This window comes from Lepus europaeus, chromosome 5 (genome assembly GCF_033115175.1).
Source record: "Lepus europaeus isolate LE1 chromosome 5, mLepTim1.pri, whole genome shotgun sequence".
Taxonomy (NCBI): Eukaryota; Metazoa; Chordata; class Mammalia; order Lagomorpha; family Leporidae; genus Lepus; species Lepus europaeus.
Window position 1 is genome coordinate 136,415,509 of NC_084831.1, and position 274,502 is coordinate 136,690,010.

The 274,502-nt window shown below is 41.9% G+C and overlaps 5 protein-coding genes across 15 annotated transcripts; 4 read left to right on the forward strand and 1 right to left on the reverse strand.

The window, feature by feature from the left end:
* The first annotated feature begins 22,261 nt into the window (after positions 1–22,261).
* Positions 22,262–106,853, forward strand: SCYL3 (SCY1 like pseudokinase 3). Of its 6 annotated transcripts, none has more exons than XM_062192750.1 (13): positions 22,262–22,505; positions 27,965–28,179; positions 37,337–37,522; positions 40,517–40,630; positions 42,473–42,529; positions 44,565–44,667; positions 46,944–47,055; positions 49,421–49,498; positions 51,602–51,741; positions 53,263–53,447; positions 56,299–56,470; positions 59,989–60,665; positions 106,752–106,853. In XM_062192750.1, exons 2-13 carry the CDS (start codon positions 28,015–28,017, stop codon positions 106,758–106,760), a joined length of 1,998 nt encoding a protein of 665 aa, XP_062048734.1. In that variant the 5' UTR covers positions 22,262–22,505; positions 27,965–28,014; the 3' UTR covers positions 106,761–106,853. The 6 variants fall into 6 exon arrangements, with proteins under 6 accessions (XP_062048734.1, XP_062048729.1, XP_062048733.1 ...); XM_062192745.1 differs by lacking the exon at positions 106,752–106,853 and adding an exon at positions 61,371–62,039; XM_062192749.1 differs by lacking the exon at positions 106,752–106,853 and adding an exon at positions 61,371–62,039 and having other exon boundaries at positions 53,302–53,447.
* FIRRM (FIGNL1 interacting regulator of recombination and mitosis) lies at positions 62,040–123,043 on the reverse strand. Of its 3 annotated transcripts, XM_062192743.1 has the most exons (24): positions 122,884–123,042; positions 118,858–118,897; positions 117,326–117,414; positions 112,750–112,854; positions 112,153–112,293; positions 111,074–111,239; positions 108,578–108,662; positions 106,848–106,986; positions 100,050–100,130; positions 91,426–91,490; positions 87,640–87,788; positions 87,004–87,133; positions 85,552–85,738; positions 84,605–84,687; positions 83,849–83,900; positions 81,330–81,419; positions 76,266–76,451; positions 72,693–72,815; positions 70,596–70,691; positions 67,565–67,678; positions 65,181–65,285; positions 64,532–64,612; positions 63,507–63,626; positions 62,040–62,381 (listed from the first exon to the last, which is right to left on the reverse strand). In XM_062192743.1, the coding sequence occupies exons 1-24, from the start codon at positions 122,992–122,994 to the stop codon at positions 62,196–62,198; spliced, it is 2,724 nt and encodes a 907-aa protein (XP_062048727.1). In that variant the 5' UTR covers positions 122,995–123,042; the 3' UTR covers positions 62,040–62,195. The 3 variants fall into 3 exon arrangements, 2 of the variants coding, with proteins under 2 accessions (XP_062048727.1, XP_062048728.1); XM_062192744.1 differs by lacking the exon at positions 117,326–117,414 and having other exon boundaries at positions 122,884–122,904; XR_009865971.1 differs by lacking the exons at positions 62,040–62,381; positions 63,507–63,626; positions 64,532–64,612 and adding an exon at positions 65,415–65,517 and having other exon boundaries at positions 65,196–65,285; positions 122,884–123,043.
* Positions 123,044–123,113: 70 nt separating this feature from the next.
* On the forward strand, positions 123,114–125,452 carry METTL18 (methyltransferase 18, RPL3 N3(tau)-histidine). Of its 3 annotated transcripts, none has more exons than XM_062192751.1 (2): positions 123,114–123,320; positions 124,109–125,452. In XM_062192751.1, the coding sequence occupies exon 2, from the start codon at positions 124,313–124,315 to the stop codon at positions 125,405–125,407; it is 1,095 nt and encodes a 364-aa protein (XP_062048735.1). In that variant the 5' UTR covers positions 123,114–123,320; positions 124,109–124,312; the 3' UTR covers positions 125,408–125,452. The 3 variants fall into 3 exon arrangements, with proteins under 3 accessions (XP_062048735.1, XP_062048736.1, XP_062048737.1); XM_062192752.1 differs by having other exon boundaries at positions 123,114–123,302; XM_062192753.1 differs by lacking the exon at positions 123,114–123,320 and adding an exon at positions 123,356–123,935.
* Positions 125,453–181,128: 55,676 nt separating this feature from the next.
* On the forward strand, positions 181,129–188,198 carry SELE (selectin E). The gene is given in 13 exon segments (XM_062190199.1): positions 181,129–181,165; positions 181,695–182,078; positions 182,598–182,705; positions 183,027–183,212; positions 183,966–184,151; positions 184,258–184,446; positions 185,377–185,527; positions 185,529–185,560; positions 185,695–185,883; positions 186,094–186,270; positions 187,168–187,278; positions 188,008–188,032; positions 188,144–188,198. Coding segments are annotated over 13 exon segments (1,830 nt in total).
* Positions 188,199–209,532: 21,334 nt separating this feature from the next.
* SELL (selectin L) lies at positions 209,533–232,905 on the forward strand. 2 transcript variants are annotated; one of them, XM_062193776.1, is made up of 9 exons: positions 209,533–209,641; positions 210,436–210,517; positions 212,625–213,011; positions 214,671–214,778; positions 219,294–219,479; positions 220,627–220,812; positions 222,589–222,717; positions 228,141–228,159; positions 232,559–232,905. In XM_062193776.1, exons 1-9 carry the CDS (start codon positions 209,639–209,641, stop codon positions 232,587–232,589), a joined length of 1,131 nt encoding a protein of 376 aa, XP_062049760.1. In that variant the 5' UTR covers positions 209,533–209,638; the 3' UTR covers positions 232,590–232,905. The 2 variants fall into 2 exon arrangements, with proteins under 2 accessions (XP_062049760.1, XP_062049761.1); XM_062193777.1 differs by lacking the exon at positions 220,627–220,812.
* Positions 232,906–274,502: the final 41,597 nt, after the last annotated feature.

Consider the following 274,502-nt stretch of genomic DNA (forward strand, 5'->3'; position numbering starts at 1 on the left):
AAATAAGTGTCATCTTCCCCTAGTGGGCAAATTAATTATCTGATTGGAGGGACAACTCCAACAATGCTTTGTCTTTTGCTTAGGAAAGTATCCATTGAGTAGCATTAGCTACAGAGAGAGAGAGAGAGAGAGAGAGAGGGGAAAGAAAAGAGGAAGGGATGGAGAGAGAGGGAGAGAAGAAGAGAGGAGGAGAGAGAATAAAAGGCAGGTAGGCAGCAGGCCAGGCCAAAAATCAGTAAATGCACTTAGGGACATCACAAGCTTTTCTAAAAATTAATTTTCTTCTGTGTCTGGTCAGGTATCATTATGTGATGGAACATAGACATACCTGAGATTGTCTTGCAGGGGGTTCCAGTCTTCATTTATTTCACTAATCTATTGGTTTGATCATTTTGCTCATTTCAGATAAAATCAGGTCCCAGGTGTTTTCTCACCTGTCTTTTTTAAAAGGACATTATGTTCTTCCATTATTCCAGTTATAGTCAAGTATAAGAAAAAAAATTAAATTCCATTCACTATCCATGTTACTTGTTTGTTGCTGAATAGATTTTGTGGCAAAGTTGGGGGGGTGAGGGGGGCCGAGGACATTTCCTTGGTCAAAATCAACAGTTTCAGGGTGTGTCTTTCAGACACTCCTGACCTTTTTATTTTGTTTTGGCAGTCACTGTAGCGAAAGCAAATGTAGCTCAGAGAGCTGAGTGCAAGTGTAGGACAGTTAAGGCAATAGTGTGTGTTGTCACTTTTCATCAGAAGTCCTATGTGAAGAGGGCATTTGTGCGGCAGTTAAGATGTCATTGGGACATCCACATCCCGTATCAGAGTGCCTGGGTTTGAGTCCCAGCCCCGCTTCCGAGTTGAGCTTTCTGCTAATGTGCACCCTGGAAGACAGCAAATTATGACTCAAGTATGTGGTTCCCTGTGATCCATACGGGAGACCCAGACTGACTTCCAACTTCCTGTCCTGGCCTGGTTCCCACTGCAGACATTTGGGGAGTGAACAGTAGATGTAAGAGCGCTCTCTCGGCCGGCGCCGCGGCTCAACAGGCTAATCCTCCGCCTTGTGGCACCGGCACACCGGGTTCTAGTCCCGGTCGGGGCGCCGGATTCTGTCCCGGTTGCCCCTCTTCCAGGCCAGCTCTCTGCTGTGGCCCGGGAAGGCACAAGTGCTTGGGCCCTGCACTCCACGGGAGACCAGGATAAGCACCTGGCTCCTGCCATCGGATCAGCGCGGTGCGGATCAGCCGCAGTGGCCATTGGAGGGTGAACCAATGGCAAAAGGAAGACCTTTCTCTCTGTCTCTCTCTCTGTCCACTCTGCCTGTCAAAAAATAAAAAAAAAATAAAAAATTTTAAAAAAGAGCGCGCTCTCTCTCTCTCTCTCACACACACACACCCACACACACACACACACACGTGCACGCACACACCTTTCAAATAAATAAAAAGGGAACAAAAGAAATTCCTGTTATCTGCCTACCATGTGACCTCAGAAATAGTCTTCTGGGAACACAGCCTTAGGATTTATTTCTAATACCTGTCAAGACGCAGCAGTAAATTAGAGTAGGTTCCATGTGGCTTTCACTAATTTAGATCCTATTTTTTTTACACTTCAGTTATATATACAGGAGGTACCCAACACTGGAGATGTTGTATAAGTTCACCTTGGTAGCATTTCCATGAGAGGATTCAGTGATGAAACTTACTCTGTTGTAGTTTTCCTTTCTACATGCTTATGGCTCAAGTTAGAGCATCTATTTCATTAGTATATGCATAAGCCTCACCGTCATCAGCTTGGCTCTCTCTATAATGGCCAGAGCTTTTGAGAGCTCTTTTCCAAAACTAGTTTTGCATTAAAATTATCGAGTCATTTTGTTCCCATCTCCTTGGCCAACAGTCCATTAGCTATAGTCAGCAATCACTTGACTTCTTGTACTGTCTGCCTTAAGCTTACTTGGAACCATGTACATTGTGCCAATTAGCTTTATACACTATGAGGGAATAAGGGATGGAAGGCAAACCCAGCATTTGACCTAACTTCAGATTACAGTGGCGTTGTTATCGCTGGCCCACCACTAGTCTCTATTTTCCGCTGTAGAGTGTACTAGGGTTGCATCATTTCAGCAGGGGCTCCCTTTCATCTCAGCTGACGCAGACTTCACATGGAATAGTGGAGAAGCAGTATTTGCTTGTCGCCTTGGTTACAGTCTGGCCCTTTCATTAAAGTACTATTGTTATTTTAGCAGGATCTAGATCGGGGCCATGCTCTGGGTGGTTTAAAGTTTAATATGATCAAAAGCATAATTAGATGCCAGTTGTGATGTCTATAGGAACCAGGTCCATGAGGCTTTCTAACTCAGACAGGTCCAACCAGATAGAAGTGACTGTTGTACTAAAGGTATAAATTTACCTGCGTCCCCTTGCATTCCTCACATCCCCATTGGTGACTTCTGCTCCTTTCTTGACCTTATAGGGTTTATCCACAATTCTAAGATCCAAGATCCAAGATGCAACTAAAGAAAACTCTGGGACTGATTTGTTCAGTAACTTTTAACTGGTCTTGTATCAATCTGAGTTCAATCAGAAAAATAGGAGCACTTCGAGTGATAAAGCTAGTGGAATTGATTAAAGTTTATATATAAATTAGATATATGCAAGATTATTATATAAAATTATGTATAATGTAGCATACAATTGTGGGACCTAGTGGAGAAGTCTGTGAAAAGCTGTTTCTTCTGTGTCCTGAAATCACAGAACGTGCTTGAAGTTGCTATAGATCATCCGAGCTGGAGTTGGAACTTGAATAGGAAACCATTCCAAGGAACCAAAAATGGGCTCCAACTAAGGAACATTCCCTGACCCTAGAATAAAGAGAACTAGCAGCCGGCGCCACGGCTCACTAGGCTAATCCTCCGCCTTGCGGCGCCGGCATACCAGGTTCTAGTCCCGGTGGGGGCACCGATCCTGTCCCGGTTGCCCCTCTTCCAGGCCAGCTCTCTGCTGTGGCCAGGGAGTGCAGTGGAGGATGGCCCAAGTGCTTGGGCCCTGCACCCCATGGGAGACCAGGAGAAGCACCTGGCTCCTGCCATCGGATCAGCGCGGTGCGGATCAGCCGCAGCAGCCATTGGAGGGTGAACCAACGGCAAAAGGAAGACCTTTCTCTCTGTCTCTCTCTCACTGTCCACTCTGCCTGTCAAAAATAAAAAATAAATAAAAAATAAAAAAGAGAACTAGCAAATGTGCTGGGCAGCATTTCAGATTTTCTCTTGACCACTTAGCTCCTACACCTCTCTAGTTCAGTCCTTTTTCAGGGAGAGTTTACCTTGTGGTTATCCTGATCGTCCCTGCCTCACCACTGTTTGCTGGCTGGGGCTGGAGGAGTGAGGTGGCAGATAGCTGCTTTCAGCTCACAGTTTCCTGGATCAAGAGAAGATATACAAGAGGAGAATCTAAAGACCACACCCAAAGGGCCTCATCCATACCTAGATATGACTTTGAGGATGAGATGCTGCACTTGAAGCCAGTGTCTAGTCTGATGGTGAGACATTGAGGGTAAGAGAGGAGCATATTTTGCATGTGGACAGAATGTAAATAACGATTGTAGAAGATTGATGTGTACTTGATTGAAAAAGATGGACGGGCCAGCGCTGTGGCGTAGTGGGTTAAAGCCCTGGCCTGAGGTGCCAGCATCCCATATGGGTGCTGGTTCTAGTCCTGGCTGTTCCTCTTCCAATCCAGGTCTCTGCGATGGCCTGGGAAAGCAGTAGAAGAAGGCCCAAATCGTTGGGCCCTGCACTATGTGGGAGACCTGGAGGAAGCTCTTGGCTCCTGGCTTCAGATTGGCACAGCTCCAGCCATTGCAGCCATCTGGGGAGTGAACCAGAGGATGGAAGACCTCTCTTTCTGTCTCTACCTCTCCCTGTAACCCTGTCTTTCATATAAATAAAATAAATCTTAAAAAAAAAAAAAGAAAAAGATGGCCATGATAGTTTTCAGCTAATTTCATCAAGAGATGGACTCCATTTCCTCACTTCTTGAAATGTATCTTGCTTCAACCAGTAGAATGACAGAAAAGATGTGTGAGTTCTGTATCTGTATCTCAAAAATATTGGTAGCTTCTGTGCCTCTGCCCTTGAATGCCCCTCTGACTGTCATGCTGTGAAAACACTTGGAGAGGGAAGTCCAGCCATCCCAGTTGACTTGTGACTAAAATTCAGTCATATGAGTGAGCCCAAGCAAGACCAAAGGACCACCCTGTCAACTCAGGAAATTGTGAAAAGCAATGAATTGTTTTTTTAAACCTGTAAGTTTGGGGCAGGTGTGACACCTGCATTCTCAACAGATGCCCCCAAAATATATTCCATCCCACATGCTCATCATATGATGTGATAGACACTCCTCCCATCTAGTGGTAGAGTCTGTATGTCTTTCCCTTGAACCTGAGCGCACTTTTTTCTACTGTCTCAACCAACAGAATTAGGCAGAAGTGATGCAATCTGACTTCCTAGGCGAAGTCATAAAAATACTTTCACCTCTGCCTTGCTCTCATGGAATGTGCATTCCTGGAACCAGGTACCATGCTGTGAGAAAGCCAAGTCACAAGCAGACTCCATGTATAAGTGTGTTGCAGTAATTGTCCCTGCTGAGGCCCTAAGGGCAATCAGCCCCAACTGCTAATGATGAATGAGCCTTTAGATGATTCCAGGCCCAAACCTGCAAGCTACCCCAGCTGATGCCACGTGAACCAAGGTGAGCTGTCCTAGCAAGCCCTGCTCAAAGTGCAAATTTGTGTGCAAAATATGATTGGTATTGTTTTAGTGAACTAAGCTTATGATGATTTGTTATGAAGCAAATGATAACTGGCTTAAGTTAAGTCAAGGAAAGATATATCCAAATGCCTATTCAAATTGTTCAAATCATAGCCACTATAACTTCCTTAAATCTCTTCACTCTCTCAACTTTTATCACTACCACTGGCATTTTCCAAACATACAAAGGTTATAAGGTGGAGGTTTTTACCAAAATGAAGAGCAATAGGAGACAACAAAATATCACCCAGGAGTACTGTAAATTAATTTAAATTCATTTCTCAGCAAGATGATCAGTTACTATAAATCATGATCCCTCAAGGCCATGTAGAAATATTTTGATACTGGACTTTGCATTATAAAGAGATACTTGTATTGGATTCTCATGACAGCTCAATATAAAAACTCTGTAGTCAATGAATTTGTCCAAAAAAAATATTTAGTACATATATTACCTCTGCTATGAGCACAGTAGGACTTGTTGATCCAAAACTTACGCAAAATGTTCAAACTTTGATGTCTTAATATTAATGGTGGATGGGTTAAGGGTGGAGATCTAACTGTGGTGGCTAGGAAGTGGGAGGGTTTTAGGTCACCAGCAGCTTGTCCTCAGAGGGTGGTTCTCATGGGAGTGTTGATTTTTTTTAACTTAAGTTGGGACTAGTTTCTCTCTCTGCTTCCTGGGTCACCATGTGATTGTTCCTTTGCACCATCCTTAGCAGCATCCACAGACACCACACAACGGGGCTGCCTGATCCTGAACTAAAACCTCCAAACTGTAAGCTGAGATAAAACTTTTCTTCCCCAAGACGCTCCGCTCAGGTGTTCTGTTAAACTAATGAAAAGAGGAATGATATACCCTCTCTGATCCTTTCCTTTCCAAGTCTCTGAATCCTGGAATATTGAAGTAGATGGTTCTGGAATCTGAAAGTTGGTTACTGCTACTTGAAAGCTGAAGAAATACTTCGCATGAGTGCAGCTCTTTGTGCTCCCCCAGTTGACCACTGTTTCAAGTCTGCTGTGTACTCAGCACTACACTAGTTCAAGAATATGAAACTGAACTGCACAGGTTGAGAATAGTACAGCTTGCACCAGGTAGGACGTGGAGGTACTCACTAAGCCGCTGAGTCCAGGAGCCAGGTAAGGCAATGCTGCCTTTCACTGAGTTGAGCTTTCAGAACTCATTTCCTGTCCTACATGATGGAATCAGGTTGAGTTTTTCCCCAGATTTACTGAGGTATAATTGATTAACAAAAATTACAAACACGTAAGGTATACACTGTATGACTTGATACATGTACACAGTGTGAACTGATTACTGTAATCAAATTAACATATCCATCACAATCATTGTTTGTGTGGGGAGGCTGGGGAATCAACTCTCTAAATTGCAAGTAGACAGTGAAGGATTAACTATGGTAACCATGCTGTACATTAGATTCCTAGATGTTCCTACAATTGAAAGTTTATAGCCTCTGTCCAACATTTTCCAGTTGCCCCTCCCACCAACTCCATCAGCAATCATTCTACTCTCTGTGAAGAGTTTTACTTTATTTACAAATCGTTTATTTATTTGAGAGGCAGAGAGACAGGAGAGAGCTCCCATCTGTTGGTTCTGTCCCTAACTGCTCACAATGGCCTGGCCTGGGCCAGCCAAAACCAAGAACAGGGAACTCAACACAGGTCTCCCACCTGGGTGGCAGGGACAGTCACCTGAGCCATCACTGCTGCCTCCCGTGGTCTGCGTGAGCTGGAAGGCGGAGTCGGGAGCTTGAACTCAGGCGCTCTGATGAAGACTGCAGGCATCTTAACTGCCAGGGTAAACGCCTACTCCCAGGAATGGCTTTAATCTGATGATTTTGAAAAGGAGAACCCCATAAGTTGAGGGGATCAACAGACCTGCAAACTCCAGAAATGCAGTGAAATACTTCGGAAAAGGAAGCCACTCCCGTCAAACACTTCTCCCTGAAACCAGTAAGTCTGGCCACTTTGATTTTATACTGTATTATTTCTCATGCTTTCTTTTATGACTATACCCAATTAGTTTTCATTTTTGTTAGACCCAACTTTTTTTATTTACTTACTTATGGACTTGAGAGACAAAGATAGAGAAGGTGCTCCCATCTGTGGGTTCATTCCCCAAATGCCCACAAGGGCCAGGGGGCTAAAGCCATGAGCCAGGAACTCAATCCAGGTCTACTACATTGTGGCAGGAACCCAGTCACCTGAGCCATCACAGCCACCTATTATGATCTACATTAGCAAGAAGCTGAAATCAGGGGCCAGAGTTAGTGGGACACAGTGCACTAACCAGTGGCTTAACTGCTAGATCAAACGCCCAGCCCCTCCAACCAGACCTACAATAATATAGAATATGATATCAGGCACCTGCAATTGGTAGAGCTCTCTTTTGTTAGAACGGTTGCACTATGACTTGATGAATATGATATTCATTCCCTCTTCATGTGCATGTGTGCATCTGCTCATACACATATGAGACACAGAATCTTTTCATTGAGAATAATTCATATGCCATAAAAGTCATGAGTTTTTTAAAGATGTATTTATTTATTTGAAAAAGTTACAGAGAGAGAGAGAAGGGGAGAGAGAGAGCGAGGATCTTCCATCTGCTGGTTCACTCCCCAGATGGCCACAATAGCCAGTGCTGGGCCAGGCCAGAGTCAGGAACTGGGAGCTTCTTCCTGGTGTCCCACAGATGACAGGGGCCAAAGCATTTGGATCATCTTCCATTGTTTTTTCTAGGCCATTAGCAGGGAGCTGCATCTTAAGTGGAGCAGCAGGGACTCCAACTAGCACCCATATGGGATGCAGGCATCACAGGCAGCAGCTTTACCTGCTATGCCACAATGTCAGCCCCAAGTCATGACTTTAAAATGTAAATTTCAATGTTTTTTGGTATACTATTTAGGTTGTGCAATCATGAACAGTCTCTAATTCCTGAATATTTTCATCACCTCAAAAAGAAACCCCTCAGCCATTAGCAATCACACCCTATTCCTTTCTGTTCCTAGCCCCTGGCACCCACTAATCCATTTTCTTTTTTTAAAAAGATTTATTTATTTATTTATTTGCAAGTCAGAGTTACACAGAGAGAGGAGAGGCAGAGAGAGAGAGAGAGAGAGAGGTCTTCCATCTGATGGTTCACTCCCCAATTGGCCTCAGAGGCCAGAACTGCAACAATCCGAAGCCAGGAGCCAGGAGCTTCTTCCTGGTCTCCCATGCGGGTGCAGGGGCCCAAGGACTTGGGCTATCTTCTACTGCTATCCCAGACCATAGCAGAGAGCTGGATCGGAAGTGGAGCAGCTGGGACTAGAACCGGCGCCCATATGGGATGCCAGCGCTTCAGGCCAGGGCTTTAACCCGCTGCACCACAGTGCCAGCCCCTCCACTTTCTATCTATATAGATTTTCCTATCCTGGACATTTAATATAAATGGAATCATGCAATGTGCGGCCTTTTGTGTCCAGCTTCTTTCAGTCAGCATAATGTTTTCAAGGCTCATTTATATAGTAGTAAGTATGAAAATGTCATTCTTTTCTATGAACAAAAATATTCCATTGTACCGAGATATTCATCCATTCAACAGTCCAGCTGCTTTTCAGGCAGCAAGAAAAGTACTCAAGATGAAGACGTGGTAAATACCCAAAAACACAGGTCTACCCAGGCAACTGAGTAGACATCACTACAAGTCTACCACCAGGGGGAGCAGAAGAGCTTCAAAGAACTGAGCTCTCCAGTGAGACCTGACCAAATGCAGCCCCAGCCCCGCCTGTCTGACACTTCACTTCTGGTGTCTTCTGTTTTAGTTGTGTTTTAGTCTCCTTCTGTTTAACTTGTTGTGTTTTAAAAATTCTGACAGTGTAATCACATTTTCATGTAATTACTAATTACCCTTCTTGGCCTGATTTCCTATTATTAAAATGCCCTGTTGGGGCCAGCACTGTGGCATAGCTGGTAAAGCCACTGTCTGCAGTTCCAGCATCCCTTATGGCAATAGTTGGAGTCCTGGCTGCTCCACTTCCAATCCATCTCCCTGCTAATGCGCCAGGGAAAGCAGTGGAAGATGGCCCAAGTACCTGGGTCCCTGTACCCACATGGGAGACCTGGAAGAAGCTCCTGGCTCTTCAGATGAGCCCAGCTTTGGCCGTTGTGGACATTTCGGGGGTGAACCAGCAGATGAAAGATCTCTCTCTCCCTCCCTCTCTCTCTCTCACTCTGTCTTTCAAATAAGTACATAAATTTTTTAAATGCCCTGTTTGCATATTTAGTTTAGGGCTACTCTAATTTGAGCACATACCCACCTAATCCCTTAGCTGATTCTTGTATTTTTATTTGGTGGAAAAGAAGAGGAAATAAGCTTTTCTCGTCTCTCATCAAAAACAGAAGCAGCAATGGTGCTATCCCATGTGCTTTTGTGACCCAGGTGTCTGTCCTGTCCCTTGTTATACACAGCATGCTGGCCTTTGCTGCTGACAATGTCACTAGACCAGTGAATTCATGCCCAATCTATTCACTCCATACAGTTGAAGGAAAAAAATAAATGAAAGAATTGAAAAGATGGCTATGCTCTTAGAATTGGATCTACAAAGCATATTGAATCTGTTAAAAACTAATTAAAAATTAAAATAAAAAAGCAGGCCGGCGCCGCGGCTCACTAGGCTAATCCTCCGCCTTGCAGCGCCGGCACACCGGGTTCTAGTCCCGGTCGGGGCACCGGTCCTGTCCCGGTTGCCCCTCTTCCAGGCCAGCTCTCTGCTGTGGCCAGGGAGTGCAGTGGAGGATGGCCCAAGTGCTTGGGCCCTGCACCCCATGGGGGACCAGGATAGGCACCTGGCTCCTGCCATCGGATCAGCGCGGTGCGCCGGCCACAGCACGCTACTGCGGCAGCCATTGGAGGGTGAACCAACGGCAAAAAGGAAGACCTTTCTCTCTGTCTCTCTCTCACTGTCCACTCTGCCTGTCCAAAATTAAAAAATAAATTAATTAATTTAAAAAAATGAAATAAAAAAGCAAAAAAGAACAAAAATAAAAGGTTTTTTAAAAAAGGACTGAACAGCCAAAAAAGGTGAAAAAATGCTGCTGTAAGAAACTAGGAAAATAGTTTTTAAGAAAATTTGGTATCAAAATTGAGGGCAAAATATGTTAAGAGGAAATCTAAATTCTTTATGATTTTCCTGTTTACTTATTCTTGATGTTTGCTGACCATAGAACAGACTCTTCACTAGAGATACTCCACAATCCTTTATCCCTCAAGCACTGTTGCACCATCTAGCTCTTTCTCAATTTAGAACTTGGACCCAGGACAGGCAGTGTCGCACAGCAGGTTAAGACACCACTTGGGGCACTTGCATCCCATGTGGGAGTTCCTGGTTCAGTCCCACCATCCTGTATTTCTGATCCAGGTTCCTGCTAATATGCCTGAGGGGCAGCAGTTGAAGGCCTAAGTACTCAGGTTCCTGCCACCCATTGAGAGACCCAGAGTTCCTAGCTTCTGTTTTGGGCCTGGCCTTGCCCTGGCTGTTGCAGGCATTTGGGGTGTGACCCTGGAATGGAAATAGATCCCTGTTTTTCCCTCTCTCTGTCACTTTGCCTTTCAAACAAATAAATAGTTTGTTTATGGACCCAGACAATTTGACTGTAAAATTTAGTTGGAAGTACCCAGGAAAATCCTGAAAAATAGGAGAAATGACGGAGAACCAACCCTAGCAAACTAAAATAATATATTTCCCTCTAGGGGCCAGAGGGTTAAAGCTGCTGCCTGCAGTGCCAGCATCCTATGTGGTGCCTTTCAAGCTCTGGCTGCTCCACTTCCAGTCCAGCTCTCTACTGTGGCCTGAGAAAGCAGTAGAACATGGCCCAAGTGCTTGAGCTCCTGCACCCACATGGGAGACCTGGAAGAAGCTCCTGGCTCCTGGCTTCAGATCAACCCAGCTGTGCCACTGCAGTGATTTGGGGAGTGAACCAGCGGATGGAGAGCCCCCCACCCCCCGTCTGCCTCTGTCTCTCTGTAACTCTGACTTTCAAATAAATAAATAAGTCTTTAAAAAAAAATGAAAATCATGGCTGGTGCCATGGCTCAATAGGCTAATCCTCCACCTGTGGCACCGGCACACTGGGTTCTAGTCCCAGTCGGGGCGCCGGATTCTGTCCAGGTTGCACCTCTTCCAGGCCAGCTCTCTGCTATGGCCAGGGAGTGCAGTGGAGGATGGCCCAGGTGCTTGGGCCCTGCACCCATTGGGAGACCAGGATAAGCACCTGGCTTCTGCCCTCGGATCAGCGCGGTGCGCCGGCTTCTGCCCTCGGATCAGCGCGGTGCGCCGGCCGCAGCACGCCAGCCGCAGTGGCCATTGGAGGGTGAACCAACGGCAAAAAGGAAGACCTTTCTCTCTGTCTCTCTCTCTCTCACTGTCCACTCTGCCTGTCAAAAAAAAAAAAAAAAAGGAAGTCCAGTGAGATCCCATTTCTAACTTACCAGCTGAAAAAATATCTCCCACAGTGACAACATAACCTGCTGGTGAGGCTGTTGGGGGAACAGGCTCTCTCATAATACTGATGGGAATTTGACCACATCTAGCAAACTTCCAAGCTTGCTGATCATCTGGCCTAGATAGCTCACTTCTAGAAATATGAATCCAAAATACAGTAGTAATAAAATCGGAGACATAGAACAACCGATTATAGCAGGGCTTGTAATAGCGATGGAAATAACCTCAGCGTTTATCATAACAAATCATCAGGGCTAGTTGAATAAATCATGGCACACACAGTAGAGTACTACGATCTGTTTTTAGAAAGAATACCTCCATAAATTGTTAGCGTGAGATTTCTCAAAATATGTTAAATGAAAAACAAGAAAGTGGAACAAAGAAAAAGTGTAGTAGTCTGCTATTTATCTAAGAAAACCTATAATTGTATTTGTATTTCCTTAAATTTTTAAAGACAAACCATAAAATCAGCCCAGTAATTATGTCTAAAGGGAGGGATATTATGTGCGGTTAAAGACAGGGCTAGAAGCTAGTCTTCTCAGACTATATATAATTACATATATTTGATTTTGGAACTGCATTTTATGTGAATATATGACACAGTTAAAGGGAAAACAAAAAATGAATCTCTGAAATTTAAAAATGACATTAATTTTTTAAAAAAAAATTGTATTTATTTGTTTGAGAGGTAGAGTTACAAACAGTGAGAGGGAGAGACAGAGAGACAGAGAGAGAGGTCTTCCATCTGCTGGTTCACTCCCCAAATGGCCACAACAGCCAGAGATGAGCTGATCTGAAGCCAGGAGCCAGGAGCTTCTTCCTGGTCTCCCACAGTGGTCCAGGGGCCCAATGACTTGGTCCATCTTCTGCTGTTTTCCCAGGCCACAGCAGAAAGCCGGATTGGAAGAGGAGCAGCTGGGACTAGAACCGGTGCCCATATGGGGTGCTGGTGCCACAGGCGGAGAATTAACCTACTACACCACAGCGCCGGCCCCAAAATGACATTAATTTTAATGAACCACACTGTATGTTGAGCTGGAAACTTAACCAAAAGTTGAGAAATTGTTTCAAGTAACTATTTGCCTTTATTTTAAAAAAGATTTATTTATCTTATTTGAAAGACACAGTGACAGAGAAAGGGAGAGACAGTGAGAGGTAGAGAGAGAGCTTTCATCTGCTGGATCACTCCCCAAATGCCTGCAATAGCCAACGCTAGACCCACACCCAAGCCCAGAGCCAGGAACTCCTTCCAGGTGTTCCACATGGATGGCAGGAAACCAAACACTTGGATCATCATCTATTGCCTACCAGGGGCATTGGTGGGAAGCTGGATTGGGAGCACAGAGCAGCTGAGACTCAGACCAAGCACTTCAATATTTAATGTGGGCATCCAGGCCCCGGCTTAACCTGCTTCCCCACAGCACCTGTCCCTCAAGTAACTCTAAAATCAAATCATTCAACCTACACGTACTTATCCCTGGTGTGATATATCATGAGGCTACCAAATAATTAAACTAAATAAAACAAATCCAGGTTGTTTTTTTAAAGTTATGTCTACTAGAAAAAGAGCTGGGAACCATTTTTAAGCTAGAAACAATTACTTTCCTAGCTCCCAGACTGAGGCCTACAATTATGACTTCTTATAAAAGAGATACACAAAAAGAATATGTAAAGGAGGAAAAGAGGTATGATCAGAGGACTTTTCACAAAAGTGATGACAGACCCCCAATGACTGGAAGTTTGTCTGGAAAACAAACTTGGGAGGACACTCTAGGGAGAGACAGCAGAATGAAGAAAATGTATAGAGATGTTACCTTTGGGTAGCCTTTCTAAGTGCTTTAGGCACAAGATGAGGCTAGGAAGATTGTTGAAGGCAGAACTTAAAGAGGTTTCCCTTATTTTCTAGACAATGTTGAATGTATTTCTAAGGTGGCATATGTTATGAATACAATGCTGATCCAGAGAGATACCTCTTAGACCTCTGGGGTATGGGAGAGACGTGGCTCCTAAGAGAATAAAATAAGGGAAGTAGGTTAGAAGACACAGTTTTCCAGAACAGAGGTATTTTGTACATCTGAGGAGTGAACCAGTCCCTTCTGTGACTGTCTCTCAAATAAATAAATAGATCTTACAAAGAAAAAAAAAAAACACAAAAACCCCTACAACAAAGCAGCAATTACATCTCGGGTGAAGTCAGGTGACAGCTATAACCCAGCTGTAGAGATACTGACAAATTTAGTAGAAATCCTGACCTCATTGAGCAGAAGACTGAGAGCTGATCCATACCTCTCAATCTCCAGCTGGGCATAAATATCTTGGTTAATAAAATAAATGAGATCGGAAAAGAAGGGATAATGTTTTCATTATTGACAGATGAAAGAATGATCAACATCAGTAAATAAATATGAGAATACTTCAAAAATTTATGGAAAGTGGAATTGAAAGATAAATTTATTCCCTCATGATGGCCCAGTGGACTGGGCTGCCACCTGTGATGCCAGCATCCCACATCAGAGTGCTGGTTTGAGTCCTGGCTGTTCCACTTCTGATTCAGCTCCCTGCTAATGTGCCTGGAAAAATATCAGAGGGTGGCCCAACTTGGGCCACTGTCACCCATATAGGCGACCTCAATGGAGCTCCAGGCTCCTGGCTTCAGCCTGACCTATCCCTGGCTGTTGCAGTCATTTTGGTGGTAAACAGGTAGACAGAAGATCTCTAACTCTGTCTCTATGTTATTCTGCCTTTCAAATAAATCTTTATAAAATAAAAAAATAATAATCTAATGAACCAAGGAATCTACACACTTTGCAAGGGGCCTTAGGTTTAATATTGCAAACCAACCCATATACATGTAGCAACTTATAAAAATATGTTTTTACCCAATCTAACTGGGATAGCTGAATCGACTAGAATACTGTGCCATCTTTCTGCACTGGATAGATCTTTCATGCAAGATGCTGTCCAACTCTGACCTCAGAATCACTCTTAAGACTTCCTGGTCTGGCTATAAAGCCCATGAGAGCATTTCAGGCATGGAAAGCCAAGACACTGTGGCAAAAAATGTTATACATGAAGGATCTCTCTGAGACCCCAGTGGAAAGAAGTGGTCATCAAAGAAGGATGTACTATTCTCTCTCTCTTTTTTTATTTTTGACAGGCAGAGTGGACAGTGAGAGAGAGAGAGACAGAGAGAAAGGTCTTCCTTTTGCCGTTGGTTCAGCCTCCAATGGCAGCCGCGGTAGGCGCGCTGCAGCTGGTGCACTGCGCCAATCCGAAGCCAGGAGCCAGGTGCTTCTCCTGGTCTCCCATGGGGTGCAGGGCCCAAGCACTTGGGCCATCCTCCACTGCACTCCCTGGCCACAGCAGAGAGCTGGCCTGGAAGAGGGGCAACCGGGACAGGATCGGTGCCCCGACCGGGACTAGAACCCGGTGTGCCGACGCTGCAAGGCGGAGGATTAGCCTAGTGAGCCGCGGCGCCGGCCAGGATGTACTATTCTCTAAAGGAAGGAGAGAACTTCCACTTTGCTTATGGCCTTGTCCAAATACTGATAGAGTTTATATACATAAAAGGCTTCCATAGCATAGGCAGCTCTTGTCAAGAGCCTTGAGTGGTCACTGACATCATACATAGGAGTGTTGATTGTTAAATTAACAACAGGAGTCATTATGCACTAGTCCCCAGGACTTCTGTTTTCAGTGTGTTGTATTATGAGAGTTAACTATAAAACTAGTTCTCAAACAGTGTGTGTGTGTGTGTATATATGCAAATTATTGAAATCTTCACTTAGTATAGAGTTGGTCTTCTGTGTACAAAGTTAATTGAAAATGGATCATAGTGGAGAATGGGACTGGCAAGGGGGGAGGGAGGAGGAGAAAGGGTGGGAGGGCAGGTCTGGTGGGAATAATTACTATATTCCTAAAGTTGTACAGTTTGGCACATGTTCAATCGGACTTGCCCCAAACAGTAGAGTTAGAAATGTGGCACGGGATTCCAATTCAATCCCATCAAGGTGGCACGTATCAATGCCATCTCACTAGTCAAAGTGATCAGTTTCAGTTCATAACTGATAATGATAAGATTAACAGTCAAAGGGATCATGTAAACAAGAATAGTGTCTGCTAACATTAACTGATAGAATTAAAAAGCAGAGAACGATCCAACATGGGAAGCGGGATACAAAGCAGACCCATAGAATGGCAGATGTCCTAAACAGCACTCTGGCCTCAGAATCAGCCCTTAAGGCATTCAGATCCGGTTAAAAATCCCATGAGAGTATTTCAGGCATTGAAAGCCAAGACACTGTGGCAAAAAAAAAAAAACAACCGAAATGAAAGATTTCTGTGAGTGAGATCCCAGTGGAAAGAACAGGCCATCAGGGAAGGAGGTACCTTTCTCTGAAGGGAGGAGAGAACTTCCACTTTGACTATGGCCTTGTCTAAATAAGGTCAGAGTTTACGAACTCAAGAGGCTTCCATAGCCTTGGCAGTTCATGACAAGAGCCTTGGGTGGTTACTGATGCCATAAACAGAGTGTCAATTGTTAAATCAACAACAGGAGTCACTGTGCACTTACTCCCCATGTAGGATCTCTGTCCTTAATGTGTTGTACTATGTGAATTAATGGTATAACTAGTACTCAAACAGTACTTTATACTTTGTGTTTCTGTGTGGGTGCAAACTGTTGAAATCTTTACTTAGTATATACTAAATTGATCTTCTGTATATAAAGATAATTGAAAATGAATCTTGATGTGAATGGGATGGAAGAGGGAGCAGGAGATGGGATGGTTGCGGGTGGGAGGGAGGTTATGGAGGGGAAAAGCCACTGTAATCCAAAAGCTGCACTTTGGAAATTTATATTTATTAAATGAAAGTTTAAAAAAAAAAGAAAATAAAAAATAATTTTAAAAAAGTAAATTAAAAAAAAAAGATGCTGTCCAAGCTTTTAAACAAAACAGTGGAACTTCACAGAGCCACTCCAGTGACTGTTGCTAAACGTTGCTAATCACCTTGTGACTGTGTAGTGGAACCCCCTAGACACTTGCTTTCCTTTTATTATTGTGGTTGTAGCGAGGTTACAGTGGAAAAATTTTGAAACACTCACATCCTGTAGGAATTTTCCGTTATCTACACAAATTTCCTAAAAAGGTCAAGGTAGGTTTTCTAGAGGTATTCACTACATATGGATGGTATATATATTTGTTGGAAGGAGTGTTTGTGCTTCCGTAAAAGGGGTTATGTCCTTTTATATATCCAGATTTTAGCTGCAAAGGCATTAGTGCAACTGAACAAACTACTGAGGTAGTAAATTTAAACAGAAATAAGTCCCACCGTTTTTACTTTCCTGATTGGTTTTTTCAGGAAGAGCTTATGAAAGTTTAGTTCAAATCAAGGTGGATAGCTAGTGCTTTTTCAGGAATGTCTGCAAAGTGCTCACAGTCTACTTGGGAGTCCAGGGTAGAAACATGAGAGTGTAACAAAGAGACAACCGAGAAGTGAAGCTGAATAGAAAGTTGACAGGCGCTGGCACCGCGACTCAATAGGTTAATCCTCTGCCTTGTAGCGCTGGCACCCCGGGTTCTAGTCCCGGTCGGGGCACCAGATTCTGTCCTGGTTGCTCCTCTTCCAGTCCAGCTCTCTGCTGTGGCCTGGGAAGGCAGTGGAGGATGGCCCAAGGGCTTGGGCCCTGCACCCGCATGGGAGACCAGGAGAAGCACCTGGCTCCTGGCTTCGGATCAGCACGGTGCCCTGGCCGCAGCGGCCATTCGGGAGTGAACCAACGGAAAAAGAAGACCTTTCTCTCTGTCTCTCTCTCTCTCACTGTCCACTCTGCCTGTTAATAAAAAAAAAAAAAAGTTGATAGGCTCTGACTTGAAACCAGATGAGGATTGACAGAAGACAAAATTCAAGTTTAGCCTTAAATATTATCACGGGGAAAATTATTTGTAATAGAAAACATATTCTTTCTAATCATTATATATTTATAATATATGTCTAGTTAAATTATAATTGATAATTGTCACATTCCAAGGACAGTGAATCTGGGTTGCTGCAGATTCTTTTCTTGCCTGGCCCTGAAAGGAGTATTGAAGGATCAGTGAAGACTTGAAAGATTGGTGTACACAGAACACATGTAAAGAGCTCAGAGGGAAGTTTCAGGGGACTCAGAACTGGAAGCAGAGAGACAGAGCAGGGTGGGTAAGAGGCTAGGAGCGAGAGATTCAGAACAGAGAGGCACAGAAAGGCAAAGGGAAGATGCTGGGTGTACACAGCAGGCTCTCAGGCAACTCATCTTTGTAATGTTGAATGCATATGTAGCATGTTGTAGGCACTGGGTTACATGCTAGAGATATGATAGTAAACAGAGAGAGAGACAGGGAAACCCTGTTCTTGGGGAGCCAATGTTCCATGTGTGGGACAGAGATATTGATCAGTTAAATATGCCCATTGGTGAGAAGCATAAAGAAGAAAAATAAAGCAGAATCAAAGGCAGAAAAAAAAACCAGAAGAAGTTCTATTTTAGATAGTGTGGTTAGGGAACTGTCTCTGATAAATTAGGTTCAAGTGGAAATTTCAAAAAGTAATCATGACTTTCATGTATGTATAAAATCAAGACATTATTTAATGAGAAAAAAACCCAAAAAAGATCCTAGGACTATTTTGAAAAGCATTTGAGAAGCTAAATATTTATAGGTAACTTAATAACCCTAAGCTTTGGGATTCTTTCCCACTGGACAAAACTATGTGCATCCCTCTGGGATGAAAAATGTGCATGTTAACCTGAGACTTCAATAACTATTCCATATTTAATCAATAGACTTAACAGGTGACATCTGTGCAGAGACTGGAGTGACATCAGGGGCACATAAATGAGTAGAGGAATAATGAGGAGGAGTTGCAGAGTATGTCAAACCCCTTTGCTTCTCTCTCCAATGATCAACCATAAAATATTCTTTCCTCATTAGTATTTCAGAGAGTGGGTTTTCCTTGGGAAAACGCAAAGAAGTGCAGAGTCCTGCCCACCAGGTTGGGGAAGAAGGACAGATACTACGAGGAGCTGAGCCACATCTGGACATTAGATTATGGATCAAGGAAAGGGAGGCCGACAAGAACTGAGACGAGCACACTGGGCAGAGCAAGGGCAGGCGAGCAGCTACGCTGACCACAGAAGCTTTCAAGCACCTGCTGAAGGCACTCATCTCGATTCCCCTGTAGAAGGGAGAAAAACACAATGAGGAACGCCCCAGGAGCTGCATGAAATGCATCAAGAGAATCCCCCTCCTTCCATCCTGCAGCTGTACATGCCTCACACTTTCGCTTGCAGTCTCATGGTGCTTGGGCAGCTGCTGCAAGTAGGCTCAGAAAGTGGCCGTTTTGTTTCTTAACTTCCACAGTGAGGTGAGAAGGGAGAAGGGTGGGGATGGATGTGGGTGCTCATAAACCTACGAAACCTGTGCTGTTGCTGTTTTCCTGATTCTACTCCCTGAGAGAGGTTACAAACGCGAGGCCTGTCCTGACAGGGTGGAGGATGTTAACAGTGTGCACTTCACAGAGTTCTTCTTTATCCTGGTGCAGGGCCTGACGCTCCAGTGTCTGATCCATGACAGGCGTTCGTCTCAGAGAACACGTGTCTGTACTGGCAGGTGCCCTTGCAGCTCTTGTCCGATCCAAGTTCTGTTTATTCCTACCAAGATAGCCACTCTTCAGGAGTGTCCTGAACAGGAAAGAAGTTAGCTTCAGGTGTATCGTGGCCAGGTGAGACAGGCGAGGTGACTCAACAACACACCTGACATAAAAGAATTACTTGTAGATCCAGAGAGAAGAGAGCAGCATGTCTCACGGGGCCAAATGAACAGGGAAAGCCATCCTGGACCTACACTCAACCAGTGGATGTGAGGCAAGAGTGAGGGAGGACTCAGTGGGCCAAAACCTTCACTGGGGTCCTGGTGTTCCCCAACCAGGAGCCCCTTGAGGAGGTCAGTTTGCTGGGTTTAAAGCGAGCAGGCATGAGTTCCGGGGAGTCAGACTCTGAGAAGTGGTTACTGCAGCCTAACTGCCGGGTCTAGGTAGAGTGTGGGAGCTAGCAGGGAGAGCCAAGCAGTTGTATCGAGCTGACAGATAACCAGGTCACCACAGCGAGAAACTGGAGGAGGCAGAGAATCAGGAAGTATCCAGGGTGACAGAGCCCCGCTCTGGTATGAGAAAGTTAAAGAAAGCGGTATTCACATGGATGCCGAGGCAACAGAGAACTGTAAGAATTCACTACAATTGGCCGGCGCTGCGGCTCAATAGGCTAATCCTCCGCCTGCGGCACCAGCACACCAGGTTCTAGTCCCGGTCGGGGTGCCGGATTCTGTCCCGGTTGCCCCTCTTCCAGGCCAGCTCTCTGCTGTGGCCCAGGAGTGCAATGGAGGATGGCCCAAGTGCTTCGGCCCTGCACCTGCATGGGAGACCAGGAGAAGCACCTGGCTCCTGGCTTCGGATCAGCACAGTGCGCCAGCTGCAGCGGCCATTGGGGGGTGAACCAACAGCAAAAAGGAAGACCTTTCTCTCTGTCTCTCTCTCTCTCACTGTCCACTCTGCCTGTCAAAAAAAAAAAAAAAAAAAAGAATTCACTACAATCTGGCAGGGGTGTGAGCAAATATTTCTATGGGGAATGGTAGAAAGTTAAGGTGCTTGTGTCCCAGGATGCTGGTTTTCTTCTGAAAACAGGAAAATATCATCAGCTGACAGTTGAGAAAGACAAGGGGATGGGAGAGGAGAATTACAGTTATCATCGGGACTTTGATGAGGAGGAAAGGCCAGAGTGCAAGAGCGAGAGGCACGAGCACCCTGGCAGAAGCCATGTCCCCATGCGTCTACATGGGTCGCACAGCAGCAAGAACAGCAACTGACAATTATTGAAAGTTAAACATGTAGTAGGTAGCCTTTTACATTTCGTACCACGGCTGACCCCCACGAGACCCCCGCGAGGTGAGTGCAACTTTAATTCACATTTTGCAGCTGGGAACATGGAGGCTGAGCAAAGTCAATGTGCCTAGGGATACCCCATAGAGTAAGCAGCAAACATGGGCTGATGTTAGGCTAATCTCTAAAGCCCAGGCTGGCACTCGGCAGCCACTCACAAAGTACTTGCTGACGATGTAGATGAAAGAGGAGCTGTTGCCAGCGAAGGCTCAGAAGAACCTAAATGGAGTCGTTCAGTTCATATTCAGCTTCGCACAAGGAGCCTGACACTTATATCTTGGTCACGAGGCAGGGCACTTTGCAAAACTAAAATAAAATCTCTAGTACTGAGTTTCTCATACACAGCCAATCGCCTAAAAAAAATAATCCACATTTGGGCCCCTCAAAGAACCCACTTTTCTGTAATGACTGTGGCATCTTCCTTCTTTTCTAAGTGAGCGGCACAGTGCCTGATGCAGAAAAGGTATGAGTTGAATATCTGTGGAACAGGTGTAACAGGAGGTGGTTGTCCTACAACACACGTAAAGTGCTTACATGTAGCTTAGAGAGCAGGCCAATAGCCCTTACAGCAACACAGATGTCTGTGGCTGATTCTAAATTACTTCTGCACAGAAAGTGTAATGTTCTGTGAGGTTTTAATTGGTTGAAACTATACCTTAGGAGCAGCTAGCATTCTGGTTATCAGGAATTCTCATTCCAGAGGTAGCCAGCCAGCATCACACCAGAAAGGCCACATTCCAGAGACGGAGCCATAAATACATTAACCAGATGACACCAGAGGTTTTCGCAATTAATCAGGGGGAGTGTCAGGCATGGGTTTTTACTGGCAAAATGACAATTTATTAATTATTATGTATTTTACAGATGGTCTGTTAAAAGAATTCAGGGTAGATGAATTGGACAAAAATGTTTCCACAGAGTGCTCTCCGTTCTTGAATAACCACTTCTAAAAATTCAAGAAGCCCTCAGTCTTTGGAGATGCCCACTGGGGCTTCAACCCTAATTGTCCTGGCTCTCCCATTGGTCTGGGGGAGGATTTCTGTTTTCCAGTTGCTGACGACTATGCTGGTAAGAGAATCCAGTTGTTTCTCAGCTCTCTAGAGCAAGGTGGGGTCAGAGTCCCCAGATCTGCACTCTGCAAGACAACACTCCCTAGCCAAGTGTGCTATGAGCATTAAAGTGTGGCTGGTTTAGATTGTTTAAAAAAATTCGCATTTTGAAGATAACACGTTAAACATACAATATTTTATATTGAGTGCACTTCCACATAAGTCTTTTCAGCATACAGAATTAAAATAGGATACCACAATTCTTCACTTCATTCTCTACTGTTTTTAACGTGGCCACGAGAGAAACCTCAAATACATAGGACAGTACGGACCTAGGAAAGAGAGCTCGGACTTCAAGATCGTAGGATGACTGAAATTAACTGGCTGTGCCTGTCTCCTGATACATACTTAACAATTTTAAATCGGGGCAATATTTAGTCTGACATTATCTTTTAACCCGGTGAAGGCATCATCGGGTCCTTAACCCACCTAGAACCCTGTTGGCCACGGTATCAGAAATCACCAGCAGTTACACGTGACCAAATGTCTCAGCTGTCAACCGTGCGGGGTGTGGAAAGCAGATAATGCGAGAGATGACGACGGGAGCGAGCAGGTGCCACGCTGTCTTAAACCTACCACCTGTACTCTCACGACACCCTCTAGAGAGGGGACCACCACTGTTAGTAATAGGGGCTGCTCTTACTGATAGTCCCCATTTGACTTCTTGCTGATCTAAGTGCGACTGCAGATTTTCCGTGTCAAAGGCAGAAGCCGGCAATACCCACATCCGCCAGCGGCTGCCTCCGCCCAGCGCCACTCGGCCCGCGCGGCGCAGCCAATGAGCGCTGCGGAGGCGACCGACGTCAGGCCCTCCAGAAGCCCTCGCTAATTTCCGCCCAGCTTTCTCTCGCCCGACCCCTGTACTGGGGCATTGGGCTGAAGCCACCAGCGGCCATCTTGGATGCGGGCGGAAATGAAATTAAAACTCGCATAGTAAAAGCCAGAAAGTTCAAGTCAACCGCGAGTGCACGTTCGACCCACAAGTCCAGAAAAAAAGACGTCGCGGAGCGACCAGCGGCTGGAAGCAGCGAGGGAAACGCTAAGCTCGGCACCGGCGCCCATACTCAAGATGGCAGCTGCCTGAGAATCACCTGTGCGGGCGCTCTATCTCGGTTCCGGGTATGTGCGCCTCTCTGGTGGCGGCCGAGGGGTGAAGGCCGGCATTCCGTCCTGTTTCCGGGCCCGTGTCTAAGGTGTCGGAGGGACCCGACCCCAGAAGATAGTGGGTGTAGGGGGTACATCTCACGGGGGAGGCGAGGGTGGCTGGCGTCCACAGGGGGCGAAGAGGGGAACGGAGCTGCGACCCCCGGCCTCCTCCCCCGCCGCCCTCCCGCAGGTAACTGGGCGCCCCGCGCGGCGTCCTCCGTCCGTGGGAGAGCGGGCCGCGGGGGAGGGGGCTGCCACCCGGGGAGGAGGCGGTGGGCGCGCGCCCCGCTCGCGGGTCCGCGCTCGGCGCGGCGCCGGCTGCCGGTTGAGCTCCGCGCCCCGCCGCCAAGCCGCGTCTCCTTGCTCTCTGCGGGGCGCCCTTGCACTCGGGGCTTCGCGGGAGATCGGGGCTCCCGAAGGAGGTCGGGGAGTCGGCCTCGCGGGGAGGTGTGGAAGGTGAGGGGCCAGCGAAGCTAGAGCGCCTCCCAGCCCCTCCGCTGCCCGGCCGGGGTCGCGGCGGGCGGGCCGGGCCGGTGCCCGGGGGAGCCTGGGGTCGCCTCTGCCTTTGGCAAGGGGGCTTCAGTCGCGTTCCAAGACCGGTGCCCGGGCCCCCGAGGCCCAGCTGGCTTGTGCCTTTGCGTGTAGGATAAAATGAGACATTGCACGGAAGGTTGTGTTTAGGAAACCATGTGAAGTAACAGTCGGATCCTGAATTTTGGAATCACGGTTACTGTTTTATTAAAGGACGCGTGTGCATATCCAGTGATATCGCCAAGCTGAAATCGGTTATTTTGGTCCGTAAAGACTTCGTGTGTTGCTGCTCAGCCAGCAGTGCTGGACTGGATGCTGAACCGCATCATAGGTTATCATTAGATACGGAGGTTTTCTGTTTTTCAACGCAGTGCACATCCTTCGAAATGACCCTGGAATCTTTATCTTTGGAACTTCAAGCCTAGGGAGCTGGGATTAAATAATCTGCTGGATAAAACTGAGAGATTTTTTTGGCGGACACAGGTTTCTTAGCCGAGTGTCCGAGTTGCCCGGGAAACTAAACGAGGGCTTTCGGAATCCACAGGTGTTCCAGAAACTTCGTGTGCTACCTAAGCAGGTAGAAAGGTGGAGAGAGGGAGGGAGGTAAACGGATCGTTACTGGGAAGACTGAGATGTATATTCAAGTCAGACACTGAGTACTGAGTGTTTCCTTGTGGGGTGGAGATGCTAAATTCTGCAGAATCCCCGTGCTGTGAGATTAGAATGTCCGCTTCACGTTCTCCGGACTTTTCAGTTTCAAAGCTAACAAGATTTTGTGTTTTCACTCCTTAAAACAGTAAAAAAAGAGAACGTTTTGGAAGTCCAGGTGTTACTGTTTAGCTCTTAAATTTCAGCAAGTTCATTTTAACGGAATTATTTTTAAAGCATTGGTTGTATCAACAGTATTTTTTACTCCTTTAGATACAAATACTCCTTTAGATACCGATGTGTGAAGTGAAGAATTAAGAGTTCCTGATGAAGGCATTCTCAAGTTGGAATCAACAATGCACCTCTTAGCTTCCCGGAATAAAGTTTGCACTGGACATAGAATATAACCCTGCCACTCTGTCAGATCACTGTATGTTGTGACTGGACATTTGTCAACTGTAGCTATGCTTTCACAATAAAATGGCAGCCTTTCTCTTGAGTTTTTTGAAGAAACTGAGTAATCCCCTTTTCATTGATTAAAAAAAAATATATTTTTAGCTTACTTGAAAGACACAGAGAAAGAGAAACACACCAGAAAGAGAACTCTCATCTGCTGGCTCATTCCTTCTGTCCATCTGGGTCCTTCACATGGGTGGCAGGAACCCAGCTGCTGTGCCAGCTCCCTCTGCCCTCCCAGAGTACACATTAACAGGAAGCTGGCTAGGGAAGGGACTGCAGTCAGGCGCTCCAGTCTGGGGTGCAGGTGCCCCACGCGGTGTCTTCTTGCACCAGCGCTCCTTGCCCCCTTTCATTTTTAAGTGTCATTTTTTAGGGTCTTAAAATGCTTTCATAACTCGAATTGTTGGTTATCCTGTAGTGAAGTCCATAATACTGGATCAAAGGTTGATGGATGCGATAAGGTCCAGTAGTCCCACGAAGGAGTCTTTTGCTGTTTAGAAATAGGTCAGCTGAGGGCCCATTGCCGTTCTCTCTGCTGACTGCCCTGGACTCCTCACTGTGTTATGTCCTTTGTGGACTCCTAGTGAAACCAAACTGCAAGGGTTTCTGCCAAGGCAGTTCCTTGTTCTCAGTTTCCCGCCAGGTGTTGGTCTCGAAAGGCTGTATTTGGTGGTTAAGAAGCCATCTAGGCTCCCCTCGGGCGAACACTTCAGAGTACCACGTCAGTAGCTCATTCCTCTAGAGTAACCTGTTTTTCAGGCGGGAGTTAAGGAGAAGTAGGGTTTTCTGTTTCTGAAATGGCAGTTGGTTTCACCCAGGCTACTTGAGGGAGAGGGTGCTGAGTGTGAGTGAGGAAGTGACTTTGGAGCCAGGCGTCCTGTGCCTTTGCGATGGAGGGCAGTGTTGTGCCCCTGTTAGTAGACTAAGCCACTGCCCGGTGTGTTTGCTTACTCCTCCGCTGCCTTCATGCCTGCCCAGCTTCCTGCCTTCGTGTGGCTTCTGCTTGCCATAGCCCCAACGCTTCCTCCTGGTAACCCTCTGCCTTCAGCTGTTCTGGCAACAGAGGAAAATAGCTTCTTAGTTCAGATTCCTGGGGGGAGAAAGTGATCTGGTCAGTTTATCCCTTCATTCAGGCCATCTGGGAGTTGATGTGCTTTGGCCCAGGGGAGGTACTCAATAACTGTGCCCTAAAAAGCCACTAGCATCTGGGTGCTAAACCTGACTCCCTGCGCAGCAGGAGGTGGCTGCAGGCTGGACAGGCCCTACGAGGTAAGCTGCAGCACAGGGCCACTAACTGAGTTACTTTTCTTCACAATCCTGTATAAACTACTTGTAATTCCAGCAGAAAGGTGAATGTTCTGTACAGTTTTTTAGAACTTTTTGAAAACTTCTCTATCATTCTTAGGAAAGGTAAGCTAGTTAGGTAGGAATTTTTTTTCCCAAACCTGGGTTTGTTACAAAGTAAATAAACTTAGTTCTTACTCATGATACTTGTAGATGTGTGGGCACTTGGAGATTTCATTTTAGGCACATGTTTTTGAGCAGCATTATGTACTCAGGTCACAGAGAAAGTGTTATATGAAACTTGATCAGAGTTGGGGGTGATACAGGTGATCCAAGTAGAGGATCTATGTGTAAGGATTATTGGGTATATGTTTATCTAAGGAAAACAGGTTTTTAACTGAAAATTTAAAGGTCTTTGTAGGATTTTTGGTTGTGTTATTTGGAAGTAATAACTTCCTTGACACATTGCCAGTTGTTAAGAACTCTTTATTTAAAAAAATTTTATGTTATGATAAAGCCAGAACCAGAAGCTGACAGCTACAATTTTTTCAGTTAATGTTGCTTGACCTATACATGTTAAAAAAAAATTGAGGCAATATTGAATAATCTGAGATTTCCACATCAGAATGCAAACACATGGTTTCTCATGATGAAAGGCGTTATCTGACGGCCCTGGAGCTTCCCTGGTGGAACTTTCTAGTGGTTCCTTTCACCCGAGTGCAGGTCCTCACACTGCTGGGCATGCGTTGCCTCTTATAACCGTATGAGTTTGTATCTGTGTTGCAAAGAATGGTGTGTTCATGTCATAGAAGATTTGGGAGGTGAAGGCAAGTGTGTTTTGTATGTGTGTGTAAAATTACCCATAATCTGACCCCTGACAGCAAGCTTCTCCTTTATCTTAATTTTTTCCATTTTCTATATGTGTATGTATTGATGTATTTTTTTAAAAGATTTTATTTATTTATTTGAGAGGTAGAGTTACAGACAGAGGGAGAGACAGAGAGAAAGGTCTTCCATCCACTGGTTCACTCCTCAGGTGGCTGCAAAGGCTGGAGCTGGGCCAATCCAAAGCCAGGAGCCAGAAGCTTATTTCAGGTCTCCCATGTGGGCAGGGGCTCAAAAACTTGGGTCATCTTCCACTGCTTTCCCAGGCCAAAGCAGAGAGCTGGATTGGAAGAGGAGCTACCAGGATTTGAACGGCGCTCATATGGGATGTTGGCACTGCAGGCAGAAGCTTAGCCTACTATACCACAGCACCAGCCCTCTTGTATGTCTTTTTAAACCTATTGAAGTATCATTAATATGGAAGAAGCTGAACATCAAGTATACAGTTTTGTGAGTTTTTCTTTTCTTTCTTTTTTTTTTTTTTTTTTTGACAGGCAGAGTTAGACAGTGAGAGAGAGACAGAGAAAGGTCTTCCTTTCCGTTGGTTCACCCCCCAAATGGCTGCTACGGCTGGCATGCTGCGCCAATCCCAAGCGAGGAGCCAGGTACTTCTCCTGGTCTCCCATGCAGGTGCAGGGCCCAAGCACTTGGGCCATCCTCCACTGCACTCCCGGGCCATAGCAAAGAGCTGGCCTGGAAGAGGGGCAACCGGGACAGAATCCGGCACCCCAACCGGGACTAGAACCCGGGGTACCGGCGCTGCAGGCGGAGGATTAGCCAAGTGAGCCGCGGTGCCGGCAAGTTTTGTGAGTTTTGACATTTGTAATTACCCAACTCCATCATCAAAATCAAGATGATATATCCATTCCTCCAAAGTTCCTCCTGTATCCCTTTGTAATCTTTTCTTCTTGCCTCCTCATAACTGAGCCCCCTCCCCAGGCAACTACTGCAATTTTCTTTCATAGGGTAGTTTGCATTTTCTGGAGTTTAATTTGTGTGGTGTTTTGGGTTTTGTTTGTCAGAGGTTATTCATTCCTGCAGTTTCCCTATTGTTCCCTAGCATAATTTTGAACATTAATGAGATGGAGCTTTTTCCTGTGTTTATTGCCGTTTGCATTTCTTCAGTGGCTTGTTTTCTTTCCCATCATTCTGTTGACCTTCAAGTGTTTTACTTGCGTTATAGAGCTCCCCATTTGTTGACTTTTAATCAATGTTACAGATATTTTCCGATTTGTCATGTTTTTCTTATAATTTTAAGTTACTTTAGGCATTCAGAAGTTTTACTGTTTCTGAATAATCAAGTTTTGCCACATTTTTCTTTTTGAGGCAGGAATGTAAGTGGGTTAGGGAGTATGAATTATTCTGTTTTTGCCTTTCCACTCTGAAACCGTGTGTGCTGGAGTTGAAAGAGTAACTGCCTAACGGGTAACGTGCCGTTTCTCTGGAGGTGTTGTTAACACGCATCGCTGATAACTCGCTGGGCATTTCCCATTTTTATTGTCCAATGTCTCCATTCAGAGGGTTGCACAGACTAGTAGTTTTGAGTGACTTGGTATCGTCCGTATCTCTTGCTCATGTTGTAGACAGAGATTTAATGTTTGAAATGGTTTTCTGTTTTCTTTTAGGTATTCTTGGCTTAGAGGAGGCGCTTCAGTACTGCCTTACTGCTTAAGGGATGGGATCAGAGAACAGCGCTTTAAAGAGCTACACGCTGAAAGAACCGCCATTCACCTTGCCCTCCGGACTTGCTGTGTACCCCGCTGTCCTGCAGGATGGCAAATATGCTTCCGTCTTCGTGTATAAGAGAGAAAACGAAGACAAGGTTAATAAAGCAGCCAAGGTACCATAATAGGGGACGGCCCAATAGTTAGTACCTTTTACTATCTTGTTTTCTATTTTTAAAATGTGAAATTAAACAAGGTCGAGGGAGGGAAGAGCGTACAGAGTAGCAGTTTATTATTCATGAAAGCGTAGTGTCCTCAGGAGCCTGTCGCCAGCTTCTGGGATGCTGAGATAGCCATCGCCAGAAGCCGTCATAGACCTCAGTGAGAGAAGTTGTCAGTCATGCTAGTTTATTTTTCAGGGAGAGCGTCAGGGAGACGATTTTGTGTGGCTAGTAGAAATGGAGATGAATCTAGTTTAGAAAATTGCTGTGAGGTATTGACAGCATTTCGATTACTGTGCTAGTGATAGACATGGAAATAAAATATTTTAGGAACTTCCTGATTTTTCTTTTTCTGAAATACTGTGATGGCCTAAAAAGCACGTTGAACGGGAACGGTGTGTGGGGTGCACAGAGGGAGCATTGAATGGGAATGGTGCACGGGGTGCCATAGAGGGAGCGTTGGACGGGAACGGTGCATGGGGTGCCACAGAGGGAGCGTTGGACCCAGACCCTTCTTCTCGCTGAGGGGCCTCCACAGGCCATTCCTCTCTGGAGGCTGCGGTCTCCTCCCGAGGAAAAGGGCCATTGTAGGTTGCACCTTGTCACCATCGTACCCGGGGAGGAGTCCCGTGCTTTGGCATGCTGGCTGATGTACTGTAGGGAACCTCAGGCTCTTATTAGACAAAAGGACTCTACCTTGTAGTGTAATTCAGTGCAACATCCCAGGAGTATAACCCTTCGGTGTTTACAGTGGCAGGCACACTATTTCCAGGTTAAATTTGATAGCTGTATTACTGTATTACCTTGATTCTCCTTGTAATATCAACAGGCATGGGACATCTTTAAGTGGTTTTACTTCTTTAAGTGATTATAAAAGCTATGTTAGTAATCTAAAGTTGGCATTTCATTGGTCACACCAGGTAATTTTTTTGATGTTGTGTCTTTAATTAGGCCCAAATCAACCGTTATAAAAGGATTCCTCAGGAAAAAGACATGTGTAGCAGTCCTCTAAGGATGCATTTTCTAGTCATGTTTTTGGTAAAAACTAAGAGTAAGTTTTGTCAGTAAGACACTAGAGATTTATAATCCTTTATTTATTACAACTATTTTTTTTTAACTTTTATTTAACAAATATAAATTTCCAAAGTACAGCTTATGGATTACAGTGGCTCTCCCCCCCATAATTTCCCTCCCACCCGCCATCCTCCCATCTCCCACTCCCTCTCCCCTTCCATTCACATCAAGATTCATTTTTAATTCTCTTTATATACAGAAGATCAATTTAGCATATATTAAGTAAAGATTTCAACAGTTTGCACCCACACAGAACATAAAGTGTAAAGTACTGTTTGAGTACTATACAACTAATATTTTAAAAAATTGTATTACTCTTTAGGTCAGCTCTCTGCTGTGGCCCGGGAGTGCAGTGGAGGATGGCCCAAGTGCTTGGGCCCTGCACCCCATGGGAGACCAGGAGAAGCACCTGGCTCCTGCCATCGGAACAGCGCGGTGCGCCGGCCGCAGCGCGCCTATCGCGGCGGCCATTGGAGGGTGAACCAATGGCAAAAAGGAAGACCTTTCTCTCTGTCTCTCTCTCTCACTATCCACTCTGCCTGTCAAAAAATTAAAAAAAAAAAAAAAATTGTATTACTCTTTAGGGAGCATGCACTAAGAAAGGTGAATTACTCAGATCATTTATTTATTTACTTATTTGAGAGGTAGAGTTACAGACAGTGAGAGGGAGAGACAGAGAGAAAGGTCTCCCTTCTGTTGGTTCACTCCCCAAGTGGCCACAATGGCTGGAGCTGTGCTGATCCGAAGCCAGGAGCCAGGTGCTTCTTCCTGGTCTCCCATGTGGGTGCAGGGGCCCAAGCACATAGGCCATCTTCCACTGCTTTCCCAGGCCACAGCAGAGAGCTGGATCAGAAGAGGAGACGCCAGGACTGGAACCAGCTTCCATAGGAGATGCTGGCGCCATAGGCAGAGGATTAACCTACTGCGCCATGGTGCCAGCCCCCATAAGTTGTTTTAAAGAGAAAAACAAAACTCTTTTTTTTTTTTTTTTTTTTTAAGCTTGAAAGAGGAGAGACAGAAAAAAAAGTCAGAGTGCTCCCATTGCTAGTTCATTCCTCAAATGCATGTAATGACTGGGTTTGGGCTGAAGCCAAAGTCCAGAACCAGGAACTTGATCCAGGTCTCCCACTTGAGTGGCAGGGACCCAACTACTTGAACCATCACCTGCTGCCTCCTAACAGGAAGCTGAACAAAGACTTCCCCTTAATGTTTGATGATTTCTGTGCTACAGGAATTACAAACTTTGAGAGGAAAGATTTTTCCCCTGTACCATCTGTAGATACCCTTGTAAGACATGAATCAGTCTTTGCAAATGGTTCATATTGTCTCTTGTTCCCCCATCCCATGACTTTGAAAACCTCAGACAAGAATCTGATAAATTTGAGATGACAAAATAGTAATAGGAGTTTAGATTGTCAGAATGTTTCCAATGATCTCAAGGTCACAGTACTTGAGAAGTGTATGTCACTCAGTGCATTTGATGTTAGGAATTTGATGCCATCTATATCTGAAATACTGAAACAGTGTAGTCAGCTCACTTCACTCTAGAGTTTGGGTTTCTGATCAGCTTTGGATAGTTGTTTTTGTTTTTGTTTTTTTTTTTTGACAGGCAGAGTGGACAGTGAGAGAGAGACAGAGAAAAGTCTTCCTTTTCTGTTGGTTCACTCCCCAATGGCCACTGCGGCTGGCGCACCATGCTGATCCGAAGCCAGGAGCCAGGTGCTTCTCCTGGTCTCCCATGAGGGTGCAGGGCCCAAGCACTTGGGCCATCCTCCACTGTACTCCCGGGCCACAGCAGAGAGCTGGCCTGGAAGAGGAGCAACCGGGACAGAATCCGGCACCCCAACCGGGACTAGAACCCGGTGTGCCGACGCCGCAAGGCGGAGGATTAGCCTATTGAGCCGCAGCGCCGGCCCAGCTTTGGATAGTTTTGATAACTAGCTCAAACAGGTGTATTGTTTTTCTTGAAAATATTGGGTAACAATTTTATTCTTCTTTACTATTAGAAAATAACCATCACAGTATACGCTTAGGCCTCTGAAATAACATGAAATGCAAGTATAAGCTCTGATTACAGAAAAACATGGGAAGTACTTGGGTCTGTCAGAGCTTGTCATTCTCATCTCACTTTCCTGTTGAATTCATCAGCAATACTTAATAGTATAATTTGCTCACTGGTGATTACAACTCATTTCTTCCTCCCTCTTCCCACCCTCCCTCGCTCCCTCTTTCTCTCTCTCTCTCTCTCTCTTAAGAAAGCAATTATTTATTTATATATTTGAAAGGCAGAGTTAGAGGAGAGGGATATTCTATCTACTGGTTCACTTCCCTAGTGGCCACAATGGCCAGGGCTGGGCAAGGCTGAAGGCAGGAGCTTAGAAGCCAGGAACTTCTTCCAGGTCTCTCACATGGTTTCAGAGGCCCAAGCACTTGGGCCATCTTTCACTGCTTTCCCAAGCCATTAGCAGGGAGCTGGATCAGAAGTGGAGCAGCCAGGACTCACTCAACTGGGCCTGTATGGGATGCCGGCATTGCAGGTGGTAGCTTAACACACTATGCCACAATGCTGGCCCCTATGACTTATTTCTAATGAATTGCCTATAAGGAATGATAAATACTAAGTCAGAATTTGTTATTGTAGTTCACTGTAATCTTAGTTAAGGCTTCATGGAAAGTGCAAGCTTTTAAAAATGATTCCTAGGTGTGTCTGTGCTAGGAATCATATAGGTGTCCAGAAATAGGTATATAGATACTAGTAATCTGTATTGTTCTGGGAGACATTATCCCTTTCTCCATAATGCACTCGGTTGTGGAAGGACTGGTGGATGTATTTGACAACCACGTTGTGTGTGCTTGACAAAAAAGTGGCAGAGGTGTTTTTTTTTGTTTTTTTCCCAGAGGCAGAACAGCAGTGAAAAGTTAAGCTTCCAAAGCTTGAGTTAATTCTCTAAATAGTTGTGTCATAGCTGATTCTTGGAAAGTGGGAATAGTTTATATTTCAGGGCTAGAATCTCACATTTATGTTGTCTGTGTGTGGAGATTAGTATAAGTAGTATTAATAGTCACAAATTATATGGTATTATTCATATTTAACAATAAAGATTACTACTCAGAATATTGCTTGAAAGATTAGCTTCTAGTGCAGTGAATGGGATTGTGATATGTATGTGTGTGTGTGTATGTGTGTGTATTTTTTGATTTTCATGTATGGTTCTTGGCTCATAACTCCCCAAGACAGGCCACAGAAGCTCATTAGGTCAGAAGACACTCCTCATTCCAGGCAGGAAGGTGGAAGAATATGGAGAGACAAGCCTTGTGGAGCTTCCCCACCAGTGCCTGTGCAGTGAGGTTTTCATAAAACATACTTCTGCATAGCCGAACACGAGGACATTCCTGGAGGGTAGTGAGCTGGAGAGCGGGTGAAAGCTCCTTGCCCCTTCCCTCATACCTCTCTCTGTTCCTCCTTTCATAAGTGCTCTTTGTAGTATTGTTTATAATAAGCCAGCAAATGTAAGGGAGTGTTTTCCTGGAGTCCTGCCAGCCACTCTGTGAGCCAATTGATTGAATCTCAAGGGCAGTTTAGACAATCTTAGCTTAGAGCCATAGCTGGTCAGTGAGGCGCAGGTACCTGGCGCTTGTGACTGGTATCGGATTGTGGAGGGGTGTTGGGGGAGGCTCTCTTGGGGACAGAGCCCTTGTTTGTTGGGGTATGGTGCTGTCTATCTCCAGGTAGATTGTATCAGAATTAAGTATCAGTTGCTTGCTTGCTGGTGGGGAGAAGTTGCCACACATTTTGGAATCACAGAGGTCTTCTGTGTTGACTTTGTAGAGAGCAGAGAAGGAAAAAAGCGGGTGATTTTTCCAACAGAGCATGTAATAGACATTAAGTAACTTTGAGGCAGATACTTGTAAGTCACTGTCATTCAACAACAGGTCACCTTTCTGCACCAGAACAAGAGACATTTATCTGTTCGGCTGATGGTACACGTTGAGAAAATAGTCCAGTTATGTAGAGTACATCCCTTGCTCCCTCTGGTCTTTGGAGCAGCAGAGGCTTGAATCAAGAAATGTTTGTGTGTGATTCTTCACTGGTAGTTTTTCCTGTGAGTCTGTATGCGTAATTTATGCATCCTATTGAATGGGCCAAAGGAGTAGCAAGTAAGGTTCTTACAAAGTTAAGTGCCTTGTGTAGAATCCTGTAGTGAATCGTTTCTTCCTTTACTACGCAAGCAGAATCTCACTTTGTATCAAATATTTTGACATAAGGTAAAAAAAAAAAAAAAGCAAAAGCAAAAATGAAACTTATGATTTCATTTGTTCATCAGAGGTACATTTATTGACTGTATTTCCCTGCCAGCACTGTACCTGGGATGCTTCCTCTGACTTAGAAGTTTCCCCTGGGAACCAGGAGAATCAAAGAGGGTCCATAAAATCAAAGGAAAATCTTGAGATCCCTGAGACATAAAAGCTGAACAAAGAATTTTCCCTGAACAATCAGAAGTGTTTCATGCTTGGCTTGTTAGCTATTTGGAATGATTCTTTAAGCACAGAGTTGAAGGAGGCTGCATAATTTTACATAGAATCTGCACCTCAGAACACACTTGTAAGAAATTTTCCTCAATTAACCACACAACATACCATGTGCCAGCACTATTTTTGGCTCATGTTGATCTTTGCTGTATTTAATTGTATGAATTGTTTTAAATGCAGGTAAGCAAATTAATAAATCATAGTTACTAGTTACATTTGTACGTATATTTTTATATGAAAATTTTCTTCAATATTTTAAAATTATTTCTTGTTTATTGGAATGATCTAGGTGTGGGTAATAGCTTCCTTCTTAAGAAAATAAACAAGAAATCCTATTAGAGCTATTTCTAGAATTTGCGAAATTTGGAATTATAAGAAAAAAAAATTAGAAGGGTAAGCATTTGACATAGTTAAAATGCTGCTTGGGACGCCTCTATTCCATATGGAGTGCCTGAGTTCAAATCCTGGCTCTGCTGATTCTGGCTTCTTAGCGAACTCTGGAAGGCAACATGTGATAGCTAAGGTAGTTTGGTCCCTGCCACCCATGTAGGAGACCCAGATTGAGTTCCAGGCTCTTGGCTTCCACCAGGCTCAGCCCTGGCTGTTATAGACATTTGAAGAGTGAACTGGCAGATGAAAGATCTCTCTTTTTCTGTCTTTTCCTCCCTGCCTTTCAAATAAATAAAGAAGAAAAGAAAAAGAGAGAAATTGGAAAAACCAATCCACACATTGTCTTCCCCCTGCTCAGAAGTTAAGTTTGAGGCAACTAATATAAAAGTTGTGCCACTGCTGGGTTATGGACTCCTAATGCTATCTGTATTCTTCTAAGAAGGTATTTTAGAATGTTCAATGCTAATTGCTAGTGAAAATGAAACCTAGTGTTTGATTGGAGGTTGTTCTCCATCTGTGTCCTCCCAGCCTGATGATTTGTTTACGAGGCTTCCCCAGTTACTAGTGAAATTGCACAGGGTGGACCCTAAAGCTTTAAGGTTGTGTAATTTCTTCTGGAGAGGCTGGGTAATTTCTAAGGAAAGCACCATTCTGGCAGCTTAAGTTTTGCTGTAAAGACATGGTGAGATTATTATCTGAGCTGGAAATTTTAGACTCTGGTTCTCCTGAATTACTCAAAAATTTCAGAAAATGCAGCATAGACAGGAGTTTATGGAGACCAACCAGAGGAGGAAAGAAACCCCACAGATTAACCTCCCATGTTCAGACACAAATTATCTTAAACTTCTATGTGTACCATCTAAGTAACCAAGTGGGTAGAGCCAGTGCATCTGATAAGGGGCACTGGTTCAAGTCCCAGCTGCTCCACTTCCAGTCCAGCTCGCTCCTAATGGCCTGGAAAAGCAGTGGAAGATGGCCCAAGTCCATGGGACCCTGCACTCATGTGGGAGATCCAGAAGAAGCTCCTGGCTGTTGCAGCCAGTTGGGGAGTGAACCAGCGGATGGAAGAACTCTCTGATTCTCCCTCCCTCTCTGTAACTCTGCCTTTCAAATAAATAAAATAAATCTTAAAAAAAAAAAAAAAAGAAAAGAAAAGAAACCAAGTGGGGGATGGGGAATATTTCATATTAGGAGTTTTTAGAATTGGAAGATTTCATACCCAAGTGATTGTACAACATAATTCATTTAAGTTTTGGAAAAAAAATATTTAAATTCATTTTTTATCTTTTGCTGTTTTCTGTTTTGTAGTTGTATTATAGTTTTTATATATATATGTACACACTGTATCTATTTATATACATGTATATACCTATATATACATGTATATATATATGTATACATATATACATGAGAGTACTTCAGAAAGTTTGTGGAAAAAAATAATTAAAAATAAGTTTATTTTGGTGCAAAAAGTTTTGAAATCATTGCATAATTTTTTAATAATATACATTTTCCATGAACTTTTTGAAGACTTCATTTATAAGGTACTTGCCTGACATTTTTATGGGTGAGGTGTGAGAACAGAAAGTTTGGCGTTTTTCTAGAAATAAAAAGATAAGTTTAAAAGATGCTTAGCTTCTTTAAGAGAATTAAGTACTTGATAAAAAGGTAAAAAGAAAGAAAACAAGAAAAAATTGAAATCTTTTATAAAAGTGAGTAGTTCATGTTTACTGGTGATTCAGCCCTGGATAAGCTAAGAATAGTACTTAAATTTTAAAGGGCTGTTAAAAAAAAAAAAGAGGGGGAAGGAGGGGAGACTAGGTCACAGAGACCCTATAATCTTCAGAGCCTAAAATACCAGTACTACTTGATGCTCAATGAACGTCTTAAATCTGTACATTCAAGGATTTGCCCAAATAGGAGTTTTCAGCCGTTATTTATACCCTTTCTTCTTTTTTTCTTGTTTGGGAAACTTCAGTTGTTTGCACTAGATCTTTTATTATTGTTACACAGATTCTGAAAACTCTGATAATTTTTTTAAAAATCCTTTTTGTTCTTCAGACTGATTAACATCTTTAAGATTCACTGACTCTTTATGAGTCATTCTCTTCCTGAGCCCATATTTTTAATTTTAAATTTCCAGCATTTTAATATTTATTTCTAAAATTTCCATGTAGTTATTTTACATAACTTCCAATTTTCTCCTGAGAACATCTATCTTCTATTTGTTTCATAACTGTTTTCATTTATCTCTAGGAGTGTGATTATAATAACCACTGTAAGTTTTTCTGATAATTCTAATTTCTGGGTCATTTTAAGGTTGATAGTTTTGGGTTATTTTTCCACTAAGGGTAGATCACATATTCATTGTTTTTGGTGTGTTAAGTAGAAATTTTGGATTGCAACATAGACTTCTGAATCTCAAGTTACATAGATTCTTGGTTCTGTTATAGTCTTCTGGAGAATGTTTAATCCCCTTAGGCTCAAACTTCAAGTTTTTGAACTCTTCTCCCATGTTTCCTGTGAACAGTTGTTTACCCTTAGTTTGTTCCTCAAAACTTTGCTTTGCTAATTTGGGTCTCTCCTGTGCATAACTGGCCCAGGGGGTGAGTCTGAGAATTTGTGGGAGTGCAGAAAATTGGATTTTGTCCTTCTCCCACTGTCTTCCTTCTGGGATATCCTCCTTATACTCTGGCCTGCTGGGTTCCTTTGTGTGATTCTTGGCCAGAAAGATGGCAAAGTTTTTAGTGGAGTTGAAGCACCTTTGCTACACTGCTCTGCAGCAGTGCCTGGCTGTTAGAGTCCACTGCAGTTGTTTCTGACCCTTTGTTCAGAGATTATGTAGTCAGTTGTTAGGTCTGGGCTCCTCGGGGGCTTACATTGTCATAATGGAACTGGAAGTCTTTGTGGAGTTTAAGTGTTGGTAAGTTGCATGAAGTCAGAACATAAAGTTGTGGGTCTTCTTTTACCTTACCAAGAATTTGGAAGAAGGTAGGGAGTTTGAAAGGACTTTGAATGTAAGTATACACTCTTCTTTTTACCATGACTTATATGAAATACAGTTAACTTGGCTTTTGAATCATTAACTTCATCACCTTTTTTGTCTTTATTTTTAAAGCACTTGAAGACACTTCGTCACCCTTGCTTGCTAAGATTTTTATCTTGTACTGTGGAAGCAGATGGCATTCATCTTGTCACGGAGCGAGTGCAACCCCTGGAAGTGGCTTTGGAAACATTGTCTTCTGCAGAGGTCTGTGCTGGGATTTATGACATATTGCTGGCTCTTGTCTTCCTCCATGACAGAGTAAGTACCCTCACAATGTGCCTCACAAGCTGGGATGTAGACCAGGGGTGGATGTCCAGGGTGGAACTTGTGTGTGTAGAAATTAGTAAGTGATTTTAGTATTATTATTAGAACATTTCCTGAGAGAACAATGACACATTAGAAGACATCTAAGGTTTTGGGATTGGCAACTATCTTTGTCCCTGGGCAGTTACTGTGCTTTACTGTGCTTTGCTTCTAAGTTTGGATAAGTCTTTACTGAAAAATAGCTACAGCTGGTATTTGTTGTTAAGACAAAGGAAAAAGGTTTAACATCAGCGTTGCCGTAGACCAAAGTTGCTATTTGTTTTCAGGAGTTTTGTCTCATTAATTTTTTTTTAATTTGTTTATTTGAGAGGCAGAGAAAGAAACAGATACAGACAGAGCTCCTACCCGCTGAATAACTCCCCAATGTCCACAATGGCTTGGGCTAGGCCATGCTGAAGCCAAGAGCTGTTACCAGTACAGGTCTCCCATTTGCTTAGCAGGATCCAAGCTACTTAAGCCATCACCTGCTGCCTCCCAGGGTCTGCATTAGTGGAAGACTAGACTCAGGAGCAGCCAAGACTTAAACCCAAACTCTCTGATATGGGAAGTGGGTGTCTTGACTGGTACGCCAAACACACTGCCCTGCATTTCGTATTCTGAAGGGAAAAATGACCATGTCTTAGGAGGAGACAAAATTTATATACATCCTTTCCCACTGGAGTGGGAAGGACTGCTTGAGAGTCCCAAAACACTTTATGGTATAACCACTATGCTTGGCTCCTCCATGAAGCTTGCCATTAACTATAATCTGGTGGTTCCTGTGTGTATTTCTGATCTATTTCTTGATACTGGTGCTGACTTATTGTTTCTTAATGGTGTTAGTGTTCTGAAACATTAAGGTTTTGACAGCTCCCATGATTATAAATCATCAGTCACAGAAACACATGCATTTGACTCAGCATATGGTGGTTTGTTTTTGTTTTGTTTTGTTTTGTTTTGTTTTGTTTTTTGTTTTTTTTTTGGCAGGCAGAGTAGGTAGAGAGAGACAGAGAGAAAGGTCTTCCTTTTTGCCGTTGGTTCACCCTCCAATGGCCGCTGCGGCCGGCGCATCTCGCTGATCCGAAGCCAGGAGCCAGGTGCTTCTCCTGGTCTCCCATGCGGGTGCAGGGCCCAAGGACTTGGGCCATCCTCCACTGCCTTCTCGGGCCATAGCAGAGAGCTGGCCTGGAAGAGGGGCAACCGGGATAGAATCCAGCGCCCCCAACCGGGAATAGAACCCGGTGTGCCAGCGCCGCAAGGCAGAGGATTAGCCTGTTAAGCCATGGCGCCGGCTCAACATATGTTTTAAACTTTTTTTTCTGTTCATGGGAGAAGGACATTTCAAATACCATTTTAGACATATAGTCTCTTAGAAGTATATTTACGGCGGCCAGCGCCGCGGCTCAACAGGCTAATCCTCCGCCTGTGGCACCGGCACCCCGGGTTCTAGTCCCGGTCGGGCGCCGGATTCTGTCCCGGTTGCCCCTCTTCCAGGCCAGCTCTCTGCTATGGCCCGGGAGTGCAGTGGAGGATGGCCCAAGTGCTTGGGCCCTGCACCCCGTGGGAGACCAGGATAAGAACCTGGCTTCTGCCTTTGGATCAGCGCAGTGCGCCGGCCGCAGCACACCAGCCACAGCGGCCATTGGAGGGTGAACCAACGGCAAAGGAAGACCTTTCTCTCTGTCTCTCTCACTGTCCACTCTGCCTGTCAAAAAAAAAAAAAAAAAAAAAAGAAGTATATATACGGGTTCACATAATAGCGAGAACAGTTAATACAATTACTGGGGAAGAAAACTTCTTTGCTGGAGAAAGAACATGCACATGGGAAGAGTTGGAACAATGTGCAGTTGGATGCAGGGACGAGTAAATGTCTCCTACCCTTGAATCCAGTGCCCTAATTCTTCTCCCCAAAGACAGCCGTAGTAATGATTGTATTACATTTATAATGTTCTGTATAAAACTATGTACAGGAGCCAGGGCTGTGGTGCAGCGCTGGCATCCCATATGGACACCAGTTCGAGTCCCGGCTGCTCTATTTTTGACCCAGCTCCCTAATAATGTACCTGGGAGGGCAGCGTAGGATGGCTTAGGTCCTTGGGCTTTTGTACCCACGTGAAAGACTCAGAATAAGCTGGCTCCTGGCTTCTAATTTGCTCAGCTCTGCCCACTGCAGCCATTTGGGGGGTGAATCAGCCAATGAAAGACCTCTCTCTCTGTCACTCTGTCTTTCAAATAAATAAAATAATCATTAAACAAAACCCCACTACATACAATCTGATTTTGTGGGTGGGTCTTTAAAGTGCTCGTTTGTCTACTGGAGTCATTTCTGGTTTAAAAAAAATTTGAATTCTTGATCCCTGTTCTCATTTTCTCCCTTCCTCTGACTTATTTGTACTATTTTTAATAGTTTTAAACTTGGCTCTTCTGTGGTCTGTGGGATATTTCTGGTGGTCCTTATCATTCCATTTTCCTCTTCTTCAGGCAGAATTTTTTAATGCCTACTGACAAGATTTCAGGTGAAGTGGATCTGGGTTCGTGATAGAATGTAGGTGAGAAAGAACATAGAGGAGAAAATTAATAAAATAATCTATGGGAGCAAAGCTAAATTTTATCTTTAAAGGCATTGGAAGCAAATAATATAGGCTATAAAGACCTGTAAATTTATGTTTAAGGACACATATAACTCCTGACTCTCACAGAGATGGGGAGGTGATGGTGTCTGTGCAGTGGCTGTAATGTCTTTATTAACCTGCCTCAAGAAAACAAGCCTGCCCATTGCATTTTTCCTTTTTCTGACGTCATTCAGTTCGTTGTTCCTTTAAGTCTTAGTTCCATTTATTACTCCAAAGTGGGAAGGCTTATCATAATCATTTTAGTTGATCATTATTTAGGTTGAAACAACTTCTACTTCAGAAATTGGAGTGGCGGTCTTCCTGTTCTTTTTTCCAGGGACACCTAACTCACAACAACGTCTGCTTATCATCTGTGTTTGTGAGTGACGATGGGCACTGGAAGCTAGGTGGAATGGAGACTGTGTGCAAGGTTCCGCAGGCCACACCAGAGGTAAGCCCCACGGCAGGCTCTGTCGCAGTTCAGGAGCTGGTAGCCTCTTGGCATGTGGTTCTGTCTTGCCTAGGCACTCTCCTTCTGTCTTAGTGCATGCTCAGACTTGGGGACCTGAATTTCTTGTCAGTTCCCATGTTTATAGAATGGTGGATTTCATCCCTCAGTCACCAGGGGTCACAGATTCCTTTCTCCTAATCTTGTAGATGAAAAATCTAGACTAAAGAGGAGTAAAATGGTTTGATCAGATATAATTAAACGTCCCTAGTCCCTGCTTCCTATCCTGCCCTGTCTTCCTTTGGTCATACCACTTAATGCTTAACATTGAAATGACCTTTATGAGTCTTCTTCTATCCCCGTAGTTGAGCTTCTTGAAGGTGTGATAGTCTCTTATGTTTATCTTTGTATTTCTACCTTTATTGGTGCTTGGTACATATTAAGTATTGGGTTTTGTCCTGTGAACAATCATCCAAGTTGCTGGAAGTCACACATTATGTCCCAGCAACTGGAATTCGCACCCATGCGTCTTAACTCCTCCTATGGGCTGTGCAGTTACCTGTGGTAGTGCTTATACTTTTGTCTGACAGATCTACATGTTTCCCCCCAGGTTGACAGTCCCTTCCTGTTTTTTGTTTTGTGTGGTTTTTTCCCCACCATTTTTCATGTTGCTATTGGACTTAATCTTTCTAGAAAAAGAAAAAAAAAATAACTACTTCCACTGTAGTATCCCTAATGACGTGGTTGCTCACTGTTGGAGACCATGTTCTCTTATGTGCTGCTTCCATACTTAATTGGGCCTTGTCTAAAGTGCACCTCCATGGTCTCTTGCTCACCTCGAATGGTATTACTACTACGAAGATAGCTTTCTAATTGTTTCTGCCACTCCATGACGTTCTTCTCTGAATCCATCTTGTGTCTAATTAGCATAACCACATGTAATCCTTTCTGTGAGATATATTCCACAGAAACAAATTATCTGCCAGGCGTATAAGGCCCTCTGCAATCCTGTCCCATCCCTACCTTCGGCATGACTGGCTCCCAGTTGCTGAGCTACACTCAGGTTACACCCTGCCCAGTAGCTCTGCCATGCTCCAGATAGCCTACTCCTTCACCCTCCCTTTCTTTGTGTGAGATCTGTTGGCTTCCTGGAACTGTGAACTCATCTCACATCCACTGAAGAAGTCTTGTCTCTGCCCCAGGCATTGCTCAACCCCACAAAATTGGTTTTTCCTCCTGTGCTTCTATGGCACCCAGCACGTTTAGTTTACTTTTTAAGCTGGGAGCATATGGCCGGGGGCAGGGAATTTGTTGCATTCATTTTGCATGTCTAGTGCCCTGCATGGTGTCTGTGATATACAAGCTCTTCAGAAATAATCTTTGAATTAGGGAATGAATGTGTTTGTGCTGTGGCTGCTGCTTTTGTCTCTGTAGCTGGTAAAGTCTTTAACTTTCCTTTATATATCATGTGGCAAGAACAGTTCAGATGTAATTGATTTGGTGAGGAGATTAATGGTGGACTTGCTCTGTGCTGGAAAAGCCTTGTAATTGTTTTTATCTGTGAAGGAAGGGAAAGCAGTGGTCTTAATTTCTGTAAAGCAAATGGGATACCCAGCGCCTCTGTAGAGGGTGTCCCTTAAACCAGCATTTGCTACTAAGTGTTATGCTGTGTCAGGTACTCTATTACATTTTTTAAATAGGAAGATTTCAAATTCATCTGTGTAGCAGGTGGCGTTGGGGGTTTCACTGCCTCGGTTTCTGTTAGTCATTGCTTTTGTAACTTGACATAAGAGATTGGTTCACCAAACATCTGTATGAATTATTTTCCTCCATTTATTTCTCTAGTTTTTGAAGAGTATTCAGTCAGTAAGAGACCCAACATCTATCCCTCCTGAAGAGATGGTAAGATGATCTATGTCCATGTAATGACGACTCTTTAATAAAATGTTCTTCTGCAGACCCCTCTCTTTACCAAGTAAAGGGTGCCTTCTAATTCCTCTGGCCTTGAAGGCGTCTGAGATTAATCTTAACATTAAGCCAGGGAGCCAGCTTACATTGTTTGGATAGACACCTCTGATATTCTTTAAAAATAATGGTGCTTCATTGTGAAGAGGGTGTCATGCCCCTTTCATTATTAGTCCTTGTAAGTTGCTGGAAGTCACAGTAATTAGAGAAGCAGCATCCCTAGTCATTTCCTGTGCTTTATCCAAGCCATTCCTCTGCCTGGCTTGCCGTAGTTAAGATTCCAAGATGAAGGGTAGGCCTTTGATTAGTAGTTGAGATGCTGGTTGGGAGGACATAGGCATTCTACATCACAGAGCCTGGGTTCAACTCCTGGCTCCAGCTCCTGATTCTAGCTCCCTTCTAATGCAGACCCTAGGAGGCAGTAGTGGTAGGTCAGGTCACTGGAGACTGAGATTGAGTTCCTGGTTCTCAGCTCTTCAGGCCTTCGTGGGGTGAGCTAGAAGATGGGAATTTTCTTCCCTCTCCCTCTCCCTCTCCCTCTCCCTCTTCTTCCTCTTCCCCTCGAATTAATATTATGTTGCTGCTGAAAAAAAAATCCTAGTTCCAGTAAATTCAAAAGCAGGTGCTCCCTGTAAACTTGTTCTTATAAACACTGATTCTCAAAGACATATTTAGTGTGCTTCACAGGAATGCAGACCCAGCCGAACTATAAACTTAAATAGACCTGAGACGGGATAAATCAGGTGTTTCCAAATCAGTTTTTTTTTTTTTTTTAAGATTTATTTATTTATTTGAAAGGCAGAATCACAGAGAGAAGGATGGAAAGAGAGAGAGAGATATCAATATTGATTCATTTTCCATTGCTAGTTCACTCCCAAAATGGCCTCAATGACCAGGGCTGAGCCAGGCTGAAGCCAGGAGTTTCATCTGGATCTCCCATGTGTGTGCAGGGACCCAAGCACTTGGGCCATCTTTCGCCTTCCCGGGCACATTAGCAAGGAGCTGGATCAGAAGTCGAGCAGCCAAGGACTTGAACCAGTGCCCATATGGGATGTCAGCATTGAAGGCAATGGCTTACCCTGTTATGCCATAAATGCCAGCCTTGGGTTTATGGATTATTTTTAAGATATTTTTATTTGAAAGGCAGAGTGACACATCTTCCATCTGCTGCTTCACTCCCCAAGTGGCTGCAACAGTCAGAGCTGAACCAGGCTGAAGCCAGGAGCCAAGAACGCCATCGAGGTCTTCTACTGGGGTGGCGGAAACTCAAGTGCCTCAGCTCTGACTTCCTGCTTCCCAGGCACATTGGCAGGGAGCTAGCACGATAGCAGAGTAGCCAGGACTCAAATTGGCATGCTGATGTGTGTCGCAGGCATCCTAGGCAGGGGCTTAACCTGCCACACCACAATGCCAGCCCCCAAATCAGTATTTTATATATAACCAAGTATATTTTAAACTGGTGATTGGTGAGCTTAAGTAATTTAAGGTGTCCTGGCTGGGATTTTGAAAAAAAATAAGGGGAGGGGGAACAAAAGAGATAAAATTGGGCATCTTCTATTGTAAAGCTAAGTATTAGTTTATGAAACTTATTTCCATTATGTGTAGCTTTATATAAGCATGTATACTGGGTCATGATGAAAGAAGGTAAATTTGTTACTCCTGAGTTGCCCTCAGAAATATTTTATTCTGATTTTTTCTTGTCCCTGTTGAATATTTTAAAATCTTTCATAAATTTCATTCACTGGCAGCTTTTCATTTTTGAGATGTGCTATTTTAATTGACACATTAATAATGACTCCTATTTATCAAGTATAGTGCATTAATAGCTTTAAGAGCCTTTACATTATTGTGTGGTACAGTGAACTTGGATTTGAGTGTAATAAATGCAACCATGGGAGAAAATGCTTCAGGGGAAATTGGCGCTGGCTGGTAAGGCAGATCCTCTGGCTTTAATGGTGTTTACTACTTTTAGTCTCCAGAATTCACAACCCTCCCAGAGTCTCTTGGACATGCTCGGGATGCCTATTCATTTGGAACATTGGTGGAAAGTTTGCTCACAATCTTAAACGAGCAGGGTGAGTTGGAGTTACATTATTGCATCCACAGAATAAGTGGGAAGATCATCTGTGTCCTGTTCTGTGTGGAACTCAAAAGGACTACAGTCTCTGACCATCGTAAGGAACCTATTGCTATCCAAATAACTTGTTTAAGGCAGATGTTAACATTAGGAAGGAAGCTTTCATTCGTTTGCATACTGAAAAGAATTGTAAGTAGGAAGCACTTTTTTTTGAAGATTTATTTATTTTTATTTGAAAGTCAGGTTTACACAGAGAAAGAAGGAGAGGCAAAGAGAGAGAGAAACATCTTCCATCCGCTGGTTCACTCCCTAAGGGGCTGCAATGGTCAGAGCTGCGCCAATCTGAAGCCAGGAGCCTGGAGCTTTTTCCAGGTCTCCCATGCAGGTGCAGAGGCCCAAGGACTTGGGCCATCTTCTACTGCTTTCCTAGGCCATAGCAGAGAGCTGGATTGGAAGTGGAGCAGCCGGGATTCGAACCAGTGCCCATATGGGATGACGGCATTGCAGGCAGTGGCTTTACCTGCTACGCCACAGCGCTGGCCCCAGTAGGAAGCACTTTGAACTGTTACTGTCAGTATCATCTTTGATTAGCTTTTTAAATTAATATTATGGTCTAAAGACTATATTCTTTATCAAGCCTGCCAACACATAAAGACATGTCATTTGTATTAGCCAGGTTTTCCTAGCTATGACTAAAATACCTGAGAGGAGCTACTTAGGGAGGAAGAAAGTTGATTTGAGTTTACAGTTTTAGAGGTTCACAATCCAAGGTCAGGTGGCCTCCTTATTCTGGGTGTCTGATAAGGCAATGGATGGCAGAACACTTGTGAAGGGAGGACCCTACGGTGAGCCGGGAAGCAGAGAGGGAGCAACTCTGCCTTCACATCTGTGTCTCTTTATAGCCACAGTTTGCTCGTAGGGACTCCGCCCTAACAGCATAATCCAATCTAATCACTTTTCAAGGCCTCAGCTTCAGACACCGTAATACAATTAAGTTCTGTCCTTAATTTATTAACATAAGACTGAAGATCAAGGCTTAACCCATCGGTCTTTGGGGAACACCCAGATTATTTGCCAAATGTCCTAACACCGTTAATGACTTGTATGTAATGATCTGAATAACAGATTCTTTTAAAATTTATTTTATTTGAAAGTCAGAGTTACACAGAGAGAGGAAAGGCAGAGAGAGAGAAAGAGGTCTTCCATCTGCTGGTTCACTTCCCAGTTGGCCACAATAACTGAAGCTGGGCCGATCTGAAGCCAGGAGCTCCTTCTGGGTCTCCCACGCAGCTGCAGGGGCTCAAGAACTTGGGCCATCTTCTACTACTTTCCCAGGCCAGCAGAGAGCTGGATCGGAAGTGGAGCAGCGGGGACTCAAACTGGCGCCCGTATGGGATGATGGCACTGCAGGTGGCAGCTTCACCTGCTGCGCCACAGTGCCGGCCCCCTGAATAACAGATTAAGGTTCAACATCTTTTATTAATTTCTAAATCAAGACTTTTTTCAAAGCCTTTTGATTTTTTTTCCTCTTGCTGTAATTTACTCATTATTTTTCTCTTTCATCATCCTTTAAAACCTGGACTACAAAAGCCTTGTTTTCTGTGTTCTCTAATTGCATGCTCAGCAGCTTGCTTCACCGTCTGGGGACCCCTCACGTTTACTGGGCTCTGCTGCCAGGTTGACTGAGGCACGTGTCCCGTCAGGCCCATTACTGGCCTCTGTCTCCATTGTGGAGCTCTGTGCTGTTCTAATGCAGTTTCTTTCTAAGAGGCTTATGGAGTGTTCTGATGTCACACACACCATTCAGCTGTTAGCTGTACATTTTCCCAGCTTAAGTACTTGAGAATTAAACTCTAAGGTAAACATATGTAATAGGCTAACTACTATGCATCTGTAATGGTGGCAAGTATGTACCATACTTGGTAGAATTTAAAACAAGAGTCATTTAAATAACTTTCAGTCTTCTGTGGGTGAGAAACCCTGGTTGAGAAAGGCCCTTACATCTGCCACAGAGTAAGCCTTTTTTTGGCCTGAGCTGACTTCAGCAGTGAGAAAGTCAGGACGTGGAAGGGGCGAGGTCGGACATGTTGGCAGGACACCACTCTGCACCTGTCAGGGACTGGGCATGAGGCAAGCAGGAAGCTGTTCAGCCACAGCAGGGGCTTTGTTTGTTTGGGCTTTTACAGGTTGGTTTTTGCCCTCGTCAGTCTCCAGCTGTAGAGGTCCTGAAAAGAGGAGAAGGCATTGGAAACTAATTGTAGCTCTGGATTTCAGTTTCAGCGGATGTTCTCTCCAGCTTTCAACAGACCTTGCACTCAACTTTGCTGAATCCCATCCCAAAATGCCGGCCAGCGCTCTGCACCTTACTCTCCCATGACTTCTTCAGGTGAGAACACCGAATGTTGTGCTGTGCTGTTTTTTATCATTAAGGGAGACTGAATCAAGTGCACAGGAAAATAGATGGAGTATTGACTTAACTGTCCAGCTCCTGTCACAGGTAGTACGTTTTACAAATCCTTGGTTGTCCTGAAGGCTTGGTTTAGAAATCGTAGCCCATTTCCTTAGGGCTTCTGATTGTGGAGAAGCTAGGTTGTGTGTAACGTGACTTAACTGAGAGCCAGTGAGCACGCCTCTCCTTTCTGCTGTGTGGATTTGTTACTGTTGGATTTTTCTCTTGTTGGGAAAGGGAATGGTAATTTTTTCTCAGGCAGAGCCTTTTTTTTCTTTGTTTAGTAATACAGGATGGAAAAGCAAAGTTGATTTAGAGGGAGAGGCACAATATAACTTAATACTTTTCCGGAGATGTTTTTGAACCTCTGTCCAAGGTTAGTTGTAATTACATGTACCTTATTTTTTATTTCCGTGGCACAGGTTAGTTTCATGTTCAGTTTTTACTAGCAAAGCCAACCTTGTATTAGTTTTGAAACTGAATATTCTTGTGTGTTTGCAGTTGGAAAAATCAGTCAACAGTAAACATCATTCCCAACAGGGGAACATTTAGGATAGTACTGGTGGGATGGCATATAATTAAATGAGTCATATTTGTAGTTACTGGAGTTATTCTGGCATTTATGTGTCAAAGAAACTGTTTAGATCCTTTCCCCTTAGGTGTTTTAAACATTATTTTAATTGACAAAAATTGTATGTTTACTGTCTTTTAACCAAGGTATTTTGTTTTCCTTTTGGATGACTTAATTTTTTCTCTTGATTTCTCATCATGATGAATACTTGTAGATTTTCTCATCACTGCAAGTAGCATGAGTCCTTTATTAAGAACTGTATTTTGCTGGCGCCACGGCTCACTAGGCTAATCCTCTGCCTGCAGCGCCGGCACCCTAGGTTCTAGTCCCGGTTGGGGCGCCTGATTCTGTCCCGGTTGCCCCTCTTCCAGGCCAGCTCTCTGCTGTGGCCTGGGAGTGCAGTGGAGGATGGCCCAAGTGCTTGGGCCCTGCACCCGCATGGGAAACCCAGAAGGAGCTCCAGACTCCTGGCTTTGGATCAGCTTAGCTCTGGCTGTTGTGGCCAACTGGGGAGTTAACCAGCATATGGAAGACCTCTCTCTCTGCCTCTGCTTCTCTCTGTGTGTAATTGACTTTCAAATAAATAAATAAATCTTAAAAAAAAAAAAAACCCACTGTATTTTAAGTATAGCAAGGAGAAGAAAGCTGAAAGCACACCAACCAGTTTTCCTCAAATTCTGTCCTCACATGTGAGGTGAAAACCTCTGTCAGAGAGGACACAGCCAGGGTCCCCTTTGATTAGGTTTAAGTTAAGGCATCTGTGTGTTCTCACAGCTGGAGCTGTGCTTCCGAGGTTGCACAGCCTGTGTGCTGAAGCACGCAGTCTCATGGTAGGATGTGGGCAGTGCTCTCTATGAGCAAAGCAGCCCAGAGCCTTTGGGACTCTGTGGTGGCTGGAACCTGACCTCTCCTGCTGTACTGCCCCTTGCCTGTCTGAAGGCGTGGCTGGGTAACTTAGAGCAGGAGAAAGAGATTCCTGTGACTTGTACAGAAATCTGCTTCCCTAACCTCTTTAACAGTTTTTACTTCACCAAAGAAGAAAAGAGAATAGCAATCATTTTGTCATAGGACTGTCACTTCTCTCAGGATATTTCATTTGATAGCATACTTTTATAGCCAAAAATTTGGAAGATTATGACAGCTATTAAAACTATAAAGCATGTTGGCATGTGTGCGTTTAAGCTGGTGTCTTTTTCACAGAACTTTTTAATACTCTTTTTTATTAAAGATTTTATTTGAGAGGCAGAGTGAGAGAGGGAGAGACGGAGAAAGGTCTTCTGCCCACTGGTTCATTCCCCAAATGGCTGTAGCAGCTGGAGCTGGGCCCATCTGAAGCAGGAGCCAGAAGCCTCTTCTGGGTCTCCCATGTGGGTGCAGGGGCCCAAGCACTTGGGCCATCTTCTGCTGCTTTCCCAGGCTATTAGCTGAGAGCTGAATCAGAAGGGGAGCAGCCGGGACTAGAACCGGCACCCATATGGGATGCTGGCACTGCAGACAGTGGCTTTTCCCATTATGCCACAGCGTTGATACCCTCTTTGATATTCTTAAAATATCAGATTCCATGTAGGCTTGTTAAAAGTATTTGTCTCTTAAGCTGTTTAGTTATATTAGCTTATTTTAAATGACACAGAAGGATGTTTCTTTACTGAAAATTGTAATGGTGTGGTCTGTGGTTATGGTCTCAATATTTGCCATACTTTATTATCCTTTTTTTTTCTTTTGGAAATTTAGGAATGATTTTTTAGAAGTTGTGAATTTCTTGAAAAGCTTAACATTGAAGAGTGAAGAGGAAAAAACTGAATTCTTCAAGTAAGTTCAGAAAGCTGACTTTAAATTCCATAACTTGCATTAAGTCCTTGTAATAACTTCAGCTGTTCATCTCTACGTTGAACAGTTCCTGCATGTCAGGCTTTCTGCTGGGCCCTGGGACAGATAGGTCTGGTGGGGGACACATTTCTGGGCTGGGTGCAGTGATAGGGCTTTCAAAGGCAGTCCTGGGAACACAGGGTGGGGCGGAGGTGGTTAGAGAAACAGGATCTGCAAAGGCAAGACCCAGTGGGACTGGTGTGGGGAGTGATAAGCAGTAGAGTCCTGTTGGAGGGCGGGTTCCAGGACAAGGACAGAGAAGAGGCAGCCCTTTCATGTGGCGGTGAGGACCGTTGATACGTTAGTACGTACTGTGCTTCACTGAAGCCACTGCGAGGAGCGAGTGCAGTGCGTTAGATGATTAAATCTCCCTTTAGATGGATCACTGTGTTGCCGGTGGAAGAGGCAGGCTTAAATGATACAAATCTTGCATCTGTTAGATGCTAATTCAGCAGTAGCCGAGAGGTGTGCATAGGACATTGACGATCCCACTGAAGATACTGAAACGAGCTATTTAAAAGATAATGTGGACTGGGTGGGAGGCCTACTCTGCAGGGGAGAGATGGTCAGGGCAGGGTTGAGTGTGTTGGTTTCAAGCATCCGTGGGACATTAGACAACGTTGTGTAAGGACAGTTGGCCAGGCTGGTCTGAAGGTCAGGAGAGAAGTCTTAAGGTGATGAGCTGGAAGTGAACCTTAGGGTGCTGTCAGCTTATAGTTAAGAGTATTTTGCTAGGAAATGTGGGTAGCCTGAAGAGGACAGTAGGCCCAAATTGTTTCCCCGGGGCACTAGATCTTGTAAGTGGGTAAGTGGGAAGTAGTAGTTGATGAATGAGACAAAGAAGCAATGGATAGAAGAGATTCAGAGAGAGACAGAGACAGATAGGAAGGATGTGGTGTTAGCAAAGAAGCAGGGAATTTTGGCAAGGTCGGAGGAATCACGAAATGGCTGTTCATTCAGCAAGCAAGAAGGCTCTGGTCACCTTGTCTAGGCAAGATCTGTTTCAGCAGTGAGACAGCAATGGGGTGGGAAGAGCATGGAAAGGTGAAAAAGTAGACATGAAGCAAATCCTCCTAAAAAGGAGGAGAAAACATATTATTGCTAACGAAGGAGACAGAGTAAAGGAGGGAGTTTTTAGGGATGAAAGAGGCAAGCATGGTTATAGACGAGGTGCAGGGGTTAGTGGAAGACTGGGAGGAGCAGTTGAAGCTGCAGTCATGTTGGAGGTTGCAGGTGCTGTTGGAGCATGGTCTGAAGGGAAGGGAGTCTTGGGGCGTGGCCTTAAATGGAGACCTTTGAATTCTTGGTACCTAGAAAGGAGGTGAGAATGAGTAGGATGTAGACCCTGTGTGTCATTAGTGGTGTATGGCTGTGAAGGTGCTAATGTGTGATGTGTTCTAATAAAGTAGGAGGCGTGGTTAGAAGTATCATTACTGTTAAAACACAGTGCTATTACCTGTGTCATTTAATTTAGTGATGTTAGTAACAGAAACCTATTCAGGTTAAGCATCCCTAATCTAAAAATCTAGAGTACTTTGAAATCTGAAACTCTGAGTATCATTGTTGGTGCTCAGAAAGCTTGGATGTAGGAATATTTCAGATTACGGGTGCACAGTTGGTGAATTCTGTGCAAATATTCCAGAACTTCAAAACTTCCAAATCTGAAACATTTCTGGTCCCAGGCATTTCAGATAAGGGTTACTCAACCTATATTTTGTTTGATATGAAAACTTTAGGTAACCTAATGCCCTATATCACTTAAATTTGAGGGAGTCCTTATTAGGGGAAAAGTCACTCCTGCTATGAAGAAGAGGTACTCGGTTGAAAACGGTTCCTAGTTTGCACTGGAGGGATAACTAGCTGGCCGTAGCTCACGTTTCCTGCATTCTTCACAGCGCACAGGGACCAACCTGCTCACGTTCCCTAGCTGCATTTCAGAATGCATCACTCTGATAGGCGTGGGAGAGGAGCCGAATGTGGCTAACCTGTACAAGCAGATTGGTGCCGTGTCACAACCAGGTTCTCAGGCTGCTTCTTTGTCCGCAGGTTTCTGCTGGACAGGGTCAGCTGCTTGTCAGAGGAATTAATAGCTTCAAGGTTGGTGCCTCTTTTGCTTAATCAGTTGGTGTTTGCAGAGCCAGTAGCTGTCAAGAGTTTTCTTCCTCATCTACTCGGTCCCAAAAAAGGTGTGTTGTTTTGCAAAGTATTACTGGTACTTAAGGAGTTTGATAATTATCAGTCTGTGTTAGATTACTGTGTGGTTTCATTACTGCCACTGATCTGATAACTTGCATTCAAACCTGGATACCTAAGCCAATAGGGTAAATATGGAGCACCTTCCTGGAAAGTGAGATGTAGTTCAGTAAGTGGTTCTATATATGTGATTGTGTGTGGGGGTTGGGGATGGGATATACGTGTACATTATTTGAATATGAATAATAGGAGGTAAACAATTGCTGTGAATCATTTAGACTTCTGCCATCTGACTTACCATTTATTTTGTTTTCCGTGAGAGAAATACTAAGATTGTTTTACTTGCTGGTGCTTCAGGTTTTTTCTGAAATGAGGTTATTTGAAACTTTATAGAACTCTAGCTGATAACACAGCAAGTTAGAGAGTGGAGCATTAATATTATTCTACAGAATTTTGAGATAGGATTGTCCTTTCACAATCTCAATCCAGAAAGCAGTGTTAGAGGTCATTGTATTACAATTTGGAATTTTCTTATAGGAGGTACTTCAGAAAGCTTGTGGACAAATGGAATTAAAAGATAAGTTTATTGTGTTACACAAGCCTTTGGAAATCCATGCATATGAGGAGTCTACAAAATATTTATGGAAAATGTATTATAAAAAAACTACGTGTGGATTTCAAAATTTTTTGCATCAAAATAAACTTACCTTTTCATTGCATTTATCTACAAATGTTTTGAAACATGTTTGTATTTCTACTTTGATGTCATGAATTTTTTAGCCTTTAGCCATGAGTTTTTTTAAAAAGCTCTTCATCTTCATATTCTGTAGAGCTTAGGTAGTGGTATACCTCTGAGTTACTTAGGCTGCTGTTTAAAAATTTGTCTGTATACCTGATCCACTGGTCCTGGGACACTCAGGACACAGGTATATACATTCATGTACCACATAGCATTTCTGTCAATGACAGACCTCATAGTGTAACAATGGTCCCATAAGGTTATATCATATCGCAACACCACAGCCATTTTGTTTGTACAAGAACTCAGTGATGCTTGCACAACCATGAATCACCTAACACATTTCTCCAAACATGTCCCCACTGTCTGGAAAATGTGACTATGTATATTTTTAAAGCCCCCAAATGAATCTCATACACACATACCTCTGTTTGTTAAGCACTAGGAAGAAAATACTCAGCATCAATACCATTGTAGCACCTCTTGATTTTGCAAATAAAATGGCAACAACAATGTCAACATGTTCAGGATTCTATTAACATGCAATCTTGAGTATTTGAAAAACATTTTTACAGAGTAGAATGTACTTACGATCATTATGCCTTGAGCAATTTTGTTCAGCAACAACAAAGAGAACTGGTGTAGAGCCTAAGAACTCAGAGGGTATTTGGAATATGTGTAGTTAGAGGCTCAGTTATGAATTGTGCTAGTACTGTTTTCAGTGAAGTGACAATCTGCGTTTTCGTCCTCACCCCTTTCTGATTCTCTGGGGTAGATAATGCGCAGGGAGAAACCCCTTGCTTGCTCTCACCAGCCCTGTTCCAGGCGCGGGTGATCCCCGTGCTTCTGCAGTTGTTCGAGGTTCATGAGGAACATGTGCGGATGGTGCTGCTGTCTCACATTGAGGCCTACGTGGAGCACTTCACTCAGGAGCAGCTGAAGAAGGTCATCTTGCCACAGGTCAGAGACGTCAGCCAGGGGCCTCCAGAGGAAGGGGAGGAGAGGGGGCAGAGCTTGGCAATTTAGAGACTGAACAAAAGGGGAGGGTTCCGGTATTCAGATAACAGTTAGAAAGCCTTCTGGAATTGGGGCTAGCACGGTGGCTTAGCAGATTAAGCTGCTGTCTGCATGTGGGCACGGATTCGAGTCCTAGCCACTGCACTTCCGAACCAGCTCCCTGATAATGTGCCTGGGAAAGCAGGGGAAGAAGGCACAAGTGCTTGGGCCCCTGCATCCACTTGGGAGACCTGGATGAAACTCCTGGCTCCTGGTTTCTGACTTCAGCCTAGTTCAGCCCTGGCTGTTGTGGCCAGTTGGGGAATGAACCAGTGGATGGAAGACGTCTCTCTCTTCCTATGCCTCTGCCTTTCCCTCTCTGTAACACCACTTTTCAAATAGATAAGTAAATCTTAAAAAAAAAAAAAAAAAAAAAAGCCCCCTGGAATAAGGGGCTGGATTTCAAATCGCCCTTCCATCCCATTCTCACAGGCAAATCAGTTGACATATTTGGTCTTGGCAGAAAGTGTGTTTCTATTTGCTGATGTTTTGTTTTGTTTTGCTGTTTGTCTCTCAGAGATCTCTCCTCCATCTACTGGTTCACTTCCTGAATGGCCACAACAGCCAGGACTAGGCCAGGTTGAAGCCAGGAGCCCGGCCCTCTCTCTGGGTCCCCCACATGTGTGGCAGGGGCCCAAACATTTAGGTTATCCTCCACTGCTTTCCCAGACACATTAGTAGGGAGCTAGTTTGGATGGATGTGGGGCCGTGCTCATATGGGATGCCAGCTGCAAGAGGTGGCCGCCCAACCTGCTATGCCACAGGGCTGGCTGGCTCATGTTTGCTGATTCTTTTGTGGAAAAACAAGTCATTTTTGGAATGCTTTGTGAACATAAACCAAGATTGGCCATAATTAAATTACTGTAAGATAAATAGGAGAGGAATGAGTGATCAGCATCATCGATGGCGGATGACCCTGGGGCTCCAGGTTTGTGTTAGTTTCTTAAGTCTGCCCTGACGTTGAGGACCTTAGCTTCCCTTTAGCCTGAAGTCTAGAACCAGAAAGTCAGCAAGAGCAAGGCTCCAGGGAGAATCTGTTTCTTCTTAGCTTCTGGCAGCTCCCAGAAATCCGTGGAGTTTCTTGGTCTGAAGCTGCGTCATTTGTCTTTGCCTTTAATTGTGTCTCTGTGTCTTTACGTGGTCTTGAAAGGATAGCAGTCATAGAATTTAGGGTTCACTTAGATCCAGTGTGACCTCATCGGATGGTCATGTTCTGTGTGGAAGCTTCCTTTGGAGCGATGCTGTTCAACGTAAGACAAGGTTTTGTTTGTTTTTATTTTTTAAAGATTAAAACGATTCCAATCACGTGATGACTTTCAAATTACTTGTTTGCCTATGAGATTTGTGAACATGCTGCCCGCTTACCAGGAGCTAGTAAGTGGGAAGGAAAGATGTTTCCGTATGTGTTGCTGAGCAATAAATCACCCCAGTATTTGCTTTATAAAGCAGCCGTCATCTGGTGACTCGTGATTGTTGGGATCGCCTGGGTTCAGCTTGGGGGTGCTGATCCTCAGGATGCAGCTGAGGCCTCCGTCTGCGCCCCTGGAGCGGCTCCGTCCTGTCCTGGGGATGCTGAAGGCCTCGGCTCCGCGGAGACTTTGGGAAGGCTGTGCTTTTCCATGACGCAGGTCTCAGAGCTCTGTGCCTCTAACAAGGGAGGTGGACTTCTGCCCAGGCTTGTCAGGGCTAACAAAAGGGCAAAGGCAGCCGCTTCCAGAGTAGGCTGGGAGTTGGCAGTGTCATGTCTGCCACGTTGTGGTTATAGTGAGTCAGTCAGCCCAGGTATACCATGTGCTGAGTTTACACGAGGGGGGCTGACTTTGAGCCCCACTCCCACAATACAGTTGTGTTAAAACCGTTGATATTATATGTAAATGAAGAAACTAAACCAGGAAAATAAAAGGATCAGTCGGTCAGGCTATGTGGAGAATTCCCAGAAATAGGACCAGAAGCAGTATTCTGATGCCTTTCACGCCGACACTTCTGTGAGGCAGGCAGCTCCCCTGGCCTCACGTCGGGCTGGTGCAGATGTTCACAGTCTCTTCCCTCTGTATCTCCCGATACGTGCGCCCGATTATCATAATCATAGTTAAGAGGTGCTTTTCGTTGCAAGTAACTGAAAACCACGTTAGACCCACTAAAGCAAAAAAGAATCTAGTAAAAGGATTTCAGACCATTTCACGTGGAAACCAGCAGCTAAGCCTCACAGACTTAGGGTTTTCGTTCCTTTTGCTGCACTGAAAAACCAATTTTTATTGTTTTCACATACATACAGCCAAACATGCTTGTCCCTTAACTTCCAAGTTAGCTGTCCTCATTTTAAGCAAACGATGGAGCCCCAAGTTTCTCTAGACTGCATTTTCCATTACTGGGTCAGATCACAGTTGCGTCACTTTGTGGCAGGTGAGCCCACTGAGAAGGGGACAAGGACAGTCAGTCCTCAGTGCCCTGCATAGCATCACTAGTCCAGGAGCCTTTATCAGGGTTCTGCGAGGAGGCGAGTAGGGAAAGATAAGCAATTTGATGGAGTAACCTTAGGTTAATATCTATTTTCATTTTGTATTTTTAAAGAGTACATGATAAGATTAGGCTTTTAGTAGACGTAGTTTGAGAACCACGGACCTAGAACACGCACCTAAGAAAATGTAATTCATCTGGATGAGCACAATGTGATTGCCGCCCACTTGCCTGTTGACACGAGGAGGGGAAAAGAGGTGATGTGGTTGTCTGCACTCACTGCCTCGTTCCCTCCTAGGTATTACTGGGCCTGCGTGACACCAGTGATTCCATCGTGGCCATTACCCTTCATAGCCTAGCAGTGCTGGTCTCTCTGCTTGGACCAGAGGTGGTTGTGGGTGGACAAAGAACCAAGATCTTCAAACGCACTGCCCCAAGTTTTACTAAAACTGTTGACCTTTCCCCAGAAGGTAAGAAGATTCTAAGACTGTGATGCTGCTAGTTCATTAGATTCTAAATATTACACAAGTAATGCCAGGAGAGTTATATTCAGTCAAATGCTAGAGAGAAGTATAAGGAGAAACGTAATTTCTCTTTCCTCACTCCTTTAAGTGTGGGGTAAGGTACCCAGTTTTAATAGGTTAGTGGGAATTCCTTCCTATCTTTTTAAGGCTCACATGTATATTTACACATACATATCTATGGATTTTTGGTAATGTTGAGGAAAAAAACATGAAAAATCTAGAACTTATTTCTTAGATCTGTAACTGTTTCCAGATCAATACAAAAAATCCAGCTGTTAGGTAGCTGACTAGTATTTTATTGACTATAGTTCACTCATTTCCTTATTTGCAGAAGTAACGCCCATGTCTGGGTTTTTCATCACTACAAGCAGTGCTGCAGTAAATACCCTTTACATGCGTCCTTGTGTGCTCTGGGTCTCACTGCTGTTGAACAAACAGAAGTGCACTTTCTAGAACAGACATATATTTTTAGTAGAGACTGTCAGCTTCCAAAAGGGTGAAGTTCTTATTAGTTCTTGTTTACAGTAGATGTGGTACAGTAGTGTGGGTGGGAGGGGTCAATACTGCGTCATCACCTGCTGCCTCCCAGGATGTGCATCAGCAGGAAGCTGGAATTGGAAGAGCCAGGACTCAAACCCAGGCCCTCTGTACAGGATGCAGGCATCCAAAGCAGGGCCTTAAACACTGCCAAACTCCTGGCCCTGTTTATTGCGTTACCTAGTTGTAGACGTTCTGTATACTTAAGGTATACATTTGCTTATATCTGTCTTGATTACTTTGTGATCTTAGTAAGAAACTGGAACAGCAGAAGCAGGTTAAGTTTTCTTGTGATATGAAGGCCTAATTCCACTGACTTTCCCAAATGAGGTTCTACATGTAGAAAGATTAGCAGAGCCCAGGCAGCACCCTACCTTTCAAGGTTAAGTCCATAGGAGCCTTTCTGAAGAAGTAGGGTAGTATAATGGAGGTGATCCTACATTTTTCCAGTCTTTTGTAATTCACCTGTATGGTCAGACTTAAAAATAAGGGCTAATATAAAGTAAGTCTGCTTGAAATGAGTTGGGGAACGCAGTTTAGAGAGGGCCCTGGGTAAGAAAAACATAGAACTCTCTTTAGCAAGGGTAGTGGTACAGATAAGCAGAAGGCTGGAGGGTGAAGAGACCAGCCTTGGAGGGCTGGGGGTGAGGGAGGAGGGTGCAGTGCCGAGAGCTGGCAGCCTGCTAGAGCTGGCTTCCCAGGGGCACTCCTTCATGGGCACCTTAAAGCAGAGGAGATACTTGTCATCCTCTGAAATTGTTTAACAATGCCCAATCTGTAGTGTCAACCTTTCTGAATAAAACTGTTAAAGACACATTTTCTTTAAATAATATTTTAACTGGGGGTTAAATATCCATAGCATAAAATTTGACATTTTAGCCATCTTAAAAAGTATATATTTACTGTTGTGCTTGTATTCTTAGAGTTTATTCCTAGATGGAAAATAGAATCAGTTTTAAGTCACTACCACACTAAAGGCTGTAATTTTTAATTAAATGTCTTAAAGGTTATATATGCATACATGCTTGATCCTTTCTATGACCAAGTGGAGTGGATACAGTCTATTCTTAAACACCTCTAGGTACAGGTAATTCATTCCATAAAAGGTTTGTGTCTTCAAATATTTGAGATGTTCTCCCCCTAGAGCTTTCATGAGTGTTAAATATCCACTTCCTTTAACCATTGCTCACCAAAAGTGACAGATCAAGAAGCCATTTATTAGCCTTTTCACTTTTTTAACTTTTTATTTACCTTCAAATTCTCCCAAATACGTCATCTGCAGCCAGCAGTCAGATCTTGCCAATCTTGGAGAAACCCTCCGCTAGCGTCTCCCCTAAATGTTTCCTACCGGCAGTGTGCCCACAACAGCCAACAGCACACACAGCAAGAGTCCTGCAGACAGGTAGAACTACTAAGTCTATACAGCTTTCCCATGGCTTGGATGAGTGTTTCCTAATAGGACCCAGCTTGGTCTCATCTTGCTTCCCTGGACTACTTTGTTTCTACCTTGTTTCTACCTACCTCTGCCTGGTGAGAGCAGGTTATTGCTTGCTTGCTTTTTGTTTTTGTTTTTGAGCAGAAACTTTACTTTGGGCTTTTGGAGACTTAGTATAGCATCTTTAGCCAAGAACAGTAGTTATGAAAGTTGTTAATAGGGACTAATGTAACATAGTGGGTTAAGCTGCTGCCATTGATGCTGGCATCCTCCATGAGGACTGATTGGAGTCCCAACCGCTCTAGTTCCAATCCAGGTCCCTGTGGTAATGTGCCTGGGAAGGCAGAAGATGGCCCAAGTGCTTGCGCCCCTGTTACCCTCGTGGCAGACCTGGATGGAGGACCAGGTTCCTGCGACCCAGTCCCCATCATCTGAGGAAAGAACCAGTGGATGGAAGATCTCCATCTCTGTCTCTCCCTTTCAAATAAAAATCAGTTAAAAAAAAAAAGGTTGGGGCCAGCGCTGTGGGTTAACGCCCTGGCCTGAAGCACCAGCATCCCATATGGGTGCCAGTTCAAGACCTAGCTGTTCCACTTCCAATCCAGCTCTCTGCTATGGCCTGGGAAGGCAGTAGAGGATTGCCCAAGTGCTTGGGCCCCTGCACCCACGTGAAGACCCAGAAGAAGCTCCATGGCTTCAGACCGACGCTCTCCGGCCATTGCAGCCAACTGGGGAGTGAACTAGCGGACAGAAGACCTCTCTTTCTCTCTCTGCCTCTCCTTCCTCTGTGTTTAACTCTTTCAAAATAAAAAAAAAAGTTCCTGGGCATGTCATGGGAAGGAGTCCTGTGTTTAAATGTTTAAGAAAATCTTGGCCTAAGATTTCTTAACACCTGAACCATACTTAGGGAAGTCTGTTTAAAACAAGGATAACAGCTCCCTGCTATGGCCTGGGAAGGCAGTGGAGGATGGCTCAAGTGCTTCGGCCCCTGCACCCATGTGGGAGACCCAGAAGCGGCTCCTGGCTTCAGCATAGCCCAGCCCTGGCTATTGTGGCCATTTGGGGAGTGAACCAAAGTTGGTTCACTGTGTCTCTCTCTACTTTTCAAATAATCAATCTTTAAAAAAAACACAAACACACAGGGATAAGCTGGGTTAAGGAAATTTGAGCACACATTTTTTCCGAGTACATGCAGTTAACATTTTGAGGCTTAGGGCATTTCTGTATTTATGGACAATTTTACCAATGAACAGTGTGTCTGGGTATTTAGTAAAGAATTGATGCCCCAGTTGGTACTTGGTGTGTGCTTCCAGTGAGGTAACCTTCTCGTTCATTCAGTGCCACCAGGAAGCATCTGGATAACTTAACTCACGTCTTAGATGTTACGCTCCGCCAGGATCTTTTTTTAGTGTACATTAATAGTAAACCTCCATGTTCCCTTAATGCTAACTTTCCCCTAAATAGGAGACTAATTCTTGCATATAACCCACAGGCAATCAGTTTTCTATGAACGGAGTCTCAGATGTTAAAAATACTTCAGGGGACAGTGAAAATTTCCCATCAGATTCTAAAAAGTCAGAGGAGTGGCCTGACTGGAGTGAGCCTGAGGAGTCTGAGCACCAAACCGTCAGCATTCAGATTTGGCCGAGAGAAGCACGTGATGCCGCCGAGTCCAGGGGCACTGGCATGGATGCGGAGTCGTCTTGGGGTGACTGTGAGCCCAGCAGTGTGGATGCTGAGGTAAACCCAGGCACTGGGATCTCTGCTCCGAGACCTGTTACCTCACGGGGGCAGGAGCCTGTTCCTGCTCTGCTTTCACTCACTGAAGAGTCTAAGCCTTCGAAATCAAGTCCACCACAAAAGACCGGTCTTGTACCAAGTGGGGGCGACCCAGACCACATCAGGCTACCACAAGTGTTGTCACAAGAAAGGCCACTTAAGGTCCCATCAGAACTTGGTTTAGGAGAGGAATTTACCATTCAGGTGAAAAAGAAGCCAGTACAAGATCCTGAGTTGGACTGGTTCGCTGATATGATCCCTGAAATTAAGCCTTCCGCTGCTTTTCTTATTTTACCGGAACTGAGGACAGACACGATGGTCCCCGGCAAGGGCGATGTCTCCCCAGTGATGCAGTTTTCTTCCAAATTTGCTGCAGCAGAGATGACTGAGGTAAGTGCCTGCTTTGTTGTTGTCGATCCATCTGCTCACTCCCCAGATACCTGCCCACAATGGCTCTGGCCAAGGCTGAGAGCCAGGGTTCCCATGTGGGTGACAGGAACCCAGCTTTTTGAGCCATCATGTCAACACTGCCTCCCGTGAAGCCACAATCTAAGTGCTGAACCCAGGTGCTCCAATGTGGGATGCAGGCATCTTATCCACACTCTTAACCACTGGGCTAAACACCTGCCCCTAGTTAGTGCTTTTTACAATTAAATTGTGCTGTTAGTTTAAGGATTTCCCTTGTAGGTACCACTGTAACACACGTGCTGTCGGCCCGGTGAAGATGAATGTGCACCATCCGTTAAAATGATCAAATCTGGCATAGAATTCACAAAACCACATCCAAGAATGGTCTTTCCTTCCCTAGAAAAATGTAGCAACCTATGGGTTAAGTGTTAATGGTCCCTTCCATGTCATCAGTGCTGACTTTACTGGATTATGTGGTTCTTAAAATGTATCTTTGGTTCTGTAACGTTGGGACCAGAACAGTGTTTGTTCTTTTCTGCTCTCAGTTACAGCTTTCTCTTACTTAACATGAGCCAGTGTATTCTGGCATTAAAAGACAAGCGTTAGGTCAATTCTAAATTCTCAACTTCTCAGATGTGGTATGGTTTGTTCCAGTAGGTTGCTTTTGGTGTGTTTCTTTTGTTGCAGGGGGAGGCTGAAGGCTGGGGAGACGAAGGGGAGCTGAACTGGGAAGATAATAACTGGTGACAATGGGTATGAGTTAAACCCTAGCAAAAAGGATGTTTTCCCCCAAAAAAGTCAAATCAATACCTCAACAGCAGGCCATGTGGACAGTAAAACCCAGCAGCAGCCGGTTCTGCCCATCCCACGAGCTCTTTTTGTCCGGTCTGTGCCAAGTGAAGTGTGGAAAGGGCTCACTTCTAAAAGCTCTGGGTGGAAGAGGCTCACAGAGCTGCTTCTGGGGAGAAAAACCTGTGTGCATTTGACACAAATAGCCAAGGAAATGTGGAATATAGTTTTTTTTCCAGGACAATCCTGGAAGTAAAGACAATAAATACAAAAATTCAAGCTGATTAGCTTAACTCTGTGCCATTTCTTTATCAGAAGAGAAGCTCTATTATGAAATACAACTTGCTGAATAAATTTTAGCTATAAATTATATAAATGATTTTAAATTGCTAAGGTCTCCTTAGGCAGCTTATTTATTTGTTTACAGTTGTACTGAGTGAATGGTCCTGTGAGGAGGTACCTGGGCAGGAACTGTTCCACATGTATGATGTTGTACCAAAGCTCTTACTGAGAAATACCCCCACAATCCTGTTCTCTAAATGTCAAATAAAGACTATTTTCACTAGATTCAACTTTATAGAAGCTGTTTTATGTGCTAGAAAATGTATAGACATAATTACATTATGATTTTCATTTACAAAATGTAGAAGTGTTCTGTACAGTGACAACGCATCAAACCAGTTCTGAGCAGGGATACTGTGATCCAGGCCCTGAAGTCGTAGCCTAGAGCATGCGTTTTAGCTTCTCGATCCGTTCCTGGAGCGCCTCCACTTCCATTAGGAGCCAGGGTGGGGCAGGAGCCTTTTGCAGTAATGACTCCGTTGCCTCCACGGCCCCTGCTGCTGCTAGCAGTGCTGACCTGTACTCTTCTTCCAAGAGGAGCTCTGGATGGGCTCTCTTTGCATAAGGCTGGAAAATGAGGAAAACCTAAGTTATGGCGTAATACCCATTCTAAAAATAAAGTACCTTTTAGACTGGAATACAGCTTGCTTGATCCAACAGATTTTAAAACTACATTTATATGCAAATTTTATTCTAGCCATTGGATCCCAAGGATGGAAAGGTACCCCTCCCTCCATTACAGTTATCCAGAAGGCACTTTTGGTTTGTCACAGTGATTCAAGGTGCTTTTACCAGTGGCTTTAGTTTGTGACTGGCACACAACAGTGTCCACTCAATGAGAAATGCTGCCTAGCCCAGTGACTTCTAATGAGGGTTCATCAGACAGCTCACACCCTGTCCTTACAAGTAAAGCCTCAAGTACAAATATTCTAAATGCTTCCATATTCATGTTAATGCTAAATTTGTAACTGATGAGAGCTACAGTCTTTCAGATGCATTTGGAGCCAGATCAAGAAAACGTCAGGCTCTCAAATGTCACGGCACAGCCATGGGGAGCAAGGTCTGCAGCCAAGGTATCTTTCAAAATCAGTCTTCCAAGGCAAGGCAGGTCACAAAAAATACATTCACGAGGGCTTATTTATCTGGTACAGTGAATTTGAGATTTCAGGCATAAAAGTTACATGTCTTTTAAAACCACAGTACTCTGTTGTTATGGATTTACATTCCAGATACACACTCCTAGTGCTTGAAACAATTTTGAATATCCTTAGAGAATTTCTGCCTTTTAATAGGCATATATGATATTTAGACATTGCTAGAAATTATCAGGGGGCTGGTTTGATGAATGAGGCAAGGAATTCAATTACCCATTTTAGAAGGAAAGTAAATTCATTATCTTTCGTGGTTCAGAAAGAGCTACATTTCAAGCACTGTTGGTCCAATGTGTAACTTCCCCAAAGGTCACTACAAAGTACTAAAAGTTGTTATTCAAAGAGCATATTTGACATGCACCTTCCAGGAAGACATGTAATTTTTAAAAGAACAACTAACGTAAGACAGGAGAATTTTACATGTCTAGATCTCTTTGACTTGAAATTCAACACCAGGCCAAGAGCCAGCCGGTTTCTCAGTAAGTAAAAAGGGCGCAGGATTTTCTTTAACAAAGTTGGACCCACACTCAGAAGCCAGTACCTGTGAAGGTGACCACTTTGATTCTTCTGTGGTCACTTTAGCAAAGAGTTCCCAGAAGAGAACTTTCTCCTGTTTCACACGTTCCACTTTGGCAACTTCAGTTTCATCTATAAACCCAGTCTGCCAGAAACCATGAAACACCAAGTAAACGTCAGTGTGTACGCACAGTCTACCAGATATCAAATGGTACAATATTCAGAAAATGAGAAAGCCAAATAATTCGTGTGTAAGGACTGAGCACTAAACCATACAAGAAGGCAACATTGGGTAGCTGGACTCCTCCATCAGTGCTTCCTTTTAGTGCAAACCACATAGAGTCACTCTACAAAGCTCTTCTTCCCCCCCAAAAAAAGCCATTCTTTCTAGGAAAACAGTGAGTCGGCTGACTTACTATAGGCAAAGAAACTGGCAACACAAGTACTTAACATCTGGCTTACAGGGGCTGGCACTGTGGCAAAGTGGGTAAAGCTGCCACCACCAGCAACCTCTATGGGCTGTGGTTCAAGTCCCCACTGCTCCTCTTTAATCCAGCTCTCTGCTATGGGAAACCAGTAGAAGGTGGTCCAAGTACTTGGGCCCCTGCAGCGTGTGGGAGACCTGGAAGAAGCTCCTGGCTTCGGATCAGCTCAGCTCCGGCCGTTAAGGCCACTGGGGAGTGAGCCAGTGGATGGGACCTTTCTCTCTCTCTCCCTCTCACTGTCTATAACTCTACCTCTCAAATAAATAAATAAAAATCTTAAAAAAAAAAAAAAAAGTTAAGTTTACTATGGTGCAAAATATTCTGAAATCCATGCATACAAGATGTCTCCCAAATATTCTTGGAAAATGTGTATTATGAAAAAACTGAATGGACATAAAAATTTTTGCACAATAATAAGCCTATTTTAATTCCATTTTTTCATGAACTTTAAGTCCTTCATAAGGTCTCAGTTGCTTAATAATCTATGTCAGCTCTGTGCTGAGCCCCGGGGATAAGAGGAGGACAGAATATGATCAAGAATAAAATAGCTATATAAGTTCAGTACCTTCTCCAGAAAGCAAACGACTTTGTTCTTAGTTTCTTCAGAACTGATACACTGTGGAACTATGTCTTCATGATTTGTTCCCTATTAAAAAATGGGTAAACAAGACCAATTTTCATAACTTTGAGCAACTTGCAAAGACAAATACATGACTTTTAAGAACTGCCTTAATTAAAAATCCACTTTAATACAAAGTAGTGCCAGAGGATACTCACAGGTGGTATGTTCAGTTCTTGTAGGGTGCACAGGGAAACACATTAACCTGTACAAGTTTAGAATTGCAAGCTTTACTGCTGTTCAGTCACACCATTGCCTCTGCGCTCCTTATGAGTACACAGCAAGAGGTCAGAGTAAAGCAGCAACCTGTGGCAGGAGCTGCTTTCTCTAAAGAACTGAACTAACAGGTTTAGGTTGATAATGAAATGTATTATCACTCAACCCAAAACTACTATCTGGAAGACTGCCTGCCTTGAATATCTCTTGTAGTTTCAGTTCTCTGGGCCTCATTTCGAAATATTGTTAAAAAAAATAAATAAACCAGTAATGTCCCCTTCAGCAGAATATTTTACAATTAAAAATACAGAAGCAGCAGTTCAGTAAGTGCTAAAATGCTTTTTGGAGGTCACTGTGATAAATCAGTTTTTATAATTACCTCAGCAAACAGAGTGAATGCCTCCAAGGCATGCTGTTCTATCAGCCAGTTCCTTTCAGAGAGCAGTAAGGCAAAGATGCAAGACAGGTTTGGCAGAATTTTGTCCTAAGAAGAATGAAACCTTATTAGAGGACTCTGAGTGGAATACATTCAGTATGCTCAGTGTTGTCAGGTTTTCATGGTCTTGTCCCTGTGAACACATATTAGAGCGTCATGTCACTCCTAACTCCATACCACGGCTTGCCCGGCCCCATGACGTCTGTGCAGGCTTCTTCTACTGGCTCCTCTGAATCTACCAGGCATGCTCCTGTCCCACAGGATTTGCACACGCTGTGTCCTGTGTGTGGAAGAGCCCCCAGTCAGCCACATGGCTTGCTTCCCTTACTTACACGTCACCTTAGTGATGTCCCAGACTACCCCACATACATATTCTTCATCCCTCCCTTCCCTGTTTTTTCTCCACAGCACTCGCCACCATTAAATATGGTACAGATATTACCCTTATATACTGCCACCATCAGAAATATGCTATATATATACATATATATAGCCATTCAAATTTTCTTTGATGGGTAAATGCACTAATCACAAAGCTTTAAATTATGCCTCTTATATGCTGGTGAGTCCCCAAAATTTCTTTAGGTCCTGACCTCACCCATGGGAATGTAGAAGACATCAGTTTTTTATTTTTATTTTTTAATATTTATAGACTCTGAGGTACCTAGTTAAGTGCAGCATGACACTAACTTTTATAGCATGAATCTAAATTATTATTTCTACTTATTTGAAAGGCAGATTTCAGAGACACACATATACACACAGAGAGCTTCCATCTCCACTGGTTCACTCCCCAAATGCCTGCAACTGCCAGGCCTAGCTGAAAAGAGGTCACAACCCAATTTAGATCTCCCACAAGGGTGGTAGGGACTCAAGTACTTGAGCCTCCAAAGGCACACATTAGCAGGAAGGTGGACTCACAAGGGGTGAGTTCAAACCCAGGCACCCTGTAAAGGATGTGGGCATCCCAAGTGGTATCTGAACCATGGCACTGGACACCTGCCCCAAAACATTATAGTTTCTGATAATACTTGTATAACATTTATTCTATAGTCTCGGCCCATGCCAGGGTTGCCAGATAGGTACAAATTAATTAGCATTTCAGAATAAGCTTATTTTTTGGTTTAAAAGAGGATACATCAAACCCAAGTATCTCTGGGTACTTTTGTGAAGAGACCTGAAGAGAAGCTATCAACATCTACACTTATCTTGTTAAACATTACCTTATGTGTAATTTATTTATGAAATTTTAAAAAACTTTAGAATTGATCAGTTATGTTTTTAGATTTAAAGATTTTAATCACATGTACTGTCTTCCATTATGTTTCGTTCTATTACATGAGAAAATTCTCATCAGTGAGTTCTTTTCACATTCTCTCCCTTGAGAGTAAAAAAAAGTCAATTATCTAGAATTGTTGGACTTTGACTATAGTAAAAAGGAAGGCAAAACTCTCAATTTAGGAGGATCTCTGCTGTGAGGTCTTGAAAGTCAACAGACACATATAGCCAGGCCATTTACAGTACAATTCAAAAAATATCCCTTGAAATATCCCTTGTGGGCAATATATACTTTGCATCATTTTTTAAATAGTGTCTCTTTACAAACTCCTTTTCATGGAGATAAAGCCAAGAGAGTAACTTCAAGGAATTACTGATTTCCTTGTTACACACTGTTCCTCAGAAGACATAAGTAATGTTCTCTGGCCAATGGAACTTTATATGCCAGAGCTCAGCGGGAATATGAATGAATGTCTTTTTTTTTTTTTTTTTTGACAGGCAGAGTTAGACAGTGAGAGAGACAGAAAGGTCTTCCTTCCGTTGGTTCACCCCCAAATGGCCACTACGGCCGGCGCGCTGCGCCAATCCAAAGCCAGAAGCCAGGTGCTTCCTCCTGGTCTCCCATGCAGGTGCAGGGCCCAAGGACTTGGGCCATCCTCCACTGCCCTCCTGGGCCACAGCAGAGAGCAGGAATGGAAGAGGGGCAACCGGGACAGAATCTGGCGCCCTGACCGGAACTAGAACCTGGGGTGCCAGCACTGCAGGCGGAGGATTAGCCAAGTGAGCTGCGGCGCCGGCCTATGAATGAATGTCTTGTCTCAAACAGTAACTAATCCGATCAATTATTTGTATGTCAACATACAATTTTCTGAAGGAAAACAAGTTCTATTTTGAGTCACCTTCTCATTAGAAAACATTTTCCCCCAACTTTCACTGTTAGTAATCTGCAGAATTTTAGAAGTCAAAGACCTAAAAATCCCTCAGTCACATTCTTACAGAGATTCTGTTTTCAATGAACACAAGCACAACAAGAATTAAGAGAGTATTACCTGGATAGCTTGAGGTATAAAAAACTTGCCCAGAGTAGACAGAAAATCCAGCATTGCCAAACGAACATGGTCAGGAGGCTCAAACTTAAGTAGTGAGGTCTGCAAAGTTACTACCTGAAGAGGCAGAAACCAAAGAAAAGTTTATGGGAACAGAATTTTGTATAGATACATGAGTACCTAAGATCTGACTGGGTATGTAGGAAAGCAAAGCAAAACAAAACGCAGAACAGCCAAATGCTCATGAAACCTGACTTCACAAGTAAAAGCTGAGCAACACGATCAAATAAATGAATCATAATTACTAACATTCTTCTGACCACATCCTCCTGCCTCCAACCATAAACACGTGTCCCTAAAAAACATTACCAAACCTTTAAAAATTTTGTATTTTCCCTAAAAAACATTACCAAACCTTTAAAAATTTTGTATTTTAAATCCTAGTGAGGGGCTGGTGCTGTGGTGTAGAAGGTTAAGCCACCGCCTGTAGTGCTGGCATCCCATGTGGGCACTGGTTCAATTCCTGGCTGCTCCACTTTTGATACAGCTCCCTGCTTATGACCTGTGAAAGCAGCAGAGGATGCCCAAGTCCTTGGTTGCCTGCACCCATGTGGGAGACATGGAGGAAGCTCTTGGCTTCAGCCTGGCCCAGCCACAGCTGTTGTGGCCATTTGGGAATGGACCAACGGATGGTCTTCCTGTATTTCTATATTCCAAATAAATACATAAATACATCTTTAAAAGATAAATAAAAAAATCTATTGAAGAAAACTGGTTACTTGAAGCAAGTTTTGGGTAACTATCCATAAAGGGCCAACTAGTAAATATGTTAGGCTTTGCAAGGCAACAGATTCTCTATTGCACAGGTTTTTAAAATGTTACAGACCTTTACAAATACAGGAACTATCCTTAACTTTTGGGCTGAAAACAGGAGGGTGAAATCTATCCAGGAGAATGAAATTTGGCAATAGCCTGCCAATCCCTGACTTAGACTTCACTGAAGTGAAGGCTTCTATAAAGGAAGAAATATCTATATGACCTATTTACTTGAAATACTGAGTTTCCAGAATTTTTTTCTTTTAAATATTTACTTACTTTATTTGAAAGACAGAGTTTACAGAGACAGAGAGAGTGCGAGAGCTTTTCCATCTGCTGGTTCACTCCCGAAATGGCTGCAAAAGCCAGGGCCAGGCCAGGCTGAAGCCAAGAGCTTCCTCCATGTCTTCCTCCTTTTTTTTTTTTGTGGCGGACCCACAAACATAACTTTAATTCTGTTTTTGAGCAGGAGCTGGGCCTTGAGGACCAGTGCCCTAGCCCAGAGCCGCATTTATGACAACCCATCACAGCTGAATTTAAAAAATAAACAAAAATATATATGTAATATACATTATAAAACCTAGGTGGGGGTTGGGGGGTGGCCTGAGCGATATGCAAACTGTGAGGACCTTCCGGAAGCTCGGGCAGGGTGGGGCAAGGAAGGGAAGGGGCACAGTACTTCATATGAAACTCATAAATACCCAGAGGGCTGGTGGGCAGCAAAGGACATGAAGCCAGTAGCTTCATCTGGGTCTCCTACCAGGCTGGCAGGGAGCCAAGCACTTGGGCCATCTTCTGTTGCTTTCCTAGGCCATTAGCAGAGTGCTGGACTGAAGTGGAGCAGCCAGGACTCCAACTGGCACCCTTGTGGGATGCAGGCAGTGGCGTAATAGCCTATGCCTCATCGCTGGCCCCCATTTGGTTTTTTAAAGGTAGACATGTTAAAACAAAATTAATCTGTATTTAATTTTTGAAAGAGTTATTAGAACCTTCAGAGTCAGCAATGTCAAACTGTTGCTTTCAATATGAGTCACTTCTTTTTACTATATTTTCATCCTATACAACTTACTAACACGTTATATCAAGTAATTAAAGAATACAAGGAATCTTTAAAGAGTTCATGAAAAATTGCTATTATTAAAAAATTATGCATGGATTTTAAAAGTTTTTTGCACCAAAACAGATGTAAGATAAGTACGTATTTCCATTATGACATGACTTTTGAAGTAAAATATCTAGTTAGCAGGCAATAACTTCTTCAGATGCAGACTATTAACAGGACCTACTAAAAACTAAAGTTCTTAATAGTTTCAATTCTTTACGTACCACCACATAAAGGGCTGTTATCTCCTACATCTTCCTAAAAAGAAGAGTTAGTATCTCCTTTTAACAGTTTTTGTTTCTATTTCCTACTTGACCCTGACCTTGATTTTTGATTCAGGGGATTAATTCGGCCTAATGTAGACTTACTCCAAGTCCTCCAATTCACTTTAGGTAAGAAAACCACTTCACTTCCTCTCTCTCTGGTGACTTATAACCTCCAAAGGCAGGCACAATCGGGGCCAGAGCCTAAGCTCTCCTTGTCACAGCTGTCTGAGCTTGAGTCCACAGAACATTCAGTATACTCTTTCAAAATAATTGTATTTCTTCATGAAATAACAGCTATCTTAAGTGCACACTGGTTATATTCCATAATCCCACAGCTGCTGAAACACCTTTTGAAGTGCTGTGAATGCTGGCTTCAACAGAGGAACTGTACCTCCTAACTTCTGGGATTTTTTTTTCTTGAGGAGTTAACAGCAACAACACAAAGTTTTGACTGCTCAGCATCAGGGTGACAGGTAAGAACAGATAAAGCCTAGTATATTAACAATATTCTAGAAGAAATAAGGCAGAGAATTAAGGAGACATCCTGGAAGAAAAGCGATTCTGACACTTAGTTCAGTTCACTAAGGAAGTAGCAAGCAAATGGCAATAAATAAAAGGGACTTTCTAGAAAGTGACTTTAAGCAGTACCAATTTAACAATCTCCATTTAAAAATATATATATTTCTACTTACTTGAAAGGCAGAATGAGAGGAAAAAGTGAGCAAGCTTTCATCTACTGGTTCACTCCCCAGATGCCTGCATCAGCTAGGACTGTGCCAAACTGACACCAGGAGCCATGAACTTTATCTGGGTCTTGGCAAACAAAGTGAGTTTGATCACCTGTTCTCACCTGACTGATCAGCTGAGGTTCTAGAGTCCGAATGAAAAATCCCAAGAGTGGAAGTAAAAGGCTAAACGTCTGCTGAACACAGGGTTGACCTGTTACCTTAAGAAACAAAACAATTCTGGTGAAATTTTTTCAATTACATAAGGAAAACTATACTAGAAACCTTTAATTGAGCATTTATTATATATGAGGCAATATGCTAAGTCCCTTATTATCTCATTTATATCCTACAAGAACTCTACAGAGGCCGGCGCCGCGGCTCAATAGGCTAATCCTCCGCCTGCGGCGCCGGCACACTGGGTTCTAGTCCGGGTCGGGGCGCCGGATTCTGTCCCGGTTGCCCCTCTTCCAGGCCAGCTCTCTGCTGTGGCCAGGGAGTGCAGTGGAGGATGGCCCAAGTGCTTGGGCCCTGCACCCCATGGGAGACCAGAAGCACCTGGCTCCTGGCTTCGGATCGGCGCAGTGCGCTGGCCGCAGCCATTGGAGGGTGAACCAACAGCAAAGGAAGACCTTTTTTTTTTTTTTGACAGGCAGAGTGGACAGTGAGAGAGAGAGACAGAAAGGTCTTCCTTTTGCCGTTGGTTCACCCTCCAATGGCCACCGCGGCTGGTGCACTGCTGCACTTGCTCCTATGCGGAGCCATCCTCCACTGAACTCCCGGGCCACAGCAGAGAGCTGGCCTGGAAGAGGGGCAACCGGGACAGAATCCGGCGCCCCGACTGGGACTAGAACCCGGTGTGCCAGTGCTGCTAGGCGGAGGATTAGCCTGTTGAGCTGCTGCGGCGCCGGCCAAAGGAAGACCTTTCTCTGTCTCTCTCTCACTGTCCACTCTGCCTGTCAAAAAAAAAAAAAAAAAAAAAAGAAATCCATGAGTGGATATCACTGCCTTCATTTTAATACAGAGCCGGAAGTTAAACTGCTACAGATGACATGACTAGGAAAAGGCAGAGCCATAATTCAAATCCAAATTTAACTTTGAAGGGGATCCAGTTACTCCTACCACTGAAAAGCCTGTTTGTTCCTTAGCCTTCTTAAAATTCAATTTCTCCAGAGCCAGCATTGTGGTGCATCCGTTATAGGTGCTGGTTTGTGTCCTACCCGCTCCACTTCTGATCCAGCTCCCCGCTGACGTCCTGGGAAAGTAGTGGAAGATGGCCCAAGTGTTTGGGCACCTGCCACTCACACATGGGAAACCTAAATGAAGCTCCTGGCTCCTGGCTTTAGCCTGGCCTAGCTTGGGCCGTTGCAGCCAGCAGTGGAGTGAACCAGTGGATGGAAGATCTCTGTCTCTCCCTCTCTGTAACACTTACAAATAAATTAATTAAAATTCCTGTTTCTCCCCTCCATAATTATTGTGTATTTTAAGTTATAGCCTAAGAAGATTATCTTTTTAAATTTTTTAAAAAACATTTGGTAGGTGGAGTGACAGAGGGGGGGAGAGATCTTCAATATTCCAGTTCACTCCCAAATGTCTACAACAGCCTGGGCTGGGCCAGACGTCAAGTCAGGAGTCCACAGTTCCATCCTGGTCTCCCACGTGGGTATCAGGGACACAAATTCTTGGGCCATCATCTGTTACCTTTCCAGGCACATTAGCAAGGTGCTGGAATAGAAGCAGAGGAGCTGGGCTACAACTGGCACTCTGATATTGAAGTTACCAGCTGTTTGTAGTATGTAGATCATTCTAATTTTTGTCTGATCGTCACTTTGCTTCTTTGCTTTGCTGAGAGGGGAAATCAGTGACATCCATTCAATACCCTTCCACCTTTAGGTGAGATCCCTCTCCTTGCCCAGGTTTTGTAAACACAGTAGGATCATGGAACAGTTACATAAGCCCAAGAGAGAACAGCCACTGAAGAGTTTTCAAAAAAGCAGAGTCCAGTAAGTCATGAAAATAGATTCTAATTGTATTAATATGTACTATCACATTCTGGGAAAAAAAACACGCCTGAGAAAGTACAAATAGTTATTTTAAATTTTAATCATAAGTACCACCAAAAAGGTAGATAAATTCACTATAGAGGGAAATTTCAATACGGTTCTCTTTTTTTCAGTATTTTTTATTTATTCTTCAGGGAAATAATCAGTTGCTTTCCTTACCTGTTTAATGTTTAAAAAAGGCCAAAGCTGACTCCCAGCTTCCATAATTGCAGTTTGCTGTCGAACATCCAAAGCTTCCCCAGCAGAATGACACAGAGCCAACAAAGACGACAGCACTGTGTTCTACGGCAGTGAGAGAGGAAGAGGACCTGAGGTTAGGAACCACTACGGCAGTGAGAGAGGAAGAGGACCTGAGGTTAGGGACCAGACTAAAGGACCAAGAGCCTAAATGACCCAAAGGTTCTAAAGAGTTACTTAGGATGTTTCACAAAAGTCCATTTAGAATAGTGTTTCTAAGAACCAAAATGATACTTTCAGTTATTTTTTAAAAAGTTATCCAGTTATTCTTTAAAAAACAAACAGTTATCCCTCAGTATACATGGGAGACTGGTTCCAGGACCCCTCCAGTCTCCACCTCCACTGGCCCATATACTTTAAGTCATCTATAGCTTACTTCTAATACTTAACACAATGTAGACACACAGTTTAGGAATGACAAAAAAACCTGCACACTACGTACAAAGCAGTTTTTGTGGGATTCTTGGAGATCAGAAGGCTGACTGTGTATTTTATTAAAACTAATTTTCTTTATATATAGAAACATTTGTGTTATTTTTTCTGAAAATACTGACTTAAAGGGAAACACTATGGCATTTTCATAAATTTCTTTTAAGTAGTCACTACAGTCAACCTAATTCATGACATTCATCAGTGAAAAGTTTTATTTTTTCGCCTTATGCACCAGCAATATTTACAGGTTACTAGATTTTTATTATTCCTCTTTTAAAATTTGAAATTTCTAGGGTCGGCGCTGTGGCATATGGGTGCTGGTTAGAGTCCTGGCTGCTCCACTTCTGATCCAGCTCCCTGCTAACATGCCTGGGAAAGTGGTGGAAGATGGTCCAAGTTCTTGGGCCCCTGCACCCACGAGGGAGACCCAGCAGTTCCTGGCTCTTGACTTTGGATCAGCCCAGCTCCCGCTGTTGTGTCCATTTGGGGAGTGACCAGAGGATGGAAGACCTCTCTCTCTTGCTTTCTGTCTCTGCCTTTCTGTAACTCTTTGAAATAAATAAATGTGTTTTTTTTTTAAAGATTTTATTTATTTATTTGAGAGGTAGAGTTACAGACAGTAACTGTAGCTAGAGACAGAGAGAAAGGTCTTGCCTCCACTGGTTCACTCCCCAGATGGCTGCAACAGCCAGAGCTGTGCCAATCTGAAGCCAGGAGCCAGGAGCTTCTTTCTGGTCTTCCATGTGGAGGGACCATCTTCTACTGCTATCCTAGGCCATAGCAGAGAGCTGGATGGGAAGAGGAGCAGCTGGGACTAGAACCCGCGCCCATATGGGATGCTGGCGCCGCAGGTGGAGGATTAACCTACTGTGCCATGGCGCCAGCCCCAAATAAATAAATCTTTAAAAATTTTTTTGAAATTTCTAGCAACATTGCATTTAATAAGCTAGTACTTAGAAGTATACTGTCTGAAATTTTAAACTAAATGTATATTTTTTAATCACTCCTATCTGTATGTGAAAAATACTCAAATCTCTCTCTGGCCTGGAATGGGGTTGTTTTTGGCATGGTGGGGTGGCAGGGTGAAGGACATGAGACAATCTAATGATCAGTACGGAAACCTTTAATCCATGTACTTCAACACAGATTTCACTGTATTTAATCACCACAGAGCTCCTTATTGGCCACTTACCTACTTCCTTTTATAAACAAACACACTCAGTGATCTGCTAGACTGGTTTCGGTCATAGCCTTAAGGGCTTACTCAATTTTAGAACGCTGTTGCTTTTACTTTACCTAAAATACAGAAGACCTTTTGTATTTACTATAGAAACTCACACACTAAAGTCAAAATATAAGCAAAAATTTTAATAGACTCCTGACTAGATATTTAACAGGTTTTCCAAAATGAAGACACATTAAAAAAATTATTTCCTTTGCATATATGTAAGTTTTTGGAATTATTTTAATAATCATGGCCAAGTGCCATAACCTAACAGAGTAACAAACATACTCAGGATGGAAACACAGGCCCTGAGAAAATGCTCAATTCCTAATCTGAATTGCAAATAGGCCTCCAGCCTCTTGAATACCCTACTCCTTATTCTTGATTTTTCTCCACTTATCATAAACTAGCATTTCCTGTCCACTGCTAAGCTAGAATACAACACCATGAAAGTAGACATTTTTGGTTTTATTCCCTCGTCTAACTGAATTCCCAGAACTGAACGTGGCAATAATAGCACTGAGATCTATTTGTTGAGTAAAGGAGTGAATTCATGATGGAATTAACACTAAATTGGAAGACTGAGCTACATGTACTACATCCAGTCAGAACTTTGAGAAATCATCTATTTTCTAGGGGGGGGAGAAGTGACTCAAAAGCCAGCCCTATATAATATGCTCCAGATAGGCAGGTCCTCCGAGTGGCTGCCCAGGGTGCTCATGGGAAGGATGGTCCAGAAGGAAGGTAAGGGGACAAGGCGGCCTCAGATCTGCCTCCAGGACTGGGTAACTTAATGGGCAGCACCACACACAGAATGTGAGTCCACTCTGAATGCCATGTTGAGTGTTGGGGCGGAATGAAGAGTTTAAAGAATGTAAGGCTCAAAATGCATGTCAACCACGACTCCCTGGAAGTGACTGGAGGGGGCATTCCACTGTGCCATGGCTCAAAGTGAGAAGAATGCCTGGAAGATGGTGGGAGAGCAAGCGTGTGGGCCTCTCATGCAAAGTGGAGGTACAGGACATGTGGTACAGGACATGCTATGTCTTCCCCTGTCAGGAGATAGGACTCTGCTTGTGACATACACTTGCAGAACGAGGCAGATGCAAACAGGAGGTGACCCCTAACTTCAGGTCCACCAAAGTGTGGGAAGGAGAAGTTAACTCTGGGCAGCACTATGGCAAGGATGTAGGGGAAGCTCCCGAAGGGTTGACTCAGGGTCTAAGTGCACGTGGAGGGAGGTGTAGAAAGGGAGAGGTGGGATGCCATGAGGCAGTAGATAGATGACAGATACAGATCTGAGCTAGTGCCGACTTCCAGACACAGAGTGGGGTGGGGAAGGCCTATGAGATTTACTCCCTTAACCTGTGCATGTGTAACTTTGATTAATGGTAAAAACCAAATAAAATAATAAAAATGAGATGTTTGCTACCTGCAGTAGATGAGTCCCTCTTATTCCACTATTTCAGGAGGGGACATTTTAAATAGATGCACAAAGGATCAGAGTAGATTTGCAAAAAAAAAACAGTTATATTTTGCCAACTAAAAGAACTGTGTCTGCCTAATCCAGAGATGCATCAGCAAAGACATTACAAATGAAGTATTTCATAATGTGCTTCACATTGTCCCAGTGTGCCTTGACAGAGAAACACACTTGGTGTAGTTTACATCAATTAAGAGGGCAGAAGTTTCTCACTGATTCTTTTTTAACAGAAACTGAAAATCTTGCTAGGTTCTAACACAGACAGGTGGTGTCCGTCTTACTGCTGTAACCTCTATCCCTAGTCACTAAAACAGTGTTAGGTAAACATGTGCTGGCTGGATCAAAATCCTCTCACCAGAGACTCCAGATCTCCCAAAGTGTGGCTGCTGCTCAGCCACTCCCTGCACTGTGCGGTGCCTACTGTGGCGACTTCCTCTGCAGTCTGTCTCTTAAGATCTGCAGACAATGCCTGGAAGGAAATATATTGCCACAGATGCAAATTTTCCACTTCTTTTGGAGAAAATTTCTGGATAAACTCCACCTGAGAGAGTTAAAAGACAGAAAAGTAACATGAGATGGTTAAATGGATACACACGTGCTAAGTACTAGCTTCCATATTTAAGATTTTAAAAGGTTTTTAACTGCATAGTAATATTACTAGGCATCAGACCAAAGTAATTTAAATGAACATGCATTATCATTTTTGTTGGATTTGTTTCCAAAATGAAAAGCACAGTTTAAGTGGAGCGCGATGTAACTGGACTAAGCAATGTTAAATAATGTATATCATTATTAGTCACATCAGATTGTATCAATTCCTACCACTAAATTTACTTATTATTTTCCTAAGTCCTAAGTCCAAAGTAATAACCCAAATATACCAACAAGATTGGTTTAGCTTACTATTAGCTCAGTTAACAATAGCAGAAAACTTAAAGAAGCAAAGATCATAGGTTAAGTTTTCAAATGGGCTCGTTTTGCTCTACATTAAACAGCACACTAAGTTTTTTTTAAAAAAATATTTATTTATTTATTTGAAAGGCAGAGTTACAGAGAGGGAGAGGCAGAGGCAGAGAGAGAGAGGCCTTCCATCCACTGGCCCACTTGGCCACAACAGCCGGAGCTGTGCCAATCCGAAGCTAGGAGCCAGGAGCTTCTTCCTGGTCTCCCAAGGGGGTACAGGGGCCCAAGCACTTGGGCCATCTTCCACTGCTTTCCTAGGCCACAGCAGAGAGCTGGATCGGAAGTAGGGCAGCCGGACTCGAACTGGCGCTCATATGGGATGCTGGCACTGCAGGCAGCGGCTTTACCCGCTACACCACAGTGCCAGCTCTAGCATACTAAGTTTTGTAAAGGTAAGCCACCAATCAGTGCAGTTTGCAAAGCCATTCTACCACTGAGATAACAGTTCAAAGTGCTTAGTGGGTTAACAGAGCAGTAGTGGTTTTGTTAAAATGCAGGTATTCACAGATGACTGAAGATGAGAAATAGAAGTTTTAAAAAACATTTAAAATGTTAAATTGTTTTTGGTTGAAAAATAACAGTATAAAGCATATGACTGTATTTTTTAAAGAAGTGAAATAATGCACAGTATTCAAGATATACTTGATAAATGAAAACTTTTCCTACATTAAAAACTAAAAACACTACATTAAGTTTGACAGAGAAACTCCTATGTCATACGTTCTACAATCATGTGCCCATAACAATCTTTGGGTCAATGATTCACTGCATCTATAATGGAAGTCCCACAAGATACTACCTAGTGACACAGCTTACCTGCTACACCACAGTGCCTTACTATATATAAGCATATTACGATGTCCGCACATGGATGAAACCACCTAACACATTTCTCAAAATATAACCCTGCCATTAAACAATTCATTACTGTATTTGAATTTTATTTCTTCTCAGAAAATACTGAGCTGTCAAAACAAGCAGTAAACCATGTGACTATATACTGTGACAGTCTACAGACAGAAAATTGGATTTCTTGATGGCCTGAGTGCATGTTATTATAAGCAGTTTGATTCATTAAACCAAACTGCATCAAGAAAACAAAAGAATTATGCTCACTGGTGAACATTCCAACATCACCATTCTTTAAAGTCCAATGAATGAATGGACTTGTTCCCTTTCATGAACAAACTAAATAATAATGCCCTGGACACCACAAAAGGGTAGGTTTTGGAAAAATCTGTTACCTAGAAAGAGTTCAAAATCCTATCCTGATGTTGAAAACTCTCGTTTAGACACAATTTTAAACATTTAAAACTGGTAGGGTGACAACTGGTAGGAGTGAAGATTAAGAGAATTAATATACAGAGAATTTTTCTTTCCTTAACATTGAGAAGAGATAAAATACACCTGTAGACTTAACATGCAAATAAATATAGGTTTTACTTTACATAAAAATGGTAGCACATCTATCAGTGTACTGGAGGCATACTATTTTCCCTCAATTTGGTAACTCCCTGGTACTACTGCTTTTCTTCATAAAGCACCAATACTGTCTACAGTTACACACTAAAGAAATAATGCAATATTCAGTAATTACTCCACATATCAAAACAGCAAACATATTTTAATGTCCATATGTACTGGCATATCACCCCAAATTATCATAAACATCTTTATTTTTTAAGTAAAACATCACTATATGGGGTAATTATCATTTAAGTTAAAAACGCTGCATCACTGAAATAAAACTGGTTTTTCATCTCACTATTTAAAAAGGCATCATCTTAGGGGACAGTGCTGTGGCGCAGTGGGTTAAGGCACAGCCTGCAGCACTAGCATCCCATAAGGGCACCGGTGCAAGTCCAAGCTGCTCCACTTTCGATCTAGCTCCCTGCTTATGTGCCCGGGGAAAGCAGTGGAGGAATGGCCCAAATACTTGGTCCCCTGTACCCATATGGGAGACCAAGAAGAAGCTCCTGGGTCCTGGCTTCGGCCTGGCCCAGCCTTGGTCATCGTAGCCATTTGGGGAATGAACCAGTGAATGGAAGATCTCTATGACTCTGCCTCTCAAATCAATCAATCAATCTTTAAAAAAAAAAAAAAAAAAGCATCATCTTACATGCAAATGGATTAATTATCCCTTGCTTCTCCTTTCTCCCCATCCTGTGCTTTCTTGCCTTTCCTCTATCACCTCCCTCCCATTTTCACTCATCCGTTAACACATACCTCAGATGTGTTTATAGTATCTACTAGATTATATATTCCTTGAGATGCTACCATACAATACAAGAGTTTCCTATTTTATTATTTTTTTAAAATTTATTTTGTTTGAAGGCAGATTTACAGAAAGGGAGGGAAGGAGGAAGAGAGAGAGAGAAAGAGAGAGAGAGAAGTCTTACATTCACTGGTTCACTCCCCAGATGGCCGCAACAGCTGGAGCTGTGCCAGGAGCCAGGAGATTTTTCTGGGTCTTCCACATGGGTGCAGGGGCCCAAGGACTTGGGCCATCTTCTACTGCTTTCCCAGGCCATAGCAGAGAGCTGGATCGGAAGTAGAGCAGCTGGGACTCAAACTGGAGGTAGGCATTTGGCACAATATTTGGGAGGCCGCTTGTGAGGTCTGCATCCCATACAGGAGTACCTGGGTTTGAGCCCCAGCTCTGCTCCCAATTTCAGCTTTTCTGCTAACGTACACCCTAGGAAGCAGCAGGTAATGGCCCAAGTGTCTGGGTCACTGCCACCCACATGGGAGACCTGGTTAAGTTCCTGGCTCCTGGCTTCAGTCCGGGATCCTAAGGACTCTCAGGAAGAACAGAGATTCAAAATCAGGTTGTCCTTTGATCTTAAATTTAAGGTCATAAATAAAATTTACATAGACCTCACTAAGAGTTAATTCTTTCTCAAGCTATACTATTCTAAACCTTTAAATTTCACAACAATTTTGGATGCTAATTTTAACCCTATTTTGTGAATAAGGAAACTGAGGTTGAAAATAAATTGAATACTTTAATAATCACATTGCTAGTGACTCTCTCCCAGTCCTACTTCCTCTGAGAGAACTGGCATAGATACAGCTTGATGTTTGGGAAGGAAGACAAGCAGCCTTCATGTGTGTAGGAGCTGCTGTGCTTTCTGCCCTAGACAGAGGTGGCTGGAGCTCTCCTCATGCGTGAAACTCCTCATGCCCTGGACTTAGGGCAAATATCTTTGTCAGAAATAACTCCTAGCATTTACTGAGTACCCTTTAGAAGCCCAGCACGATGCTAAGTATTTTACATACATTATCCCTAAGACTACAAAATTGTTCAAAAAAGTTACACCTTGTAGATAGGGAAACTGAGGTACCAGAAATGATGACTTTCTCCAAGGACATAGTAAGCCAGGATTTGAACTGCAGCCGCAGGACCTCAGAGTACCATCTCCTTCACTGACCTAGTGATGAAGGCCTCAAAAAAATTACTGAGCCTACTTCATACCCACCACACTCAGGTTGGTGTTCAGGAATCCACATTTTATTAAAAACTCCTGTAAGAATTTGAGACGACCAGTTCAAGGGACTATACTAGGCTGATAGGTTCAAATAAGTAGAGAATCTCCTCTATCATGGATAGCTTGTTTTCCCCAAAGTAGCAAACAACTAAGGCTGCTATTTGTAATTCTTCTCCTAAAAGCTAAACTATGAAAAACTAAGTGACATTACTCAGAGCATAAATAACATTCTAACTCTTTGAAACAAGTTAATGGGGGAAGGAAAAACAGATTTCCCATGTCTCAAATGAACAAAAACAAGGCAAAGTTATATTTCAGGACAATGGAATTAGAATATTCTAGTACAGCAGAATTATCTATAACTTAAAGACATCAAAATCTACACCCAACTAAAGACAATAAACAAAGTGTAAATTAAGAATTTACACTCAGGGGCCAGCATTGTGGAGTGTAGGTTTGGCCTCTGCCTGCAGTGCTGGCATCCCATATGAGGGCCTGAATGCTCCACTTTCTATCCAGCTCCCTGCTAATGGGTCTGGGAAAGCAGCAGAAGATGATGGCCCGAGTACATGGCCCCTGCCAGCCACCGTGGAAGACCCAGAGAGAGTTCTAGGCTGCCTGCCTTCAGCCTGGCCCAGCCTTAGACGCTGCATCCATTTGGGGAGTGAACCAGTGGATGAAGATTGATATCTTTCCCACCCTCATAATTCTGCCTTTCAAGTAAATAAATCCTTAAAAAAATGTATGCTCATATTTACTTAATTGGTAAAATACATGCTATAGTGGTTTGGGGCGAGTATTCAGCCATAATACAAAAAGTAATAATAATAAATAAAACATGGACACTGCAATAAAGAAAAAAAAAAGCTATAAGAACTTAAGTTATAATGAGAGGAAAAATGGCCTTCAAAGGCGTCTGAACCCAGCCCTCAGCAGCTGCCTGAAGACAGTGACAAAAATGATCTTACCTGATGGGATGGGGCCATGAAGAAAAAGAGACGCTTCAACAGTATTGATATATTGATGAGCTGGTAACATTCTCCCGGGCAAGATTTTATCTAGGAAAAGATAGGAAGGCAGAGATTGACAGATTTAAATTTGGAGATTTTATAAGATGAAAATATGCCAAAATATTAACAGTAGTTCTTTCCGGGAGGTAAGATTACAGGTAACTTTAATTTTTTTTTTTTTACTTAAAAAGATTTAATTATTTTATTTGAAAGGCAAAGTTCAGACAGAGAGAGACTTTCCATCCATTGGTTCACCCCCAAAATAGCCACAAAGGCTGGAGTTGGGAGCTGGGCCAGACCGAAGCCAGGAGCTTCTTCTTGGTCCCCCATGAGGGTGCAGGGCCCCAAGCACTTGGGCCATCTTCTGCTGCTTTTTCCAGGCCACAGCAGAGAGCTGGATTGGAAGAGGAGCAGCCAGAACTTGAATCAATGCCCATATGGGATGCTGGTAAAGCAGGCAATGGCTTTATCCTCTATGCCACAGAGCCAGTTCCATAATTTTAATTTTTATCTTTGGGTTTTATTTAATTTTATTTTCTTTAATTATTACTTTCATGAGAAAATTTTGACCTGGTATGTAAAAACAGCCCTAATTTCTATTTCTAAGTATGATTTTGATAACTTGGTATGTTAACCTGCCTACTCTGATAACTTACAGAACTTTCCGATCAAAGCGTAACAATGCAGAGGTGGATATACCTCTACAAGACAGAAGCTTCATTAACAGACTGCATAGACTTAATGTTATCAAATCCTATTATGTTGTAGTATAACCCTGGAGTCCATTCCTATCAAAACTGCTAGGAGAGTTTTTACTTAAAAACTCGAGACTTAAAACACACAAAAATCATTCTTCTTTATCAGTTTTGTCCAAGATGTGTGCAGGATTTAGCAAAATGAATGAGAAGTGATGATCCACATCACCAGACACAGAGACCCAGATGCCAGCTGTTTGGGTATTATTCACCTCACTGACTCAGTTCACAGAATCCTTTGAAAAGTCAACCAGGCTGGCGCTGCACTCACTAAGATAATCCTCTGCCTACAGCGCCGGCACACCGGGTTCTAGTCCCAGTTGGGGCACCAGTTCTGTCCCGGTTGCTCCTCTTCCAGTCCAGCTCTCTGCTGTGGCCCGGGAAGGCAGTGGAGAATGGCGCAAGTGCGTGGGCCCTGCACCTGCATGGGAAACCAGGAGGAAGCACCTGGCTCCTGGCTTCGGATTGGCATAGCACGCCGGCCGTAGCAGCCATTTAGGGGGTGAACCAACGGAAAGGAAGACCTTTCTCTCTGTCTCTCTCTCTAACTCTGCCTGTCAAAACAAAACAAAACAAAACAAAGCAAAAAAAAAAAAAAAGTAAACCAATAAATGACAAAGTTACTCTACCAGGAAACAAATAATGCATGAACCCACATAAGATCCTTACCAAAGCCAAGGGCGAAAAGGTAAGACAGGCCATTAACTATTATATATAGACCTCATCAAACATCTCACAATTTAAAAGTCAAAAAAGCTCCCAACACAAAGAAATGATGAGTGTCTGAGGTGAAAGATATGCCAGTTATTCTCATCTCATCACCATACACCATATACAGATGTTGAAATACCACACTGTACCCCTTAAATATGTACAATTACTGTGTGTCACCTTATACTGATTCACAAATGTTACTTCTTATCCCAAAGGCATTGCTCACTATCAAACTTAGTCCCTCTCAAATCATCCTGACTGAAAGAAATACAACCAAGCACAGAGTCAGCTGGCTTAAGTCATATTAAAACAAGAAAAAGAAATGAATTCTTAGCCATCAATATTACATCTAACTCTCTAAATTTTACATCCTGCATTCAATTTTAAATTTATTCTCACTTAGGCCGGCACCGCGGCTCACTAGGCTAATCCTCCGCCTTGCGGCGCCGGCACACCAGGTTCTAGTCCCGGTCGGGGCACCGATCCTGTCCCGGTTGCCCCTCTTCCAGGCCAGCTCTCTGCTGTGGCCAGGGAGTGCAGTGGAGGATGGCCCAAGTGCTTGGGCCCTGCACCCCATGGGAGACCAGGATAAGCACCTGGCTCCTGCCATCAGATCAGCGCGGTGCACCGGCCGCAGCGCGCTACCGCGGCGGCCATTGGAGGGTGAACCAATGGCAAAAGGAAGACCTTTCTCTCTGTCTCTCTCTCACTGTCCACTCTGCCTGTCAAAAATTTAAAAAAAAAAAAAAAAAATTTATTCTCACTTAACCTAGCTCCCTTGGAACAGTTTGTGGCACTCGAAAATTCTGAAAATATGGGAGTCTCTCCAGTTTTACACTGGTAGTCTCAGTACTCTTTCTTAACAGTATCTGCATCAATATAAAGCAAAGAACTATCAAAATAATCTAACTACCACACTGTTTCCTCATTTGATATTTACATTATTTAAGATTATCATACCCGCAAAGTATGGAAAGCAAGTATTATAGGTCCTATAATTCCACTTACCAGATGAGCCAATATGGTGACATGATGTGCACAGAGTTCAGCAGTCCCGTACCTATAATAGAGAAGGCAATTAAGTTTACTCAGAAAAGCAGAACTTCTATAAAACATAAAATATTCTGATGAAAACACATAATCTACCACTACCCCTATGGCCAAGTACTGTTAGAAAATACAAAAACAATGTAAAGGCCGGCGCCGTGGCTCACTAGGCTAATCCTCCGCCTACGGCGCCGGCACACCGGGTTCTAGTCCTGGTCGGGGCACCGATCCTGTCCTGGTTGCCTCTCTTCTAGGCCAGCTCTCTGCTGTGGCCAGGGAGTGCAGTGGAGGATGGCCCAAGTGCTTGGGCCCTGCACCCCATGGGAGACCAGGAGAAGCACCTGGCTCCTGCCATCGGATCAGCGCGGTGCGCTGGCCACAGCGCGCCAGCTGCAGCGGCCATTGGAGGGTGAACCAACGGCAAAAAGGAAGACCTTTCTCTCTATCTCTCTCTCTCTCACTGTCCACTCTGCCTGTCAAAAAAAAAAAAAAAAAAAAAAAAAACCAATATAAGTAATACTCATTTATTGGCTTGAACCAAAGAAAGGAAAGAGAGGACCTATTTCATAATTTAGTGCTATATAGGAAATTGAACAATTTTGGGACATATTAAAGAATTATCAATAAATGTTTGTATATGTTTATAATTACAAAGCCATTTACTGTCAGTGACTACTGGAAACCAACCCAATTACTGAAAAATTAAGTATTTTATACCGAGCAAGGAAGCACCAGGCATCCATAGCTAACAAAGAGGTGATCATATTAGCACTAAGCACAGCATTCAACAGAGCAGCATCCTAGTGAAAAACAGAAAAGTTCATTTATTTATATGCTAAATTTCATGACACATTACAATTAATATCATGTTTTTCAAGATAAAGTAAGCACCAGCAAAGTTAAAATAACTGATCTTCAGTGAAAAAGCTCTACTTTGTACCATCTGAAAGAACTTATACTGCCATTCCCTCTATATTTACTGAGTGGCTCCTCTATGTTAAGTAATGTGCTGGGCTATGAGGAATCAAATGTCATTAAGCGTAGTAATTCAATCACTAGGATCCACAGAATACACAGTTTCAAATCTTTGAAGCAACATAAAAATATATATGGTTGTACTTTTCTCTTAGCCTTTAACCATTCACACAGAATACTTAATATGTGCTAGCTATTATCTATTGTATAGTGTCTTGAATGATACTAATTCTTATGTAACTTCTCGGGAGTTTTTCTTCACATTGTCTCAACTTCTTTTTCTCTAATCCAATTTCCTGGGTGCAGGAGGGAATAATCCACATTAAGGTTAAGACATACAGGAGATCTGGCATTATATAGTATTTACTTCTTTTCTTTGTGAATCCCAACTAGGTAAGAATTCTGTATATTTTGCCTCTTTTCATGTCTTCCATATCTTCCCATGTAAAATGCTTTCTCAAATATTTTTAGTAAACGTGAGTTCTAAATACTGCAGGAATTGAGGATTACCATTTCCTAGGAGACAACTGAATTAAAGGGTAAAATGTGCAAGCTGAAAGAATGGCATTCAAAAGAAATGTACATTAACTATGCCCACTTTCTTCTGCACACAAAACACTATTTCAACAGGAAAAAAAAAAAGTAAAAGTGTAACCTCAGCATAGCTTAGCAAGTAATAATAAGCTTACCAATTCAGGAAACAGGGAGGGATGAAAGGTAGCAATAAAGGTACACAGATGAACACAAACATGCTGATACAAAGTGACAGCCACCTCAGCTTGCCCTTTAGTTGGTACTCCCCTTAATTGGACAGGCAGAGAAAGTTCACCAGAACACTGCTCAAAACTGTAGAACATGGCTTTGAGTAGAGGTGTCCTACAGGGAAATTGAGACATGGAAGCCAGTATTAGTAACACTTAACACTTAACAGACACAATAACAATAATGTCATAGGAGGGTTATTTTAGGAAAGCAAAATGTCTCAAGAGGCATAATCAACAAGTTTCCAATGCGCAAATATGTATACATAAAATAAGAGAGTCACTGTCAAAGAAATTCTGTAAAAAATAATTTTCCTAGATTTTCTTTACTGAATTATAAAAGTTCTTCAATAAACTTGAAACTTAAATAGCTAAATTAGGTGTCATATGTAAAACATAAAATAACTATTATAGTTCAGATAAGGATGGGATATTTTAGGATTGAAATGGTTATAGAAACTTTCAGATAAGATTTAAACAACAAATTCAAAACAAGCAAGAGAGAGGGAATTTAGCATAGAGGTTTCAATGAAGCTCAGATACCCACACCCCTTATTAGAATGCCTAAGTTCAAGTCCTGCCTCCTCTCTCAATTCTAGGTGATGGCCACCCTTGCAGGAACCCTGGACTGATCTCCTGGCCCAGCCCCAGCCACTGCAGGCATTAGGGAGTAAACCATCAGATGGAGGCACACGTGGCTTTCTCTCTCTGCTCCCAAGTAAATAAATAAAAACATAATATATAAATAAGTTAAGACAACGCATGAGTAAAAGGCACTCACAGGCGAGTCTAACAGAAGCAAGGTACATGTGCTTAAAATAAATGAAAGGGTGAGGAACAAAGGTAGGAGATGGCAACAGGATAGATTTCAGTGCGAAGCTACAGAGTTCTGGCATATGCTTCAGTTTCTGAGCTCTGAGGAAGTTGAGCCAGGTTTAGGGAGACTAACCTGAGGGCCTAAAGGAAGGGTGAAAACTTAGAGAACAGCAAGAACCCAGGGAGTAAGGAACTAGACTCGTTGTTAGCAAAGAAGATGATTACAAGATTCCCCAAGACACCTCATAGTACCTAGACACCCATTTCTCAGAGCTCGTTTTTAACGTGACTCCTTACACACCTACTCTATTATACTCACGGTTTATAATGCTGGCCACTAGGCAATAAACATTGACTAAAATTAAGATATTTTAGTGTCTAGTGTTACAGATTTATATATTTTATACTCATATTTATCTATTTTCATAAAGTAGCACTACACACACACACATACATGAGGACTAACTAGAATAGCTGATATAACAAACTTAATTTCCAGATCATTCTAAACAGGCATTGTAAGCTACTGCTAATGTGACTGAAAATAAACACCACGTTTGCTACCTGGTTGTAGCCTCTGAGGACTGATTGTCTGCGCACCACAGAGTCTGCACATCTTCAGGTAGAGAGGGCAGCTTATCCATGACAACAACCAGAAGGAGACACTGTGGCAACTGCAGTTCACATGGCAGATCTGACAGTAACAAAAACACAGCAAATCGGTACAAACATATCTCAAATGTTTTCAACAGAAATTTGATTTGTGATATGCAAAGACATTAAAGGAATAATTTAGTTAAGAGAGAGGGATGGAGAGACAGCAAGATGCCCTAAGTGCCTCAATGGATAGAGCTGGGAGCAGGGCTGACGCTGGGAAAACAATCCAGGTCTCCTAAATGGGTAACAGGAACCCAATTACTTAAACCCATCACAGCTGCCTCCCAGGGTTTGCATTAGCAGGAAGCTGGAGGTAAGAACTGGATACTGAGACCAGGTACTCAGATGTAGGATGTGGGCATCTTAACTTCTAAGGCAAATGCCTACCAGAGCATAATTCTTTTTAAAGGATAAATGTTTCAATAAAAGAATGGGGAAAAAATTTTAAATAAAAATCTTAAAGACATAAGGAGAAACAGCCCCATCTGTAACATGTCATAATGATGGGAGATGATTTAACACTAAATCTGTTCTGAAGTTTACCTAATTCACTGTCTAACACCGCCTGCACAAAAGGCTGGAATGTGAGCAGCTGACTGATGAGTGGATCCAGTGTGACCAGGAAAGCACCTGCTATTTCCTCTTGTTGTGCTTTTGATATCCTGGTTGCGTATAGGCTTGGAGGAAACTTGCTGGAAAGGGAGAAAAAACTCATTAAGAGCTATCTTCTTATTTTGGGAGGAAGTTAGGTACTATAAACCGATGATCTAGTAGTATTATATAAAAATTAGTCTGCATTTTATAAAACAAATTCAACACCCTGAACTGATATCTGAATTGCACAAAAGCCTAAGAACTAAATAATATAGATTTAATTATATATAATTAAAAGCTTGTAATATTGAACAAGTCTTAAATATTGCTTTGATACATTTTAAAAACCATTTTGACAATATCTATAAACATATTGTAAAATATTAAAACAGCAAATAAAAACATACACAAAAATGTACTTCTGATCAATGCTGGCTTAACTACTTCTATTAAAAGTTGTTTTAAAATCAGTAGAATGCTGAATTTACTATGAACTAATGCTAGATTCCTCAGAAGCAGGGGCTTTATAAGGCAAATCTGAATACTAACACTGAAGAAGGTTGAAAAGACTTTTTCACGGAATCATTCATAATTGGAGTTTAAGCTAAACTTCGTTTAAAACTTACAGGAAATAAGAGATGTATTCCATAGTTTGTTCGGTTATTTTAATTGTAGTAAGTTTGCCAACACATGAGAAAATGGTCTTGTCAGGGTTAATAACATTTAAATAGGAAAGACAAACACTTGAGGATTTTGTAATACATGGAAAAAAACGCCTATCTGTCAATTACTGGTTACATTACTGGCTTCTTAATTTGACCTTACTGAGGCTCAGTTTCATCATTTGTGACACTGATTCAGAGTTACTGTGAGGATTAAATTATAGGTAAAGTAAATGCCATTCAACAAGGGGGCTTCAAAAAGTTTACAGAAGGTGGAATTAAAAGCTAAAGCTGTTGTCTGCAGTGCTGGCATCCCATATGGGCGCCAGTTTGAGACCCAGCTGCTCCACTTCCAATCCAGCTGTCTGTTGTGGCCTGGAAAAGCAGTGGAAGATGGCCCAAGTCCTTGGGCCCCTGCACCCACGTGGGAGACCCAGAAGAAGCTCCAGGCTCCTGACTTCGGATTGTCCCAACTCTGGACATTGAGCTGGACACTGAGGCCATCTGTGCAGTAAACCAGTGGATGGAAGACCTCTCTTTCTCTCTGTGTCTCTTTCTCACTCTCTGTAACTCTGCCTTTGAATAATTTTTAAAAAATGATTCAAATATTCCATGAACAACTGAATCACCTTTGTACAAAAAATAAATTACAGACTTTAACTACAGCTACTGACCATCAGAGTTTTTTTTTTTTTTTTAAATGTTTTTAATGGACAACTTTTTAAAAAAATATTTATTTATCTGAAAGGCAGAGTTATAGAGAGGGAGAGTGAGACAGAGATCATCCATCCACTGGTTCACTCCTCAAGTGGCTGGGCCAGGCCAAGGCCAGGAGCCTGGAACTCCATCAGAGTCTCTCATATAGGTGGCAGTGGCCCAAGTACTTGGGCTATCTTCAGCTGCTTTCCCAGGCACATTAGCAGGGAGCTCGATGGGAAGGGGAGCACTCTGGACATGAACCAGTGCACATATGGGATGTTGGCGTCACAGGCAGCAGCTCTACGTGCTGTGCCACAATGCCAGCCCTGAGAAATGTTTATTAAGTGCACTGATTCAGGAGTGGGTGACACAGCAGTAAACAAAATAAACAAAGTTATTGCCTTTATAGAGTTTACATTCTTTTTAAAAAATAATCTCATCTCTATTTCCCAAACTTAGCTCTTTTTTTTTTTTTTTAGTATTGTTTATTTGAGAGACAGAGAATGAGAGTGAAATAGAGATCTCCCATCCAGTGGCTCACTCTCCAAATGCCCACAATAGCTGGGGCTGGGCCAGGCCAAAACCAGGAGCCAATAATTGAATCCAGATCTCCTACATGGATGAGGGTGGTAGAGACTCAACTGCTTGAGCTATCACCTGCTGCCCCGCAAGGATGTGCATTCGCAGGAAACTGGAATTGAAAGCAAAGCCGGGACTCAAGCCCAGACACTCCAACATGGAACGCAGGCATCCCAAGTGGCATCCTAACATCTACAGCAAATGCCCGCCCCCATATATAGTTTACATTCTAATGCAAGGGATAGTTAACAACTAAGTAAAAAGGGACAAACAAGTGAGCAAGGAAATACGTAACAGAGCAGGTGTTAAGTGCTATGGAGAAGAAAAAAAATAAGAAAAAGTAGACAAGAAATTGTGTTGATGAAGACCATTTGAGGATTTCAGAAGAGAAGACATATGATTTATGTGATTGGATTCTGTGTGTATGTATGTGTATACTTAGGCATACAGCTCATTTATAGCAGTAAGGGGATAAATATCAGGTGGATTAGTTGATGTGTTTGAGGGAGTATATGGAAGCTCTTTTCTTTTTTTTTCCCCCAGGAAGTTATACAAATTTTAATTTTTGTAATATCTGGAAGGCAGAGAGGGAGAGAGGGAGGGAGAGAGAATGTCTCCCATCTGCCAGTTCACTCCCCAAAAGACTACACGATAATCTGGGTGGGGCTAAACTGAAGCCAGGATCCAGGAACTCCATCAGGGCCTCCCACATGGGTTCACAGAAGCTCAAGTATTTGGGCCGTAAATAGCTGCTTCCAGGGAGCTAGACTGGAAACAAGGTGGGGGGGCGGGGACTCAAACCAGTGCTCATATGGGGGTGCCATAGTCACAGGTGGCAGGGAAGCTCTTTTCTAAATGCTTCCAATTTTCAGTGACATAGGAAATGAGGCCATTTATTGACACTGAGAAATGGGGAGGAACTGTGGGAGATTTGAGAAGTTTAAAATTGAAAAGTTGCCTTGGAGGCTAAATGAATTAGGAAACTATAACAGGGCTCCTGGATAAATGAGCTAACAGATTATTTTCGTGTCAAATTTAGGGCTCTTCTAAGGTAACTGTCAATTTCAAATGTCACTGAGATCCTCTCTATCTAAACTATGAAACCTTTCTGTAATTCAATTCTTCTCCAAGTCACAATTTTTACCACCTGACTTAAACTTCATGGAAGTAAAATTAATAATGATTAAGAAGTATGCTTTTGCAAATACATAGATGCATATACAATCCTTTGTTTTTCATATTCATCACCATACGGGTTATATATCATGTATAAAGTGAAATATACAGGGACAGGCACTGGCGCAGTGGGTTAAGCCACCTCCAGCAATGCATGCATCCAGATGAGCAGCAGTTTGTGTCCCAGCTGCTTTTCTGATCCAGCTCCCTGCTAATGCACCTGGGAACGCAGTGGAAGATGGCTCAAGTGCTTGGGCCCCTGCATCTACGTGGGAGACCTGGATGAAGCGCCTGGTTTTCACCAGGCCTAGTCCCAGCCACTGCAGCCACTTTGGGAGTGAATCAGTGGGCAGCAGATTTCTCTATCTCTTCCCTTCTAACTCTGCCTTTCAAATAAATAAATAATAAACAATCTTTTTAAAAAATAATAAAGTTACAAATACAAAGATAAGTAAAACAAGGTAACTATCAAGTTTTCATCCCCAATTATTTAAAGAAATAAAAATTTACTAAAACAAAGAAAAATTATTCCAATCTTTTGAATTCCCTTGTACACTTAAGCTTTGCAAGATATAAATAACACTGTCACATTTTAATAATGATATGGCATCTGTCTTACCTGTGGATCTGAAGATAAAGCTGGTGTAATGTATAGCAAGAATCAGAAAGAAAAGGAAGAAATTCCTGAAATAAAACAATTCATACTTGTATTCAATGTGACTTTATAACACATATACTCACAAAGGCATGCAAAATAAAATTCTTGATGTGCCACATTAAAAAAAAAAAAAGTCTTACATAGAGTAAAAAGGAGTATGACACTAATTAACTAAAACTCTTTACTGTTACGACTACCACTATAGCCACAATTTAAAACATTTAAAAATTCCTTGATGGCAAAGTTTTAAATGGCATAATTAGGGACAAATTTTGCCTCCTACACACCAAGCAAATATCACACTGGTAATATTCCAAGCGTCATTTGGTGTACTTCCCACAACGTGTTTCGATCTCTGGAATATACACCCTGCAAGCTGCAGAGGTCCCAGCATAAGCAGCAGCCAACGACCACCAAAGGCAGCTGCCCAGGGGACCAGTTCAGTCAGCACATCAAACTGGATGGCAAGCTGTTGGAGCCAGTGTGCCAGCCTCAAAATTATATGATTTGTAGTCACTGGAGACCCTTCTCTTTCCTCAGAAAGGAGTGGATGAAACTGAAAACAAATTCAACTTGGACAACAGTTTCCAAAAAAAAAAAAAAAAAATCACTAACATATATTAACAATGTTTGTTCCACAGGCTGCAATATATAGGTATTCTCTGATCTTCTTTCCAAATAATCTGCTTTGGCAACTTATCTCTTCTAGCCGTATATCTGCAACCATCACTGCTGTTCTGATGATTCCCAAATAGGCAAGGCTCCTTAAAATTACACCAATTTCAAGTCTGAACGTTTAAACTGTAACAATCTAAGTTAGAGACACAGTAGAAATAATGTGTTAATGGTATTTAAAAGCAAATTGAATTATCTTCTGAAAACTGATTTATGCTTACAAAAATAGCTTATGAAACCATTTTTACAGATTTGAATAAATAGCAATTTAATATGCTCAGTATGTTAAATCATATTCTATAAGATAAATGTGGAAAATAATTTCAATATTGTTTTTGGCACAGATTTTGATAAAAACACGATAATTTGGAGATTCAAAGATGGCAGATTAGAAAACAACATACTCTGTAAGGCTAGAGATAAACAGTAGGGGAAAAAAAAGTGTAGGATGTACACTCTCAGGGGAGAATTGGAGAGAAAACCACACTGGAAATCCTGTAAGAGGAAGAGGATAGCCGTGGACCTATGAGTTCACACAGCAGGAACACAAACAAAATGCACAACTGTAGCAGCTGAGAGCCTGAGCAGGCAGCAACTTGGAAACAGGGTGATAGAGCTGGAAGGAGAGTGTGATGAGAGTCCAGACTGGAGCCCTGAGAGCTAGCGGTTGCCCATGGACCCAGTTGGGGGGGGGGGGCATGTTTATCTCACACCAACTTCTCCACAACAATGCCCACTGCCTGGCTGAGAAAGGGCAGATTCCATTTTGGGTTTGGGTGGCAGCTGCAGAACACTTTGTATGTGCCCACAGCAACTGGCTGAGACAGGACACCATCTTCTCAGCAGTACTGGCAGCAGTGACGGGGAAAGAGTGACATTCGGCCAGTGGCTCTTGTGTACACATGTGATCCAGAAATTCTGCTAGAGGAATAAATCCATAGTCCCCACTGACTAATGAGCCTGGTTGGGAGGTGGCTGGGCAACCACATAGGATGCTGAGGTGCCCGCAGCCTCCCAGGATCAAGGTGCCAAGCTGTAGCTATCTCAGGGAACATCAGCCTCTCTGTTTACTTGGCAGGCTGTTTGGGCAGAGAGAAACCTCTGCACTTGGCGACTGTGGGAGCCTTGTATGCTGAGACCGTGGGGACTCAGTGGTTACATGAGAAGGTGCAGCAAGTACCTGGGTCTCCGGGCAATAACCGGGTGCAGCTCCAAACCCTCAGAGCTCATTGGTTGCCGAGAGCAGGTCATTGCAATGGGACTGTGCTCACAGTGAGGGCTGCACAGATCATTTGTGCGGTTCATACAGTGATGTGGAAAACACTGGGAGCTAACACTCGGGCAATGAGTGTTGCCCTGGATACTCGCCCCACCCTGGAGCACTGACCAGAGCTCCCAGGCCACACCCACCACACACCTCTTGGTATTCATTGAAAGTGCAGACATTCCACTAAGCCACAGAGGCATAGCTCAAAGATAAAAGCAATCAGAGAAAAAAAACAAAAATCAACCTCACAAATGCCTAAAAGCAAACAGAAATTCAAGAAACAATAAGGAAGACACCATGATCGCCCCACCCCAAAAGGAACAGAACAGCATTTCAACATAGTGTTTCTGTTTATGGTACCTGAGGAACTGGTGATTGAGCTGAGGATGAGAAGTAGAATTTTCCAAGTCTAAGGGAAGAAACTAACCCTTGAAAGTCCTGTCTCCAGTGCCTGGACATAAAGCAGAGACAGAAAGCTAAGCTAACGTCCTGGCTGGCCCAGGAAGCCAAGGGCATCAGGAGGACAGAGGCTACACCCGGGTGTGTGTTTGTATTCCATGTAACTTTTTGTCTTCCTCTTTCAGTGTGAGAAGATTGTTGGCAATGACTCTACTGTGTAGGGCTCTTGGTACTAGCCTAAGCCCTCTAAGCTATGCTGCCTGGAAGAGGGGTCACTGATGAGCTCTGACCCCTCCCCCTTACCTATTCACAACACTGTATGCAAAGGTAGTTTTAGGTTTGCTTTGAACCTATTCGCTTGAGCACAGCCTCTTTCCTTCCACACTCAGAGTGTTTCCAGTGAAGGCGATAGGTAAAGCAGCCCCAGTGTGGCTCTGTTTTCTACATGACGCAGGTCCACAATATGGTTCAAACTGCAGTCCGGGGTTCTGACCCACCATGCAGTGTGTATCTACTTCAGGCTACCTGTGTGCAACCCAGGGGCCTCACCTGTGGTCTGAGTGGCAGCTAGGAAGAAGAAATGAACAGAGTTGTCTCAGGCAGGTCAGGGTGTTAGGGCTAGGTTGGGGATCTGTGTGATGGGAAGGAGGGGGATCAGTACAGCACACCTTCCCTCCCTGACCTGTAGAGCTGGTCTCTGCAGTGACTCACACAAATTAGGCTGCATGTTTGAATCAGCTGGTAAGTAACTGCTTTCTGAAATTCAGGAGGCATTTAGTGAATTTGAGGAAGGTATGAAATCTGAGAGACATCCAGGGCTCAAGGGTTTGTTAGTTTCACAACTAGGATTGTAACAGAACAGTTGAGAGTAAGCCTGTGAGGCTGGCTGAAGCTTTTAGAAATCACAGGGCCCAGAACAACTCATTCAGCACTTAGGAGGGCAGCCTGGACAATGCTGGAAGGGCTGCTCTGGAGAGATGCTGGCCCAGTGTGTGCTGGGTCCAAAGGAAAACAAACATGTCATCCTGCTTTGTGCTACCCGTGGATGACTTGGGCTGTATACCCTAAAGACTTCCGAAACTGGAGAAGGGGAGCTGTGAGAGCTTTGGTGGCTCTTCACTGTGGAGGGACAAGCTAATGGAGGTGGCTGAAGTCCCTTCTCAGCCACATACTTGACATGTGAAAGGAACCTTTACCTATCTCATAGCAGACCTGGAATCTAAACTCAAGAGGTAATGCTATAGGTGGAAAATGTGGAAGGATAAAGCAGGCTTTAAATTTTTGGACAGAGGCCGACGCTGTGGTACAGAGAGTTAACACTCTGGTCTAAAGTGCCGGTATCCCATATGGGTGCCGGTTCAAGACCCGGCTGCTCCACTTCCGATCCGGCTCTCTGCTATGACCTGGGAAGGCAGTAGAGGATGGCCCAAGTCCTTGGGCCCCTGCACCCACGTGGGAGACCTGGAGGAAGCTTCTGGCTCCTGGCTTCAGATCGGCGCAGCTCCGGCCATTGTGGCCAACTGGGGAGTGAACCAGTGGATGGAAGACTCTCTCTCTCTCTCTGCCTCTTTTCTGTCTGTGTAACTTTGACTTTCAAATAAATAAATGAATGGTTCTTTAAAAAAAAGAAAAAAAATAAATTTTTGGACAAGAGAACATGTTGGTGCCCCATGGAAGATGTCCTTGGGATCTGTTCATTCTTCACCACAAGTTCCATCTTGGGCTACATGGGCTATGCAGCTGAGCTCCTATAATGGTGGTTCTTATGTTAGTTAAAAAAAAAAAAAAAAAAGAAAGTGAAGATGAAAAGACTAAGGAAATTCTGGAACCGGAATTCAAAAGCAATCAGAAGCAAATCCATGAAAAGAAGAAAACCATAAATGACATGAATGAAAATTTTCCCATGAAATCACAATTTTAGAGAGAAATCAAAATGAAATATTAGAAGAACTCAATAAATCAAATAAAAAATGCAGTGGAAAGCCATAACAGTAAACTTGGTGAGGCAGAAGAAATTTCCAAATTAGAAGACAAATCTTTGGAAATCTTACAGTCAGATCAATAAAAACAAGAGGAAAACAGAAAACTTAAACATAGTGTTGAAGATTTACAGGATACTATCAAACAATTTAACATACAGGTCTTAGGAGTTCCTGAAGGAGTGGAAAGAGAGAATGATCTAGAAGACCTATTTAGTGAAATAATTACAGAAAACTCCCCCAAATTGGAGAAAGAAAGGGACAAACCCACTGCTAGCATCCTATTAAAGTGGAGAAAAGCTGGAAGCATTCCTCCTGATATCTGAAACCAGACAAGGATGCCCACTTTCACCACTGCTATTTAATATAGTCCTGGAAGTTTTAGCCAGAACCATTAGGCAAGAAAAATAAATCAAACAGATACAAATTGGAAAGGAGGAAATCAAACTATCCCTATTACAGATGACATGATCCTATATACAGGAGATTCAAAAGACTCCACTCAGAGACTACTGAAACTCATGAAAGAGTCTGGTAAAGAGGCAGGATATAAAATCAACACGGAAAAATTAATAGCCTTTGTATACACAGACAATGTCATGGCTGAGGAAGAACTTTTTTTTTTTTTTTTTTTTTTTTTTTTTTTTTTTTTTTTTACAGGCAGAGTGGATAGTGAGAGAGAGAGACAGAGAGAAAGGTCTTCCTTTTTGCCGTTGGTTCACCCTCCAATGGCTGCTGTGGCTGGTGCATTGCGCTGATCCGAAGCCAGGAGCCAGGTGCTTCTCCTGGTCTCCCATGCGGGTGCAGGGCCCAAGGACCTGGGCCATCCTCCACTGCCTTCTCGGGCCATAGCAGAGAGCTGGCCTGGAAGAGGGGCAACCGGATAGAATCCGGCACCCCGACCGGGACTAGAACCCGGTGTGCCGGCACCGCAAGGCAGAGGATTAGCCTGTTAAGCCACGGCACTGGCCTTTTTTTTTTTTTTTTTTTTGAGGAAGAACTTTTAAAATCAGTTTCATTCACAATAACTCCAAAAAGAATTAGATACCTTGGAATAAATTTAACCAAAGTATCAAAGGTCTCTATGATAAAAATCATCAAATAATAAAGAAATAAAAGAAAGACATCAAAAAAATGGAAAAACCTTCCATGTTCATGGACTGGAAATCAACATCATCAAAATGTCCATACTACCAAAATTTAAAGATTTAATGTGACCCCAATCAAAAACTTATGACATTTTTCGATCTAGAAAAAAATGATGTTAGAACTCATATGGAAACACAAGAGACTCCAAATAGCTAACGCAATCTCATACAACACAAAGAAAACCAGATGCATCAGAATACCTGATTTCAAGACATACTACAGGGCAGCAATACTAAGAATAGCATGGTACTGGTGCAAACACAGACTGTAGACCAACAGAATAGAAAAGCAACTCCAGGGGCTGGCGCTGTGGTGCAGCGGGTTAAAGCCCCAACCTACAGTGCTGGCAACCCATATGGGTGCCCATTCAAGTCCCTGTTGCTCCTCTTCCAATCCAGCTATCTGCTATAGCCTGGGAAAGCAGTAAAAGATGGCCCAACTCCTTGGGCCCCTGCACCCATGTGAGAGACCTGAAAGAAGCTCCTAGCTCCTGGTTTCAGATCAACTCAGCTTTGGCCGTTGCAGTCATTTGGGGAGTGAACCAGCAAAATGGAAGACCTCTCTGTGGCTCTACCTTTCTGTAATGGAAGGAAGGAAGGCAGGCAGGCAGGGAGGGAGGAGGGAGGGAGGGGAGGAGGGAGGGAGGGAGGGAGGGAGGGAGGGAGGGAGAAAAGCAACTCCAGAAATCAATCTATGCATTTACAATCAACTTATCTTTGACAAAAGAGGTAAAATACATCCCTGGAACAAGGACAGTCTCTCTATCCTATTATTTTTAAATATTTTTTTTTCCCAAAGAAAACTTTTAATTAAGGAATACAAACTTCATGCACTTCATAAGTACCATATATTGATTCTTCCCACCATACCCACTGTTCCTCAACAGTCAAGACAAAGGCTGTCCAAAGTCACTGTATCTTGAAGCTAGTTTCACTTTTTTTTTTCAGAAACTTAATTCACTGTAAAGAAGTACCCAAGACGCAACAACGATTCATTTTTTGCAAGCACTGAGATATAACTAGAACTTGTGAGACGTAAGAATACCCTCCATTTAATACATTAAAAGAAGTAAGTCCTTGAGAACAAGTTTTATCATTAAGGACGCACCTAAGAAAACAAGCAATGCAGTTGGACACTTAGTCATATCTAAAACTTATGAGATTTAAGTATATCCTCAACTTAATACACTAAAATGAAATAAATCTTTAAAAACAAGTTTTTACTATTAACTCTCATAATAAAAACATAGTAAAATATTAATATTTACATATTAACTCTCATAATAAAAAAACTCATTTAAAAACAAGTTTTACTACTAACTCTCATAATGCAACTCTTTGAGGACAGAGGAAGGACACAGTCTCTTTAACAAATGGTACTGGAGAAACTGGATCTCCACATACAGAAGTATGAAACTAGACCCATATCTTACAGTTTACACAAAAAATTCACTCAAAATGGATCCAAGACCTAAATCTATGACCTGATACCATCAAATTACTTGAGAAATTGGAAAAACTCTGCAAGACATTGTCATAGGCAAAGAGTTCTTGGAAAAGACCTCAGAAGCACAGGCAATCATAGTCAAAATTGACAAATGGGATTACACCAGGCTGAGAAGCTTCTATGTGCAAAAGAAACATTCAGCAAAGTGAAGAAGCAACTGACAGAATGGGAGAAAATATCTGCAAACTATGCAACTGATAAATGGTTAACATTCAGAATCTATAAAGAGCTCAAGAAATTCAACAACAACAAAACAAACAACCCAATTAAGATATAGGCAAAGGACTTGAACAGGCATTTCTCAAGACAGGAAATTCAAATGCCCAACAGACACTTGAAAATGCTCACGATCATTACCTGTCAGAGAAATGCAAATCAAAACCACAATGAGGTTTCATTCACCTCACTCTGTCCAATTAGAACGGCTCTCAGATAGAAATCAACAAACGACAAATGCTGGTGAAGAGGCGGGGAAAAAGGTACCCTGGTCCACTGTTGGTGGGAATGTAAACTGGTACAGCCACTGTTTAAGACAGTATGCAGATATCTCAGAAATCTGAATATAGACCTACCATATGATCCTGCCACCCCACTCCTGAGGATTTTCCCAAACTAAAAGAAATCAGCATATGAAGAGTTTTCTGTACCCCCACTTTCATTACAGGACAGTTCACAATAGCTAAGACATGGAATCTACCCAGATATCCACCAACTGTTGACTAGATAACGAAATATGGTAGTACCACTCAGTTGTAAAAAAGAATGAGGGGGCCGGCACTGCAGTGTAGTGGGTAAAGCTGCCACCTGCAGTGCTGGCATCTCATATGGGCGCCGATTCGAGTCCTGGCTGCTCCACTTCCGATCCAGCTCTCTGATATGGCCTGGGAAAGCAGCAGAAGATGGCCCAAGGCCTTGGGCCCCTCCACTAATGTGGGAGACCCAGAAGAAGCTCCTGGCTCCCGGCTTCGGATCGGCACAGCTCAAGCGGTTGCAGCCAATTGGGGAGTGAAGCAGCGGATGGAAGACCTCCCCCCCCCCCCCCCCCCCGCGTAACTCTGACTTTCAAAATAAATAAATAAACCTTAAAAAAAAAAAAAAAAAAAGAATGAGATCCTGTCTTTTGCAATAAGATAGACACAACTGGAAACAATTACACTTAGTGAAATAAGCCAGTCCCAAAAAGACAGGCACCATGTTTTCCCCGATCCAAGGTAACTAATAGAGTACCTGAAATGTAATGTGAAATAGACATTTTGAGATTCAATATTTGTTTACCGCCCTTGTCTCTTCTGTGAAGGAAAAGTGTTTTGTTTCGTTTTTTCTTCATACTATTTTTTTTACTTAGTGTAGGGTTAACTATATGATCATTATGTAAATTAAAAATTGATCTTTGAAAACATTAAGAGTGGGAATGTGAGAGGGAAGAAGGTTTGGCACATTGGCAGGAGGGAGTGTAGGAGGGAAGTATAACTATGTTCCTAAATCTATAGATATGAAATACATGAAACTTGCATAACATAAATAACATTTTTAAAAATGTATTTAAAAAAGGATAATTTACTTATGCATTGTAGGTTTTACAAGTAAGTGTTATAAATAACTGGTCTTACCTTAGTATAGTGCAAAAGAGAGTTGGCAAAGAAGCGACACAACTTGAGTGTTTTTTGGAATAATCTGTAGTCAGTGTTATCCTGTTCCAAAAAAGGAAATAAGAAAGCATAATAAATGAGAAAAAAGAAATTAAATAACCCTGTAAATGAGACAATATTTTCATAAAAGACCAGTTAGCAAACTATAAAAAACATCATTCTATGAATTAAAGACAATATAAACAAAAATGACTAATACTAAGATTATTTTAAGTTTTACACAGTGTCTGATACTTAGGCAATTCAGTTCAATAAATATTGGTTGTCATGTCACCATAAGTACACTACACAGTACAATCCAAAGAACTTTAAATTAGTGCCAGAAAATTAACTCAAATAAATTACTGTCTTTAATTTTCAGAATTACTTTCATACAATAGCATATCTCAGCTTTAATGCTAACCGATTACTGACTATGGCTGATTCCCAACAACACAGGAAAATCTTAACTAAACCCAATTATAACAGAATCAGATAATCAACTAATGGAATATTAACCTTTATTATAAATATCTGAAAAAAGTCAATTTTCCCAGGGCCAACTCTATGGCGTAGCAGGTAAAGCCACCACCTGATGGATACAGTGCCAGCATCCCATATGGGCACCGGTTCGAGTCCCAGCTGCTCCACTTCTCATCCAGCTCTCTGCTATGGCCCGGAAAAGCAGTAAAACATGGCCCAAGTCCTTGGGCCCCTGCACCTGCATGGGAGACCCAAAAGAAGCTCCTGACTCCTGGCTTTGGATTGGCTCAGCTCTGGCCAATGGGCCATCTGGGGAGTGAACCAGCAGATGGCATCTCTCTCTCTCTTTCCCTCTGCCTCTGCCTCTCTGAAACTCTGCCTTTCAAATCAATAAATTTTAAAAGAAAAGTCAATTTTCTTTAGGAGAAATAGAATATTAGAAAATTTAATTTTCTTTCATCATCATGAACTCTTCTTATATACTGCCATGCAAGTTTAGAAGGAGAGTGAAGATGAATCTATGCTCACTTCATAACACTTGTTCAGCAGAGATCTCAGATCACCATAAGAAATGTGCCCTGACTTCATGACTGGTTACCCACTTGCACTCCCATGAGCCAACTCCCCAGTCCTCTCGAGATCACAGTATTCTATAATTGCCTGCTTATTTGTCTCCAGAAATAAATTCTCTCAGGAGTTGTTGAGGGCAGAGAACGTGACTTCGTATCCAGTACATTTCTGCCACACAAGAAAACATTCTGAAATTCTGGCTACATGAGTGACTGAACCACACATAAGTTACTATCAATTTGCTTAAATTTCTTCTTCACTCACTCAAGGAGAAATTATACAATATTTGGCTGAACATTCTAGTTTCACTTCACTACTAAATAGTATACCACTAATCAAATCTAGAGAGCTCTTATTTTGATGTTTTCAAAAATCAAGTTGGCCGGCGCCACGGCTCAATAGTTAATCCTCCGCCTTGCGGCGCCGGCACACTGGGCTCTAGTCCCAGTCGGGGCACCGGATTCTGTCCTGGTTGCCCCTCTTCCAGGCCAGCTCTCTGCTGTGGCCCGGGAAGGCAGTGGAGGATGGCCCAAGTGCTTGGGCCCTGCACCCCATGGAGACCAGGATGAGCACCTGGCTCCTTCCTTCGGATCAGCACGGTGCGCCGACCGCAGCGTGCCAGCTGCGGCGGCCATTGGAGGGTGAACCAATGGCAAAAGGAAGACCTTTCTCTCTGTCTCTCTCTCTCTCACTGTCCACTCTGCCTGTCAAAAAAAAAAAAAAAAAAAAAAATCAAGTAAATAAAACAAATCAGCAACAGTCTTATCTCAATTCACGCAACTGTTTGCTTCCAAGAAAGCCCATTTTCCCATTCTTCTTTCTTTAAACAATTAAGTCACTGAACAATTCTAAATGTAGCACACAATAAAGCTAAGCAAGGGAACAATGTAATGGTACATGCTTATTTTCTGAAAAACAAATTTCTACCAGTATTACATAAACAAAGGCAGGAATTACAGTAGAAACTGTATCTATGGGTCCTACAAATAAATTCCCACATAATTACAGAAACTGTATCAATAGTGGCTAAAAAATACTGTGTTGTCAAGTCTAACAGTCTCTTTCTGAAGACTTCTCAAAGAATAAATACCAATGTTTGAAGTTCTTATGGGGTGAACTGTGTCCCCTCCCCCCAAAATATGTTTAAGTTGTAATCCTCAATACTTCAGAATATGGCTTTAATTTGGAGATATGTTCGTGGTACACATTAGCTAAGATATGGTCATACTGAAATAAACTATGTCCCGTTTCCAATGTGACTGGTGTTCTTATAAAAAGACAATGTGAAGACACACAGAAAGAATACATTGTGATATGGAGGCAGACTGGAGTTATGTAGCTGCAAACTGACGAACGCCAAGGATTGCCAGTGACACCAGAAACTAGGAAAAAGGCATGAGATAGAGTATCTACAACCACATAAGAAAACTGCCCTGTTGACAAATTCCAGACTTCCTGCCTATAGAACTGTGAAAGATTAAATTTCTCTTCTTTTAAGCCACCAGTTTATGGTAATTTGTTTATGGTAATTTGTTATGGTAACCCCAGAGATTGATCCATTCATATGCTCACGAATACCATACTACTAATTAAATCCGCTGGTTGTATTTGGACATTTCTGGAAGCAAGGTGTTATGTTCTAAATGATGGTATTCCTCCAAAATTTATACAATGGAACCTAATATCTAAGGTGACATAATTAAAAGGTGAGGCATTTTAAACCTGAGAACCTCCACCTGATACACATCCTTAGGAGATGCCTTGCCCTTCCTGTCCTAAGGACATGGCAAGAAGGTGCCATTTTTGAAGCAGAGAGCAAGTCTTCACTATACAGTGATCCAACTGGCACCTTGATCTGGGACTTCCCAGCCTCTAGAACCATGAGAAAGAAATTCCTATTATTTATAAATTACTCAGTATTTTGTTATAGCAGCCCAAATAGATTAAGAACACAAGATAAAAACTGCTTGAAACACTTTTTTTTTTTTTTTTTTTGGACAGGCAGAGTGGACAGTGAGAGAGAGAGAGAGACAGAGAGAAAGGTCTTCCTTTGCCATTGGTTCACTCCTCAGTGGCCACTGCGGCCAGCGCACTACGCTGAGCTGAAGCCAGGAGCCAGGTGCTTCTCCAGGTCTCCCATGCAGGTGCAGGACCCAAGCATTTGGGCCATCCTCCACTGCACTCCTGGGCCACAGCAGAGAGCTGGCCTGGAAGAGGGGCAACCGGGACAGAACCCGGCACCCTGACCTGGACTAGAGCCCAGTGTGCCGGCGCTGCAGGTGGAGGATTAGCCTATTGAGCCACGGTGCTGGCCAAAACACTTTTAAAAGTTTTAACTTCTAAATTAATATCAGTAGATGAGTAATCAAGAGCAGATGGTGTTGCTAATCATAATTTAGTTAAGAATGGAAAAAGTATGCAGCCCATCTGAGAGCTCTATTTCAGGCAACAGTGAGTACAGGTAGTCACATATTATCAGTCATAAATTTGCATAAATGTTAGGTAAACATGAGAATTTGCTTGGAAAATTAGAATTTGCCAAGTAAATTCTGATTTTCATATACAAGCAGTTTACATAAACTATATTAACATGCTATTTTTGGTAAAGATTTGTTTATTTGAAAGGTAGAGAGAGACAGAGAGTGAGCATCTTATATCTACTGGTTTACACCCCTAATGACTGGAAACCAAAGTCAGAAGACCAGAATTCAGTCTGGGTCTAAAACTTAAGAGGCAGGGGATCAAGTACTTAGGCCATCATCCACTGCCTTACCAAGCACATTAGCAGGAAACTGGATCAAAGGCAGAGCATCCAGGACTCAAATCGGCACTCTGACAGGTACTGCAAGTGGGGCTTAACCCACTGTGCCACAATGCTGGCTCCCTTATATATATGGGGGGGAGGGAGGGAAGATTTTATTTATTTGAGAAGTAGAGTTATGGACAGTGAGAGGAAGAGTCAGAGAGAAAGGTGTTCCATCCACTGGTTCACTCCCCAAATGGCTGCAATGGCTGGGCCGGGCTGATCTGAAGCCAGGAGCCAGGAACTCCTTCCAGGTCTTCAACACAGGTGCAGCTGCTTGGGCCATCTTCTACTGCTTTCCCAGGCCATAGGAGAGCGCTGGATTGGAAGAGGAGCAGTGGGGACTCAAACTGGCGGCCATATGGGATTCCAGTGCCACAGGCAGAGGATTAACCTACTGCATTAACAGCACCCCCTCCCCCCCCCCCCCCAAATATATTTTAGGTACAAATGGCCACCATGGCTAGGAAATCCCCTGACTCTTTCCTGAATCTATATTCCACACCTTTGCTTGGGCTTTCTACATCTCACTCCAGGTCAGGAATTCTCATTCTCAGTCTGTCTGTCTGTCTGTCTGTCTCTCTCTTTTTATTTACTTGAAAGTCAGAGTTACAGAGAGAGGGACAGACAGCTCTACCATCTGCTGGTCACTCTCCAAATGGCCAAAATGTCAGAGCTGGGCCAGGCTGAAGCCAGGAGCTAGGAGCTCCCTCCAGTTCCCTCAAGTGGGTATCCAGGGCCTAAGTACTTGGGCCATCTTCCACTGCTTTCCCAGGCATATTAGCAGGGAGCTGGATCAGAAGTGCAATAGCCAGTACTTGAACCGTGCCTGCAGGAGGCAGCTTACCCAGCTACAACACAACATTGGCCTCTCTGTCTAATCTTATTCTCCAAGGACTAGCTGGGGAGTCTGTGGTATCACAATAAGAAAGAAACTGGAAAAGGAGAAAGTTGAAGATATGTTTGTACAGAATAAAGGTGGAGAAGGGAACAACTTTCCCAACTAAATAACTCTTCCTTTCAGCTAGGTGAGAATCAGAAAAGGTAACATGAAGGAGTGAGGATGAAACAAAGGAAAAACAAAGGATAAATATAGGCAAGAGAAAAAGAAAAAAAAGAGAGGGAGAAACAAGAACAAGGTGAACCTGTTCCTAAAGCTACTCCTTACTTTCTTCTTACTACCTTCAGAATCCAGTTTCAAATTTCTACCCTTCCTATAACGTCTGTTGTCCTTCCAAATCATCCCTGCTCCATGAACTTTTATTGGTTTTAGGATTTGGATGAATCCCTATACCTCCTCCACCACCATAGCTACAGGAAGCACACATATAAAGGAATTCCCTGAATCAATTTGTTGGTCTACAGCAGAGGAACTGTGTAATAAAACAGCTATTCTATGGCCGGTGCCGTGGCTTAACAGGCTAATCCTCCACCTTGCGGCGCCGGCACACCGGGTTCTAGTCCCGGTTGGGGTGCCGGATTCTATCCCGGTTGCCCCTCTTCCAGGCCAGCTCTCTGCTATGGCCCGAGAAGGCAGTGGAGGATGGCCCAAGTGCTTGGGCCCTGCACCTGCATGGGAGACCAGGAGAAGCACCTGGCTCTTGGCTTCGGATCAGCAAGATGCGCCGGCCACAGCGGCCATTGGAGGGTGAACCAACGGCAAAAAGGAAGACCTTTCTCTCTGTCTCTCTCTCTCACTATCCACTCTGCCTGTCAAAATAAATTAATTAAAAAAAAAAACAGCTATTCTAGGAAGAAAGATTCAATTCATCTTCCAATTATATGAAGGTATTTTTAAAGTTCATGAAAAATGGAATTAAAAGACAAGTTTCTTTTGGTGCCAAAAAAATTCAAATTCCATGCATGTATAGTTTTTTCACAACAGGCATTTTCCACATATTAGGAAAAATAAATTTTTTGCATTCAAAAAAATTTGGTACCAAAATAAGCTCATACATATAATTCCATTTTCCATAAACATTCTGAAATATCATTACATAACTGTTAGGTCCTAGATACTGTTAATCTTATATGTTACAGAGCTGGCGCTGTGGCATAGTGGGTGAAGTCCCAGCTTATAGTGCAGACATCCCATACCTGTGCCAGTTTGCATCCTGGCTGCTCTACTTCCGATCCAGCTCCCTGCTAAAGTACCTGGGAAAGCAGTGGAAGATGGCCCAAGTGCTTGCCCCTTCACCCAAAGAAGCTCCTGGCTTTTGGTATCAGATCAGCCCAGCTCCGGCAGTTGTGGCCACTTGGGGAGTGAACCAGCAGATGGAATATCTTTCTCTGTCTCTGCCTCTCTGTAATTCTGCCTTTCAAATAAATAAATAAATCTTTTTAAAAAAATCCTATATTTTAGGGCTATTATGAATTAAATAAAATTATTGGGTATGTCTGAGAACAAAGAACCATGTATAGCATTATTATCAGAAAAGAACCATAATCTCCAATTATCATACTACATATCCTTAATACACAATTTCACAAATCAATCCAATAATATAACAATTTTAAAAGGCACACACCTGGCACTTGTAGCACTCAAGACTGTAATGAATTGGTAAAGAAAAGATAGAAACTGTGGCTACATCAAGAATACCCTAAATAAATATAGGACAAAGGAATTAGAATTCTGTCCTAGGACAGAAAAGAATGAAAAGATCTGAGAATTGAGAATGCCTGCAGCAACTAGTTAGTATATATAGGAACGGCTGGTACACCCCAGAGATGATGAAAGTCCAATGCGGTGTTCTGGGAAAAAAGTAATAATGGGCTGTAAATAATCTCACAGATTAAAAACAGTGAAATAAATGTACTTTTTTTAGGTAGACTGATGCATATATTCAGACTGATGTATATATTCAAATGAGACTACAGCAACTACCAAAGAAATTAAGAACTACCATCAGACCATATTTTACCTGTGTATCTGCTTGTGTCATCTGCTCAGCTAACTGTAAGCAAGAATGGAAGGAGAAAAGAATGTCGTCACACAAGCTGGTAATTATATCTTTGTGTTTCAACTGGCTCTTTAAAACCGACTGGTGTTTAAGGCTCTGCCTAAATGAATAAAAAGAAAAAAATACAATCACCACATAAAGCAATTTAGGACTGTAAAAAATCTACTTTAAAGGACATTAAAAAATCATGATGTGTTATATATATCAGATGTGTTATAATTAAGATGTATCAATTTTACTTCTGATGCGGTTTTATTTAAGTAAGTTGTTTTTATTTCTATGCATAAAATATTAACTGAACTCTATGTGCCAGAAACACTAAAACCTGGGGATAAATAAATAAATCAAATAGACATAATCGCTGTCCTGTCTCCATGGATCCTGTGGTCTAGCACATTAAAGCATTGTAAGAACAATTAATTAATTATAGTTGTGATAAATCTTACAAATGGAAGAGCTTAAGTGCTATTCAAAGATCTAATCTAACTTATTCTCAGGGTAAGAACAGCAAGGAATGCTATCATTAAGATCTAAGACATAAGCCGAGAAATGAAAGATAAGCAGGAGTTAGCAAGGTGCACAATAAGAGACAGCAGCACCCCAGGCAGAGTGGAAAGGCCCAGAGACAGGAAGACTTGGTCAATCTGAACAATAGTATGAGAGCAGTACGAGAAGAGCTGGGGAATGAGGCAGGGTCCAGAGAGGAACAGATCATTACACTTGGTAAAATGGGCAGATTTTAAGCAGCAGAAAGACTTTTTGGGTAAGTTTTATTATTAAAAAAAGTTTAACAGTACATAATTTTCCATGAACAAGATTAAATTGCCCCAAGAGGCAGGAGAATAGACACAGACACAACCTGGTGGGTCAAGGCAGCGCAAAACTCCAGTCCCAAAAAAGAATGGAAGATTCTTAATGATGAGTATGATGTGACTATTCATTAAGCTCTCACTGGTGCCATGCCTAATTCTAAGCACTTCACAATAATACTATCAAGATAGTTCTATTATTAGTACTTTTATTTTCAGCTGATTAAAAATAAGACTCAGAGAAATGAATCAGTTATCCAACAGTTCAGCAGTAAATAAACTTCAGAAGGATTCAAGCACACACAGTATAGGATACTCTCAGCCACTGCACGATTGCTTATTGGCAACTGAGTGACTGGTGATGCAAGAACAGCACCTAAGACCTGGAAGTATTACAGTGACCTTTAATGTTTTATGCATGTGGACAAAGTAGAAGTTCTTAACCATTTTTACATTTCAACTGTATCTCCTCCCACCTCTAAGAATCTGAAGAATGTTATAGCACTCTCCCTAGGAACCCCTCACAATGGCCGAATTTCAGAGAGTTAAAATTACTTTACAAGTGGAATTAAACTTGAACAAATCAAACATATGTAATACAGAGTAATTCAAACATATGTAATACAGAATCAGCACTAATTATAGTTATTAAGCTACCTAAGTCTAGAACTAGGATAGAATGGCAGCAGGCAAATGGTTGAGATCTAGTGTGGTGCCTAGCCCATTATTTCAGAATTACTAGCTAACTAGGAAGAATTTTTTTAGGCAATTTAGCTTTGGATCTACAATTATCTGGATTACCAGTCAGTGAACATCAAACATATCTACACAAAAGTCTTTAAATGCAATCTAAGAAATCTTACGAATAATTAAGTAACTTACTTAATTATAAACTTCCAAGTGTTGGCATGAAATGCATGATCCATACTGGAAATAACAGAGCAGATATCCAATAATGAATGAATAACTACAAAGAAAGATAACAGAACTCTGAGGACATTCAAATGTCACATTCAGTAAGTCCTCCTATATTTTATATACTTATTTTCATTTTATTTGGAAGGCAGAAAGAGAAAGGAAGAGATCTTGAATCAGTTGGTTCATTCTCCAAATCCTGCAGCAGCCAGGGTTGGGGCCAGGTCAAAGTCAAGAGCTAAGAATTCGATCTGGATCTTCTACCTGGGACCTGAGTACTTAAGCCTTATCATTTACTGCTTCCTAGGATGTGCATCAGCAGAAAGCTGGAACTCAGAGCAGAGCCTGGACACAAACCCAGACACTCTGATATAGAACACAGGAGTCCCAGTGTCGTAGCTAGTGCACCAAACACTGCCCCCTCCTATATTTAAAAGGAGTCCCAGTGTCGTAGCTAGTGCACCAAACACTGCCCCCTCCTATATTTAAAAGGAGTCCCAGTGTCGTAGCTAGTGCACCAAACACTGCCCCCTCCTATATTTAAAAGGAGTCCCAGTGTCGTAGCTAGTGCACCAAACACTGCCCCCTCCTATATTTAAAAGGAGTCCCAGAGTCATAGCTACTGCACCAAACACTTGCCCCTCTCCTGTATTTAAAAGTATCTATTGAACATTTCAACATATTAAGATAGGTGATGCAATTTGAAAATAACTGTGTCAAAACAATTATTAAAAATGTTACATTTTTGATTTAAGGTTTTTATCAACTCAACTTGATGTGTACACCTCTCCTATGACCTAAAGAGAACTAAAATTATACAGTGGGATCAAAGGTTTATTATAACCAAAATATTTTACAGACCCCATTTTAATTCAAAATGAAAAAATAAACTGCTAAGGAAAGAAAACCCAACAGAGAATTAAAGCAAATTTACACAGTATTTAGTGTTTACACCCAGTATTTTACTTTGCCCATAGCAGATCATTTGTAAAACTGGTCATACTAACTGTCCTTTCTGTGTTTATTCCTCTTGACTCTGGGCTTTGCCTCATGGCTTGCTTTGGCCAAGCAAAAAAATAATAAAAGTGAGGCAAGCAATTAAAAGTGTTTGCATTTAGATAACTTGCCTTCTCTCACTGATCATGGAAACACTGGGTCCACCATAAGGTGACTGAGCTCAGGTTAGTCTGCAAGGTGATAAATTATTTTATCAGCAGTTTTGCCTCTGCCAACAGCCAGATGAAAAGTGAAGTTAATGACTACAAACTAACCGTACCATGATATACACAGAAAGTTATCTCTGCTGAGCCCAGTCTAAACTAGACTCACGAGTCATGAATAATTAAAATGTTGCTTTTAAGACAACAGATTTTGGAGTAGTTATAGAGCAAAAGATACTTAATATACTGTAAAAACCAACCTACTCTTTTGATTTCGAAGTTCTGAAAGTAATCTTTGCTTTTATACATTATTGTTTTTCAAACTCTGGGTCATAATCCATTAGTGAATGATTAAATGAATAAAGCTGGTTACAACCAGCCATTCGTTAAAAATACAACAATACAGAATGCATCACATGTAAAATGGGTATTGTACCATTATAATAAATAAATGGGTTTGGGCTATATACATACACATGTATTTACATGAGGGATATTCAAAAAGTTCATGGAAACACACATAATGAAAACATTATGCATAATTTCGATTTTTTGTAACAAAATAAATTTCTTTAAATTTTATTTTGCCATGAATTTCCTGAAGTACCCTTGTATATATCCTGGGAAGGGATGTAAATTGCATTTCTTGCCAGAAATTACGGTTAAAAACATCTGAAAAGCTACTATCAGAATATGGACTTCAGAGTTAATCTCTGTTAATCATCATGGGGAACTACCCAATGAATTTATTAGTAATATGCAAATCTATACTAAGGCACCAAGAATCAATTTTACAAATTCTAAAATTTAAAAGATTGAGGCCAGCAGCACGGTACAGTGGGTTAAGCAACTGCCTGTAATGCCAGCATCCCCTAAGGGTGCCGGTTGGAGTCTCAATTGCGCCACTGCTGATGCAGCTCCCTGCTAATGTGCCTGGGAAAGCAGTGCAAGGTGGCCCAAGTACTTAGACCCTTGTACCTACATAGAAGACCTAGATGGAATTCCTGGCTCTTGGCTCTGGCTTGGCCTAGTCCAAGCTGTTGCAGCCATCTGAGGAGTGAACAAGCACAGAAGATTCTCATTCTCTCTCTCTCTCTCTGTAACAGCCTTTTAAGTAAAATAAATAAATCCTTAAAAATAAAATTTAAAAGATTAAAAATGTATCCAGTAATATTTAACTTGTTTTTATACATATAATGAGTAAGATGTTATGGATCACTAGAAACAACATTGGGTTCAGTAACTGATACATGACTTACAGTCACGTACATCCCATAGGAAGCGGTAAGTTCTCTTCACTCACCTACTACCATACTCAAAATATCGTCATTCTGATCCACTGAAGGATCCACGTGAACCATGTCCAGAAGTTCCATCAGCTGCTTCTGAAGAGAATAGGCCTCCTTGAAAAGAGCTTGCAGAAGGTCTGAGACTAGGTGCAAACGCCCGGAATATACAGATTCACTATTCTGATCAAAAATAAACACAAATGAGAGAAAAAAGAAATCAGAAAAAGCTCAAGTGTCAAATTCCTACCTCTTACCATCAGAGACTATAAATTTACTGCTTTGGACTAAGCCACATATTCATTCAACAAATGTTTCATAAATATTCATTATATATAGTGTTCTTGGAGAGATGTAAGATATGTAAAATATGATTTCTGGCTTTCATGATCTGGCAAATACAAAAAGGTCAAATGTGTGACATTTTCACATTTTATCAGCAGAGAAGTATCAATTAACTAGTATCAAAACTGCCTATGCCCCACAAATTCTAGGCCCTTTAAAAAAAAAAAAGATTTACTTGAAAGAGTGATAGAAAAGGAGAGGGAAACGGGGACTCCGTCTGCAGTGACAGGGACCCAAGCACTTGGGCCATCACCTGCTCCTTCCAGGATACGTCTGTGCAGGAAAGTAGATGAGAAAGAGGTGGGATTCAAACCAGGCACCACAATACAGGATAAGGCCATCCCAAGGAGTGGTTTAACCTCCTGCGCCTCAATGCCTGCCCCAGGCCAGCTTTTGTGCCTTAATGTTTCTTCAGGAATAAGAGATGGACTAAATAACTTCCCTTTATAATAAGAGGTCCCAGCACTTTGTCATCATTTATTCATCAATCACTGACAGAACGATTTCAGGATCTCTATGACTCAACATAAATCCTTAACACTTTTTTCTTTATATAGCAGAAAAAGGATAAAACAAAAAAAATATTCAAAAGGACACTTTTGTGACTTCCTTATAAGCACGTTACTTAAAACAATTATTTAAGATATGCCCTTGTTCTATGGAGAAGTCCATTCCAATAATCTTATGTATACTCAGCCCCTTTGTTCATTAATTCTAGGCTACTTGAAGTATACTTAGACCCATTACTCACCTTACAATGTACAAATGTACTTTTGATTACATGGAGGACTGAGAAGGGGAGACTATGAATATTTTCTAAAATGATGGATTCCTGTGAGGCACAAACATGCTGAACACATCCTGTAAGAGCTCCTAAGACTTGTACCATTATCTGGAAATAAGGAAAGAAGTTTCATTCAAAATTTGTTTGTGTATGTGTGTGTGCGCACATACTAAAAAGGTATCAGACAGTATGCTGGGTGCTAGCAACACAGTAGTGAAATTCAGTCTATCAGAACTACAAATATTGAACTGGCTACTAATTACCTGGAATCTTAGTAGGTCCCTTAGTAGGCACACAGTAGCTGTTCTACACATATGCTTTGAAATTGAAGTTGATGATCTGTCTTATTGTAAGCTGTCTTATTCAAGTTGTATTAAATTGTATAAAAATTCAGAAATTGTATAAAAATTCAGAATTTATGTTTCTGTATTCATATCTTTAGTTCTAAATATTTAATTTCACCATTAGGCAATTACATAAAGGATACAGAGCTAACCAATGTCAATATTAAAGTACTCATACTCCAAGCTCCCCCTCTCTTAATTTCTAATACATTTTATTTACCTCTAAAATATTCCTTAGAGTGGTCTGGATTTCCAAATTTTGGCTTGATAATTCTTTGGCTTGACTGGTTAAGGCATACATCATCTCATCAAATAATTTTACAGTCTGTGAAAACGAATCAGGTTATAAATAAGAATAGAGATGCAAAGACATGTCTTCAAAAAGAAAAAAAAAAATTGGATAGGGGCAGAGTTTGGCTCAGTGGCTTATGTCCCCTCTTGGGATACCCACATCTCATATCAAAAACAAAATGCCTGGTTTGAGGACCAGCGCTGTAGCACAGTAGGCTAAGCTTCCGTCTGCACTGCTGGCATCCCATATGAGTGCAGGTTCAAGTCCTGGCTGCTCTTCTTCCAATCCAGCTCTCTGCTTATGGCCTGGAATGCAGTAAAAGATGGACCAAGTGTTTGGGACCCTGCACCCACGTGAGAAACCTGGAAGAAGCTCCTGGCTCCTGGCTTCAGATCGGCCCTGCTCTGCCCGTTGTAGCCATCTGGGGAGTGAACCAGAGGATGGAAGACCTTTCTGTTTCTCCCTCTGTCTGTTACTCTCTATCTCTCTCTCAAATAAGTAAGTATTAAAAAAAAAAAAAAAAAAAAAAAAAAGGCCTAGTTTGTGTCCCAACTCTCTTGCCTCTGGTCCAGCTTCCTGCTAATGTGCATCCTGGGAGGAAGCAGACAATGGCTGAAGTTACTTGAGTGTCTGCCACCCACTTCAAGGACCCAGATGGAGTTCCAGGCTCCTGGCTTCAGCATGGCCCAGCCCCAGCTGTTGCAGACATTGAGAAGTGAACCAGCAAATGGGATCTCTTTGTATGTGTCTGTCTCTTTCTGCCTTTCGAATAAAATGAAAATAAAATTGGATGGGATATTATTTAACTTAACAAATACACTTATTGAACCTAATTAAAAAAGAAAACCCAAAAGGTATTTCTGCAATGTAATACTTTTTTCAAAAAGCTTCAGACAGAAATTGATTTATTTCCCATTTCTGTGGTATGAATCTGTTTAGAAACATCAATGAAAAAAATCACTCAAAGTTCATTTATAAGGTATGTGACAAATGTAAATACTCTTTCCACCACAAATACTGACTTCCTACTGACCAATCAACACTCACATTTTTGGTAGTGGTAATGAATTTATCCTAAAATCACTTACTCACTATTCACTTATCTTCTAACCCACTCTTGTTTTTCTAGATGAGAGGTACAACATGTGTCCTGACAACTAAGATTTTGCTTGTGGTAAATTAGCCACCCTAAGATTTTTAACACTCAGATCATTCAAAAACAATTTAACATTGCATGAATAACAAATTCTAGAGACAAGGAAGATGGCAGAATAGGGAGAGAGCTTCTACTCTAGTCTAGGAGAAGATAGTTAAAAAAAAAAAAATGGAGAAAGTGCCATCTCAGGGAAGTCAGGGAGAAAATGGCACAGAAAACTCCATGCAAATTTGAGGGACACTGTGGATCCACAAGGAGGGTGTGGATGTGTACAACTCAGGACCCCAGCAGCCGAGAGCCTCAGCACCAGCTTTGGAGTGAGGTGAGACCAGACTGCAGCAGCCCAAGCCACTAGTGATAAAGCTGCAGGAAGAGCCTGGTGTGAGTCTGGCTTGGAGCCTTATGAGACAGTGTACCTGTCAATCTAGAGGAAAGGGGGGGGGGGGGGGCATGTTTCTCTCTCCCTAATCACCAAGCACTGGCATCCTGTAACCAGCTGAGAGATGGCAGCATCATTTTCTTTCTTATTTTCTTTCTTTTTTTTTTTTTTTTTTTTTTTGACAGGCAGAGTGGATAGTGAGAGAGAGAGAAACAGAGAGAAAGGTCTTCCTTTTTGCCGTTGGTTCACCCTCCAATGGCCGCTGCGGCCGGCGCATCTCGCTGATCCGAAGCCAGGAGCCAGGTGCTTCTCCTGGTCTCCCATGTGGGTGCAGGGCCCAAGGACTTGGGCCATCCTCCACTGCCTTCTCGGGCCATAGCAGACAGCTGGCCTGGAAGAGGGGCAACCGGGATAGAATCCGGCGCCCCAACCGGGACTAGAACCCGGTGTGCCGGCACCGCAAGGTGGAGGATTAGCCTGTTAAGCCACGGCACCGGCCTCATTTTCAAAATACATAACAGCTGACCCCAGCAACCAGCCAAGAGGAGACGCCTGAGTTAGGCTGGGAGAATCGACAGGAGGCTAGGAGCTCACAACTGTGCTGGGGCTATGAAAACACTGTGGCTGTGTGGGAGGGTACAGGGTGTGGCTGGAACTTTAGGCAGTCACTGTGGGTGGTTCCACATGCTGCAAGCTCCCTGATTCCCAGTTGAGGGTCAATGCTGTAGGATCATGTTCACACCAGGCATCTACAACCTACTTATCTTTGACAAAGGAGTAAAATAAATCCTGGAGCAAGGACATTCTCTTTAACAAATGGTGCTGGGATCTCCACATGTTGAAGTGTGAAGGAAGACCCCTACCTTAGGCCTTACACAAAAATCCACTCAAAATGGATCAAACACCTAAATCTATGACCCGATACCATCAAATTATTAGTGAACAACGGGGAAACCCTGCCAGACATTGGCACAGGCAAAGAGTTCTTGGAAAATACATCAGAGGCAGAGTATATCAAAGCCAAAATTAACAAATGGGATAACATCAAATTGAAAAGCTTCTGCACTACAAAAGAAACACTCAGAGGGGCTGGCGCTGTGGCGCAGTGGGTAAAGCCACTGCCTGCTGCGCTGGCATCCCTTATGGGTACCAGTTTGAATCCTGCCTGCTGCACTTCTGATCCAGCTCTCTGCTATGGCCTGGGAAAGCAGCAGAGGATGATCCAAGTCCTTGGGCCCCTGCACCCATGTAGGAGACCCGGAGGAAGCCCTTGGCTCATGGCTTCGGATCAGTCAAGCTCTGGCCATTGCAGCCATTTGGGGAGTGAAGCAGTGGGTGGAAGATCTGTCTTTCTTTCTCTGCCTCTCTGTAATTCTGCCTTTCAAATAAATAAATAAATCTTTAAAAAGTAAAAAGAAACAGCAAAGTGAAGAGGTAACTGACAGAATGGGAGAAATTATTTGCAAACTATGCAACTGATAAAGGACTAATAACCACCATATATAAAGAGATAAAGAAACTCAACAAGAATAAAACAAACAACCCAATGAAGAAATGGGCAAAGGACTTGAACATTTTTCAAAAGAGGAAATCCAGGCCGGCACTGCAGCTCGCTTGGCTAATCCTCTGCCTGTGGCGCCGGCACCCCAGGTTCTAGTCCCGATTGGGGCTCCGGATTCTGTCCTGGTTGCTCCTCTTCCAGTCCAGCTCTCTGCTGTGGCCCAGGAAGGCAGTGGAGGATGGCCCAAGTGCTTGGTCCCTGTACCCACATGGGAGACCAGGAGGAATCACCTGGCTCCTGGCTTTGGATCAGCGCAGCATGCTGGCCGTGGCAGCCATTTGGGGGGGTGAACCAACGGAAGGAAGACCTTTCTCTCTCTCTCTCTCTCTCTCTCTCTCACACTGTCTGTAACTCTACCTGTCAAATAAATACATAAAAATCTTTTAAAAATTTTTTAAAAAGTCCCAAAGCAAAAAATACCATATATTCTGCCTGACCTGTGATAACAACTAATAGAGCACCTAAAAGACAATCTGTAGAAGTGAAATAGACACTTTGAGAAGCAATAACTTTCAACAGCCCTTGTCTCGACGGTTGAGGAACAATTTTTTTCCATACAATTTGTTGAACTCTGCTTAGTACAGTGTACAAAGAAAACAGATCTTAGTAAAACATAAGAATGAGAATAGAAGGAGGAGGAAGATGGGTGAGAGCGTGAGTGTGGGAAGAATCACCACATTCCTAAAGTTGTATTTATGAAATTTATATTCCTTAAATAAAAGGTTTCTGTGGGGAAAAAAAAAGAAGAAATAATTCTTTTTTTTTTTTTTAAAGATTTATTTTCTTTATTTGAGAGACAGAGTTACAGAGGGAGGTCTTCTATCTGCTGGTCCACTCCCCAGTTGGCCTACAACGGCCTGAGCTGCACCGATCCAAAGCCAGAAGCCAGGAGCTTCTTCTGGGTCTGCCGTGTGGGTGCAGGGGCCCAAGGACTTGGGCCATCTTCTACTGCTATCTCAGGCCATAGCAAAGAGCTGGATCAGAAGAGGAGCAGCCAGGACTAGAACCGGCGCCCATATGGGATGCTGGCGCTTCAAGCTAGGGCTTTAACCTGCTGTGCCACAGTGCTGGCCCCAAGAAGAAATAATTCTAAGAAGTTTTTCAGACAGAGGATATTCAAGTGACTGTGAGTAAAAGTAATTTGGATAATCACTGATTAGCTTTAAATACAAGAATACATAAAATTAACCATAATTTAAACTCAATTAGTGGAGAATACATAAAATATGAATCACATAATGATCACACTAACAAATAGCATTCTCATGAGATCTATTCTTTAATACTCATATTTCAAGTATTTTGGCATATTAGAAAAACAGAGCCACAATTAAGAATAATTTACCTAAAACAAACTAGATTTTAGTAACCTTATAACATCTAGAATAAGACAATAATAATACTATACCTTTGGTAATACTTGCGAAAAAAAAGTCTGTTCCAATGTCAGGTGGTCCACATGAGGCAAAAACATTTTTACAATGACTTTCAAAATTTCTATGAAGGAAAACAGTAACATAGTCTATAAAAATAATAAATCACATCAGTGAATAAATTCATTATCCTTTACCCAATGTGAGACTATGTCAAGTGCTAACAATCTAAAGCTTTGTATAGTGTCAAAATGCCATATGTATACAGAAAAACTAAGGATACATAGTTGCTATGACTATTAAGTATAGACAGCAAAAAATATCAATATCTACAATAGCAAATAAAAAAAGGGGGAACAGGCACTGGGCATTTGGCCTATCATTCAAGACACTGGTTAAGATGCAGGCATCTGGGGCTGACACTGTGGCAAAGCGGGTTAAAGCCCTGGCCTGATGCACCAGCATCCCATATGGGCATTAGTTCTAGCCCCGGCTGCTCCTCTTCCAATCCAGCTCTCTGCTATGGCCTGGGATAGCAGTGGAAGATGGCCCAAGTCCTTGGGCCCCTGCACCCACGTGGGTGACCTGGAAGAAGCTCCACGGTCCTGGCTTTGGATCGGCACAGCTCCGGACATTGTGGCCATCTGAGGAGTGAACCAGCGGATGGAAGACCTCTCTCTATAACTCTTTCAAATAAATAAAAATAAATCTTTAAAAAAAAAAAAATGCATGCATCCCAGAGTGCCTGGGTTCAAATAAACAAACAAAAAATCAAAACAAACAGTGAATTAAGAAAAAACCAAAAACAACTGGAACAAACCTAAAATTCCAGCAACTGAGGACCAGTAAAATGGATGTGGATACATCTATTGAATAGAATCAGCTATCATTAAAACTCTTTTAAAGCATGAAAAAGACGTTCACAATATACATATAAAAAGTTTCCAAAAGAACATAATCCTCATTTGAATGTATAGAAACTTATATATACACAAAGGATGATGGGCCAGCAGGACCGTATTGAAATAAGATAAAACCATTTTCATCAAATCCTTAACCATTTCAGTTTTCAAATTTTGTAAAATGAACTTTTATATTCAAATTTTAAAAACTGTTACCTAAGAAAATGAGACCCCAACAGACAACATATTCAAAATTATAAGCAAATAGTCCACAAAGCAAAATGTAAATAGAATACACTAACTCAAAATATGCAATTTTCTGTAACTTTTTTTCTGTAAGTTTTTCTTAAATGACAGTGAACAAAGTCTGAAAGTTATGAAGGACAACAAATTTTGTTTCCAATAGGTCTACATTTGAACAACTAATACGTCCACAATAAAGAACACTTCTTTATTATTCATCCATATTTGGAATATCAAATTTTAGGCACTGTTATTGGAAGGAATTTGATTATTTCAAGTAACTAAAAGTTAGAGTTTATAACATAGAAAATGATCACATTTTAAGGAAATACAAAACTACAAGGTCATATTCATTGAGTTATGAGTGCCTTAGACCTTAATGACATTTAAGTATATCATACAATTAAAATAATTTTACTTACGAATATGTTCAATCCAATTATCAGAATGTTGACACATAGAGTAAAATAATTAAGGAAGACACTATCAAACCAGAATATTCACTACTAAGAATTAATTCACAAAATCACTTTCTTGAAATGTAAGCAAAGATCTTTAAGAAATTGAAATTAGACTCAAATTATGGGCTTAATTTTCCTTTGAAAAAATTCAATGTTTAACAGGTAAACAAGCAGTATGGTGAAAATGAGGAACTACTTTCAAAACTGCTCAAGGATAAGTTTGCCTCTTCAAACCATGTGCAGTCATGAAGCAATCCTGACAGGTGACAAGCAATGGTCCAATAATCCACCGACTTCAGGTTTACATGACAGGAAACAAATTTCTCCATGGCATTTCAGCAGTATTTTATTTGTACCCATCTTTACGTCACTCAATACTTTCTTCTTTCCATGTTACTTGCATACCTATCTTAACCTTATCAGGCTGAAATTCTACTTATAGCAGGGGCTAAGAAATATGTGCCAAATTATCTTATGTTCAATACAAAAGTTAACAGTAATCACATTCTAAACTATATCACTGTCAGCATGGAGAATAACTGTTAGAAATACTTTACAAAATAAACATAACAACTGGGGCCATCACTGTCGTGCCGCAGGCTAAGCTGCCACCTGAGACACTGGAATCCCATATGAAGTGCTAGTTCCAGTCCCAGCTGCTCTGCTTGCGATCTAGCTCCCTGCTGATGCACCAGGGAGGGCAGCAGAGGATGGCTCAAATGCTTAGGCCTCTGCCATCCACGTGGGAGACCTGTATGGAATTCTAGGCTCCTGACTTAAGCCTAGCCTAGCCTATACCTGCAGTTTTGACTATTTAGGAAGTCAATCAGCAGATGGAGGATCTCTGTCTCCTTTCTCTGTAACTCTGCCTTTCAAATAAATCTTAAAAAAAAAAAAAAAGTAAGAATCATTAAAGAATATAAGGATCATTAAAGAATACATCAACAAGAAAAATAAATACCCTTAACTCTATTACACTGATACAAAAATTGGTTCCTTTCTCAAATTGGTTCCTTACTTATTTTGCGTATATACTCATGTTACTACAGTAGCAACCAAAATGAGTCATCATAGTAAACACATGTGAGTTCAGTAGTATAGAATTTATCTTAAGGAAAAGCTTCGGTAAAGCTCAAAAAATTTCCACTATCCCAAAGTTAGTATTGTTTATATAGTCATGAAAGACTAGAAAATAAGTAACATGAAAGATATGAAAATAACTATGTTTGGAAGATGGATTGCAGATTTAATACAAACTTGCATTTGTTGAAAATGACAAATACTACCAAACTTAAAAAAATACTTTCTACTGAGACTGCAAACATTTTTAAAACATTAAATATTGTTAGCCCTTTCCTGAATGCTTAGTATCTGCCAGGCACTGTTCTCAGTGCTGAGATTAATCAGTGAACAAAACCAAGTTCCTACCTTTATGAACTTTATAGTACAGTGAGAAGTAGAAAATTAACAAAGCAAATAAAGATAATTTCTGGGCCGGGTTTTCTGAAGTAGTGGGTTAACCCACTGCCTGCAATATCAGCATCCCATATGAAAACTGGCTGGAGCCATGGCTGCTCCACTTCTGATCCAGCTCCTTCCTAATGCGCCTGGGAAGGCAGTGGAAGATGGACCAAGTGCCTGGGCCCCTACACCCACTGTGACATCCAAATGGAGTTCCTGGCCTCTGGCTTCCGTCTGACCATTGTGGTGGCCATCTAGGGAGTGAACCAGCATACAGAAGTGTATGCACTCTAACTGCCTTTCAAATAAATCTTAAGTGTAGTGGTAAAAGTGTAGTGGACTAAGGTTTCTGAAAAGGCCCCTCTGGGGAGGTAACATTGGAGCCAAGACCTGAATAATGAGATGGACAAAAAGCTAACCTGAGCACAAGATCCTGAGGCAGGAGAGCTTGATGTCAAAGTGTTTATGGAGAGAGTATAGTTACTACGTATGAGAAGGACAAAGCTTAGAGCAATTGGAGCCTTGGATATAAGTTTGGATTTTATCCCCAATTGGACAAGTCATCGGGGTTGGTTTAAAAAAAGGAAGTGTTTTTCACTGAAAATTTTTTTGAAGGACAAATTACGGAAGGACCCAAGCAGAAACAAGCAAACCATTAACAGTACAGGCGATAGGAGTTTTGAACCAGATTGGTAGCAATGGGGATGGAGATAAGTGGACCAACTGAAGATAGAATTCAGAGCCAGAAACAACAGAATTTGTGGACTGGGTATGAGAGAAGATTCAAGGCTTTGGTTTGTGAAACTATTTACTCAAATGAAGAAAACCGGAGTAAGAAACAAGTTAGGTCCCTTTGAGTATGTTAAGCTTGAGATGCAAAACGAGATGAAAATATTGCCTTTGAATTTAATGAAGTCCTTCTGTAAGCTTCAGGGGAAATGAAGTCCTTGTTCCTTATCTTTGTTCCCTAACAGCCCAACACCATGCCTGATGCACATGTACAAACAAACGCTTTTGAGTAGGATAGCTCTTCATTTCCAAGTCCAACTCCTTGAGGACAAATCCACATCTACACAATGACTTAAAAAAAGGGCTTTGATGCCATCTGGGATTCTGGCATCTGAGTGAATGGCTGCTATGTGAAGGTAATATTTAGTTACTTTGGGCTTTAGCTGTGAAAATTATTTGTAGGGCCTGCACTGTGGGATACTGGGTAAAGCTGCCACCTGTAGCGCCTGCATCCCCGTATGTGCCCCTAGTTCAGGTCCCGGCTGCTCCACTTCCCGTCCAGCTCTCTGCTATGGCCTGGGAAAGCAGAAGATGGCCCAAGTCCTTGGGACCCTGCACCGACGTGGGAGACCCAGAAGAGCCTCCTGGCTCCTGGCTTCGGGTTGGTGCCATTGTGGCTATCTGAAGAGTGAACCAGCAGATGTAAGACCTCTCTCTCTCTCTCTGCCTATCTGTAACTCGGCCTTTCAAATATGTCTTTAAAAAGAAAAAAGAAAATTGTGCAGTGTCGAGACTTTATATATTTTTCTTTTTAAAATTTATTTATTTGAAAGGCAGTTACAAAGAGAGAGAGGAGAGGCAGAGAGAGAGTCTTCCATCTGCTGATTCACTCCCCAATTGGCCACAACGTCTGGAATTGCGCCCATCTGAAGCAAGGAGCATGGAGCTTCTTCAGGTCTCCCATGCAGGTGCAGGGGCCCAAGGACTTGGGCCATCTTCTACTGCTTTCCCAGGCCATAGCAGAGAGCCGGTTTGGAAGTGGAGTACCCGGGTCTTGAACCGGCACCTATATGGGATGCAGGCCCCGATCATTTTATTTTTCTTATGAGTGTAATTTCATGTCATCGGTGACCTCAAAGACAAAAACAAAAACTAAAAACCTTTTCCCATGAGGGCCTAGGACTCCTGTCACATTTACAAGGGCGTGAACCTACTAAGGAATGGTCTACAGCTGGACAACAGTCATTTAACAGCTCAAGGCCACAGGTGGACGCCAACAAGAAATGGAGCGGGTCTACCTAACCAGCAATACAGGAAAAGGGGTCCGGGGCAGGCGACGAAAGGGGAAACTGCGTCCTTTAATTCGCACAGTCCTGAGGACGGCGTTATCCAAATTCATCACCCAACTGACAGATGGTAAAAGCTCAGAGCATCTCTCCCGCCGTACTTCACAAAGCCAGGGCTGGCCGTGCAGGTCGGGTCTGAGCCCTTGCAGCTCCCCCTGCTCACATGCAAAAGCATTTACATTTAGTTGCAAGCAAATGGGAGACAACGCCAGAACCAGTTCACAACACATCTTGGAGCCCTACCAGAGCCCAAGCCAGAGGGCCGCGATCTCGATGCCCACGGTTCTCACTCAACTCTCCTGGACCTCTCTATGCATCCCACTCACCAAAACAGGGGTTCAGGCCCCAGCAAGGCAACACAGCCCGGCGGGGGAAGGGGTACGACGGGGCAGAGGACGGACTCGCGACCCGAACGCGCCTCTCGCGGCGTGGGAATGACAAGCAAGGATATGAGGAGCCGGGGCAGAACGGACGGCAGCTCCCGGCGGCATAGTTCCTCCGGCCAGCCGCTTAACTCGTCCAGGGCGAGCGCGCCGGGTGGGACCGCACGCTCCTGAGCCATGCTGCGCCCCACGGCGGAGCTTCAAACCGAGCCCGCCACAGCCCGCACCGGAAACGGCCGCGGTCCCGGCAGGCCTTGCGGGCCCCCCGCGCCCTCCGAACCATAGAGAGGAAGCGCCCGCGCCCTCCGAACCATAGAGAGGAAGCCGGCTGGGTTCCTCGTAGCTGGACAGAAAGCCGGGCTTCTCAGGCCCCCGGAGGACTCAACTCGCTGGTTTGCGGTTTCCGTCGGGAGGACGCGATGCGACACGAGGGTTTTATTTTTGTGCCTGGTGAGCCCAGTTCACGCCGGACAGCGAGAGTCCCCGGGTCTGCATGCTGTAAACGGTACACTGAGTTGGGGGCGCTTCTGGGAGGTGAGGGCCGGAAGGCCCCAGGTCGCTGCCTTCGCCCCGGTGGGGAATGGAGATGGCGCATCTGGGGTTTGAGCTGAGCCCCAGCCCTCATAAAGGGTGGCTTCAGCCTTTTAACCGTGCGATCAAGGAAATAAAGACCCCAAATGCTTCAGTTGCGGTGCAGATCGGCGCAAATCAATCAAATGTCTCGCACCGTGGGTAAAGATTCCCAAAAAGTTACTTCCCCAGACGGCTGGTGCGGTGCCCGTGTTTCGGAACTGTTGTACAGTTAAATTAATTCCTCCGAAATTACCCCCAGCGTTGCTGGTCCGGACTAAACGTTTGGTAATGAAGGAATTTGGGTGAATCGCCTTGCGCCGCACACACCTGTGCCGGCTCACTTAGCAAAATACACTCTTGAGCATCTGGTACTTGACCCAGCAACAGACAGAAGTGTACGTTTGGGCACAGACAGGACAGTTGAAAGACAGCCGGAGAGCGAGGCCGTCCGGTCTGAAAATCTCGGACTTGATGCCTGTTCTGGCCGTTGGGACTGCTGCTGTTCTTTCGTTTTCAGCGTTTGTTTTCCAACTTTGGAACCCTTAAGGTTTGCATGTTTTTGTTTTTACAAATCTCTGATTTCCACGCTCCTGCCCCTTCCCACACACAGCTGCTTTTTTTTGCTTTTAGAAAAGGCAGCTGTGGGGCAGGGAGGAAGCGATTTAATGCTGCAGTCTAGCGAGGTGTGACTTTCTGCTTTTATCGTTCCCTTTTTTCCAGAACTAAACTGATAGAGAGCAGCGATCTCCAAAAGTCATCTGGAAACATCTCTGAATATTTGGAACAGTGTGTAAGCAGCTAAAGAGAAACTAACAAAAAAAAGTAAAATGAATAATTGAGGCAGGTTTCTGTGTGTCACCACTTTCTATCCAGAAGTTGAAGAATCTTCCTTTGAATTTAAGGATTTTGTGTTTTTAATAAGAGATGACCTTTCAATTTAATTTCGCTATAGAAGACCATCTGGAAAATGAATTAACACCCCCTGGAGTTGCAGCAGTGACTGTGGGTTCCTCAAAAGAGTTGTCAGTCTCAAAAAGTCAAAAGGAGAAACAGAAGGACTTGGCTCCAGCTCCAGTGTGGGAACCTAAGTCAGTGGGGAACGCAGTTTCCTGTCAACACACAGACAACCTATGCAGTGCGACTGACAGTTCAAGGCTCTTGGAGCCACATGAAAAGCAGTGCTGCTTGAGAGTTGCCAAAGAGCATGTTATGCCCACAGATGTAAAGAAAGTGTTAAAAAATAAAGTCATAGACACTGTACCAGGTCTCCAGAATGTCAGCCTGTCAGTAGTGAAGACCACCTTGTTGAAGGAGAGCTGCCCTGGAGAAAACATAGTTTCAAAGAGCTTTTCTTGTCACTCTGATCTGATTACAGGTGTTTATGAAGGAGGCTTAAAAATCTGGGAATGTACCTATGACCTCCTGGCTTACTTCACAAAGGCCCAAGTAAAGTTTGCTGGCAAAAAAGTGTTGGATCTTGGCTGTGGATCAGGGTTGCTGGGTATAACTGCATTCAAGAAAGGGGCCAAAGAAGTTCATTTTCAAGATTATAATACGATGGTGATTGATGAAGTAACCTTACCTAATGTAGTGGCTAACTGCACTTTGGAAGGTGAAGAAAATGATGTAAAAGAGCCAGATGTGAAAAGAGGGAGGAATTCAAGAATAGCAGAAGAGCTATGCAAATGCCGGTTCTTTTCTGGGGAGTGGTCTGAGTTCTGTAACTTTGTCCTGAGCAGTGAGGAACTCTTTGTAAAATATGACCTCATTCTCACTTCAGAAACCATTTACAATCCAGATTACTATAGTACTTTGCACCAAACATTCCTTAGACTGTTGGGAAAAAATGGACAGGTGCTTTTGGCCAGCAAAGCACATTATTTTGGTGTAGGTGGAGGTGTTCATCTGTTTCAGAAGTTTGTAGAAGAAAGGGATGTATTTGAAACTAGAACACTTGAAATCATTGATGAAGGACTAAAGAGGTTCCTAATTGAGTTGACTTTTAAGTGCCCTAATTAGTGTTCACTGGATGTCCTAAGTGAAATAAACAGATTGACAAAAACATGTTTTGAATATTTAATTTTGGTTTTTCTATTATTATTTTGTTATGAATTTTTTTGTTTTGTTTATCCAGATAGACCAACTGTGTAGCAACCTTGTACTTACTGGGTAAGACTGAGGAAGTATCCCTAGGTGTTTGATGAACTCCTTAGGAAATCATTTTGTAGTGAAGTTCTCTTTCTTCCTCCTTCGTTTGCCTTTTCTAACACCTTTTTTTTTAAGGATTTATTTTTTTATTTATTTGAAAGAGTTACACAGAGAGAGGAGAGGCAGAGAGTGAGTGAGGTCTTGCATTCGATGGTTCACTCCCCAGATGGCTGCAACAGCTGGAGCTGCACCGATCTGAAGCCAAGAGCCAGGAGCTTCTTCTGGATCTCCCACGTGGGTGCAGGGGCCCAAGGACTTGGGCTGTCTTCTACTGCTTTCCCAGGCCACAGTAGAGAGCTGGATCGGAAAAGGAACAGCCGGGACTAGAACTGGCGCCCATTTGGCATGCCAGCGCTTCAGGCCAGGACGTTAACCTGCTGCTCCATAGCACCAGCCCCTCTACCACCTTTGACATCATATAAAATTATTCTCAGAAAATCCTGCCGTTCCCTTATCTCGTTTGTTAAATTCTTCCCTGAGTTCCTTGTTCACATGAAGTGCCTAGGCAGGTAACCATGCCATTAGTTCTAAGGCATACATGATATGTTCAGAACCACTAAATGGTTCTGAATCAAAATTGGCCTTATGACCTGGGTCCTTCAAAAAGTTCTTGGAAGATGGAACTAAAAATTGTTTTATTTTGTTGCAAAAAATTTTGAACTCCATACATATGAGTAGTCTTCAAAAGCATGGAAATTATGTATTGTGGAAATACTATGCGTGAACTTCAAATTTTTGCACCAATATAAACTTTATTTCTTAAAAAAAAAATATTTGAGAGAGACAGAAAGTATATATCTGCTGAGGCTGAAGCTAAAGTTGTATTTTAATTCTATTTTTCCATGTACTTTTTCAGGTATCCTTGAAAATTCATACAAGATAACATTGTACAGTAAGGATTAGGATGCTGAGCAGTTGCATTCTCATTGAGATTAAGAAACTGAAGTCAATTTCTCATTTTTGTTGAAAAGGCAGAGACAGAGTGAGATCTTCATCTGCTGGTTTACTCCCTAAATGCCTGCAACAGCCAGGGATGGACTAGGGCTGAGCCAGGAGCCAGGAACTCAATCCAAGCCTCCTAAGTAATTGAGCCAACATCTACTGCCTCCCAGGATACAAGCAGGAAGCTGGAACTGAAAGCAGAGCCAGGACTTGAACCCAGGCACTCTGATATTGGATGCAAGCATCCCAGCAACATCTAATCCCCGTGTGAAATGCTTACCCCTGATTTTTTTTTTAAGATTTATTTTATTTATTTGAAAAGCAGACTTACAGAGAAAGAGAGGAGAGATAGGTCTTCCCATCTGCTGATTTGCTCCCCAAATAGCCACAACGGCTAGGGATGGGCCAGGCAGAAGCCAGGAGCTTCTTCCAGGTCCCCAGAATGAGTGGCAGGGGCCCAAGTGTCTTCCATTGTTTTCCCAGGTGCATTAGCAGGGAGCTGGATGGGAAGTGGAGCAGCTGGGACTTGAACTGGTGCCCATATGGGATGCTGGTGCTGCAGGCAGTGGCTTTACCCTAGTGGGCACCACAGTGCTGCCTCCCCCCGCCCCAAGACTTTTAATTCCATTCATGAACTCTTTGAAGTTTCCTTGTATATATAAGATAATGTGTTTTGGAGCCTTGGAATAAAGTTCAATTTATCCATCTGCAAAATAACTAATTTTTTTATAACAGATTTATTTATTTGAAAGAGTTACAGAGAGGTCCTCCATCCACTGGTTCAATCTCCAGATGGCCACAATGGCCAAGGCTGGGCCAGGCCAAAACCAGGAGCTTCTTCCAGGTCACTCACATAAGTAAAAGGGGCCTAAGCACTTGGGCCATCTTCCACTGTTTTTCCCCAGGCCATTAGTAGGAAACTGGATCAGAAGTGGAGCAGCTACAATGCCGGCCTCAGTGCAAAACAGTTTATAACAGTGTATCCAGAACAGAATAGTTTGAAGAATAAGAGCTAATTTTGAGCATTTATCATGGTTCTTATCACATGATTCCCATGTTTAAATGGACATTATTCTGGCCGGCGCCGCGGCTCACTAGGCTAATCCTCCGCCTTGCAGCGCCAGCACACCAGGTTCTAGTCCCGGTCGGGGCACCGATCCTGTCCCGGTTGCCCCTCTTCCAGGCCAGCTCTCTGCTGTGGCCAGGGAGTGCAGTGGAGGATGGCCCAAGTGCTTGGGCCCTGCACCCCATGGGAGACCAGGAGAAGCACCTGGCTCCTGCCATCGGATCAGCGCGGTGCGCCGGCCGCAGCGCGCCTACCGCGGTGGCCATTGGAGGGTAAACCAACGGCAAAAGGAAGACCTTTCTCTCTGTCTCTCTCTCACTGTCCACTCTGCCTGACAATAAATAAATAAATAAATAAATGGACATTATTCTTTCCAAGAATTCATATAATTCTCAGGCACTCTGTTTTCTCAACCAGATAGAAAGGCCTGTTTACTTTTGTTTAAAATGGGGTTTGTGGAGGCTAGTGCTGTGGCATAGTGGGTAAAGCTGCCGCCTGTAGAGCCAGCATCTCATATGGGTGCCAGTTTGAGTCCCAGCTGCTCTATTTCTAGCCCAGCTTCCTTGGCGTCCGGCGCCATGGCTCACTTGCTTAATCCTCTGCCTGTTGCCCTGGCATCCCATATGGGTGCCGGGTTCTAGTCCCGGTAGCTCCTCTTCCAGTCCAGCTCTCTTGCTGTGGCCTGGGAGGGCAGTGGAGGATGGCCCAAGTGCTTGGGCCCCTGTACCCACATGGGAGACCAGGAAGAAACACCTGGCTCCTGGCTTCGGATCGGTGCAGCGCCAGCCATAGTGGCCATTTTGGGGGTGAACCAATGGAAGGAAGACCTCTCTGTCTCTCTCACTGTCTAACTCTGAATCTGTCAAATAAAAAAAATTAAAATCCAGCTTCCTGCTGATGCACCTAGGAAAGCAGCAGAAGATAGTCCAAGTGTTTGGGGCACTGCAGCCACATGGGAGACCTGCAAGAAGCTCCTGGCTCCTGGCTTCTGCCTGCTCCAGCCCTGACTGCTGCAGCCATTTGGGGAGTGCACCGGCAGACGAAAGCTCTTTCTGTCTCTGTGTCTCTCCCTCTCTCTGTCTCTAACTCAGCCTTTCAAATAAATAAATAAATCTTAAAAGAAGAATAGCCAGGAAGCTGTGACCCCATGAAGCCTCATGTTTGGTCAGAATATCTTGTACTTCTCATACTGTTTATAGTGGCATGTGCTTGTTGATACGAAGGCTTTTCTTTGGGTAAAAGCACACATTCAAAACTGCCCTCATAAACTGGGTGCAGCTCAGCAGAAAGGTTTCCCTGTGCCATAGAAGTGTCCTTTATTGCAGCCCAGATCATAACCTCTATCCAGCCCAGATGATGGGGGGCAGCCACAATACACTCATAGCAACTAGGAATCTCTCACAGTTCCAATTTCTGCCTTTTTAAGAGATTAAAAGTGAACTCAGAAACCCCTTCAAAGGAAGCTTGTCATCTACAGGGGAAATTCTAAGGGAAGTGCTTTTTTAGGATAAGGATTATTTCTCTGTTTGAAAAAAATGTAAAAATTACAACCACACCACACAGCTTGGTAATATAAATATTAAACAAAGAAATGGGAAATTTGGGCATTTTTCTACTCACAGAGAAGTACAATCAATATATGATCTGCAAAAATCTGATAAAGGGAAGCTATAATTACCCTTTTCCATAGTGTTTACTTATGTGATGGGACAAGTGCACGTGAAATCTTGTTTTGGCATTATGCGAGTGTATCTCAAGCCTTTACCATAGAGTCAGACTCGTGAAATCCAGATGCCTCAGTCACATGCGGCTGCTGGAGTGTGCAGCACCTTTATGCAAAGATAAAGCAGGCTGCTGCCTCCAGGCAGGGTCAGCTCCGAGTTAGGGAGCACGGAGGAGCAGGGGAACGAGTTCTGTTTCAGCCCTCCTCATCTTGTGTTAATCGTACACATGTCCACAGTGTTCTGACTGAAGGTATAGAAAACTGATCCATAAACTGACCACCATCAGAACAATAAGGCACTCCCTGCAGATAAAGGAAGAGGGTGGTAAGAGATGGATTTTTTCCTACTCATGACGATCTGCTGCCTCTTTGTTGTGGGAATCCAGCATGGCAAAATGCAATGAGGTTTTTGTTATTTTGCGGCAGGTGAACACAAAGCAAATGTGTGTGCTGACGGCTGGAGCCACAGAAGGAAATGTTCCATGCAGTGACAACATCAAGGTGGGTGCTGATGTCAGATGACTGCTGAAGCCTGTCCCTGTCGCCCATCCAAGAGTCTTAGAAGTTCTTTCCTTGTCCTGGCTTCACTGTAGCAGCAGCAGAACCGTTCTGAAAGCCTGCTAACACCTCCAGTCAGCCATACAGGATGGATGTAGCTCTATCAATTATCTCCACCTCTCCGATCTCCAACAGGTCCCCACAGAGCATTCAGCCAGCCTGATGCTGCACAGGGGAAATCGACATGTCTCGATATGTTGACCGTAAATTGCACACTGCAAAATTCAGAGAAAATTATTTAAAGAGTTCAGGGCTGGTGTTGTGACGTAGTCGAAGTCCTTGGGCCCCTGTACCCACATGGGAGACCCGGAAAAAGCTCCTGGTTCCTGGCTTAGGATAGGCGCAGCTCCGGCCATTGTGGCCAACTGGGGAGTGAACCAGCGGATGGAAGACCTCTCTCTCCCTCTCTCTCTGACTCTCCTTTTCTCTCTGTGTAACTCTGACTTTCAAATAAATAAATCTTAAAAAAAAAAAAAAAGTTCAATGGAAAGAAGCCATTATCCTCATTCTGTCATATCTGGTCAAAGCTTACCCAAATTCTTTCCATGTGGCTAAAAATGTCCTAGGACTCAAAATTCTGAATCTCTGCTATTCAAGGCTAAATAACCTCTGGTGAATTTCTACAAATTGGAGTCTGAATATATTTTAAATATATTGGGGGGCATTTTTTAGGGGAGAATATTTGTGGAAAGGTAGAACAAAGCTTAGAAATTAAAACCACACGCGGTCAGCCCATTGGCACACCACATTCTCATTAACTGATCTCTGCCAGATTTTTTATTATCCTTGCGTTTCCACTCTCTTTGTGTTTTAAGAATCTTCAGTGAGAGACACATTTTCAGTGATTTGCTTTTCTTCCCTGTACTTTCCACAAATTGAACTCTGTTTCCTGCTTGCTTTGTTGTCTTTGAGTTTCTGCAGGTTATTACAATGAGAACCAAAAGATTCTCTATTCTGTGGAAAAGTACCTCAGAGGAACATTTTCTGGGAAGGCTGGCACAGATGTTTCTAATGCCCTTTACTACAGCGTGCATTCAAACTTGAATTTTAAACTTTAAAACAACCACTGTCTTAACTTCATCACTGGATTTCATTTTTCCAAAGTGGGAAAAAGATCTTATTAGGTGACTTCCTCCAGAAATACTTCAGAAACTCTTTTGTCTTGTCTCCTAATGTAGCTCTACATAGAGGGAAATAATGTATTTAGAGTCAAAATCATTAGAGATTGTTATTTATGTGTTAATTTTAATTGATTTGCTATCATTTATTACTGCCATATAAAGATTTTATACAATTGCTTAAAATACATAAAGCCGAATATCTCAACCTGAATGTAAATTGTCTTATCTGTAATAGGAGACTTTCAGTAGGATATCTAGAGACATCCTACATGGGCTGATTAGTCAACTGTATGCAAACATTCATACAAAGTTTTCTATTTCTCGGCAACATTTTAACAGCAAGAATTGAGAGTCCTTCCTAGGTGCTATCTGCTAGGTACCAGTTCCTTTGGGTTTAACTTTCTGCAATATTTACAAATCAAATACAATTACAAGTCTCTACATTAAAGCCCAAATACATTCTCCTTCTATCAAGAATTCACTTAGTACTTACTGTGGATATAGAAGACAGTTCTATGTTCAGTAATTTCTGTTAAAGAAACTTGTGACCTGTACGGAATGTTTACTCTTGTGTTCTCCAGTGACTCACCACACCTCCAGCAATGCTCCATTTCTCCTGGCTCTTCTTTGAAAGCAGAGTGATGAACAGACAAGTGCCCGGGACATTTGTGTTCTTTGTGCCCCTTTTACTGTGACGTAGGCACTTCCTTTGTTAATCAAGAGATTTCACCAAATCTAATTTATGAAGGGTCAGAGATTAATTAGTGAGAAATAGAACGGTAGATAATGGAAGCTTTGAACACCAGCCTCCCCAGAAGAAAAGCGTATTAAAGCAAAGCAAATAAACAAACAGAGAGAGGAAAGAGATGAAAAATCACCCAGAGAGATCAACACAGAATTATATGAATTCAAATTTAGAATGGTAGAAAGTGCTGGCAGAGGAAAGATGAGCCCTAGAAAGAAGACTGGGCCATCAGGGAGTCAGAGGTTGCCTGGAAATAGCACAACAGTTGAACATTTAAACAAGTGACTGGGGGTGGAATTTTTGATCACGCATGGCAGAAGATACAAGCAAGGGGCAGGATTCACAAGAGCCCAGGGAGAAACAAGCACTTGATGACAGTCCAAGTAACCCTGTTTTGCCCATGGCATTGCATCCCAATTTGAGTTCTGTGTTGTAGACCAACACTGGTGAACTTTATACTCAGCCTAATCTTCATCCCAATTTGCCTGAGACAGTCTTGGATCAGGTATGTTTTTCCAGTGTCCCTCCTGGTCTAACATTGTAGCACTGTCAATAGTTTCTGGATCATGCTCAGCTTATATAAACCAATCTGGAAGCACTAGCCTTAACCTTATACTTTTGTGAAGTGAGTCACAGTAGAAAAAAAGAACACTCAGTACATAAATATCAACTTCCAATAATGTCAGACACCAAGCTTGAAAATGGAAACTAAAATGAAAATGATAGTTTTCAATAGGCTAATCCTCCGGTTGCCCCTCTTCCAGGCCAGCTCTCTGCTGTGGCCCGGGAAGGCAGTGGAGGATGGCCCAAGTCCTTAGGCCCTGCACCCGCATGGGAGACCAGGAGAAGCACCTGGCTCCTGGCTTCAGATCAGCACGATGCACCGGCTGCAGCGCACCGGCTGCAGCAGCCATTGGAGGGTGAACCAACGGTAAAGGAAGACCTTTCTCTCTGTCTCTCTCTCTCTCTCTCATTGTCCACTCTGCCTGTCAAAAAAAAAGAAAGAAAGAAAAAAAGAAAAGAAAATGATAGTTTATATTTTATCTGTGCTTTTAGGGCGCTTCCAATCTGGCAAAGAAAGAGTAAGGCAGTTAGTGACTCTCTTGTGAGTATTTGCACATACTGTGCAGGCTCCTCATAGGAGTGTCCTTCTGAGCTGTGGAGGAGGACCATATCCGTGTAGTGGGGAGAACAAAGGAGAAAGCTGAAGGGGAAGAGGGTGGGTAGGTATTTTCCAGGAACAATCATCTGGTGATGACTTGGTAGATTTGCAAGTGGAAATAGAATTTGCAAGTTTAATCAATGGAGCTTGGAAATCTCACCTCTCTTCTTTAGACTTTGGACTTCACGAATGAAGAGAGTCCCTGATGGCAAGAGGGCATACGGCTTCTGTCACATGGTGGCAGGCCATGCAAGACTGTGGGCTGAAGAACAACCAAATCTCATAAGAGTGATTTTAACTGAACGCTCCCTTCCCTTTCCATTTAGAGCCTCCCTCCATTGCCAACCCCCAAGGTCAAAGATTTTATTAGGGGAAATGACTAGTTTCCATACCCATATAGGGAACTGCCTAATTCCCTGTACACATATGGAAAGTACTCATTTATATATAATTATATATAATTATATATAAGGAAACAGCTGACATGAGCAATAAGAACGGAAATAATGACACAGATCCCTGTAATGTGCCTAGGAAGGCAGCAGAGGATGGCCCAATTGTTTGGGCCCCTGCCCTGACGTGGAAGACCCAGATGGATTTTCAAGCTCATGGCTTTGGCCTGGCCCAGACCTGGCTGTTGCGGCCATTTGGGAAGTGAGCCAGCGAATGCAGGGTCTCTTTCTGTCCCTCTCTCTATGTAACTCTGCCTTTCAAATAAATAAATAAATAAATCTTTACAAAAAATTGCAACTTTTAAAGGTGATCAACATTTAGATTGTTTGTGGTTTTGACTATTGAAAATTGCTTTCATAACTATTTGATGAACTTATTATAGGACATTTTATGAATATCGTTCGTGTGTTTTTTTTGTGTGTTGCTGGCTGAATTGTCTCCCATGCCAACCCAAACAAGGTATGTAGAAATCCTAATCCCCCAAATCTCCAGTACTTCACAGTGTGACTTTAATTGGAAATGGGTCTACTGTAGACGCTACTAGTTAGAGTGAGGCTATGATGGAGTGGGGTGGGTCTCTTATCTGATATTACTGAGGTGTTTATAAAAAGGTCATGTGAAGAAACAAGGAAGGCTACCATGTAAAGATGGAGGATTTGTGTGATACATCTGCAAGCCAGAGAATGCTAGCTTCCCAGCAAATCTGCAGACTCTAAGAAGCAGCAAGGAAGAATTCTACAGGTTTCAGAGGAAATCTGGCTTTGCTAGCACTTTGATTTTGAACTTCCTGCCTCCAGAACTTTGAAAATAAATTTATTTAATCCACCTAGATTATTGTGCTTTGTTAGTAGGTCTACTAACCTAACACATTGTGCATGTACTCATTTTGTGTTTTATTGAAATGGATGGGTCGTAAGTATGCCTTTATTAAACTTTAGTTGTTGTGAAAATGTTTTCCAAAGTGATCATACTGCTTATATTCCAGCCTACAATGTATAAGACTTTGGTTTTCCACACCTTTTTGACCCTAGATAATGTCAATTAAAGAAAAATTTAGTAAAAAAAAAAAGAAAAGAAAGACAGTCATTGTTGGGTCTTTGCTAAGAAAGAAGAGAAAGTCATTGTGACCCAGGAGGGAAGAATTCTCGGAAGAGATAACATTTGACCTCAGGATTAAATGTCATTGGATTTTCATCAGACCAATCAGAGAGTTGGGTTGGAAGGGTGGAGAGATGAGCACTTAAAAGTCAGAGGGCTACTGAACTCTGATCATGTTGATTAATTCATTCACTGAATATTTATTGAGCACCTACCATCTACCCAGAACATTTCGAGGTGCTGGGGTAGAGGTGGAGATTCTACGTTTCTTTGTTTCTTTCTTTCTTTTTTATTTTTTTAAGGATTTATTTATTTATTTGAAAGGCAGAGTTACAGAGAGGTAGAGACAGAGAGAGATAGAGAGGTCTTCCATCTGCTGGTTCACTCCCCAGATGGCCAGGAGCCAGGAGCTTCTGGGTCTCTCACGTGGGTGCAGGGGCCTAGGGACTTGGGCCATCTTCCATTGCTTTCCCAGGCCACAGCAGAGAGCTGGATCAGAAGTGGAGCAGCTGGGATGCGAACCAGCGCCCATATGGGATGCCGGCACTGCAGGCAGTGGCTTTACCTACTATGATCAACACCATGTTCTTCTACAGGCACTTTTAGAAATACGAATTCTTTTAAAGTAGTATAATACAGTTTAACACTTTTGTTTTAAAGAAAAATTTTTAAAAAGTGTAGTTCAGTCTTTTAAAAATCTTGAGGTTTTTAAAATACTTGAGGTTGAAGAAAAATGCTGCCCTTTCTGTCTGTCAGATAACAAACTTTTGAGCTCAAATCCCTGGATTTTATTTATAACACATAATGAGCAATCTGTAATATGTGTTTGCCCTTCGTAAGGAAGTGGCTATGATGTCACTGAAGAAAAACCCAAGCTCGGATTGTATTCTTATCTTGGCCTGCAGATGGAATGACTGTAAGCATAAAACTCTCAGGGCAAATAATGGGAAACTTCTAGGCCTGCGTGATTTCTTTTCTTTTCTTTTCTTTCTTTTTTTTTTTTTTTTTTTTTTTTACAGGCAGAGTGGATAGTGAGAGAGAGAGACAGAGAGAAAGGTCTTCCTTTTTGCCATTGGTTCACCCTCCAATGGCCACTGTGGCCGGCTCATCGCGCTGATCTGAAGCCAGGAGCCAGGTACTTCTCCTGGTCTCCCATGTGGGTGCAGGGCCCAAGCACCTGGGCCATCCTCCACTGCCTTCCCGGGCCATAGCAGAGAGCTGGCCTGGAAGAGGGGCAACCGGGACAGAATCTGGCGCCCCGACTGGGACTAGAACCCCGTGTGCCAGCGCCACAGGCGGAGGATTAGCCTAGTGAGCCGAAGCACTGGCTAGAAATTGGGTCTTTTTGGGAGGCTTTTTGGGGGAAAGTTTGAGAAGGACTTGAACAGGTATACTGGTTACATCAAGGACAGCCTGCCCATAACGATGGCTGGAGGAAGGTCCAAGTGCCCAAGCAGAGGCTCAATGTTCTAATACTTTGCTACTTTAATCCTAAATTTTAATGGTCTCTCTGTGATCTCAAGGATAACATTCAAATCTCTTATCAAGACTCTTCTTTATTTAGTCAAAGTTTCTATTCCCATCCTGTCTCAAGAACACTGCTATGACTGTTCTTCCAAAACAATCTCTATCTTTCGTTATCACAGATTACTCACTCCATAGACCCACCCGTGATTCTCTTTCCTCTTTCTTTCTTTCTTTTTTTTTTTTAATATTTCTACTCTTCATTTGATGCCTACTATAAGCCCCATTTCTGTTAAACCTACTAGAACCTCTTGAGAAGGAGTGTGTATAACCGTTTTAGCACTTAAATAAAAAGCTTTATAGTCAGCACAACCATGCAACATGTCATCCAAACTGGGACACTTTTGAGAGCAAAAAGCAGCAGAGTTAATAGTTAATTGTTACTGTCAGGACAACGGTTGTGGGTCAGACTGTTTGTGATAAAACCAGCCTAAATGATAACTTGTTATAAAGCTTATTACCTTCCCAGGGAAATTTTAAGGTCTTCAAGTCAGGACCATGTCTGAGACTGCTTCAAAAAGTTTGTGGGCCTCTGGCCTCAGAATCAGCCCTCAAGGCATTCGGATCTGGCTGAAGAGCCCATGAGAGTATAGTAGGCATGGAAAGCCAAGATATCATGGGAAAAAAAAAAAAGACCTAAATGAATGATCTCTGTGAGTGAGATCCCAGTGGAAAGAATGGGGCCATCAAGGTAGGAGGTACCCTTCTCCGAAGGGAGGAGAGAACTTCCACTTTGACTATGACCCTATCGGAATAAGATCAAAGTCAGCGAACTCTAAAGGCTTCCATAGCCCTGACAACTCATGACTAGAGCCTAGGGAGATTACTGACGCCATGAACAGGAGTGTCAAATTGTTAAGTCAGCAACAGGAGTCACTGTGTACTTACACCCCATGTGGGATCTGTCCTTAATGTGTTGTCTAATGTGAAGTGATGCTATAACTAGTACTGAAACAGTATTTTTATACTTTGTGTTTCTATGTGGGTACAAACTGATGAGGTCTTCACTAATTATATACTGAATTGATCTTCTGTATATAAAGAGAATTGGAAATGAAAAAAAACAACCTGGTGTTAAATTGGAAATGGCATAGAAAATTAATTATTTTTTTAAAAAAACTATTATGTAGGATCTCTGTCTTTAATGTGCTGTACATTGTTATTTAATGCTATAATTAGTACTCCAATGGTAGTTTTTTCACTTTATGTTGCTATATGGGCAAACTGTTGAAATCTTTACCTAATATGTACTAAACTGATCTTCTGTATATAAAGAGAATTGAAAATGAATCTTTATGTGAATGGAAGGGGAAAGGGAGCGGGAAAGGGGAGGGTTGCGGGTGGGAGGGAAGTTATGGGAGGGGGGAAGCCATTGTAACCCATAAGCTGAACTTTGGAAATTTATATTCATTAAATAAAAGTTAAAAAAACAAACAAAAAAAAAAAAAAAAGTTTGTGGGAAATAAGATTAAAAGGTAAGCTTGCTCAGGGCTGGCACTGTGGCACAGCAGGTAAAGTTGCTGCCTGCAATGCAGGCATCCCATATGGGTGCTGATTGGAATCCCAGCTGCTCCACTTCCAATCCAGCTCCCTGCTATGGCCTGAGAAAGCAGAAGATGGCCCAAGGCCTTGGGCCCCTGCATCTGCGTGGGAGAGCTGAAAGAAACTCCTGGCTCCTGACTCCTGGTTTCAGATCAGCTCAGCTCCAGCCATTGCTGCTATCTGGGGAGTGAACCAGTGGATTGGAGATCTCTCTCTCTTTGCCTCTGCCTCTCTGTATATTTTCATATAAATAAATAAATACTTTTTAAAAAAAGAAAGGTTTTTTTTTAAATGTAAGCTTATTCTGGTGTAAATACTCTTGAAATCCATGTATAGTTTTTTTCATAATACACATTTTCTGTGAACTTTTTGATGACACCTCATCTGCATGGATTTTCCCTGGAAATTCCAAGTAGAGCATGGGCCAGCACAGTGGTCACAATGAAGGTTCACGTGAGGCCAACAGATCCAGATAAACGCGATAGTGGTTCTGTGTGAAGTTACCTTCTGAGGCACCCAGGTTAGTCCGCTGTGCCTTGGGTTGACTACTAAGTGCGCTTTTCATTGTCATTTCTTGGGACATGTTTTCAAGCTCTAAACAGAGGAAGTCTGACCTTTTCTCCATGACGTTCCTTTATTGTTATTTTATGCTGACTCATGTTGCAGTCTCCTACTGGGCCCTAGTCCTTTTCTGAAGGCCCCTTGCTCCTTGCCAGGTACTGACAGTGCTTTCAGTGGGCTCTGGTGGCCCTGGCATCTCTTAGGAAGCCCTACCAGTCCCCACAGGGCACCTCCAGACATAGTGGCATGGAGTGGAGTTCCAAGAGAGGCAAAACCCCAATCCATTGCTAAAATATGACTTTGGCATTTAAATGTCGGCATGAGTTTGGGGAGCCACATCAGAGCATACAAAGCTTAAGTGAGGGTTGCTCTTAGAAACACAAGTTGTAACAAGTGCTGTATGTGGTTGGTGCAGGCATACATAAGGCTGTGCTACTTGTTGGAAGATCTCCTCTGATGGGTTCTGTGACTATGTTCTCAAGGAGACAGGAAAGAAGGCTCTTGGTTAAGGGGTAGGGAAGATCATGGAGAACTGAGGAGTGATAGAATGGTATGGAGCAGTCACTAGGCGAGTGGAAAACGAATGGAGCTTGGGATGTGTGCAACTGACTGGCAGCAAGGAAGGACCCTCTTGGAAGAGGCATTACAAACTGAAAGGAAAACGGTGAGCAAGGTTTCGCAGCTTTCCTCCAACGATGATCAGCAGCAGGTGTGAACACCCAGAGTAGGCAGAGGGGGATTTAAAGAGGGTTGAGTGTTAGCCAGGAGACATTAATGAGCTGAAGCTCAGCAAGTTATCTGTAGAACAGAAGAGAAGCATTCTCCCTGCAATATGTTCCCTCCCCAGTGTGGTACTGGAGCCAAAAGCTGCCGACTGATCCACAATTGTAACACTTGATAGCATGCCAGTGTTGTATGTGTTGCCTGAGGCAAAGGATTAGGGTAAACACACATGTATGGTGTCTCCAGCAATGCTGAAACAAGATCTAGTCAAGAAAGCACCTCATAAGAAATCCTTTTACTCAAATTTCCACAAATTAGTACTTCATGTCTTTTGTAATTTGCTAACTTGGGTCAAGATGAAAAACTAGGTTGGCTGCTGCTGGGGTGGATTTTTTTTTTTATGTCATGATCCAGTGTTTTGTGTTTTCCGGTATTACAGAATTGTTGTTTGTTCAGCTTTGATTGTTGATGAGAATAGATAGAATATCTGCTCTCTGTGGTGTGGCCCTGAATATTTCCACACAAGAACCATCAACGACATTTACCACAATTCTATATGCAGGGTCCTTGGTGATAGAAGAGTGCAAAATACATCATTTCTGCCGGCGCCGTGGCTCAACAGGCTAATCCTCCGCCTTGCGGCGCCGGCACACCGGGTTCTAGTCCCGGTCGGGGCACCGATCCTGTCCCGGTTGCCCCTCTTCCAGGCCAGCTCTCTGCTGTGGCCAGGGAGTGCAGTGGAGGATGGCCCAAGTGTTTGGGCCCTGCACCCCATGGGAGACCAGGAGAAGTACCTGGCTCCTGCCATCGGAACAGCGCGGTGCGCCGGCCGCAGCGCGCTACCGCGGCAGCCATTGGAGGGTGAACCAACGGCAAAAGGAAGACCTTTCTCTCTGTCTCTCTCTCACTGTCCACTCTGCCTGTCAAAAATTAAAAAAAAAAAAAAAGAAAAGAAAAAAAATACATCATTTCTGATTCTGAAGACCTTTCCGGGTGGGCAATAAACATTCAAAGACTTTATCTAGGGGTCAGCACTGTGGCATAGCAGGTAAAGCCGCCTGCAGTGGCAGCATCCTAAATGGGTGCTGGTCGAGTCCTGGCTGCTCCACTTCTAATCAACTCTCCAGTATGGCCTGGGAAAGCAGTAGACGGCCCAAGTCCTTGGGCCCCTGCACCTGCACTGGAGACCCAGAAGAAGCTCCAGGCTCCTGGCTTTGGCTGTTGTAGCCATCTGGGGAGTGAACCAGAGGATGGAAGACCTCTTTTCTTTTCTTCTTTTTTCTTTTCTTTTCTTTTCTTTTCTTTTCTTTTCTTTTCTTTTCTTTTCTTTTCTTTTCTCTTCTTTTCTTTTCTTTCTGTCTCTGCCTCTCTGTAACTCAGCCTTTCAAATAAATAATAATAAATAAATCTTTAAAAAATATTCTATCTAAAAGGCAAATAAGGAAGAAAACAGGAGCTTGGAGAAAATGTTATGGTCTGTGTGATTTGGCAGGCTTCATAGAGGTTGGTTTTGGGGTTTAGAAGTTACTAAATTAGGGAAGTGAAGTGGTCTAGGAGAAAGTGTTGCCATAAGGAAGATCCGATAAGGGAAGGCTGAAGGTGCTCAAGGGGGAGGGAACACCTCAGCACTGTTTTTAAAAATAGCTGACTAAGGAATTTTGCCTTTATCCTTGAAACAACTGAAAGCCATTTATAGGTTTTTAGCAATGAAGTGGTGGAGTGAAACTGACACTGAAGCCAAACTACAGAGAAGTCTGTTAGGGCAGGTTATATTCTGAAGAGGGACTGGGAATAAAAGCTGTGTAATATTCTTTGTCTGACCATACAAGTTGCCACCCCCATCAATATGTTTTCAACATTTGATTCCAATTTTTTAGTATTAAAAATCACGTCACTGTGTGCATTCTTGTGTGTCAACCTTTGCTAAAACTCCTAATATGGTGTTTTAATTAATAGGTCAGAGAATATAAATAGTTTTAACACTTATGATCTATATTGTCAAATTACCAGACAGAAAATTTCCACCGATTACATGCCACACTTGGAGTGTGTAGATATTTTCTTTTTTCCTCACAGACAGTCATGGCCCAGTATTCTTACATATTTTTGCTTATTTCTGTAAAAAAGTGCTATTTCCTAATTCAGTTTTCCCTATTCAGTGTGTGGTTGAAGAAGCTGAACTTTGTCACATTTACATATAGATAATTTGTAACTGCTTTTTCAGCACTTTACTTTTCTGTGCACACCACTCCTGTTTTCTTACTATTTTATGAAAGCTCTTTATATATAGGTACATATATATGTATATCTGTCATATAGGTGCTGCAAATATTTTTGTTATTTTAGACTGTGTTAATGGACATTCTTGCTATAAATGAATTTTTTAAATCAGTATTTAAAACTTTTCCTTTCTGGCAACATGGCAGTATATATTTTTTTAATATTTATTTATTTATTTGACAGGTAGAGTTATAGACATTGAGAGAAACAGAGAGAAGGTCTTCCTTCCGTTGGTTCACCCCCGAAATGGCCACTATGGCCAGCGCTACGCCGATCGAAGCCAGGAGCCAGATGCTTCCTCCTGGTCTCCCATGGGGTGCAGGGCCCAAGCACTTGGGCCATCCTCCACTGCCCTCCCGGGCCACAGCAGAGAGCTGGCCTGGAAGAGGAGCAACCGGGACTAGAACCCGGCGCCCATATGGGATGCCAGCACCGAAGCAGAGGATTAACCAAGTGAGTCAAGGCACCGGCCCCAACATGGCAGTATATTAAAAAGTTCCATCAAAATGTCATCACTCATAATTCATGTTTTTCAAGTGCATTGTAGCTTCCTTTTTAAGAAAATTAAATGTAATCTATGTGGAATTTATTTTAGAGTAAAATAAATGACATAGGAACCTATTTTTCCTGCTCCTTTCTAAAGGCTAACTTGTTGTCTTATTCCTAAGTAGGCCTGTCCTTTCTCTGCTGATTTGAATTTTATCATGTTTATCATCTTTATAATACGAGTATAGTTATGGTCTTTCTATCCTGCTTCATTGCATTGATACCTCTTGCTACACTCATATTAAATTCTTTTGAATTCACAAAAGATCTGTTGGATTTATTTGAAAGGCCTGGAGACCCTGGGATGATGAGTAAGAGAGACTAAAGACAGACAAAGCTCCCATCTGCTGGTTTGCTCCCTAAATGCCCACAATGGCCTGGAGTAGGCCAGGCTGAAGCCAGGAAACAGGACTTCCAAGCACATGGGAGGGACTCAACTATTTGAGTCGTTATTGTTCCTCAGAGCACACGTTAGCAGAAAGCTGGCATTAGGTGTGGAACCAAGACTTGAACCCAGACACTCTGATATGGAATGCAGCACTACAAGTGGTCGTGTCTTAATGCTATGGAAAACAAACACTGCCGATGTGTTCAATTTATGTACCTTCTTAATGACATTTTTATCTGACATGCAATGCTCCCTTTATTTTCTTTCCTTTCCAAACCTTTCTTTGAGAGGTTGGTGGGGTGTTATTCACTATCATACCTGCTTATTTTCCTCAGATATATTTTATAATCATTTTGACAATTTGCAAATAATTTTTGATGCTTTGTTTGATAGCAGGTTATTAAATGTATAGATGAATTTGATTAGAATTAGAACACCTAGAATGTTAAATATTCTGATCTGATGCCATGGTATAGCTTCCCATTTATCCAGGTTCTTTTTCTTTAGAGCTTTATTAATGTTTTCCAGCTTCTTCACATGTCCTATGAATTTCTTAAGTTATTTATATATCTCTTCTATGTTTTTTAATTGTTAAAATTAATGCAATTTTCCCACTGTATCTTTAAACATAGTTTCTGGCAAATAGGAACACTATTTATTCTGGACATTTCCTTTTTCTTGTAGGCTTGACTTTCCTTGGATTTGTGACCTTTCTTTTTCCTGGAAATACCCTGGCTCTCTTCTCGGAAGAAGCAGCCTGGGGTAGAACCAAGTCTGTGACTCTTGGTTCTGTGCTTGGTAATTGCACAGCCTTAAAGCAATCAGTTAACCGCTTCTGAACAACAGTGTCTTAATCTGTAAAGTGGGGATCACAGGACCACCCCCATGTGACTTTGATATTTGGATTAAATGGAATAATAAGGTTTAGTCCCTAACATGACGTACATCACAGATGCTCAATGACCTTTGTTGAATAAATATTGTCAACAGAGAAACAGAATCCCCTAAAAGTCAACTTGTGCCATTTCCCCCTTGTATGTGAGAGAAGGTAATACAATATTAGATGAAGGACTTTGGATCTCACACCTGGTGTCCTGAGTGAGCAAACTCAGAAGGAAGAGTGGGGAGACTTACTGTGATGGAGGTAGCTGCATACGTGGAATAATTCCTGGGACCAAGAACCCCAGCCCCTGTCATGCATATTTCCCAGCCATTGGCACACAAGCATCTTACATGAAGTAGAGAGCCTGGCTTTGGGCCAAAGAGCATTATCTCCTTAAGTTTGCCTTGAAAATACAATTATATTTAGACACTAGTATTTTTGTATAGATTAGTTCACCAAGTCACTTTTTTTTCTGTAGAATTGAGATCCATGGACCATGACATTCCTGGTGCCTAAGTAAGGAGAGGACACACACACACACACACAGTGGAAAGGAGGGACCTCAAAGATAAATTTTGCTTGCATGACATTTTCTCCATAGATTCCCCTGGGAAAGGGAACCCATTTGCAAATAGCTAACTCTCATTTTCAATTCAAGTTATTTCCTATTAGTCAGTTATCATCAGGGCTTATAAATATGTTTATTTTGAGTTTGTTATTCTCTAGAGGCTGGTCAGTCCTTGGTAAGTTTATGAATTTGACAATTTCAGGAACAAAAGGTCAAGAGGTAAAGTATGAAAGCCCTGAGGTTGGTTGGGAAGAATGAACCCCTTTGTCTTACCATGTTAGTCACTGGAGACAATCGTCTGATTGCTATGGAAACTGTCATAAAACAAATCTCATTTAAAAATGGTCTTTCCGCTGTCTGGACCAGCCAAGTATACTAGTGGTTTTCTTGTTATTGAAAGAGTTTTGGAAATAGTTAATCTGGAGACCCTATTGGACCTGAAAGTTTCTAAATGGGACTTCCAGTTTTCTGTCCTGGACAAGAAGTGATGTTGCAAAATGATTGGTCATAACCAGTGAAACACCAAAAATGCTCCAATAGAAACATGTCAATTTTTTAAAGATTTATTTGTATATTTTAAAGTCAGAGTTACACAGAGAGAGAAGGAGAGGCAGAGAGAGAGAGAGAGAGAGAGAGAGAGAGAGGTCTTCTATTCACTCTCCAATTGGCTACAACAGCTGGAATTGCGCCCACCTGAAACCAGGAGACAGGAACTGCTTCCAGGTCTCCCACGTGGGTGCAGGGGCCCAAGGACCCAGGCCATTTTCCACTGCTTTCCCAGACCATAGCAGAGAGCTGGATTGGAAGAGGAGCAGCTGGGATGCCGGCACTGCAGGCGGCAGCTTTACCCACTATGCCACAGCACCAGCCCTGAAACATGTCAATATTAATGATCACATTTTAAAATTCTAAGTAAACATCTCATTCAGTTTTCTAGGAATCTTCCAGTGTTTAATGTGTCACTGACATTCAAGTTAGAATAAAAGCCTAAAGTTTTTTATCTCTAGTATTGTCTCTTTTTTTCTGCTACCTGTATCCTCAGAGACTTACACGTCATCTATCTACATCTCTTTCTCTCCAGACACTCAGCCACTGGGAATTGAGAAAATACGCAAGAGCATGACTGTGTTCTGGGTGATTCAGAAGTACAAAAGGAAGAGTGAAATACTGTCCCTGTCTCACGCTGCTTACGTACACCATAGAAAGACATGTTAGGACTCCATGTCTCTGTTTCCTTTCACAGCAAAATGCTTCCATAGAATTGTCCCCCTTTGCAGGTTTCAATCTTCATTTTCCCTTGTCTACTCAACTCCCTGAGGTTGGGCTTCTGTCTCACCAGAACATTCAGAGTGCCTATCAAAAAAATTCTCCTATTTCTAAATCCAATGATTACCTTTCTGTCCTTACACTATTTGACTGCCCCGTCGATAACTCCGTCGTTGAAAGCCTTTCTTCTCTTGCCTTTTAGGTTGCCACACCCTCTTTGCTTTCCTTTCTTTCCTCTCCCTCTCTGTGTCTGCTCACTGTCACTCTCTTGCCAGGTTCTATTCCTCTGATAATCTTGTAAACATAACCCAGAGTTCTAGACCTTCACTGCCTCTTTATCTTCATCTACTCTGAGTATCTCATCTATTCCCATGGCTTTAAATATCCTACATGTAGCCTGGTTCTCAGATCAATTTCTTTATCCCTAACCTACCTTCCTTTCTCTCTTTCTCTCTCTCTCTCTCTTTCTTTCTTTCTTTCTTTCTCTCTTTCTCTCTTTCTCTCTCTCTTTCTCTCTTTCTTTTTTAAGATTTATTTATTTACTTGAAAGTCAGAGTTACACAGAAAGAAGGAGAGAGAGAGAGAGAGAGAGAGAGAGAGAGAGAGGTCTTCCATCTGGTGGTTCACTCCCCAGCTGGCCGCAACAGCTGGAGCGGCGCCAATCCGAAGCCAGGAGCCAGGAGCTTCCTCTGGGTCTCCCATGCAGTTGCAGGGGCCCAAGGCCTTAGGCCATCTTCTACTGATTTCCCAGGCCATAGCAGAGAGCTGGATCAGAAGTGGAGCAGCCGGGACTTGAACTGGCTCCCACATGCAATGCCGGCACTGCAGGTGGCAGCTTTACCAGCTACGCCACAGCACTGGCCCCTATCCCTAACCTTTCTAATGAGCTCCACTCACATACAAGCGCCTGCTTGAAATCTCCACTTGGAAGTCCAGTAGGCCTTCATGAATACAAGCCTTGTGATTCTTATTCTCCTGCCTAAAAATTATTAGTAATTTCTCCTCTTTGTTTACTCTTGTGTGACACACAAGCTGATACCATTATCTGTCTCCAAAATAGGTGCCACTTTTACTCATTTCTACTTCTCCAGTCCAAGTCCAAGTCCAAGTCCAAGCTGTCATCTTATCTTACTGTGGAAATAAACCCTAATTTATTTCACTTCTGCCTCTTCATAATTAATTCTCCAGAATTTTCCTTTTAAATACAAATACTGCCCCCACTCCACCCCAACTACCTACTTAAAATCCAGTGATTTTCAGATGTTCTTGGAGTAAAATCTAATGCCCTTATCAAAGCCTGTAAAGGACTATATTATCTGGTCTTGCTTGTAATTCCAAACCCGGCAAACACCGTGTTTTCCCTCCTTGTTTACTACACTGGAGGCACACTGGCCATTTTGTTTCTTGGATGAGCCAAACTTGCTAATTCCTTTAAAAGTTATCTCCCCACATCTTGGCACACGCAGCTTCTTAACATCCTTCAGACTTTGGCTCGAATGTGGTCTCAGCGAGACCCTTGTCCAACCACACAAAGATAAGAAACCTTCTTTCCCTCCCCTTGTCACTGTTACCAGGTTTCATTTTATTCACAAAAGGTAGCATTGTCTGAAATCACCATGTTCAATGATTTGTTTACAAATTTATTTTCCCTCTCCCTCTTTCTCTCTCTGAAATGCCAGTTCTGGTAGATCTGGGGTTCTATCTGTCCTATTCACAGGTATATCCTTACTGCTGAGATGGGTGTCCTGCATCCAATATTTGTTGAATAAACAGATAAATGAAAGACCCCTTGACTGCTCCTCATTACATTTAGAATAAGATCAGAAGTACTTCCACAGGTCTGCAATTCCCTCTAGGACCTTGTCTGTCGCTATGCAGATCCCTCTGAACTCTCCTTGGCTTTGACTATGTACTGTCCCTACTCACCACTATGGGACTTTTGCATATATTGCTCCTTTTTCTTGGATTTTCTTTCCCCTCTGAATCCATTTTTTCTTGGCAACTTTCTACCTACTTTTTTAAAAAAAGATTTATTTATTTATTTATTTTAAAGAGTTACACACAGAGAGAAGGAAAGGCAGACAGAGAGAGAGAGTCTTCCATCCGCTGGTTCACTCCCCAGTTGGCCTCAATGGCTGGAGCTGCGCCTATCTGAAGCCAGGAGCCAGAAGGTTCCTCTGGGTCTCTTACGTAGGTGCAGGGGCCCAAGGACCTGGGACATCCTCCACTGCTTTCCCAGACCATAGCAGAGAGCTGGATCAGAAGTGGAGTAGCCAAGTCTCAAACTGGCACCCATATGGGATTCTGGCACCACAGGCAGCGGCTTTACCCTCCGCGCCATAGCACCAGCCCGCTACCTACTTTTTTTTAAAAAATGCATGTGTACACTATTTTTAAAAAAGATTTTATGTGCATACTATTTTTTTTAGATTTATTTTACTTATTTGAAAAGCAAGGCTATGGAGAGAGGGAGAGAGAGACAGAGACAGAGAATGAGAGTGACAGTGATAGAGAGAGAGAGAGAGAGAGAGAGAGAGAGCTCTTCCATCTGCTGATTCACTCCCAAAATGGCACTAAAGGCTAGAGCTGGGCCAGGCCGAAGCCAGGAGCCAGGAGCTCCATCCAGGTCTTCCATATGGGTGGCAGGGGCCCAAGCACCAGGGCCATCTGCTGCTGCTTTCCCAGGTGTGCATTAGCAGGGAGCAGGATCGGAATGGTGCAGCTGGGATGCCAAGACTCTTATGGGAGGGTGGTGTCGCAGGCAGTGGATTAACCTGCTGTGCCACAGTGCTGGCCAATCTACTTACTTTTTAAGACTCAAATCAGACCCTACTTTCTTGGTAGTGGTGGTTGATGACCTCGCCAAGTTGCTTCCTTTACAGCCCAGAAAGCTTGGCGGTCTTACTCAGAAAGTTCAGAGGCCTCCTAGTCTTCTTGAAATTGGATGTTCCCGTAAATGTTAATACCAAGAAAAATGTGGGTGGTTTTGAATTGAGATAATTGCATGACAATCCTTAATAAAGGACTTTTTAATGCCATCTATTTCCATAGTAATCTGAAAATAATTGTAGTGACTAATATAGTAATAAAGAATCAGAAAGGTTAGGTTGTACAAGGTGTTTCCTATGCAAACGGATGACTTTTCATCCCTCACCCTCTGCCCTGGGATTCCACAGCTCTGCACTGCAAATGTTTTCTGATGAGGACCAGTTTGGGAACTGGCCTCTAACCACCGAGTTTTGAGAGCATGCTTCAAAGTCACAGTCAGACATGTGATTAATTTAAACTGGGAAATGGCTTGGCATCTGAAAAATGGGTGTTTTTCATTTCTCCAGGGAGTTCTTTTATTTAGAACAGACCATGGAAGAGGAAAAAAAAATACAAATAGAATTATTCAGTATGTAATTATTTCAGTATTCATTTTTGGGCTGTATCACAATTTGTTTATGCAATCACTTGTTTTTCTTTTTTTAATTAACTTTAGTTATTATTTGAAAGGTAGAATAATGGGGGCGGGGGAAGACAGAGAGAGATCTTGCTTTCTCCAGGTCTCCCATGTGCATGACAGGGACCCAAGAATCAGAAGTGGAGTGATTAGGGCTTGAACCGGTGCCCATATGGGATTCTGGCATTATAGGTAGTGGCTTTACCACACCACAATGCCAGCGCCTACATACATTCACTTCTTGATGGACATTTGTCCTATTTCCAGTTTGGGGCTATTACAAATAAAGCTGCTATGTTCATTCATTCTATCAGTATAAACAAGGAGACTTGTTCATAAAAGTGAAACTAAATGATAAACACAAATAAACTTTATTTTTCAACTAAGCTCCATTAAGGTTAAGGCAGTTTTGTAAGTGATGATATTGTCATTTAGTTCATTCCAACAGATCTGAAAGAACTGAGGGTCCTGACCATTTAACCCTGTCAGTGCAGACTTTTACAATATTTACTGACGTAAAATAGGTGTCCTTTAAAGATGTTGTTAGATTAGGGGGAAAAATCAAAACAAAACAAACCAGGAAGGTTGATGCCTAACGATTTTCCACTGAAACTCACAAAATTGCCCTTTTTTGATGAGAGGAATGAGTAGGAGCATTGTTGTTGTGGAGGATTCTTTGGGTAAGCTTTCTACATTTTTTGGTAAAGCTTTGACTAACTTTTCCAAAACATCCTCACAATCAGTAGATGTTATTATTTTTCCAGAAAGTCAAAATAGAAAATGCCTTGAGCATGCCCCCAAGAATGTTGCCATGACCTTTGCTCATGTCTGGTTTCCATTTTGCTTTGATGGGACCACTTGCAGTTCTTGGTAGCCATTGCTTTGGCAATATTTTGTCTGCAGGATCATCCTGGGAAAGGCATGTTTCAAAGCTCATTAAAATCCTTGGAAGAGGGACTGGCATTGTGGCACAGTGGACTAAGCTGCTGCCTGGGATGCTGGCATTCCAGGTAATCCTCAGCTCCAGTTCCGGCTGTTCCACTTCTGATCCAGGTCCCCGTTAATAAACCTAGGAAAGCAATGAAAGATGACTTGAGTATTGGGGTCTCTGCCACTCACATGGAGATCAGATCAGGTCATTTGGGTCCTTGTCTTTGGCCTGGCCCACTCCTAGGTATTGCAGGTATTTGGTGAGCGAGCCAGTGGGTGGAACTCTCTCACAATCTCTCTCTCTCTCTCACTCTGCCTTTCAAATAGATAAATACATCTTTAAAAGAAATTGTTGGAAAAATGCTTCATGATTGTGTTCCAACTTGCTGAAAATTTCCATTGAAAGTTCTTCTCATCTCTGCCGCTGATCTGGATGAAATAGCTTTGGCCCCCATCAAGCAGAAAATTTGCTCAGCTTTAATTTTTCAGTTACAGTTGTGTATGTTGAATCAATTGACATGTCTATAGAATTGACCACTATTTCTGCCATTAACTGTTAGCCCTCTTCAAGTAAGGCAAAAACAAGAGTGAATTTTTCTTATTTTTGATTAATTAATTAATTTAAAAAGAGTTATTTGAAAGGAAGAATTACAGAGAGGCAGAGAGAGAGAGAGAGAGAAAGTCTTCGACCTATTGGCTCACTCCCCAAATGGCTACAATGGATCTGAAGACAGGGGCCAGGAGCTTTCTCTGGGTCCCCCACTCAGGTGCAGGGGTCCAAGCACCTGAGCCATCCTCAACTGCTCTCCCAGGCCACAGCAGAGAGCTGGATCAGAAGTGTAGTAGGAGTCGGCATTGTAGGGTAGAGGAGAAAGCTGCTGCCCGCAGTGCCAGCATCTCATATGGGCACTAGTTCAAGTACTGGATGCTCCACTCCCAATCAACTCTCTTATATGGCCTGGGAAAGCCATGGAAGATGGCCCAGGTCCTTGGGCCCCTGCACCCATGTTGGAGAACTGGAAGAAGCTCCTGGCGCACAGCTCAGCTGCTGCTGACATTTGGGGAGTGAACCGGAGGATGGAAGACCTCTCCTTCTCTCTCTCTCACTCTACCTCAGCCTCTCTGTAGCTCTGCCTTTCAAATAAATAAATAAATAAATCTTTAAAAAAATGAAATGGAGCAGCTGTGACTTGAACTGGCATCCATATGGGATGCTGGCACTGCAGCGGGTGACTTTGCCGGCTATGCCACAGCGTTGGCCCCAAGATTAAATTTTTTACCCATAAATTGATGTGAATGGTCTGCTATTGCAGGTTTCATCTTCAATATTATTTCATTCTTTCTTAAAATGAGTTATACACTTGTAAGCTGCTGATTTCTTTGGGGGCATTGTCCCCATAAGCTATCGTAAAGCATCAATGATTTCACAGTTCTTCCACCCAGGCTTGCCCATGAATTTGAAGTTTATTCTTAAATCAGTTTTAGCCAAATTCATGTTGCTCTCATGCTGTTTTAAAATTGATGCCTTCTCCTTAATACCCCAAGCTACACCCTATTAAGATATCACAATTTAGCATCAGTTTATTTTGATACAAAACTTTTTGAAATTCATTCAAAATTTTCCACAATAACCAATTTCCATGAACTTTTCAAAGATCTCACTTATAAAGAGATTTATTTTAAGAAACCAGCTTACATAACTAAAGAGGCTAACAAAGGTCTAGAAAAAAATAGAGACTGTATGTGATTTTCTTATTCTCCAGGAAACTCCAGTTTTTTCTTTTAAAGATTTATTTATTTACTTGAAGGGCAGAATTATATAGAGAGAAAGAAAGAGAAGAGAGATGCAGAGAGAAGATCTTTCATCCACTGGCTCAGTCCATAAATGGCTGGAGACAGGCTGATCTGGAGCCAGGAGCCAGGAGCTCCATCTTGGTCTCCCATGCAGATGCAGGAGCCCAAGCACTTGAGCCATCTTCCACTGCTTTTCCAGGTGCATCAGCAGCGAGCTGGATTGGAAGTGGAGCAGCCAGGACTGGAACAGGTGCCCATATGGGATGCTGGTGCTGCAAGAGGCTGCTTTACCTGCTATTCCACAGCACTGGCCCCCCAGAATCCTAGTTCTTGAGATCTTTAACTGATTCAGTGAGATCCATTCATATTATTAAAGGTGAGTTTTTACATCAAACAACAGATTGTAGCTGTTAATCACATCTACCTAAGATCTTCAGCACAGCACCTAGGTTAGTGTTTGATTAAGTGAATAGGTTCTATGCCTCATCGAGTAGATATGTAAGATTAACCATCACATTCAAGTACAAGTATACATGACACATTATCATACGTCTTGTGTAAATATTTAATGGTAAAATGGCAAGACTGTATAATACTTTTATAGAAGTTTTCAGAAGCTAATAAAATGACTTCCTAAAGTACTTGTTCCACTTTACATTCCTACTGCTAGTGTTTTAGTTCTACATCTTTACCATAGCTTGGCTTTAAGAAAAAGAGTTAGATGTGAACATCAATGAATTGTGAGAGAACTAAGATTTTGTGTTTTTTTTTTATGTGATTGGAATTTGGGTTGAGTTCCAAATGGGTCTGTCTTTGGTACAACACAATATCCTTCATTCTTCACCATAGCTTTGCTTACTTGTTTATCGTAGCTCTGAAGTAGGGTAGTTTTCTCCATACTTATAATTTCTCTGTTGGCTGCAGGGAAAATACAGTGACTTTTTTGCAATCATTCTAGCTAGGGCAAAAGCCATGTTTGTCAGCAGTCTCATCTCATTCTAATGAAATGAGGGAGGGGTGCTAGTAAGATAATTAAAAAAAAATTACCTATCTCTGCTACAGGGTGGAAACTGAGACTGATACCAGAATTACTTCTTTGCTTCTATAGGAGTCTCTGTTTCTGGATGAGCAGTTCTTGAATTGGCTGATATGGTAATGTGCTGTAAGAACTCTTTCCTGTTTTCAGAGATGCTAGCATTTACTTTTGCTCATCTTTTCTTTTTCTTTTGCTCATCTCATTTAGGAAGGGGGAGGGAACACAAGTGTCAGCATAACTACCATTTCAGTAGACTCACAGGGGATTTTAACAAGCTATTCACTAAGTTATCAGTCTTATGCCATTAACCTTTGAATTTATATTCATTATTTTGAATTTTATTTTATTATGCCAGTGCCGTAGCATAGTGGGTTAAGCTGCCACCTGCAGTGCTGACATCCCAAAAGGTTGCCCGTTCAGGCCCTGTCTGTTCCAGTTCCAATCCAGCTCCCTGCTAATATTAGTACTTGGGAAATAAATAAATATTTTAAAATTTTATTTTAATGTATTTAACTTTTATTTTAAAATAATTATGGGTTCACAGGGACTCTGTCTCTATCTCTATATTTTTTATCTATATAATCTATCTTTTGTTTCCTTCAACAAGTTTCCCTGAATGGTATTTTGTATAGCTATAGCCTCAGATAAAAACTAGGACAGTCACTGGTATAATGCACAGATGTTCTGCAGATGTCACCAGTTTCATATGCTCTTGTGTGTGTGTATTGTTCAATGCAATTTATTGCATGGTAAATTACTGTAAGCACCACCTCCAGCCACAAGGCTCTGTTGTGATACTCCTTTGTAGTTATACCTCACTCTTCTCATTCCCTGTCCCAAATCGTCACAATGACTAATCTACTCTCAGTATAATTATGTTGTGGTTTAAAAAGATTTTATCTCTTTATTTTAGAGGTAGGGTATTAGAAAGAAAGGGAGAGACAGAGAGAAAGGTCTTCCATCCACTGGTTTACACCTCAAATGGTTGCAATGGCTGGAACTGGTCTGATCAGAAGCCAGGAGCTTCTTCTGGGTCTCCCACACAGGTGCAAGGGCTCAAGCACTTGAGCCATCTTCTACTGCTTTCCCAGGCCATAGCAGAGAGCTGGATTGGAAGAGAATGGGGACTTGAACTGGCAGCCATATGGGTTGCTGGTGCCACAGGCAGAGGCTTAGCGCACTACACCAGAGTGCCAGCCCCTAATTTTGTTATTTTTAGAATGCCATATAAATTGGATCATATAATATACATAATTTTGAGATTGATCTCTTTCAATGCAGCAGCAATTCCCTTGAGATTTTATTGCACTCTGTTGCAATAGTTCATTTCTTTCTCTTTTTTAAAGATTTATTTTTATTTATTTGAAAGACAGAGTTACAGAGAGAGGTAGAGACAGAGAGAGAGAGAGAGAGAGGTCTTCCATCCACTGGCTCACTCCCCAGATGGCCACAATGGCCAGAGCTGCACCGATCCGAAGCCAGGAGCTACGAGCTTCTTCTGGGTCTCCCATGTGGGTGCAGGGGCCCAAGGATTTGGGCCATCTTCTACTACTATCCCAGGCCATAGCAGAGAGCTGGATAAGAAGAGGAGCAGCCGCGACTGGAAGTGGCGCCCATATGGGATGCCGGCTCTTCAGGCCAGGGCGTTAACCTGCTGTGCCACAGCACTGGCCCCAGTTCAGTTCTCTTGACAACTGAGTATCATTCCATTGTGCAGATACACCACAGTCTGCCCAATCCTTCCAACATTTCAATTTTTCCCTTTTTTTTTTAAATAAATAAGCCTTCTATGAGCATTTAAGTGCAGATTTTTTTCTAAGTAAATTTATGATTTCATGTCTCTGGGGTAACTGTTCAAGAGCATAGCTGCCAGGTCATACAGTTAAGCACCTGTTTAGTTTTTTAAGAAACTGCCAAACGATTTCCCAAAGTGGCTGTACCATTTCTCAGTTCCATCAGTGGTTGATCACACTCCTCTCCAGATGCTGATGGGTCCATTCACCTGGATGTCTCAAGTCCTGGAACCTGTTCGTTAAAACTTGAGCTCATTATCTTCCCCCACAAACCCACAATTTTTCTTTTATCTTCGTCTTGACTAACAGACTATTTACCACTTATGTCAGACACTGAGAACCACCTTAGATTCGTTGGTCACCTATTCCTAAGTATTAGTCTGTCACTTGGATTTCATCTCCTTTCTCTCAAAGAGAAGACAGCTTCTCACCTGTCAGCATTTATGGTTATCTAAGTAATCACCTCAGGGTCTCCTAACTTGGGAAATTTTTTCAAGTTGAGACAAGGCATTTTGGAGTTGGTGGTATATAGTGCCTAAGGCATTGTGATCACATGTAAGGAGGCTGAATCACCAAGTGAACTCAAAGCTCTTGCTGGAGAAACAGGTTGGAAAACAGGACCTACTTTGGGCAGAGCCCTGACCTTGGGTCTGGGTAGAAAGTGAAAATGAGTTCTAATTTCTCCTAAAACAGCTTATTTGTCGGTGTGAACGTGATCAATCAATCTTATGTGACATAATCCACTGATTTGGATCTGCTGTCAATTATAATAATTTGTAGAGGAGTTCCTAAAAGTCACCCAGGAGTCAAGTTGATAATACTTGCACCTTAGTGGCTTAATTACTACATGTCTATATTTAGTAATCTGAAGAAAATATTCAAGCTTCTAGTGAGATGAGCTGGGATGTGCTCATTCCTGGTCAGCACCTTGGTTCTTCAGTGGAATCTGAGGGTCAGTGCTCACTGTTGTGACTATGTGCTCTTAGCTAGTGGAGTCAACCACGTGACTCCAGACAAATCATCCTTCAATCGCGTTCTCAGACACATGACTTAACACTTGTCAGGTTGATAATCTGAAACACAGAAAGTACTTCTCTGGCAGGGCAGAGAAGTAACCTAAGGAAATATGCAGTTCAGAGGCAGGTGCTGGTCTGTGCACATTACCTCCTCCTGACTTCCCTTCTGGTTAGGCAGCCAATTCCACTTTTGGTGGAATATAAGCCATTGACCCTTTTGCCCTTAGTATAAATGATTATTAAGTTGCGTGTGTTGACAGAAACTGTTAATATCATGTCCACAGGGACTGCTTAGGGTGATCACTTGGCATAGTTGTGGGTGAGGAAGCCAACCTGGCTTCTTAACAATACGGGATATGTTCAGGAAATTCCCCATCTAAGCTCATTTCCAACTGGCTTTGTTCAGCGGGTGCTATGGGACATCAGAGTCCTTGGAAGCAGAGCCATTGAAACTGTTATTTCTGTCATTATGACCCAGGTTTCATCAGGTTACTGTGACTGTCAACAACAGCCTCCCAGGGAAGATGCAACAAGAATCAACCTGTGACATGAGAAAGAAAGGCCAGTACCCTACCACTTGTCTTCTTGCTTGGAGCACAACTCACTTCCAGTTCCATCTTTACTTGGGTCCAGCATTCCTCTGTGTGGAGCTGACGTGGGGTGAGTTTATCAAAGTAAAGCTGGAGGAATGGACAGTAGAATTTGTGGGAGAAACAGCTAATCTGTGAAGCTTGTCTTCACAGATATCTGCAAAAGAGCATCTCTCTCTCTCTCTCTCTCTCAATTCTTTCTCTTAACTTTCTGTTGTTGCAGTAAGAAATCACAACACATTTAGCAATACCACACAAATTATAGTTCTGTGGGTCAGAAATCCGACACAGGTCTCCTGGGCTAAAATCAAGGTGTCCTGATTGTTGGCAGAATTCAATTCTTTGTGGTTGTGGGAATGCTTTCTTGGGGCTTTCAGCTGAGGGCTGACATGTTTCTGAGGTTCTCAAGGCACCCACATTCCTTGTCTTATGACACCCTTTCTCCATCTTCAAAGCCAACAATGGTGGATGGAGCTATTCTCACGCTTTGAATGTCTCCTCTTTTTATTCTGCCACGTCTCTCTCTAACCCAGCTAGAACAGGTTTTCTGCTTTTAATGTCTCATGTGATTAGATTGGCACATGTGGATAATCCAGGATAATCTCATCTCAAGGTCTGTATCCTTATGTTAGTGAAAGACCCTTTTACCATGAAATGTAACATAGTCACAAGTTCCAAGGATTAGAAAATGGGCATCTTTGGGGGTCTATTCCCTGCCTATCATACTATCTAAAGGAATAAGAATACATTCATTCATTCATTCATTCATTCAACAAGCATTTATTAGTGCCTACTATATTCCACACAATTTGAGAAGCTCTGTCCTATCTCACTTGTGAACTCTGAGAGGTGACTGAAGAATTTGTGCATTGAGAAATTTACTATTGAATTTCTCTTGATCCATACATTGTTACAGGGAGAAAAGGACTGAGAAGGAACTGTTAATTTAAGATCCCTTTCATTTTTAACAGATTAGAGACTGAGTGTGAAATGAGAAATTAATGGTATGAAAATGCTACTGTGGGAGTTATATTTAACTCAGAATTTTTCATGCATCAATCCATAAGGGCTATTGCTGTGTGATATTGTGTCAAACTGGCATGCAAAAGTATGGTTTTTGTTCCAAGGGAGCTTACAACTTAGTGAAGGTAATGTGATCTTTAGGCTGTTGGAAAACAACGCAGAGAAACATTTCATGCAATTACATAGAAGTCAGGCTTCAGAGCCACGGAGCTTGATAAAGGTACAACCATTGAGAGCAAGAATACAGACAACTTCCTTTCCTCCTGGTTTGTGTTGCTAGTGGGGATGGATGGTATTGGTGTGGGAATGGCAGATCAGAGCTAAAAATACCAAGTGCGGCCGGAGCTGCTCATCACTTGTTGCACAGTAAATGAAAAACAGCTCAGTCATTATATCTTTTCTCAAGTATCAGTTACATTAGTTCCTTAGAAAAGAAAATCTAGAAACAGATCAAAATGCTATTGCTCAAAACACCGACAACACCAAGTGTTGGAGAATGTACAGCAACAGGAACTCCCATTCACCATTGGTGGGAAAGTAAAATGGTGCGGCTACTCAGGAAGAGAGTTTGGCAGTTTCTTACAGAACTAAATATATTCTTACCTTGCAATCTAGCAAGCATACTCCTTGATATTTATCCAGAGGAAATAAATATAACCATGTCCACACAAAAACCTGCATAAATGTGTTGATGGTAGCTTTATTTGTGATTACCAAAAGTTGAAAGTAACCGAGGTATCCTTCAAGTATAGGTCGGTAGACAAACTGTGGTACATCCAGACAATGGGATGCTATTCAGTGTTATAAGGAAATGAGCTATCAAGTGATGAAAATATGAGGAAATTCAAATGCATATTATTATTATTTAAAGATTTATTTATTTGACGGGCAGAGTTACAAAGAGGCAAAGGCAGAGAGAGAGAGAGGTCTTCCATCCGCTGGTTCACTCCCCAGATGGCTGCAATGGCTGGAGCTGTGCCTATCTTAAGCCAGGAGCCAGGAGCTTCTTCCAGGTCTCCCACATGCGTGCAGGGGCGCAAGGACTTGGGCCATCTTCTACTGCTTTCCCAGGCCATAGCAGAGAGCTGGATTGGAAGTGGAGCAGCCGGGACTCCAACCTGCACCTGTATGGGATGTCTGCGCTGCAGGTGGGGGCTTCAAATGCATATTACGAAGTGAAAGCACCTAGTGAGAAAGTCTACATATTTTACCATTGCAACCATATGATGTTATGGGAACAGTAAAATGATCAGTTGTTGTTAGGGGTTAGTTAGTTGGGAAGATAAATAAGCAAGTAAGAGAATTTCTAGGGCACTGAAACTACTGTGCATGATACCTAATGATGGATACATGTCATTCATTTATCAAAACCCATGGAACGTGCAGCATCAACACTGAGCGCTGAAGTAAACTCTGCATATTGGGTGACGATGAGGGGTCGGTGGAGGTCCGTGGTTGTAACATGTGCCCTTGTGGTGCGGGTTGCTGTAGGTGAGTCTGTGTGTTCATGTGGTGGTGGGTGAAATATGGTAACTCTTCATACTTCCTGCTCTGTTTTGCTGTGAACCTAAAACTACTCTAAGAAATATAACCCATTTTAAAAATATGTGATTTCGACAATTTTTGAGTGCCTGTTTTGTGGCAGATACCTCACCAGGCTATATACTACCTATGACTTGACATCACACACATCCCATAAAAATAGGTCTTATTATTTTTGCTCTACAAATGAGAAATCTGTTAAATGTGGACTTTCTCAAGTCTTCCCAGCCTAGAGTGAGATTTGGGGATATTCCAACCTTGACTCTCTGGCTCCAAAGCCCAGCAACATTTCACTTTACTGAGCTACTGATCTCTAATAAACTACAATGTACAGGGGGGAGCACTGTATTTAACAACATGAGTGATATGGATAATGGACACTGAATCTTAAAGCAGGAGGTTGTCTGCCTGAGGAAATAAGTAATAGCTGAGAAAAACAGGAAGGACACAGCAATAAGCCCTTGCAAAGGAAGAGTGCTGCTAAAACGCTATTTATTTAGGATCCCTATTAGACCAACTCTAATCATAATGGAGCATAATCATAAACTCTGGACTCTGGAGGACAGCCAAAAGCAAATGGCATTTGGTGGGCCATTGTGTAGAGGCCTACCCTTACAAGAAGGGAATGTCACCAATGTACAACAATTCTCAAACATATTTTTGCACAAGAGAAGGAAAAAGTGACAAAATTCAAAATATTACTGATCTATACAACCACAGGACAGAATTTGGGGTAGCCACAGCTATTGAAAAGCAAAAGAAGAGAACTGGCACTGTGGTGCAGTGGGTTAAAGCCCTGGCCTGAAGTGCCAGCATCCCACATGGCCGCCGGTTCAAGACCCGGCTGCTCCACTTCTGATCCCGCTCCTGCTCTCTGCTATGGCCTGGAATAGCAGTAGAAGATGGCCCAAGTCCTTGGGCCCCTGCACCCACGTGGGAGACCCAGAAGAAGCTCCTGGCTCCTGGCTTTGGATGGGTGCAGTTCTGGCTGTTGTGGACAATTGAGGAGTGAGCCATTGGATGGAAGACCTCTCTCTCTCTCTCTCTCTCTCTCTCTCTCTCTGACTCTCCTCTCTCTGTGTAACTGACTTTCAAATAAAAATAAAGAGATCTTTAAAAAAAAGAAAAGCAAAAGAAGAAACCCAGGAAAGAAAAAATCCAGAGAAAAGGAACCACAAATGTTGAGTACAATGTGCTCCAATATCTAGCTGATCCATAAACTTCATGTGCACAAGGAAGATGCCAAGAGCCACAGATAAAGCTCAAAGAACTGAACAAAGATTTGTGCTGCTGACCATCATAAAGAAGTTAAAATTTAGAGTTTGAGTCTAGTCAAATTATCTGTGTGGTAGAAAATAATTTAATAATCTTTAAAAAATCCAGAGTCTTGAGATATTTGGAATAATTAAGAATGTACAATATGTAATCAAATATTATTCACATGAAGAAAAAAAGAAAATATGACCTATACCTCTTTTTTATTTATTTGACAGGTAGAGTTACAGACAGTGAGAGAGACAGAGAAAAAGGTCTTCCTTCCGTTGGTTCACCCCTAAAACGGCCGCTACGGCTGGCGCTGCGCTGATCCGAAGCCAGGAGCCAGGAGCTTTCTCCTGGTCTCCCATGCGGGCGCAGGGGCCCAAGGATTTGGGCCATCCTCCACTGCCCTCCCAGACCACAGCAGAGAGCTGGACTGGAAGAGGAGCAACTGGGATTAGAACTCAGCGCCCATATGAGATGCCAGCTCCTCAAGGTGGAGGATTAACCAAGTGAGCCATGGCACCAGCCCATGACCTATACTTTTTTTAAGGCAACACAATAAAGATAAGCTCCCCCCCCCAAAAAAAAAAAAAAAAAACACAACAACCCAGGTATTGGAATCTGCAAAGACTTTGGGATATCAATTATAACAATGCTCTATAATATAGAAGAAAATATCTTTATACTGAACAATTATGGAACCTCAGCAGAGAAACGGCTAAACTATTAAAAATGTGAATATTCTGTAACTAAAAATATAACCACTAAAGTTAAAAACACAGGGAGCCCGTGATGTGACACCATCGGTTAAGCTGCTGCCTGCAGTGCCAGCATCCCATATGGGTGCCTATTTGAGTCCTGCCTGCTCCACTTTTGATCCAGCTCTCTGCTATGGCCTGGGAAAGCAATAGAAGATGGCCCAAGTCCTTGGGCCGCTGCATCCACGTGAGAGACCTGGAAGAAACTCCTGACCTCTGGCTTCAGATCAACTCAGTTTCGTCTATTGGGGCCATCTGGGGAGTGAATCAGCAGATGGAAGATCCCTCCTTCTCTCTGTCTTTCATTCTCTCTTAAACTAAACATGTGCTCACCAAATGACCCAGCAGCTGTACTTCTGAGCTTTTGTCCCAGAGATGTGAAATTATAAATCTACTTATACAAAACCTGCACTTGAATGTTTATAGAAGGTTTATTCATTAAAAAAAGCAGGAAACAATTGAAATGTTAGAATGGTTAGGCAAACTGTGGTGTATGTATACAATGGAATGATACTCAGCAGTAGAGATAAGTGAGCTATTGCAATAGCATGCAATAAAATCTCAAAGAATTGCTGTTGCATTAGAAAAAGATCAATCTCAAAATGATGTAGATTGTATACTTCCATTTATATGGCATTTTAAAAATAACATAATTATAGGGAAGAAAAGCAGATTAGTGGCTGTGGTGACTTGGGATGGTGAGTGAGAAAAGGATGAGGTATAACTATAAAGGAGTAGAACAACAGAGCCTTGTGGCTAGAGGTAGTGGTTACAGGAACATGAACATATAACCATAACATAGAAGGCTGGTTTGTAGAGGATGGAGATGAGAGTGGAAGTTGTTTCATAGCATAAAACCTTGTAATTACGTACGTATATGATAATTACGTACTTTCTAAATCTAGAATACGCCAGTGACGTTAGTCCAAACAGTTCTGTTATCATATCTTGGAATAACTTTACCAATGCTATGATAATAGCATCTTGCGTATGTGTAGGTTATAAAGCATATGAAACACCTGTGATGCAAAGAGTTATGGATTAGCCATCACATTCTACAAATGAAGAAATGCGGTTCAGAGAACGTAAGTGTCTTGCCCAGGGTCACACTGTAAGTAACCAAACAGGGACTTAAGCTCAGGTCTACATTCTGGCTTCAGCTGACAAGAAAGACTGAAGGCAGACTAAACAGCAGGATGAATGACTAAGGGCAAACCTGGTTTCCTTTGCTCTGTCACCATTCAAGTGAGGACAAGCAAAGTACCACGGCAAGGGAAACTTGTGTGGAAGGAGTTAGCAAGCAGCTATCTCTTAGTTAAGTATCTGCTCTGGAGTTTTTGCCTCACCGTCTGCTTAGGAACCACAATCCTTCCCGAGATCTTCCATGTCAGAGATTGTTGCTGCCACCCCACACAGGACCTGCAAGGGTGCACTGTCCCCCCATGCTTGGATATTATATAAAGAAAATCCATAGCCATTGATGAACTATCTTCCACATACCAATCCCTGGGCTAGTTTCTTCAGTATTATGTTGATGAGATTGGAAGCAGTACTCCCTCTTTTGCATACCAGGAAACTGTCAAAACTACAGTAAGAACATGATAATTGAACACATTTCTTTTCCCTTGAAGTGTCAAGGATGAGTAGCAAATTCTTTTGTACTTTAAAATTAAAACAATAAGGGTCGGTGCTGTGGCATAGCAGGTTAGTTAAGCTGCCACCTATGATGCCTGCCTCCCATGTGGGTTCAGGTTCAAGTCTCGGCTGCTCCACTTCCAATCCAGCTCCCTGCTATTGTACCTGGGAAAGCAGCAGAGGATGGCCCAAGTGCTTTGGCCCCTGCACACACATGGGTGACACAGATGAAGCTCCTGGCTCCCGGCTTCGGTCTGGCCCAGCCCTGGCCATTGCTGCAATCTAGGTGGTGAACCAACAGATGGAAGATTTCTTTTTGCCTCCGCCTCTCCCTCTCTGTAACTCTTCCTTTCAAATAAATAAATAAGTAAATCTTTTGAAAAATTGAAACAATATATGAAAATGTTTAAGGAAAAAATTAAAATAACAAAAGTTAACCATAATTCTACCAATCAGCATGACATTTTTTGGTTATTAGCCTTATACGCCCATTTTTTTTAGGAGTTGCATTTGGATTGTATGTAAATTTTGTTGTGTTTATCTTTTAAACTCCCACATCATAACAATCTTCCATGTTCCCATGGCCTTCATAATGAATGTTTTAGAGGCTGCATATTAAATGATTTCCTCAGTGGGCATTTAGGTTGTTTCCAGTCTTTGGTTGCCTAAGGCAAATTGTTATGTTTTGTGCTCATAGTGTTTTGTTAATATTACCTTATTTCCTTAGAATAAATCCTCAAGAGTCGCATTATTGAGTAAAAGGCTATAAACATTTTTATAGCCCTGGACACATAGTACCATGCTAGAAGGCAAAAAGGCTGTCTGAATCTAACTGCCAAACACAATGAGCAAAGAGTTAGAAATTCACAGTAGAAATCATGCAGTTTCACATTTCTGGCAACACAACAAGCTAGAAACCCTGCAAGACGCTCCATGTTAAAATAACCAGAATTTTGAGTAAAATAGAAACATAGTTTTCTTAAGTAAATTACTGAGCTCACATGAAAGTAAGCCATCTAAGATCCTCCAAATGATTAAAATCAAGCGTTCTGGTAAGTAACTGACAAAGCTGCCCTTGATTCTGGGTGGTCTGTTGAATAAAAAATAATACAATGTTGATGATGTTGTGCCGTCCCAGTGTGTTGGATTACAAGACATATGACTCAGTGTGATCCATTATTAGTGATGTTAAGTTTAATCATTAGACTAAACCATTCTCTGCCATATTTCTCTATTGTAAGGCTCCCTTTCTATTTGTAATTATTAAATTGTCTATAGGGTGATATTCAGAGGATCTGAATATCTGTTCCTCAACCATCTGTATCAAGAATGATATGAATGTCTTCAAAAGTTTACAGAAAATGTGTAGTATGAAAAAAATACATGTATTTAAATTCTTTTGCACCAAAATACACTTATATTTTAATTCTATTTTCCATTAACTGTTTGAAGTCCCCCAAGATATCCAGTATTAAAATTTGCCTGAATTGATTATTATAATGGTGTTTTACAAGGTAATTTTTCTCCAGTTTTGTCATATCTTCTATATTTACAATTTTATATCCGGCAAACAAGAGTTCCCTCTTTCTTCCCCTTCTGTGGGCTTATGGATTCTTTTTTGTTCAAAATGTTATAACCCATTATGTTCACAATTGCTTTGGATGCTCAAATTGTTCTAAATATGGGCAGTGAGGATACCTCAAGTTGGCTCACAAGTCCTTCTAATTTTGAACACTTTCTTACTTCTAGCACAGGGAGAAGTCCCAGGATCCCCATGTACTTTACCTGGCCCAGACCTGGAGTCAGCCCTTTCTCCAGGAAGACCTTGTTCCTTTTACTGGAGAATGGATTTCAGAAATCGCGTTCTGGGGGCTGGTGCCATGGTGTACTAAGTTAAGCCTCTTCCTGCAGCGCTGGCATACCATAATGGGTGCCGGTTCTGGTCCCAGCTGATCCTCTTCCGATCCAGCTCTTTGCTATGGCCTGGGAAAGCAGTAGGTGACCCAAGTCCTTGGACCCCTGCACCCATGTGGGAGACCCAGAGGAAGCTCCTGGCTCCTGGCTTCAGGTTGGTGCAGCTCCGGCTGTTGTGGCCAATTGGGGAATGAACCGGTGGATGAGAGACCTCCCTCTCCCTCTCCCTCTCCCTCTCCCTCTCCCTCTCCCTCTCTCTCTCCCTCTCCCTCTCCCTCTCCCTCTCCCTCTCCCTCTCCCTCTCCCTCTCCCTCTCCCTCTCCCTCTCCTTGTCTGTAACTCTACCTCTCAAATAAATAAATAAATAAATTTTTTTAAAAAAGAAATCTTGCTTTGGGAAGTAGGTGTGCTTCATCCTGTTAGCACATCATTGAATCTATAACCTTTCAATGGTCAGGGGAAGAACATATATTTTTTCAGATAAGATTATATGGCTACCTCACTGAGGTATCTTTTTTCATTTGCCGAGTCCAAATTTATGTTTCTCTATTCCACACTGATAATCTTAGTTTTCAAAAACATCAATGTACTTATTCATTTCTTTAATCCCATAATATGCAAAGATTATTTTTAAGGTTAGTACATCATTCTTTTTTTTTTTTTTTTTTTTTTTTTTTGACAGGCAGAGTAGACAGTGAGAGAGAGAGACAGAGAGAAAGGTCCTCCTTTTGCCGTTGGTTCACCCTCCAATGGCCGCCGCGGTAGCGCGCTGCGGCCGGCGCACCGCGCTGTTCCGATGGCAGGAGCCAGGTGCCTCTCCTGGTCTCCCATGGGGTGCAGGACCCAAGGACTTGGGCCATCCTCCACTGCACTCCCTAGCCACAGCAGAGAGCTGGCCTGGAAGAGGGGCAACCGGGACAGGATCGGTGCCCCGACCGGGACTAGAACCCGGTGTGCCGGCGCCGCAAGGCGGAGGATTAGCCTGTTGAGCCACGGCGCCGGCCAGTACATCATTCTTACAATCAATGAAGTCCTTCAAGCTGAAGTTCAACATATTTTTGCAATTACTTTTGTCTTTAGAATGTGCCACAAAGTAGTTTTCAGCTAGAGTACCGTATTTCACTGCTGTATGATTTTTTTTCTTCTCTGAGATTATGTTTTCATTTTAATACATTTTTAGATTCAACTATTTCTGTTTGCTTTCAACTCTTGGGGCTGTTTTCTTCCTTTTCTTTGGCTATTATTATTAATTTATTTCTGTTTTTGATTATGTAAACATGAACATGAGTCAAAAGTCAAAACTTCATATAGACAACCCAAATAAATCTCATTCTCTTCTAGCCTATTTCCACCAACACCAAGAGGTAACCACTTTCATTAGTTTTTGAATTATCTTATTTTCTTTCTTTTTATACAAAAGTTAGCATATTATATATTCTTTGGCCCCATGGTTTTTAAAAAACATTTTATTTATTTATTTGAGAGGTAGAGTTGCAGACAGAGAGAGGGAGAGACAAAGGTCTCCCCTCCATTGGTTCACTCTCCGAATGGCCACAAGGGCTGGAGCTGTGTTGATCCGAAGCCAGGAGCCAGGAGCCAGGAGCCAGGAGCCAGGAGCCAGGAGCTTCTTCCAGCTCTCCCACGCAGATGCAGAGGTCCAAGCACTTGGGCCATCTTCCACTGCTTTCCCAGGCCATAGCAGAGAGCTGGATCAGAAGAGGAGCAGCAGGGACTTGAACTGGCTCCCATATGGGATGTCAGCACTGCAGGTGGAGGGCCAACCTATTGCACCACAGTGCCGGCCACAGCCCTGTGATTTTTTAAAAAAGTAGCAGCTAACTGAATAACACTTCCTTGCATGGATAGATCATAGTTTGTTCAGCCAATCTCCTATTTTGTCCATCTAAATTGTTCCTAACTTTTTTTTCTATTATAAATTATACCATAATGAATAACCTTGTGTATGTATTTTCTATTGCTGGAGTGTATCTTCAGCACAGACTCCTAAGATTGCTAAGTCAAAGAATAAATGCATGTGTACTTTAGCTAGATATTACTAAATTCCTCTCTATACTGGTGGCATTATTTTACATTCATACCAGCACCATATGAAACTGAATGTTTCCCCCTAGTCTCACCAAAAGAGTGTGTTGTCACACTTTTTTTTTTTTTTTTTTGACAGGCAGAGTGGACAGTGAGAGAGAGAGACAGAGAGAAAGATCTTCCTTTGCTGTTGGTTCACCCTCCAAATGGCTGTTGCGGCCGGAGTACCTCGCTGATCTGAAGCCAGGAGCCAGGTGCTTCTCCTGGTCTCCCATGGGGTGCAGAGCCCAAGCACTTGGGCCATCCTCCACTGCACTCCCTGGCCACAGCAGAGAGCTGGCCTGGAAGAGGAGAAACCGGGACAGAATCCGACGCCCCGACCGGGACTAGAACCCGGTGTGCCAGTGCCACAGGCGGAGGATTAGCCTAGTGAGCCACAGCAACAGCCTGTTGTCACACTTTTAAAAACACCCTCCCTTTGAAAGAATTTGTCCTCAGATGGCCTGTATGCCTCTTCTTCCATCCAGCTCCAAATTTTCATTTAATACATAAGCACACACACACATACACACATACATACACACACATATATATACACACACATACACACATACATACACACATACACACATACATACACACACATACAAATACATATACATACACGTATACATATATATTTTGCTTTGTCAGCACTTTCAGACTGGGAATTGGTCCTATTTACCTTGAAATTTTTACATTTACAATGTTTTTGAGAGAAGCTAATTTGGAATCAGTTTGTTCTAAGACCAGAAAGTTTTATTCATATTCTGATAGGATCTACACAAATAATAACAGATCTAAAAATGATGAGCTGTGAACAATTCACACCATGTCATGCTGAACTTTGCAAAAGCGAAGCCAAATTTCTTTTAGGGACCTATCACTCAGCAAAACGAATCTCAAAACAAGTTTTTCTTACTTTGAACTTTTACATGGCTACGTGCAAAAGGGAAAATGAATGTCTAAGCTAGCACCAAAGGTTGTAAGACAGATGGGAAAAGATGATAGGAAAATGTCTTATGTTTCTGTTTATGTAGGTAAGAAGTTGAGAGAATCCTGTTGTTGCACAAAATTTTTTATGCTTTTTATCAATTGGAGTATTTTATTTGGATAAAATTCAACACTTATAGAAACACTTGTATATACAAGTGTCGGATAAACACATTTTATAATTTATAATTTTGCTGAGACTACAATTTGAATTCTATACGTAGCACACAGAAAGTATGCATTGTTGAGAACATCTCTTAGCTAATAGTGAGATATTTTCTCTAGCGCTCTGTTAGCTTTAATTATATATACATAGTTTATGGAGAAAAGCAAAGGCTGTTCTTTGCACTTAGATTTCTCTCAATTTTTTAAGATTTATTTATTTACTTGAGAGGCAGAGTTTCAGACCGAGAGAGGGAGACACATGCACGCACACACACACACACACACGGATCTTCCATCTGCTGGTTCACTCCCCAGGTGGCCTCAATGGCTGGAGCTGGGCTGATCCGAAGCTAGAGCCAGGAGCTCCCTCCAGGTCTCCCATGTGGGTGTAGGGGCCCAAGAACTTGGGCCATTTTCCATTGCTTTCTCAGGCCATTAGCAGGGAGTTAGATTGGAAGTGGAGCAGCCGGGACTTGAACCGACCCCCATAATGGATGCTGGTGCTGCAGATGGAGGCTTAACCTACTATGCCACAGTGTTGTCCTCAAGTGATTTGTCCTTAAAATAATGAGTAACCTGGTGTGTCTGTATTTTTCCTACTGTTGGAAGCACATAACAGAATGGTACCATGGGAGAAAATGATCCCCAGTCAAACACATTGGGAAAATGTTGAGTTCGGTAGATGTGAACACCTGTCTCCTCTGAAGGACTTCTCGGAGCCTCCAGCACTCTGGGGTGTTAAGACTCTTCAAGAAGGGAGCTGCATGATACAGTGTTTGCAAACTTATTTGCCATTACCTCTTTTCTCACTGAGCATCTCTGAGAAATACTCCTCAATGAAACACATTTCATAAACTATTGCTGTGGTACTGTTTAAACAACTGGGGATTCTGGAAGCTCTTGGTACCATTTCATGGGAAAATCTTTTCTTCATGCTACAGAATTCAATTCATCTTCCCCAGAGCCTCTAGGGGGCCTTATTGCCTTAATGTCAGCAGCATTTACTGTTTGTTTTACTTCACTCAACCCAGGATCCTTTCTCAGAAAATGTCTTCACATCTCTAGCCTGAAAAGAGCCTGCTGTCCCAGATTTGTAAGCTCATTTTAGAATTGAGAAATCTTCTTAGGATTCTAAAGATCTGGTACATTTTCAGCGGCTTCTGGCATAACCAGTTTTGGCTGATCATCATCAATGGTTAAGTCTAAAATTAACATTTATGGGCAGGCATTTGGCCTACTGGTTAAGATGCCCGTGTCCCACTCAGTTGTCTCTGGGTGGGATACTCAGCTCTATTCCTGGCTGTAGATTCTTGCTAATGCAGACCCTGGAAGTGGGTGGTGATGGCTCAAGTGACAGGGCTCCTGCCACCCACACAGGAGACTTGGATTGAATTTCTCTCTCTCAGCTTTGGACCCTGCAGGGAGGCAGGGTGAGGGAGCAGCATTGTAGCCCTTTAGGGAGTGAACCAAGAGATGGAAGCTGTTTTTATATTTTATTTTTTAAAGATTTATTTATTTTTTGAAAGGCAGAGGCAAAGAGAGACAGATCTTCCATGCACTAATTCACTCTCCAAATGGCCACAATGGCTGGAGCTGAGCCGATCTGAAGCCAGGAGCCAGGAGCTTCTTCCAGGTCTTCCACATGGGTGCAGGGGCCCAAGAACTTGGGCCATCTTCTACTGTGTTCCCATAGCAGAGAGCTGTATCGGAAGTGGAGCAGCGGGACTGGAACCGGCGCCCATATGGGATGCTGGCACTACAGGCGGTGGTTTTACCTGCTACGCCACAGCACCGGCCCCAGGAGCTGTTTCCCTCTGTCTCTGTCTGTCTCTGTTGCTATCTCTGTCTCTCAAATAAACAAAATAAAATTAGAATGTACAATCATATCTCTATATGCTTCTATTTATTGAGTGACTATATATGCCGGGTGCGGTTTCATGTTTTAACCAGCAAATGATGTAAAAGAACTCTTATTTAGCACTTACATAGCATCATATCAGATGCTATACTATTGTACAGATAAAGAACCTAAAGTTCAGAGAGGCATAATGCCTTTCTCAAGGTTGCACAGCCAGTTTGTGGTGATTCTCAGAATGGTGTGTTTTGCAGATCAGTGTGACTGCAATGGCCAGGTTCTTCTTCTTTCCATACTACTTCCCAGCAAAGTGGAGACTGTAGTCTATTGGACAAAGAAATGCCAGAAGAATGTGCTTTTGACTCCACTTTTTGAGTATGTCAGGGAGGGTAAGTGACTCATTTCTGGTTACTCCACAACCATCTTATTTTTATCTGTAGTAGGGATTATGCATGCAACCACTGGAGAAAGCAGCTTCATTTCCCAAAGCAGACAAGGCTTTCTTAATGAAGGGAAATCTTCCCCGTGTTAGGACCATAGATAAGGACTCTCCCATGCTGATTAGCTTTAGTCACACTGACTGGAGGCATCTTTTTGTAAGATAAGATGACAAAGCTAAGCTCCCTGAAAAATTATTGTTCATCTCTTCCTCTCTTCCTTTCTATGAGAAGCACAGATGAGGCCTCGCAGGCTTAGTGAAATTGTCCTCTGTATTCCTGTAACATTCCCCAGGGAATGCCTTATGAATTTTTGAACTCTTTTCTCTCCAAAATCAACATTGTTCTACAAGCCCAAGAAACCTCTCAACATCAAAGGCCAAGTAAATCAACACCCAGAGAGCAAGGAAACTCTGATTTGAACGTCAGCCCAAAATCTCCTAGCAGAGTGCCCTTCCCGGACAATGCGTGCACATGACGCATTGTGAGATGCATCTTTTCATCCCCTTCCATATTGCTGTGCTTTGTAACCCATGATACTGGTAAACAAGGTGAAAGGGAGGCTACAAACCACCCCGACTCCTGTGTATCAGAGGGCCATTGCTTGGGCCAAGATCCACTTATCCCCACACACAGGCCTTGCTAGGGTGGCTGGCACAAGTGGGGTTTTCAGATCAGAGCTCACTGGGCCCAGTATGTACTCTTATAAGACCTTGGTTTCCTAATTTTGTATTTGCATTGTTCAGTTTCAGTATGACAGTTATGATCTATTAGAATTACTTGGGAAGGTTCAATTACTCTTAAGAATTTTAAGATATTTTAACGAGAGTTTGTAAATGCTATAAATAGGAGTACTTCCTTATTGAGAAAATCTATTGCCTTGGCACATAACACTATTTTAGCTATATATGTGATAATGGAGTCCAATATTTCTGGTGCAGGGGTCAGCACTGTGGCGCAATAGGTTAATCCTCCTCCCATGGCACCTGCATCCCATAAGGGTGCCGGTTCAAGTCCCGGCTGCTCCTCTTCCGATCCAGTTCTCTGCTATGGTCTGGGAAAGAGGTAGAAGATGGCCCAAGTCCTTGGGCCCCTGCACCCACATGGGAGACCTGGAGGAAGCTGCTGGCTCCTGGCTTCAGATTGGCACAGCTCTGGCCATTGTGGCCTTCTGGGGAATGAACCAGGAGATGGAAGACCTTTCTCTCTGTCTCTCCCTCTCACTGTCTGTAACTCTACCTCTCAAATAAATCAATAAAATCTTTTATTAAAAAATAAAGAAATGTGCCCCTGCTCTCCTGAAGCCGAACCACCCATGGACTCTCACATGCTGAGGGATGTAGGTAGGGTTTTTCAACTCTTTCACTCAATTTTTCAAAACCCACACTCAGCTTGGTATAAGTGGTAGGGAATCTGGCAGCTTTTCTCAGATGCATTTCCTTTTTTATGTTGTGAGAAATTTAAAAGAAGAGCATGTGTGCTTTCTGTTTACATGCCAGCTATTCTAGAATCTGCGGTACACATAACAGATCTTTTACATGTCTCAAGCGACTTCACTCATTTATTCATTCAGTAAATATTTTGATCATTTCCTAAAAGTCAGGCTGAGTCAGGGGCTGGAAATACAATAGCTTATAACATTCTGCAGCAGACGAAGGCATCATTATGATTTCCAATGGTATCCCGACTTTTTGGTAAAAATCTGGGCACCTGCAGTTACCATAAGAACATAAAAGTGAATCATGGCAAACATAAAAAATTAGAATAAGCCTGCATATTAAATAATTCCATCCATATCTTTTTTTTCTAAAGAATTATTTATTTGAAAGGCAGAGTTACAGAAAGAAGAGAGGGAAACTGAGATAATATATATATATATATATATATATATATATATATATATATATGGGGATGGGGAAGAGAGGGAGAGAGTATCTTCCATCTGCTGGTTCACTCCCCAAATGGTTGCAATAGTCATGGCTGGGCCAGGCCAAACCAGGAGCCAGGAACCAGGAGCTTCACCTAGATCTGCATGGGTATAGGGGCCCAAGGATTTGGGCCATCTTCTGCTGCTTTTCCAGGTCATTGGCAGGGAGCTAAATCAGAAGTAAAGCAGACAAGACTTGAACTGGTGCACCTATGGGATTCTGGCATTTCATGCAGTAGCTTAATCTGTTATACCACAATGCCAGCCCCTTCCAAGTCTTTCATACATGTTTTCTGCTTGTATCTTCCAGAATAACTCACGGAACTGGTAGAGTTAGCAGAGTATTAATATAGCAGCAAAGCCACTGGTCAGTTATAGTAGGGATAGGGTGGTGACCAAAAACATAAATTTTTGAGTTAGTCAAACCTGGATTGGGTCTTAGTTCTGTCACTTTTGTGGGCTCTAAAATCTTAGCCAATTTATAAAAACTCCTTAAGCCACATTATTCTCATCTATAAAATGCAGATAGTAATAGCTACTTCCTGACCATGTTATTATGATCAAATGACATGGTATATTTAAGTTCTTAGTACCGTGTCTGGTAAAGTAAGTGTCCAATTAATGGTAACTGATTAATAATTACATTTATTATTCAAATGTTCAATATTTAACTATTATTCAAGTAGTAAGACTTGCAAAATGAAGCATCCATGTCTGGAATATCAGTTCACAGAGTGATGCGACAAGCAAGACACAAAAACTAATAGAGTTGGATTATTCGCCAGAAAGGTGACTGCCAAAGGGGTATGGGTTGGGATACCAAGCATGTCTGCTCCACTTCGTATGTTTAATTTCCCACTTAAAGGTTTGGACTATCTCTGGATTCATGGATTAGTCACTATAATAACCATTAAGTAGAAATCACATCATCAGAGAATTGGCTTTAGCATCCCAGTGCCAATTTAGGCTAACTGTTCACCTGGTTCCTGGATCCTACTCCTGTCTCTGTAGGATGAAGTCCCTGCTGTAGTAGGCAGAATAAGCCTGCCTCTCCTCTCCACAGATTTCTGTCTCCTGGTTATCTAATCAAATACTCATCTAGGTGCTACTGGGAAGGGCTTTGTGAATTAAAGTGACTAATGACTGACCTTAAACTAGGGAGATTACCCTGGATTATCTGGTTAGAATCAAGAAAGCACATGAATCCAGCAGAATTTGTATAACTAAGGACGACTGGAGTGGAAGAAGAAGTTAGAGAAAGTTGAAGTTAGGCATTGGATCAGCCATTGCTAGTCTGGGAGGTGAAAGGAAGCATGAATGAGTCAGCGTGTGCAGGTGGTACCCAGAAACTGAGAATGAAGCTTGTCCCCAGAGAGGAAATAGAGACCCCACCCTACATTCACAAGGAACTGGATTCTGTCAACAATCTAAGTGAGGCTAGAAATGGCTGTGTCTGCAGCCTCCCAAGAAGAGCCTAGTTGGCCAACACCTTGATCTCAGCAACATGGAAACACATAGTGGAGGAACAAGTTGAGTCAATCTATACATCTGACCTACAGAAACTATGAAATAATGAACTGTGTTATTTTCAGCCAGTTGTTTTCTAGTGATTTGTATGGCAATGATAGAAAACTAACACGTCTCCTCTAAGCCAACACAGCATTTCTATCACGTCATGTCTCAATACAAGTACCTGCCGTTCACTGTGGAGGGCTTTTTCTGGCCACAGAAATCTATTTGGAAGTGCAGAGGAACTAACCATGACCTCCCAAGATCAGTCATCAGTCAGTGATTGACTGGATTTGGTAGGTCCATACCCTACCCCCTTCTCCTCCTTGGGATTACTCTGTAATATTCTGCATTATTCCCAGAGTTCCCTAGCGGCCCTGGGCTCTGATTGTCCCCAGTGGTAATTTGCTTATTAACCCACCATTTGTTGAATTCCTTTCTCTTGCTGCCTCACTTTCACACTCTCCGACTAGTGTTTCTTGGGATCATCTCTTAAAAAAATAACTTGTAGCCACGTTCTGGTCTCAGAATTGGCTTCTGATGGAAGCCAAGCTAACACACTAAGTTTATAGAGTTAGGTGTTGTATAGGAAGCCAAGGAGGTGTTCAGAACATTTTCTCAAGTCAAAACTGAGGTGTACTTCCCTGCTGAGATTTCAATCTGGGTGGGCATGGAGTCATTAAAAAGCACAGAAGCTTTAAAATAACACAGACATGGGTTTGAATTCCAGTGCTACCAGTCATTAATTGAAAAAACACAGGCAACTTATTTAACCTTTCTAAGTCTCTGTTATGAATAATGTCTACTTATCTCTTAGTAGGCATGCTAGTTAGTATCTTATGAATCGTTAGCTAAAAACTTGAGAGCAGGGACAATAATGAAAACTTTGATTTAAAGTAATGTCTTTTCCTGTGTTTTCCTGTGCACATTTTGTCATAGTATGTCACAGCCAACAGGGTCTACAATCAAGTGTGCTCGCTTCCTGGGTGGGACCCTTGGTACCTAATGAGGCGAAGAAACTTCAGATTTAATGTAAAATAGAAATTTCTTCTGTTACATCACTGTATTTAAATACTCATTGTTATCAGGTTAATCCAGTCATTTCCAAATATGAAATGTTTATCTAATTAACTATCACTTATTGATCTGGAAAGAGATTTAGAAAATTCAGCCTATTTTCGTTTTCTTTACTGCAATCGCCTGTATTTAATTTGGAGGGGAAAAAATGACCTGTGTCCTTGTCTTTTTGTGTCCTTTCAGAGCTACTTGCAATTGTTTTATTTTCTTTCTCATACAAGAAAATCAAAGTTATATTTTTACAAGTGACCAGCCTGGAAGTTTTCTGATGCCATGCACTGAGAACAAAGCTAAGAATAGTCCTTAGGAAACTTCTGACTTACAAAACAATCGGCGCAAGGGGCCAAGGAAAACATGTCAGGGGGCTTTTCAAAATCTCAAAGCATGTTTCCCTCCCTCCCCCTCCCTGGAACAGCCCGCCAGCAGTCCGGCTGCATTCAGGAAAAGTTCTGTTAATTAACCTGCTTACCCTCACTTGTGTTTTCCCGCTTTGGGAATTCACCAAGTTGGCTCATTTGGAAGATATTCCCATTACTTCTGAGGTCCCAAAACAGAAAGCAGGAAGCTTCAATATGAAGTGCTGCCAAACAGGAAGCCCAAAACACTCATTAAAATCATAGGGCCCAGAATCATCTGAGGATGCTCAAGACGGGAAATTAATGGAATTAAATACTCCTCTCTAAGCAGAGGAGAAAAGACTATATGTACCCTTATATATTCCTGTAAGAACTCTTTAGTGGTTATTCTCTCTCTCTCTCTCTCTCTCTTTTTTTTTTTTTTTTTTGTTTAAAACTACTTGCTTCCCATGGTGTGAGAATTTGAAATACTGAGGCATCCTTGCATATTCTTGTATTTGTCCACCACCATTACAAATGGGGCCTCCTGCTTTCTAGTCCCAAACAGAGGGCCATCATAATTAACAGTAATGAAATTTTCATCAAAATTCTGGTACTAGGAGCAGCGGACTAACACAGTGTGTTCCTAATATTTTCTCAAAATTACATTTCCCTCAGCCAATAAATTGCAAAGTATGGTAGGATTAGGATATCTGTATCAGAACTGTTTGAGAACATTCATATAAAAGGCAAATTCCCAACCCATTGAGTCAGGGCCTCTGAATATTAGACCAAAAGATGTCCATTTATTTTTAAAATTTTTTAAGATTTATTTATTTACTTGAAAGGCAGAGTTACACACAGAGAGAAGGAGAGGCAGGGAGAGAGAGAGAGAGGAGAGAGAGAGAGATTGTCCATCTGCTGGTTCACTCCCCAATTGGCCCGCAACAGTTGGAGCTGGGCTGATCCGAAGCCAGGGGCTTCCTCCAAGTCTCCCACACAGGTGCAGGTGCCCCAAGGACTTGGGCCATCTTCTACTTCTTTCCTAGTCCATAGCAGAGAGCTGGATCAGAAGTGGAGCAGCCAGGACTGGAACTGGCGCCCATATGGGATGCCGCCACTGCAGGCGGTGGCTTTACCCGCTATGCCACAGTGCCGGCCCCAAGATGTGCATTTTAAATCAGTTTCCCAGGAGATTCTTCTTGATGCCAAAGTCAGAGCCGCACTCTTCCCAGGGTGTAGGAGAGCAGAGTGAGACAGAACCTCAAGACCCTACCTGACCCAGATAGATGTTCTAAAATACCTACAAATCCCATGGGAATGAGCATGCTTTTTCTGAGAACAAAATTTAGAGAGAACCAGGCCAATTTTCTATCAAATATACTTATGTGTTGAACCAACAAGAAATGTCATTCTATTACCATTAATTTCTTCTTCATTTTGGAGTGTGCAATATCATGTTTGCATTTGACAAATAGGATTGAATCCTTATTGGGATTTCCTCCCTCTCTCTAAGATTCTACAAAATCTAGATGTCAGCAGAACAGACTTGGGGGATGGAGGAGAAATAGCAAGGCTTTTGAGAATTAAAAACCTTTCCAGAGTGAGGGATCTGGGGAGCCCCAGGAAGATAGGAAGGGGCTACCACCCATATTTCCCAGCTACGGTGAGCAAGGGGGAATATAAATTCACATCTCAATAGATGCACCTGCCACTGGTGGGAATAGCCAATGCTACTTTCCACAAACCCAGTTCTTTCCTGTGCATAGCATAGCCTTGGTTAAAATCCTGTCACTTGTCTGGGGGTCCCTGACATGCTCTTGCTGTCTGTGCTTACTCCCTTGGAGATGCTTGTTGGGCATGGAGTTGAGAATGAGTGGGCCTGGGCACAGAAGGGGATGTGGTTGGACTCTTGATGCCCAATGAAAGGGTGTGGAGGAGAGGGCAAGGGACTTCCAGGAAAAGCGATGACAAGGCCGGGAAGTGTGGCGCCTCACCAGTGCACCAGTCCTGGCAGTGGAGCCCAGGGTGTGCCCCTGTTTCCCTCAGGATGGGGATTGTTCAGAGGGGTCGTGAGAGGCCACGCTGAAAATCCAGCACTTCTGGGACCGCCGGCTACATCCTCAAAGCTTGGGAGACTTGGTGGAGCCTCGAGGTGCCTGGAACCAGCCTGTACTTGGGGAAATTTTGGATTATTTGGAGGAGCAAATAATACTCAAGTCCCCTTGCTGTGAAATCTCGCCCAGTTTCCTCTTCAACTCACTCTGTCCTCTGCACCACCTCCCCGGCGTCCAGCCGCAGCTCCCCACAATGAGTGCCCAACTTTGGATCCTGACAGTCCCACTACAATTGCACTGCTGCCCCTTGCTGTTCTGGGGCCTCTCTGAGAGGCAAACAGGGTCTGTCGATGGCCTCTTCAGCTAGCCTAGGGAGCTCCCAGTACCCAGATACCTGATTTGTGGTCCCAACCGCGGGGTTGGGGACGTAGAACACACAGGATAATTCTAAGTGTGAGTACATTTAACCAACACACCTCAGATTTACACACTCACACACATACACCTATCTCTTTCATTTACCCACCTATCTTTACCCACCTATCTCTTTCATTTCCTATTTCCCTTTTCCTTCCTTCTGGTATTGGATTCATTCTCTTTCTAGTTATAAACTTTGAAGAATCATCTTAGCCCTTTGCCTCAGGGAGAGTTTGCTTTTGAGTCAGGAGCTTTTGAGAAGTGTGGTTTAGGAGTCTACCATGTCCCCAGGAATAGCTGGCTCGGCCTTGCTCTTCTCCCCTTTGGTTGGCTTTCTCCCTGTGTGCACCTCTCCCTACTCCACACACCTTGGGATTCCCTTCCTGCTCTCACAGCCTCTCAGAGAAGGCCTGGAGGGTCAGGTGGTCTCAGGAAAAGAAGGTAAGGAGAGGCCTGGAGATGAGCAGAAGAGGGACCCTCAGTGTAGGGTGTAACAACAGATTCAATCATGGTTGCAGGCAGCAGTTAAGGAAAAGGGGTCTAAAAATAATTTGGGGGGTTTCAAACCCTGATATCTCTGCTTTTTAGATGAGATAGATAAAAATCCCTTCCTTGATTTCCTCACCTGCAAAATGGATATAAAAATCGCCTCTTTTGTAGGTTGTTGTGAGGGCTAAATAATCCTATAGTGAAATTGATGCAAGTGCTTAGAAACAACATGGTACATAATAAGGAAGCACTCTGTAGATGTCAGAGATTTTTATTGGAGATCTCAATGTTCTTGAGGTTTGGCACTGTGGTGTAGAAGGTTAAGCTGCTGCATGCAGCGCTGGCATCCCATATGGAGGTTGGTTTGAGTCCCAGCTGCTCCAATTCTAATCCAGTTCCCTGCTATTGCACCTAGGAAAGCAGCAGAAGATGGCCCAAATGCTTGGGCCCCTTCCACACATGTGGGAGACCTGGAAGAAGCTCCCGGCTCCTGGCTTTGGCCTGTGTGGCCAATTGGGGAGTGACCCAGGAGATGGAAGATTCTCTCTCCTTCTCACTTTCTGAATCTCTGCCTTTCAAATAAATAAATACATCTTTTTTAAAAAGCTCATGGAAAGATGGACTTAAAAATGTTTATTTTGGGGGTAAAGAAATTTGAAATCAATGCATAGTTTTTTCATAATACATATTTCCATGAACTATTTGAAGACCCAGCATGCTACATATTTTTCCACTAAAAAAGAATAGGAAAAGATAAGCTTAGTTATAAAAAAAATCATCATAATAAATACAGTTATCAAGGGATATTTATTACTTATTCCTATTTGCAAAGTAAGTAATAGGCACTTCATTTTATTTTTTTAAAAGATTTATTTAATTTATTTATTTGAAAGTCAGAGTTACACCGAGAGAGGAGAGGCAGAGAGAGAGAAAGAGATCTTTCATCCAGATGGCCGCAATGCCGAAACAGTGCCGATCTGAAACCAGGAGCCAGGAGCCAGGAGCTTCCTCCGGGTCCCCCACATGGGTGTAGGGGCCAAGGACTTGGGCCATCCTCTACTGCTTTCCCAGGCCATAGCAGAGAGATGGATCAGAAGAGGAGCAACTGGGACTAGAACCGGCACCCATATGGGATGCTGGCACCTCAGGCCAGGGCTTTAACCTACTGTGCCACAGTGCCGGCCCCAATAGGCACTTTATATTAATATGTCAGATATATTTTGTTGTAAGATTTGGCTACAATGTACATTTTTAAAAATTTTTTAATTTATTTTTTATTTTTTTGACAGGCAGAGTTAGACAGTGAGAGAGAGACAGAGAGAAAGGTCTTCCTTCCATTGGTTCACCCCCCCAAATGGCCGCTACAGCCGACGTGCTGCACCGATCCGAAGCCAGGAGCCAGGTGCTTCCACCTGTTCTCCCATGCAGGTGTAGGGCTCAAGCACTTGGGCCATCCTCCACTGCCCTCCTGGGCCACAGCAGAGAGCTGGACTGGAAGAGGAGCAACCGGGACAGAATCCGGCGCCCCAACCGGGACTAGAACCCGGGGTGCTGGCGCCGCAGGTGGAGGATTAGCCAAGTGAGCCATGGCACCGGCCTACAATGTACATTTGACGATGCTCTTTAAAAATTTAATGGTAGATTGAAGATTATAATTTGTTAAAATAAACCATATCCAGATTATATATTATCAGAGATTCACATCCTTTCCTAACTTCTAAATAAGCTTGTGTGGATGATTACTCTAGTGCATTTGTTGAGAAACAAATATTATATTTAATTATATTTATATTTATATAATATTTATATTATATTTTACTTAGTAAAGTGGAAAAAAGAATTGAAATCACGTCAGCGTCTGGATAGCAGAAGACAGTGAGGGGGAGTTATAAATCTTCTGGTTAGAGGCAGCAGCTGTGGTGCAGTGGGTGATGCTGCTGCTGGAGACCTGTGCATCCTGTAGCAGAGTGCTGGGTTCAAGTCCCAGCATTTCTGCTTCTAATCCAGATGTCTGGGAGGCAACAGATAATTGCTCAGGTGCTGGGCCCCTGCCAGCCATGTGGAGGACCTGGATTAATTTCCTGGCTCCTGGTTTTGGCTTGTCCTAGCCAGCAGATGAAGATTCTCTCTCTCTTCTTCTTTTCTTTATCCTCTTCCTCCTCCTCCCCTTCCTCCTCCTCTTCTTCTTTCTTCTTCTCTCCATCTGTCACTTTGCCTTTCACATAAAATTAATAAATGCTTATCCTCAGGTAAATGCTGGATTTTCAGTAGGAGTTGCATTAAACTAATTAGTTTCTTTTAAAAAAATTGTATTCACTGGGATTTTTCTTCTTTCTTTTTGTTTGGCTTTGGTTATGCTATCTTTGTGAACACAGAAAGAGCCAACGCTAACAAGAAAAAGACAGGCCTTTCACCATGACTCTCACAATGGCTGATGGTAGTTCTTAGACTTCTTTTCTTAAAAGAAAAAAAAAAAAAACACCTGTAACCATAGAATATTAGCTTGACTCAATCTCTGAAAAACCTATAGAATATGGAAATTAAAATCATCCCCTTGTACTATCTCTGTCATTCGAATTAGATAAGATGCAGAGATGGGGAATGAGCATACTTGTACTGTTATCCAAAAGAAATGTCAAGATGAAGAGCAAGAAGTTAGGATATTACATAGCTCCCTTTTAGTTGCATCTGTACATAAGATTTTAAAAACATTGTACTGTGAAAGTAAAAAAGGGGTCACTGTAGAAACTGAAAAATGCTGAAATAATAATGCAGGTCATAAAACATCATAAATTTTGCATAGAAAGATAGTCATCGTTAACATTCTGGTACAGGTTTTGTTGTCTGCACGTTCATATATTAAAACTTTTAAAGAAAGTTGGGAGTCAATTTAATATGTTTATATTTGATTTTTATCTTTTTTCCATTACAATTGTTTTCCAGACATGAGTATCTAAATCTATTTCCCATTTTTCTTAATTTTAAAAAGCAATTCTTTCCTTCCTTCCTTGAGGAAGAAGCAAAGACACAGAGAGGAAGGGAGAGAGTGCTCCCATCTGCTAGTTCATTTCCCGAATGCCTACAATGGCTGGGCTGGGCCAGGCTGAGGCCTGGTGTTAGGAACTCAGTCCAGGTCTCTCACATGGGTGCCAGGCACCCAACTACTGTCTGCACTGGCAGGAAGCTGAAGTCAGGAGCCTGAGATGGAAACGGGACCCAGGTACTCGGATATGGGATGCAGGTATCTTAATTGCTGGCCTACATTCCCACCCCAAGGCATTATTTCCGACATTGAGTAGAAGGTATTACTTTTAGCAATTTGACCATAACTGGTGTGCAGTATTTGTGGATTCATTCCCCCATGTGACAGTGCATATTAGAATGAGTTAGGTTGGTGGGTGAAGAAGAAATTAAAAGTGAGTGGATGAGAATATTGAGAACAGTAGACCATGGATGACCAAACTATCTTAGTTTGCTCCCATGTTTATGAAATTTTCATTACTACCACAATTACATGAGAGATGCTAATACAAGCCAGGTTTTAAAACTTTGAAAATACATAGACTTTATATTATTAGAATTAAAAAACCATGCATTTGTGACATATTAATACAATTACATGTTAAGGCACAGGCAAAGGAGAAGTTGTTCTGAGGGAGAGAGATTCTGACATCACTGTAATTTTTAGTGTTGTGGATATTCCCAGCAAACTTTTTGGATGCTGTTGGGGATTTCCTTTTGACTGGATTTGGACAATATCCTGCTATTATTCACAGGAAGCAAACCGTCCTATAAAAGGCTTGCAGCAGAAGCAATGCTCGGCAGTCCTTGGCTTGGCCACATCAGAACTGTTAGTGTGGCACAGGACGAAGGAGCAGCAATCTACCTGCCTCCCAAGCCAGCACTACCTGAAGTGGTAAGTGCAGAATTCTTTTCAAAGATAGCTTGGGCTATGAGACATAGATGATCAGTGTGAACAGATGTGCAAAAAGCCTTTTGATAACAGATCTCTTCAAGTGCTTATGGTATTTGTGGTTAAAATCTTTCTTTTTTCTTGGATCTAAATGATGAAAATCTTAAATCTCGTACTTATGCATTTGAGTCAATGTCTACAAAATTTAAAAAAAATTGTGGAACCGGAATCCTTTACCTAAAATCTTAGGATTCTGCCTTAAACCTCATGGTTGAATGCTATGAGTATCTGGCTGCCTGGGATTTCCTTCTAAAATAAATTTTTATACTTTTCTTTCCAGCAAAGAATTTCATTGACGTCTAATCCTTTGGCGAAAAGAACTCGTGAAGTCATGGTGGCCTCACGGCTTCTCTCCACTCTCACTTTCGGTGAGTCAGTGTCATTAGTTAGACCAGGAGCGATTCACATTTTGGACTGGAGCATTTTTCTTCTATGAGGCTGTCCTGAGCCTTGCAGGATGTTTAGGGCATCCCTGTCCTAGGGGTGATTTTCTTCTTGTTGTCTCTCTTTCCTTGTGTGTCAAGTGTTGGTTGTAAATGACCTGTTTCCCAGAGACCTAGTGAGGATTTACTATCTTGGCTCAAGTGAAGTGCCTCATACAGTGTTTGGTGGTCCATATTGAGTGCTCAGGAAAGCAGGGTTATTCTGATTCTCATTCTACTGTAAAGTGGGTATACTATTAGGTTGTGGTGGCCACTGGGCTAAAGCACCCAGTGAATAGGTAGTCACAAGAGACAAAAGAAATGCTGGCTTCTCCAAACGTACCTCTTCTTATTTTGAAAAGGTGACAAAACTTGGAAGCTCACAATGTGCCAGAAATACAGTGACAAGCCCAGTTAACAGAGTTAAGCTGCAGCAGGACTAACCTCTCCCATTTCTTTTATGTTTCAGCCCTAGGGCTTCTCATTAAAGAGACTAGCACATGGACTTACCACTTCTCTGCAGAAAACATGACTTATGATGAGGCCAGTGCTTATTGTCAGCAAAATTACACGCATCTGGTTGCAATCCAAAATAAAGAAGAGATTGATTACTTAAACTCCATATTGGACTATTCGCCCAGTTATTACTGGATTGGAATCAGAAAAGTTAACAATGTGTGGATCTGGGTAGGGACCCGCAAGCCTCTGACGGAAGGAGCCAAGAACTGGGCTCCAGGTGAACCGAACAATAAGCAAAACAATGAGGACTGCGTGGAGATCTATATCAAGAGACCCAAAGATACGGGCATGTGGAATGATGAGAGATGCAGCAAAAAGAAACTTGCCTTGTGCTACACAGGTAGGGAGTTTGAAGTAGCAGGAGGAGGTAGTTTCACCCTGTGGGCATTGTGATAAATTTACAGCATGCAGAAGTTGGTCTCTATTGTGGTAATTTGTTATTTTAAATCGCTTCTGCTTATCTGTGAAAGACCATCTGATTCTTCCTGTGGATGTAGGCAAGAATGTCTACATATGCTCTGTGTGTATTTAGGATGTGTGTCCTCTTCTGCAATGCATATTTTAGTTACTGATTTATTGGTGGTAGGAGAACTGTCTTCAGAGTTTGTGATAAAGTGAATTTTCTAGGCATAATGCCAGGGACAGCTGTACTCTGAGGTTGGTACCCTCACAAAAAGGTTTACAATAGGTGAACCTGAAAGTCACATTTGGCGTTTCGTGAAGCACTTCAGTTAAAATCGCAGGTGGTCTGTATCATTGAAGGTGTGTGTGTGTGTGTGTGTTGCATGCTGTGGATCCTAAATTCAAAGGAACTCAGCATGGTAGCAATCCTCCTCCTCATGAACTCTGCTTTCCACAGCTGCCTGTACGGAAGCATCCTGCAGTGGCCATGGCGAATGTATAGAGACCATCAACAACTATTCTTGCAAGTGCTACCCCGGCTTCAGTGGACTCAAGTGTGAGCAGGGTGAGTCTTGTTCTCACCTCTTCCTTTGGAGATAGGTCTGCATGTGTTGCCTTCCCTGGTGCATGTGGGAGATGATAAAGTCAGACTCTTCTGTGTTCACCTTCCAGTTTCCCCACATTTTAGTTAGGGCACTTTGACAAGGTAGTTAAACTCTCTGGGTCCCAGTTTTCTTATTGCAAAATGAAGATGATAATCATACTGACTTTGTAGGCTCATGGTGACACAGTGCCTGGCACCCAGGAAACAATAGAGTTTGTAGTGTTATTCTCACCTACACAGGGTGAGACATGAATAGAACTAATCTGATTTTATTTTTTTCAGTTGTGACCTGTGAAGCACAGGTACAACCTCAGCACGGGAGCCTGAATTGTACCCACCCTTTGGGGAACTTCAGCTACAATTCTTCCTGCTCTGTCAGCTGTGAAAGGGGCTACCTGCCAAGCAGCACGGAGACCACATGGTGTACATCCTCAGGAGAGTGGAGTGCTCCCCTTGCAACCTGCAAAGGTAAATTTCTCGGGGTGCACAGAACATTCTCTAGTTCGTCTCACCTTGCCTTGGTGTTCCATCCAACTTAAAATATTTTCAAAACTCCAGGGAAATGTCTTCTTGTGTTGTTTTAAATAACCAATGCAGCCAATGTATTCAGCAAATGTGGTACCTGCTTGGTGTGAGAGAGATTTTTATTCTCTGAAACGGGTGTCTCTGAGGCCCTGGTGGTTCTCCAGGGCGAATATAAAACACAGAACCTCACTGTAGAAATTAGAGCAACTCTCTCATCTTCACCTGTTTAACTTTCCCACGCAATGGAACTAACTTAAGATCTCAATAATTAGGTACTCTCAACCTCTCTTTGGCTCACTCAAGCTTATCTTTTTGGACCAGGGTAACAAAATAATTCAATCCTTCAGGTCCTTCTGGTCTTGAATGATTAAAAGCCTGGGGCATGTCTGTAGGGTTTTTATTAAAATTAATCATAAAATGCTGATCTAGAATCAGTTTTTTTTTCATTTTTGCTTATGTATATGACAAAGTGCATCAGAGTCCACTCAGGCTAGTCAAAGTAAAAATGTGGTAAGATGGAAACTCACTAAAAAAAGAATAAAAGCTTTATTGTGGGAATACATATCTCTAAAAATTGAAGTAGGACTTTGGGATCTACCCTTTGGAAGCATCTTCCTTGTCCTGTTCTAAATTCCAATTCAATAGGAAGTGAAAATATCCCTCTGTAAAATTCATGGTGCTCTTTCCAATCCCCAGTGGTCGAGTGTGATACTATGGGAAAGCCTGCCAACGGGGATGTAAAATGTTCCCCAAGCCAGGGAAGCTCCCCATGGAACACGACCTGCACATTTGACTGTGAGGAAGGATTTACACTGCTGGGAGCTCGGAGCCTCCAGTGTACCTCATCGGGGAGCTGGGACAACGAGAAGCCAACTTGTAAAGGTAGAGTTGCTGCACATCAAGACTTACTGTGAACATTCTCTTTTCTCTACTAATTCTTGAAATGAGCAAGGTAGACTGGCTAAACCAATGCATCCATGTGTTACAGCTGTGTCATGTGACGCCATCCACCACCCTCAGAATGGCTTGGTGAGCTGCAGCAACTCCTCTGAAGGGAAGTTCACCTTCAGGTCATCCTGCAACTTCACCTGTGAGGAAAACTTCCTGTTACGGGGGCCGGCCCAGGTGGAATGCACTGCACAGGGCCAGTGGACCCAGCAAGCCCCAGTGTGTGAAGGTAAGCCTGCAAACCTCCTGGCCCCTTCCTTTCTCAGAAAGCAGTGGTCTTCAAATTTGGGCAGTGCACATGAAACCAGATGTCCACTTTATCTGTAGAAATCAGACTTGAAGAACACTCATCTTCCATCTATAGGATTTATATAAAGGCACCAGTGCTTGGTCAGGGAGAGGACTGTATATATTAGTGTGTGCTTTGTGGGTTTCTTAACTGTGCCATGCTAACCTAAGCATGGCACAGTTAACATTGGCATGGAATAAGCAGAATTATTAATCTAAAAGAAATAACTTTAGAACATTTGAAAAGAGGAATATTGAGAATATTATTTAAATCTAAAAGTTTTTGTCATCTTTATTCTGAAATTGCTTATAATTAGCAGGAATGAGACTTGGTGTCTGTTACAGAGGCACTCTTGATATGTACTTATATGAACACTAAAATTTACTTCAGCCTAAATCAAGAGAAAGGATATTGCAAGCAAGCTTGTGTTACTAACAGGCACTGGCATTCTCTTTGACATATATACCCCAGAATGGTTTCCAGTGGAAAACTGCCATAACACCAAAACCAACATGCAAAGCAGATAAATTTGATACAGGTCATCTCCTTTCTTTTTGGTGCCATCTTTAGGCATCTAGGACCCAAAAACAGCTTTCTGGCTGCATAAAATCTTTCCCTTGTCCATAACTTCTGCATGTCAGAAGAAGAATGTTTAGGAACTACTGTTCCAGTTCAAGCTGTCCTTTAATTAGTGCCATTATTAAGGAAGGGATTACAATTTCAAGAAACCACAGCCATCTTCCCAGTTGCCTCGGGAATAATGAAGAAGCTTGAGTTTTTGGGTAGTGCTTTGCCCCAGATGAACTGGATTCATTCCCCAGATGCTCAGTTCCACAGCAGTATTTTCTGACAACCCTTTTGATGTCACAGCTTTCCAGTGTATAACCTTGTCCAGCCCTGAGTGACACTATGTGAATTGTCTTCTTAGTGCTTCTGAAAGTTTCCAGCCATGAATTAATCTGTGAGCAGAGCAGGGAGTTTTGTTGAAGGGAACAAAAAGGCTCCAGTGTGGCTCCACAGTAGGACAATGAGAAGCCCACATGTGAAAGGCATGGTCTTTGTTTTTATTTTAAGCAAAACAAAACAAAACAAAACAACTATTGAAGAGCTTAGGGGCTTGACTACCTTGGAGAACCTTTTGCAGTTCGATGCAAACAAAACTGCAATGTTCTCGCTCTTGTCTTCCAGCTGTGAAATGTGATCCTGTGCACACACTTGAGGATGGCTTTGTGGAGTGTACTCATCCCCATACCGGAGAATTCACCTACAAGTCCTCCTGCATTTTCAACTGCAGGGAAGGCTTTGAATTACATGGGTCAGCTCAACTCGAGTGCACATCTCAGGGACAGTGGGCACAGGAGCTCCCCTCCTGCCAAGGTATGACTGAGTTCCAGCTTGTAGAGTACAGGTGAAATAGCTCAGAAACTCCTGACCCTAGATTATCCCAAGGGGCTTGATCCTAATTTCCTATATGCTGAAGATTAAGTAGTGCTTATAAGTTGCCTTTACTGGTGACTTTTAAGCCAGCTTAAGAAGGATTCCAATAGATTTTTCCTAACCATTTCCCCTGTTACCTATCATTTGCAGTGGTACAATGTCCAAGCCTGGCAGTTCTGGGAAAGACCAATGTGAGTTGCAGTGGGGAGCCTGTGTTTGGAACAGTGTGCAATTTTGCATGTCCTGAAGGGTGGACACTCAACGGCTCTGCAGCTCTGATGTGTGGTGCCGAAGGCCACTGGTCTGGGATGCTGCCTACCTGTGAAGGTGATACATTGATCGATGGTGGTGGTATGGGAGCCTACAGAGAAGGGGAGTTGTCTGGCTGCAGTAATGAACTATCCTCATGTCCATAGCAGAAAGAAAGACCAGATTCACAAACTGGTGGACCTTATAGAGATAGAGAAAAAGAAGCAGAAGAGGTAGCAAGTCAGTGGAATGGGTGTGGAATGGGTAGAATTCTGACAATTGGAAAAAGATGACCTTCAAGGGAAAGGAGGAGTGAGAAATGGGGGAAAAGGGAGAGAGAGAGAGAGAGACAGAGAGAGAGAGAGAGAGACAGACTCAGGTGTGTTACAGTTTTGTGAAAGGCTTGGCTAGTTAGAGTTCAGCCTGGCAGAAGTAGGAGATTGGCTCAAAGGCAGATGGGACAGATTTTTTTTTTTTTTGACAGGCAGAGTGGACAGTGAGAGAGAGAGAGAGACAGAGAGAAAGGTCTTCCTTTTGCCGTTGGTTCACCCTCCAATGGCCGCCGCGGTTGGCACGCTGCAGCCAGCGCACCGCGCTGATCCGATGGCAGGAGCCAGGTGCTTATCCTGGTCTCCCATGGGGTGCAGGGCCCAAGCACTTGGGCCATCCTCCACTGTGCTCCCTGGCCACAGCAGAGAGCTGGCCTGGAAGAGGGGCAACCGGGACAGGATTGGTGCCCCGACCGGGACTAGAACCCGGTGTGCCGGCGCCGCAAGGCGGAGGATTAGCCTAGTGAGCCGCGGCGCCGGCCTAGATCTTAAAGGCCTCTATTGCTTTTTCTCTGCCTCACATTGAACTAGGTGACTCTTCTGCTCCTAATAATCATTGCAGAGAGACAAATGCCAAATGCATAGGGCAGAAAGATTTTAAAGTCAATTCCTTCTCATGATGGTTTTGTCCTTCTTGTCTCCTTAGCACCCATTGCGTCCAATGTTCCCTTGGCAGTTGGGCTTTCTGTTAGTGGAACCTCCTTCCTGACGTTAACCTCATTTCTCCTTTGGTTTCTGAAGTACTTTCGGAAAAAAGGTGAGGGGGTGTTGAATGCACTCCAAAAATGCTTTTAAAAAATATATGTATTTCTCATTGATGAGTTGTGGTCTCTCTTGCAAATTTAAGCAGTAACTAGAACCTACTTATTAGATAAGCACCGATAAACTGCTTTATAATTAAGTCAGGAAAAGAGTACAACTCAAAGTGTGTAGAGTTGTAGGAAATATTGTGGTTGTGTTAACTGTAGAAGTGCCACTTGCATTGAATTCTGTGGTGCCCCTGGAGTTGTGCGACAAGACTGCTGTGATTAGTGTTCCCAGTAAAATTCTTTCTCAAAAGATGTCCAAGAACATAGGCTAAAATTTGAGAATATCTTATAAGGAATATGCAAACACATGTACCCACACTCATGCTTTGTTTAGCCTACAGTAATTTAAAATTTTCTGAATTAAATTCTCATGAGTATAAAATAGGAAATTTCACATAAAAACCCAGATTGCAAACTCTCATCAAAAATTGGAAGATGCATCTGGCGAGCTGAGCGTGTCACCATTTGTTCGTCTTGGGGAGTGACTGTGCCCTTTGGATGGGTGTGCACTTTGCATTTTGCCCTAGTTTCCACACAGATATGTTTGTGCTCTGATGGTTACAGAGGTCCCAGCACACTGGGTTTACAACATTTGATGAATCATGTTATATTGTGTCTGGACTTGACATGTTCTTAAAAGCTGGTTATCTAAATTAATGATTTCCTTTCTCTTGCAGCAAAGAAATTTGTTCCTGCCAGCAGGTAAGTTGCATTCTTGTATGAAAGGCATGCTCTAAATACTCTACACATTTTTTTTCCTTTTCATGTTGCAAAACAATGATTTATTTATTGTTCTCCTGTGTTTTGCAGCAGCTACGTAGGCCTTGAAGCACATGGAAACTGCCAAGTGCCTTCTCACCTCATTTAAATTCAAAAGAATCAGGTAAGACTTGAAAATCATGCAAGGTTATGTTTCCCCTTTAACTCTCCAAACCTGCCAATTTACAGGGAGGGAATCACCAGTTTTATGATATTTTCTGAGAAGTTTGTTCACTTCTTTGTAGAAGAAGATGAAAGAAACAGAGAACTGGCTACATTGAGTCATTTCATTTGTGAAAGATGACAGTGATGATACCTGCCCCTTTCAGAACACTATTTCTAAGAGCGGTTCTAAGCTATGAAGTATAGAAATGGGAGCTGTTACTGAATTTTACATTATACAGAAGAATAAAATGATGCGTAGAGAAGTTAAGTGAAAACTTAAAGTTAGTAAGCAGTATAGTCAGGATTACAACCCAAACAGTCTGGTTTGAGATTGTGTTTTTAACCATTCTGCTCTGCTTTGTGGGAATTTTGAAGAGTTAAGTTCCTCTGATTATATATTTAAAATAATTTTTTATGTGTGTGAAGCTTGAGGTTTACTGAGAAATTGGGCAGGAAATACAAAGAGTTCCAACATGGGCCCTCACCATACCCTCTAATTCCCTCTGCTATTGACATCTCGCATTAGCCCAGTTCATTTCTTTTATAACTGATGGGCCCAAATCAACACTTTATTACTAAAGTCCACAGATTATGTTAGGGTTCACTCTTTGTGCTGTACATTATACAGGTTTTGATAGATGGAGGATGACATAACTCTCCACTACAATGTCATACAGAATACTTTTTCCTAATTGAGTAGAATTTGATGTTCATGTTGGACTACCCCCTTGAGCATGTATGCAGTAGACTATGCTAGAATGTATGTTTTGTTATTAATTCCAGTATGCACAATATGAAGCGTTCTATTAACACACATACTTATATTTATAGGAACATGGAAGCCCATCCAAGGAACTAGAGCAATACATGAAAATGGCAGATACAGAGAACTCTCCTAGGCTCTTCTCATCTACTGTACCAATGCCATTATAGGAGGGCTGTGGTAACCACCTTGACTTCAGTGGATCAAAATCCAGTGGACAAGGCCAGCCTTCCACCAATAAGATTCAGTTTTCTTTTTCCTGTTCTCAGGACCAAGAACTTGTGGGTGACTGAAGGGAAAAGTTATTCTCTTCCAAGCCAAGGTGCAGAGACCAGGGTCTGGAATATTGGGATTCCTTTGCTAACTCTCTCCCCCTGCTCACTCTGAACTCCCAGTGGAGAAACAGTATTATGTGGCTTTGTTTATTTATTTTGCCCCTCATAGTGTTCAAATGCTAATTACATGGTTGCTGTCAGGGGGATAACTAATAATTATCAAAAGGAAAGAGATTGGCCAAAGGTGTTGCTTTCTAACGTGAAAAATGACAAACTTCCTGGGAGGATTGTTAATGGTGCAAGGTGCAAACCCTACTTAATGCCCTGTGCAAGGATTGTGAAGCACAGTTGTAATTCCTTTTATCCCTATGGGATTCACTATGTTTTAAAATGTTCTTAGAGACTGTATTCTTTCTATTTGTATTGAGTATGACTTAATCTTCCATCATTCTTATTTCAGTACAAGTTATTATAGGGACTTTAAAAATTTGCACTATATTGTGGACTGTTATAGGATAAAAGTTGTTTATCCTGGACTACCACTTCTCCGTTTATCAATGAATTCTAACATTACATCTGTAGTGACTTTCTTTCAAACGAGGGCAGATGTTGTCTGCTAACACTGCACAATGTTAACCAGTCTGAAGTTTTAAATGTTCTACTACAGCTGTTTTTAAAGCATGGTACTAACAGGAGCACACAAACTCAATAGAGAGTTTGCATATTGTCAGGATATTTTTTCAGAAATAAGTGGTTTTATGATGAAAAACATCCATGAGGCCAACTGTTCTGATGTGAAGAAAGCATAGAGGAAAACAAAACAAAGTGCAATTTTATATGTGTCTTTGTTGAGAAAAAATGTAGAGATATGGATGTGCTTTGTTTTCCTAGAGATGTTTGTCAGATGTGATGTGTGAACAGATAATCCCTGTAGATTCATAAGTCTGGAGAGAAACTCACACATAAAGGGCTTTTCTAGCAGATTTTTAAAAATGAAGATGTCTAATAGTTATTCCCTAGTTATTTTATTCTGTATTTTAGGTTGGTTTCAAAGAAGGAAAATGCTGTGTAAGCAAGTATTCATGCCTATTTAGAACCAGAGTTTAAAATTCCTACAAAATCTCCAGCTATCATCTGATCACTGGGTGAGATATTCTTGGTCAGTAGTTGCCAAAATTGCCCATCCTCATGGTGGGACATAAGAATCAAAGCTTTCCTATGCTTTTCTGTGTTGAAAAAGTTTCAGAGATGACTGGCTAGGTATTGGCAATAGCAAAACCAAGAGTATCAGGGAAGAGTGATAAGGATCAAAATAGCAGAGGGTTTTTTTTTTTTTTTTAAGAGCAGATTAACTGTGGGAAACAAGACAGAGAGAAAAACATTTCATTTGTCCCCTGGTATCTATAGGAGATTGGTCCTGGGATCCCTTGCAGATACCAACATTGAGGATGCTCAGGTCCCTTATGTAGTATTTAAGATATAATCTACACACATTTCCCTTACACTTCAAGTCATCTCTACATTAGAATGCCGAATACATTATACATGTAATGAAAATAATTGCTATATTGTATTGTTTAGGGAATAATGAGAACAAGAAAAGTCTGCGTGCACTCAATATGCATACAATTAAAATAGTTTCCATTCATGACTGGTTAAATCCATGCAAACAGAACCTGTGGATGCAGACGGATGACTGTACTATGATCACGCTATGTATAGAATGACTTATTATTTTCTCTGGAATTGTTCAAATGGTGTAAATATTTTATATGCTGTCTTAGAAGTAATTGTGTGAAATATAAATATGGTCTGTGCTTGGGTTTTATTAGGTATTTTAAATTATGATTTAAAATTTATACAATTTTTTAAAATATTTATTTAAGCTTGTGACAGGCATATTGTATTTAATATAGCACTATGATATTTTGACAATAAATGGTTCATATTTATCTCTGTGAACAGGCTCTTTCTTTAAAAATTTAAATGGAACTCACTTGACATAAAAATTACCCCTTAAAATGTACAAGACTGGGGCAGGCATTTAGCCTAGTGGTTAAGACACTGGTAAAGCTGTCTGTATTGCATATTGGACTTCCTGGGTTCAATATCTGCTCTGACTCCTGACTGAAGCTTCTTGATAATGCAGACCCTGGGAGGTAGCAGCGATGGCTCAAGTAACTGGGTCTGTACCACCAGGTAGGAGACCTGGATTGAGTTCCTGGCTTCTGACTTCAGCCCAGCTAGGAGTCATTGGGGACATTTGGGGAGTGAATGGGCAGATGCGAGCTCTCTTTCCCTCTTTCTCCCTCTTGGTGTATCTCTTTTAAAATGTTTGTGTCTCTGCCTCTTAAATACAAACAAATAAATCAGTTAATTAAATTGTACAACATTGTGCAATCACCACCAGTACCTAACTCCATAAGGCTTCTATTACCCCAAAAAGAAACGTGCACCTGTTGGCAGTCACTCTTAATTCCAACCCCTAGCCTCTGGCCACTACTAATCTACATTCACTCTCTATGAATTTGCCTATTCTGGACATTTCATACAAATAAAATCACTCAATATGTGACCTTTTGTGTCCATTTTCTTTCACTAAGCATAATGCTTTCAAGATTCATCCATACTAATGTGTCAGTACTTCATTCCATTTTATGATAGTATCCTGGTGTTCAGATGTGGCACATTTTGTCTCTCCATGCATCACTTGATGGACATTGGGTTGCATTCATAAATATGTTTTTGTGTAGACTTATGTTTTAAATTTTCTTGGTCATATACTTAGAAGTAGAACTTTGGGCTACATGATAACTTTATGACTTAGTTTTTGGGGAATCGCCAAAGGGACTGCACCATGTTATAATCCCACCAGAAACACACCAGTGTTCCAGTTTCTCCACACTATGGCCAACACTTGCTACTGTTTGTTGTTTTGATTATCACCATGCTAGTGGATGTGAGGTGCTATACAAAAGTAGGCTCCAATACTGTACAATTGTCTAAAATCCATTAATAATTTAAAAAAATCACCAAGACCAGTGAAATAAAGTCCTTGTTCTGGCATCTTGCTTCATGCCAGTCTCAATTCTAAGTTGCTCAAGTTAATTGATCCTTTTTCACTAATACCACAGATACCATCATTCTCCAGGATTAGTTCCAGAGTAGGTATTTTTTTTAACCACCAAAATATCTATCTTCGCTCTTCTGAAGTAGTGTCAACCCAGACCTGGTGTATACCATACTAAAAACCATCTAAAGAATTTCATTTGTATCAGTGTCAGAATAGGGGCACAACACATGACTCCAGCAGCCGAGAGCTGGAGAGGGTGTCAGCTTTGGAGACTGAGTTGAGATTGGACTTCAGATAGCCAGAGGGACAGTGAATGAGTCCAGGCTGGAGCCGTGAGGGTGAGAAGACACCTGCTGAAGATAAAGGGGACAATGTTTCTCTCATCCCATACCCCGCCCTCCCCACACACAATGGTGCCTGGCAACCAGCTGAGAGTCCAGGCACCATTTTGGGCATAAACAGCAGCTATGGAAGCCCTTGTGCACGTGCACAGCAACTAGCTGAGACAAGACACCATCTTCTTAGCAATACTGACAGCAGCAACTTTGGTGCAACCAGCAGGAGAAGGCAAAATTTGGTCAGTAGCTCTGTGTATGCAAGTTCCAGAGGCCCCAGCAGAGAGAAAAATCCACGTTCCTCATTGACTTTGAGTTCTGCAGGAGGATTGACAGGGGTACTAACACAGGACTGTGAGGCACCCCCAGCCTCCCAACATACCATGGGCTCTGGGGCTCAAACTGTGGAGGTGGAGCACCCACAGGTGGCTGGCTCTGGGAACATCTCTGCTTCTCTGTGAACTGGACAGGTTCAGGGCAGAGTGGAGCAGATCCTCTGTACCCCGTGACTGTTGGAGCCTTGTGTGCTGAGACTGTAGAGAGTCTGTGACAGCACAAGAGGGCGTAAAGTGTAGCTGGGTTTCTGGGCAATCACTGTATGTGGCTCCACTCAGAACCCCTTGATTGCCTGGGGTGGGTCATTGCAGCAGGAACCGTACTCACAGAGAGAACTGCACAGGTTATTTGTGCTGTTCTTATGGCGACACAGATGAGTATTGCACCTGCTGAGACCTAACACCTGGGCAGTGATCACATTGGAAGAGAAGAGATGAGGGTGTGGTCACACCCCTGCTTCTGTGCACAAGAGGAGATTCACCGTGCCCAATTTGGGTGTTACACTGGATACTCGCCCCACCCTGGAGCATTGACCAGAATTCCCTGATCACACCCAGCAAACACATCTGGGTATTCACTGAAAGTGCAGACATTCCACTAAGCCACACAAGTATAGTTAAAAGCCATCAGAAGATAAAACCAATGCATATAACCACAAATGCCTAAAAATAAATGCAGAAAATCAAGAAAAAAGAAAGAATAAGACAACATGACCCCCCAAGGAACATAATGACACTTCAATATTAGAATGTGAAGATGAAGAGATTGATGAAATGCTTGATGTGAAATTCAAAAGATTAATCATAGAGTTACTCAGAGGCAATGAGAAGAAAATCCATGGATAAAATTCATACATGACATGAATGAAAATTTTTCCCACAAAACTGAGATTTTAAAGAGAAATCAAAATGAAATACTAGAAATGAAGAAATCAATAAATAAAAAAATGGTCAAGGATCTGAACAACCGAATTGATGAGGCAGAGGAAAGAATATCTGAGTTAGAAAACGAATCTCTGGAAATTTTTCTAACATATGGGTCTTAGCAGTTACTGAAAGTATAAAAAGAGAGAATGGATTAGAAGTTCTTTTTTAGTGAAACAATTACAGAAAATATATCCAATTTTGGAGAAAGAAAGTGATGTCCAACTACAGGAAGCACATGTATTGGAAGAATCAACATCATCACCAAAATATCTATAGAACTGAAAGCAATTTACAGGTTCAATGTGATCCCAGTCAAAATCCCAACAACGTTCTTCTCAGATCTAGAAAAAATGATGCTAAAATTCATAAGGAAACAAAAGAAACCCTGAGTAGCTAAAACAATCTTACACAACACAAAAGAGCCAGAGGCATCACAATACCATATTTCAAGCCACATATAGGGCAATTATTATCAAAATAGCCTGGTACTGGCACAAGAACAGACGTGTAGATCAATGGAACAGAATAGAAACTCCCAAAATGGCCACAATGGCCAGAGCTGAGCCAATCCAAAGCCAGGAACCAGGAGTCAGGAGCTTCTTCCAGGTCTCTTGTGGGAGTACAGGGGCTTAAGGACTTGGGCCACCCTCCTCTGCTTTCCCAGGCATGTCAGCAGGGAGCTGGATAGGAAGTGGAGCAGCTGGGACTTGAACCTGTGCCCATATAGGATGCCGACTCTGCAGGCCTGGGCTTTAACCTGCTGTGCCACAGTGTTGGCCCCAATGCACTTTTCAAAAGAGGAAGTTCAAGTGGCAAACAGACACTTTAAAAAATGCTTTGGCAGTCGGCGCCGCGGCTCACTATGCTAATCCTCCGCCTTGCGGCGCCGGCACACCAGGTTCTAGTCCCGGTTGGGGCGCCGGATTCTATCCCGGTTGCCCCTCTTCCAGGCCAGCTCTCTGCTATGGCCCGGGAGTGCAGTGGAGGATGGCCCAAGTGCTTGGGCCCTGCACCCCATGGGAGACCAGGAGAAGCACCTGGCTCCTGCCATCGGATCAGCACGGTGCGCCGGCCGCAGCGCGCTACCGCAGTGCGCTACCGCGGCGGCCATTGGAGGGTGAACCAACGGCAAAAGGAAGACCTTTCTCTCTGTCTCTCTCTCACTGTCCACTCTGCCTGTCAAAAAAAAAAAATTAAAAAAAAATGCTTTGGCTCACTAGCTATCATGGAAATACAAATCAAAATCACAACGGGGTTTCACCTCACCCACGTTAGAATGGCTTTTATAAAGAAATCAGCAAACAACAAATGCTGGCAAGGATGTGGCAAGAAAAAGTACCCTAATCTACTCTTGGTTGGAATACAAACTAGTGCAGCCACTGTGGAAGACAATAATGGAGATACCTCAGAAATCTGAATATAGACCCACCATATGATCCAGCCATCCCACTTTGGAAATTTACCCAACTGAAAAGGAATCAGCATATGGAAGAATAATCTATACCCCCACGTTTATAACAGCTCAATTCACAATAGCTAAGATATGGAATCAACACAGATGCTCATCAACTGAAGACTGGATAAAGAAATTGTGGTATATATACATTATGGATTTCAACTCAGCTGTAAAAAAAGATGAAATCCTGTCTTTTGCAACAAATGGATGCAGCTGGAAATCATTAAACTTAGTGAAATAAACCATTCCCAAAATGACAGATGTTTTCCCTGATCTGTGATAACTAATAGAGTATCTAAAATGTAATGTAGTGGAGTGAAATGGACATTTTGACATTCAATGATTATTTACAGCCCTTGTCTGTTCTGTTGAGGAATAGTGTTTTTTTAATTATTCTATTTTTTTGAATTCTTTACTTAGTGTAGGGTTAAACTTATGAGTATAAAGTAAGCTGAAAATAGGTCTTTATAAAAATTAAGTGTGGGAATAGGAGAGGAGGAGGAAGAAGAGTTGGAGTGTGAGGGAAGCAATGTAGGGTGGGAAGTATCACTATGTTCCTAACCTGTATATATGAAATGCATGAGACTTGTATACCTGAAGTATAGTTAAAACAAAAAAGAGTCAGGATATTTGAAATGTCTGAGAAGACAGAGTTTGGTTTTAGACTTGATTACCCAGAATAAAGGAAGTTATGGTGGCTATTATAGATGAGGGTTGGTTTCACTTTGATGTTATACTCCTTCTAGGCTCAAAATAATTTCTTATTTGAAATTTAAAGATAAAAGTTGCATGAATTCCTATAATAAACACACACACACACACACATTCTTATCAGTTCCGTTTCTCTGGAAAACTCTGATACATGTCCTTTCTTGAGAATTGACTCCTTTGGCTAGGTCTCCTCCTAAAGCTCTCATAGCCCATACTTTTCACCCTTCCTTTAATTGTAATGATTCTCTGTGTAATTAATTTAATGCTTGTCTTCCCCTCTGGATTATAAATTCCTTAGGGTTAAGGATAAATTACCTAGTCCATTGCTGTATTTCTAGAGCCTTGGAGAATATCTGTTGTATAATAAGTGAATAAGTGAGTAAATGAATTTATATTTGGGCTCATCAGCAGCAATATAGCTTTTCATAAAATGACTGAGTTGCCTTAGTGATAATTTAAAATTTACTTATGAAGCAACTTCAAAATAAAAATGGAAAATGGAATTAAAAGATGAGCACATTTTAGTTTCAAAAATAATTGAAATCTGGGGTGGGCATTGTGATGCCACAGGTTATGCTGCTGCTTGGGATGCTTGCATCGCATCTCTGAGTGCTTGTTTGATTCCCAGCTACTCTGCTTCCAATCTAGCTTCCTGGTACATGTGATGGCCCAAGTGCATGGGCCCCTGCCAGTCTTGTGAAAGACCTAGATGGAGTTGGGGCTCCTGGCTTCAGCCTGGTTTAGCCCTGGCTGTTGTAGGCATTTGGAGAGTGCAGATGGAACATCTCTCTCTCTCTCTTTCTCTGTCATTCTGCATTTTTGTGAAAAAGGAATTTATTGATACATTAGATTCTCAGGGTCACAGCGACTGCATGATCATTGCTGCAGCACAGTTCTCATGTTGCTGTGATATTAATACAAAGAGGACAGATTCAACGTAATTCATGGATACAGTTCCAAGAATAGGATACTTCCTTTCCTGCTTCCTTCATTCTGACTTTCAAATAGATGAAAATAAACATTAAAAATTGAAACCCATGCATTTTTTTTCATAATATACATTTCCAGGAACTTTTGAAGACCTCTCACATGCATCAAGTGCCTCCCATCCCTTAGTGCCATTTGCTTTCTAATATCCTCATCTATCTCTCAGATTGCCTATTTATTATTTGAAACCCAAAACCCAGTGACAGCATTGTAAGGGATAGAGAATAATAAACAAATGAAGTAGGGTAAGGATTTAAAGGGATATGATTTGTTAAAAGAGCACAAAAAGAAGTAACAAAATAAATAAATAAATATGAGATATTGAAAAAAATGAGGTACATATAATAGGCAGCACAAACACTGCAGAAGGGAGAGTGCCAGTTTTGGATCTGCTCACCTGGGAGAGCTTAAGTCAAGCACACAAGTACAGGTGCTCACATGTGGGACACATGAAATCTGTTAACTTTATAATAATAATAATATCTCTATAACAATAACAACAAAACAACAACAACAATAATAAAGAAATCCCAGTGAAAGCTCACATTTATTCCTAGGCCCTAACCCACAGATGGCATTTTACCTTGAAGTTAATTAAAATTAAGCTTTAGGGCCTATTACTTACACAGACCTTTACATTGCAAGACCTTGGTCCTAGAAATGTATTCACACCATAATATGTTTTTGTAAAATCTGTAAGAACAAGGTACTTCCATATTCCTTGAAAGGCCAACACAAAACACATCAAATGCAGGAGTTAAAGGAAAAGTTTATTATTGAGTGGGGGGAACCCCAACAGGTTGGAGGGAGAAAGCAAGAAAGGGCGAAAAGAGTGCCTGTGTCAAAAGGTCCTGTTATAGCCTTGCAGGGATGGGGGAGTGGGAACAGCGAATCCTGTTAGAATGGGGGTGGAGTTGCCACTTAGGTTGGGCCACTTGGTCACCTGACTCTTAATAAGCCAGACTGGGTCATGGAGAGGCTGAACTTAGTATGCAAGGTGGCAGCTGGGCCAGAGCCTAAGATAGCTTCTTGGGCTTGTGATGGCACCCCAGATGAGATGGCACCATTTTATTAACATTCCCTTTCTTAAAGAGAGACCCTTAAATTGTGTACACTTCAGGCTAAGCAAAGTCCTGAATCTCTCTGACCAACCCAGACTATTCTAGTTCGTAGTTTTTGAAGTGAGTGAGTAAATTCCATTGCCCGCCCTCCTCCTCCTTTTTCTTTTTTTTCACCCAAAGGTTACCAAGTGATCTTGGTACACAACCAGGTTTGGAAATCACGTTGAAGACTGTAGACTGATCAGTTTAAGGAGTCCCTGACATGTGGGTTTATTTCTTTTCAAAATTTCTTTTTTTTTAAACTTCAGACATCATTTATTGTAAATTTACTCCAAAGTGTATATTATTCTTCAAGATGACAAAATAAAGAAGTCCACAGCCAACTAGAGCATTAATTTTTTATTTATTTGCATGCATTTATAAATACAACTTTAGGAACATAATATGTACTCACCCTCCCACCCCTCTTTCTCTTCCCTGTCTTGTTTTTTACTAAGATCTGTTTTCCCTTAACTTTATATACAGAAGATTAATTCTATTATAAAGAGTTCAATGCTTTGTATGAGAAAACAAACAAACAAACAAACAAAAACCAAAAACTGTTCTTTAACAGTCTATACAAGGGCTGTTCAGTCATTGCCTCTCAAAGGTAATTCTGCTTTTCTTTTTTTTTTTTTCTTTTGGAAATTTAATTAAGAAAATAATGCACTTTCTCAGCAGTTCCTGTTTGCTCTACGCCCAAATAGTTTCAGATTCCAACCACTTCTCATTGCATTCACTCCCTTCACCTTCACATCGCCTCTCTCACAAGGTTGCCCCAAGGCCTCCCTCGTGCTTCCTTCCTGCCCTGCCTTCACACTCACCTATAATCTGGGCTATACCCAGCAATAAGATTATCTTTCTTTTTTATTGTTTTCTTTTCTTAAAAGATTTATTTATTTATTTGAGAGTCAAAGTTACAGAGAGACAGAGAGAGAGGTCTTCCACCTGCTGGTACACTCCCTGAATGGCCATAATCGCCGGAGCTGGGCCCATCCAAAGCCAGGAGCCAGGAACCTCTTCTGGGTCTTCCACCTGGATGCAGGGCCCCAAGCACTTGAGACATCATCTACTGCCTTCCCAGGCTATACCAGAGAGCTGGATAGGAGGTGGAGCAGCCGGAACTCAAATGAGCACCCATATGGGATGCTGGCACCACAGGCAGAGGCTTAATCTGCTATGCCACAGCTTCGGCCGCACTGTTCATCTTTCAGTGTACAAATTACATCCTATCATTTCCAATCAAATACTTATTTGTGTCCCATGACTACTTGTAAATTCCTTATCATGGCCTACAATATTCACTATGACCTTTCCACATCTCTACACCTCATGTCCTGTACTTATTTCTTTATTCCTTGGTTAGGATCAATGGCAGGGGTAATTTCATTGGTTAGACATTTTTTGGTTTCAAGTAATAAAATCACAACTGTGGTAGCTCTTGCCCAAGCAGGAAATTTGTACTTAGTGATGACCAAAATGAAGGGTATTGCTTCCATTGTGTCTATATCTTTCCATTTTATATTCTCCTGTTGCAACTTTGTGTCTTCTGAAGCGCAGAGCCCATGGCTGCTTAATCTCTTGGCGTCATATTTCATGTTTTGTCACCAGAAGAAAAATACTCTCTCCCTAGTCTGATTGGAATACTCTAGGAAAGCTCTGAATAGCTCTTGGGCAAAGCACATGCCACAGCACATATATGGTAGCTTCCTTTCAGATTGTGTGTTACAGCAGGAACTGGGAATAGAGCATCAGTTCCTATAGGGAGGCAACCTTTCCCAGAAGAAAGAAAAATGCTGGATAGTCACAACTGTTGAACTATTGATAATCGCTATGCTCATCTATCAGTATATATAGAATAATACACTTAGAACCTATCTTGGGGGCCAGCACTGTGGTGTAGCAGGTAAAACCTCCACTTACAATGCCGGCATCCCTTATGGGTGCTGGTTCTAGTCCTAGCTGCTCCACTTCTGATCCAGCTCTCTGCGATGGCCTGGGAAAGCAATGGAAGATGACTCAAGTATTTGGGCCCCTGCACCCACGTGGGAGACCTGGAAGAAGCTCCTGTCTCCTGGCTTCGGATCAGCTCAGCTCTAGCCATTGTGGCCATCTGGGGGGTGAACCAGTGGACAGAAAACTCTCTCTCTCTCTCTCTCTCTCTCTCTCTCTCTCTCTCTCTCTCCTTCTACCTCTCTATAACTCTGCCTTTCAAATAAATAAATAAATCTCTAGCCTCTGTTGTCCTGAACCAAATAGCTTTCCTGAGACTCTAATACAGGTCCTCCTCTAATACAGAGATGCCCAGCAAGGCAAAGAGCAGGCTCCTCACCCAGTTCAGGCTGTGTAACTCAGAAATTGACACAGGTCGTCAATGCTCTCTCACATTCAAATGTGGCCTCTTGAGAAGAAGCCTAGAAGGAGATGTTGGGAGAGAATGGATGTGAAGAGAACAATGAAAGGTGATAGGGCTGTTCTTGTCTGGACAAGGTCTTCTGTAAAATTTATTTCTTTTTATTTTTCATTGACATAAAATGTTTGTACTTATGTATGGTATGTAATATGATAATTCAGTACATATATACAATGTTTAATGGCCTAGTTTAGGTAATTAGTGTTTTTGTCTCTTTAATGTTATCATTTCTGTATCAGAAATCATCAAAATTGAGCAAGTTTGAAATGTATTACTGTGTTAGACTATGGCTACCCTATCGTGCTGACATTAGATTCACTTTCCCACAATTGTGTTTGGTATCCATCACCCACCTCTTTACTACAAGTCTGCTCTCTACCCTTCGGCCTCTCGCGACCTTAATTCCTCTCTTGACTTCCATATTGTTAATTGTTTTAGCCTCTAGAAATGAGTGAGAACATATAGTAGGCATCTGTATTTCTTTCTGGGTTGAGATATAAGTCATGTAAACTATGGAGTTTGGAAAAAGCTACTTGTCATCTTCCATGGGTCACTTCATGCTTTTTCCATCACTTCCATGAGTCACTTCATGCTTTGTGCCTAGGACAGCTGGCCCTTCTCACCTGTAGGTTCTGTATCCACAGGTTCTACATTCACAGATGCAACCAACTGCAAATGGGAAGTATTTGGGGATAAATTCCAGAAAGTTCCAAAAGCAAACATGCCAATGAAGTGATGTGGGGGCTTGGCTTGCTGTAGCCTCCATTCATTTCACATATCTTCTCTCTCCAGCCCTCTATGTTTGGACAGTGTTCACCTCACATTCCTTTTGTGCACTATGCAGTTAGGCCTACAATGGTTGCATGTACAGATTTTTTTTCCTTATCATTATTCTCCAAACTATAGCATTTACACTGCATTATGTATTTTAAGTAATATGGAGATGGTTTAAATTATATAGGAAGATGTGCGTAAGTGTATGCCATTTCATTTATTTATTTTATTTTTTATTTTTTTATTTTTTTATTATTTTTTTATTATTTTTGACAGGCAGAGTGGACAGTGAGAGAGAGACAGAAAGAAAGGTCTTCCTTTTGCCGTTGGTTCACCCTCCAATGGCCGCTGCGGCTGGCGCATCTCGCTGATCCGAAGCCAGGAGCCAGGTGCTTCTCCTGGTCCCCCATGCGGGTGCAGGGCCCAAGGACTTGGGCCATCCTCCACTGCACTCCCTGGCCACAGCAGAGAGCTGGCCTGGAAGAGGGGCAACCGGGACAGGATCGGTGCCCCGACCGGGACTAGAACCCGGTGTGCCGGCGCCGCAAGGCGGAGGATTAGCCTAGTGAGCCGCGGCGCGGGGCTCAGTTATTTATTTTAAAGATTTACCAGAGCTGGCGCTGTGACATAGTGGGTAAAGCCCTGGCTTGCAGTGCTGGCATCCCATATGGGCGCCAGTTCAAGTCCCGGCTGCTCCACTTCTGATCCAGCTCTCTGCTGTGGCCTGGGAAAGCAGTAGAAGTCCTTGGGCTCTTGCATCTGCATGGGAGACCTGGAAGAAGCTCCTTGGCTCCTGGCTTCGGATTAGCACAGCTCTGGCTGTTGAGGCCAATTGGGAAATGAATCAGTGGATGGAAGATCTCTCTCCCAGTCTACCTCTCTCTGTAACTTTGTCTTTCAACTAAAATAAAATAAATCTTTTAAAAAAAAGGTTTAAAAAATATTTATTTGAAAGGCAGGATGACAGAGAGAGGAGAGAGAGGTGAGAAAGACACAGTGAGAGAGAGAGAGAGAGATAGAGAGAGAGAGAGAGAGAGAGAGAGAGAAATTTTCCATCTGCTGATTCACTCCCAAAATGCCTGTAATACTCCTGGCCAAAGCCAGGAGCCAGAAACTCCATCTGGGTATCCTACATGAGTGGGAGGGACCCAAGTACGTAGGCCACCATCTGCTGCTTTCCCAGGTGCATTAGCAGGGAACTGGATCAGAAGCAGAGCAGCCAATACCTTAATCAGCTGATACTCTGTGCCACAGCATCAGCCCACCAAGTCATTTAATGTAAGAGACTTGAGCATCTGTGGAATTTGGTGTCTGGGAAGATTTTGGGACTAATCTCTTATGGATACTGAAGGACAACTGTAATTAACTATCCCTTGGTTTATATTGAATACAGTTCTTTTCAATGAGAAAGGAAAGGAATTTACACATTACATTAACAAAGTAAATCAGATTTATTTTTAAAATAAAATAAAATAAAATCCAGCTATGGAAACAAGATATGTCTGGCAACAGAGCAGAATAGAATGGAAGTAAATGAGAAAGCTGATGATCTTGTGACACAGCAGGTTAGGCTGTCACTTGTGACAACGCATCCTGTACTGTAAAGCCTGGCTTGAGTCCTGGATGCTCTGCTTTTGTCCCAGCTTCCTGACAATGTGCCTGGGAAAGCAACAGAAGACTAAAGCACCCAGCCCCTGCCATACATGTGGTAGACCAGGATGGGGATTCAGACCTTGGCTTTGGCCTGACCCAGAACTGGCTATGTGGCAATTTGGGGGAGTGAACCAACGAATGGAAGATCTCTTGCTCTCTTTCTCTCTCTTCCCCCATCACTCTGCCTCTTAAATAAACCCTTTTTTTAAAAAAAAATAGAAAGGAATGCATTAGTGACCTGGAGGGCCAATGGGATAGGATTAAGAGGCAATGCAATAAAGTATTTGAGCAATACATCTTCAAGGAGTTTATAGTTAAGGAGTAAGATACTTGATTGTGTGATTTTAGAAATGATACAGTCTTAGGTGATGTCAAGGTTGAGGCTGTACCCAGGGAAAGTTCAAGAGAAATGAATGTTACTGGAGAACTGAGAATTTAGACTGTGGGATAGCTCGTGCCAGTGGATGGGAAGTCATCTAAGACCATGGGGAGTGCTGAAAGGGAGAGGAACCCTAGGAGCAGCGTGAGGAACTGTGAGGTTGCTACAGTGAAGACAGCGAGAAGATGATATAACTCAGTGTCATGAGCTTCAATGAAGCAGGGTTGTTTCATGTCTTGTTTTTCCTTGTTTTACAAGAAGATGGAAAAACAAAGAATGGCAAGAACAACGTGCATTGTAAAGGAGGAAACCAACACTGCCTCTCAAGCCTGAGGTGTGGAGTGTGGAGAATGAATGATTATTTTGAGGGATCTTCAAGGGAAGTGATGGACTCAGGGATCATCCAGGTCACTGATAAAAAATAAAGAAGCAAGAGAAAAATTTGGAGAGGAACTCCAGGGTGTGGGGGAGTCTACAGATTGTGAAGCAGGAATTCCAGGAGAGGACAAAGCAGCATTTGGAGAGGAAATCAATCTTGAACAGGAGAAAGCAGATTGGGTGAGCCATCTAGCAGATGACACATGATAAGAGGGACTACACTCCAGGTGGAAGGTAACAACCTTGTGAACTGGAGTGGGTTTGTGGTGACAGGACTGTGGAGGGGAGGGGACATAAAGTCTAACTCTGGCCTGCAGGGTGGTCTACAACTATTGTGTGGGGTGTGCATTCCTTCTATCCATGACAAACTGATGGCAACTGCAGTGAGTACTGCTTTGATTGGCAGCAACCAGTGAACACATCTGTGACTGTCTGTGTTGGGGTGTAGGCTAAGGAAAGGCTGGACAGCTGTCCTGTTTACAGACCTACAGATACTATCTTTTTTTAAACTTTCATTTAGTAAATATAAATTACCAAAGTATAGTTTATGGATTACAATGGCTTCCCCCCCCCCCCATAACTTCTCTCCCACCTGCACCCCTCCCATCTCCCACTCCCTCTCCCATTCCATTCACATCAAGGTTCATTTTCAATTCTCTTTATATACAGAAGATTGATTTAGTATATATTAAGTAAAGATTTCACCAGTTTGCACCCACACAGAACATAAAGTGTAAAATATTGCTTCAGTACTAGTTATAGCATTAATTCACATTGGACAACACATTAAGGACAGAGATCCTACATGAGGAGTAAGTACACAGTGACTCCTTTTGTTGACTTAACAATTTGACACTCTTGTTTATGGCGTCAGTAATCTCCCTAGGCTCTTGCCATGAGTTGCTAAGGCTATGGAAGCCTTTTGAGTTCGCTGACTTCAATCTTATTCTGACAGGGTCATAGTCAAAGTGGAAGTTCTCTCCTCCCTTCAGAGAATGGTACCTCCTTCTTTGATGGCCCATTCTTTCTACTGGGATCTCACTTGCAGAGATCTTTCATTTAGGTCAAGTTTTTTTTTTTTTTGCCACAGTGTGTTGGCTTTCCATGCCTAAAATACTCTCATGGGCTCTTCAGCCATATCCAAATGCCTTAAGGGCTGATTCTGAGGCCAGAGTGCTATTTAGGACATCTGCCATTCTATGAGTCTGCTGTGTATCCCGCTACAGATACTATTCTCTAAAGGCATTCAATGGCACTTCCCTCAACTGCTTCATGGTGGACAAAGGGTGTTCCTTCCACACCCTGAGTGTTGTGATGGTTTTATAACACTCACCAACTCAATCTAATTCCACCTTTTGAGGGCCACAGAACAACCCAAGGACCATTCTTCCCCTGACTCCACTCATTTGACTGCTGACAAATCCTATGACCTCTCTCACATAAAATCTTTTCGGTGAAGCTGGTGCTGTGGCATAGTGGATAAAGCTGCTGCCTACAGTGCCGGCATTCCATATGGGCACTGGTTGCAGTCCTGGCTGCTCTCTGCTCTGGCCTCTGAAAACAGTAGAAGACGGCCCAGGTGCTTGGGCCCTTGCATCCACGTGGGAGACCTGGAGGGAGCTCCTGGCTCCTGCCTTTGGATAGGCACAGCTCTGGCCATTGTGACCAATTGGGAAGTGAACCAGTGGATGGAAGACCTCTCTCTCTCTCTCTCTCTCTCTCTCTCTCTCTCTGCCTCTCCTTTTCTCTCTGTGTAACTTTGACTTTCAAATAAATAAATAAATCTTTAAAAAAATCTTTTCTGTAGGCTGAATGTACATCAAGTTTTTATTGATCTGAAACTTATATAACATAAAATGGGGGACCAGTACTGTGGTACAGTGGGTTAAGCCACTGATTTTGGATCCCAGCTGCTCTGCTCCTAATACAGTTCCTTGCTAATGTGCCTGAGAAGGCAGTGGATAATGGCCCAAGTACCTGGGTCCCTGACACCAACATGGCAGTCATGATTGGAGTTCTAGTCTCCTTGCTTCTGCCTGGCCCATCCCCAGCCATTGAAGTAATTTAGAGAATGAACTAGCAGATGGAAGATCTCTCTCTCTCTCTCTCTCTCTCTCTCTCTCTCTCTCTCTTTCTATACCTCTGCTTTGGAAAATAAATGAATAAATATTTTTTTAAAAACATGAAAAATACCAAAATCGGCATTCATTTACTCAGTGACATGAATTCAGAGAGTAAGTTGATGTGGTCATTGTGCTAGAAATTTAATTTCATATGAAGACAGAATTTAAAAAGTATAGAAAAAGAGATTGCACATACATTTGACAATGTTTACTAGATAGTCTCCTTCCCTCTAAATAAGTCAACTTCAGAGGGCATCTAGTTCCTTCTCTCTGACAAAGGCCTGAGGTGCTGGCATTTCCTGCGGATACAATGCAGCTACGGGGCTGGAGAAGAATTGACTAGGTGCCAGAACACAGAGTCACTTTCTAAAGAAAACCCTGGATATGTCTGTAATTTTAAAACACACCAAGAAAGCCCAACAGTGCATACAATAACAAAGATAGCCAGCAAAATAAAAAAGTTAGAAAACAAAACAAACCAACCCCCCAAAAAGTCTCCCTTTAAAAATTAGAAGAATATATATAATTTATAACAAAAAGATTTGTTTTTCCAGGGACCCAAACTTTTTTTTTAGCTTGTTGGACCTTGAACTTCTGGAATTACAGAGAATCCTCACCACGCCAATACTTCAAAGCAATCAAGTGAAACACAATAGCTTACTTTAAATAATGACCTGAGCCCACAGAGAGTAATGAAGCTCTCAGACAACAAAAAGATCAGAGATCAGGGTCCAGATCATGTACTTTGAAAGGCAGTGTAAGGATTTGGAGTTTTACTCTGCATGCAATGAGAAGCCATTGGAGTGTTCCAAGCAGAGAAGCAACTCAGCCTGTGTTCTTTTGTTATTTTCTCCCCCTTTTAGCCCTTCACTACCTCACCCACCATTCATTCTCACTTTCCCTGCTCTGTGTCCCAGGAGGCAAATCCCTAGACAGCATTGTCCTATCACTGGTGGGCTGGTTTCCAACTGATGTGTACTTTATAACCAGACTGAATATGTGCCACATCGAGGGAGTCAGAGAGTGGGATGAGAGGGAATTTAGGATTCCTCTTCCCCACTCTGTCCTTGCTCTGATTCTGTGTCTCTGGGAGTATCTTCACACTTCTTCCACTATTGCTGTCTTGGGGTTCTGATAATACTACTCCCCTCCACCACCCTTGAATCTTCAACCCTGGAATAGGAACAATTTCTAGCTATTGCTAGTTTCTGGATGCCTCATTTTCTTTTGTTAGCTCTTTCAAGCATGGCCAATCTGTGTAAGTAGTCCCTCTGTTAAAGGCTTATTCATTCATTTATTTATTTATTTGAAAGGCAGAGTAAACAGAAAGAGATTGCAGGAGACACATAAGAGATCTTTTATCCACTTTTTCACCCCCTAAACATCTAAGGCTGAGCCACGCCAAAGTCAGGAGTCAGAAGCTTCATCTAGATCTCTTACATGGATGGCAGGGGCCCAAGCACTTGGGCCAACTTCTGTTATTTCCTAGGCACATTAGCTGAGAGTTGGATCAGGATCAGAGCAGCCAGGACTCAAACAAACCAGAGCCCATATGGGATGCCAGCCTTGAAGATGTTGGTTTAACCTGCTGTACCACAATGCCAGCCCCAAAGGCTTTTTTTCTGCAGGCAAAGAATTCACCCATCTGGCATGAGTTTCATTTCTATCTGGGTCCCTGAATGATGCACATTATATTGAGTCACTTAAGTTTTGTTGAGAATAGACCGTAAGAGGAAAATTCTAGACACATGGGGTATAGGTAGGGGGCTTATGCAATAATACAGGTAAGAGATCATGATGATTTAGAAGCACAATAGGGTGAAAGTGGTAGAATGCTGAAGCTATTTTGAAGGTAAAGCTACCATGTTGGATATGAGTTGCGAGGAAAAGGAGGAATCTTAGTTAACTTCCAAAGTTTTGGTCTGATTGTTTACAGCCTTTGTATCTTTCATTGAGGAACAGTATTCTGTTTTGCTGTATTTGTTTTCTCTTCATACTATTTGTTGAACTCCTTAAGGTAGCGTTAACTATGTAAACATTAAGTGTACTAAAAAAAAATCATTGTAAAAATTAAGAGTGGGAATATGAGAGAGAGAGGGAGGAAGAGTTGGAACGTGGTTGGGAGGGAGGATTGGGGGAAGTGCCACTATCTTTCCATAACAGTATAAAGGAAATATATGAAGCTTGTATAACTAAATAAAATATATACTTAAAAAAAAACTAAAAAAAAAGTTTTGGTCTAAATACCTGGAAGGATGGGATTATAATTACTGTGCTGAGAAAGGCTGTGAGAAGAGCTCTCCAGGTTTGGAGGAGAAATTCATAAATTCAGTTTGGGACCTGTTAAATTTGAGACGCCTATTATGCAACTCAGCACAGATGATGAGTAGGTAGTGGGTTGTAGGGGAATGACCTTGTCTGGAAATATAAATTTGGGAGTATTAGCATTTTGATGGTATTCAAAGTTAGGAGACTGGATTGGATCCAAGTCAGTGAGAGGAGATAAAGAAGATAAGCAGTGATCCCAGAATATTCCAGAGGTTTGGAGAGTGCAGAGATGAAAGAGAACTGACACACCAAACAGCTGGGATATGAACCAGTACATAGCTTTACCTGCTATGCCACAGCGTTGGCCCCTAAAATGAAAATTAATAAATAAATTTTCAAAGTGAGAAAACTGGAGGAGAGGACTTACACATACAATGTCTAGATATTTTGGAGGGATATAATAGAAACATTGGTTTTTTCACAGGTCTGCTTGGCTCCATCTTGGTCCCCATCTTGCCATATTTTCCAGGAAGTTTAGTTTAAAGTTCAGGTGCACAGGCTTCAGAATTGGCTGGCCTCAAAATTCCAACTGTGTCTCTCAATAGTTCTGTGACTAAAGCAACTTTCTTACCCTCTCAGAGACTATAAACTAGGGATAATAGTACATACAGTGGAGTGCTGTTATAGAGATAAAGTAATGAATATAGGGCGCTGAGCTCGGCAGCTCTAGGGCTGTGAGTATCACCATCTTTCTGAAAATGCCAATTTGATGGTGGCAGTGACTCTTCACATAGGACTGAACTTTAGGAAGGGCCATTAACAATGACCTCCACTAGGGGGTGAGCAAGGGAAGAGAAGGAACCGAAACAGGCAAGCATGCTGGTTAGCTCTGCTGAAGTCTGCAGATCATGAATTTGCCCAAAATACAGTTTTGATTGGTACTATTTGCAACTGTGAGGGGACCCCTATCACAAGTAGCCAAGAGTTACCTTACTGTTCATGAAGAAGAAGGGGATGGGGGGAGATGGTGGGTGGAGAACAAAGGTGAAGAGGAGGAGGAGGAGGAGGAGGAAGGGGAGGGAGGAATGCCCAGGAAAGTGGAAAGAAGGATGGAAAGATGCAGGGAGGGAGGGAGGACAGGAGAACAGAGCCACAGTATCCTCATCAGCAGTTCATGTTCTCTAAAGGGGAACAGAGGGAGGCCCATCTAGGAAAGGGGTGGGGAAAGAGGAAAGTGAAGAGGAGGAAGGGGAGGGGGAGGGGGAGGCAGGCTTGAGGCTGGTTAGAGAAATGAACTACCGCAAGCTTTTCTGGTGACACTGCCAGGCGCCCTGCAGCACCGCAGGCTCCCTTTGGGCAGAGATCCAGGGATCCCGGGGGCTGAGTTGAGAGGCTGAAGGACTGCAGAAGAGCTAGAGAGGGGCCAAGCAAACCATGGTAAGCTGTTCAGCCTGAAAGATTTCCAGCTTCTCACACGGAAACTCTTCTCAGGCTCCTAGAGGCAGGTGGCAAGGGACAAGAAGCAACTCATTTCATGTTTCTGGTTTTATAAAAGATAGAAATCAAAAATGCTCTCAGAGTTTCAGAAGAGTAGAATCTCCCAGATGCGCTGATTCCTCTCCTTGACTGTGTCTCTGGTGAGATTTTTGAAGAAGCACTCTTGGGTTTGGTAATCTTTCAACTAAACACAGTGTGTGAGAAGGGATACGCTTCAGAAAATATGGTTTTAATGTGTGCATGATACTCTATGGTTTTGTCACTTGAGCTGCTCAGAGGTGTGCTTCCTAATATTTGGGGGAAAAATAAACTGCTTTTCTTTCCTGATGTCTGTTTGGCTATTTAATTCTTCCAGGTATTTAAGGCATTGACCCTTAATAACCAAGTGTGAGATGATAGCATTAATACATTAAGTACCAAGAACAATTTTTGGACTATTTATGTTAAATATTAAATAGTTTGATTTAACAATACTCAGCAGAAAAACAGGTGCTAAAATCTACTGAAATGTAGAAAAAGATCCGGGCAACCATGATCAGCAACTTGAGAATAAAACATGACAACTCTATGCACCAATTTTGAGGTATATTTGTTTTTTACCCATGTGTGAGGAATCTATCGCCTTGGACAGGGTTCGTAGCGTGGGTATTTTATTGTGAAATTTAAGGAAGTTGTAGGCTGTGAATTTGTGGTGAGCAGCATGGTCTAAATGTAATTTTGTCTTTCATTTGAAGATATTTCCATGGAAATGCCAGAGCCCTCAGAGGGGATTGTGGAACGTCTTCAAGTTGTGGGTCTGGGCAACACTCTGCTGTGGTATGTTGTGATAATTGTACCTTGCCAAGCCTTTTGTTCAACCTATGTTCACTTTTCTTAAATAACCACTGTGAATACATCATCATAGGGAAAACAATCACATAGACAGGTGTTAAATCTATCCTTTCCAGAAACATCCCCAGTCTCCCTCTTACCCTTAGTACTTTTCCAGAAACTTCCTAATCCTATCTTTACCTGCCACCTTCCTTGCTGGAAGGCCCAAATCCTGATGATCTCACAAAAGCCTTCAGCTGTGGAATAAGGTCAACTCAGACATCTCTGATAAGGCACTCACAATCTGTACAGACTTTTCAGTTCTGACCAAGCAAATGCTACTGTGCACTGCGCCCCTCACGTGTTTCTTATGGCATATCTGCCTTGTGCCACCTGGGATCTGAGTGCTCCTTTCATTTAACAAACATTTTCTGGACCCTAAATTGTGTCACCATTACACAAGGCACTGAGGATACAGCAGTAGTCACAAGCTTCTTCTATCTTAGAACCTACATTGTAGTGGGATGTTCCTTCAAAATTCTGTTCAAAATGTTTAGTATATGATGCTCTTTATCCATGAATCACATCTGTTTCCTACTTCTCTATCCATTTTGATAATTGTAGATTAATTGTATTTTGTTTGTGACTGCTATCCTTTGTTCAAAACTATTAGGAAACTCTAAGAATTGGATAGATGTCTTATTTGCTTGCTGTACACTGTGCAGACTCAATAAGCATTGACAACTCTGAAAACTTTTACTTCATTACATATCTGTGCTTCACATCAATCATACTGTGATTACAATGGCACATATGTTTATAGGGGCGTTGTGCAGCTATGTGTTTAATTTAGATTCAAATCCCTCACATTAGAAGGTCCCACGTGTTTATTAAACACCAGTCACTGAGTATGTTTGTGTTTAGATTTAATAAATTTCATAATCTTACATCATTTTGTTTTGTAAGTTACTCATAGTAAGTGGCTAGATATATGTGTCTGGAGGTCTCCCAGAAGCAGCTTTGCCTACAACAAAATGTTGTACTTTTGATGTGAAAGTGATGACTTGATGTCATCCTTTTGCTTATCTTGCTTCTCCCTTAGGAGAAGAACTAAGGAAACTGATGCATGCATTTTGACAACAGTTACATATAGAGGTCTTTAAGAAATTATCCCAATATAGAAAATTGAACTATAAAATGTAAAATTAGATGATATTTCACTTCAGTTATTGTTTTTTGCATTGAAATTAAGAATGTCTGTTTATTCATTATGAATATGAAGGGAAGATTTGAGACTGAAAGCAGATATTTGTGATCATATGGATATATGCATAAACATACCTTCTGATGAAGGGCTTATATCAGGAATCTATAAGAAGTCTCATACAAATCAATAAGAAAAAGACATTCAACAGGAAAGTGTATGTAGTACTTGAAGAGGTATGAAAGAGTATATCTAAATAGCCAATAAATATGAAAAGGGAATACTGGTAGAAATACTGGTTTCTACATGATTACAAAGAAAAATCTATGAAAGTTTTTTGGAGCAGAAAATTATAGGATATGTCCTTTTTTTGTTTCAAAGACGACTTCAGTTATTGTTAAGTGATTGCTAACCACTAAAAATATATACTTCTGCAATATATTGATTACATTTCTTTTAACAAATTTTGAGGAACTATTGTTTTATGGAAGTAAATCTAGAAAGCCACCAAATCTGTGCAAAATAGAATCAGGAGCATAAACATTCCAATCAGGGGTCTAAGTTCTACTTTTTTTGTTATATAGTTTTTTTTTTATTTAATAAATGTGAATTTACAACGTGCAACTTTTGTATTGTTGTGGCTTCCCCCCGCCAACCTCCCTCACTCCCGTGGCCCTCCCCTCTCCCACTCCCTCTCCTATCCCGCCCTTCATCGAGTTTCATTTTCAATTACCTTCATATACTGAAGATCAACTTAGTATATTAAGTTCTACTTTATACCTGGAAGCAATTCCGTTACCTGATGATCACTTACACTCTTGGGCTCATTCCTCATCTTAGGTGGCTTAGGCCTGGATTAGCGATAGCTTCTCTGTTAAGACTTGACACAGTTCACATGATGTCTTTCAGATTTCCTGGCATATCATGGAATCAACTGTTGGACTTACCATTATTCTGAAAAACCCATGAACTGGGAAAGGGCTCGAAAGTTCTGCCAAGAAAACTACACGGATTTAGTCGCCATACAAAACAAGGGAGAAATTGAGTATCTGGAGAAGACGCTGCCCTTTAGCCGCTCTTACTACTGGATAGGAATCCGGAAGATAGGAAACACATGGACATGGGTGGGGACCAACAAATCTCTCACCGCAGAAGCAGAGAACTGGGGAGAGGGGGAGCCCAACAACAAGAAGACCAAGGAGGACTGCGTGGAGATCTACATCAAGAGGCTCAGAGACTCAGGAAAATGGAACGATGACTCCTGCCAAAAACGGAAGGCAGCCCTCTGCTACACAGGTAGGGGCGGCCAGATGGCAGTGCTGTCTCAGGCTCGGGGCATCCAGATTAAGAGGATAATTAGACCATCCCATTGGAACCCTGGAGGGTGAGAACACCTGCTAGTTCATCCTATAAGACTTCCAACCATCTACATAAGCTTGAATCAAGTCACTTCTGAGCATTTGTGATGTGTAAGGCTGGTCCCCACCTCCAAAAACTATACCTTAGATCAAGTTACATCAAGATGATCAGTATCTGTAGGAGGTAAGGAAGGAGGACTAGACAATCAGTACCACTGAGAACAAGGCACAGAAGTGGAAACTGAGAGTTGGGAGCAGTGGAGGGCTTATGCTCACATCACCCTAGTTTCCTCATTGTGAAGTAAGGGGCTTGATGCTACCACTTTCCTCCTTGGCCTGATCTTACGTAATTATGTACAAGGAAACATCGGTCTAGTTTTGGTGTATGAAAATCTCTGGGGACTGGTGTGTTTCACGTACAAGTTAAGCTGCTGCTTGTGATGCCAGCATTCCATATCAGAGCATGGTTCAAGTCCCAGCTGCTCTGCTTCTGATCCTGCTGCCTACGAATGCACCTGGAAAGGCAGCAGAAGATAGCTCAAAGACCTGGTCTCCTGCCACCCACGTGGGAGAGCAGAATAAAGTTCTGGGCTCCTGACTTCAGTCTGACCCAGTCCCAGACTGCTGCAGCCAATTGGGAAGTTAAAAAGCAGAGAGAAGCGCATGCTCTCTCGCTCTTTTTCTCTCTCTCTCAGTCTCTCCCTCTCTCATTGCCATTCTTTTTTTAATTTTTTTCATTTTATTATTTTTTTGACAGGCAGAGTGGTCAGTGAGAGAGACAGAGAGAAAGGTCTTTCTTCCATTGGTTCACCCTCCAATGGCTGCTGCGGCTGGCGCACTGCGCTGATCTGAAGCCAGGAGCCAGGTGCTTTTCCTGGTCTCCCATGCAGGTGCAGGGCCCAAGCACTTGGGCCATCCTCCACTGCACTCCCGGGCCACAGCAGAGAGCTGGCCTGGAAGAGGAGCAACTGGGACAGAATCCGGCGCCCCGACTGGGACTAGAACCCAGGGTGCTGGCGCCGCAGGCAGAGGATTAGCCTAGTGAGCCGCAGCGCTGGCCTCTCATTTCCATTCTGCTTTCAAATAAATAAACCTTAAAAAATGAAAATTTCTGTAAAGCCTATGTAACAATTCCAAAAAGTATTTTTCCAAATTGTATTCTAACAGTGAAACATAGTTAATTTGGTCTTTTCTAAATTGGACTATTTACGACTGTAGCAAATTTAGGCTTTAAAATCTCATTACTGTCTATAAAGAAAGGGACTGCTCACAAGTGACTGAGGTTAGGCCATGATTTCCATGTGTTTATTACATTAAAAACAAGTAATTCCAAGAGTTCCAGTGTATACTCCTCAGCTACCCAAAATGTTATACAGTGTTGGTATCAGTAAATTCATTCTAAAAGCAAACACATATCTATGTTTCTGTGTATATTCCCTATATAGATATTTTGGTATAAATTTTATGCAAAATGTGCTATGAATGTACCAATAAACATTTCCTGTATATTAAAATAGTCTCAGACAAAAAGTTACTTATGTCTACTACGAGTAATAAAATGTGATCACAATAAAATGTTTATTTTTTATCCTTAAAGCTTCCTGCCGTCCTGGGTCATGCAGTGGCCATGGAGAATGTGTGGAAGTCATCAACAACCACACCTGCAACTGTGATGTGGGGTACTATGGGCCCCAGTGCCAGTTTGGTGAGCCCCTTTGTTTTCTTTGTTTCTTTTTATGTGTAGTCCCAGGAGTCGTTGTAGTTCAAGAGAGGCTTTTCTTGAGAAATGGGAAGTTTTGATCAGAAAGCTATTCTTTCACAATGTTGCCTTTCCGTAAAGATTTCATAACTCAGCATGAAGTTTCAATTTACTTCTCAGCAAGTCTTTGAGCAGCACAAGGGACAGGGAGTTGGGAAAAAAGCTACAAGGATGGCGATCTGGAATTAGGCAGGGTAGACTCCTGTTCTTAAGGAGGTCACAATCTGAAGAGCTTGTTGGGTTAATTAGAACTCTGAAGTCTGGGCCCAGCGCTGTGGCGTAGCAGGTAAAGCCCCTGCCTGCAATGCCAGCCTCCCATGTGGGTGCCGGTTTGAGTCCTGGCTGCTCCACTTCTGATCCAGCTCTCTGCTGTGCCCTGGGAAGTTAAGTTCCTGGCTCCTGGCTTCGGATCAGCCCAGCTTCAGCCATTGTGGCCATTTGAGGAGTGAACCAGCTGATGGAAGACCTCTCTCTCTCTCTCTCTTTCTCTCTGTTTCTCTGCCTCTCCGTAAATAAGTAAATAAATATTAAATATTAATATTAAATATATTGATATGAAATATAAATATTAAATATTAAAAACAGAACTCTAAAGTCTAAAAAAAACTACATCATTTATCATTAGGAAGATGAGTTATCCAGAAGGTGTTCTAACTTTTTTGAAAATATTAAATCACGATAGGGTAAGGACAAAGAGAAAAGTTCATAAAATTATAGCACATGTCAGAGACATGTAATAAGAAACTCAACACTCTTATTTGAGCTGGAGATTTTAGGAGAACACAAAGATAAATGTATTCTAGACTCTCAAGGGATTCACACTTAATTCACTATATTATTCATAAACGCAATTGAGTTTGATGAAAAGCAAGATAAATTGGAGGAAGCTTGTAGAGCCTGGAGATTTCCCCACAAAGGAAAGTGGCCCTTATTTGGCAGTGGGAGGCTACTTGACACCTGCGTTTACTGCAATTGCCCTGAAAGCAGAGTACAGGATGGATCGGAGACAAAAAAGTAGAGAGACTCATCAGGAGTCCAGTGAAGCCATTCAGAGTCATGGGGGTGGAAATGGATAAAGGCAAACATATAGCTTCAAAGTCAGCCACCATCCAGAAAAACATCAAACCTTTTCACAGATGTTGGTTGAAATTTCAAAACTATGAAGTATCTGGTATATAAAATAGAAAAATTACAAGGAAAAACAATCAGTGTTTTTAAAGAATAAAGAAATAAAGGCAAAATAAATTTAAATGTCAATCAGTTGGAATAGAATTAACTCATTTTACTGGATCCCTGAGCCATGACTGCTACCCAATAGTTCACCATTACCCTATTGCAGAATTTTATTTTATTGTTTTTCAAACTTTTTTTTTATTAGACAGGCAGAATTAGACAGTGAGAGAGAGAGAGAGAGAGAAAGAGAGAGAGAGAGAGAGAATGGTCTTCTTTCCGTTGGTCCACTCTCCAAATGGCCGCTACGGCCTGCGCACTGTGCCGATCCAAAGCCAGGAGCCAGGTGCTTCCTCCTGGTCTCTCATGCGGGTGCAGGGGCCCAAGCACTTGGGCCATCCTCCACTGCCCTCCCGGGCCGCAGCAGAGAGCTAGACTGGAAGAGGAGCATCCGGGACTAGAACCTGGCGCCCATATGGGATGCTGGCGCTGCAGGCAGAGGATTAGCCAAGTGAGCCATGGAGCTGGCCCCAGAATTTTATTTTTTAATCTTTGTATCACTGGTGTACCTATTTACCTATTTACCTCTTTTGTTTTTTTTTAAACTTACTCTTTTTTACTTTAGTTTCTGACATATTACTCTTTTCTGATTCTCTTTCTACTTGTGATAATTGTTCCTTATCATTTTCATTATAATTTCTCATTGTCTGTTCTTTGTTGCTCATCTGATTCCACATGTTTGCTTTGGCCCAACTTCCTGGCTTTTGTATGCTCACAAATTTATGTCATCTTTGGACTAATAAATATGTCTGCAGCCCTGAACTCCAAGTGTGCTAAGGATATCCCTTGGGATGTCCAAAAGACTGTAAAGTTAATTGCCCCGGTTACAGAGAGAGTGAGAGAACTCCCATCTGCTTGTTCATTTTTTTTTTAAAGATTTATTTTATTTATTTGAAAGACAGAGTGAGACAGAGAGAGAGTGAGAGAGAGAGGTCTTCTATCCATTGGTTCACTTCCCAAATAGCTGCAATGGCCAGAGCTGAGCAGATCTGAAGCCAGGAGCCAATAACTTCTGGGTCTCCCATGTGGTTGCAGGGGCCCAAGCACTTGGGCCATTCTCTACTGCTTTCTCAGGTGCATTAGCAGGGAGTTGGATTGGAAGCAGCCAAGACTCGAACTGGCGCGCATATGGGATGCCAGTGCTGCAGGCTGGGGCTTTAACCACTGTGCCACAGCACAGGCCCCCTGGTTCACTTTACAAATGGGTAGGGTTTCATCATGCTAAAGCTGGGAGCTTAGAACTCAACCAGAGGTCCCATAAGAGTGGCAGGGACCCAACTACTTCAGCCATCATCTGCTGTCTTCCAGGGTGTGCATCAGCAAGAAGCTAGAACAGGGACCAGAGCCAGGACTTGAACCTAGGCACTCTGATATGAGGTGAAGTGCTCCCAAGCAGCATTATAACTGCTAAGCAAAGCACCCAACAACTTTCCTTTTGAGTTTTTTCTTTTTCACCTCAGTACGTGGAACCACCATGGGCATTCTGGTATGAGAGTCTCTCACCTCACCCAACATTTATACAAGGCAGCATACTACAAATTTTTGTAACTTTTCCCCAATTTATCTCCTACTTGTCAACTCTTGAATTCATTATCTTTCTTGCAGGTGTTTTTGCTCATCTCCTAGATGAGATTCACAAATTTAAATTAACTCCCCTCAAATGTATTGTTCACACTAAAGGCAGACTGATCAATTAAAAAGAATCAAAACACAACACACATATGTGACAAGCCACCCTTTAATTTCTACAGACATTTGTCCTACAAAATGAAATTTCAGCTCCTCAAGACCTAAAGTAATGTTTAACATATAACTGGTGTTCACTGAATCATTTTTTAAAATGATTTTATTTTAGCTTCTTTTTTGTTAATTATACCTCTCACATTCTCTGCTTTCTCTTTCCTTCCAGAAACATCATGTTACATGTATTTCTCTACATTCATCACATGTTCTTTATATCATATGACTTTGCTCATGGCCTGGTTTATTATTTTGCACATGGCTAATTTATTTGCTCATCTTTAAGACATATTTCAGGCATGATTTCTTCCAGAAAGATCTCTTTGGACTGCAAGACAGGCTGAGTGTCCCTGTTCTGTGTACTGATGGCTCCACATAGATCTTTCTCCTCTCCCCCATATTTGTTAAGGTCATCTGTTTACTTGTGTGTCTGCTGGTGTGAAAAGTTTCTTAAGATTGATGTGTGTCATACTCATCATTGTCTTATACTTAACCAGGAACTTTCTAGAGGGTCTTATTTGTAAAATTTAATTTACTTTAACTTGGACTTTTATTGTATATGGAAAATAACAGAAGGTCACAACTATGGTTTTCTTAAGATTTTAAAGACAGTTATAGATGGATAAATGGATAGATGATAGATAGATAGAGGTCTCCATCTGCTGATTCACTCTTTAAATGCCTGTGACAGCCAGGGCTAGGCCACGTCAAAGCCAGGAGCCAGGAACTCTATCCTGAACTGGGGCTTGAACTGGGACACACCAGCACTTTAAGATGGAATGCTGGTGGCTTAACTCACTGCACCACAATGCCAACCCCTCTCAAAACATGAGTGTTGAAATATTTCCCCAATTGCATGGTAAGGCCTAAATGTGAAGCCTTTGATTTCCAAGTCTTCATTTAATCTACTGTACTACCAATTAGAGGAAGGAAATAGATATAATTTCTGGAGGGATTATTAAAATCAGAAGACCTAATGTTCTGAAACTGAGTAAGAGATGATGAAGACAGACTTGGAACTGAGCTGCTTTGTAGACTTTTATTTTCTTCTCTTTTAAAGAAGACTGGAGATCTGTCCCTTCTCTGAATCCCCCGTTCCCAAAACTCTTGCATACTCAGGAGCCCTGGTGTAAGAGTTATTTCACAACTGAACTGGTCAATTCTACTGAAATCTATCTGGGTTAAAAACTCTCAAGATAATTTCAAAGATCATAATCTTTGAAGACTGGCTAATGTTTAATTAGAATTTCCTAGTGAGCCAGGCTTTAAGCCCTTGACTTACATTACATGAATTTTATTTAGTTCTCCCACCAAGTCTATGAAGTTAACACAATTACCATGGTTCCTTTGTCACACACGAAGAAACTGAAATTGGAGGGTTTAAGTAACCTTGCTTACAGGCACAAGGGTATCAGTTGACAGGACTATGGTTCAAACCCAGATCTCAGGTCACCTTAACATTCCTCAACGCTGTTTTTTTCTTTATCAAAGTGATGCAGTGTGAGCCTTTGGAGGCCCCGGAGCTGGGGACCATGGCCTGCACTCACCCTTTGGGAGAGTTCAGCTTCAGTTCACAGTGTGGCTTCAGCTGCTTGGAGGGAACAAACTTAACTGGGATTGAAGAAACCACTTGTGGACCACTTGGAAATTGGTCATCTCTAAGACCAACCTGCCAAGGTGGGTAACTTCATAGTAGAGGTTTTGTCTCAGCTTTGTCATGGCTTCAAAATCTGAAATGTGCAGTGAAGTCCTGCCAAGACTGTTCCCTCTCTGGAGCATAGTTTATCCTAATTTAGAATACGATGTGGTGCTTTTCCAAGGGGTTATTTATAAAATTAAGAAGAAAGGCCTCCAAACAAACAAAAATCACAACCCAGTGCCTCTAAAGTCATCTCATAGCATACAACATGATTTATAACAACACAGTGAGTGTGCTAGTGCTGGCTTAATTTTTTTCGCTTTTTATTTTTCTCATTGTCATGGCATGAAGAATCAGTCTTGCTGAACCTTGGTTAAATTTTGCTCCTCTCCTCTCAGTAACACCTATTTCATGTGGTGTCCTACTTAGCACCAAACAATTTCCTTCTCAAGGGGATGGAGGTCTTTCTTGGTTGTTTTATTTGGTTTATTCTTAAAATCAGCCTTTACTTTTCCTCGTGCACAAACCCTTACAGGAATAACAACTGCTGTGAAAAACAAAAATGCAATCTCTTTGTCTTTTTTTAATTTTCATTTGAAATATGGTAGGCTTTTTTCTTCCTTGACTATCAAGCTTATCCTCATATGGGAGAAAACGTGTGGCATATTAGCTTGTGAAGTTGTGGGTATGCTTTCTACATTTATGCTCCTAACTCACTAGCTCAAGTAGTAAAGAACTATCCAAATCCTTTATTGAAATGATACAACTCAATCAACATAACTACTGATTTTATAGAAGTTGGACTTGCTTCAGAGAACTGGGATGCTTTTCTAAACTGCTTGGGTAACCTTTAGAACAGATACAAAAGTGTAAATTCTGTACATTCACTGAGAATATTCTAGAAACACTCTTGAGGCAGAGGCAACACATGGCACTTCCAACAGAGTTGGAGTCACCATGGCTAGGGCAGCAGCCTGGAGGATCCAGCCCTCCTCCAGTGGTCTTTCAGTGCTCTCTGGTTTTTGTATTTGACTCACCACCCACCCTTATTCTCGAGAAAATAAAGTCTGAAATGTCTAATTTCTAGATTTCATATGTTCCACAGTTGAGTCAGCCAGATTTGGCTGGCAATCTCTGGTCAATGAAGTCTCTGTTCTGAAATACTGTTGTTTGTTCCTGTTAAAGTCATTCAGTGTGAGCCTCTGACAGCACCTGATCTGGGGACCATTGACTGTAGTCATCCTCGGGCTGTCTTTGGCTTTACCTCCACGTGCACCTTCAGCTGCTCAGAAGGAGCTGAGTTAATCGGGATGAAAAAAACTGTTTGTGGATCATCTGGAATCTGGTCCAGTCCTACGCCAAAATGTCAAAGTGAGTAAGTTTGCTCTAATGTACCAAAGACTTAAAGGTGGAGCTGGTGGAAAAGTAGATGGCAGAGAAAGGCATGTTGAACTTTAAAATTTTGTTTTGCTAAGTATATATGATATAAAATATATGTATTCATTTATCATAAATGCTTGGCTGTTCATGCCTCCTCCTTTAGTGACATCGGTTTCTGTATTCATCCTCTTCCCAACTTGGCAGTGAAAATCTAAACCCACTGTCTCTATTGATTCATTTCTTCTCTGGTTTTCTATTCCATCATAATCTGACTTCTCGGTTAGTCCATTGAAATATTTCTGCAGTAGTCACCAATAACAACCTAATTCCCCATGTAGTAGATACTTCAGGTGACTCCCAAATCTGTCTGTACAGAAAAGACATTTCTCCCTCATTTTTGTATATTTAATACAATAACAGGAAATAAATGCTAAATTATCATATGAAAGAATCATGACCCATCTCTCTTCCTGGGGCCATCTGCTTAGATGATACAAGTCTCTAAATGATAGGATTTGTACTAGCACCAAGAGAATCTGCTGTGGGTATCCACAGTACAATGAAGGAGATGAGAGAAGGCAAAGAAGCTGAAAGCAAAGGACTGCATATCAGCCTCATTGGGGCATTTCCTTGTAAGCCCTGGCTAGTGTCCAGTTCTTCATCATCCTCAAGCCAATAGGTGTTCTCTGTTTAAAGCCTCTGGAACTTAAATGTTCTGTAAATTATAGACTTTGGGTATGAGTGTGGAAGCACTTTGAAAAGGCTCATTAAAGTACTATGGAGAATAAAGGACATAGACTGGGTAAAAATGAAAAGTCAGGTTCCTTTACCTTGTGGCATCAGAAGACAGATTTTCTTCATACTGATTTCATTGATGGCTCCCAAATTAACTTAGTTTGTACTTGGAAGAGGAGAAACGGAGGTGTCTTTATGGGAGTAAGGAGAAATGGTAGGTCTGTATCATTTGGAAGATAGATAAGTGCAAGTCCTTGGCATGTAAACCATAAATGCTTAATTTTGCATAATTGCTTTAAATTAAAAGTATTTACAGTTCCCTTAGACTGACAAATGCCCAGTTCAGATCACTGTCTTTTATTTTTCCAACATTGTATTCTATTTTCTAGTTCCTCTCTGTGTTTCAGATTTACAATCATTGAACTAGGCCATGGAATTAAATGTCATGAGGGCCACTTCTCAAAAATTTTATATGTATTCCCAGGAATTCCATAAATCACAAATCTGGGAATTGGGATTCTATAGGCATAGCGAATCTCTGCTGTAGACTTATAATGGGTCTTCCCATGTCTGGTTTTTAATCTATTAGATGACATCAAGTGGGCTATTACTGGAAAATACAGGGTAGAAAAATTCAAATATCCAAGGGCCAGCATGGTGGCACGGGAGGTAAAGCCACCACCTGCAACGTCGGCACCCCATATGGGCTCCAGTTCATGTCCCAGCTGTTAATGTCCTCAGAAGAGCAGTGGAAGATGTCCTAGGTGTTTGGGGCCATGCACCAACACAGGAGACCTGGAGGAAGCTCCTGGCTCCTGACTTTGGCCTGACTCAGTGCTGGCTATTGTGGCCATCTGGAGAGTTAACTTGCAGATGGAAGATCTCTCTCTCTCTCTCTCTCTCTCTCTCTCTTAACTCTGACTTTCAAAAAAAAAGAAGGAATTTTTTTAAAAAGAAAAAGTCAAATATCCCAAAGCGAGGCAGAGATCATTCTGTGGACTGATGCTATCACCTTGCTGATTTCTCTTTCAGAAGTGGACAGAAGCTTCTCTATGATCAAAGAGGGTGACTATAACCCCCTCTTCATTCCTGTGGCAGTCATGGTAACTGCCTTCTCTGGGTTGGCATTCATCATTTGGCTGGCAAGGCGACTCAAAAAAGGTATGTGAGTTTACCTTCATATGAAAATAATACAACTTTAAAGGGCAAGAAAAAACAAATCCTTAGGAAATGAAGTGCCATAGAGTTGACTGAAGCAGGGTGCCAAGCTTCAGGCTCTGTAGTCATCAGTCCCCAGAGACCTGTAAATCAGTCCATTGCACACCTCATTAAAGCAAACTGACTGATATTTGCTTCTTATCAAATATTTTAAAAATGCCTGTTATCTTCAGAGTAGCTTGCTAGGGTAATAATAGTTCAATGAGATATTCTAATGGTTGTTTATTCAAATTTTGAAAATGAATACATAATCTCTGTTCTGTGAGAGCCTATATGCCTTTGATTTCTGAGTCACAATTCCACTAAGAAGTGAATTTAATGTCAACTAAGGTTTACAAAATATTTGCTCCCAAATACCTGACCTCTCAGAGTCACCTGTCTGCCACCTGACATGGGAGTTGCTTTTTTCGCTGGGGAAAATGCCCATGCCTTTTCACTCGTGTCTATTCACCAAGGCCACAACGCCAACCAAATACACCATATATACTTTCCCTCCCCCTAGACTGGAGGAGAAAGGAAATAAGAAAGGCTGCCTTCAGGAATTACTACCTGCTGCTTGGAACGGTAGATAGAATATCCTCAGAGAAGAACAACAGCATCATTACCTCCATAGTGGGTGTGTCCTTAAGTAGGGCCAACCCACCAGTACAGGCCCACAGTCTGCACAGTAATGCCAAACTCGCCTGGCAGAACCATTCAAGGCTTTGGAATTCATGAACATTGGGCATCTATTAAGATACCCATGTTTCAAGTTTGGGAGTCATGGATGACCTCAAAATAATTGCCAACCAATTGCCTTGTGCTGCTTTTATGTCAGGTCAGTTGATACCACTTTAGTTTTGCTTCTATCAAATTAATCAATATATATTCTATTTTCTGAATATGATATGTAAATGCTGTACCTATTCTATACAAATACAAGAACTTCATTAATATCCTGAAAACACGGAGCAGTTAAAATGTCTGCACTCCTGCTATCAGAGACCCTGCAAAGATTGGATTCCACCCTCCTGTGGTGCTGGACTAAACACTTAAATATTGCCTTAATGCAATTTTCTCTCAATATAAGATTATGTTTTCCCTTGAGACTCCAAAACCTGACCCGAATAGCCTTCCCTTCTTCCCTCCCTCCTTCCCTCCCTCCTTCCCTCCCTCCTTCCCTCTCTCCCACATTCCCTCTCTCCTTTCCTCTCTCCTTCCCTCCCTCCCTCCTTCTCTCTTTCCTTCCATGAACTTCTAGTACTGAGGAAATAGACTAGAGGGGGTAGCGAATGTCCATGGGATAAGGTGATTCTTAAATAAATAAGAGATCTTAGGGTTGCAAGTCATCTTTTTTTTTTTTTTTAATTTATTTGACAGGTAGAGTCATAGACAGTGAGAGAGAGAGACAGAAAAGGTCTTCCTTCCATTGGTTCACTCCCCAAATGGCCACTATGGCTGGCGCGCTGCGCTGATCCTAAGCCAGGAGCCAGGTGCTTCCTCCTGGTCTCTCATGCGGGTGCAGGGGCCCAAGCACTTGAGCCATCCTCCACTGCCCTCCCAGGCCACAGCAGAGAGCTGGACTGGAAGAGGAGCAACCGGGACTAGAACCCGGCACCCATATGGGATGCCAGCACCACAGATGGAGGATTAACCAAGTGAGCCATGGCGCCAGCCCCAGCAAGTCATCTTAATAAGAAGGATTTATGCCCAAATTCCAAGATCATTCAATAAATGTTTGTAGATTTGAAAGAATTTTAAGATTCGATGATTGTTTACAGCCCTTGTCTCGACTGTTGATGAACAGTGCTTTTTCCTTCATTGTATTTTTGAACTCTTTATTTAGTGCAGGGTTAATCTTAATGAGTATAAAGTAAACAAAAAGTAGATCTTTGTAAAAATTAAGAATGGGAATAGGAGAGGGAGGAGGGAGAAGGGCGGGAGTGTGGGCAGGAGGGAGGGTAGGATGAGAATATCACTCTGTTCCTGAATCTGTACATATGAAATACCTGAAATTTATATACCTTAAAAATTTTAAATTAATAAGAATAAAAATGAAAAATTAAGGAAAAAGGATAAAAAAGGAAGGAGGAGCTATGGGGAGAGCATGTGTGGGAAGTATCACTAGGATCCTAAATCTGTGTATATGAAACACATGAGACATGTATTTAGTGAGGTGTTAGCTGGGTGAGGCTGTCTTATAAGCAGGGGTGAGAAAAGCAATAGGGTTGTTTTTAAATTTTTTACCTTGGAGTCATTTCTGTACCAGATCTCAAACTGATAACTTGAAAACTGCATACCCCTGCCGTGGGAGTCGGTGTGGGGCAAACAGGAAACAGCTAACGGGCAGTTAGGCTGGTTACATTATGCCAACAAAGAGAACAGAAGCCCTGAAGCATCACTGGCTTTGTAGGAAAGTCAAGGTCTCTTTAATGGAGTATTTAAATAGTCTTCATCTGAGAGACATCTACCAGTATCTCCGACCTTCGAATAAATGACTTTGTCTTCCAAAAATTTTAGTCATAAGTTGGTTCTTTAAAAGATAATATTTTTTCCCCATAGAGACAATGCTAAAAATGATGGCTAGTTTCCCAGGCTACTATACAGGGCTTTTCTTATACAAAATATGATGGATGCATTCACAAGGATTAAAGTAAAAGCTAACAAATCAGTGGGTACTAGGGGATTTCAAAATGTGGAGAAGGCAATTAAGAATAAAAAATATGAACTTTGTTTCTCAACATGAACCCCATCAGGCTGAAGGCAGTCTTGTGAGTGTCACAGGTAGTCTAATCCTAAAGAACTGGAGATCCTAGAAAGTGACAGGCATGGTGGCTTGTGAATGTCTGTGCAGTCTTTTTTTTTTTTTTTTTTTTTTTTACATTATGGAAAGAAGTAAAGTAGTCGCCCTTTGAAGACTTCCTATGATTAGGAAACAAAAGAAGTCAGAAGGAAGGAGCCAGGATCGGAATTTGGATGCCTAATGATTTCTTATCAAAATTCTTACAAAATTGTCCTTGTTTGGTAAGAAAAATGAACAGGAGCATTGTGAAAGTGATGTTATCATTATTGGTGCTATGCAAAGTCAACAAGCAAAGTGCCTTGAGCATCCTAAAACTGTGGTCATGACCTTTGCTCTTGTCTGATCCACTTCTGCTTTGATTATGCTGTTTCCATGATCAGGCTGAGAGACTCATGTTTCCTCTCTTCTTTTATTCTTTGAGGAAATGCTTCAGGATCTTGAGCCTATTTGTCTAAAATTTCTATAGAAAATTCTGCTAATGTCTGCAGTTGACCTGGGCACAACAATATTTGGCACTGATAGAGCAGAAAGTCTTCTCTATTTTAATTTTTCAGTCTGAATTGTATAAAGTGAACCAACTGAAATGTCTGGAGTGTTAATAGCAGTTTCTGCTGTTAATCATTGGTCTCCTCAATTAGGGCACAAACAAGATTAACTTTTTTCTCACAAATTGGTGTAGATGGTATGCTGGCAGACTTCACAGAATTGCCTCCATCCCTTCAGATAAGTTATTCTTTTCCCTGTTTGGGAAACTGAAGCCATGATATTTTAGGCCAAATCTAGCACCTCATATGAGCAGGGGTCAGAGTCTAATATATTGTCTAAAATCACTAATCTTCTAATTTGTAAGACTATTTTTTTCCTCGGTTGGAAGAATTTTCCACCTGAACCATCACAGGGGGTTAGAACTGGGCATGAAACTGAACATATGCCCCCATTTAGTTCCTCTTTCTTCAAAAAAGAAACCCTCTTGGTAGGAACAGCTTCTTATTCATCTATTGATTTGTTTCATTGTTTCTCAAAGAAAAAATACATTTTCTGAGGATAAGCAGATGGAACCTGATTAATTAATCAGAAAAATTTATTATCCCTACTCAAGTGCCTTTGTTCTGTCATCAACAGGCTGAGTTTTGGAAGAAAAAAATTTAAACTAAATATTTATTTATTAATTTACTTATTTTTATTTGAGAGATTGATTGATTGATTCATCTTCTGGTTCGTTACCCAAATGTTCTTCATTGTTGGGGCTGTGCCAAGCCAAACCGGGTGCTGGGAACTCAACCTGGGTCTCCCACACAGCTGGCAGGGACCCAAGCACTTTAGGCATCACCTGTTATCTCCAAGGGTGAACATTAGCAGGAAGCCAGAATCAGGAGCAGAGCTGAGACTCAAAACCAGGTACTCTGCTTTGGGATATGGGCATACCAATCAGCATCGCATGCTGAGCCAAATGCCTTCCTAGAAGAAAAGATTTTAAATAGTATTTCTAACACTTTAAAGAACTAAAGCAGTAGTTGAGCACTCTAAATGTTAGGCCTTGGTCTCAGTATTTTATATACATCTGCTTCTTTTATCAACTCAGTGAGAAAGATACAATTATGCCCCTTTTACAGACAAAAAAAATTGTGACTTACACAAGATAAGTAGATATTTAGACACATTGCATTACAGATGGCAAAACGGGATTGGCTTGCACCTGTGCCCAATATCTAGAGTTCCGGCCTACAGTCACTGAAATATGAGAATGCTGCCTCCCAAATTATTCTTTCCCCTTAAAAAAGCTTTTTTTTTTTTTTTGCTTTATTTCCTCTGGATCCCAAATCTACTGTTAATTTATTTATTTATATTTTTCTTTTTAAAAAGAGAATGTAAAACAATTTACAAAATGCATTCAACATACCAAATTAAAAAGTAAGAAAAAGAATGTCAGTATTTCAGATACAAAATTAAAGTTGGAACCAAGGCTGAAGTTAGGACACAATGTCCGTAGCATTTGATAGAAGAGGTCCCAGATCTGGCTCTGAGTTTCCTTGCAGTCATTCAAAGAAAGAAGCAAAACCAGTTGTGAGATTCACTGTGTTTGTAAGATAAAAGCATATTAGTTGTTCAGACGAAACCAGGCAATTGCTACCAATGAGACCAGAGTGAAATTCTCTTCATGGATTCACATAGAGGAGACACTGTGAGATGTAATGCCACATATTCCTACTGTATTAGCAGCCAGTCTCTGAGGGAAGAATCTACAGGTAGGAGGAGATGACGGATTTGGAAGGCACACTGAGTGTGACAACCAGACAATTCAGGCAAGACAACACTGGGGATGGAATGGAACCCTGAGTGCCATCTGCATAAATGTGTGTTCTGATTGCATGTCTACAACTCTTTTAATCAGAGTGTTAAACCAGTATCCCAAATCCCTTTAAACACAGATGGGTCCACCTAAAAAATAGATAATATGGTTCAAAAGACAGTTCTGAGGATGAAAATCTCTTCTCCTTTAACATAAAATATTAACATTTTCTACTTTGAAAACTTGAAACTATCTACTTTTTGCTAATGTCATACCTCTATATTCTTTTTTTAGGAAAGAAATCTCAGAAAAGGTAAGTTTTGTCATTTAAGAATTGCTACACCTGTTGATCCTCTCTCTGACTTGGTTAAGGTACATCTTGTTAAAGCTTAGACATGTCAACCCCCTAGGAGTTATCAATATGGGGTCTCTGTCCAAATGACGTTTCCAGATAAAATGATCAACCTATTGACATCCCTTAAAAACTATGCATGGATGTATGCATGTGTTTATTTATTTATTTTGGTGTTAGTGGAGTTGAAAGAATGAATAAGAAAAAGGGAAGTTTATGGAAATGGAGTGATTGTCCCTGGAAAAAAAAATTTTGATGAGTAGAAGCATTGTGATTACAATGCTTCTATTCAGAAGTTGCGTCTCCAGTCTCAATGCTAACACAAAGGGTTAGAGGACTACTACTTTCAGCAGCATTGACCTCCAGAAATGTGGAAGAGGTAAGCAGCCTGAATGCTACCTACATTTTCCCCAAAGAGGCAATTTTATTTTTCAGTTTGTTCTTGAAGCTCAAGTTTCTTCAGTTGCATAAACAGCACACCTAGAAGAGATGTAGACACGTGAAAGAGTATAGCTCATATGGCAGAAATGAAGATTGCAAAGTATTTTGTAGTTTCAGCTTAGTACTTACTTGGAAATTTTAAGATGGAGAATGTCAGTAAGAAGAATCATGGAGGCAAGACTTTGGTGGCATATGAAGTACCCAGCTGGACAACTGAGGTCCTGCTAAAATGCTGTAAATGAAGTCAGATGGTTGCTGAACCAACCACAAATTGTTTTTGAAAAGTTCTCAGTGGTTCAGTGGGCTGTGGCTTAGAGTGCAACTGAGAAACCGGGGAGGGATGATGCACCAAAGGCCAGATCACAAAGCAATTTGTAGGCTTTGTAGAGAAATATGGGCTTTGTTTTGAGGTCTTTGGGATGTCACCAAAAGAGTTTAAGTAGGTATGTCACCTTGTTTCTCACAAGGACCACCCTGCACAACAGTATGGCACATGTTGGATGTAGGTGAGCCTGGAGGCCAAAAGATCTATTTTGGAGACACTTTAAGTTAGGAGATTAAAGCTGATGATGTTCAGGAGACAAGAGAAAGTAGAATCAACTGAATGTGGTTAGTGGGCTGAGAAGGGGAGAGAGGAATCAAAGCAGCTGCCATGTTTGTGGCCTGGAAATGGTGGGTGATGGTAGCATTTATTGTTGAGTAGGGAATATGTACGAAGGAGAAATTTTAGAGGTAAAGGTCATGAGTTCAGTTTTGTACAGGTTGAACTTCAGGTGTCATAGTCCACTCAGCTTCTACAAAGCACAGGATCTACCTTGGGCATAAGAGGTACATTTGGGGGATTCTTGCATTTTTAGGAGGTCACTGCCATCCCAGGAGGGGGATCATCTCAGGGAGAGAGCAGGAACAGAAGCAGATCAAGAAGGGAATGAGAGGAATAGCAATATGTAAAAATCAGCTTAGGAAGAGGAGAATGAGAAGAGGTTGCCAGAGACATAGAGGGAAGATGAGGAAGCATAGGGGATCATGAATGTTAAGGAAAAAGTAAATGGAAACAGATTCAAATGCAGCCAGGAGAACTGGTAGGTTTCCAGTGAACCTAACAAGGATGCCAGTGGGCAGGCTATTTTTAGTGCCCAGATTGAGACAGAAGTCAAATGGTCAAGAGTTGAGGAATCTTCTAAGATGAGGAAGTAGAGGCAGAAATGTCATCCTCTCTTTAGAAAAGTTTAGTTACAAAGAAGAAAGAGATGGGGATAACTGGATGGGAATATGGGTCAGTGGAAGTTATTTTGCTCTATTTGTTACCGTATCTCCTCTTTAATAGTACAGATAGGGTAGATGGGGTCCTTGTAAAGAAAGGGTCGCTTTCCTGCACTGGCTTCCCTGTTTCTGTGGCAGGAAACCCACAAGATAAAAAGATTTCTTTCATGCTCACACCCACTAAGTGAAAGTCTTTTCTGGCACAATCTACCCAGAGCTGTTTTTGGCCACAGGAACTGTTTTAATTGACACTAATGGAAACAGGTCAACTCATTTTTTTTTATAAAGATATTCTTGGAGGACAAGATGAGATTGCCAGCTGGAAGAATATTAGCATTAATCACCATATTAAGCATGTTAAAATTATCATATTAAGTTTAATCGGTCACTGATTTTAGTTAGTAGTTGTTTTTTTAATAAAGATTTATTTATTTATTTGAAAGTCAGAATTACAGAGAAGCAGAAGGTCTTTCATCCGCTGTTTCACTCTCCAGATGGCTGCAACAGCCAGAGCTGTGCTGATCTGAAGCCAGGAGCCAGGAACTTCTTTTTGGTCTCCCACGTGGGTGCAGGGCCCCAAAGACTTGGGCCAGCTTCTAGTTAGTACTTGTTTGTTGGAGACTTTTGTGTTGGAACAATGCTAAACTTGAGTGAGACACCAAGAGGAGTAAATCCTTGTCTCTGACCTCAGGGAGTTATTGTCCAGTTTGGGAAAAATATAGAAAAAAAATCTGAAAAAATACAAAGCAGAGTATGGTAATGGCTGATGAATTCTGTATTGGAAGAGAGAAATCACATCACTGATCACAGAAAACTTATAAAGAAGGTGGAACTTGAGTTGTCTTTTGAAGGATGCATAGGCCTGGAGTATGTGGAGAGAATCAGGGAGATAAGGCAGTCTAAAAGGGGAAGTGATAGAAACAAAGGAATGATGGTAGGATTATGAAAGCATGCTCAGAAGCCAATGGGCTGTTACTAGGAGCTATGCAATAGAAGCTGGAAGAGAAGACAGGTCCCACCAACATAGAACTTGAATATCTTAGCAGATGGATTAGAAGAAGCTAGCAAAGAAGAATTATTTGCTTGATTGTCTTAGAACACTGCTTTTTTATTGACCAACGTGACCTTAACTCATAGTATCATAGAATCAGAAAGGATCTTGGTCCATTTTTATCTCTCTCTCTCTCTCTCTCTCTCTTTTTTTTAATAAACTAGTTAAATAACTTCCCTGCAGCCAGTGACAGAGTAGGTTACAATAAAGCTTTATCAAATATTAATCCCATCTTGCACACTGCTCTGAGTATTTTCTGTGTCTTAAATCATTCAATATTGACTACAAACCTGTGGGAGTGGGTGCTAATAATAGCTCCATTGTAGGTAAGGAAACAGGCACAAGAAATTAAATGGCTAGACTGAGACCTCTGAGTAAACGGCAAAGCTGAGATTTTCACTCATCTATACCCGGGAATAGTGCTCTTAACCCTTACACTTCTAGCACTGAGAATTTCTGACAGCTGGGTTAGAATTGTGAATCCCAGATACCCTCCTCTTCCAGGAATGTAATTCTTTTCACTCTGAAACCACTGTGTGATGGCACTGAGGAAGGGTGGGGTTGAGGAAGAAGGGTGTGTTTCTAGAATAAGTCAAAGGTAAAATGAACATTATCACATTAAATGCAACGTGTCAGGTGGTTTTTTTTTACGTCCTTGAACCAACTCTGATAGAGCTTTTTGCTCATTCCTGTTAGCCTTTGGAGAGTGAATGAATGACTCCTTGGGCACTTGTGGTTTCAACTCTTTCTGGGTTATTTTGACTTCTGCAAACTGGTTCTGTTTATCACCTCATTTGGTTTCTAGTGTCTAAATTCTGCCTAGGTAAAGGCTACACCCAAGATACACAGGAAGATACGATGCCAACCTCAGAGGAGGGTATATGTGAAATTTTGTTTTTAGAAACATTTTTATCTCTGTATTGGCAAGAGCATTTGCAGCTGCTGAACTGTGGTTTACCCTCACAGCTCATCATGAGACCAGAGTCAGAACCTGGTTCTGCCTTTGAAAAGTGTTATTGAAAACACACCACATTTGATTCTCCTGCCATTTCCAAGAATGAAATAGTTGCATCAACCAAAAAGTGGCATTTGTATCTTAAAACTCAATTTGTCACTATTTCCTCACATCATATCCCACCACAATCTGGCATTTAGAAATACCACCAATCCTTTTATGAGTTTTGATTTTCTTCAATTTCACTTTCCATTTGAGTATGTCTTCTAGTTTCTTGATTTTCCATTATGAAAAATTAATATATTATATCTTTCAACTGTGTTAGATCTGGAAACAGGGCTGCGTTTCAGAAATTTCTGCAAGTATGCTTTGTGGGCCAGGCGCATAAACCACCCTGACCTACTTGAGCCACGGTATATCTGTATTTACCACCACCTCTGGGTGGTAGGCGCATGAAAGAGGGAGAAGCCCTGCTCAAGTCTCCTGTTCTTTGCCTTAAAGTGTTCTGCATCTTGTCCAAGATTTCCAGCTGAAAGCATTTCCTTGCTCTTTTTCTCATCTTTAGATTATTATGCTTTTACTATTAACACTAACTTTGCATTTTAAAAAACCCCTTATTTTAATTTATAAATCTCTCATTTTTCTTTCAGCAAGGAAGACATATTAATCCACCCTCTGTGAAAGAAAATTCTTGGCATATTAAAGAGTCATTAGATCCTCCAATCTGCATGTAAAGATTTGTGTGACGTTGTCTCCTCTATCAGAGATGAAGTGTGTCTTCAGTGCATCTGGAAAGAGTTCTACGTGGCCAACAGCTCCTTCTGCTCCTGTTTTGTCCCTCATTCATCTCCCAGCCCCACCTAACAATGATTTATATAGCTCAGTCTTTTATTATTTTTTTCTGTGGAAGAAAACACAAGATCTTCAGGGAAAAGGATTACTGTGGAGTATAAAGATGTCTTATGTTGCTCTTTCTTGTCTTTTGTTCACAATTTCAACTCAGTGATGTGCCTGACAGCATAACACTTGGAAATACAGTGAAAACTTGTAAATACAAAAACTCAGATAAAATTTTACCTCCTCTGTCTTCTGTATACCATGATTGTGCGATCGTAGATCATTGATACTACTATGCTTTCCAACTCCAGTGAAATAATGGGATTCCAGTCAGGTTGATAAAAAGTTCTATATGCACCATAACCTAAAGGGAGGCCATCCTGTTAGCTTCCCCACCTCCTTTGGTCATGTCCCTTCTCAGCTGGCTGACTTCCTCAGTAGCATATCATGAGCACCAAACAAAAGGAAAGAAGAAAAAAGCAGCCATAGTTATGGATTTTGCACTTCTCATTAGACCCATATAGATTTCTCATGGTTAGTGCTTCTTTTATGAACACTATGTGGTTAAAAAAGAAATATCATGCTGGCTGCAGATGACATCTCTTTGAAGCCATGTGATGAGTTCAACAAGCAGAGAGATTCTGTAACTCACTCTCAAATGTTCCTCCTTCCCACCTTTTAAGCCTCCTAGTAATTTGCCCAGAACGTGTCTATTTTTTAAGACTCATCTCATGCATCTCTCATCCTTACCACTTGTTTCATAACTAGTCCTTCACTAATCCAATCTGAGGCAACCTCCCGTTTCTGGCATCCCACTTCGAGGTTAGCCTGTAACCTGCAATTTTGCATATAAATATAACTTGTTGACTCACCTAGTGTCAATGGTTGAATTTTTTTAAGGAAAGATTATTTATTTATTTTAAAGGCAGAGAGAGAGAGAGAGAGATGCAGACAGAGAAATAGAGATCTTCCATCTGCTGGTTCACTCCCCAAATGGCCACAACCACTGGAGTTGTACCAGTCCAAAGCTAGGAGACTGAATTCCATCCTGGTCTCCCACATACCTCGCAGGGGCCCAAATACTTGTACATAATTTACTGCTTTCCCAAGTATGTAAGCAGGGAGATGTACCAGAAGTGAAACATGGGATTTGAACTGCCACTCTTATATGGGATATGGACATTGCAAGAATGGCTTAACCCACTGCACCACAATACGGACACCATTTTCTTATGAGAAAATAGGGCCTTGTCAGAAATTAGTTGGAAATAACTCTGTCTCTCCTGTTCTTTGGCCAATACAGCTTTCATAAAAGTTTGCATGTGTTTTGAAAACGGCTTTTTGGTAAACTTTCATTTTCTTTTCTCAAAGCCGTCTTATATTCTGCATTGCAGCAGGGGATGTTGCAAGAAGCTCCCCACTTTGTGCACTATAAATCTTGGATACACCACTGACACTCATGTGGCTTTGTGTGTGTTTTCTGGTATTCTACAATGTACAACTTGCAAAAACTCAGATGGCAACCCTGTAAGTACTCAATTATCCAAGACATCAAGGCTAGGAAATCCATGTAGAGACTATTTCTTGGCTGTAAGATCTGTATATATCTGAAAATACAGGGGCCAGTGCTGAGGCGTAGCGGGAGTGCTGACATCCTATATGGGTGATGGTTCAAGTCCCAGCTGCTCCACTTCCCATCCAGTTCTCTGCTATGGCCTGGGAAAGCAGTAGAAGATGGCCCAGATCCTTGGGCCCCTGCACCTGTGTGGGAGACCTGGAAGAAGCTCCTGGCTCTTGGCTTCGGATCAGCGCAACTTCAGCCATTGCAATCATCTGGGGAGTGAGCCAGCGGATGAAGACCTCTCTCCCTCCCTCACTCCCTCCCTTTATCTCTCTCTCTTTCTCCCTCTGCTTTTCCTTCTCTCTCTGTGTAACTCTTTCAAAAAATAAATCTTTAAAAAATAAAAAATACAGTCTGATATTCAAGCTCCAAAGCTACTACATGCTACATGATCCTATGAATTATATCATGCTACATCTCTTAAAGATTCATAAGATGAATTTCTCCAAAGATTTTTGGGTTAACCTCCTGAGATTAAGTTTCTTTGCCTACAAAATAAGAAGAATCTGCCTTGCTTACCTTACAGGGTCATTGTGGTATTGCTTCAAGTATTAAATCGTTCTGTGAACTGAACATTAAGCATAGACTTTCCCCACCCCCAATTTTTCCTTTCATGCTTTCTTAGTATAGGATTCTGGGACTTACCTGAAGCTTGGGGCAGAAGCAGCTCTGGAGATTTTGCCTGAGATTAGAAAGTTCTTTACTTTTGTTGAAATAAGAACACAGCTCTCTAATTTTTACAAAGAACGTCAGCTCTGCCAGCTGCAGCCCTGCTGGGGCGGGGTAGAAGGAAACGGGCTGGGGATTTACAGCCACCAGTTTGGACCCTACATTACCTCTATGCTATAACCTAGGCAAGTCACTGCCCTCTCTGAACCTCAGACTGATTTATGGAATGGGGCTATCATCCTCTTCACCCGGTTGTGCTCTAGATTAAATGAAAATAACTCCTTTCGCCCATTAGCAGAACATCAACCTTCATGAAATCAACCCAGCTCAAGAAACGGAGAGTTATCTGTTCTTTTGGATTTGTTCGCCACATATCAATGTGCCTGGGCTGTGCTACCGCAATTCCCTGCAGAAATACTTCACCAATTTTAAATGTACTTGTAGTGCTATAACTCTGACAAGAGCAAGGTCTGCCATCTGAGTGTCACATACTGCCCTAGTGATCCTAGCTTTCAACCGTGGGCTTCACGGAAGCTGTGACTTCTGAAGACTTCTGAGATGAAATGAGGTACAGAAAAGGCTTCATTTCCAAATCATACTGTGGAAGACTAGTTAACTAATATTTTAGACATCTATGTCCTGTACCTCAAAGCTCCAGTTCTCTGCTAGCTGATGCATCACTTCCCTTTTTCTATAAAATTTTTCTCCTTTGATTCCAGCAGCTTGATTCTTCCTTCCTGTTCACATATTCCACTCAGGAAAGAAAAGCTTCTATCAACCAAAACAATCCACAACTCATGACAAAGCACAAGGAAATTATTAGGAGAAATAATGAGATCTTCACTTTACTTTGGCCACGCTGGTCTCATCCATTGTAATGGACCCTCAGCATTTCAAGAGACACATGCAGCCTTCCCTGGATAACTCTGAAGGGGTTTTTGGTTGGAAGTAACTTTCACACAGTATCTTGATAGGACGCTTGGTCCACATACCAGAGCTGGCAGTGGGATCTCCAGATCTAACTGCTTTAATAGGAGCAGCAGCCATGATGATGGTACTAGTGGAGAATAATTGTACCTTTTCCCTTGTTTATTATCATAAATGTATTTACTTGCCATTCAGTTATCTTAGTTGGCATCCAGATCTCTTTTTGGGCAAAACTCCTTTCTCTTGATAAGCCACTCCTATATGGGATATGGGATAAGACCTTCAGAAGGTGGGACCCTGTAGACTGTGTGTTAGCAGGAGCTCAACAGCAGTAATACAGAATGTCGGTTCTCTGTGTAAGAAAACACAGGAAAGTTAGTTTTCTTTGCTCCTTGAGAGTGTGAGAAGACTGCAAAGGGGAAGTGATAGAGACTGAGGGAGAAGAGCTAGAAAAGATGGGAGAAGCCGAAGGACTCTGGAGGCAGTTTGACCTCTGAGAACTGATGTGGATGATAAATTGTGTAATCTGATGGCCTTGCAAAACCCTGGCACTCCAAACACAGACCTGTATTCAAGTTGCTTTGAGGAAAGGTTTTAAGGTTAAATGCTGCTTCGCTTTACTTTGGGAAAACAGATATGAAGAAATAGCCACAAGAGACAAAGTTGGGACAAAATATTTGGGCAGAAACAAAATGTTTAAAAGAAAAATCAGTGTCAAGGTAAGCATAGAAATTAAGCTCTCCAGGAATTCTGAGAGCCCTTAAGTTTTATGGTTTACACAATTATCAATATTTTTGATCCACTTTATCTGAATTTTAGAAGACAGAGAGGGGGCCGGCGCTGTGGTGTAGCAGGTAAAGCCACTGCATGCAGCACCAGCATCCCATATGGCCACTGGTTCGAGTCCCGGCTGCTCCACTCCCTGTCCAGCTCTCTGCTATGGCCTGGGAAAGCAGTGGAAGATGGCCCAAGTCCTTGGGCCCCTGCAGCCATGTGGGAGACCCAAGAATAGGCTCCTGGCTCCTGGCTTCAGATCAGCTCAGCTCTGGTCACTGCAGTCGGCTGGAGAGTAGACCAGTGGATGGAAGACCTCTCTCTCTCTCTCTCTCTCTCTGGTTTGCTTAAGTCCATATAGCTATATGGTATCTATAAAGCTAGTAAGGAAAGGTGCAGTGGAAGGACTGTGTTTCTATTGCTAAAGAGAAAAGGGAATAAAAACTTCTGCAGAATAAATTTGATTTAAAAAGTTTTGATGAATTGGGTCTTCCAAAAGGGTGTGACTATTTCTTTAATAACCACCAAAATAACCCGCAGAAGCAGTCTTGAGAGAACAGGCTGTGTGTCTTGGTCTCAGCATCCTCAGAACTGAGCCCTGCATCAGGAGAATGTAGATAATTGACATGACTGTTGGTAATGAAGAACATGAGCATGTTGTGTAAGAAGAGAAGCCTACAATGTGGGACACTGGTTTTTAATTGATCAATTAATGTTTGCTTAAAAAATGTACTATTGCAAAAAAAAATATTAACAGGGGTTGTGGAAACAAAGGGGCAGATTTCCTGTCCTCAGGGATCCAGCATGTGGAGGGGGAAGGAGAGTCCCCAACCCTAATCGCAGGTGGAGGCTATGTGCACTCTATGTGCACTCTGGCCATGCCAAGTGTACAGGATCAGAGACGTGCTGCCCCAAGGGGGTGGGAGGTCACCAGGCAAAGGGGAGCAGAATTCAGAGGCAAAGTTAGATTCTAGCTTTAATTAGAATCTTGAGGGGGAGTCATGTATCTAAGACAGAAGAATTGAGAACTCAGAGTTGTCAGGAAGGTTATATTAGCTTAGCTGAGAACCAGCGGTGAAAAAGAGTAAATTTAAACTCGCTACTAAAGCTTATTAAGTTTATACTGTAGTTTCTGGAAAACTTGAGAAAGAGAGGAACAGGATCACAGTGCTATTCTGGGAAGATTAATATGTCTAAGGGTCCAGGAGTGGAGAGAAACGGAAGCAAATGAGAGTAGTCAGTAAATGTAATTATTCAGGCATGATGACAAGGGTGGGGCCAGGAATGTTCCAGTGTGAAACATTGTGAAGTCTTTGGTCTTTGACTCCTTGGGGTTGGGGGGCCTGGGAGGGCAGGTGCATAACAAAGTATTCAGAAAGGAAAAACATGAAACGGAGATTCTGGTTAAATATGGCTATGCAAATGTCCCTTTTTCAAAGATCTTGAAGGAAAGTCCCTCCTTTGTTATATTTCCTTTGCATGAATGTATCTCCTTTATTCTTAATTTAGGATTGAGTCAAGGATGTGCTCAAAATGGCTATGGATTCACAAAAAACATGTAGAGGAGACCGGGAATGGGAAAAGTCGCAAATTGAAGTACTGTTAAAACTGTGGGTTTGAATTGATCCTAACCCCCTAAAAAAAAAAAGCATTCTGAGTTTAGCATCAGAAACACAGTTTTGATGGAGACCTTGTTACAGACTGGCCAATATGCTGAGCATTTTCTGAAAATGCCTGTCTTCTGAGCTCATCCTGACTGCGAGGCTGGCTTCGTGGGAATTTAGAGTAAACAAAGCAGAATTCATGTTTGGTAGTGCACATGACTTGCACAATTATCCTAATTGGCTCTGGAGCATTCCTAGCAATATTCTAGAGAAATCAGTATCTTCTTTGAAAGTTTATGCCCATAGCAATGATTTGCATATTTTTATATTACGAGGAACATTCATTAAATTTAAAAATTTTGGAATAGCAGTTTTACTTGAATTGAGAAAAATACAGATATGTAGATGGATTTAAGAAGCCATATAGGCCGGCGCCGCGGCTCACTAGGCTAATCCTCCGCCTTGCGGCGCCGGCACACCCGGTTCTAGTCCCGGTCGGGGCACCGATCCTGTCCCGGTTGCCCCTCTTCCAGGCCAGCTCTCTGCTGTGGCCAGGGAGTGCAGTGGAGGATGGCCCAAGTGCTTGGACCCTGCACCCGCATGGGAGACCAGGATAAGCACCTGGTTCCTGCCATCGGATCAGCGCGGTGCGCCAGCTGCAGCGAGCCGGCGGCGGCGGCCATTAGAGGGTGAACCAACGGCAAAGGAAGACCTTTCTCTCTGTCTCACTATCCACTCTGCCTGTCAAAAAAAAAAAAAAAAAAAAAAAAGAAGCCATATAATCCTTCTTGGAATAAAGTGTAGGTTTCAGAGACTAGAAACCATTGCTTGTTCCTACACTCTGCAATACTTTTGAGTACAATTTCACAGACGTCTGTATCTTCAGCAGACTGTATGTTCACTTGCAACCATATGCAAAAACACCTTTGAGCAGCAATTCAGGGCTCCCATCTTTTGACTGTAATGAAAGGGGAAAGATGATTATATCTAAGATCAGTTCTAGCTGTAACTCTTAATGACTGTGTGACTCCAAGTACCTGTTTTATCCCTTTGAAATTCAGGTTGAACATTCTACGTAAGCAACAGAAAATGGACAGAATTGGAGATCATTATGTGATGGGAAATAAGCCAGATACAGAAAGATGTTATGTGGAAGTTAATACAAGGAAAATCTACCTGAACTTAGAATATTGATTCTTAGAGATTGGGAGAGGGACAGAAAGAGGTTGCATAAAGGCTATCAAAACATAGAAATGATAGGTTCTCCTGATGTACAGCACAGTGGGATCACAATAACGGGTTGGACACCATATAAAGAGCTGAAGGAGAGAAGCTGGTAGGCTCCAAACAAAAGGGTGGGGAGGTGAGATTGTGATTGTCTGACTGGACCAGTTATAGTGCACGCATCTGTTGGAAAATCGCACTGTGTCCCATAAAGGTGTGCGGGTATTGCATATGAATCAAAAAAATTTAAAAATAAAGAAAAAAATCGATCAAGTGAACCATAAGAGGGTAGACAGAAGGAAACAATAAACTTAATAGTAGAAGTTGATAAATAGAAACAAAGAATAAGAGAAAATCAAGAGGATCAAAAAGTAGATTCACTTTTTCAAGACTGGTCAAGAACAAAAGAAAAATGGCACAAATATCCCCGAGGTGGAGAACATAGAGGATACCTCTAACGGTATAACGGAGAAGTTTTAATTAATAGAACACTGAGCAGAACTTATGAAAATATATTTGATAAAAATCTAAATCAATTTTTCCAAAAAATTTACCTTCCAAATTTACTCCTGTATAGTCTGGACGGCCTGGATGGTCTCCTAAAACCATTGAAGAATTTGAATCTGGGGATAAAACTCTTCCCACAAGGAAAACATCAGGCATAGATAATTTTACAGTGAGTTCTACCCATTTTTAACAAAGCAGATTTTTTTCCCCAAATATATTTAACATGTTTGAAAGTTACAAGATACAAGGCCCCAAATATTCCATGAGGCTAAAATATACTAGATTCAAAAAAACAGATAAATTTTTTGCAAGAAAGAAAAATTATAGTCCAAGCCTACTCACTAATCTATGTTAAAAAATCTTAAACATCATATTAGCAGCCAAATAGAGCATTAAGTAAAAAATTATAACCTCATGCCCAGTGTACGTTTGTTTCGGGGATATAAGAGTAGAATTTACATTAGAAAATCTCTAAACATAGAACATCATTTTAACACATTAAAAGATAAAAAAAATTGTGTCCATATTGCAAAAAGAAGAAAAAAGTTTCATGACTTTTAAAAAGGAAATGAAAACCTTTAGGTAAGCCGGAAGTGAAAATTTTCTTAATGAAAAAGAGAACCTACCAATACTGCTGCAAACACTCTTAATGGGGAATTGTTAGAAGCTGTGCTCCTATAATCAAGAATGATTCAATGACGCTGACTGAGCGTGGTGGCCATGAAAGCGCGGCACTCAGATCTGTTTGGAGAGCAGAATTTACTGCTATTCCCAGCTACCATCCCTCTGGCACTACCACTGTTTTCACACTGAGGCTGCATATCCACTAGGCTGCTCCTAGCCAATGACAAAGCACAGCTGAACCTGTCCCAGGGCTATGCCATAGTCCGAAATGCTTCCTACCGACTCTTCCTTCCTTCTCCTTTCTCCTTTGACAGCTGTCAAGTTTGCATCCTGTTCCATTTCTCCTAACACACTCTTGAATGTCTATACATGTTAGTTTCTCTTGCTGGGGGATCCTGAACTAATACACTATCACCATTTCCCTTCAACACTGCACTAGAGACTACAGTTCTCACCCAGTGTGTCCCCACTTGTTGCTCAGCCCTGATGCTGTTTCAGACACATCAGAGTAGTTGGCTTTTGTTGAACTCTCTGTGTGCTTTCGTGTTTCTGAATCTGTTTGGGCTGTTGCCTCTACCAGTTTCCATGTGCTTATGCCACAAGACCCAGTTTAGGAACTACTTTCCTCACGAAATTATCATCAATTATTGGGGGAATTTCTCCCTCTACTAAAATTCTACAGCAGTCTGTGGCATCACAGTAATGATCACAACCTGCCATATAGACCTTATTTAAGTGTGATTCTTATACCAAATGATTAACTCTTTAAAAATTGGTCATGGCTAGATATCAACTCCTGAAAGCTGCTTACAGTTTGTGCTCAATAACTGTTAGAATTAAGTCAAGATCAAAACTTAATCCATCTATTTATGCCTTGCAAATAAAAATACAAGTTAATACAAACAGAAAACGTTTTCACTTATTCCACTGCCTTTTATTATAGGCTCAATAGAATGAGTATCCACGTGCACTGGGCCCTGCAGAGTTGCAGTTAGCTGCGAGATCATTTTAGCTTTGCACTTTGTCCAGGAAGACCTTGAGCAATTCTTCCCTGAAAAATTAGTCCCAATGTATATGAGAGTGCTTCAAAAAGTTAGTGGAAAAATGGGATTGAAACTTTATTTTGGAGCAAAAATCTTTTGCAATCTGTACATAATTTATTCATAATATTTTCAAAGAAGTTTTGAAGACCCTGTTTTTTATAAAGATCTATTTATTTATTTGAAAGGCAGAGTGACAGAGAGAGGCAGTTTACTTCCTTAATGGCCATCATGGCCCAAGGTGGGCAAGCTCTAAGCCAGGAGCCCTGAACTGATCCTAATCTCCCACATTGGTGGCAGGGCCCCAAGTAATTGGGCCATCATCTGCAGGAACCTGCATTGGAAGTAGAACAGCTAGGACTTGAACTGGCACTCTGGTATGGGATGCCAGTGTCACAATTGAGGTTTAACCTCCTGTACCACAATACAAGCCCCTAAATACCCTTTATAATTAGCATGGTATCAGTGAGTTTTCTTTATAGCTATCATTAGTTCCTCTTATTGCAACACCAGTACATTTTCTCTTTTGGGGGAACTGATACAGCAGATATGATTGGCTGACTCTTACACAAAGGAAGAACTAATAATGCTCATTACAGTTAACCCAAGATTACTTATTTTTGCCAATACTGAGCACTTTAAAAATAACAGAAGCTGGTGGTGTTCCCAAACTATTGCCCCTGGGCGAGAGTCCATTCTTTTGGTTAAGGTTTGCATGTGTGGTACTGTTCTAGGCTACACCATGTCTCAAAGCAGGAGAGCCAGAGTGGGGTGGACCAACTAGCACAATTCCCTAAGGAGATAAGCCACCACCCCTTCCCCTTCCTCTTCTATTGAAATATAATGCCTGTGGTATGATGCCCTGGCTGGAGCCATCCCCTAGTTGTGTCCTATTGTATGCTGAGGATGGCTCACCACTTTCTTCCCAGTGAGAAAACCTGGGGAAACTTGCAGACTGGGGTCCTGATTCATGCACCAGGCAGCAACAATATCAGAGGGAAACAGACAAGGAAGGCATTTGTGCAACAGGGTGTGCTGGTATTAAGTGAAGATAAATTTAGTTTTCATGTTGGTAATTCTGACAAGGAACATGCCAAGAAACTCGTTTTTCCTCAGAGGCAACTTGAGATTGCTAAATACCCTGCTTATCTGTTTGGATATCACTTCGTCTATTGTTCATCGAATATAGGAGGTTCTGTGACTCCATCCTGAGATGACTACTGCAGCCTGATTAGTAGTCCTTGAACTGAATGCATCCCAGGATGCAGGAGAGAGATAGTGTGTAGGTGAAATCAGTTCCTCCTTAGCTCTGAGCAACTGGCAGGTATTGAATCAATAAGTAAACATACTAGCACCGACACTAGCTTGTTTATTTAGATAGCTTATGCACTCCAAATCCTCTCACAGTTTCTTATTGGGTTTTAGAGAATAGCAAAGTTGGATTTTAAAAGGCTTGATCCTAAAATCCAAGTCCTGAATTTCAGCTATGCCTCATTTCCATGACTTTAGAATGAGAATATCACTGACAGAAACTCCCTGAAACTAATGTTAACCCAACTGCTCATATGGACTTCAAATATTTCCAAACCTAGGAGACTGATAAAGGACTACTTTACAATTGTGTGGACTGAAAAGTGCACTGCAGATGCCTTCAGGACTTCTACGCTCCACTACTCCAGGGGACATCATTTATCTTGCCTTTCACACGAGTGGCACCCCTTTTAGTTATGCAAACCAATGTTTCTGGTTGCTGTAGTGTAATATATGAGCAAAATATAGCTACTAGTTTTTGGAAAAACTCACACAACAGTCTAAGATATACACATTACAAACTACTACTGTTGGGAAATTGCATGTTCAGAGAAGTTCCTTAAATTTTTCCTCCTATTCCTCTCCCATGCATTTCTGTCTTGTGAGACGGGATAGAAACAGGACTCAGTCAAGCCCCCTGGACCTAAGAAGTATCCATCTCCTAATGTAACTCTGTCTCCAAACTAATCAGGAACAAGGAACATCCAGATCCTAACTGTGAAAGACCCTCTACTGACCTGTTAGGGACTTCCACAATCTGAATGCATGCCCAAAATAACCCACGTGACTAATATGTGACCTTGTGGGGGTGGCACTAATGAGCAACACCACACCACCATTTTGAGCATGCTGTGTGCAAAAATACTTATCAGCACCTGTGCAGAACACTGACCTGGGTACAAACCAAAGTGTCATATGCCAAAGGGAAGAAGCCAGACTGCAGGCTTGGTGTAGATCAAACTGGTACGTGCGAGGAGGAAACACCACACTTCTCAATCCTGTAAAAGCACCTGTTCAGCTCTCTACAGAGAAAAACTAGTCAGCAGAAACTCTTTCTACCATGCTCTCTCATGTTTAAGCAAAGGACCCAATAAATCTTATCCAGGTTGCATTGGCCTCATGTCAATTTCTATTCCCAAGTAAGCCAAAGAACCTGGGGTTAATAACAGTTGAGGATGAATGAATAAGGTTTTGAAATATGTTTGTCTAACTCCAAAACTTTAGATGTTCTCACTATGTTGTCAATACCAGATACCTTAGCAATAAATGACTTATGTCTTCATTTATTCAACAGATATTTATTAAATGCCACTCATGGTAAATTATTTTAAAAATCAGACAGACAGAAACACACACACACACACACACACAAAGATCACATTTGCTGATTTATTCCTCAAATGCCCACAACACACAGGACTGCGCCAGGTTGAAGCCAGGAACCAGGAATTCAATCTGGGTCTCCTGGTTGGGTGGCGAGGACCCAAGTACCTGAGCCATCATCTGCCGCCTCCCAGAGTCCAGCTTATCAGGAAGCTGGAAATGGGAGTGGAACCGGGACTTGGACCCAGGAACTCCAGTATGGGATGTGGGTGTTCTAAGCAGCCTCTTAACTGCTGTGACAAATGAATCTCCCAGTCAACAACCATCGAACACATATCATGTACCAGGTTGGAGATACAATGTAGAACAAGACTAACATGGTCCCTTGCAAGAATGAAGCATAGTAAAAAGAAAAGCATTGGGCAGGCACTGTGGTGTAGCCAGTAAAGCCGCAGCTTGCAGTGCTGGCATCCCATATTATGGGTGCCGGTTTGAGTCCTGGCTGCTCCACTTCTGATCTAGTTCTCTGGTATGGCCTGGGAAGGCAGTGGAAGACAGCCCATGTCCTAGGGAGAACCGGAAGAACCTCCTAGCTCCTGGCATCGTATCAGCCCAGCTCTGGCCGTTGCAGCCATCTGGGAAGCGAACCAGCAGATGGAAGACCTCCTCTGCCTCTGCCTCTGTCTCTCTATAACTCTGCCTTAAACAAAAGAGAAAAAAAGAAAAACATTAGGCAATTAGGCAACCACCAATATATTTTAGTTAAAATAATGACAGGCATTGTTCTAGATGTTTTACATACAATCATTTAATTCTCATACCAACTTTGTAAAGTGGATATTAATTTATCTCTACTTGAAAAAAATGGAGGAACAAGAATAATTTGCCCAGGATTACATGGCTGGTCAATGACAAACTGAGATTAAAATCCAGGGGGTAGTGCTCTAGAATTTGCACATTGCTATCATTACTACCAACGATCATGTAAATAATTATTTCGTGACTGCTGTGATAAATACTAAAAGTAAATCATATGGCATTGTGTTTATTTTTATTCAAATAGTATTAATTGCCTAGTTTATATAAAAATCTATGTGTGCATTTATGCAGAGAAAGAAGTTTAGGATGATATACAAACAAAGGAGGGGTCTTCAAAATGCATTTAATGAAAAAATTCTGAATAGATTCCAAAATTGTTCTGCATCAACATATACTTATCTTCTAATTCAATTTTTCCATTTACATTTTGAAATTCTTTGCATGGAGTGTGTGTGTGTGTGTGTATGTGTCTGTGTGTATACTTATTTATACATCAAATTTTTAACTGCTATTATCTCTGGAAAGTAGAATTTCAAGTACTTTTTAGCAATTTATTCTTCATGATTTTATATCAAAATTTTAAAAAATCATTTTATCATCCCAAAATATGTTGGGGTGGGTGTTGTAGTGTGGTGGGTAAAGCTGCCACTGGGATGCTTGCTCCACCTCTGCTCCTGATACAACTTCCTGTTAATGTGCACCCTAGGAGGAAGCAGATGATGGCTCAAGTACTTGTGTTCCTGTCACCCACATGGGAGACCCAGATGGACTTCTTGGCTCCTGGTTTCAGCCTTGACCCAACCCCAACTCTTGCAGGCATTTGGAGAATGAACCAGTGGATGGAAAATAGCTTAGTGGCTCTCATTCTCTATCAACCAGCCTTCCAAATAAATAAAAATAAACTTTAAAAAATTTAGAGCTAATAGGGTACCAAAACCATAATGTATAAGAGCAAAAATGACATTTTGAGATGTGATTATTGGTTACAGCCCTTGTCTGTACTGTTGAGGTATAGTGGATTTTGTTTTTTTTTTTTTTTTTTTTTTAATGTGTTGAACTCTCTACTTAGTGGAGGGTTAAGCTTATGATTATAAAATAAATTAAAAGAATGTTATTGTGAAAATTGAAAGAAAGAATAAGAAAGAAAGGAGAAGGGAAGGTGGGAAAATGGGCAGGACGGAGGGTAGGGTGGGAAGTATCACTGTACTCCTAAATCTTTATATGTGAAATACATGAAATTTGTTCACCTCATATAAATAAAATTATCCAAAAATATAAAGCTGTTTTCATTTTGGAGACAAATGGTCTATGTGATATAAAAAGTTTTTTATTTTAAAAATTATCTTTCAGTAGAGCTGAGAAAATTTTCAAATGTGGTATTCAAAGGGGAAAAATTAACAATGAATCTTTTCATAAACTACACAAAAGTGACACCTACATTCATGAAATTTCTCAGTTTAACCTTGAATAAGAGCCATTTGACTTCAGAAGATCTTGGGGCAAGCATTTGGACTAGCAGTTAAGATGCCCGCCTCCCCTATCAGAGGACATGGTTCAATTCCTGGCTCCGGCTCCTGACACCAGCTTCCCGCTAGTGCAGACCCTGGGAGGCAGCAGGGATGACTTGAGGGATTAGCTTCCCGCTGCCCACATGGGAGACCCAGACTGAGGTGCCAGCTCCTACCTTTGGTCCTGCACCTGGCCCTCGCTGTTGCAGGCATTTGGAGAGTAAACCAGTGGATAGGAGCTCTCTGTGACTCTACTTCTAAAATAGATAGATAAATGATTTTTTTAAATTAGCAGTAATTCTCAAATATTTAAATAAATCTTTGCTTATCTCAAATAAGAAAACATCAAAAGGCCCTGTTTGTCACAGGCAGTCATGCTCAAAGAGCAAAGTCTTCCAAATCATTCAGAACTCAGGTTAAATCCTTACTCTCCCATTTCCTACTTAAATGGCTATGGCCCATTGTTCAATCACCTTAAGGTTCAGTTTCCGCATATGCACATAAAATGAGATTGAAGATGATTGTGAGATTAAATATTATGTTTTTAAGGCACCTGGCTCTTTGCTCAATGAGTGTTAATGACTAATAAATTAAAGATTGTTATTTTAACAGGAATGCTTAGATTTAGGCCACAGAGTGTTTCAACTCAACTCCCACCCACTTTCTTAGGGAAATGTATTCTAAGCAGCTGTCCATGAATGCTAGGTGACTTCTTTCCATACTTTTTAGCAGAGCCCTCCCTGGCCTACTCTGCTCTTCTTGGGGCTGGCTATGGGGTTGAAGGATGAAAACACAGCAGATGGCACTGTCCCCAAGAGCTCGGAGAGCTCGTCTTGGGAACAAAGGAAGAGGTCTGGAATTTCCTTCCCATAAGCATCAATTTTGTTATTTTTAGACTATTTTTTCTCTGTCAGGTTTTAAGTACTTTTAGTAGGAAAGAGGTACCAAATTGCTCCTAAAGGGAATTTTCATTTCCCTACTTACCAAGTATAGGCGAATATATATAGCAGGTGTTAGAGACAGAAACTCTCTTCTTACAAGACACAAGAAAAAGATGCAATGCTTAAGGATTCCTCAAAGGCGGAGATCAAAGAATAAATCTACGTTGTGATTAAGGACAATCTTACCCAATAAAGTATATCCAGAATTTTTTTGTTCCAAGTTAGCCCATTCTTAAAGTGATTTGTGGCTTCTTTTCTGGAAATGTGAAACTGTGATCAAGCCAGAATGTTGAGGCTAACTTAATTGTTATCGGGATGTCAGAAATTAGTTTGGACTTCTTTGAAACACATAATGTACGTATGAGAAGTGGACAGCTTGAGGAATTTGCATGAATAGAACACATCCTTGTTAGCAGCACCTGGATCAAGAAACAGATCACTGGGATCAGCGTTGTGGCACAGATGGTTAAGACACTGGCTGAAATGCCAAAATCCATTATAGGTGCCAGTTCAAGTCCTGGCTGTCCTGCTTCCGATCTGGCTCCTTGCTAATGTACCTGGCAAAGCAACGAAGGGTGTCCCCAGTCCTTGGGCCCTTACCACGAATATGAGAGATCAGAATGCAAATCTAAACTCCAGGCTTCAGCTTGGCCCAGTCTCGGCTGGGGAGTGAACCAGGGAATGGAAACCGCCCCCCTGCCATCACCCCCCCCCCCTCAAGTCTGCCTTTGAAAGAAAGAAAAAGCAAGAGAGTGAAAGAGAAAGAAACATAGAATGCAAGCAAGCAAAACTCAGAGCATTCCAACACCTCAGAGGCCTCCTCACTACCTCTTCCCATCATTAACTGACCCCTTCCCCAAGGCTTCCCGCTCTCCTGATTTCTAACAGCACCATGGATTGGTTCCACTGTTTTTGAACTTCACATATGAGAGATCTCCAAAGAGTTTATAGAATTTGTATTATGAGAAAGCCGCATGGATTGTAAAATTTTTTGTACCAAAATAAACTTATCTTTTAATTCCATTTTACCAAGACTTTGATGTCCCCTTGCTTATAGAATCTTTCAGAATGTCTTCTTTTTCTGATCTGGTTTCTTTCATTTACCATTTTATTTATGAGATTTATCCATATTATTGTACATAGATTGTTCACCAGCATTGCTTTATTGTGTGAGTATAGGATTTGATCAGATACTCATTTTCAGCACTTTTTAAATAGATATGTAATGAGGTGGAGACTCTCTTCGTACGATTTTCTAATCACTCAAAATGAAGCTTCCTAAGAATTGGGCAAGGAGGCCGGTGCCGTGGCTCAACAGGCTAATCCTCCACCTTGCGGCGCCAGCACATCGGGTTCTAGTCCCGGTCGGGGCTCCAGATTCTGTCCTGGTTGCCCTTCTTCCAGGCCAGCTCTCTGCTGTGGCCGGGGAGTGCAGAGGAGGATGGCCCAAGTACTTGGGCCCTGCACCCCATGGGAGACCAGGATAAGCACCTGGCTCCTGGCTTAGGATCAGCATGATGCGCCGGCCGCGGCGGCCATTGGAGGGTGAACCAACAGGAAAAGGAAGACCTTTCTCTCTGTCTCTCTCTCTCACTGTCCACTCTGCCTGTCTAAAAAAAAAAAAAGAATTGGGCAAGGAAACTTTTTGCTTTAGAAAGGAAGATGCTGGATTCCCGTCAACGTTGGCTTGTTTAGATATTTCCACAATGGGAGGTGTGACAGGGAAGAGAAATGCTGTTTGGGAAAGGTCACACAGTTAAATGACTTCCTGTGTAATTCCCTAGGAAGTGACGATGCTGTCTGACTGCTCCCGTCCTGGTGCCCAAGCCAAAGCGTAGGCCAGACCCAATTGGGAAGTACTTTAAAATGGTCTTTAACGATTCTTTGTCATCAGCTGTGTACCCTGTTGCTCTTTAAGGAGCCTGTGATGGTGTCCCTCTTCCTCATCAGTAGGTGGTCACCGTTGGAGAGTGACTTAACTCGGTGGTTTGTGATCATTTCGCCATCACGTATCATGCTGTGGGCACCTTAGAGACCGTATGAACAGCATGGCTTTCTCAGGTCATGTTATGACTATATGTATGTGATTGTGTCTCCATGTCAGAGATACCTAGAGATCGAGTTATCTTCAAAGGAGAGGAATATGAATTTACCAGTCTAGTAAGATGTAGGGAACCTAGTGACAGTGTATATCAATCTACAGGTATTGGAATACAATTTGTCATTCCATACCAAATACTGGGTCTGTTAGTATCATCATCATTCTCCTGGAGTGGTGAAGACAATGATGCATGTGAAATGAGAGGAACAAAAAATTTGATATTTCCATCCATGTCTCTCTTGACCTGGTGCTTTTCATGATTACCTTGGGGAAACTCAGCTTACTTCACTCTGCAAAACACTGGCTACCTCTTCACTTTTCTGAATTTCTTGGCATCTGTTTTAATAGACTGCAGTTGTTTAATAAATTTGTCCTGAACAAAACAGATGTTCAATAATGATAATATCATACGGTCTACCTCTGCGGGGGTGTTTGTATTGTCATAAAGGATACTGAGTGCCTCAACCCAAAGAATAAATACCAAGTTTATTGTTAAAAAATAATGGCATTATTTTATATAACATTTGTTATGTGCCAGGTACTGTGTTAACACTATACATGTATTACCTTGTTTAATCTCATTGTTCTCACTTTATGGATAAAGGGTAAAGATCAGATCATTTGTTTGAGGGGCCAATGTTGTGGTTTAGTGGGTAAAGCTGCCACCTATGATGCTGGCATCCCATATGGGCAGCAGTTTGTGTCCCAGCTGTTCCATTTCTGACCCAACACTCTGCTAACAGCCTGGGAAAAGCAGCAGAAGATGGCTCAAATGCTTGGGCCTCTGTCACCCATGTGGGAAGAAGCTCTGGGCTCCTGGCTTCGGTCTGCCCAACCCTGGCTGTTGTGACCATCTGGGGGAGTAAATCAGCCGATGGAAGACCTCTCTCTCCATGGCTGTAACTTTGAAATAAATATATAAATCTCTAAAAAATAAATTTCTCAAGATCATACAGCTGATAAGTAGCAGACTTTTAATTCAACTAAAGTCAAATCTATTTGACTTAAGAGCTAAATTCACAATCATTGCAATATAGAGCCTCAGTTTTGTATTGTAGTTTACTTTTCTGCTGTAATAATATTGCTTTTGGTGATTATAGCTATTATTTTTGTGCTGTATCATGTATTTCATTAAACTTGCTATATACTTTTCCTGATGCCATATCGTCTTTTATGTGGCTGAGCATTCCAAGTATCCAGTTGCCTAAAATATTTTTCTGATTCATGAGGTAAACTTTGATGGAAAGGCTTTTCCCAGATCATGCTTGGTTCTTCTTAATTATGAAACATTTGTTTTCTTTCCCATTTAGGCTCCATTGTTGATTTTCATTATTATTTACAGATCTGAAAAGATAGCTTTAAGCTTGTGCTATTTTTTTTTTTTTTAATGGTTGAAGCTTCCTAGAACAACCAGAGCCAAAGCAGCAGGTCATACAGAGTAGCACCCCTTCTCCCCTGCCAAATGAGTTGCCAGGGTTTCATCACAAACACTGGATCAGATCCTGAGATCTGGCTACACAGAGATGTTCCCTTCACAACACATCTAACCACCGAAGTTAGACAAGTTCAGAGAGAAAGCCAGAGAGCGAAAAGTCTTATTCAGTTGTGTAGTAGTCTCTGTCTTATATTGCAGTTATTAGAAATATCTTAAAATGAAAAAAAAAAACAAACAAACTTGGTGTTAAATTGGAAATTACATAGAAAATTAATCAATTTTTAAAAAAAAATCATGTAGGATCTCTGTCATTAATGTGCTGTACACTGTTATTTAATGCTATAACTAGTACTCCAACAGTATTTTTTCACTTTGTGTTGCTATGTGAGGGCAAACTGTTGAAATCTTTATATATACTAAACTGATTTTCTGTATATAAAGAGAAATGAATCTTGATGTGAATGGAAGGGGAGAGGGAGCGGGAAAGGGGAGGGTTGTGGGTGGGAGGGAAGTTATGGGGGGGGGGAAGCCATTGTAATCCATAAGCTGTACTTTGGAAATTTATATTCATTAAATAAAAGATTTAAAAAAAAAAAGAAATATCTTAAAGGAATGACATTGCAAACAAGGAGGTTGCTGACATTGCCACTTATTCCACAATCTCAGAAATACTGCAGCTAGAATCTCTAATTGTGAAAATTTTCAGAAACTGATAGAAAATTCTCTCAATTTTTATTAGGAAGTCTTGATTTTCTCCTCAGCTGAGTCCACTTCACTGATAAACCCTTCAAAGGTAGTCTTCATTTCTATTACAGTGGTTTTTTTTTAAATTTTTGGCATTTCTTTTTTGGTCCTTTCATAGAATTCTCATTTTTCTGTGTATATTGCTTATCTGTTACTTCAGGCCGTCTACTCTATCCCTTAGAGCATTTAACATATTAATCACAGTTTTTCTAAATCCCCAGTCTGATAATCCAAACGTCCCTAACATGTTAAACACAATTTTTCTAAAATTCAAAGTCTGATAATTCCAACATCTCTGCCATGTCTGGGTCTGGTTCTGTTGCTCACTTTGTCACTTCCAAGTGTTTTCTTGGCTTGTAATATGCCATATCTTTTTGTTGTTGGCCAAGCATGAGGAACCCAGTCCTGGTTCCCATGAACTTTGCTTTTTTAATAATTTGTGATCTTCTGTATATTTATGTCAGAGAAACATTTTTGGTTAACTATTTGCCCCATGGTTGCTCCTCTCTTATGGGTCTGAGAAACGTTGTCGACTTTTCAGTTTGGTGAGGTTTCTCACTGGCATTAGCATGGGGTGGAAACTTACAGGCTTCCTATATGCGATACTGGAAAAGTCCCTCATTTATTTTGCACCTTGGTTGATCCTGCCACTTTACATGCCTCACTGCTAGTGACTCTACCAAAGTCTCTGCACTGTAAAGAGGCAGGAAGTGATATTCAATGAGATACTTATGCAGTGTCCTAATCATCTGTGTTACTTCTCAAAGTGTTACATATTGGCAAAGCTCTGTAGCAATCTAAGTCATAAAATAGGAAAAATAAGGGTTTTTTGTTGTTGTTGTTGTTTTCCACCTTGGCCAAATTAATTGATTGTTACTTTTATTACTAAGGCAGAGAGATAGATAGCTATCTCCCAACTACTGGTTTATTTCCCACATGCTGGCAACATCCACGGCTGGGCCAGGCCAAAACCAGGAGCTCAGAACTCAATCCAAATCTCCCGTATGGGTGACAGGGACTCAAGTACTTGATCCATCATCTGTTTCCTCCCAGGATGTGTAAAAGCAGGGAGCTGGAATCTAGAGTGGTGCCAGAACTCGAACCCAGGTATTCTGATAGGGAGTGCAGCATCGCAACTGCTACACCAAAATGCCCACTCCACAAAGCTGAATGTTGGATTAGGAGTAGAATGGGCATTCTCCCACACTCTTAGCACTCTTATTTGGGAAATATTAAATAACATGTCTCCATGTTTTTAAAGTGCACATATACTTTGGTGAATACATTCACTTCCAGTAATTTTCCTAGAGAATTCTGAGACCAACATAAGAAAAGATAAATATTCCAGGGGCAGGTGTTGCGGCACAGAAGATTGAGGCACCACTTAGGATGTCTGTATCCCTTAGCAGAGTGTTGGTTCGAGTCCCATCCACCCTGCCTAGGGTGACAGTCCTGAGAAGCAGCAGGTGGTGGCTCAAGTCTTTGGGTTCCTGCTGCACACATGAAAGACTCACTTGGGGTTTCAGCTTCCTGGCTTTAGCCTGGCCCAGCTCCTGCTGCTGTGGCCTTTTGAGGAGTGAACCAGAGGACAGAAATCTCTCTCTCTCCATCTCAGTTCCTGTCTCTGTCTGTCACTCTGCCTTTTAAATAAATAAATAAATAAATACATTTTTTAAAAAGTTAAATATCCTAGGATGTTTGCTATAATAGTAGGAAATTATGAATAGCAGGATTTTCATCAATATGGGCTATTTTGAACAAAATATGTGCACTATAAATAGGAAATGATGAAGTCACTAAAAGGATGATACAGAACTATAATTATTAACATGGAAATATATACATGTAAATATTTAGTTTAAAAACTAAAATACAAAGGCAAAATTTGAACCTATTTTTTGACATTTATTTGTGAATATATAAATTCAAAAATTTTGAAAGCATAACTGATATGCTAACTGCAATTGTTTCTGGAGGGTGATTTAGTGCATGATTTTCATTTATTCTTTTTTTTTTTTTTTTTTTTTGACAGGCAGAGTGGACAGTGAGAGAGAGAGACAGAGAGAAAGGTCTTCCTTTTGCTGTTGGTTCACCCTCCAATGGCCGCCGCGGTAGCGCGCTGCGGCCGGCGCACCGCGCTGTTCCGATGGCAGGAGCCAGGTGCTTCTCCTGGTCTCCCATGGGGTGCAGGGGCCAAGCACTTGGGCCATCCTCCACTGCACTCCCTGGCCACAGCAGAGAGCTGGCCTGGAAGAGGGGCAACCGGGACAGGATCGGTGCCCCGACCGGGACTAGAACCCAGTGTGCTGGCGCCGCAAGGCGGAGGATTAGCCTGTTGAGCCATGGCGCCGGCCGATTTTCATTTATTCTTTATGCATTTCTAAATGGTGCTGATCTTTTATAAAATGTGTTACTTTTGCATTTTTATTCCAGCAAAGAGTTTTCTTGTGAAAAATTATTTTTAATATATTGGGCAGATGAGCTACACATTTCAAATGTTTTACTTTAATAACAAGGAGTGAAACAGCAGACTAGTTGTAAGCAGAGTTTATTAAGCAGAACTTAAGTACAAATCAGTCACCAAAATCTAAATCTCCAAAGATGCCTTTTCCTGTCTCTTTATTGTTCTAAGGAAAGCAAATCCCTAGGAGGCCATTATTCCTCTTGCTAGGAAAATTCTCTCTTATCAGGAGCCAGGATCACAGAATTATTTGGGGATTAAAAAATGGATTTGTTTTGATTACTTCCAGCTTTTCCCATTTCTTTATTTCATTGTTCAATACCACAGTTGGTGTTTGTATGTATTTCAATAAATTACCCATTTTGATAGCCAAGATATTCACAAAACAAGGAAACAATTTTTATGAAGATATAGCAAATTGGAAACATAGTTGAAAATTACGTATCCACTTGTAGGACCCGGGCAGGGTCAGTAGTAGGTGCACTTAAAGTCACATTTGCTCTATTCTATTCATGCTGGGGGAATCTGCACTCTTTGTGTAAGAACTCAGGTAGGGGCTGGCGCCCTGGTGCAGTAGGTTACTCCTCTGCCTGTGGCACCAGCATCTCAAATGGGCGCCGGTTCTAGTCCCCACTGCCTCTCTTCCACTTCAGCTCTCTGCTATGGCCTAGGAAATCAATAAAGGATGGTCCAAGTCCTTGGGCCCCTGCACCCGCATGGGAGACCGGAAGGAAGCACCTGGCTCCTGGCTTTGGATCAGCGCAGCTCCTGTCGTTGTGGCCATCTGCAGAGTGAACCAACGGAAGGAAGACCTTTTTCTCTGTCTCTCCCTCTCACTGTCTGTAACTCTACCTCTCAAATAAATAAATAAATAAAATCTTTAAAAAAATAAAAGAACTCACATGGTGAGACGGCATAAGGATACCCTTCTTAGCTGAGATACTGCTCAGAAAGCCATTTCCAATGTATCCCCAATGTACTTGGAAGAAAAAAGAGCATTTCTTCAGTTCTACTTGTGGTCAAACTGAACTTGGGTCTGCTCACCCATTGCGCAGGCAGCCAGTCACTGACACCAGGGTGGGTGAAGAACTAGGCATTTACTGCAGAGCACAGGGCAAGTAGCTTCAGCAGGTATTGCTTAACTCCTGAACTGCTTGTGGAATTAAAGGGAAAGAGAGTTCCAGGCAGAGATCAGTTTGTGCATGGGTCTCTGGTCCATAGTGTTTGTGACCTTCCTTTGCTTGGTTAGCAATGAGATGGCTGGTGAGTTCTTCCAAGAACCCTGATGAAGACCAACTGGGTTCTGGCCTGTCTGAAGCCTAACTATAGGAGGTTATTCCCTTTAGATTAGGACTTGTGCTTTAGCAAGACCACATTCTGAGGCTGACTTGGTGTACCAGAGCAGAGGAAACTATCTTTGGGGAGAGATGGCACTCAATAAAAAGGCTCAGTTTGACTGTATTTTTGTTCAAATGAAAAAGTTGGCTTTTTTTTTTTTTTTTTTTTTTGACAGGCAGAGTAGACAGTGAGAGAGAGAGAGACAGAGAGAAAGGTCTTCCTTTGCCATATAGCCGCCGCAGCCAGCGCACCGCGCTGATCCGATGGCAGGAGCCAGGTGCTTATCCTGGTCTCCCATGGGGTGCAGGGCCCAAGCACTTGGGCCATCCTCCACTGCACTCCCTGGTTTTACAGTGATGACATCCAAGCTAGATTCTGCATGATGTATTTAAATTTCTTTACTGTGAGGACATTTTATAGCTGTGGGGAGGGTGCTAGCTCCATGAGGGAATAGTCATTGGTATAGGCAGAGAACTTACCACTGTCCTGAATAGAGGGCTCATTGGGAGAAAGAATATCTTAGGGTGTCGTAAATGTACTATAACATGGGTTGACTTTTAATGACTATAACAAGAAACATGGAATATAAAAACAACCAAGACATAGTCCCTGCAGTTAAGAACCTTGCAGCACACTTAGAGGGACTGAGAATCGGGCCCAGTATGGCAGGAGCAATGGTTGTAGGTGCACAGGGTACTCAGCACCCAGGAGAAAGGCTGTAGCCTTAGTGTCCTTCCAGAGCCTGCAGCTGCCTATGTGTGCCTTGACTCATGTGCCTGACTGCATTTCAGGTTCCACAGAAGATATAATCCCCAGGAATCAATAATTGGGGCAAATATTAAAGGAAAATATTCTATGTTCACCAAATTTCTAAGAAATACATTAGAATTGAAAACAGTAGCACATTGGGGCCAGCGCTGTGGCACAGCAGGTTAATGTCCTGGCCTGAAGCGCTGGCATCCCATATGAGTGCTCTACTTCCAATCCAGCTCTCTACTGTGGCCCGGGAAAGCAGTGGAGGATGGCCCAAGTCCTTGGGCTCCTGCACCTGAGTGGGAGACCTGGAGGAGGCTCCTGGCTCCTGGCTTCGGATTGGTGCAGCTCTGGCAGTTGCGGCCAGTTGGGGAGTGAACCATTGGATGGAAGACCTCTCTCTCTTTCTCTCTCTCTCTCTCTCTCTCTCTCTCTCTCTGTCTCTCCCCTCTCTGTGTAACTCTGACTTTCAAATAAATAAATAAATCTTTAAAAAAAAGAAAATAGCACACACACATACTCACACACATACACATATACATTTACATATATACATGCGTGGTGTTTGGGTATAATGTCAGGGAATGGACAATACATTTCTCTCCTACAGTTCCTATCTACCTAGCCAAAAGTCACTAAATTTCTGAGGCCTAACAAATATTAGCATTCTGAGAAGTAACATGCAGGAACCTCAAAGAGTTCATAGAAAAATGTGCATTATGGAAAAAACTGCTCATGGATTTCTAAAATGCTTTGCACCAAATAAGACTTTTTTTGTTATATCTTATAAAATTTAAAATTTATTTTTTAAATTTGGGTTAGCATGATATACCTGCACATTTATTTATGATATAGTAGAATATTTCAACTGATATACACAGTGTAAACCAATCGTACCATGAAATTTCCATTATCACATACCTTCCATTTCCTTCGCCATAGACTATGGTTACCCTACTGTCCTATGGAATGTGAGAGCCTATTAGCTTCACTTGACTGTACTTTGCTATCCATTATCTAATCTCTCCCTATCCTCCCAACCTTCCCATCCTCTAGTAATTGCTATTTTTGGTTCATGTTCATCATATTTCTAACTTCAATATATGAGGAAAAACATGCACTGTTTCTCTTCCTATGTCTGGTTTATTTTACTTACCATAATGAATGGTTATTCAGCCATAAAAAAAATAGGGTCCTGATATTTGCAACAAAACAGATGGAATTGGCCATCATTATGTTAAAGGAAATAAATTTCCATGTTCATGAGCATTTTGAAGGACTTTTAAGAAATTGGCTACCTAGGAAAATTCACAGCTGTATGAGGCTATGGGAGGAGGCTGGCCTCACCTAAGCTTGAAGCAGAAAGCACAAGATGCACTTATGTCCTATACTCAGTGCTGCTATCTCACTTTTCCTAAACTCTGATGCTTTCATTATCTGTGGGACATGCACTATCTTATATCGTTATTTCTGCTTTCTCTGTAGCGGGCCAGCATCTCCAACTACATTAAAGTCTTTAGAGGCATCCTTTAATGCAGACTCAAAAAGCTGAGTCTCACATTTTTGTGAAGTAGTCTCAAGGCCTAGAACAGTACCCTATGACAAAGAAGCACTTGATGAGTTGTTGACGTTGCTGTAACATTAAGGGGTATTGTCTGAGAAGTCTTATTCCGTAAATTGCCCAACCCTCAAATAAACAAGACATTTTTGTGCAAGATTTCCTTTTCTTCACATGCTCACTAGCACTATTATGTCTAGTCTTTTGAGAATCCTAACATAAGTGTGAGGCGCTATCTCATTGTGGCTTTGATTTGCATTTCCCTGACCAGTGACGTTAAACACCTTCTCATATACCTGTTAATCATTTCAGTGTCTTCACTGGAGAAATGCTTTTTCAGCTCCTTTTCCCATTTTAAAGTCAGAGTTTTTAATTTAACTCGGTTTTTGAGTTGCGTGATAGCCTTATATGTTTTTTATATTAACTCCTTACTAAATATATGGTTTCCAAATATTTTCCCCCAATCTACAGGCTGTCTTTTCATTTTGCTGATTGTTCCTGTTTCTATGAAGAAACTTATTAGTTTGACGCAATCTCACTTATTTATTTATGCATTTGTAACCTGGGTTTTTGGAGTCATAGCCAAAAAATATCATTGCAAACACCAGTGTCAAGGATGTTTTCTCCTATGCTTTCTTGTAGGACTGTTATGGTTTCAGGTCTTGTCTTTAGATCTTTAATCCATTTTGAGTTGAATTTTATACAATAACTTTAGTTGGAGGGGTTTTTAAACTTCTGAAAATTTGAGGCTGAATGCAAAATTAATATTTTAATTCTGCATTTGGTCTTCTTGCCTTTAGAACATTGTAGAGAAAATGGACCTAGAAAACATGTGAGGTCATTAATATCCTCAGTAACTGTTTGGGCCATCAAATGAGCACTACATTTTAATAAAAAAAACCTTTTCAATGAAAAAAGTCTTATTAATACATCTATAAATATTAAATCTACTTGCATTTCTGAGTTGTAACCCTAAAGAAATGAACCACTGTAGTGGGCTGGTACAACCATGATTAGAGGCAACATTCCCTTCCATGCATCAGAAGAGAAATTATGTTATGCAACTATCAGATCCTCAATGTTCCTCTACATTAGCTCACAAGAAGCAGTATGGAAATTTTACTAGGAAGGTTGCAGAAAACTTTGAGTTAAATAATCTTCAACTTGATGACTGGACAAGGAACCAGAAATTAGCTAATTTTACCTCCCATCCAACCTTGCCTGTTTTCATGTTTACCTAGCATTTCCAGATAAATATATATTTCCTAGTGAATTAAATCAAACGTTTCTTCCTGTTTAAGGTTGCTTTAAGTCAGGAAGACTCAGAAACAAAAGACCTTGCCCTGAGATATGGTTTATGTGACCTGACTTGGATATGAGACATAGCTTGATACATAGTTTCACTTTTAATTCATTTTTAATGACCAGAGACTTCAAGCATACCAGGAAATCAACAGAAAGAGATAAAAAGGATTCTTCTTTTCAGAAAACACTTTTTAATGAGTTTAATGAAAAATCCCCAATTTGGGGTATCTTATAGTGTCATTTTAGGTACACTTGAATTTGAATACCATCCTTTCCACTTATCAGGTGTATCAACTATTTAACCCCCAACACTCAATTTCCTTTCTAATAACATGCATATCACATTAATCTCCAAGTAAACAGACCAGTTGTGTTTATGGGACCTACTTCATGAGGTTGTTGTGACGATTAAAAGAGGTTCAGCTTTAAAAGCGCTTAGCACAGGATCTGGTCCAGGAAAATTTGCTCAGTGATGATAGCTTATAAATGCAACACTATCTCCGCTTCATTTCCTCTGGGACCTTGAAATAGTCTACTCATGCCGTTCATTTATAACCAATTCACCCATTTAATTGTTTCTATTGTTCTAGTGTAGGTGGTAGATGTTCTGCGGCTATCACAGCTTTCTGATAATTGAAGGGCTAGACACAACGTGCTTTTAGAAGGGTAAAAATATCATTCATAAGAAACCACTTCCTAATTTCCTTGCTGAGTTTAGAGCATTTTCTGTGTGTGCATGTCTAACCACTGAGCTTGCACAGAAGACTCTGACTTAGTCCACTCAGCACCAAGATACTCTCATCAGCAGCTTACCTCTCCAGCCCCACCCATCAGACTTCAGATCTTCTCTTGCGGCTCTCACACGAGACTAAGTTATTTATAATCATCTGTATATCAACCCATCTCCTCACTGGTCTTTGAGGCCCTCAAAGGACAGTGACTGTGTCTTATTTATCTTTCCAACCCCAGAATGCAGCTTAGATGACAGCACAGAATGGACCCTCACAGAAAAGGGTAGGATGAATGAAAGAATCTCTAACTGGGCTAAGAGGACATAAATATGGGAACGTGTAGTGTTCTGAGTCCTACTTCTGTTTTTAAAAATTTATCTTTACTTTATTTGAAAGAGTGACACACTGAGTTGGGGGGGAGCAGGGGGGAGAGAGAGAGAAAGAGAGAGAGAGAGGGGAAGAGGTGGGGGGAAAAGAGAGAGAGAGAGAGAGAGAGAGAGAGAGAGAGAGAGAGAGAGAGACATACTTTTACATCCATTGGTTCACTCCCCAAATGCCTGCAACAGCCAGAGCTCAACTAAGGGAAAGTCAGGAACCCAGAACCCAATCCAGGTCTCCAATGTAAGTGGCCAGGACCCAAGTTCTTGAGCCATCTCCACTGCCTTCCATGATGTGCATTAGCAAGCTAGACGAGAAGCAGAGTAGGCCTTGAGCCGGGGCATTCTGACGTGGGATGCAGATCCAAGAGACATCTTAACCATTATGTCAAATGCCTGTCCCCATTCCCATCACCCACATTTCTATTTGAGGCTATGTGGGTGGACAGTTCCGTGAAAGTTCATGTTTATGGTTTGGGACCTTTACCAAGCCGACTGAGTTCCTTGTTTTTCCTTCCCTTTCAAAAACTGGAGAGCAAAGATAAGGAAAAGAATGCTTGAGGCTAACACTACAGACCCATTTAAACAGAATTGCAGCAGGAAGAGTTAAAAGTTCATGCAACTTGTGTAAGATAGCCTCCTACAGCTCTATGGGGAAAGCCAGGATCCTTGTCCCTGACGAACAGGAGGGAATGTTAAGAAAGGGATAGACACTTCAGGCAAATGACCCAGAAGAGCTCCACATGTATCTCTCTGGGAAGTTTGGATAAGGACCTTCAAGCTATGGGGAGGTTGAATTCATCCTTCATTCCTGACCTTTATGTTTTATCACTCAATATGTCTGCATGTGTATATTATCCATGTCCATAGCTATCCTTACAGATATTTATTTATTTGATGGTTTAGTCACAGCAAGCAGGAAAAGTATTTATAATGGAAAGGTGTGTAATACATCATTGAATGAAAAAAGCAAATTTTAAAACAATGTACACTGTGATTGCAATTCCATTGATGACATGACTATATCACTTCTTAGTGCTTTTCTGAATTTTCATTTTTTTTTACAGTGAACATGTTTCATGTGTTATATTTAAACTGTAAGGAGAAAAAGCTGTATGATTTTATTTTATTTCCTACTTTATGTTGTAACTTGTCACCCTACAGCTTATTATGTAGTAAGTTCCCCAATCTCTATAAGGAGAAGGGTTAGCTGTGCAGGTGGAACCTTCCTCAGGGATGAACTGCCTGATTTACACTGATGACAGATGATGCACAGAAAAACACATGTCAACATGGCCTGTGAGGCCAGCATAGCCAACCCCCTCAACCTTCCCTTCCCCTCCCACGTGTCAGCCACCAGAGCTGTCTCTAGCTTCGCAGTAATATTGACTGGCCTAGAATGTTCGCCCCAGAATTCAGCTCCAAAGTCACTCTTTCAGGAGAGACTTCATCAGGACTAGTGCCATTTATACCCTCTCATTGCATCACATCCTTTTTGCCTCTACACTTATATGCATGATTCTTATTTAAATCAGATACCTGATGAGCTCCTTCATAGTTTTTCTCATAATTGAATCTCCAGAGCTAGCACACAACTAGGAGTCTCAAAAGCACTAAATATTTCTTGTCTGTGTGAGTCCACTGGTGCAATAAAGTCAATAGAATTCAGAGAGGAAGATGGGAGGGAGCCCTTTCGTTGTGTCTACTTGGAGTCATCTTCCTAACCAGTAAATCAAGAAGTATTTGCTGAGTATGTTTGCTCTCTGCTAGATACTTCAGGAGATGGAAAATTAACGTAATAAAGGGTCCCTGTTCTCAGGAATTTACTGTATAATCTGAAAAGATGAGAAAACAGAAACATAACACTATTAAGTTATATTACAGTTATGTAATATTTTAAGGCAGCATGATTGGAAGCTGCTGAAATTTTCCATATAGATTATATCCAGATGAGAAGATGGTATTCAGACTGAGCAGCTTTTAAATAAAGTCAAACAGAATTTCCTTCCCAGTTCCTTTTCAAAGAATTTTTGTTTAGAAAAATTTAACAGACACACAAAAATTATGCATATTTATGGGGTACTGTGTGAGGTTTCATTGCATCATTCATTGTATAGTGTCCAATCAGGATAAGTGTATTTATCCTTTCAAGCATTTTGCATTTCTTTATAGTGAAAACAACCAAAAATCCTACCTTCTAGTTTTGTCTTTATAGTGAAATATACAGTAATTAACATTCTCTATTTTCATCCAACTGTGCAATAATCTAGTACCTGTCAATCAGCCTGTCTCACACCCTCCCTCTCTTTACTTCCCTACCCAGTCTCTGATAACTACAATTACATTTTTAGCTTCTATGAGATCATTTTTTAAACTTTTATTTAATAAATATAAATTTCCAAACTACAATGTTTGGATTATAGTGGCTTTTTTCCCCTCATAACCACCCTCCCACTCACATCCATCCCATCTCCCACTCCCTCTCCCATCCCATTTTTCATCAAGATTCATTTTCAATTATCTTTATATACTGAAGGAGATCATCTTTTTTTTATAATTCACATATGAATGAAATCATGTGATATTTGTTTTTCTGTGCCTGGCTTATTTTACTTTATATAATGATCTCCAGTTCCATCCATGTTGTTCAAATGACAAGATTTCATCATTTCTATGGAAGAGTAATATTCCTTTATTTTCTTTATCTATTCATCAGTGGATGCACACTTAGGTTGTTTCCATTTTCTGCCTATCGTGAATAGTGCTACAACAAATTTGGAAGTTCACATGACTCTTCAGCAGATGGAATTCATTCAACTTCAATATATATCCAGAAGCAGGATTGCTGGATCATATGGTAGCTCCATTTTTAGTTTTTTTGTTTTTGTTTTTTTTTTTTTTAAGGATGTCCATATTGTTTTCCTAAATGGCCCCAGTGGCTGTAGCTGGGCTGATCTGAAGCCAGGAGCCAGGAGGTTCTTCCAGGTCTCCCACCTGGGTGCAGGAGCCCAAGCACCTGGGCCATCTTCCACTGTTTCCGAGGTCATAGCAGAGAGCTGGATCAGAAGAGAGCAGCCGGGACATGAACCTGTAACCACATGGGATGCCGATGCCGCAGGCAAAGGCTTAGCCTACTACGCCACAGCGCCAGTCCTTAAATTCTTTGATTTCTGCCTTGATTCGTTGGTTGTTCAGGAGTTTTTTTTTATTTCCATGTATTTGTGTATTTTACATTTTTTTTGTTGATATTTAGTTTTATTCTACTGTGGTAAAAGAAAAGATACTTGGTAAGTTTCTTTTTTTTCCCCCAGAAATTTTTTATTTAAGGTATACAAATGTCATGCATTTCACAAGTACAACTTAAGGAACATAGTGATTCTTCCCACTGAAGAATTCTATTCTTTTAAATTTGTTGAGACTTGCTTTGTGTACTAACACATGATCTATTCTTGGAACTGTTCCATGTGCCCCCCCCTTTTTTTTTTAAAGATTTATTTTATTTATTTGAAAGAGTTACAGAGAAAGGTAGAGACACAGAGAGAGGTGTTCCATCTGCTGATCCATTCCCCAGATGGCTGCAATGGCCCGCACTTCGCTGATCCGAAGCCAGGAGCCAGGAGCTTTTTCCAGGTCTCCCATGCAGGTGTAGGGGCCCAAGCACTTGGGCCATCTTTTACTGCTTTCCCAGGCCACAGCAGAGAGCTGGACTGGAAGAGGAGCAGCTGGGACTAGAACCGGCACCCATATGGGATGCCGATGTTTCAGGCCAGGGCATTAACCCACTGCGCCACACCGCCAGCCCCAACCCTGAATAAATTTTCAAAACCCATCATTATCAGTGATTTCATTTTCAATATCTCTTTTAATGCGCTTTCTACCCCTTTGGCATTCTGAAGTACCTCTTATGTTCCAATAACTTGAGTATTTGCTGTCTTCATGTGAGCTCATATTTCCCATACGCCTTCTTAATTTCTCTTGATTCTTTTTTCTCCCCCTACTGTGTATTTTCAAATAGCCTGTCTTTGAGTCTACTGATTCTTTTTCTGCTTGATCTATCCTACTATCAATGGAAGGTGGTATTTCATTCTGGTCTTCATTTGCATTGCCCTCATAGTGATCTTCAGCATTTTAAAATATATCTATAGACCATATGTGTGTCTTCTTTTGAGAAGTATCTATTCAATTCCTTTGTTCATGTTTAAATTGAGTTATTTGTTTTAGTTGTTGTTTATTAGTTTAGTTGTTGCTGCTGTAAGTCATTTGTGTTCCTTATATATTTTGGATACTAACTCTGTATCAGATATATGGTTTTTAATATTTTCTCCCATTCTACAGGTTGTCTCTTCACTGTGTTGATTCTTTTCTGAGAGGAATTTTTTGGCTTGATATTACCCAATTTTTAAGTGTTGTCTGTGTTTTGGTGGTCATATAAAAATATCATTGCCAAGACCAATGTCATAGAGCTTTTTGCTATGTTTTCTTCAAGTAGTTTTAGTTTCAGGTTTCATGTTTAAGTCTTTAATATGTTTTCAGTCAATTTATGAATATTTTGTGAGATACGGATCCTATTTCATTCTTCTGTATGTAGATGTCCAGTTTTTTCAACATTATTTATTAAAGAAATTCCCTTTCACTACTGTGTTTTTCAGCATCTCTGTAAAAAATAATTGAACATAAATATGTGGATTGATTTCTGCATTCTATTATGTTCTCTTGGCATATGTGTCTGTTTTTATGCCAGGACCATGCTGTTTTAATAATTGCTTTGTAGTTGATATTAAAATTAGGTAGTGTGATGCCTCCAACTTTTGTTCTTCTGCTTAAGATTTATTTAGCTACTTGTGGTCTTTTATGATCCCATACAGATTTTAGAGTTAATTTTTTTATTTCTGTGAAAAATGTTATTGAAAATTTGATAAGAATTATCTTAATTCTTTTGACCATTTTGGTTGTTTAGTACAGACATCTTAATATTAATTTGTTTTAAATTCATGGACAGAGGATATGTTTCAATTTATTTATTTATTCTTCTATTTCTTTCATAATTTTTACAGCTTTCAGTATATAGATTTTTCACCTCTTTGGTTAAACTTATTTATAAATATTTATTTTTGTAGCTATTGTAGATGTTTGTTTTTTTGGTTTTGTTTGTTTGTTTGTTTTTTTGACAGGCAGAGTGGACAGTGAGAGAGAGAGACAGAGAGAAAGGTCTTCCTTTGCCATTGGTTCACCTTCCAATGGCTGCCGCGGCCGGCGCATCATGCTGATCCGAAGCCAGGAGCCAGGTGCTTCTCCTGGTCTCCCATGCGGGTGCAGGGCCCAAGTACTTGGGCCATCCTCCACTGCACTCCTGGGCCATAGCAGAGAGCTGGCCTGGAAAAGGGGCAACCGGGACAGAATCTGGCGCCCCAACCGGGACTGGAACCTGGTGTGCTGGTGCCGCAAGGCGGAGGATTAGCCTGTTGAGCCACGGCGCCGGCCAATATTGTTTTTCTTCGTTTATTTTTTCATGTAGTTTGTTGTTAGTAGGTAGAAACACTTAATTTTTGAGAGTTGACTTTGAATCCTGCAACTGCACTGAATTTATTTTTTTAGATCTGAAAGGTTTTGTTTTTCCTGGTGAGGTTTTCAAGACTTTATATAAATAAGATAATTTCATAAGAAATAAAGATTATTTCTTCACTTATCATTTGATGCCTTTCCTTTCTTTCTCGTGTCTAATTGCTTTGACTGGGACTTCCAATACTATGGTGAATAGAAGTGGCAAGAGTGGACATCATTGTCTTATTTCTGATCCTTACAGGACAAAGTTTTTGATTGTTCATCACTTAGTATAATGTTAGTTGTGGGTTTTGCTATATGAGACCATTATTGAATTGAGGTACATTCTTTCTATACCAAATTTGTTGAGAGTTATTACCATGAAAGGATGTTGAATCATGTCAAATGCCTTGTTGGCATCTATTGAGATGATCATATAGTTTTTAGCCTTTGTTCTGTTGATGTAGTACATAGTATCTGTTGATTTGCATGTGTGAAACATCTTTGCATCCCAAGAATAAATTCCACTTGGTCACAGCTGAAGAGCCAAAGTAACTCCATTTTAAAACAATAAAAAAAAAAAGCAGCCTCCGTTTCCCATAGCAGACCCAAGTCCTTGTGAAAGCAGGCATTCAGGCATTCTGGAGAGATCAAAGGTCACCAGGGACGGCTAGCTCAGCAGACCAAGGACAGCACAGTAGAGATTGCTGAACAAAGTAACTCCCTGCGCCCAAGGCTTCCGTGCTGTGAGCCCCCGCTGTAACTCCCTGTGCCCAGAGCTTCTGTACTGTGAGCCCCCACTGTAACCCCCTGTACCCAAAGCTTCCATGCTGTATGTAACTTTTTTCCTGCTGATGTAGCCTTTTTTTCCTTTAAAAACTCTCCCAAACAAAGACCGGGGCCTCACTCCTTCCTCCGCTGTGCCGCTTGGTTGGATGGGGTCCCTGTCGTGGCTTGTACTCCCGAATAAACCTTGCTTTTTCAGTTCAGTGTGATCGATTCTCTGGGGGTCTCTGTGGGGATCTAACGATCTGGGCACAACATATTTTTTGGTGCCCAACACAGTGAATGATTTTTTTAATGTGCTGTTGTATGCAGTTTGCTAATATTTTGTTGAAGTTTTTATATCTATGTTTATTAAGGATATTGGCCTGTAACTCTTTTCTTAGGTTGTCCTTATCTGGCTTTGGTATCAAGGTAATGCTGACCTCATAAAATGATCTTGGAGTACTTGCTACTCTGATTTTTAGAAGAGTTTGAGAAAGACTGGTATTCATTTTTCAAGTTTTTGGTAGAATTCAGCAAGGCTGTCAAGTCCTGGTATTTTCTCTGATGGAATAGATTTTATTATTGACTCAATCTCTTTACTTGTTTTTCATTTTTTGGGTGATCTGTTTTATCATGATCACCTTTGTAGACTGTACATTTCTAGAAATTTATCCATTTCTTCTAGGTTATCCAATAGTCTAGAGTATAATCATTCAAAATACTTTTCTTTTTTTATGAAGAAGAGAGGTTTATTTTGGTTCATACACCCCCTGTCTCCCAGAAACCTTTTATTTAAGGCATACAAACTTTATGCATTTTGTAAATACAACTTTAGGGAGATGGTGATTCTTCCCACCATATCTGCCCTCCCACCCACTCTCTTACCCTTCTTCCTCCCTCTCTATTATATTCTCATTCATATTTTTTACGAAAATCTATTTTTAATTAACTTCATAAACAGAAGATTATACTAAGTAAAGAGTTCAATAAATAGGATTTAAAAAAACACCCCTGTTCCTCAATAGTTTTTTTTTTTTTTTCAACAGAGTTAGTGTGAGAGAGAGACAGAGAGAAAGGTCTTCCTTTTCCGTTGGTTCACCCCCCAAAATGGCCACTATTGCCGGTGCACTGCGGCCGGTGCACTGCGCCGATCCAAAGCCAGAAGCCAGGTGCTTCCTCCTGGTCTCCCATGCGGGTGCAGGGCCCAAGCACTTGGGCCATCCTCCACTGCACTCCCAGGCCACAGCAGAGAGCTGGACTGGAAGAGGAGCAACTGGGACAGAATCCAGCGCCCCAACTGGGACTAGAACCCGGGGTGCCGGTGCCGCAGGCAGAGGATTAGCCAAGTGAGCCGCAGCTCCGGCCATCTCAACAATTTTTCGATTTCTTCTATGACCCACTATGCCTTCAGGAGCATGTTGTTCAGTCTCCATGTGGTTGCATATCTTCCAGAGATTCCTGAGTGCTGATTTCCAGCTTTATTCCATTGTGGTCAGAAAAGATGCGTGGTATAATTTTGATTTTTTTTTTTTAATTTGCTGAGACTTGTTTTATGGCCTAGCATGTGTTCTATCCTAAAGAAAGTTCCATACACTGGTGAGAAGAATGTGTATTCTGCAACTGTAGGATGAAAAGTTCTGTAGATATCTGTTAGGTCCATTTGGTCTATAGTGTTGATGAGCTGTTGTTTTCTTGTTGATTTTCTGTCTAGTTGATCTGTACATTACTGAAAGTGGGGTATTAAAGTCCCCCTTTACTATTGTGATGGAGTCTATGTCTCCCTCTAGATTCATTAACATTTCTTTTAACTAGCCAGATATCCTGTAATTAGGTGCATATATGTTTATTATAGTCACATTTTCCTATAGAATAGATTCCTTAATCATTGCATAATGCCCTTCTTTGTCTCTTTTAACAGTTTTTGTGTTAAAGTCTATTTTGTCTGATATTAGGATGGCTATACCAGCTCTTTTTTGGTTAGCATGGAATATCTTTTTCTGTTAGCATGGCATATCTTTTACCAACTTTTCACTTTCAATCTACATGTATCTTTTGTTGCTGAGATGTGTTTCTTGTAGGCAGCAAATAAGTTGAGTTTTGTTTTTTAATTTATTCAGCTAGTCTGTATTTTTAAACTGGAGAGTTGAAGTCATTTACATTCAAGGTGACTATTGATAAGTAATGACTTGACCCTGCAGTTTTCCCTTAAATATTCCTATTGTTTACTTTGGATTTCCCTTGTACCTTTACTGGGAGCTTTTCTGCCTTCACCTTCTTTCATAGTGATGATCACGTTTCTGTAAATAGCACATCCTTAAGCAATTTTGTAAAGCTGGAAGAGCGATAACAAATTCTTTGAATTTCTGTTTGTTATGTAAGGTCTTTATTTCACCAACACTCATAAATGAGAGCTTTTCAGGGTACTGTGTTCTGGGTTGAAAGTTTTTTTTCTCTTAAGACTTGGAATATATCTCACCATTCTCTCCTAGCCTGTAGGGTTTCTGATGAAAAGTCAGCTGTGAGTCTAATTGGAGATCCTCTGAAAGTAATTTGGCATTTCTCTTGTGCACATTTTAGAATCTTCTTTATGTTTTACTGTGGAGAGTTTGACTATAATGTGTCTTGGTGAGGATCTTTTCTAGTCATGTCTATTAGGAGTCCTGTGTGCTTCCTATACTTGGATGTCTCTTTCTCCAAACTGGGGAGGTTTTCTGTAATTATTTCACTGAAAAGGACTTCTGATCCATTCTTTCTTTCCAACACCTTCCAGGAATTCCCAAGACCTACTTGTTGGGTTGTTTGATAGTATCCTACAAATCCCCAGCACTGTTCTTTTTGAGTTTCTAATTTCATCTTTTTTGTTTGTTTGTTTGACTGTAAAATTTCCAGAGATTTGTCTTCTAACTTGGATATTCATTCTTTTGCTTCACGGAGTCTGTTGTTAAGGATTTCCACCACATTTTTAATTTGATCTACTGAATTTTTCATTTCCAATATGTCATTTTGATTTCTCTTTAAAATCTCAATTTCATGGGAAAAATGTTCATTCATATCATGTATGGATTTCTTTAATTCATGCATTTGCTTCTGATTACTTGTAAGTAATCCTATGATCAATTTTGTGAATTCTGTTTCTGGTATTTCTTCAATCTCTTCATCTTCACATTCCATTTTTTTTTTTTTTTTGACAGGCAGAGTGGACAGTGAGAGAGAGACAGAGAGAAAGGTCTTCCTTTTACCGTTGGTTCACCCCCCAGTGGCCGCTGCGGCTGGCACACCGCACTGATCTGAAGCCAGGAACCAGGTGCTTCTCCTGGTCTCCCATGCGGGTGCAGGGCCCAAGCACTTGGGCCATCCTCCACTGCACTCCCAGGCCACCACAGAGAGCTGGACTGGAAGAGGAGCAACCGGGACAGAATCCAGCGCCCTGACTGGGACTAGAACCCGGTGTGCCAGTGCCGCAGGCGGAGGATTAGCCTATTGAGCCGCGGTGCCAGCTCTTCACATTCTAGTATTGAAGTATTGCTGTGTTCCCTTGAAGGCATCATGTTGTCCTCCTTATTCTTATTTCTTGATTTGCCACATTTATTTTTAGGAGATATTTGTGGAGACTATTTTAGGAGATTATTTGTGGAGATACTTGCTGGTTTTTATCTTTGTACTATGCCTCTATGGATTAGTGCAGTGTCTGTTCTTTCAGTGAATACCCAGAGGCCTGCGCTGGGTGTGGCCAGAGAGCTCAATTCAGTGCTCCAGGGTGAGGGGAGTGTCCAAGGTGACACCCAAATTGGGCATGGTAAATCTCTCTTTTTTTTATCATAGGGAAGATTTAATCTGCTTTGTTGACATAGTTTCATGCTCATCTCCTCTCCTCCAAGGAGATCAATGCCTGATTGCTAGCCCCAGTGGGTATAATATTTGTTCACGCTACCACTAGAACCACCCAAAGGATCCCTGCAGTCCTCAGTGTGAGCATGGATCACACAGCAATGACCCTCACCAGGGCATCAGGGACCCCGAGTGTAGGAGCCACCCATAGCAACTACACAATGACCTAGGCACACTCTGTGTCCTGACATGTAGCCACAGTGTTTTCATAGTCCCAGCACACAAGGCTCCCACAGTCACATGCAGCCAACCCCCCTTCAATTCTCCCATCCAGACTTAGACACCTCCTCTGGATGGTTGCTGGGTGCACAAACACGAGCTGGCACAGCTGTTGTATATGTGTGAAATGGCGCACGCCCCCTCTTGACTAGTTACAGGATGCTGATGCTCGGTGGTCAGGGAGAGAGAAATGTGCCCCCTTTTTTCCCCTCTAGGTTGGCAGGTACACTGTCCCCAACAATGTTCCATGATGGGCTTTTCCTGCAGCTTTATCGCCAGTGGCTGCTGCAGTCCGGTCTCACCTCACTCCAAAGCTGGTGCTAAGGCTCTCAGCTGCTGGGGTCCTGAGTTGTGCACGTCCACACCCTCCATTTAGATCTACAGTGTCCCTCTGACTTGCAGTTTCCTCTGCTGTTTTCTCCCTAACTCTTTCCTGAGACTGCACTCTCTCCACACTTTTTTAAACTATCTTTCCCTAGACTAGAGCAGTAAGCTTCCTCCTTATTTTGCCATCTTGCTGTCTTTCCCACAATAATTTTTTGATCTTTCATTTACCTATGGTATACATTTTAATGTGCTGCTTTAATTTCTGATGTTATTTACTTGTCTTCTCTATTTTTTCCTTGTCTAGCTAAAGATTTGCTGATTTTTTTATTTTTATTTTTATTTATTTTTTAACAGGCAGAGTGGACAGTGAGAGAGAGAGACAGAGAGAAAGGTCTTCCTTTTACCGTTGGTTCACCCTCCAATGGCCGCCGCAGCTGGCGCGCTGCGGCTGGCACACCGCACTGATCTGAAGCCAGGAACCAGGTGCTTCTCCTGGTCTCCCATGCGGGTGCAGGGCCCAAGCACTTGGGCCATCCTCCACTGCACTCCCTGGCCACAGCAGACAGCTGGCCTGGAAGAGGGGCAACCGGGATAGAATCGGTGCCCTGACCAGGACTAGAACCCGGTGTGCCGGCACCGCAAGGCAGAGGATTAGCCTGTTGAGCTGCGGCGCCGGCCAAGATTTGCTGATTTTTTTATCTTTAAAAAATGGTTTAATTTTTCTTTTCCATTGTTCTTCTAGTCTCTAATTTTGTTTGTCTCTGTTTAAATAGTTATTATTTCCTTCCTCTATTAACTTTAAGCTGAGTTTGTTTTTTTTTATTGTCTTTGATATATAATATCGGGTGGTTTATTTGGGGGTCTTCATTCTTTTTGATATAAGCATTTATGGTCTTCTCAAGTATACATGAGATACTCTCCAGGATTAGGCCATAAAAAGAAATTATAACAAATTTAAAAGGATAGAAATCATATTTTGCATATTTTCTGACAATAGCACTTAAGAAGAATGCATATTCTGTTACTATTAAATGGCATGTTCTAAATGTCTATTAGGTTCATTTGATCTCAAGTGTAGTGTAGTTCAAGTCCAGTGTTTTCTTGTTGATTTTCTGTCAAGATGATCTGTCCATTGTTGAAATTGGATTGAACTCTTATTTCATTCTATTTCTTCAGACATATTAATATTCACTTTCTATATTTAGATGCTTCTTTATTGCTTGCATTCTCTTGATAAATTGACTCCTTTATCACTCTATGAGCTTTTACAATTTTAAACTTAAATGCTATTTTATCTTTAACAAGTATAACTGCCCCTGCTCTCTTTTCATTTCTAGTTTTATGAGATATCTTTTTCTATCCATTCAGTTTCAGTCCTTTATGTCCTTAAAGATTAAATGAGTTTCTTATAGGCAGTGTATAGCTGAGTTTTTTTTTATGATTTATTTATTTATTTGAAAGGCAGAGTTACAGAGGGAGACACACACACAGAGAGAGAGAGAGAGAGAGCGAGCTTCCATCTTCTGGTTCACTCCCCAAATGGGCCCAGTAGACAGAGCTGAGCTGATCTTAATCCAGGAGCCAGAAGCTTCTTCTGGGTCTCCCATGTGAGTGTAGGAGCCTAAACACTTGGGCTATCTTCTACTGCTTTCCCAGGCACATCAGCGGGGAGCTGGATTGGAAGTGAAACAGCCAGGACTGGGGTGCTGTTGCCTAGGCAGTGGCTTTACTGGATATGTCACAGCACCAACCCCAGAGTTTTGGGGTTTTTTGAAGAATTCATTTAGGCACTCTGTGTCCTTTCATTGGAAAATTTAATCCACTTAGATTCAAAATAATTATAGAAAAAAATTCACTGCCACTATTTTGTTAATTGTTTTCTGGTTGTGTGAGGTTGTCTTCCACCTTTCTTTTACTCTTGCTGTCTTCTTTTGTGATTGGATGATTTTCTGTAGTGGTAACTTTGCTCCTTTTTATCTACCATGGGTTATTTCTTTGTGGTTACATAAAATATCTTAGATTATTGTAAGATGTATACTGCATATCTTTCATTCTGTAAAAACTTCACGTTTTAATTCTGTCATCTATGTTTTTGATATCACTATGTCTTTATATTGTGTATTTCTAACAACATTTTATATCTACAGTGATTTTGAATATTTTTGCTTTTTAACCTTAAAACTAAGGCTATAATGACTTATACTGCCATTACAGTACTCAACCCAGGACTCAAACCCAGGATTCAGACATCCCAAGTAACAACTTAACATTGTGCCACATGCAAACCTATGGGAAAATCTTGGTTTCTCCTTTGCCTTTTCTTTGTCAGGAAAAACATTCTTGATTGGGTGTGTTTTTCTTTCAGCAATTTGAATATAGAATCCTATTATCTCTTGATCTCTAAGGCGTTTGCTGAGAATATCCCTTGCAGGTGATAGTCTTTTTCTGTTGCTGCTTTCAGAACCCTCAGTCTGTCTTCAACTTTTTACAGCTTGACTATAGCAGATAAACTATCTTCATGTAACATCGTATGGATTGAACCTAACTAGAAATTTTTAATTTCCCTGTACCTGGATATTTAGATCTTCCTCAGATTTAGGATGTTTTTAAGTATCATTGTCTAAATAAGCTTTCTATTCCTTCTTAACGTATCCATCTTTAACTGCTATATTGTAAATGTGCTTTTTTGAAGCTGTTTCATTAATCTCACAGGACTGTTCATTCTTTTCCATTTCTTTTTTTTTTTTTTTCTTCTCTGATGACTGTATTTTCAAATATAACCTCTCAGAGTTCACAGGCTATCCTGCTTGATCAAGTCCACGGTAGAAGCACTCTATTGCATTTTCATTTCACTTTTTTAATTCTTAAGCTCCAGAATTAATTTTCTCAATGATTTCAAACTCTGTTAAACTTCTTGTTTTGTGTACCATTTTCTTGACATCAGTGAATTATTTTCTGTGTTCTTTTCAAAATCAATGGGCTTTTTTAAAGCAAATATTTTGAATTTTTGGACAAGTATTTTGTAGTACTCCACCTCTGCAGTCAACATTAGGAAATTATTGCTTTCTTTTTGTGATGATTTACCTAGATTTTCCACATTTCCTTTTGCCTTACACTAATGTCAATTATTTAGCAAAATAACGCCAATTCCAGGCTGTTTGGTTAGTTTTTTTTTTTTAATTTAATAAATGTGAATTTACAAAGTGCAACTTTTGTATTGTTGTGGCTTTCTCCCCACCCAACCTCCCTCCCTCCTGTGGCCCTCCCCTCTCTCACTCCCTCTCCCATCCCGCCCTTCATCCAGTTTCATTTTCAATTA

What these genes read in the sequence shown, in the direction of transcription:
- SELL (XM_062193776.1), top strand. An exon ending in CTGGGCAACACTCTGCTGTG is followed by an intron (nt 210,518 to 212,624) that starts GTATGTTGTGAT and finishes GATGTCTTTCAG; the next exon opens with ATTTCCTGGCATATCATGGA. An exon ending in GGCAGCCCTCTGCTACACAG is followed by an intron (nt 213,012 to 214,670) that starts GTAGGGGCGGCC and finishes TTATCCTTAAAG; the next exon opens with CTTCCTGCCGTCCTGGGTCA.
- SCYL3 (XM_062192745.1), top strand. Translation starts at nt 28,015, where the DNA reads ATGGGATCAGAGAACAGCGCTTTAAAGAGCTACACGCTGAAAGAACCG. An exon ending in AGGTTAATAAAGCAGCCAAG is followed by an intron (nt 28,180 to 37,336) that starts GTACCATAATAG and finishes TTATTTTTAAAG; the next exon opens with CACTTGAAGACACTTCGTCA. An exon ending in CACAATCTTAAACGAGCAGG is followed by an intron (nt 44,668 to 46,943) that starts GTGAGTTGGAGT and finishes TCTGGATTTCAG; the next exon opens with TTTCAGCGGATGTTCTCTCC.
- FIRRM (XM_062192743.1), bottom strand. Translation starts at nt 122,994, where the DNA reads ATGGCTCAGGAGCGTGCGGTCCCACCCGGCGCGCTCGCCCTGGACGAG. An exon ending in GGTGTTAGACAGTGAATTAG is followed by an intron (nt 87,134 to 87,639) that starts GTAAACTTCAGA and finishes TGTTACTGTCAG; the next exon opens with ATCTGCCATGTGAACTGCAG. An exon ending in TGGGAGATCTGGAGTCTCTG is followed by an intron (nt 72,816 to 76,265) that starts GTGAGAGGATTT and finishes TCACTGCCGTAG; the next exon opens with AACACAGTGCTGTCGTCTTT.
- METTL18 (XM_062192751.1), top strand. Translation starts at nt 124,313, where the DNA reads ATGACCTTTCAATTTAATTTCGCTATAGAAGACCATCTGGAAAATGAA.